Raw genomic sequence first — 288,358 nt, forward strand, 5'->3', positions numbered from 1 at the left:
TATTTAGTGTTTTGCTAAATTCGTATTAAATCTATTCAAAACCCCTAACAGTTAACTTTCCACAGATTAATTAAGGACCTGCCAGTTTATTGCACTTGAACTATCTTTACTCAAATTCACGATCACTTTATCCATTTTTGCAGGAAGAGCACGTTTTTCAATAAAATAATCTTGTTACCTATCAGACGGTAACGTGGTCCTCAGTTAGAATTCTGTGACAATAGGTTATTTCATTTTGATATGCATTACAACATCCTATCCTGTAAATTTATAGATGGAAAAAGAAAGAATGGCTCTGAGCACTATGGGACTTAACATCTGAGGTCATCAGTCCCCTAGAACTTAGAACTACTTAAACCTAACTAACCTAAGGACATCACACACACCCATGCCCGAGGCAGGATTCGAACCTGCGACCGTAGCGGTCTCGCGGTTCCAGACTGAAGCGCCTTTAACCGCGTGGCCACACTGGCCGGCGGAAACAGAAAGAGTGAAGTACTTAAAATAACAGTCTCAAATACCAGTACATTTCAGTAATGTATTCACTTGTAATCACACCAAAAAGCTGTAGAGCTGCAGAGAAGTTACGTTGTATGCGGCTTGATGGATAACTCACTCTCAGCATTATCAGTGTCTTCATAGGTATTGGCAGTCCAAGTAATGAAGTGGCTTCCTCCTTAAAATCAAGACGATGGCGATCCAAGCCACCTCGCTGTTTTCAGCGTCTAGAATTCAGTGCACCACATTTGCCACTGACTACCGCCATTCATGAACTCTGTTCACGCACACTACTCGTCCCCTTACTCAACAACAAAAAATGTTCAAATATGTGTGAAATCTTATGGGACTTAACTGTTAAGGTCATCAGTCCCTAAGCTTACACACTACTTAACCTATAATTATCCTAAGGACAAACACACACACCCATACCCGAGGGAGGACTCGAACCTCCGCCGGGACCAGCCGCGTAGTCCATGACTGCAGCGCCTGAGACCACTCCGCTAATCCAGCGCGGCTACTCAACAACAAAACATGTCGTTGATCTAAGTAATACTGCTCTACTGCTATCGCTCTCTCTCTCTCTCTCTCTCTCTCTCTCTCTCTATACCTCTCACTAAAAGGTTAAAAAATGTTTATAAGTGAAGATTGTCTTTCATATTGCAAATATGCTATTTTCATATTAATCAAGTCTTTAGCAAACAACTGAAAATTCATGATTGAAAAATAGTACAAAAAATTACAATTTTGCACGGACGGCACAACTGACATAGTTTCACACGCCACTAGCAGGTGCCTCCAGTATTTTATATCACATTGCTGTATATAGCAAAATGGTTCAAAGTAAATGATACAATAAATTGAGGAGGAATAAATAAGTTGCTTGTCAATTCCTCGAACTTAATGTGCCACTGCAGGGTCTGACGTCAGTGTTTGCACCAGTGGTGGATTCTCTGCAGGTCTTCCTCCATTTTGCTGTAGCTTTCTGGTCGGTTGGTTGATTTGGGGGAGGAGACAAAACAGCAAGGTCATCGGTCCAATTGGATCAGGAAAGGAAGTCGGCCGTGCCCTTTCAAAGGAACCATCCCGACATTTGCCTGAAGCGATTTAGGGAAATCACGGAAAACCTAAATGAAGATGGCCGGACGCAGGTTTGAACCGCTGTTCTCCCGATTGCGAGTCCAGTGCGCTAACCTCTGCGCCACTTCTCTCGGTCACCTTTCTGGACTTGTGACTTTCTTATACACAAAATATCGCCCACGAACAGCCTTACGAAGTTTTTAAGTAATTCATTAGACTATGTTTATTTACCGAGTACAGAAATAGACCTATAACACTCCTTTGGAACACTTTTACATCTGCATAGTGTGAAGGACAAACGAGTTAAAACCAGAGATGGTAAAATATTCTATCTTAAAATTGAGTGACAGTCCAAATCCGCAGTAGCTGTTTACTGTGCTTTCACTGCGTGACTTCCAGTTTCATACCCTGGAGGTATATCTTCAGGTCATATAAAACTAACACTTGATGTGCCAAGAAATCCAAGGTACAAGTGCACATGTCACTCCTCGGTAAAACCTTGGATGAAATGGAAGATGGGCATCCGATCCGAACCATGCACGATCTGATACATCTCTAAAATACAATCAAAAGACGAGTCCGGACAGCACATGACATTCCACGTACGGTAGAGAAAAAACATCGTCGAAACCCGCGGGAGAAACAAAGAACTAAAAGACACACAATTCTTCGGAATCGTCAACATCATAACTACATTGGCACGCATCAAATAGAACTCCACGTTATAGCGCTAGAATGTGTGGCTACTGCTCGAGCGGTGATTGAAGGGAGGAACCATTCTATGCTCTTCGCAATGAAGCAGTTTCTTAGAACCGAATTCAGTAATTTGCCCTTCTCTCTGTGATCTTCCGTTTAATTGCCAATATGGTCACTGCGACACTAAATATAAGTTTTCGGTCAGTCTACCGATTTTACGTAAGACACAAAAGTTCTAAGCCTTTTCCATCGGATCAAATGTCAAAATTTTATAGTCGAATTCATTGCACGCTTCTCGGATGCTCATTTGCGATTCGTTCAGCATTTGTTTGCCAACAAGGCTTCGATTTCACTTAAATCCGTGATCAAGGTCTCTTTTTCTCCGTAGCAACTTCGTTCTTACACGGCTATTGGACCATGTCCTCAGCGCTGAATGTATGCTATTTGTTACCTGCCACTATTACTAGGCAAAAGCATTTTACACGTTCACAGAAGGAAGGCAATTCAGCACAATGAATAAGGTGATGACAAAACTAAGAAACAGGATGTGTCAGGATACACTTCAAACGTGTGTCAAGGTGTCAACAGAAGGGGATCGGGAATGCACAGAAACTTTCATTGCTGATGTCATCAACAGATATGCTGTAAAAAAGCCTTGACGTATTAGTTTGCTGGAAATGTAAGTTATTGGATGCAATATTTTATTGATGGTCTTAAATTTAATCTTTAAGATAATTAATTAACTCTAGATGTACTTAGTACTTACATATAATTTAATTAAATATCAGACATTAAGGGAAATGTTTAAATATTAGTATCATTGTAACTTTTTCGGTATGGTAGACCTAAAATTTGAAGCTTACTATCCCATCTGGAGGAAAGTGGCTCTATTCATCACCGTCTGACAGGGACGGTAGTGAGGACAACTTCACATTCCTAAGTAAATGTACGACGTCTTTCTGCAGAAGGTCATGTCTTTTGCTCATTAACCGCCATTTTTTGTTTTTAAAAGAAAACGACATTATTCATTGAATATCAGTAAGTTACAAGAGAATCGTAAATAAACGCTCTTGTAATGTACTGTTTCATACCTCCTAGAGTCTTAGAAACCTAAAGAGAGACAAATGGTTCAAATGGCTCTGAGCGCTATGGGACTTAATATCTGAGGTCATCAGTCCCCTAGAACTCAGAACTACTTAAACCTAACTAACCTAATGACATCACACACATCCATGCCTGAGGCAGGATTCGAATCTGCGACCGTAGCAATCGCGCGGTTTCAGACTGGAGCGCCTAGAACCGATCGGCCACAGCGGCCGGCAAACAAAGACAATTTCGATGACATTTTTTACTCAGTGGCGACTTTTATAGCACTACATACCATCCTTATGGTAAAAAGTATGCAACAAATCAATATAAACGCCACGATTGTCACCCATGCAACATAGTACCAGAAGTGTAGCTTTCTGTCCGCTTGGAGCTCTGCTGTCGCATTGTTCACGTTGACTATCACTGAACTACATGGAAGAAACGTGAATTAGTTGCAAATTACGGCGTACACACACTTTATGCAACGTGTAAGCGTCACTACTGATATTCGGATTTGTGTTATGACATGTTCGATATGCCTGTCATCATTGGCGATGCTGTGGCGCAGACGAATAGCGAAATTGTGCGTGACCCACTGAGGTTTCGGAACATCGATGCTGTCGATGACCTCCTGGATGGCTGTTTTGAGCTCAGCAATGGTTTTGGGGTTATTGCTGTACAGATTGCCTTTAATATAGCCCCACAAAAAGGAGTCACGTGTGTTCAGATCCGGAGAATGTGGCGGCCAATCGAGGCCCATGCCAGTGGCCTCTGAGTACCCCAGAGCCAGAATGTGGTTCCCAAAGTGCCCCTCGAGGACATCAAACACTCTCCTGCTTCGATGGGGTCGAGCTCCGTCTTGCATGAACCACATCTTGTCGAAATCACGCTCACTTCGGATACTGGGGTGAAATCATCTTTCAAAACGTTCTCGTACCGTTCGGTAGCCATAGTGCCATCAAAGAATATCGCACCAATTATTCCGTGAATGGACACTGCAAAACACAGTCACCCGTTGAGGGTGAAGAGACTTCTCGATCGCGAGATGCGGATTCTCAGTTCTCCAAATGCGCCAATTTTGCTCACTGACGAACCGATCCCAATGAAAGTGGGCTTTGTCGCTGAAGCAAAGGCGCGTGCGCATATTAATGCCCGTGATACCCGGGGGCCAACCGTGCAGTTTGAACGTCCTAACGCAATCCGTTACATGTAAAAAGTGGAACTGATTATGTGACCTTACCATGGCGGAAGCTGCTGCAGCTCACTGATACCACTGCTGTATTTTTTTCTTTCTAATCTCCAAGGACGAAAGTTATCCTCCACACTTAACGTGACAGATCTACTTCTTTCTCCGATTGTGGTACTTAATCTATCATCGACCATATGGAGGCTTTCCTCTAACTACACTACTGGGCATAAAACTTGCAACAGGAAAGACAGTAAATAAAATTTTTACTTATTGTGCGTATTCAGTAATATTGTAAGAAACGTGTTTAAATTGTATGTGATTTGTGCAGTCAGGGAGAGAAATTTAGTACACCTGTAGCAGCAGCAGTGACTTTATCCTGGCTGGGCATAGAATCGGTGGCCTGCTCATCTTGTTAAAAACTGACGTCATTCAGACCTCGATGACAGGGCACAGACACGTTTACATCTACGTCTGTACCCTGTTAGTCACGTTACCGTGTGAGGCGGAGGATACTTTTCCTGTTACAGACGCTAAATGTTCGCGGGAATTACGACTTCTGGTAAGAATCCTTGTGAGATCTAATCTCCTTTTGGTCTTTAGCCCAGACATGCGTAGGAGGAAACAATATATTGTTTGATTCTTCCAAGGACGTACGCTTTGGGAACTTGAACAGTAAATCACACCGTGACGCACAACGCCTCTCTTGCAGCGTCTGTCACTGCAGTTCTTTGACGCTTTCGAGCCTACTAAATGAACCTCAAACAAAATGCGCTGCTCTTCTTCGGATTTTCTCTATTTCCTCTATCAGTCATATGTGGCTCGGATCCCACATTGACGAGCGCTGTTGAATTATTGGTCGAACGAGGGTTTTGTAATGTTTGGCATCTGCCTTGCCTGGGATTCGTTTTACATAGCAGTTCCACTTTAAATGGCTCTGTACGCATACTCCTATATACACTATGTGATCAAAAGGTACCAGACACCCCCAGAAATATACGTTTTTCAGTTTAGGTGCATTGTGTTGCCACCTACTGTCAGGTATCAGCGACCTCAATAATCATTAGACATCGTGAGAGAGCAGAATGGGGCGCTCCAAGGAACTCAGAGACTTCGAACGTGGTCAGGTGACTGGGTGTCACTTGTGTAATGCGTCTGTACGAGAGATTTCCACACATCCCTAGGTCCACTGTTTCTGATGTGATAGTGAAATGGAAATGTGAAGGGACACGTACAGCACAAAAGTGGACAGGCCGACCTCGTCTATTGGCTGACAGAGACCGCCGACAGTTGAAGAGGGTCGTAATGTGTAATAGAGAGACATCTATCCAGACCATCACACAGGAGTTCCAAACTGCATCAGGATCCACTGCAAATACTATGAAAGTTAGGCGGGAAGTGAGAAAACTTGGATTTGATGGTCGAGCGGCTGCTCATAAGCCACACATCACGCCGGTAAATGCCAAACGACGCCTCACTGGGCGTAAGGAGCGTAAACATTGGACGATTTAACGGTGGAAAAACATTGTGTGGAGTGACGAATGACGGTACACAATGTGGTTATCCGATGGAAGGGTGTAGGTATGGCGAATGCCCAGTGAACGTCATCTGCCAGCGTGTGTAGTGCCAACAGTAAATTTCGGAGGCGGTGGTGTTATGGTGTGGTCGTGTTTTTCATGGAGGGGGCTTGCATCCCTCGTTGTTTTGCGTTGCACTATCGCAGCACCCGCCTACATTGATGTTTCAAGCACCTTCTTGCTTCCCGCTGTTGAAGAGCATTCGGGGATGGCGATTGCATCTTTCAACACGATCGAACACCTGTTCATAATGCACGGCCTGTGGCGGAGTGGTTACACGACAATAACATGCTTGTAATGGACTGGCCTGCACAGAGTTCTGACCTGAATCCTATAGAACACCTTAGGGGTGATTTGGAACGCCGACTTCGTGCTTGTCCTCTCAGAGCGACATCGACACCTCTCCTCATTGCAGCACTCCGTGAAGAATGGGCTGCCATTCTCCAAGAAACCTTCCAGCACCTGACTGAACGTATACCTGCGAGAGTGGAAGCTGTCATCAAGGCTAAGGGTGGGCCAACACCATATTGAATTCCAGCATTACCGATGGAGGGTTCCACGAACTTGTAAGTCATTTCAACCAGGTGTCTGGATACTTTTGATCACATAGTGTACATTAATAGAGTAACAGCTTCCAGTGATGGTTCTGCAATTTTGTAATCATACAATTAAAGGTCTTTCTGTCTACGTATTAGCAATACGTTACATTTGTTTATGTTTATGGTCAGTTGCAACACCCTGCACAAAGCATCGATCCTCTGCAGGTTTTCTTGCATTTCACCTCAATTTTCTAGAGTTGCGTCATCTCTTAATACAACAGCAAAAAATGGTTCAAATGGCTCTAAGCACTATGGGACTTAACCTCTGAGATCACCAGTCCCCTAGACTTAGAACTACTTAAACCTAACTAACCTAAGGGCATCACACACATCCATGCCAGAGGCAGGATTCGAACCTGCGACCGTACCAGCGGCGCGGTTCCGGACTGAAACGCCTAGAACCGCTCGTCCACGTCGGTCGGCTACAACAGCATCATCCGCGATAGCACTCATGGAACCTTCGACGTTCTCCACTAGGTTATTTATAAATATTCCGAAAAGTAACGGTGCAATATTACTCCGTTGTGGTGCTCCAGGTGTTAATTTTATGTCTCATGATTTCTCTCCGTTGAGAAAGACGTGTTGTTCTGTTTGCTAGAAACTCTTCAGTCCGATCAGTCAGCTAGACTGATTTTCCTTACGCGCCAGAATCAAGGCTCCTCTAGCAGCAGCCTTGAGGAGATACTCACTACCATTTCGCGTTGATGCCGACATCAGCTAACGATCAATATGGGGTGCTGAAAATGACGTAAGTGTCGAAACCTGTTCAGCCAAGAAACAATGTGTCTGAATATTGACTGATAACCTCTACAGACATATTATTCGATCAACCGAATGGAATGAGCTAGGAAATAAAGTTAGAAAACATTCACAAAAGGTACCAGGTGGTTCTAATTAAACTCATTAACACGTTATAACTCGGAAACTAATTACCGTACGAGTACCAAATTTGGTAGCATTAATGTCAAGGACATGGAAAAGATAAATAAAGCAGAATGAATTCAGTTGAAACACTTTTAATGTGCTGCTGCGATACATCATACCATTACATACCGGTACCATTACTGCTACAAAAGGAACTCAACATGGTGCATAGCATTCTGCACAGTAGAGCGAAGCATGCCCATTGGTATGCTGGCGATCTCTCTTGATATGCTGCGCGTCAGATCGGCACATGTTTGAACGTTCTGCTGGTAAAACCTGTCATTCAGGTAGCCCCACAACCAGAAATTACAGGGAGTGAGATCAGATGATAGTGCCGGCCAAGCACATGGAAACGATCGGCTGATAATAGATCGTTTCCAAATGTGTTTCGGAGAAGCAGGTGAACTTCACTAGCGATGTGCAGTGGGTCCCTATCTTGCACGAAAAATGTTGAGTTCGATGCGTCTCTCTCCTGTCGGGCGGGTATGACATGCTGGCGAAGCATATCACAGTAAGGCTAGCAGTCACACTCAAAGTCTTTGGTCCTTGAGCGGCAGCCTGTAGAAAAATGAATGGGCCAATGATGAACGTAGCCGTGAAGCCACACCATACGGTGACACGTTCACCATACAGAGGAACTTCATGCACAGTGACTGGAGGTGAAGACTCCTACACTCCGCAATTCTGTGTGTTCACTTCACCCGTCTGTCCATACAATGCTCCAGGGCCAGCCCTCGTCAACTCCTATCCTTGCGAGAAAATGGAGAGCGAGGTCAACACGTCGTTGTGCGTCCTGTGGTGGAAGCTGCTGTACGATATGGATCTTGTACGGATACCTTTTGAGAATGGTTCGTAGCACCTTCAGTACAGTGCTGCTCTCATCTTTTACTTTCCCCTCTTTGGGGAAGTGTGAGGGGGAGTTTGTAGCCTTTCGCCTTTTACTCCCCTGTGGACGTGTGTGTGTGATTTTTCTATAGTTTTTAAGGTGTCTGTGATAATGTGATGATTGTTGTGAGTGTGTCTGGTACTTGCCTGGGGTAGGCGAGAAGATTGGTGTTAAGTGGGAAGGAACAGGATTAGGGATTGTGTGTTGGAATTTTCTCTTCGACTTAGTCGTCGAAGATCGTCATAGGGCGCTTGTGCTTATCGCGGGACATGTCATACCGACCTAGGGAGTGGATGAGTGCGTTTCCGGATCTGGAAGAACCCTCATAGAAGGCCCTTGCCAGATCCTGGAAACGCTCTCTCAGGAGTGGGATTTCGGCTGCGGCGTGCAGGTCGTCTGTGAGGAATCCAAGGGGTAGACGCAGTGCCCTTCTGAGGGCGCGGTTCTGCAGCCTCTGGAGTTTGTCCAGGTGCTGCTTCGCCGCGTATCCCCAGACAGGGCACGCATACTCCATTACTGGCCGGATCAGGGCCAGGTATACATTTACTGCTACTGGGCAGGGAAGGGAGCTGGTTGTGTTCAGGATAGGGTATAGGATGGACATTCTGGCGCAGACCTTCCTGTGGACCTCGTCTATGTGGGGTTTCCACGTAAGACGAGAGTCCAAGGTTACGCCAAGGTACTTGGCCGTTCTGCGCCAGGGGAGTTGGTTTCCGTTTAGGGAAAGGTGGAGGGGGGGGGGGGCGTTGAGGAGGTTCGCGCCTTCCGAGCCTGCGGGTAATCAGCATTGCCTGCGTCTTCTCAGAGTTGATGGTGATGCGCCAGCGACGGGCCCAAGTTTCTGTGTCATCTAAAACCTTTTGTAGCCTATGGATGACCAGGTCCTTATTCGCGTTTCTCGTGTAGAAGGCTGTATCGTCAGCGTTCTGTGCGGTGTGCACCAGGGGGGCCGTTGTACGGATACCTTTTGAGAATGGTTCGTAGCACCTTCAGTACAGTGGACCACGGCATGTTCAACTGTCGTGGCGGAGCACGCGGCCCGGCTGACGAGCGGGAATTGCGCGCAGCGTTGTCTGCCACAGCAACAGCAATTTCATCAACCACCTGTGGTGCAACCGGTCGTCGGCCTCTTCCCGGAGCGACGCCCAGTTCTCCAGTCGATTCGAGCTTCTTCATCATGCTCCGCACAGCAAGTGGAGAAAGAGGACACTTTCGTAATAGTTTCAGTTGGCGATAATCCCGAAGTGCAACTGCAGCGTTACTGTTGTGTTGATAAAATATTTTCACCAATAATGCCCTGCTCCTTTTGTCCAAGCTCATGTTGATACGTCACCGAGTGCACTGCGTTTGGTCATGTTTGTGAGACTACGAATCACGATCTCTGATCACGACACCGATGGCAATGGTTGGAACTGGACGGTGGCGCTGTGACGCATGGAAATCATGCATCCTATACTCCGGACATTAATGCTACCAAGTTTGATACTTGTACGGTAATTAGTTTCCATGTTATAACGTGTTAAACAGAAAAAGTTTAATTATAACCACCCGGTATTTCTATTCATTCATCAATAACGTTACGTCGCACTGAAAATTAAAATCTGTAATTGTTAAAAACAAAAGAACATCCGAGGAAATCCGATTGGATATCCACAAAAGTAACCATCAAAAATGGCTTCGAGTAAAACTCTTCAGAGTGGAGAAACAGGAAATAAACTTAAAAAAAAAAATGGTTCAAATGGCTCTGAGCACTATGGGACTTAACATCTGTGGTCATCAGTCCCATAGAACTTAGAACTACTTAAACCTAACCAACCTAAGGACATCACACACATCCATGCCCGAGGCAGGATTCGAACCTGCGCCCGTAGCAGTCGCGCGGCTCCGGACTGAGCGCCTAGAACCGCGAGACCACCGCGGCCGGCAAACTTTAAAAAACCCTTATACACTTACAACACCTGACAACCAAGGAGAGGCACCCATAAGAGGTGGTCGGAAGTGAGTATAGCCTCGTGCACGTACACACCATACGAGGTATGTTCGAAAAATTCCGGCACATTCATAATTTCGCGCCAATGGTGTGATGGAGCGAAAAGCGGTTGGCATCCCTGTACATGCCTGCTAATTGCCGGAAGTTTCATTGTTATATGTCTGTTAGTTGTTCAAAATGGTTCAAATGGCTCTGAGCACTATGGGACTTAACATCTGTGGTCATCAGTTCCCTAGAACTTAGAACTACTTAAACCTAACTAACCTAAGGACATCACACACATCCATGCCCGAGGCTGGATTTGAATCTGCGACCGTAGCAGTCGCGCGGCTCCGGACTGAACGCCTAGAACCGCTACACCACCGCGGCCGGCTGTTAGTTGTTGTCCAGTGCTGTGCTGAGTAGAACGTTGCACCGCACAGTTTCCAAACTTCCACATGGCAGAGGAGCAACGCCGTACATTAAATTTTGTGTAAAACTGAAGAAAACCTGTACAGAGCCACATAAAATGATTCAGGAAGCCTACGGTGATGAATGCTTAATCCGTACTCGGTGTTACGAATGGTTCACAAGTTTTAAAAATGGCCGCGGGTAAGTTAAAAATGTTCCTCGTTCGCCGGCCGGGGTGACAGAGCGGTTATAGGCGCTGTAGTCTGGAAGCGCGCGACCGGTACGGTCGCAGGTTCGAATCCTGCCTCGGTCATGGATGTGTGTGATGTTCTTAGGTTAGTTAGGTTTAAGTAGTTCTAAGTTCTAGAAAACTGATGACCTTAGAAGTTAAGTCCCATAGTGCTCAGAGCCATTTGAACCATTTGTCCCTCGTTCAGGACGACCTCCGACATCTACCGATGAGAGGTTGCTACACTGAGTCACAGCGCCAGAGATTGCGCCAAAGTTTATTATTTCGCCGCCTCCACTGGCGCAGTAGTAGTTCAGAGGATGTCGAGGGCAGTTGTTATTCTGTTCGGTTGATGTAATGTATAGATGGAAGAAGTTGCAACTGTCAGAATATATTTGACAAAGGAGATGGGCTTTTGATTTATGATGCCGGTGTAATGGAATATTTCCGTCGATATATAATGAGGTAAAAAGGTATTACAGTTTTCTTTAATGACAATCCCTCTTGCTCACAGGTACAGTCAACAAAGCATCTGGCTCGTGTCATTTATTAGACTTGTAATTCTGGTTTCTATGTGCAATTATAGTATTTCTGGTTTTTCAATTAGTTCATTGTAAATGGTGTTTAAAATAGTTTGTCGTATTAAGAAAGAACCGAGCCAGATACATGTACGTTGAGTCACACTACCACACACAGAACAGTTATAATTGTGCTTTGTTGTTTCGTAGCTTTAAGAGTTGCAGGGGACTTAATTAATCAATTGTGTTAATGGAAATTCCTTGTGATTCTTTTTTTTTTATGCAGTCAAATTGCGTGCTAATACTAGTCAGGGCCAACCGGTTACGAGACTTCGTAACCGGTCACACAGGTACTAAAAATTATTACATTTATTCAGTAATATTAATCTTTTTTCTTTTTAAGTAAGCCCCCATGCACCGACGACGCTCATGTCAGGTACGTCAACGAAATTGTGCATGGCAATCGAAGACTGACTGTCCGAGAGATTGCAGAAGAATGTAACATTTCAGGTGGATAATGTCATGAAATCCTGACACAGCATCATGAAATGCATCGTGTTGCCGCAAAGTTCGCTCATGAAGCAGTATCAGAAAGAGCTGCGCCTCGCAATCTATGAAGAGCTTTTTGATCGCGCAAATGAGAACGAGATTTTCCTTAAGAGAATCATAACTGGTGATGAACCGTGGGTCTACGGTTATGAGGTTGAGAGAAAGGTTCAGTCTTCACAATGCGGCGGGAAAGGTTCTCCAAGACCAAAAAAGGTCGTCAGGTCAGGTCAAATGTCAAAGTCATCCAGATAATTTTCTTTGACTTCGAAGGATTAGTTCAAGATGAATTAGTGCCACACGGACAAACTGTTATTCGATGGTACTGTCGGCACGTGTTGCGACACCTGCGAGAAAATGTGTGAAGCAAACGGCCAGAAATGTGGCGAGACAGTTCATGGCTCTTGTATGACGTTAAACACTCCTGCACATTAATTTCTATTGGTGCGTGAGTATTGCACAAAAAAACGAAATCACTGTGCTGCACTGTCCAGACGTGGGCCCTGCAGACTTTCTTTTTATTTCCAAAGCGGACAGCCCCGTTGAAAGGGTGAAGATTTGTAACGATGGGCGAGATAAAAGAAAATTCGCAGACAGCAAAAGGCACACGAAGACTGCTTCCGGAAGTGGAAAGGGCGGTGGTAGCGGTGTATCAACTGTGGAGGAGAGTATTTCGAAGGAGACCATGCACAATAAGTAAAAGGTAAGCCTAGAAAAATTTTGTGGACAAAGTTCTAGAACTTTTTGAACAAACCTTGTATGTGAGTATGCGAATGATTTAAACTGTACTTTTCTGTTTGAGGTAGATCGGCCAGCAGAGTGCTCTAGCGTCGCTCGTGTTTAGTGTTGTTAACAGCCCTGGTAAGGTATATGATAGGCATGAACAGTACCAGATGTTGGGTGATCACTGTGATGACACGGAGATACTACGCACTCGTATGAGACACCATGATCGGTACCTGATAGAGTTTGGAATGGGCCTCATTCTTAAGTCTTCACTGGGCCAGCTGGTCGAATTATGCAATATCCAGATTTGTGGGGCATTCAGATGTGATGGTGGTCCAATATTGGACTGTATGGGGACGTGAGAGCAAGATACTCGTCCTCAAGGTTCCTATCGTCCACATCGGATCACCACAAGGGAAGATCGCCGTTTTGCGCACCAAGCAAATCGTAGCCCCTTTATGCAGGGTGATTTTTTCCACCGTGTACAAACTCTAGAGATTGGTCGATGAGAGAATATGGAACAAAAAAAGGTCTAATGAACTTATATCTGGAAACCCATGGTTTCCATAGTAGAGACCATTTATTCAATCATACTTTATTACAGAGACTGCAGTCTAATACGCACTGAACTATACAGCCACAGCTACACTATTCATGGTTTCCTCCTAGAGGGTGGTACTGTTCCTCATAAGTCATGCCCTAGCGCCCTCTCCTGCCATAGTAATTGATAATGTTGTGTCTGATTCACTTCTCTTGCTGACTCACCTTGCAGCGGATGTGATACAGCCTTGTGCACAATAGTTCCGTATTCGAATCGAGATCTTGCCAACATGGTGTTTACTTACGGAAAGGCAAATGGCAACGGGTGACGGGGAGCACGGTTGTATCACGAGACCTATCACCGCCGACAACAAACACAGCTTTCAATGTTTGCAACAGTGCTTCGCCATTTGTCTGAGACAGGATCGTTTCAAGAAGCAGGAAATCACGAAGGACGTACCCGAAATGTTCGGACACCAGATTTTAAGGAAAATATGATTAACACTGTGGAATGCGACTGCCGTGTCAATTCCAGGCAGCTGGCACGCCAGTACAGGGTAAGCTAGACGGCCGTGTGGAACATTGTCCATGACAATTTTTACTACCCTTACTGTATGTTGTATGTTAACCGGGGACCTAGAAACGACGGAGAAGCTCCGTCCCCGCCGCAGCCGCAGTGGTCCACAACCACGCGACGACTACCGCAGTCCATTTCACACCTCCGCCGCCCCACACCGAACCCAGGGTTATTGTTCGGTTCGGCCCCCGGTGGACTCCCCAGGGAACATCTCTCACCAGACGAGTGTAAACTCTATGTTTGCGTGGTAGAGTAATGGTGGTGTACGCATACGTGGAGAACTTATTAGGGCCGCAATCGCCGACATAGTGTAGCTGAGGCAGAATAAGGGGAACCAGCCCGCATTCGCCGATGCGGATGGAAAACCGCCTAAAAACCATCCACAGACTGGCTGACTCACCGGACCTCGACACAAGTCCGCCGGGCGGATTCGTGCTGGGGACCAGGCGCTACTTCCTGCTCCGGAAAGCTGTTCGTTAGATCGCTCGGCTAAGCGGTCGGGCACTACCCTTATTACTTACAGCGTGTGCAGGGCTTACTAGGGACGGACTTTCCACGTCGGGAGCAGTTTTGTCATTGATTTCTTCACCAGGCAATCACAATTTCGGGATTTGTGTCATACATCCTATTCGTAGATGAGGCCACCTTAACGCGTAGGGGTATCTTCAGCTTTCGTAACAGACATCTGCCGAGTAGTATGCAAAACTCCCATGGTGTGATGACAGCGAATCATCAGCATCGGTGCAGCCAGAATGTGCCCATGATAATTGGCGACCATATATTGGGACCAGTCTTCCTTCCACGTCACCTAATAGGCCGGAACTACAGGCGTTTCTTGCGGATGACTTTGCCTCCCCTGTTGGAAGAAATGCCACTGATTATTCTAAGGGTTATGTGGCTGCTACATGATGGTGCTCCAGACCACTTCGCTGTTAACGTCCGGACGCATCTCAGTCGTGTCTTCCCTGATCGATGGATCGGACGAGGGGGACTAGTTGCATGGCCTGCCCGTTCGCTGGATTTCAACTAATGCGATTTCTGGTTAGGGAGCCATCTCAAAAGTATCGTGTACGCAGAGCCCATTCCAGATGTGGAGACACTGGAGCAGCGTATTCATGCTGCCTTTGATACTTTGCCATGTGACCGTGTGAGACAGAACATGCCACGGCGCGTACTCCCATGCGTTGAGGCACATGGAAACCATTTTCAACACATACCTTAACTGTGTCTGCATGGTACAGCGCATATTAGACCACAGTCTCTGTAACAATGTATGACTGAGTAAATAGTCTCTGCTATGGAAACCATGCATTTCTGCAAATAAGTTCATTAGAACTTTTCTGTCCCATATCCTCTCATCGACCAATCCCTAGAGTTTGTACACGGTGGAAAAAATCACCCTGTATACGAGCCTGTCGTTCGAGAACAAGTAATGGACTTGCTGCGACATTCTTTGTCATCCCGCACCGTTGTTCGGAGACTAGAAGTAGCCGGGCTAGGAAATTACCATCCAACGCGTAGGCTGCCTTCAACACGACAACAGAAACTGCTGCGTTTTGGGTGGTGCTGTGACGTGCAAGTATGGACTGCCGGTGAATGGCATCGCATTGTGTTCAGCGATGAATTGCAGTTCTGCGCTACCGCAGAATATTTGTAATTTTTCCTTTAGGACTGGTCAGTTTCCTGAATCGAAGTACTCAGTGGTAAAACTGCTTTATAAAAAGGGAGAAAGGGATAGTATGGACAATTTTAGATATATTTCTATGACATCAGTGACTGCTAAAGTTATGGAAAAGACTGTGTATCTAAGGATAATTAATCATTTCATTTCACATAATTTGCTGTCAAATCTGCACTTTGGTTTTATAAGTGGTTTAACAACTGAAAATGTTATATTCTCTCTTCTCTGTGAAGTACTGGATGGATTACACAAAAAAGACTGAAAGCTAGGCTTCTTGCTTCATTTAACTAAGGCGTTTGTTGGCGTTTTGTGTTAATCACAAAATATTACTCCAGAGTTGGACCACAATGGAATACGGGGAGTAGCTCACAATTGGTTCACCTCATACGTTAAGAACAGACAGCAAAAGGTCATTCGCGACAGTACTGAGTATGGCTGTCCAATTGGGGTACAGTTAAGTGGGGGTGGGGGGGGGGGGCACAGACATCAGTTCTGGGACTACTCTTGTTCCTTATTTATATGAAAGATATACCTTCTAGCATTACAAGTGACTATAAAAGATTTCTGATTGCTGATGGCACTAGCTTGGTAGTAAAGGATGTTGTGTGCAAAGCTGGCACTGTTTCAAATAGTGCAGTTCAAGACATAAGTTCATGGCTTGTAGAAAATAAACTAACGTAGTTTTTACATTTTCGAACCCATAATTCAACCAAACCTGACGTTTTAATTACACAGAAGAGGTATATGTTTAGTGAGACTGAACAGTTCAAATTTCTAGTTGCTCAGATAGATAGTAAACCTTCGTGGAATGCCCTTGATCACGATCTTGTTCAAAGACTTAATGCTGCCATGTTTACCATTAGAACAGTATTTGAAGTTATGGTCCGAGACAAAAAGTAGCCTACTTTGCTTATTTTAAATCGCTAATGACGTATGGTATTATATTGTAGGGTATTATATTTTGGGGTCACTCTTCCTATTCTCAAAGGGTAGTTTTGGGTCAGAAACGGGCGTTTCGGCCAATAAGTGGTGTAAGTTCGTGAACATCTTGTCGCTCCCTGTTCGTTTGTCTGGGTATTTCTGACATTAGTCTCTCAATATACATTATTTTTCCGAGAGGTAAGGCGTGCCGGTCCCTGGCACGAATCCGCCCGACGGATTAGTGTCGAGGTCCAGTGTTCCGGCCAGCCTGTGGATGGTTTTTAAGGCGGTTTTCCATCTACCTCGGCGAATGCGGGCTGGTTCCCTTTATTTCGCCTCAGTTAGACTGTATCGGGAGTTGCTGTACTAACACCTTTCCCATGTATGAGTACACCATAATTATTCTACCATGGAAAAATTTGGTGTTACACTCATCTGGTATTAAACGTTTCCGGGGCGGAGGTGGGGCGGTGTGGGTTCCACTGGGGGCCGAACAGCACAATAATCCTGGGTTTGGTGTGGGGCGGTGTTGGGGTAGGTGGACTGCTGTGTCCTGTTGGGTTGTGAACCACTGAGGGCTGCGGCGGGACGAAGCCTCTCCATCGTTTCTAGATCCCCGGCTTAATACACACATTAATATGTGTGTGTATGTGTGTATTAAGCCAGGGATCTAGAAACGATGGAGAGCCTTCGTCCCGCTGTAGGCCTCAGTGGACACAAGCAGTCCACCCAACCCCAACACCGAACTCAGGGTTATTGTGCTGTTCGGCCCCCAGTGGAGAAGATATTCTCTACTGTCGTTTCTTGTTAACAACATCAGCTTATTCCCAAGAATAAGCAGCTTTCACTCAGTTGACTCTAGATAGAAATTTGTGGATCGCATCTCCTTGACTCATGTGCAGAAAGGCGTGCTGTTCCAATAAGATACCAAAAGAATCAAAAAATCTTACCAGTGATCGGCGCGCTTTCAAATCTAAACTGAAGAATTTCCTCATGGTTTACTCCTTCTATTCTGACGAAGAGTTGCTTGAAAAATTAAGCTGATTACATTGTTGACTGCGTTTACATAAACTCATAGCTTGACGTCTTTTTAACATTCATAAACATTTTAATTTGACCGTTATTACAGTAATCCAGGCGCTTACAAATGTAAACTGAAGAGTTTCCTCATGGGTTACTTCTTCTATTGTGTGGAAGAATTGCTTGAAAAATTAAACTGGTTATATTGTTGACTGCGTTTACATAAACTTACAGCGTCACGTCTTTTTAGCATTCATAACTATTTTAATTTGACTGTTATTTCTTTCCTGTTGTAATTTCGTGTGCTGACGCGTTCCATGATCATGGAGCTTTCCTCCTCGATTCTGTGCTACGGAATTAAAAGTGTAAAATAAAAAAAATTAGCATCGTCGTGTATGGTGACGATTTTGGGAGAACCCCCATTCTTCTGACGCTTTGGAGAGAACAGCGGTGTTACTCCTGGCGTCATAGTTTGGAGAACCATACTGGGTATGACTCCAGACGACTGCTGGTAGTCACTGACTGTTGTGTTGCCCTCATCACCATTTCATCCTCATTACTAGCCGCAAGTCGCCCAATGTGGCTTCGAATAAAATAAAACTTCCGCTTGGCGGCCCAACCCGACTGGGACATCCCGGCCAACAATGCCATACGATCATTTCATTTCATTTTCAAAATTAAACAAAATTTGTTTTGGAAACTGCATTGTTTTATGTTCTTTGGGTAAAGAGTGACTTAGCATTTGAGTAGATGAATATGGAAAATCTCATCAACGGAAAAATATCCATGGTTTAATACAGCTTCAGAAAGTCACAACAATGTGTGAGAATTATGCAACGGATTTATGGTCTATATTTACGATTCTAACAGCCCACAAGTGCCCTCAGGCCCCTCTCCCCTCCCTCTCCCCTCCCTCTCCCCTCCCTCTCCCCCTCTTTGCAGAAGCCTATGATTGCAATAGACATAAACGCCCATGAGCAATTCAATTAGAAGTGGATGCTGTGATTGGAGGGAAAACACCCCTCTGAGCAGAAAGTTTGACGTGTCACTGCACCGGGTTGCCAGGTGGACACGAACTCTGAAACTTAGAAAAGGTCGAGGAAGGTTCCATTAAGCCTTTAGTGGAATTCGCGCTATGACTACAGACAACCAGGTGTGTGGTATGATTCACCGAAAGCTACCCCTCTGTCATCTTGATCTGATTCTCATGGTTCAGCATTCTCTCTCCGATTCAGTCGTAGTCTTGGGTCCAAGTCTGTCAGTAAGCTGAAGAGTGGGCAGCGCTTGTGGCGGGGGAAGAGGCCTTCCCCGGAAAAACGCCCTAACAGCCGTTCAGGATGGCTGATCAGTCTGCCGCCCAGCAGTGCAGAGCAGCGTGTGAGTATTTACGTAGATTCTGTTCGTGTGCGTTTCTTTCGTTAGTTATGTTAGCTATTAATATTTCTTTTCCATATGGGGGTAGTTTCATGAGTCTTGTAAATATCTATGAAAGAATGGAACATTTTTGTTCCACCTTTGTGGTTGGTAAGCTACGCTCATGCTCATAAATTAAAGACAATGCTGATACATGGTGAAACAACACGCTGGAGGGCGGTTTGCGGGTTTAAATCACCTCGGGGTATGACCATGCGGTGCATTTGACCTACGGTCGTTGCACAATGGCGCTGGTAGCAGTCCACATACGCAGAGGTGTGTTGGTGCATGTCAGAGTACGGTGCAGCGAGTTAGGGTGCAGACGTTTTCAGACGTGCTAATGGTGACTGTGTGTTGCAAATGGCTCAAATAACACATATTGATGACGTTATGAGAGGTAGAATACTAGGGCGACTGAGGATGGTCAAACACAGCAGGTCGTAGCACGGGCCCTCCGTGTGCCACAAAGTGTTGTCTCAAGATGATGGCAATGATTTCAGCAGTCAGGAAACGTGTCCAGGCGCTACAGTACGGGACGTCCACAGCGTACAACACCACAAGAAGACCGATATCTCACCATCAGTGTCCGCAGACGGCCACGGAGTACTGCAGGTAGCCTTGCTGAGGACCTTACAGTAGCCACTGGAACAGTTGTCTCCAGACACACAGTCTAAAGACGACTGAACAGAGATGGTTTATTCGCCCGGAGACCGGCAAGGTGCATTCCACTGACCCCTGGTCACAGGAGAGCCCGTAAAGCCTGGTGTCAAGAACACAGTACATGGTCATTGGAACAGTGGTGCCAGGTTATGTTCATGGACAATTCCAGGTATAGTCTGAACAGTGATTTTCGACGGGTTTTCATCTGGCGTGAACCAGGAACAAGCTACCAACTCCTTAACGTCTTTGAAAGGGACCTGTATGGTGGTCGTGGTTTGATGGTGTGGGGTGGGATTATGATTGGTGTACGTAAACTCCTGCATGTCTTTGACAGAGGAACCGTAACAGGTCAGGTGTATTGGGACCTCATTTTGCACCAGTATGTCCACCTTTTCAGGGGTGCAGTGTGTCCCACCTTCCTCCTGATGGATGATAACGCACGGCCCTACCAAGCTGCCATCGTGGAGGAGTACATTGAAACAGAAGATATCAGGAAAATGGAGTGGCCTGCCTGTTCTCCATACCTAAACCCCATCGAGCACATCTGGGATGCTCTCGGTCGACGTATCTCTGCACGTCTTCACACCCCTACGACACTTCATGAGCGCCGACAGAGACTGGTGCAAGAATGGAAGGCTATACCCCAGCAGCTGCTCGACCACCTGAACCAGAGTATGCCAACCCGTTGTGCGGCCTTTGTACATGTGCATGGTGATCATATCCCATATTGATGTCGGGGTACATGCGCAGGGAACAGTGGCGTTTTGTAGCACATGTGTTTCGGGACGGTTTTATCAACTTATCGCCAATACAGTGAACTTACAGATCTGTGTCGTGTGTGTTCCCTATGTGCCTATGCTATTAGCGCCAGTTTTGTGTAGTGCCACGTTGTGTGCCACCACATTCTGCAATTATCTTTAATTTATGAGCATGTGTGTAGATTATTCCGAGGATCATATAAAGCACTTCAACAATGTACAGAGTACAGTTAATTGTTAACGTCCGCTGAATTGATCAGTGTGTCGACTGCGATTGAAAATGGAGAAAACCTAATTTCTTGTCGTTATTAAACATTTTCATTTGAAAGGTTGGACTGCCACACAAATGAAAACAGACTTGCACGTAGTATACTCGGATCCCGCACCATCGTTGAATACCATTTACTTTTGGATTAATGAATTTAAGTGTGGTCGGACCAGTACCGAAGATGAAGCCCACCACTTGAGATCACCATAAAGGAAACAACTGAAAAAAGTCTATGACATGCTAATGCAAGACCGCCCAATAAAAATCTGTGATTTTTCTGAGACAGTAGGCATCTCAACTGAGCTAGTGCACAGTGTCCTGCCCCGAGAACGGGTTATGATGAAGCTGCGTCCGAGACAGTTACTTACTCAAATGCAGTGACAGTTACAGTTAACAAGTATTTTGCAGAGTTCACCAGAACCTATTTTTCCGATGGGTTGAAAAAGCTGGAGGATCGGTGGACCAAGTGTATATTCATTAAAGGAGATTATGTCGAGAAGTAAGGTGAGTTATTCACAAAACAAACATTTCTCTTGCTTTTTTATCAGACTTACCAAACCATCCTCTATATTGTTAATCTAGTTAGAAGAAAATAAACACTCCCGGGCTAGCTTCGGAAGGACTGGTTTAAAATTGTGAAACTGCCTGTATTTGCTCCTTGTGGCGTAGTTGGGTCGAGAGAGTGGGAATTAGCCTGCTCGCACTTTAGTTTACCGTCAGACAATGCCGAATTATGCCCCATTACGCGTTTTCTGTGTCGTTTGTCATTGGGGGTGACGTCAGTGAAGACTACCCTCGTCTTGATATTAGGTTTTGCTCAATTCTGATTCCATAATATGCTTCTGTTTTATTATTTCTTAATTCTTTCATATTGTTGTGATGTCTTCTCAGCTTTCCCAGTATTCACAAATCAGGGAGCCCCTGCAAATAGAAACCCTGCCGACGCCTTACCTCCAGGCCTTTTTATTTTCGCCGTCTAGGGTGCAAGAACTGAGAAAAACGTCTGGGTGGGGTAACACAATCTTCTCGTCTGTGTGCAGGACTCCTTTCGGGCTCACGAGCGACAAGTAATCTACTTTTCACTCGCCAGGTGAAGAAAGTCACGACACCATGGAGTAGTGATTCCCTTAGAACTCGGAACAAGCGCAGGAACCAAGCCATGTTGTCAAGGTGATAGCATAGTGCTATTTCCCACTAGACATAAAAACTTTTGAGGTCATCAGTCCCCTAGAACTTGGAACTACTTAAACCTAACTAACCTAAGGACATCACACACATCCATGCCCGAGGCAGGATTCGAACCTGCGACCATACAGGTCGCGCGGTTCCAGACTGTAGTGCCTAGAACCGCTCAGCCCCCATCGCCGGCATAACACATCGGAAGATGGCAGTAACCGAAACTGGTAATAGTGAAGTGTAAAAGTTTATGTGATCAAGATGGACCTGTAAAATAAAGTGCCACAATATGATCAGAGACTCATTTTCAGCCTTTAGGTCTTTAATTGATAAATACAGTCGTTGCCGTAATGCGGAAAAGAATCGATTTATCTGACGTCCAGAAGAGTACGATGATTGGCTTGAGAGGTGGCATGAGACCCCTCTCATATTTCTATCTTACGATTTTCCTCTCTAATTGCATGCGGTGAAAAGTTGCTATTCCTTCACACGCGGACTTCCCACGCAGCGTCTCTCGTCACGCGGGTGGTCCGGTGACAGGCGGGCTGTGCTGATCTTGAAAGGGTAAGCCAACGGGTGTGAGGGAGTCGAGTGAATGCTTTCCAGACGCCGACATTGTAGAATAGCTGCGGAGACACGCTCCCAGGGGCCTGAAGTAGCGGCTGGGCTAGAGGTTCCGTTACTTCGCAGAAACTTAGCGAAAACACTTTCTGGCGGGCTACCAGCGAGGCGTGGGAATGACTTGTGTACCCAGGCAGTTGTGGCGGGCAAATTCCCGCGCTTTCTGCAAAATCGTAACTGTGATTGGCTTGCTCAGGGCATAGCTCCGTGACGTAGCAAAATCAGCGCAGAAATTGGCGCCAAGAATCTCCATTGGTGGAATGGTAGTGCTCCGGCAATAGAGTGGAATTTTCCGCCGGTTTTCGAGTTGCTGATTGGAACGGTTAACCATGGCCACTGTCGTGGGGGTGGGAATGTTCTGTGTTCGGTTTGTACGGGTGCTCTTGTGGGTAGACGGCTCTCGCCTTTTGGTCGGAGTAGGTTACAAGACTGAGCTCTCGCTGCTCTGGACAGCCTGCCTTCCGTTGGCTGTCTAATATACTTTTATTTGATTGTAACTGTTTAACGAAGTTGCTGAAGTTTCGACTTCAACGTAACTTTCCGAGTACAGTTGGCAATTGTAACTGTTTAACGAAGTTGCTGAAGTTTTTTTTTCAACTTAACTTTCCGAGTACAGTTGGCAATTGAGCGTTCTGCGTACAAGCGGCCTATGTTGTCTGTCTTCGGCAGTTTTGGCTCAAGTTGACTGTATCGGAGTTACTGTGTGACTTCGCTTGTGAAAATCAATCACTGTACCATCAGTGATTGTGTGGCGAGCCTTCTTCGTCTCCCTCAGAGGCGCATTTGTATTGTTAGGAAGTCTTTAGTCTGGAACAACCAGACCAGGACAATTTGTTTCGGGCTATACTCGCGACATTATCATCACCACGACGGGGCGTCGAAGCAACCAGCCAACGCTTCCAGTACGCCAGATCGTGTCCTTGCAGCTAAGAAGACAGCTTGGTAATGTACGTCCGCAACACCGGCAAAGCAGGCATTTTTGCTAGGCTATAATCAGAGCTCAGCAGAGCGCGCCTGTTCGTCTTTTCTAACTTTGTTCTGTCTTGGATGTTCATTGTCTGAGTCCTCACTACTGTAGCAGCAATTAATGTTGGGTTGGCTGTGTGTTTCTCTTAAGATTTGAGTTGCAAGAAATTGGCTCCACATACCACTTCGTCATAAATGTCCCAATCTAGTTTAGGGACAACTTCACCTTCACAGCATTTATTTGAGTATCCAATTTGAGCCAATTTGATGTTCCAAACTTTTTCTACTCCACTTGCAGGGTCTATTACAGTCAGTTCGCGTTTCTTCTTAATCCATGTGCAACAGCAAAAGTAGGAGTTAGAAAAGGTGGGGCTTAGAGCATCATTTCCAAATGAAAATTCGAGAAGAATTTAGTGTTAAATACACTGCTAGCCCCGGCACCTCGCAGGCTTTCGAGCGAAGGTGGGAAGCATTTCCAAAACGGCTATATTTTTAAACTGCTCGCGTTCACCTGTGGTTAAATTGTATCTTGCATGGTAAAATGGCACTATCCAAAACTGGCGGAGAAACAACTATGGTACTCCACGGGCCGTAAATGACAGATTCACTAAAAACAATACCAATCGCCGTTGTATAGGTTTATTTCTAGGCAACCAGTTTCGACGTTTCACTACGTCATCTTCAGGCCTAAACTGCTCCAATCCAGTAACCTTCGTGTTATAAATATAGCAGTGCCTTTAACTGGTCTCGTAATACACTCCTGGAAATTGAAATAAGAACACCGTGAATTCATTGTCCCAGGAAGGGGAAACTTTATTGACACATTCCTGGGGTCAGATACATCACATGATCACACTGACAGAACCACAGGCACATAGACACAGGCAACAGAGCATGCACAATGTCGGCACTAGTACAGTGTATATCCACCTTTCGCAACAATGCAGGCTGCTATTCTCCCATGGAGACGATCGTAGAGATGCTGGATGTAGTCCTGTGGAACGGCTTGCCATGCCATTTCCACCTGGCGCCTCAGTTGGACCAGCGTTCGTGCTGGACGTGCAGACCGCGTGAGACGACGCTTCATCCAGTCCCAAACATGCTCAATGGGGGACAGATCCGGAGATCTTGCTGGCCAGGGTAGTTGACTTACACCTTCTAGAGCACGTTGGGTGGCACGGGATACATGTGGACGTGCATTGTCCTGTTGGAACAGCAAGTTCCCTTGCCGGTCTAGGAATGGTAGAACGATGGGTTCGATGACGGTTTGGATGTACCATGCACTATTCAGTGTCCCCTCGACGATCACCAGTGGTGTACGGCCAGTGTAGGAGATCGCTCCCCACACCATGATGCCGGGTGTTGGCCCTGTGTGCCTCGGTCGTATGCAGTCCTGATTGTGGCGCTCACCTGCACGGCGCCAAACACGCATACGACCATCATTGGCACCAAGGCAGAAGCGACTCTCATCGCTGAAGACGACACGTCTCCATTCGTCCCTCCATTCACGCCTGTCGCGACACCACTGGAGGCGGGCTGCACGATGTTGGGGCGTGAGCGGAAGACGGCCTAACGGTGTGCGGGACCGTAGCCCAGCTTCATGGAGACGGTTGCGAATGGTCCTCGCCGATACCCCAGGAGCAACAGTGTCCCTAATTTGCTGGGAAGTGGCGGTGCGGTCCCCTACGGCACTGCGTAGGATCCTACGGTCTTGGCGTGCATCCGTGCGTCGCTGCGATCCGGTCCCAGGTCGACGGGCACGTGCACCTTCCGCCGACCACTGGCGACAACATCGATGTACTGTGGAGACCTCACGCCCCACGTGTTGAGCAATTCGGCGGTACGTCCACCCGGCCTCCCGCATGCCCACTATACGCCCTCGCTCAAAGTCCGTCAACTGCACACACGGTTCACGTCCACGCTGTCGCGGCATGCTACCAGTGTTAAAGACTGCGATGGAGCTCCGTATGCCACGGCAAACTGGCTGACACTGACGGCGGCGGTGCACAAATGCTGCGCAGCTAGCGCCATTCGACGGCCAACACCGCGGTTCCTGGTGTGTCCGCTGTGCCGTGCGTGTGATCATTGCTTGTACAGCCCTCTCGCAGTGTCCGGAGCAAGTATGGTGGGTCTGACACACCGGTGTCAATGTGTTCTTTTTTCCATTTCCAGGAGTGTATCTATCACGGGCGTAAGCGCGCACGTATGCCCGTAATACATCTATATCTACGTGATTACTCTGCTATTCACAATAAAGTGCCTGGCAGAGGGTTCAATGAACCACCTTCAAGCTGTCTCTCTACCGTTTCACTCTCGAACGGCATGCGGGAAGAACGAGCACTTAATTTTTTCTGTGTGAGCCCTGATTTTTCTCATTTTATCGTGATGATCATTTCTCCCTATGTAGGTGGGTGGCAACAGAATGTTTTCGCAATCGGAGGAGAAAATTGGTGATTGAAATTTAAATAGCTATTACGAGACCAGTTTAAGGCACTGCTATATTTATAACACGAAGGTTACTGGATTGGAGCAGTTTAGGCCTGAAGATGACGTAGTGTAGCGTCGAAACTGGTTGCCCTGAAATAAACCTATACAACGGCGATTGGTATTGTTTTTAGTGAACATTGAACAGCCGTAGGTCCACACTCCACCAGGAGATGGAGTTACATTCAGTAAGTGACAGCAGTGAGCGACGGCTGAGGAGACGTGTTCGGGCGAATAGACTTATAACTGTTAAGCAACTGGCTGCCCAGATGAACCGAGGCGCTACCAACAGCGAATGTTACTGCGTAAGGGCCACTGCAGCTGGCGCCTGGTTCATGTACCCATGCTGACTGTTGTTTGTCGGCGGCGAAGGCTGGAATTTGCACGCCAAAACCACAACTGGACGTCCACCGAATTGCGACAGATGGTCTTTTCAGATGAATCACGTTTTACGCTCCATCGGACAGACGGCCATTGGCGTGTGTGGCGTGAAGAGTCTGAAAGTAAATTAACCAGACCAGAGGAGGGAGCGTTATGGTCTGAGGAACGTTTTAGCGGCATTCCGGAGGTGATCTTGTCATTCAGGAAGGCACAACTGAACAACCTAAGTTTGTGGTTATCCTTGGGGACCATGTCCACCCCCTGCGTACAATTTGTTTTTGCTCGACACGATGGAAATGGAAACGAGCGTTTGGCGTCATCGGCCGGAAGGCCCCTTCCGGGGCAGGTCCGACCGCCTTGGTGCAGGTCTTATTACATTCGACGCCACACTGGGCGACCTGCGCGCCGGATGGGGATGAAATGATGATGAAGACAACACAACACCCAGTCCCTGAGCGGAGAAAAACTCCAACCCAGCTGGGAATCGAACCCGGCAATCCGCCACGCTGACCACTCAGCTATTGGGGTAGCTCGACACGATGGCATCTACCAACAGGACAATGCAACATGTCACACAGCACACAGTCTACGTTCGTGCTTCGAGCAGCACCAGGACGAGTTGACCGTACTCCCCTGGCCACCAAACTGCCCGGATTTCAACCCAGTTGAGGGTCTGTGGGACTATCTCGATCGGGCTGTTCGCACCATAGATCCTCAACTGAAAGAGCTAGCGCAGCTGGCGACGGCACTGGAGTCAACATGACTGCTCATCACTGTCGGTACTTTCCAGAACTTCATCGACTCTCTTCTTGCACGTCTTGCAGTGATCCGCGCTACATGAGGTGGTTATACGGGTTTTTTACATGTGGTCACAGTCATTGTAAAACAAGAGCCATGAGAGAAGGTTCAAGGGCGGGGGGCGGGGGGTTGGGGGGGGGGTGAAGGGTGGACTGTTGCCGCAAGAAGGAGACGAGTCGCTAAAGCTACATCTGTCAACCAGCGCCAGCGATGTCACAACGGACGACATGTGAACGTCCAGCCTGACGTGGCGGGCATCGAACCGCTGCCTCCACACACCGCGCGGACGCCTGTCGCCTGAGGGGGGCCAAAGAGTAGCATAGCGACTCGTTGTAACAACCGGTTGACCAGTCCATTGTTTTCTCGTCCAGTCCGTTCTTTAGTCGAATGAAACAACCGAATGAAGCTAGTCTCTCCGACCATGTTTTTCACTCATTACCCGGGTCTGAGTAGTTTCGCTCACTGCGATTCAACCGACTGACACAAGTCTCTGACGATTACGTCAGTTATTGAATGTCTCCAGGTCTGAGTGATCCCACATACATACCGTTTCAGTCTTTGGTGCTGTACATTAACCATGACAATTAGTTGAATAAAAGGTATGTTTCTAAAAATAAGTATTTTCAAAATTTATTTATTTAATTACTCAAATACTATTTTTGGTATTTCTAGCATTAAATTTCGATTTTTGTTTGGTTTTAAAGAATTAATAATTGGTGCAATATCATAAATTTATAGTTAAACAAATGAACAATTACATTTTTATTCAAACTGATTGAACTCCTGTCTCTCTCTTCCCGATGGTTTGCATTCATCAGCGATGATCCTCTTTCCGTAAATGCCAAGGTAATTGGATACTTTTTTAAATTTCGTTCATCTCAGTTTCACTGACACACAATTTTTGCTGTAGTGGTTACCGCTTTCGGGCTGGCACATCCATTTTCAGACCACACGCCTTGTTATTAACCGAAAGTGGTCATACAATGTGGTGCCAAAAGGCACGAATAGCTTCGGTACAGAAAGTTAAACTGTGGGTAACAAATACGCTCACTGATATTGTTATCAACGAGAGGACTTGTTGCCCACAGTTTACTTCCTTGTTCTGAAGCTATTCGTGCCTTTTGGCGCCATACTGTATGACCACTTGCGGTTAATAACAAGGTCTGTGGTTTGAGAATGGGCGTGTCAACCAGAAATCGGTAACCACTGCAGCAAAAACTGTACATCACTGCAACTGAGACGGACGAAATTAAAAAAATATATATATCCTATTTCCTCAGTACTGGACAGTACATGTCTCGAATCAGCAGATGCTGAGGTAACAAAGAAAGCATATAAGACACTTTTTTAAATTGTTTGATGAATTGATCATTCTCCACTTTTTTAGTATATGCTGAAACTTGTCAGACGTGTTTATTCCCGAGTAATATTTGACATCATTGATTAATTTTCTTTCAATTTCTTTAAGTTATATAGTTCCAGAATATGAATCATGCTTGAAGATGCTCTATATCGCACTGGATTTATCTCGAGGATCGCTTTTTATCCAGTCATATGATTTCTTACATTCTCACGACACTGAGCGTTTTGGAATTTTGATCCCAACACAATGTTCACTTTTAAGTAAACGCCGACTCATAAATGTGGACGAAAAGCTGAATTAAATGCTACTTACTGGCGATAAATAAAAAGCAGGTACCGGAACGACAATAGCAGCGACGGCACGCGACAAGAGAGTGCAATCAACTATAATGATTCAGCAATGCGAAAACGATCGAATGTTTCCGCTCAGAACTGTACACACAGTAGATTAGGCGACCGCAATTGTCGCTCCCTATGGTTTAGAGGGCTATGAACGTGGTTACAGACTGTTTACAGTGATGGCTTATGGTTGGCTTTACTGTGAAACTGATGTACCAATGTGTAAATATGAGTAGCACTTCTTCAAGTCCATGAAATACTATACGTGCAGTTTTCAAAAAGCTGTAAAACATCAACAGGTGTATGATATGAGAGTACGTAGTTGGTACATCAGCTTAATTAGTTTCATAGTAATTGCATCTAGAACAACTTAATCCGCAGTAATATTTTAACCAGTTTTAAATGATGAAAAGCAGAATAATTCTTCAGTACATTCTTCCTTGCTACCTCCATGTGGAACAAAAACGTCGTCAGCATAACGCTTCCAGCATATCACTTTATATTCACTAGCACGCAGGATAATGGGGAACCCATGGCCAGATTTTGTTGCTACCGGTACACTTGATCACCAAATTTAAAATAATTAAAACTCAAGACCAAAGTTAAAATATTAATAACCTCCTCGATTTTGTCCGATGGCCTACCGTTAAATATGCTAAGGTTTTCGAGAAAGATGTCACGTAATTCATTTATTCGTATGTTAGTATACATGTTACTGTAAAAGTAAGATGATGGGTAAATCCTAGAATTTACTGGTAAAGCGCAACATTTATCATCGTGGTGTGGTAACAGTCCGAAATTTTTATTATATGCATAGATTTCGAACTTTTACCAAGAGACTTTCATAAACCTTAGGGTTTATCCATATGAACTGGTAAAACCGCATTCATTACAAAAAAATCACCTTAGCAATTATTGAAATAGTTTGTATTGATTGTAAAATAGCATTTTAAATATTCTTGAATTCCATTGTGATTATAATAAAGAACATTTCATACTGAAATTAGTGAAAAATGTTACAGTTATAACAAAAATGTTATAAAAAGTGGTTACCTTGTGAATGTTAAATTTTGTCACAACAAGGTTGAGCGTTGTGGCATTTAGAATTACATAACATGGAAGACAAATGTACAAATACATTTTAGTTGAACAGTGTTTTAAATAAATGCACTTTCTGAACATTTGTCCTCCAACGAAAGATAATTTGGCAACCACTTCACATACACTAATTTGTTCTCTGCTAACATCTTCGACACTTATAAAATTTTCCTTGCAATGTGTAAATTGGTTCCTGGTGTACAATGACTTCAGTTTGCCAGCTTTGGTACCCAGCTGATAAAATTCGTCACCCTGAATATTTATCACTACCGCTATTACTGACTTCGCGTTAGTTTTTGTCAGTTTACAACCGTTACTTTAATTCTCACATTCTGTGCAACTGAAGCTTTTGAAATTTTGTTACATGAGCCTGCTTTCATTTTTTTTTCCAATTGAAGACCTTCTTTGGCAGCTTCTCGGACCCACTTCAAACGTTATTACGAATTTCTACTTCCCCAACAGACACTGGTGGTAAGTTTCTCTTCACCTCCGACGTTGAGAACTTCATATCGCTTCGCACGTCTGTAGTGAGCAGATTATTGCCAACGGTTTTGCATTTTTCACTTCATTTAACAGACTATTAGTTTGCTCAGTAGTTACATAAAATTGTTGTCGTTGTTCCTATTCACTGATTAATTTAAAAATTCATAAAATATGTTACGCCTAACATCACTTATTCAGATGCAACAATGTACAAGAAACAACACCACTAAAACGATTCCCAAAGGTGACCGTACATACGCGCACGAAGATCGACACAGACTGAAGCTACGCTGCTGTGACCCGACTGAGAACACAAAATTGTCAATAATGAAACATGTCTGAACCTGCACGACGGATGACGCATGGGTAATCGGTAAATCCTAAGATTTACCAACATCTTTTGGTAAAAGTTCGAAATCTATGAACATAATAAGAAATTTCGGACTGTTACCACGCCGCGAAAGTAAACGTTAGATTATACCGGTAAACTGTAGGATTTACCAATCATCTTACATTGACAGTAGCATACGTATTGCTGCTGTCAAAGGTAGCCATGTAGGTACCTAGTGTGATATTAACAATTTTAAGAAGTGTAATTAAATATTGTAGGTAAAAGACGAGAGCTAATAGAAATCCTTGGGTAACAGAAGAAATATTTAATTTAATTGATGAAAGAAGAATATATGAAAATACAGTAAATGAAGCAGGCAGAAAGGAATACAAACGTCTCAAAAATGAGATCGACAGGAAGTGCAAAATGGCTAAGCAGGGATGGCTAGAGGACATATGTAAGGATGTAGACGATTATGTCACAAGGGTAAGTTAGATACTGCCTACAGGAAAATTAAAGAGACCTTTGGAGAAAAGAGAACCACTTGTATGAATATCAAGAGCTCAGATGGAAAACCACTTCTAAGGAAAGAAGGGAAAGCAGAAAGGTTGTAGGAGTATATAGAGGGTCTATACAAGGGCGATGTACTTGAGGACAATATTATGGAAATGGAAGAGGACGTAGGTGAAGATGAACTGGGAGATATGATACTGCGTGAAGAGTTTGACAGAGCACTGAAAGACCTAAGTCGAAATAGGGCCCAAGAGTAGACAACATTCCTTTAGAATTACTGATAGCATTGGGAGAGCCAGCCCTGACAAAATTCTACCATCTGGTGAGCAAGATGTATGAGACAGGCGAAATACCTTCAGATTTCAAGAAGAATATAATAATTCAAATCCCAAAGAAAGCAGGTGTTGACAGATGTGAAAATTACCGAACTATCAGTTTAATAAGTCACGGCTGCAAAATACTAACATGAATTCTTTACAGACAAATGGAAAAACTGGTAGAAGCGACCTCGGGGAAGATCAGTTTGGATACCGTAGAAATGTTAGAATATGTGAGGCAATACTATCTTAGAAGATAGATTAAGGAAAGGCAAACCTATGTTTCTAGCATTTGTAGACTTAGAGAAAGCTTTTGACAATGTTGACTGCATTACTGTCTTTCAAATTCTGAAGGTGCCAGGGGTCAAATATAGGGAGGCTATTTACAATTTGTACAGAAGCCAGATGGCATATATAACAGTCGAGGGGCACGAAAGGGAAGCAGTGGTTGGGAAGAGAGTGAGACAGGGTTGTAGCCTATCCCCGATGTTATTTTTGAGAAAGAAGTAAAGGAAGATGGGTAGATCATGTAACTAATGAGGAGGTACTGAATAGAATTGGGGAGACGAGAAATTTGTGGCACAACTTGACTAGAAAAAGAGATGGTAGGAGATGTTCTGAGGCATCAAGGGGTCACCAATTTAGTATTGGAGGACAGTGGTAGGGTAAAAATCGTAGAGGGAGACCAAGAGATGAGAACACTAAGCAGATTCAGAAGGATGTAGGTTGCCGTAGGTACTGGGGGATGAAGAAGCTTGCACAGGATAGAGTAGCATGGAGAGCTGCATGAAACCAGTCTCTGGGCTGAAGAGCACAACAACAACAATTAAATCTTCCCTATTTTTTGTCACTCTAGACTACTTGAAAAAAAAATGTTCTTTTAGAAAACCTGCAACAAATTTCTCAAATTGAAACCTGCACCGCTCCATACATTGACAGTTGGTCTTGCCGAATGGTCAGGTTTGGGCAATTTAATCGTCTCCCAGAGTTTAAGTGTCTTAGGGTTCATCATTATAATCGTTTCTTTCGCTGCTCATCTGGAAAAACTCTAGTTTCTTTAATTTGCCCGATGCCTGCACTTAACATTATCATTAATAGCAATAAACTGCTCAACGTTTAGCACATACTCCTGAGAAAGGACAGCAGCCATTTTTCCCTTTATCAGTACGGACAAATATGGCATCATTGTCTATAAGTTTTTCATTAAGTGATTTTACGTCTGCCATATTCCCCTCCGTTTAGTTCTAAATCTCCTGTTATATTTTAGAAAACAGTTTGTTTGATAAAACACCTCATTTTAATAGGAATTGGAATCTTAGCTCTCTCTGAAGCCATAGTACATAATTAAATGTATATGTATAATGCTTGTTTCAACTTTGACGTACCCTTTGAGATATCTGCACGTATCGCTGGAGATACGGATACCCTCTGGGAGTTTGTTAACCCTGACTGCATACCACAGCTTTAGTTTAGCTAATGAAACTACTACAGACTGGTTTCACTCAGAAGAATGAATGGATAGCTTCCTCAACTAAAACACTGGAGAGTGGTTTCAGCAGAAAGATCGAACACATAGTTCAGCCGACAGAAAAACTACAGATTGGCTTCAGTTAAAAAGAAAGAACGAAGAAGTCATTCAATATGCGAATCTACAATGGACTGTGTCGCCTGTTTTTATTTAGTTGCTCCCGTAGATTGCTTTCACTCAAAAGAATGACAGAATTATTCAACAGAAACGTAAAACTGCAACCGAGAGAGTGCTTATTTTCGAGCAACGAACAGAATCGATGGTTTTCAATCGGCTGCTCCTATCACTACATACACGGTCGGATACGGGATGGGAAATCAGTTTCAAAACCCGGCAGCCTGTTAATATTCTCCGCGCCATAACCTGAGGCTATATCACTTCATTTCTGCTCGCTAAGATTTGCGAAAGCCGTGGAAGACAAGGGTGTGAGGTAGCGCAACTGTTCAAGCTCTCACTACTCTGTCGCATTTTCTAACCCTTCCGTCAGGGGTTCATTTCCGCTGGTACGCATCGGTAGGGCGTTCGGGCACCTCCCAGGGACTTTTTTAACTCACTGAAGGCAGCACAGGAGAAGACGGTACGGGAGACTTAAAATAGTACACGTGTATTAAATCGCAACGCAACTATTGCGCTGGTGCATAAGTTCGTAGCGTTTTTCCGTAAGTTTAATAAACACAACAGATATACGCAACTGATACTTTAATCACAAGTAACACATTCTCCTTCACCATTTACTATAGTCTGCCAAGGCTCGGGTAACTTTTCGATTCCGCGACTGTAAAAATCACATTGTTTGGAAGTGAAGAATTTGTCGAGCCATATTCGGACGTCATTTTCATCCAGAAAGGAAGTTCCTTGAATGTTGTTCTATAGAGAGCGGAAAAGGTGAAAATCTTTTGGCGCAAGATCAGGTGAATAAGGCTCGTGTGGAATGATTTCCCAATCCAACTACTCTATAACATTTTTTGTCAGTCTAGCAATGCTGTCGGGCTTCTAATGGATTAGCTCCACTTTACGCAGTCTTCCTGGTCGTTGTTGTTGAACTGCGTCTGCAAAACGTCTCAGCTGTAGACAATAAGTGGCACTAGTGATGGTTACACCTCGGGGAAGCTATTCGTAATGCACCACACCGTCGCTATTTCCCCAATTGCATAACACTGTCTTCTGTGGATTACCTTTAGTGGATGTGCGCAGGTCTTTGTACGCGGAGTTGCTGCTTTGTTTGGGCTCAGCTACTCCTTTCTTTCCTTAATGTTAGCACAAAGACACCATTTGTTGTCACCAATAACGATACGGGATAGGAATGGTCACTGTTGTTCAGGAACCAATTGATGATGAGCAAGCAGAGATGCTGATTTTTGTGATTTTGGCTTAGAACATGCAGTACCTACACACCCTATTTCTGAACTTTCCCCGCTACACGCAAATGTCCCACGATGGTGGATTGATCACAATTCACCACATTTGCCAGTTCTCGAGTACAGTGACGTGGATCATAGTGGATTAACGCGTTTAAACGATCGTCATCAAACCCTGAAAGTCTTCCTGAACGTGGAGAGCCACTAATGTCAAAAACATCCTCCTTAAAATGAGAAAACCATTTTCTTGCCGTGCTCTGTCCAGTGTCATATTCCCCATACACGGTGCAAGTGTTTCTGGTTGCCTTCGCTGCAGTCAACCCCCCCCCCCCCCCCCCCCCCCCCCACTGAACTCAAACAGAAGAATATGTCGGGAATGTTCTAATTTATCCACTTGGCAATTCAAGACATAAAGTCTGAAAATGAGTCCGTGATCATATTTTTTGCACTTTATTTTACAGGTCCGTCTTGATCACATTTTTTTTCTTTTCTTTTTTTTACATTTCGCTATTACCGGGTTCGGCCACTGCCATCTTCAGATAACAAAATTTTTTGATGTAGTATCAACGTCAAACTAAACATGTAGGTACATAGTAAGTACTTAGGTACTTACATTTCGCTATGACCGGTTTCGGCCACTGCCATCTTCAGATCATAAAATTTTTTGATGTAGTATCAACGTCAAACTAAACATGTAGGTACAAGTAAGTACTTAGGTACATATTATGTACTGCATGTTCAGTTTGACGTTGATACTACATCACAATATTTTATGATCTGAAGATGGCAGTGGCTGAAACCGGTCATAGTAAAAAAAATAATAATTATATGATCAAGACGGACCTGTAAAATAAAGTGTTATCCACTTGGCACTCCATTTTCTGGCGTCCACAGCTCCACTCACTATCTCCAAATGACAACATGTAAGCTCAAATTGCAACAGTGAACTACAAACACAAAATGACAAACGATAAACAAACGCTTAACAATTAGAATACCAACATGCAAAACAAAAACGCTACGAACTTAAGTACTAGCCTAATACAAATATAATTTGCCACGGCGCTAATGAACGTGGCAATGGGAGACCAACGTGATGTGACGGGCTGGGGAGTGGGGTGAGGTGCTGTGTGGTGGAATGATAACAATTTTAATTTTTAATTACTTTTGTACTTTTAAGGAATTATATTTTCAATAAAACAAAATACCTAACACCCTTTAACGAAGAGCTTCTGGCGCTTATTTACAAGGCAAATCGGCATTTCGTAAATATTTTACATTGTTAATGAGCTATTCAGGAATCCCATATATTTTCCATTTATCTGCAACCGTGAAACGAATCACTTTCTTTACGTTGCGTCCCGCACAGGATCGCCATCTGTGTTTTCAAGCTACAAACACGAAAAGGTATCATTTTATTGGATTTTAATCGTTTTATCTGTAAAGAACCGCACGTAAATTTTTTAATATAATTTGGCTGAAGAACTTCAATATGGTTGCTGCTAGCTCCTCCCTCGATGTCGGAACAGGTGGTGTCGGGGGGATGATGACCACTAAAGAAACGAAAATCAAGCATTTACGTAACCATCAGAACCACTAAAATAGTTTCACCAATTGATGTTTGCATAACTTCAAAAGAGAATTTTGTAAAAAAATGATGTCATATACTAAGTTTTCAAAACAAAAATCGATATTTGTGATTTTTATGGTGGTGGTAGCGGGCAGGGGGGTGGAAGGGGGAGGGGGGTTATATTGTTGAAGACTTGTGCTGCGTTCTGGCACCTAAAGTTGTTCATTTTTAGTGTCCTACTCATAGGAGATCGGTACATACCGGTACTCTTCGACAGAGGAACAATGCGACAACCAGTATATGAATAAATTGTCTAGCCGGAAGATGGTTCTAATCTCTGAAAGTGATGATAAATATAATACTTACTACAGATGATATTGCATAAAATTACTTTGAAATGACATTTAAAGTACTTAGTAGCTAGATTAGAAGCTAGATTAAGGAAAGGAAAACCTACGTTTCTAGCATTTGTAAACTTAGAGAAGGCTTTTGACAATGTTGACTGGAATACTCTCTTTCAAATTCTAAAGGTGGCAGGGGTAAAATACAGGGAGCGAAAGGCTATTTACAATTTGTACAGAAACCAGATGCCAGTCATAAGAGTCGAGGGGCATGAAAGGGAAGCAGTGGTTGGGAAGGGAGTGAGACAGGGTCGTAGCCTCTCCCCGATGTTATTCAATCTGTATATTGAGCAAGCAGTAAAGGAAACGAAAGAAAAATTCGGAGTAGGTATTAAAATCCATTGAGAAGAAATAAAAACTTTGAGGTTCGCCGATGACATTGTAATTCTGTCAGAAACAGCAAAGGACTTGGAAGAGCAGTTGAACGGAATGGATAGTGTCTTGAAAGGAGGATATAAGATGAACATCAACAAAAGCAAAACGAGGATAATGGATTGTAGTCGAATTACGTCGGGTGATGCTGAGGGTATTAGATTAGGAAATGAGAAACTTAAAGTAGTAAAGGAGTTTTACTATTTGGGGAGCAAAATAACTGATGAGGGTCGAAGTAGAGAGGATATAAAATGTAGACTGGCAATGGCAAGGAAAGCATTTCTGAAAAAGAGAAATTTGTTAACATCGAATATAGATTTAAGTATCAGGAAGCCGTTTCTGAAAGTATTTGTATGGAGTGTAGCCATGTATGGAAGTGAAACATGGATGATAAATAGTTTAGACAAGAAGAGAATAGAAGCTTTAGAAATGTGGTGCTACAGAAGAATGCTGAAGATTAGATGGGTAGATCACATAACTAATGAGGAGGTATTGAATAGGATTGGGGAGAAGAGACGTTTGTGGCACAACTTGACTAGAAGAAGGGATCGATTGGTAGGACATGTTCTGAGGCATCAAGGGATCACCAATTTAGTATTGGAGGGCAACGTGGAGGGTAAAAATCGTAGAGGGAGACCAAGAGATGAATACACCAAGCACATTCAGAAGGATGTAGGTTGCAGTAGGTACTGGGAGATGAAGAAGCTTGCACAGGGTAGAGTAGCATGGAGAGCTGCATCAAACCAGTCTCAGGACTGAAGACCACAACAACAACAACAACAGTAAACGTCTGACTCCTTCTTTAATGGCCTCGTGTTTCGTTTTTTTTCCTAATTCTTCGGGAGATCAGGACTGAATGTGACACCAATGGGCCAGTAATATCTCTATCATCGCTAAACGCTTTACTAATTGACGTTCACCGTGCAGCTACATTGCAAATGTTTGAACGTTGTGCCTGTCAGCAGTAGAAAGCATGACGACACAGTCAAGAAGGCTGCCCGACTTCTGCTCATATGTAGAGTAGCGTCACACTGCTGCGGGGACAGGCGGTAGCACCTGTTTATTTTAAATCTTGTGGCTTCCAGAGATAGCGATCCATTCATCTGTATTGCCCTTCATCCGTCTTGTCATTCTTTCCTGCTCTCAAATAACTTACTTGGAGCTGATCTCAAAGGACTCGCCAGATAGCGCCAACATCACCTACATCTTAGCACCATTCACACCATCGCCAACTGTGTTTTTAATCTAAATTACAAGAATAAATCATTTTATTGCGTTTTACTCGTTTTATCTCCAAAGAAGTACGTTTATATTTTAAATATAATTTGGCTGAAGGACTTCCATATGGCTGCTGCCAGCTCGTGGGAGCAGGTATGTGGTTGTGTGTGGGGGGGGGGGGGAGAGGGGGGGGGGACGTAAAGCGGTGGGCTGCGGGATGGTGGTGGTGGTGGTGGGGGGGGGGGGGAGTGAAATGACCGTCAAAGAAAAGAAAAACTGCATTTAGGCGACCGCCAAAGTCAGTAAAATAGTTTCAGTAAAAGATGTTATTCCTGTGGAAATCAGTATCTTTGATTTGATTCTGTGAGATTAGCGGCTCAATTCTTCTGCTTTTAATTTTGATATAACGCTACAAGCATGTATGAAATCGTCCTTAACATACAGTGAATTCTGGTTGTAATGTGCGAGCGCAGTTACTCGCGATGACATTTATAGAGTGATCGATATCTCACGCAGCAACAAACCCGAATAAATTTTACCCAGTGCTTGATGCTCACCAGTTGCGTCGAATGATCTAGATAGCATGCTCAGTTCTTGCATAGAATCCCCATTTGCGTTATTTGTTTAGCTCTCACCTTATGCGTCATATTTAATGGTACAAGTTTGCTGATTTATAAATATTTTATATTTATCTGTTTCACACTACCTCCATTATTAAAAACTGTTCTATTGCTGCACAATACAGAGAAAAAAATGCTGACTTCCTGGACTTCGCTCAATTGTCATTTCTCCGATTTTTCCGGAGTGTCGGCCTGATGATTTCATTAGACTAATTATTTTACTGTTTCTCGAAAGTTACCATGAGATAAGTTTTTTTTTACGTACCGGTAGATAGGTATCTGACAATGTGACGGAAATACACTATTTGGAATTATGTAGCTATCAGGGGTGAAAACACAAGAAGCAAATGGTTATTTACACCTATACAGACATCATTTCTAAGAGTCGAAGGATGCGAAAGGTAGGCAGTAACTGAGAAGGCTATGAGGCATGGCTGTAGCCTATCCCTCCACTTTGTTCAGTTCGTACAATCAGCGAGCAGTCATTCTTTAATTCTGAAGGTACCAGGGATAAAATACGATGGGTTGCTTACAACTTATGCAGAAAAACCAAATTGCAGTTACAAGATTTGTGGACATGAAAGGGAAGCAGTAGTTGAGAAGGTAAACATAGTCTACCGTCATAAAAAATATCGACGATACAGTCATATTGTGCATTGGGATCGTTGACGAATTTACAGTGGCTACTGGGAATTTGAATGTATTTCACACTAAAATCGAATTCACAAAAAAAGGAAAATACCAGCATAAAGACGCAAAAACAGATAATTAAGGCAGTGTCGCTGTCTGCCATAAGCCGGCCTGTTCAGATGCTGTTATTAATCAGAAGTCAGTGCATCCCCTGCATTATAAGAGGGCGTAATTTCGTTCAGCGACACGCGGATTACACATCCATCCTAAATCAGGAAGAGTTCAGAAGAGTGAAACAATGTTGTAGCCTATTCTTCTGGAATTCTGAAGATATTTCGCCAGTTTAATTCGTCCTGTTTACCGCGTGAAATAGCTTCGTATAGTAAACCCTCCCGAAGATCTAAATAATTCTGAGGAAATGTTTACTCTAAGTGCCCCGTTTCGACTTAAGTCTTAAAGTGCTCTGTCAGATTCTTCTCGTGGCATCCCATCTCTCGTCTCATTTACATCTACCTCCCCTTCTCTTTTCATAATACTATTATGAAGCTCGTTCCCTTTGTATAGCCCTTCCTACACGTTCCTTTCACCTTTCAACCTTTTCTTCCTTGCTTAGCACTCGCTTCTCGCTTGAGCTCTTGGTAATCATCCAGCTGCTTCTCTCAGCTGTAAAGATGTCTTTAATTCTCCTACATGCGACTTGTATATTTCCTATCTTCGTGCTGGTTCTATAGCTTTGCATATCTCTACGTATTTCTGCTTTGCCATTTTGCACTTTCTGTCAGTCTTAATTTTTATACCTTTGCATTCCATTTTATTAGATGCATTTGCTGCATTTTTACATTTTGTCCTTTCATCGATTAAATTTGATATCTGGTGGTGAACAAAGAGGATCAAATACCTAAAATGGCAATGTCTAGTATAAATCTACTAGGCCTTGACCTTCTGCCTACTAAACCCTCTGGTGACTTCACTATTTCATCTCTCAAAGCTATCCATTCGTCTTCTGCTATATTCATTTCCTATGTTTCAGTCCAACTCTGCCTAATGCTCCCGATGAAACTCTTAACAATTCCTAGTTCTTTCAGTTTAGTTACGTTATATCTTATCAAGTACCTTACTTGCTGCAATTTCTTTAGTTTTAATATTCAATTCATAACCAGTAAATCAGTTGTTTTCCAACCTTTCTTAGACTATTACACCCGAGTGCTATCAGACATTAGCTAGCACTAGCCCGCATCTCGTGGTCGTGCGGTAGCGTTCTCGCTTCCCACGCCCGGGTTCCCGGGTTCGATTCCCGGCGGGGTCAGGGATTTTCTCTGCCTCGTGCTGTCCTTAGGTTAGTTAGGTTTAAGTAGTTCTAAGTCCCCCCCCCCCCAATCCCTTAGCCCACGTTATCACCAACTTTAGCAGCTAACTAAACTGTAGACTGAAAGATTTTTTTCTTAGAGTACCTTTATTTTTTAAATGATGAAAGATGAATGATATTTAGTTTGTGTGTGTATGTGTGTGTGTTAGAATGAGTGGAAAGGAATTCGTAGTACATCGCAAGTGCTATCCACAACTCCTTCTCAGATAAGAAAGCCAGGTATCCACAGTGAGGCTAGGCACTTGTTACAAAACAAACTTCCCCTGCATTCTCTCAATTGCGGCACCTGTTTCACCTGCACATTGCAACCCCATTTAAAATCAACCAAGTTAAAAAGTGTGCACTATACTTACCGTTCATGAAACACTTGATTGCTGCACCTGTTACTTGTGAACTGGCAGAAATAGGAAGACTTCAGGCTGTTAATGCTTTGCGTCTCACCACAGCTAGTAATAGTAACAGTAACTGTGTCAGCACTATAGTAGCCCTTATGTACACTACTGACTATTAAAATTGCTACACCAAGAAGAAATGCAAATGATAAACGGGTATTCATTGGACAAATATATTATACTAGAACTGACATGTGATTACATTATCACGCAATTTGGGTCCATAGATCCTGAGAAATCAGTACCCAGGACAATCACCTCTGGCCGTAATAACGGCCTTGATACGCCTGGACATTGAGCCAAACAGAGATTGGATGGCGTGTACAGGTACAGCTGCCCATGCAGCAACAACACGATACCACAGTTCATCAAGAGTAGTGACTGGCGTATTGTGACGAGCCAGTTGCTCAGCCACCATTGACCAGACGTTTTCAATTGGTGAGAGATCTGGAGAATGTGCTGGCCAGGGCAGCAGTTGAACATTTTCTGTATCCAGAAAGGCCCGTACAGGAACTGCAACATGCGGTCGTGCATTATCCTACTGAAATGTAGGGTTTCGCAGGGATCGAATGAAGGGTAGAGCCACGGGTTGTAACACATCTCAAATATAACGTCCACTGTTCAAAGAGCCGTCAATGCGAACAATAGGTGACGGAGACGTGTAACCAATGGCACCCCATACCATCACGCCGGGTGATACGCCAGTATGGCGATGACGAATACACGCTTCCAATGTGCGTTCACCACGATGTCGCCAAACACGGATGCGACCATTATGATGCTGTAAACAGAATCTGCATTCATCCGAAAAAATGACGTTTTGCCATTCGTGCACCCAGGTTCGTCGTTGAGTACACCATCGCAGGTGCTTCTGTCTGTGATGCAGCCATGGTCTCCGAGCTGATAGTCCATGCTGCTCCAAACGTCGACGAACTGTTCGTGCAGATGGTTGTTGTCTTGCAAACGTCCCCATCTGTTGACTCAGGGATAGAGACGTCGCTGCGCGTTCCGTTACAGCCATGCGGATAAGATGCCTTTCATCTCGACTGCTAGTGATACGAGGCCGTTGGGATCCAGCAAGGCGCTCTGTATTACCCTCCTGAATCCACCGATTCCATATTCTGCTAACAGTCATTGGATCTCGACCAACGCGAGCATCAATGTCGCGATACTATAAACCGCAATCACGGTAGGCTACAATCCGTCCTTTATCAAAGTCGGAAACGTGATGGTACGCATTTCTCCTCCTTACGCGAGGCATCACAACAACGTTTCACCAGGCAACGCCGGTCAACTGCTGTTTGTGTATGAGGAATCGGTTGGAAACTTTGCTGACGTCAGCACGTTGTAGGTGTCGCCACCGGCGCCAACTTTGTGTGAATGCTCTGAAAAGCTAATCATTTCCATATCACAGCATCTTCTTCCTGTCGGTTAAACTTCGCGTCTGTAGCACGTCATCTTCGTGGTGTAGCAATTTTAATGGCCAGTAGTGTAGTTACTGCCGTGTCGTGCTGTCGATTAATTCATTTAACTGTTTCGAAGCGAGGAATGAAGCAGCTTCTGGACTACTGCAGGTACTATCTATAACTGAGATATTGAGCATTTGTTACGTCTATGTCTCACTTTTATGGTCAGTGATGTATGGGACAGAGCAAAATTTACGTGTGTAATGGGTGCACTATGTGAGGAACCTGTTACATCCACTGCATTAATGCTACTAATTGAGAGAAAGCAATTATTGATAACTTAATTAATCCATATTAGAGTCTTACAAAACTGTAATAAAAGTGGGTCTGTTCTTTCGGACGTGTCCAAAAGAGCAGACACCATTCATTCATATAATTAATTCGCCTATATGGACAATGGATCCACCTTCTTCAGTGCAGATGCACAAGTACATCCGACCTCCTGCGGCAACCCCAGAGTAGCGAGCATGGAAGACATGGAGAGCGACTGCAGGTAGGTGGGAATGTGGATCGGCCGTAAGGCGTGTCGAGATAGTCCACGCAGATGCGATGATACTGTGTCCCGGATGGCGCAATGGTTAACTCACCTCCCTTGTAAGCAGGAGATCCTGGGTTCGAGTCCTGGTGCGATATACATATTCACTCGTCACTAATGTGCCGATGTAGCTGGCAACAGTAAACGCTTTGCTTTCCTTTCTCCCCACCTCCGCTTTTAATTTACATATGAGACACGTTTTGTTGTGTGGTTACATGATTGCGCAGAACAATCGCTTTCCACAAAATATTCAGCAGCATGGGTATGGAGCGATGTGAAATGGTGTAAGTGGGCTGTTTATGTTTTCTTATTCTGTATGAAAATCACTAGCTGTGCTGTGGGCAGTCTGTGGCTAGTTTGCATTGTTGTCTGCCATTGTAGTGCTGGGCAGCGGCAGCTGGATGTGAACAGCGCGTAGCGTTGCGCAGTTGGAGGTGAGCCGCCAGCAGTGGTGGATGTGGGGAGAGAGGTGGCGGAGTTTTGATAATTTGTAATACTGGATATTATGAACTACTATATATATTATGACTGTTAAGCTGGCAATAGTGGCGCTCGCTGTATTGCAGTAGTTCGACTAACGAAGATTTTTGTGAGGTAAGTGATTTGTGAAAGGTATAGTTTAATGTTTGTCTGGGCCATTCTTTTGTAGGGATTTTTGATAGTCAGATTGCGTTGCGCTAAAAATATTGTGTGTCAGTTTAAGCACAGTCGTGTACAAATGTTCTAAGGGGACGTTTCAATGGAACAGCAAATTAACCGCGTGTCAGGCCGATGTCAGACAGATTCACTGAAAGAATTCTCAGGAAATGTTCTTCAACAAAGGAAGTATACCGAGCGAGGTGGCGCAGTGGTTAGACACTGGACTCGCATTCGGGAGGACGACGGTTCAATCCCGCGTCCGGCAATCCTGATTTAGGTTTTCCGTGATTTCCCTAAATCGCTCCAGGCAAATGCCGGGATGATTCCTTTGAAAGGGCACGGCCGACTTCCTTCCCCGTCCTTCCCTAATCCGATGAGACCGATTACCTCGCTGTCTGGTCTCCTTCCCCAAAGAACCGAACCGAACCGAAAGGAAGTAGCTTACGAAGCCCCCGTTCGACCAGTACTTGCATACTGCTCATCGGTGTACGTTCCTATGCGAATCAGCCACCTTATGGCTTCCTCCTACGTATATCTCGCGAAAAGACCATGAAGGTAAAATAGAGAGATTCGAGTCCACGCGGGGTCTTACCGGCAATCGTTCTCGGAACCATGCGCGACTGGAACAGGAAAAGGAAGAAGTAACGTGATACACAAAGCACCCTCCGCCACACACCATAAGGTGTCTTGCTGAGAATAGATGGTAGATGTAATTTTACCAGGCGGCTTCCTTTTTCACTCTTTTTCCCCAGTCCATGTGTTTCAATCATTTTTCCTCCTCTTCCTTTTTCATGCTATCGAATTCCAGTCCTCCAGTACAGTTAAATTTTCATCTCCCTTAATTATCTGAATAATTTCTTTTACCTCATCATAAATTCTTTCAGCCTCTTCATAACGTGCGGAGCTAGTAGTCATATGTAGTTATCTTGGCTATAAAAAGTGTTCACTACGCTGTTAATAATAACTCACTTGCATTCCTGTTTTTTTAATCTTTATTAGAGCAATTCCTGAGTTACCCCTATTTGATATTGTGTTGATAACCCTGAAATGAAATGAAATGATCGTATGGTATTGCTGGCCGGGAGGCCCCAACCGGGGAAGTTCGGCCACCGGGTGCGAGTCTTATTGTAGTCGACGCCACATTGGGTGACTCGCGTGCCTGTGATGAGGATGAAATGATGATGAGGACAGCACAACACCCTGTCCACGAGCGGAGAAAATCTCCAACCCAGCCGAGAATCGAGCCCGGACCCACTGCATGGGAGGCAAGCACGTTACCATTTTTTTGTTTTCCTTTGTTTTTCTTTTTTTCATTTTGTTCGATAATGTTCGTTGCGTTGGTCTGGGCGGACGTCACAGGACATCCGTTCAAGTTGATCGTTGATTCCTTTAATCAGTTATTTTTTTTACAGAGGCCAGCACCTCTCTAACCGAACACACTGAGCTACCGTGCCGGTACCATTCAGCTAAGCAAGCGGACTGTTGATAACCCTATATTCACCTGATGAGAGGTCCTCATCTTCCTGCCACTGCACTTCACTTATTCTTACTATATCTAACTTCGCCCTATCAAATTCTCTTTTTCAATTTTCTAATATACCTAACCAGTTAAGGGATCTAACATTCCAACCTCCGCCCCGCAGAATGCCAGATTTGTTTTTCTTGACAGCTACATTCTCCTGAGTAGCCTCAGCAGGAGATCCGAATGGGGGACCGTTTTATTTCAAGAATATTCTACTCAAGAAGATGTCATCATTTTTAAACCATACAGTAGAACGGCAAGTTCTCGGCAAACGAAACGACTGTAGGCCCCTCTAATTTTGACCGTTCGCAGCACCACCATAGCAAGGCTATGGTGGCTAGTGTCACTAAGCCAGATGAGTCAATAATCCAAACTGTTGCTTCTGTGACTACTGCGAAGGCTGTTGTCTATTTTCAGGAACCATTATGTTAGTGTGGCCTCTCCACAGGGGCTGTTCGGATCCGATTCTGTCGTCGTCCACACTTCTGATTCATTTGTAACAACTCGTCGTACAAAGGAATAACATACCAAAAACATGTAATTAGAGAGACTTTATATATTTGTAAGTTTGCAAACTAGACTTCGTGCCCTGATTATACCAGTTCGCTAACGCATTCTTTGTATTATTATCGCTGGTCACCAGGAACCCAATACTTGAAGCAGCTGGTACCTGTAAAACGTTTGTTAGTGACCTTCAGGTCATGTGGTGTTCTGGCCTTGAATCGGGCATCGTCATATTTTTACGTTACTTTCATTTCAGAGGGTCCATTTTTTTTGTTCCTTCCGGTTCTGCTGCTAAAATCTCATGCCGCAAAATATCTCTCAAAAACCTGCTTAAAAACTCGAGCATCTGATGTTGAAGGAGGCACCAATAACTTTTCCGTACCCCTTTCGTACGTGTAGAAGATGAAATTGACCACTCACTCAGTTTTCCGTAATGATCTTACTGCAGTTCAGTTAAAGAGAACTACACCACAAGCGTTTCGCTTTCATTTATAAAGCAAATAATAATAATAATAATAATAATAATGGTAGCGACAGTGATAAAAACGAAGCATAAACAAAAAGTACGCTTTGTGTAGCACCGTGTATTGATTCGCACGGTAAAGATGCGGGCTTCGAGTAGTTAAGTACCGGGTTCCCTTTGTCAAACTAGTTTCGGCCCTGATGTGTTTAAAAACATACCGTATTTAGTTCCTGTGACCAGGCTAGGCGAAGCACTGCTGAACATGCGAAATTCTTCGCAATCGTGCCGTTACTGCTGATTACTGAAATTTGTTGAGAGGAATACACGAACATTCTCTCGAACAAGAAAACCGCATATTTCTTTTCCATATGCCACCTACTTGTCCATCCAAAGGTCTGACTGTTTTACGTCTTCTATAGGGTGTTAATTTAAAATTTCGTTTTTCCTTAAAGTTCACACGAACTTAATTTGTTAAAATTATGCGGAAGAGCAAAAGGGATTTTTTGTACGTAGCGGAGTTTTAACGCACCTTTATTTTTTAAGTCTAAGAAGCACAAAAAATACGTCCAAGTCTGTTTATCCATGATTATTATAATACTTCTCCCGTGTCATGTCGACTACCGCGTGAAATGGTGTTTGTCGCAACTCTAATTTTGTCTTACCATGACGCAATTACGTGTACAATTTATGTATTTGAAATTATATTCAACGTATATAATTGTTTAGAGGACTGCACAGCAAAAAAAAAGTCTTGAAAATGGTGGAAGAGTACGATTTGTACCATAAACAATATAAAATTTAACATTCTAACTGCTGGATCTCCTTCTGCTGTAGGACAATGGTCAATGCGCAGAGTTACTGATCGTGCAGTAAGGTGGGGGAAGAGACAACTGTAAATAATTGTCTGGCGCGGTCTGAAATCGAAAGTGGCTTGGCGTCATTCGGAGATTTTTAGTGTTGATGTGATAGACCATGACGATATGCAACTGTTAGGAAGTTGCGTGTAGTCTTTACCATCTTAGTTCGTGTATTATAACAAGAGATGGCGCGCAAAGACAGTCATCTATCGACTTGAGGCTTACGGCGACTTCTGCTGAAGACTGAAAAACTCCAGGGATAACATAAGAAGCAATATCCTATAAGTTCACAAATGTCATCCCTAGATATCACCACCGTACCGTTTTATGGGTCACTTGTTTATCGTTGTAGATCTATGTAATACCAAAAAGGAGAAACTGCAGTTTTTAGCGTTATTAGTGTGTGGTATTTGAAGTTGCGGTTAGTACGTGAAATTCTTTGGTAAAATCTTCGCAAGTAAGTATATCTGACATAAGTAAAGACGCATTCAACTTTTTGATGCCCTGAGTAGTAGTTTTCTTTGAGTGGAAATATATGCTTGGACTATTGTTAATGAAAATGACAAGTAGTATAGAATTCCTTAGCTCCCGGCATAACTCATAATTTGTTATAATACATTAAATGACTCTATCATTGGTGAAATACAAGACTTATGTCGAGAACGACATGCTAGTGGCACAAAATCAGACGCGAGTTCTTGACCGGTGCTGTTGTGTCTATATTTTCTTTATTTTGTTCTGATTTTATAAGTGAAGAATAAAATGTTTGAAATATTTCGTAGCAGTGTTTGGCCCCGTCAGTAAAATTTCAGAATTTCAAACATTTCTTTTGCAGTGCATAGTAAAACAGATGATCGTCATATTTTTGAAGTTTCTGAAACTGTTTACGGATTCGTAGTATTAACTATTGTATGGACGTCGTTACCCTGGAGCTGGAGAAAGGTGTTAGAGCAGCAGCATTAAGAGCCAGCATTTTGTTGAGTGAATTAGACAAGGGTATATTTTAAATTGCTGCATGTATAGGACAGTATTGCTTTATTCATTACATACTAAAATGAGTGAAAATTAGAAATTTCTAATTTTAACAGCCATGATCGTAACATAATAGGCGCCACCAATTTCGTAACGGTGGTAAAAGATGAAAGTTGCTGCTCTCTTGATGTATGAACCAATTATCTGTAAATAAATAAATACTTTCGCTGCTGGAACAGCTGTACTAAGAGTGTGGGATTGGGTTGTACGGCGGTGTTTTTGTAATACGAGCACATTCGATGCACATGTTGAGTGACTAACGCTTCATTCGCTGTTGCACATAGCTGAGAGAGCAGTTAGTAGTAAATAAATATGTTTGAATTGACGTAATTTCAGAATAAATATTTTTCTGTGATTGAGAAAATCTGTTACGTATTTATAAGAATGTAGGGTTCGGGAAAAACTTCGGAGTAGTGAAAATGTTCATGACTGAAGCATGTGGTCAGACGAATCCTATCATCAATTACGAAAAAAAGATCAAAGAAATGACCACTGTCGTAGCGTCCGTCATTGGTAATATCACAAATAGTATAAATTCAGAATATTAGTTTATTTTAGGATATGCTCTTTTCAGTTGGCGTAAGCTCCGCATATTTTACTTAATTTTCTTTCTTTCCGCTTATTACAATGTTGCTTGCTGTGCTTTCTCCATAGCATAAATCTTATAAATTCATTTCGTAGATCCATATGCTACCCTGTTAGTATCCCATGCTTCTGCACTTTTGCAGCTGTTACCATGTGTAAAGTTGGTTCAGTACTAAAACTTCAAAATCTTCCCAAGCGCCCTTTATGCAAACATTACAAATTGCTTTGTGCATTCGTATTAGATATAAAAAAAATTAAGTTGATGCTATGGTACAATTTTGTGTGTGTGTGTGTGGGGGGGGGGGGGGGGCTGCTCTTTTAGGGTATTGAAAGCTGTTATATTTAAATTATTGATTTATGTTAACTTGAGGAATTGTTCTTAGGCTTACAGAGAACAGAGTTAACACTCAAGGCAGGTGAGCCCTACTGGATTTCTAATTTCAGCAGAACCACATCTTGAAGCAGCTACCAATGTAGTACAGCCATAATACACTCTCATCATAACTGTCTCAACCGTTTTTATTACAAGTGGTATAGGAGAGAGATTACACATGTCTTACGTAGACCTAACTTGTCTTCCTTCATGTAGGGTTGTTGACAACAATAACAACAACAGCATCTACTACTACTACTACTACTACTACTGCTGCTGCTGCTGCTGCTGCTGCTACCACCACCACTTCTACTCATAGTAGTTCTATTGAACACCTGTTTGACATAATAGAATGATATGCCCATTCAATTGGTAAAACGTTCATATGCATGCTGAAGCTTCTAATTAAAAAAACATGTTAAATAATGGAAAGTTATCAGTTACTGACTGTGTGTGTGTTTTCCATGTATTATTTTTTTTGTTCCTTGCAAGATAGAAAAAAATAAACAATCAGTCCAGTTGTTTGCACAGTCCACAAGAGGGTCAAGAGGAATATTTGATAGAAGTTGTCAGATTTGACCAGTGATGTAATGTTAGGGGCTGCATTTACAGTAGGATCCAACACATATGGATCCGGGATATGTTGGAGTATAGAAATTGTCAGATTACTGGATTTTCATTGAAAAATGCTGTTTTTTTTATATTGAAACATTTGACTCACAAACCAAAAAGAAAATTACTATGTAGAACTCAGATTATATGTTAACAATACTTTATATACTTTTTTTGCAACAAACATATTAATTTTAATGTATTAATCATTTTCATGTTCATCTTCATCAATAGGCTTCTTCTGTGATATGAAGTCATCAGTCACCCCCTCGCCCCGACTGAGGAGATTTTTATAGCTTTCTCTCGCAGCCTCCTTAAAAGTAAAACATCAGCTGCTTCTATGTCATTTTCCTATACCACATGATGCGTGTTAAGTGCAATCACAGCATTGTTATGTCATATGGTCTGTAATGTCAAAAGTTTCCCATTGTTCTTCATTGTCATATGTAGTTAACATGTCTTGGATTATCTTACCACTCATCAGCTGACAATTTTCATCTTTGTTTCCGAATAACCAGTCATTTACATGGTAACAGACGTGTGTTGCAGCATCATTTGAACAGATATTGTCAGTTTTTTCTTGGAGCTGCATGATTTTCTCATTGTTAATAGGTTCTCAATAAGTTTACGTTCTTTAAAACATTTTTTTGTGCGTGTATGATAAAGGAATAAAGGAAGATATGGCCATAGTTTATCCCTCACACATACCACAATTTAGGCGAAATACTTCCCAAAGCCCAAGCAAGGTTGTAAACATCATCTTTAATATGTATTTCTCTTAATGATTCAATAACACTTTCCACTTTACTAATTACTCTATACTGCAAGCTTTTTTTAAACCTTAACAGTTTGGATAATATTCTGATCCATAGTGGATGTCCGGGGCAGTTATCCAGTACAAACAACGCTTTGAGACACATTTTGCTTCTTGAGAAGCTCTTTGATCGATGGTATGAACTCCACGTGAAACCACTCACTGAAAAATTCCCATGCCATCCAAGCCCTGTTTTGGTGTTTATATTTGAATGCTAGATATTTTAAGTTTTTGAACACCTTGGGAGTTTTTGATTTTCCTATGACAAGCAGCTCAAGTTTGTGCGTTCCACTAGCATTAGAGCATGACTGTATCTTTATTTTTCTGCCAGGAGCACTTGCCTCTGCTTTGTGCCTGGATGTTTTGTTGGACGAATGTTTCCAGAACAATTTGCTTTTGCCTGCATTATAAACCTGACTAGGACAAAGACTTAACTCTTTTCATATTGTGGTTAGCAAGCATATACCAAATCTTGTTTAAACTCACCAAGCCATCTCGTACTTGTATGGAAATAGTCTTTTTCATAATTTCTTTATAGAAAAATCTCCATTTTCTTTGATAAGATCTCCTGAATTTTGAGTGTGTTTACTACGTTCATGAAGAAACCATGTGTGCAAAGCTTCTTCAATTATCAACTGGTACTCACCAGCTTTCATCACTTCCCTGCCACTGCTTTTACTGTTCAAATTGTGCACAAACACCCCAATTTTATTGAGATTCTTTTTAATGTCATAAAGGGTAGCACACCCAATGCCATAGAATGAAGCTGAATTGTTAATTTTTTCTCCTGTGTTTAATTTTTTAGTAATTTTGGGTCAACCAAAGTCAATGTCTTGTGTTTACTTTTTTCACTACCTGCTTGAGACACATTGTATGAAAGATATGAAACATTCACTAACACTGTCGAAGCAAGTTAAAAGAGGGCACTAATTTGATTGCACAATGTATGTAATAATCAAAAATTGGAGGCTGACTATGTATTGTTTACTAAACTGTTCAATTGAAGGGGTCCCACCCATCCACATCGCATGATCTCGGCATGTTGTGTTGGATTATTGGACGTGTTGGACTGGCGAAGTGTCAAATTATAGAAACTCTACTGTATTGAATTTTATTGTTTTTTGGTAAAGCCAACTACTGCGTAAGCAAAGAAACTTGGTTGTGGTGACAGATTGATCTACAGCTTTTCCCGAGGTGTAGGTTAGGTTGGAATGTGATAGTTTAGTTGTCAGTTGGCGAAGCTAACAAATCTGTAACTAACAAGAGCCTGGGTTTGGTGACACTGATCTGTAAGCTGTTTGAAAAAATTGCCACCGATACCACATTATAGTTGCAATTTTGTATAAGCCGTTTGTCGCATTTTTCCTACATCACTGGTCAAAGCCAACAACTCATATCGAATGTTCTTCTTTATCCCTGCAATTTTTCCTACATCACTGGTCAAAGCTGACGACTCGTATTGAATATTCCTCTTTCTCCCCACAGGAATGTCACATTTATTAAGTGGTGATGATGCAGCCAACCATATAAAATGCTGAATCCTGTTTAAGTGGCAGTTCTGTAAATTGTTGCAATGTTTCCAGAAGTCAAAAAGTAATTATCCAACATCTGCAATCTCATGAAGTGTTTGTTTGATGAAAATAATCTGATCTCTCTCAAATCACAAAGTGGTGTCAACTTGTAGCAGCAGCAGCACCACTGTATTCTTCAAATCTTCAGCAAACTTGTCAGTAGGCTTGGTCTTTCATTTCTTGTGTTTTTTATTTGATCCTTTTAGCTGTGGATCTGGAGCTTTCTCCTAGTGGATTTGAGATAATAAGGCATTAAATTATAAAACAATTGTGGATGTTACTTGCAATGTTGATAATGATAGATGTTGAAAGAACGACCAGTGTTCTATGATACAATAAAATTTGTAGAGGGATTTGTGAGGTTGGGAGAGAGAATTGAAATTGAAAAGAAGGCTCTCTGATAGAATGTTTATAAGTTAAACCATTTTGTTAGTGTCATAATTGAAACTGAGGAGAAGAGTACTTGCAGAAGAGGACATGGGGTTGCAGAGAGGTTAGATTATGAAGAGACAATAACTTACATCCAGGTAAATAGGAATAATAAAAAAGTCTTTAGAGGAAGGCCTGATTTTCAAAGCTCGAGACATTCACAATATCTTACATTTGTAGCAGCACTTTACTTGCCCATCTGTACATATCTATTTGTATTTTACAGTGTAGTAGTAGTAGTAGTAAACAAGATACTGATGTCCACTGAAATTCAGTTGAAGTATAAACATTACCAATTAACTCCAATGGACCTCACTTTCTTGGTGGATCTCCACATGGACAAGTATGGAGTTTCCAGAAATTGTGGATGTAAGTTAAATGGAAGAGAAACTTTCACTTACCCACTGTGATTCATGAACTGAGGGTATTTTTCAGATTATTAGAACTTTCAAGGCATTGATTCTTTTAAAGCATGTAAGCAGAGATTATATTATTTGAAAGTTCATACATAGAAATCATTTTCTGACAGTGATAATGGAAAGAAATGGGGGATTTATTCAGAGACGGAGTCATAGAGGGCACCAAAAACGCTTTTGACACTGTTCCTCGAATGTGGCTTCTGATCAGATTATGTGCTTATAGAGTATTTTGTCAGCTGTGCGATTGGGTTCGTGGTTTTGTGTGAAAGATCACAGTCAATAGTAATTTTTGAGAAATCATCTAGTGAAATGTAAGTTATATCTAGGGTTCCCCAAGGAAGTATTATTGGCCTTCTGTGGTTTTTAATCTATATAAATGGTTTAGAAGACAATCTTAGATTGATTGTATGTGATACTGTCATTTACCTCATAGTAAAGCCATTATAAGATCAAAATGATATAGATAGGACACCTCTATAGTAAAAATAGTGGCAGTTGATTGTCAACAATAAAAAGTGCGAGGTCCTATAGATGAGTACTAAAAACATTCTTTAAAATTTTGGTTATGTGATAAACCATCTTAAAGACTGCCAATTCAACTAAATACCAATGGATCACAATTAAAAACAACTTAAATTTGCACTATAACACAGAAAACATCATGAGGAAGCCAAACTGAAGATTTTTTTATTGTCAGAACACTTGGAACGTGCAACAAACCTAACAGGGTCTACACTACGCCTCTGTTCTCTTCTGCAGTATTGTTGTGTGGTACAGGAGTCTCACCAGATAGGAGTGCCAAAGGACATCAAAGTTCAAAGAATGACAGTCAGTTTTCTGTTATTGTTAGATAGGGGAGAGTCACAGATTTAATAAGTGATTTGGAGTGGCAATAATTAAAACAACGCATTTTTTCAGCACGGCAAGATCTTTCCACGAAACTGGCATCACTAACATTCTCCTCTGAATGTCAAAATATTTTGTTGACTCCCAGCCACATAGAGAGAAATCACCCCACTTTGATAGTGAAATCGGAGCTCATATTGAAAGATTTGAGTGTTGGTTTTTTCCCCCTTGAGCTTGTTGAGAGTGGAATGGTAGAGAAATAGTCTGAAAGCAGTTCTGTGCACGATATGCCAAATATTTAAGTGTGAATTGCAGAGTAACCATTGGTTTCATCCCCTGCCTATTTAAGAGAGGAGCTGGGGGGGGGGGGGGGAGGTGGAGAAGTGAACTCGACACCTAACTGAACTTTGTGAGAGTTTCTTCGACACGTGTAGTTGTCTTGGGTTTACGGGTAACCAGTATTACATTCTGTTGTTGAAATGTGAGAGGTGAATGTGGCCTCTGTTGGTCAAGAATAAATTACTTAGGGTCTGTAAGTTTTCCAGTAGCATATTTTAGTTACTCAGTAACATTGGACCTGAACAACATCTGTGTTTACGCACAAAATCGGGTGGCAAGTTTCCAAGAGCATTAATTCTTCTATAGAATTTGTGCAAAGTAGGGGATCTGCCAAACTGCACCACGGTTTTCTACACAAGTTGTTCAACCCCTGAGATTAAACCAAGTAGTATAAGCAGCCACCATAAGGGCCTGCAATAAGCAAATTATAACTTTTTTGTGGAAAATTAGTTCGAAATGTGCTTCTTTTATGAAAGCTGTCACTAATGTGAATTTTGTGGAGCAAGGCCCTGTAATTAATTTTGAATATTATCCTACATTGCTTTAGGATACTGTGTAAATGTCTATTGGAGGAAACGTCTTGCCGGAATAGACGTATATGTAAAACTGATAAGGTTAACATGTTACCACAAGATATGGATTGTTGGTTGCAAGGTGATTTTATGTGCAGTTACTCAATGTCAAGCAACTACTCCTGCACAGGAAAAGTGAGCGCCTGCTGGAGGATTTATGAAAAAAATTTCATTAAAATTATCTTGTAGCATAAAAGAGGATTACATTGTTATGTCTTAAATGTGATTCACGTGTAATATTATATATGAAAAGGGACAAATCTGCTGCTAGGTTTTTTTTTTTAAAAAAAAGACAAGAATGCCAAGTGAATTTCTCACTTATTCTTTCTAAGTGTACCAACAGATGGAAGATTTTTCTTTAATAGTGACAAAGCCAAGGGGCAGCTTATCTATTATTCAGTTACTTATCTATCAACTGTCCATTGTTATATTCCTGTTGGGTTCCTCTGTGTGACTCCCTCTCTAAATATGAATTTGAGACTACATCAAGCTGCTTTCCACAGTATACCTCAAGATAGCTTATGAAAAATGTTTTCGCATTGGAGAGTGAAAATACGTTAATGCCTCGTTAGGCAGTTTTGTTGGGAATATATTGTACAAATCCATAGCGACCCCTAAAAGCATGAGGTTTCTCATCAATGGTTAAAACTCAGAGTTTGTGCGTACCCTTGAAATTTGTCACAAACTCAGCCTAAATGGAATGTACTACAGCCAACTTATCAGATGTCCTTGTCTTGTATCTGGTTTTATAATTTATTGTATCTCGTGACAATTCTTGCAGTTTCGATTCCTGATCGATTTGCATTCCGTGGCTCCAGTACAGTTGTGTGGTTAGCTTTCTTTATTTTCAAAAGATAAAATAAACCAAGGGACACCAGTAGCTCACTTCTTATCTTTTCTTTACTATCTCTTTCTCTCTGATAGTCAGAAAATTCTGGTTTGAGCAGAATGTATTTGTTTGTATATTTTACAATGCGATCAATCATTTCCATGCTAAGTATTGTACTGAGTCCAGAAATCTCAGGTGTTACAAGCCTGACATAGCATTTGGTCCTGCAAAAGTTTTTACCACATTTTTATTTCTCACTTTGCTTGTGTCTGAGCTAACAGTTTTCCTTTATTTAGTAGCTTTGTCTCTTCCTACAAAGCGATCACCAGTAAAACCTGTTTGTCAGTTAGCATCTTCATTTTTATTCAACTCATATTCTCATTAATTTCCACTGTCATAATCACTATGAGCAATAATTACCTCATCTTCATCATCAGTATAACCATTCAAAATCCTGCCTACATCTTTTATAAAATCTGAATCTCCATTCATGAGACACTTAAGTTCCTCATCACTGTAATGCTTTCTTGTGGAACAGCAGCAATTCTAGTGAATACGGATCAGAGGAATAATGTAACTAAAATAAAACACTATGTTTGAGGAAGTAACAAAATGTATATACGATTAGTTACAACACAGCACATTGTGTGTGCCATCAATGACAACATTAAACAAAATGTCCTGTTAAGCAAATTCATTAGCACTGTGAATTACTAGACTGCGTGCACCAACAGTAAGGATACTAATGAAGGAATAGCTAGAGGTCTAAATGTCTTAAGTGTTATCAAGATGATGAGCATCATGCATATTTAAGTTTGGCGCACTCTGTGTGCAAGTGTGTCTGCTCTGGGGTTAAATACAAGGCACACAGAAGAAATGGTCCCTTTTATATTGAAAATTTATTTTGTTATGCTGTTGAAATTGTATGTTATAAGACAGATGATTGAAGATTTGTGGTCACATATGGTACACGTTGGAACCAGAGTCAGAGTATTGAAGAATATTTTTCTTTTACTTTTAATTGGGCATTACTGTAGCTTGAATGAAATGACCTTGGCTGGCACCCGGTCTATACTTCTTGACTCACTAAAATGTCAATAACAGGGTTATTTTAACCCAAGTATATAACAAATTTCATTAATGTATATGGCTTGCAGATAGGGCCTATGTAGTATGTTACCACAAAAATGTGTTACCTTAATAATAATAATAATAATAATAATAATAATAATAAGTCTCAGAGTAAGCAAAGCAAATTTGAAATATTAAATACAATAATTTCTCTGAATGACTTCAATTACAACCTTCTCAAAAATAATTGTGCACTGTTCTCATGAACATTAAAAGGAAATCCCTTTCTCAGTTCTCTTTTGACCATGGGAAATTGCTACATACAGCCATTTGTGCTATCTACAAACTGGCATGTAGCTATTCCAAAGTAATAGCAATAGAACTGTATGCTGCCTTTTTGGAGGCAACTGGGAGGGCTGTGTAAATCCAGACAGTATGCAGTCATATCCATTTTATCACGAAATAAATCTCGGGCTAACAACCTGGTATGAGTGTGCATAGGACACAATATTTTGGTAACTGACCACGTCACAATCATCAGGTGCGCTGATGTACTGACCGGTGGTGGGTCGGCGCCATGTATATATAGGACAATCCCCTTCCCGCTCCTCCCTCAGGCGTTTCCTATGAGTCGATGCGGTCTGCGCCCCGTGCACGGTCCAGGTACAGCACCATTCTCCCGCCGTCTGGGCGCTACGTCCTAGGTCTTCTCATTCAGGAGGGTCTGCCAGAACTGCTCTCGTTATTCTTTGGGGGAAGAGGGAAGAATAATGAGAGCGGTTCTGGCAGACCCTCCGTGAATGAGAAGACCTAGGACGCAGCGCCCAGACGGTGGGATAACGGTGCTGTACCTGAACTGTGCACGGGGCGTGGACCGCATCGACTCATAGGAAGTGCCTGAGGGAGGAGCGGGAAGGGGATTGTCCTATATATACATGGCGCTGGCCCACTGCTGGTCAGCACATCAGCACACCTGATGATGGCGATGTGGTCGATTGCCGAAATATTGTCCTATGCACACTCATACCAGGCTGTTCACCCGAGATTTATTTCGTCATAAATTACGCCTGGAGAAATTGAAGAATCACTCCATTTTATCAATTTAGTCTCCAGGCATCCACTATGAGCAGCAGTAAAATCCCCCAGCTCCATGGTGGACAAGGGAAAATTTGTAATTCAACATGAATCAGTGGCACGAGTTGTCTTGACCAAGAAATGCAGGATTTAATCTGACACCTGATGAATGTCATGTAAGTTTGTGCAGATGGCCAGATACCAATACACATCTAAGACATGAAGTTCTACAGGTTCAGCAGAGAGCCGGGTCACTCATGTTTTGGGCCGTACAGATTCGAATGCCTTGCATAGTTATTGAGGGGATGAGGCTGTGCAATATTGGGACAGGGTCACCTAACCAATTGACCACCCCAACAGGTAATGTTTTGGCAATTGACTTGTCATTCAAGACGATACTGCACAAGCACACCTTGACCACCTCAAGAACACATTCCTCCAGGAGGCAGAAACCAACCGAATGTAATAGCCAGTTGCATCTGCTGACAAGAACATGACTGAGCATTGCATGGACCAGGTTGAAGCTTGCTGTGTGTCATTACTGGAACACTCATTGCACCTTGGATGACCTCAGGAGGGCCTCTACCAAAGAGTCTGAAACAATCTCGAGCAGCAACATCTCAACCACCTTGTGGATGGCACGCCAAAAGAAGCAACAAAATATTGACTGTTTCCTAGCAACAGGTTTTGATTTCACAGATCTGCACTTGTGAACAGGGTGCTGTTATTTTGGTTATTGTTTTGTTTTTGTTTTGTTGTAAAGCTATTTTTTTATTCCATTAGGATTATTTTATCTTCTTGCTCCTATTGAATTTAAGCTGTCACACATTCATAGGTATGCAGGAGGTGTTAAAAAAGTCTCTATGTGAGTGATTTATCATGAATTATTATACACTGATGGAAACAGCCCCAACTTCAAGAAATAATTAATGTAGAGTAATCCAATTTTGGGAGTACATTTCATTTGTCCAGGTAACATGTTTAAGCAATTAATGTTCCAAGTTCACAGTGGAAGGAAGCTACTACAAATAAGAAAGGCTGGTATATTAATAACTGGTGTAACAGCCAGAATGTTGAATGCATGCATGCAAATGTGCATGTGTTGTGTTGTACAAGTGCTGAGTGAATGTCAGTTTGTGGGATGGAGTTCCATGCCTGTTTCACTTGGTCAGCCAGCCAGTACAGGGATGGTTAATGCTGGTTGTTGATGGCACTGGAGTTTCCGTCCGATGTTGTCTCACACATTGTCTCTCTCGATTGGAGACAGATCTGGTAATCGAGTGATCCAAGGCAACATGTTGACACTCTGTAGATCATTCTGGATTACAACACTGGTATGTGGGCGTATATTCTCCTATTGGAAAACACTAACGGGAATGTTGTCCATGAATGGCAGCAAAACAGGTCGAATCACCAGACTAACATACAAATTTATAGTCAGAATGCGTGGGATAACCCAGAGATTTCTCCTGCTGCCATGTGAAATTGCACCACAGACTCAGCTCCAGGTGTTGGTCCAGTTTGTCTAGGCCACAGACAGGTGGGTTGCAGGTGCTCAGCTGGTCTCTTAACCAACACATAGCCATAAGTGGCATTGAGGCAGAACTGACTTTCATCAGAAAACACAACAGACCTCCACACCACCCTCTAGTGAGTTCTCACTGGACACCACTGAAGTTGCAAATGATGGTGGTCTGAGGTCAATGGAATGCACACTACAGGGCATCTCTCTCCAAGCTATCCGTGATATAACAGATTTGTAACAGTTTGTTTTGTCATTGTGGTGCCAAGTGCTGCTTGAATTACTACTGTAAGCACAGTACGTTGCCCCAGAGATATACGGTGAACATGATGGGTGGTCTTCCCTCTTGGTAGTGACACGTGGCCATCTGGTGCCCACTCTTGCGACCCTACACTCCTGTTACTGCCATTGCCAGTGATTGTGTACAGTGGCTATATTCATGCAGTCTTTTTGCAATATTATGAAAGTAACGTAGAGATTCTTGTAGCTAGCCGTATTACACAACCTGCTTCAAACTCGGTGAACTGTTGATAATGGCATCTTCTTCATCTTAAAGTCTCTCTAGAATATCACCTCACTATGTTCAATCTCAAAGGTAACTACCACTTACCAACATTACCAAGTCTATTTAAAACAAATCTGATTTCCATCCTGATAGTGGTGCTACTAGGTCCACACATTTGTGACTGGCACTTAGTTTGAATAGACGTCATCTTTCAGTTGCAGAAACATGCCTACCAACTTTATCTATCTTGCTCATCTTCTTCATGGTGTGATTTTTTCTCCGTCAGTGTATATAAGATATTAATGAATGGAAACATTTTAAAATTTGATCTGTCCTTCATTTCATAGGAGAATGCAAAGAACAAAAGTTATATGTAAGATTTTGGTTTTGTCATGTTTCTTTGAAATGGTAGGTGATGCTATGAAGTATATACCATGATGTGCTCCAAGATATTTTGTGTGTGTGTTTTTAGTAACTGCTTTGACTCTGGGTTATCTACTAACTGAACAGACCGTGAATGAAGAAAAATGAGGGCTCCAAATTTGGGATCGTAAATTTTGTGTTACCTGTTTTATGCCCTTCACATTGTCGTATAGCATCATTAGTAATTTTCTAAAGCAATTTATGCTGTTAAGTGATTACAGACTGGTATCAAGAATTATGTTCATTGTTACAGGTGATTGTCTATACTGGCCCTGTCCCTGTCATCACTGACCGCGTAGCTGGAGGCTTTCAGTATCATGCTTGCATCTCAGCAGTTTTGTGTGAAGTGGAATAGTTATACCACTAACTTGCAAAATGTGTTCCCACGACTTCTTTCCTCGGAACACTTTGTCGACCTCACTCTTGCGTGTGAAGGTCGGATGATAAAGTGTCACAAAGTCGTGCTGTCAGCATGCAGCACATATTTCGAAAAGATGCTTGTGAACAATCCGTGTCAACATCCAATCATATTCATGAAGGACATGAAACACTGGGAGGTGCAGGCACTTGTTGATTTTATGTACAAGGGGGAGGTAAGTACTTTTTCTTACTTTGTGGTAGAAAGTGTTTTTTGCTCTTATGTACTATTAGGGAGATAGCATACTTAAAAGGAAAAAAAATTCATAGTGACATTTACTGTAAGTCACTGTGCCATTAGGAGCAGTGTGTATTCAGTAGACAGAAAGGGAGGATTGCTGTGGCTTAGAGCCATTAGTAAAAAAGATTTGGTGCCACAGCTGCAGTACCAAGTCCCATTGACTGAAGTGGATACATATTTTGTAGATAGTAATCAATGTGTGACGGTAAACACAAATGAACTCGTGCAAAAAAATGGATAAAGAGAATAAATTCACAATTATGGAATTATTGACTGCTTTCCTCATCTTTCAAAGACAATTTTGTGCAATTTGGTAATTAATTTACTTCATGGTTGGAGCCCATTGGAAGCATGTGTTTCTTGATTATGATCATGCGAGCTACTGAACAGGTGCCTTGTTCTGGTATGAGAGCACCTTTTTGATTCAATTCAGAGGGTATTGTTCCTGCTAAAGAGCTGGTTACTAGTTCACACATTTTCAAATACCACTCTTGATGGTAACACGAGAGCCCTAACTAAGTCAGTTGCACTTTTCCTGTTGACAGACTTCTGCTCAATTTCCCCTCTCATTGGACTTTCACACCAGCACTAGGCTGTTCTGAGTGTAGTGGGGGATCATGATTTCTTCTAAAGCTACATAACAGCACCAGAAGTCCTTCAGAATGTGCTTTTGATTTTCCCTATTCATGATTTGGAAACTTCCTTTTTGAAGCTTTAATGATGTGGACCCCCCCCCCCCCCCCCATGAACCATGGACCTTGCCGTTGGTGGGGAGGCTTGCGTGCCTCAGCGATACAGATAGCCGTACTGTAGGTACAACCACAACGGAGGGGTATCTGTTGAGAGGCCAGACAAACGTGTGGTTCCTGAAGAGTGCAGCAGCCTTTTCAGTAGTTGCAAGGGCAACAGTCTGGATGATTGACTGATCTGGCCTTGTAACGGTAACCAAAACGGCCTTGCTGTGCTGGTACTGCAAACGGCTGAAAGCAAGGGGAAACTACGGCCGTAATTTTTCCCGAAGGCATGCAGCTTTACTGTATGATTAAATGATGCATGGAGAGCTGCATCAAACCAGTCTCAGGACTGAAGACCACAACAACAACAACAACAACAACAATGATGTGGAGTCAACAAATGCGTTGGCTTCTTTCTATCTGGACCTTCACATAGGGCATTATGAACTTCTTGATGCCTACTATTTGACACACACTTGTTTTTATATGGTTGCCTTCTGTCACAGTATCATAAACTTTGTCAACCATTTGTTTAGAAAAGAACCTCTGTCAGGTGTAAAATACATGCCAGATCTTGTGCTCTTCGACCACGTTTAAATTCACTTACAAAGTAAGACATGGTCTTGGGTGCTAATCCAGAGTACACATGAAATTCTATTAACTCAGTCTGAATTTGAGCCATATTCTGTACTTTTCATGTAAACGGTATGTTCGATGTATTAATCAAAGATTATGTGTGGTTTGAGTTGCTTGTCACTTTGACAATGACTGGTGTGAAATCGGAGAAAAGGTCTCTAGTGAATTGAATGTTAATGTGTAAATGACAAAACATATTTGTAATGAGGGTGTATTACATTGAATTCTAATAAAAATTGGTCATACGTACTAACGTTCAACAATTCTGTGCAAAAGACACCCTGTTGCACAGTGACACCATATTATATTAGTCTGTCATGCAAGGGCCGAAGATGGTGAAGGATAGGAAAGGCTCACCATGGTTTTTGGCTTTTTGCAGATCCAAAAGAAGTCATAGCCTTAGTTACTAATGAAAGCTGTTGCAGAAACAGGATGAATTCAAACGCAGGATTCCACCTACCAGAAAATTTAGTGTGCTAATGGTATATAAAATCTAGCAATGAGTCAAAATTGTGAATCCCATCACTCAGTCACTCAGATTTTGAAATGGAGTATATAATCATGCTTCTCATCATAACTTGGTGGAGGAGGAGGACGAGGAGGAGATATAACAAAGCTAGCAGTTTTTGTTAGAAGATGTTTCAGATAATCTGGATGTGATTTTCAAGTATTTCAAGGCAAATCAGAGCTAAAACAGAAAACAACTGAAATAAAATATTAAGAAAAATAAATTGTAGAATAATTAAACAGAAGCAACAGCCACTCCAGGAATTGATATTTCGTATGATTGTATACTACAATCAGCAAGCAGTAGGCTTGCTACACCTGCTGCCTCTGCAGGATACATCATATGAGAAGTCGTTTGAAGCATGATCTCTCTCTCTCTCTCTCTCTCTCTCTCTCTCTCTCTCTCTCTCTCTCTCTCTCTCTCTTCATCGAGTCCGTCAGTCATCCGAACAGCCTTTTCCAGATGGCAACACCTGCTTGTTGTCTTATTTGACTTACGTAAAGCATAAGACACGACTTGGCGACATCATATCCTTGCCACATTGTATGAGTGGGGTCTCTGGAGACCACTCCTGAATTTTAACCCAAACTTCCTGTCGCTCCGAAGTTTCCATGGCCGAGTTGGTGACTCCCATAGTTCCATCCATATTGAGGAGAATGGAGTCCCACAGGGCTTTGTATTGAGTGTGTCTCTATTTTTAGTGGCCCTTAACGGTTTGGCAGCAGCTGTCGGGCCCTCCGTCTCACCTTCTCTGTATGCAGATGACTTCTGCATTTCGTGCTGCTGCTCCAGTACTGTTGTTGCTGAGCAGCGCCTCCAGGGAGCCATCCGCAAGGCACAGGCATGGGCTCTAGCCCACAGCTTCCAGTTTTCAGCCGCAAAGTCGTGTATCATGCACTTCTGTCGGCGTCGTACCATTCATCCAGAACCCACACTTTACCTTAATGGCGATCCACTGTAGTGGAGACATATCAGTTACTAGGACTGGTTTTCGAAGCACAATTGACTTGGCTCCTTTGTCTTCGTCAGCTTAAGCAGAAGTGCTGGCAGCACCTCAATGCCCCCCGTTGCCTGAACAACACCAATTGGGGTGCAGATCAGTGTACGCCGCTGCTGCTCTACAGAGCCCTTGTTCAATCCCGAATTGACTATGGGAGTGTGGTTTATGGTTCGGCAGCGTCTTCAGCATTGCATTTACTCGACCCTGAGCACCACTGTGGGGTTCGATTAGCGACAGGAGCTTTTAGAATGAGTCTGGTGACCAGTGTACTGGTGGAGGCTGGTGTCCCTCCACTGCAGATCAGAAGTGCGCAACTGCTCACCAGTTACAGAGCAAACATTCATAGTTCCCCTGAGCATCCGAATTACCGCCTCCTTTTCCCGCCAGTGGCAGTCCATCTCCCGTATCGGCGGCCCAGATCAGGGCTAACGATTGCAGATTCCGTGCGGTCCCTTCTCGCCCAAATTGGAGTCCTTCCCTGTACCACCTCTACTTGCGATCCGTTCACATATGCCTCCATGGTGTACGCCTCGGCCGCAGCTTTGTCTGGACCTTTTGCATGGCCCTAAGGACTCCGTTAACCTGGCTGTTCTCCACTGTCACTTCCTCTTGATTCTTGATGTGTTCCGGGGCTCTGAAGTGGTTTACAGTGACGGCTCAATGGCTGATGGTCACACAGGCTTTGCATTTGTTCATGGAGGACATATTGTACAGCACTCCTTGCCAGTTGGCTGCAGTGTTTTCACTGCAGAGCTGGTGGACATCTCTCATGTTCTTGAGTACATCCGCTCGTGCCCTGGCGTGTCATTTCTCTTGTGTACTGACTCATTGAGCAGCCTACTAGCTGTCAACCAGTGCTGGCCTCGCCACCCTCTGATAGCATCTGTTCAAGAGTCCATCTATGCCCTGGAACAGTCCCGCCATTCTGTGGTGTTTGTGCGGACCCCAGGACACATCGGAATCCCCGGCAACGAACTTGCCAACAGGTTGGCCAAACAGGTGACACAGAAACACCTTCTGGAGATAGGCATCTCCGAAGCTGACCTGCGTTCTGTTTAACACCACAGGGTTTTCTGGCTTTGGCAGACGGAATGGCATAACAGCACGCACAACAAACTGTGTGTCTTTAAGGAGACTATGAATGTGTGGAAGTCTTCCATGCAGGCCTCTTCCAGGGAATCAGTTGTCCTCTGCCGGCTCCACATTAGCCATACGTGGCTAACGCATGGTTACCTACTCCGTCACGAGGACCCACCTCAGGGTCGCTGTGGCTCCCAAATGGCAGTCATCCACCTCTTGCTGGACTGCCCACTTTTAGCCGCTCTGCGGCAGACTTTTAACTTTTCTAGCACCCTGGCTTCATGGTTGGGCGACAATGCCTTTACAGCAGCTTCAGTTTTATGTTTCATATCCGTGAGAGTGGATTTTATACTTCTGTGTAGTTTTTAGTGCATGTCCTTTGTCCCTCTGTGTCCTCCACTCTAGTGCTTTTAGGGACCGATGACCTCGTAGTTTGGTCCCTTCTCCTGCTTTTAAACCAACCCACCAACCACATCTCTCTCTCTCTCTCTCTCTCTCTCTCTCTCTCTCTCTCTGTCTGTCTGTCTGTCTGTGTGTGTGTGTGTGTGTGGGGGGGGGGGGGGGGGGGCGACACCTACAAACAGTGTTTGTGGTTTGGCATTGTTCTTGTATCATGAATGTATTTCTTAAATGTGTTGGAAGTGGATGAGCAGCAGCAACATAGAGGCATTCCTGTGTGCCGGCTTTTAAGAGTAAAAAGCCATGAAAAACTGACAGAGAAGTTGTAACATAGGATCAGTAGACTGCCTATGGGAAAGTATATATAAATAGGCATCACAGAATTCATTATGTTCAGTGAAGAGTTTGCCCAACCATTTGTTGTGAATTAATTACTATAAACTACTATTGAAGCTGATGAGTTTTCCACCATGATTTACACATTTCGTTTAGTGAAGTGACTGTGGGGTTATCGAGATTACTTGGGGTTCCTAGCAGTTACCATACAACAGTAAGTTAAATGTGAGCCCCTTGTATATGTATGTGACCTGAAGGTAAACAACTGTTCTTTGAAGACTATTGAAAACCTCAGTTAAGAAAATTTTGCTAAACTTCACCATACAATAAAATGGTGTGAAATTTGGAAGCAAGTCCAGTGAGGTTGACTGTTCTTGTGCTGATGCATCAGCCATTCACTCGATATTTGAAGGGAATGTCTACAAGTAACCTTATAAAACTATGTTAGCTATATTTATTAAGTTATCTGAGCAATTATGCTCAGATTTGCCGAGCATAATTGAAATAACACTATTCTAGTTAGCCGTACATTTTGACACTTTAATTGCTCTTTGCTTTATTTCCATGGTTATCTAAGTGCCTTCTAAATGTGCTTTAAGTTATGATCTCAGTACAGAGATTGTTGCCAAAACATGATGACTTGGAGTTTTATTCCCAGCCCTGGACATACACATTGTTTTATATGCACCAATATTCACCAGTGGTATCACACTATAAAATGTCTATTCTGTAAGTGTTGCCAGTGCTAAAGGATGAGACATTCGTGTTGCTCTTAAGAAACAACAGTATTATTTGCATAGCTTGTGCTTCAGTTGGAAGGCAGAGTGAGTTGTTTCAGTGGTTAGCAAGCAGTTGAAAGGAGAATGGTTCAAGTCTCCATCCATATTCAGTTTTTCTTGTGTCCCTAAATGCTTCTTTTGAGAAGGCCGCCCTATATTTCGTGTCTAATCTAACCTTGGGCTCCTCATCCAATTACCTAGTTATTAAAAGGACATTGTACTCCAGTCCTACAGTACATGAAACCTGCATCCTTGTTGCTTGGATTTTCTGAAATGCTGATTGTGGTAGACTCACTAATGATTTAGATGGAACAGGTCCACAGCCTTGAAAAACTTCTTGAAAGAAATGTTTCCTTCATTTGTTATTCATTCTCCCCCCCCCCCCCCCCCCCCCCCCCCCCACCCAACTTTCCCCTCCCCACCCACATGATGATTTTCAAACAAAATGTTTAACCTGTTAACTTTATATGTTTTGGGTTACAGGCGTATAAATTCATGGGCAGTCCCTGATTGGCCAGGTTAGAGAGCTCACAGCTTTTATGACAATAATTATCGTGAGTAACTCATTGGCAGTTACAGATGTTTGGCTTGGCTGCTTCAGTTAGGTGTGTTAGTGAAAGACATTGATGGTCTTCGACCTTGTAAAGCTGACAGTGAACACGTTTATGATTATTCCTATTGCCTTAAGTATTTCTTTAGTATGGAGAAGAGTGTAATCTCCATCTCAGCCAAATATGTAGAAATGTGAGGGATGTTCATTAAAAAGTTGCAATTTTCATGTTGCATGAGAAGTGGTGAGGGGACAGAACAGTTGCCACACTGACTCACAGTTGATCAGCATGTTGGGAGCTGAAATAGTAAGAAAGCCACAATGCTTTTTATTTACCTAGAGTATCCATTCAAAATCAGCACTGAATTTGAAAAAATGTCAAATCTGTTTTGCAGTACAATTTTTAAATCTCAGAGCTACTGATAGTTGTCGTGAAAACTGTGCTGTGGACAAACTGAACATGATTATTATAGGTGTTGTGCATCTGTGGTGTCATTTGTTCAAGAGAAGGGCCATTTATGATGAAAAGAAAAGTGACCATCTGTCTGTGGTCAGTAATGAAATGGTACAGAAACTTGGAGGCAGCAACAACTACTACAGCAAAGTGAAATCAGACTTCCATAGTATCTCAGCTGTAGGCTAATTTCCTGCAGATTACTTGAAGTGTTTTGTGTGAGACTAAAATTACAGACACTCAAATTCTGTATATGTTGGGTTTTGTAATTCTTTTCTCACAACCTCTAAACTCAATAGATGACTTCTTCTCTAGACTTTTTTTTGTTGTGATGTGAAAGGAGAAGCCTACTGAACAAAACAGTGACTGGTTGTGAGCCATTGATTTTCTTTGTGAACAATAGAAACAATACTCAGTTGTGTGGGGTCATACTGCCTGGTCAGACAAAAAGGGGGGGGGGGGACTTACAGCGGCACATTAAACTTTTTTTTTAGCTAGAATGGTTATGGCTGCCTTATCTCAGGATGGTAAAGGAATCTTCTTTGTGGATTTTATGGAACGTGGAAACAGTTGATTCTGGAGCGTACTGTTATACAATAAGAAAAGTGAGAAGAGCTATCCAAAACAAGTAGCATACTCTTTTGTGTTCCAGTGTCACATTATTTTCACTACAACGTTTGGTGACACTGGCAAAAAAAAGGAATTGTTGCCTCAGTTTGAACGAGACATTTTGGACATCCACCTTACAGTCCAGACATGGTTCTAAATTGGAAACTAGAAAAAGAATTACTAGAGAGCTTATTTTAAATACTGCAAAATTTGCATTCATCACATCTATGGGGACTGCTGTTTGTCTACGGAGTAAAGACTGGCACAATTACAGTCGTTGAGAGCTATGGTGTGGAAAAAAGCACAAAAATTGTTTACATGTGCTGCAAATCTTTAAACACATTGGAGTCAATTGAAAAAGCAGTACTGGCATAAGACTGCACTCACAGATTTTGAGAACATGTGGCATAACTATACACTAAGCTATAGCTTGTTCCAGATAGACATTACAAGGCCGCATGCAAAACACATACTGTATGCACTGTCAGTTGTCTAGTTACATTCCAATAGCAGGTGTCTATGTGCAAATCATTAACAAAGCTTAAAACATAATGTAAGAAAATTAATAGGAAGGTGTCAGTTTATACGGATGTTTCTGATACATTTTCTTTGGCCCTTCAAGTATTTTATTTATACCCTAATGGAAGCTGCATTCTTGTATATCTTCTCTTAGTCCTTCAGAAATTATCACTTCATTATATGGAGAGGTATTGTATCTCTGTCAAATGATATGCACTTTCTTCTTTGCAAATGAAAGCACAGAATTCGGCATAGTGCAGCATTTAATTTTTGTTAAAAACAGAATTCTTCTTCTTCCTCCTTCTGAAACGTTCTGCTTAAGCTGGTTGTTTATAGCCGCTTTTGAACTTCTCTTTTGTCCCAGTCTATGGTTCAGCATCTCCTCCCACTGCAGTCCTCTTTAGTACACATTATCCTTCACTTGGCCTTTTCATCTTGTTCATGGTCTTCCAAATGGTCTTTGTCCAGATTCTGTCTATTCGAGGGCCACTCCTAGAAGTCGTGTGTTCTAGATACTATAACTTCTTTGAAATCACTTATCAGATGTCGGTCTGTGTAACTGTTTATTTTCATCTCTCTGATTTAAAATTTTAGCAGCAGAAGTTACTGTGGTTTCATAGGGAAAAATTATCAACATATCTATAGTTAAAATTGCTGCTATGAGTGTCTATATTTCAATTGAGAAAAACTTCCTTTCAATTCATCTTTTGTATGAGGAATGATAAAAGTGTAAACAATTCTGGTAATATGTGAGTGTAACAGCTTAAATGATTCATCCTCTGCACTGGGGAGGAATGGAGAATCAATGATTTGATATTCATGAGAAATTTGCATTATGTCACCTCACTCAGATTTTAGTAAAAATTGCGTAGTATTCACATCAACTGTACGTATGTTTCGTTTAAGTGCAGTTAGAATCAGAAACTAGGACTCAGCTTATTTGAAGAATATAGTTCCCTTCAAGAAACTGAGGAAACACACATGATCACTTGAAGCAAAAGTGTTCAATTGTCTATGGATCTATCTCTGTTTTTACTTTGCATGCAGCTTCTTTGTGCACAAGTTGAGTTTTTGGATGCATAAGTTTTTGTAATTGTGAGTGGAAGTGGTTTTATGTACATCAGTGTGAAGTTAAATGCTTCAAGAGGAAATTACTTGTGTTAAAGAGGGGAGATGTTACAATCACAGAAGTATATACACCTTTGGCTTCTATGGAAAGAAGTTGTAGTTTCTTTAGCATCAATACTTATGCTTTTAAACAGCAAAAGTTGGTCAAAATAGACTGCCTACCTGCCTGCAAAAGAGAGAGAGAGAGAGAGAGAGAGAGAGAGAGAGAGAGAGAGAGAGAGAGAGGAAAGCATGGCATGCAGAAGGCAAGTTGAAAATGGAATGAGACTTTTAGGGTTGTGAGGGCATATGATGTTACTTCAGCAAAGAACCTGGAAGTATGAGCCCTGTTATCAGTGTGACATTGCACCCTCTGTGGCTTGGATGCATGAAATGATTTGGTTGTCATAAAACAGCTGTTTTCTCGTGAGACAAGCTGCTGTTCTTGATATCCAGGATACTGGCACTGATATTGTGGTATTGACACCAGAGCTGGCCTCACACGTTCTGTTGGGGACAGAACTGTGGATCTTATGGACCGCGGGAGTACCTCAACATCGTGCAGATAGGTCATAGTTATGCTGTGTGTGGACAAGCATTTACATGTTGAAAACGAGCACTATGGGACAGGCATGAGAGAGGTAACACATGAGGACCCAGGACATCCGTTATATACTGTTCTGCGCTAGAATCTCCTCAATCACTACCATATGTGACCTGATGTCGCACCTGATAGTTTCCCACACTAAGAGGCTTGAGAAACACAGCTGTGCCTTTTCAAAACTTTGGAAGAATGCGAATTTTTCCCAGGACACTGATATACTGACTGATGATGGTCAGCTGGGATAGTGCAGAACTATGATTTTGTCATTGAAGGCAGTGCGATGCCGTTCGCAGCAGTCCATGTTTGCTGGTCAGGCTCCTTTCTAAACACAGCCATTTGTGTTGTGGTGTAAATGATAGCATACATGTGGGGTGTTAAATCCCGGCTTCAGCTGCTGTTAGTCTCCAACCAATGGTGCAGGATAATACACAATGTTTCATGATGTACCTGGTGCCCAATAAGGTAATTCTCCCTTGCGAGGGTCAGATATGGTCATTTGGAAGCTGGATGATGAGTATGCCTGCTCTCACATTCCCATGCAGTGCCATACCACATCTGAATGCCCCACAGATCTGGATATTGCAAGATTCAAGATTCGACGATGATGGCAAATGGACACCCACAATGAGGCACAGGTGTGGCATCTCTTTGGTGTCCCTCATTGATTATTTAACATCTAACACTGTTCACACCCCTAATATACCCTACCAAGTATTGTAACTACAACTAAACACAATCAGTGCTAATGCACACTGTTGGCCGTTCTACAAGGTGATTATAATTAAAAGTGCAGCTACTCGCTGAGGTCCAGTGTGGGCTGTAATTATCGTATGGCAGCGAAACTTAGTAGATACGCCAATGTGTTACTGCAGAACTGATTTAAACAGGAAAAAAATTTTTTGGTCTGCAGCTGCAAATCTGGCACTATGAATGCAACAAAAACATATGGGAATGTTTCCATACATGGATTACGAATAGAATGTGGGAGGAAAAAGGTCAGGCAAGTGAGAGAGACATAATGTTGATTTTATTATTAGCTACTGATCACACAATTTGTTCAATATGAGCAGTGACGATGAGATGTTGGGTCCATAAAACAACATGATCAACAGTTGTGTACAGCTGTTGTGTTGGAATGTGAGCAAAGTGTTGCTGTATACTTCACCACTCATCAGGTAGAGACTGGACATGTCCCTGGTAAACACTTTATTTTAGATAAACCCAGAGCCAAAAGGCGCACGGATTCAGATCAGGTGATCTTGCAGCCCAGGCATCTGAAACCCTCTGGAGATAACATGTTTGTGGAAGTTTGCATTAAGCAGATCTCCCAGTGGGCAAGTGACATGAGGCGGTGCTCCATCTCGCATGGAAAGAGTGGTTATCACACAGTTGACTCTTCCAAAGCAAGAATCACATGCTGCACAAGAACGTCTCTATAATGTGCAGATGTCGCAGTGCACCTGACAGGCCCTATGAGTATATTCTCTTCAAAGAAAAATGGATGGTGAATAAAGTTGCTTGTGAATCCACCCCACAGTCATGCACAGCATCTCCAATGCCCTTCATGCACAACACACACTTTAACAGTACCCCAGATTTGGCAGTTTTGTGTGTTCACTACACCCTGTGGTGTAAAACATGCCTTGTCACTCCATAAAATGTTGCCTGGCCACATTTTGTCAACTTTGATCCATGCCAGAAACTAAAGAGGAAAGTCAGAATGTTGCTGTGGATCATGAGGTTTCAGCTGCTGCACTGCCTGGGTCTTGTATGGATACCAGTGTAAATTAGACTGTAAAACTTTACGTACTGTTGACCATGGAATTGTCAGTTCTTGTGACACTGCACAAGCACTACCATTAGCCAGGGCACTTGCTGCATGATCAGTTACAAAAGTAACCACACGAATAACTTCCACTGGTATAGGACACCTTGCTCTTCTAGGTGCCACAGCTAGCTCACTCGTGTTTTTTAATTTCATTATCATCTTCTTAAACAGTTTAATGGCAGCAGGCCTCTCCTCCAGCCTTTCAGTCGGCGAGACTCTCAATGCAGTACTATAACTGCTGCCGTTCACGTAAAATAGTTTCACTAAAAACGGATGGTATCTCTTCTTGATAGCCATACTGTTAACTCATGTTATGGCTTGTCAAATGATAGTGTAGATGTCATGGATTTGCACCTGGTGGCCAGAGTTGGAACTAATTTGTTTTCCAGTATAAACTGATTCCGCTTTAACACTTTAGCATAACTACTAAGGTTCACTGCAATACGATAATTATAGCCCACACTGTATCTCCGTGAGTGGCTGCACTTTAATTATAGCCAACCAGTACTTGTCACAAAGAACTGCAGCTCTAATCCTTTACATAACCATCTGTGGTATGTACGTGCACGAAATCACAATAGACTTTTGACTGTGTCTTCGAGATGCTTCTTTTTTTCACAGGCAGTGTATTACTGTTGAAAATAAATAGAGAAAAGTAATTTCTCAACTTTCTGCTCACAAATTCTATTTTGGAATAGTTGTTCATATTTAGATATATTACTTTAAGATATGTACAACACTATGGCGGCAGTGGTTAAAACAGTGGAACTCAATCACATTAGGGAGAATCATGCTTCAAATCTCTCTCTAGCCATCAAGATCTTGTGTTTTCCTTAAGTCATTTATGACAAATGCATCCTTGAAAGAGAACACAGCTGACTACCTCCCTGAATCTGATCTTGTGCTCAGTTCCCATTGATCTCATGATAAAAAGAACATTAGCCAACAGTATTTTTTCCCTACAATGAAGAAGGTGTACTGTATGCTTAAACTATTCTCCCTTTGCTGTTCTGTCAGGAGGAATATCGAATGTAGCTATCTGTTCCATCTTCCTTGCTGTTTTTCTTTGATGTCCCCACCTTCTCCTGTTCTGGTCGTTTGCTCTAAAATATCTTGACTGTCAGTGGAGCAAGAAATAGCTGAAACGGAGATTTCACGTGAAACATAATATTATGGGAAATTTTTTAAAACAATATGTAATGTTTTGAGACACTGGTACTACATTGGAAACTATAAAGCTGTTAACTACACTACATAGCTGTGCAAGATTTTTGTTCAGTTGGAAGAATAAAAATGGTGAGATGTGGCTATTACAAAATAGTTCGCATGTATTCATGCGAAGCTATTGGTGTACTTATACCCAGTTGCACCATTTGGCATAAGATTAGTTTTGTGGCCACAAAATTTTTGAAATAACTGTTGTAGCATCTAGTGCGGCTTAGAGCTCTGCCCTCTGAAATGCTTATAAATACCTGTCAGGCTATGAAGAATGGTAATGAAGTGGGGCAGGAAGATGGAAGGACTGTACAGTCCATTATGAATGAAAAAGTAATATTGGCATGCTGAATAAAAGATAAGAACAGTAGAGGTTATCATATATGAAACAAAAATAACTATTTTAGATATACATGTAAAATGTTAAGACTCTTTGCAGAACTGCAGCTGTCAGTATGTTGGCAGTTGCTGAAGATCCTGCCGCATTCCCACAACTTGTTTGAGAGTGGTGGTGAAAGTAAAAATGATTAATTTAATAATAATGTTTGGATGACAGTAGTAGCAGTATTTTCATTTGTTTGCATCTGTAATGATGTAGTGGCAGTCACCCTCCCATATAATGAAACAGTTAAAATCCTGAAATGTACCAGTGCCAGCTGTGACAGCTCCATACCAGCTGAACCTTTGAAATGATGTAATACTGCAAAAGGATATTTGAGTAGTTTTTAAAGAAATCTCTTTTAAGACTGGAAAGTGCATTGCAATACATTTACTACATGTGTATCATGACAGTCATTGTGATTTAATTTAATGGTCAGTAAATGTCCTTGCACTAAATATTGAGCCAGACTAGTTTGAGGTTCCTGCAGGGGCACATAAAATTGAAATTTAGACATTTTGTTGATGTGTATCGAAAGGCACCATCCATCACATGGAAACACCTCACAAGCATATTTTGTGTGGGCTGATTCTGTCAGGACAACACAAGAATGAACTGATTGTTTTTATTTTTTTCCACTGCTTGTTGTTTTTTTGTAAACACAACTTCAGGTTAGAGACTTCGATATCTGATATAAATTAAATCATATTCACGAAATAAAATTAAATGCATGTCAGACTAAGTGATGGTCTTTATCAAGGCCTGAAAATCTCTACTGGAAAAAAAGTGAAATCTGTAATTAACATTAAATATGAATTTTTTAAATTAATGGTTATGGCCTGAAACCAAAGAAAGAAAGTAAGTTGGAATATCTGCCAGAAATCTTTGGAGAAGTGACTAAGTGGGGAGGAAATGGAAACACTTAGGTGGTGTTTAGAGTATTAGAAGCAGAAAATGTCACAAAAATTAGTAACTGTAGGAAAGTAGTAAAAACAGAAGCTTTTGGTCAAGTGAATACCTAGCATTGAAATATAATTAGATAAGATGAAAATATCATGTGGAAAATTATCGGGAAACAACCAAGACAATGCAAAGATTGAATTATGATAAAATACAGAAAAACTGGGAATACAAGAGATGAATTTTTCTTTACTCTTTTACTTGTCGTGGGAAAACGAATAACTTTCGGAAAAGTAGTTTACAATAAAAAGCTGTAGTTGCATCAGAAGATGTATTTTAGAAAGAGAAAGTGTTGAAAGTAGAATTTCAAGAGTAACTGGATAACTGAAGAGAGAAACGTGCAAAAGATATAGTACATGAAAAAAGCAAGCAGATGGACGTACACTCTTAAGGCAGTATCATGAAACAGGTAACTTCTGCTGCTACTGTGAGCAGTTTTGGCCTCTGCTTCTGTTGCTGCATTGTGGTGATAGTGGAGTTGCTTTGGAAAATGTTGCTCAATCGTTGGAATACAACGATTTTGCAATAGAAGATGTTATATTAAGAGAAGATATTAAAAACCGCCATTGTAGAAAATTTTTTTATTGCCTCATTTTGTTCCATCTCAAAGATTTGAGTGGAAAAATGTGAAACATGATCCCATACATTGACAAATGGAAAGTGCCAAAGACCACTCTTTTCTGGACATCACACATTTAGCCAAATAATTTGTGAAGTTCATAAGGACTTGATCTCAAACAATTGAATCAATTATAATTATGTCATAAATGTGACACAACTTGGTGGTAAGAAATTTATGCACAAGACTGTAGTATTTGTTGTCATGGAAAATATCTGTGAATTTACAGTAGTACAGTTTCAGTTAATCTGTTTTCAAATTATAGCATTACTTGAAGTTATTGGAATGAAGTTCTGTAGCCACCTTTTTGAAAGTACTTGAATCACCTGTCAGCATCCAGAAACTATCTGATGCTGATATTGAAAACAAGACTGACTCACAAAAGAGTGAATTTTGTTTTTCATTTCAGCCTTCAAGTTCTGCAAAATTTTATACTATTAATTATTAGATTTGTGTATTACTGTAATGTGATCAGTGTCTGCTATTTTTTTTTAACTCTCTTGAAGTACAGTAAGAAGTTAACAATTTGTAACTTATTAATTCACCTTCGATTACCCTAAATCGATTAAGATAAATGCTAGAATCATGACTATGAGAAGGACTTAGCCTATATCCAGTTATTAATTCAGCTTGAACATGTGCCTCTTCTCGAATGGTACTGAGTGGCTGTTAAATCCAAATCTTCCTGTCACTTGACGAAATAGATTTTGGTGTGATCCAGCATCATCTCGCTTATTCTTCGCTGCATTCAATTTCCTGCTGTATATCACTATTTGATACCAATACTAGGTCCTCTGATCAGTAGGCTCTTTGTGGGTACTGCTAGTGGGTCTCCTATACTGCCTTACCAGCTACTTCCCACCCCCTCCCACTTTTTTCTTTCCCCTTATTATTTTTGTCTTCCTTCTGCATGAGATTGACTCCCTTCTTTAGTGAGGCATTGAACTGTAAGCTTCCTTCAGTATCTCGCCTGTTATATCACAAGAAAACTTCAATTTCTTGCTGTTTTTACTTGAAACTCCCAGTTTCCTGTATGATTACAGAGGGTCTTCTATATTGTTACGCCTCTTTTTTTCCTTCCATTTATGACTCTGAAGGGTGGTAGCATGTGGTGGATTTTATGTGACATTTGTGGTAGTGCTCTTATTTGTGGATGCCAAAGCTCATTTAATTTCTGAATATGTATTATTTGCCCGATCATAGACTTTATCTCAAGGTGTTGTCATAACCGTCCAGACTAAGTAATTTGCAGTTGTATGGTGATCCACGTAAATGCTTTCCACATTAGTTGTAGCTTGGCTGTTACTGTTTTCTCTGGTAGAAAGGCACACACTTCTGTTTTGGAAGGTTGGTATTTTTCTGTATTCTCAAGTGCTTTTGCAGTGATACTGCTATTTGTGGACATGAAAGCTGGTATACCTTAAGTTAAAAAAATCACTTTTCAAAAACTTTTTTGTTAGTAATAATATTTGGCCAACATTAAACTTCAGGTAAGCTGCAATCAACATATTTAATATTTTTCCCCAGGTGAATGTGAGTCAGGATGAATTGAATTCACTATTGGAGGCAGCCGAAGCATTGCAGATACGGGGGCTGTGTGGGTCTGATCAGTCAACTTCAACAGCAGCAGCTGTGCCTCGTTCCAATCCTCCCCAGGATTCTGGGTCTGTGTCAACTGCAACACCAAGTGACCGGGACTCACCACCAGCAAAGAGGCCTCGTAGGTCGGCGGATGAGGATGACAGTGGAGGAACTGGTCCAGTGCTAGACAGTGGGCTGACAGAGAGAGAAAGGAGTAGCAATGGTGCTGCTGTGTGTGAGAAGGTGAGTAGAAAGCCAGATAACATTGTGATATTGCATTTTGTTTCCATCATTTGAGACACAAGTCATATTTCTCGCCAGTTTGAGTTGTATTAGTATATGCAACATGCAGTCAATGCAATAAGTCTGTTGAGAATTTTCATGATAGATGAAGTGGAGAGGATATTTTGAACAGATGATTTTAGAAAGTTTTACTTTGACCCACATCTGTATATAAATGTCAAGTTGGATACTGTGCAGATTATCACATCACTCACTTCCCAGCCAGTGTTCATCCACATCTACATCTACATGACTACTCTGCAATTCACATTTAAGTGCTTGACAGAGGGTTCATCGAACCACAATCATACTATCTCTCTACCATTCCACTCCCGAACAGCGCGCGGGAAAAACGAACACCTAAACCTTTCTGTTCGAGCTCTGATTTCTCTTATTTTATTTTGATGATAATTCCTACCTATGTAGGTTGGGCTCAACAAAATCTTTTGCATTCAGAAGAGAAAGTTGGTGACTGAAATTTCGTAAATAGATCTCGCCGCAACGAAAAAAGTCTTTGCTGTAATGACTTCCGTCCCAATTCGTGTATCATATCTGCCACACTCTCTCCCCTATTACGTGATAATACAAAACGAGCTGCCCTTTTTTGCACCCTTTCGATGTCCTCCGTCAATCCCACCTGGTAAGGATCCCACACCGCGCAGCAATATTCTAACAGAGGACGAAAGAGTGTAGTGTAAGCTGTCTCTTTAGTGGACTTGTTGCATCTTCTAAGTGTCCTGCCAATGAAACGCAACCTTTGGCTCGCCTTCCCCACAATATTATCTATGTGGTCTTTCCAACGGAAGTTGTTCGTAATTTTAACACCCAGGTACTTAGTTGAATTGACAGCCTTGAGAATTGTACTATTTATCGAGTAATCGAATTCCAACGGATTTCTTTTGGAACTCATGTGGATCACCTCACACTTTTCATTATTTAGCGTCAACTGCCACCTGCCACACCATACAGCAATCTTTTCTAAATCGCTTTGCAACTGATACTGGTCTTCAGATGACCTTACTAGACAGTAAATTGCAGCATCATCTGCGAACAACCTAAGAGAACTGCTCAGATTGTCACCCAGGTCATTTATATAGATCGGGAACAGCAGAGGTCCCAGGATGCTTCCCTGGGGAACACCTGATATCACTTCAGTTTTACTCGATGATTTGCCGTCTATTACTACGAACTGCGACCTTCCTGACAGGAAATCACGAATCCAGTCGCACAACTGGGATGATACCCCATAGGCCTGCAGCTTGATTAGAAGTTGCTTGTGAGGAACAGTGTCAAAAGCTTTCCGGAAATCTAGAAATACGGAATCAACTTGAGATCCCCTGTCGGTAGCGGCAATTACTTCGTGCGAATAAAGAGCTAGCTGCATTGCACAAGAACGATGTTTTCTGAAACCATGATGATTACGTATCAATAGATCGTTCCCTTCGAGGTGATTCATAATGTTTGAATACAGTATATGCTCCAAAACCCTACTGCAAACCGACGTCAATGATATAGGTCTGTAGTTAGATGGATTACTCCTACTTCCCTTCTTAAACGCTGGTGCAACCTGCGCAATTTTCCAATCTGTAGGTACAGATCTATCAGTGAGCGAGCGGTTGTATATGAGTGCTAAGTAGGGAGCTATTGTATCAGTGTAATCTGAAAGGAACCTAATTGGTATACAATCTGGACCTGAAGACTTGCCCGTATCGAGCGAATTGAGTTGCTTTGCAACCACTAAGGTATCTACTTCTAAGAAACTCATGCTAGCAGCTGTTCGTGTTTCAAATTCTGGAATATTCCATTCGTCTTCCCTGGTGAAGGAATTTCGGAAAACTGCGTTCAATAACTCCGCTTTAGCGGCACAGTCGTCGGTAACAGTACCATCGGCACTGCGCAGTGAAGGTATTGACTGCATCTTGCCGCTTGTGTACTTTACATATGACCAGAATTTCTTCGGATTTTCTTCCAAATTTCGAGACAATGTTTCGTTGTGGAACCTATTAAGGCATCTCGCATTGAAGTCCGTGCCAAATTTCGCGTGTCTGTAAATTTTAGCCAATCTTCGGGATTTCGCATTATTCTGAACTTTGCATGCTTTTTCCGTTGCCTCTGCAACAGCGTTTTGGACCTGTTTTGTGTACCATGGGGATCAGTTCCATCTCTTACCAGTTTGAGGTATGAATCTCTCAATTGCTGTTGCTACTATATCTTTGAATTTGAGCCACGTCTTGTCTACATTTGCGTTGTCAGTTCGGAAGGAATGGAGATTGTCTCTTAGGAAGGCTTCTAGTGACACTTTATCTGCTTTTTTAAATAAAATTATTTTGCGTTTGTTTCTGGTGGATTTGGAAGAAATGGTTTTGAGCCTAGCTACAACGACCTTGTGATCACTAATTCCTGTATCAGTCATGATGCTCTCTATCAGTTCTGGATTGTTTGTGGCTAAGAGGTAGAGTGTGTTTTCACAACCATTTACAATTCGCGTGGGTTCATGGACTAACTGCTCGAAATAATTTTCGGAGAAAGCATTTAGGACAATCTCGGAAGATGTTTTCTGCTTACCACCGGTTTTGAACAAGTATTTTTGCCAACATATCGAGGGAAGGTTGAAGTCCCCACCAACTATAACCGTATGAGTGGGATATTTATTTGTTACGAGACTCAAATTTTCTCTGAACTGTTCAGCAACTACATCATCGGAGTCTGGGGGTCAGTAGAAGGAGCCAATTATTAACTTAGTTCGCCTGTTAAGTATAACCTCCACCCATACCAATTCGCACGAAGTATCTACTTCGACTTCACTACAAGATAAACCACTACTGACAGACACAAACACTCCACCACCAATTCTGCCTAATCTATCTTTCCTGAACACCGTCTGAGACTTCGTAAAAATTTCTGCAGAACTTATTTCAGGCTTTAGCCAGCTTTCTGTACCTATAACAATTTCAGCTTCTGTGCTTACTATTAGCGCTTGAAGCTCAGGGACTTCCCCAGCACAACTACAATAATTTACAACTACAATTCCGACTGTTCCTTGATCCAAGCACGTCCTGTATTTGCCATGCACCCTTTGAGATTGCAGCCCACCCCATACTTCCCCGAGGCCTTCTAACCTAAAAAACCGCCCAGTCCACGCCACACAGCCTCTGCTACCCGTGTAGCCGCCAGCTGAGTGTAGTGAACTCCTGACCTATTCAGCGGAACCCGAAATCCCACCACCCTATGGCGAAAGTCAAGGAATCTGCAGCCAACACGGTCGCAAAACCGTCTGAGCCTCTGATTCAGACCCTCCACCCGGCTCTGCACCTAAGGTCCGCAGTCGGTTCTGTCAACGATGCTGCAGATGGTGAGCTCTGCCTTCATCTCATAAGCAAGACTGGCAGCCTTCACCAAATCAGATAGCCACTGGAATCCAGAGAGAATTTCCTCAGATTCAAAGTGACACACGTCATTAGTGCCGACATGTGCCACCACCTGCAGCTGGCTGCACCCTGTGCTCTTCATGGCATCCGGAAGGACCCTTTCCACATCAGGAATGACTCCACCCGGAATGCACACGGAGTGCACACTGGATTTCTTCCCCTCCTTAGCCGCCATATCCTCTCACCTGTTTTACATTACTGTGTGTATTTCAACCCCCCCCCCCCCCCCCCCACACACACACACACACACTTATCCTTGCTTTAAACTCCTCATGAGGTCCATGATAGGCATTGGTGTACTGCACCTCTTACTGATATGAGAGCTGATAGATGAGAGTGGTAGCTCTGCTGTACATGGGAGAATGTGCTGTTTGGGCAGTTATTTGGTAAGTGTTATCTTTGATGAGTTGTGAAAGCCAGATGACTTATCCTGAACAGTCTTGTATTAGCTTTTACTGATGTAAGACTCCTATACAGTATATTGTAGTAGATTTTCCATGGTCTTTTGATCACTATTATTATTGCAGTGTTGCAAATTCAGGCTTTTATCATATTTCTAAATATTAAATGAATGTGCAAGATGAAAAATGAGAATTCAAGGTCTTCTGTTGGTTTATGCAGCTATTAAATTTTTATACACACATTTAGGTGTACAAAGATCATCAGAAAATTATTATGAAATTCAGGTAGATCTGCAGTGATATAAAATGTTTAACATACAGCAAGGTAAAATTTGAAAACAAATTGAAAAAGTTTCTCCTTGACAACTCCTTCTATTCTGTAGAAGAATTTCTATGTTTGTAATGTGTAAAAGGTGGTGGGTAGGAATTGCTAACTCAATCTGTATGTCTTGTTTTTTTTTTTTTTTTTGGGGGGGGGGGGGGGGGGGGTGATTAATTATATGGTGATGCTTAGAGTATAAATAGATATAGAAATTAATTTTGCAATATGAATGTAAAATGACTCATTCCACATCTTGATGATTTATTGCGCAAAATGAACCATGGAACATAAAAGTAACTAACAAACTAATTTAGTATCAGACAGGTGACCCTGAACACAAGCAAATTTTTTGTGTTGCTTGTAAGTACTCGAAACGACCTGATTTAGATACATTTTACCACCAGTTATGAACTGCTGTAATTCGACACAACATCCATGTACAGGGTGGGCCTTAAGTCAGTTGTCAAAAATGCATTTTGTGCAATAAAGCTAAACAGAAGTTGACCTGACTTTGGAAATGAAATGTTCATCCATCTTCTATTCACTGTGCAAATCTTCATAAATTAATTCTGTCATATCATAAGCAAGGTAGAGACCAGACTCCACAACTTTTGATAAGTTATGACGGCCTGGTCAGACTCGCTTAGAAAGTAACTCTTGTGAAAGATTTTAGGTCACTGCAACTCACTTTCCAAAAACATCTGGGTCAAAGCTCATGACAGGATCCATTTCGGACTAGGTGGATTCAGTACAACCCTAAAAATTAGAATCATCAGACAGTGGAAAGTCCAGGATGGAATGTAATAATATTATGAAAAGGAAAGTTGCTACTCGCTTTATAGTGGAGATGGTGAGCCGCGCAGGTAAGCACAACAAAAATACTGTCACAAATAAGCTTGTGGCCAGCAAGGCCTTCATCAAAACACAAACACACACACACACACACACACACACACACACACACACAATGACTGTATAACATATTTTTTCACTCTCTCCTTTTCAAACTCCCTAAAAGCAGATAACGTATTTTGGAGGAAAAACCAAGAAAAACACGCACAATCGTAATGTTCACTGAAGATCAAACATGTCTCCCAAAGTTCAGAGTCACAAGCACTGATAACCGTTATCTCCTCATTCACAATAAAATTTATTATATTTTGTATAATATTACACAAATTTCAAGACAACTTACATTCTCCTGCCAAAGAATAAAAGATATCGCGAGAAGTGGATTTCTCATCGACATGCCTGGGAGCTAACTGATCTGAGCACAAGCCTGATACTACATGACAAATGTCCCAATTAGCATCCTGAAACATATCCGAAATGGAATGAAATCACCAATTCTTTATTTTCTAGGAAACTGATATGTTGCACGCTTGGTATGTAAAAATAAAATGTCTTTATGTTTGAGGATTGTAATAAATTTACCTGGTCTGAAACCGAACTTGCATGATGAGATATTACCTCAGTTTTTTGGATAGGCATGCATAGTTTTGTGTGTGTGTGTGTGTGTGTGTGTGTGTGTGTGTGTGTGTAATAACAATAAAGGAAAAGAACAGTCAGTTGAGAATCGACCACCCTTAGAAGCATGTGTCTTATCAGAGAATAGGAAGAAATTTTTCAGAATTCAGAAAGAGCAATTAAATGTGCTGTTAACAGATATTGTAAACAAACAGACCCTCACCAACAAATCAGGTTAAAATAACATGACAGAGCTAAATCAAGGACATGAACATGCTGTCAACAGTGTTGATGTAAATTTTTACTGCAGAGAATTGAGGTTAACAATTAATGTTGATTTATTGATGTCAGTAATCCAAATACATTATGTTATTACATTGCAAGTATATTCATAAAAAGTTCAATCAAGCTCTAAATTAGCCATTCCTCTTTTCGAGCTGTGATACACTGTTCATGTAAACATAGAAAGGTAAGCTATTATATTGCCAGTTCTCTTGGCAGAAGCCTATGGTAGGGGTGGCTTATGTGTTGTTCACTTACTGATTGCTTCATTGTTATAGTCAAGTATTTTTGTTTGTTTCTTTACAGAAGGACATAAAACAAGACATAAAGCAAGAGCCAGACACAGACGATAACTTTGCAGAAACAGAAGTTGATGATGAGAGACAAGATGATCATTACGCCAATCATGAACCTCAGGTACGAGATTCTATGTCAGCTTATAGGTCATCACTTTAATGATGGATATTAATTAAAGCACCTGGAACAGTGTTGTCATGTGTTAGCAGCCTTGGAAAACAACAGCTTTTAATTCAGACTCCTACAGTAGCAAATATTTTAAACTTTGCTTGGTGTTTGCTAATGTTGATAAGATTTGATTGGAACATCTGACGGGTAATTATAGAGCAGAGCTTGAAATTTGGTTTTATAGTATAGTTGAGTAGGATTGCCTAGAGTTATTAATATGCTGTTTTTAGTTATTCACCAACTTAATGTTCCCAACTTGACTAGGACAACGTATTGAGACATTGTTGTTTTGTGTACAGTTACAATTGGACATATTCTTGCATATACACAGCTATTTCCCGTTATATATTTCAGGTTTGCTCAAAATGAGTCTTAGATCGATACTTCTGTTAAAAAAGGCCTATAACGTCCATTTCTCTCCTACATTGTAATTTGTCATTAATAAGTGTAACTGGCTGCATGTGATGCAATTAATTGTACTTCTTTTCATGAGATGCTGTGTTAGGTTTAATTTCAGTACGTATATATAATCTCATCTGCCAGTGACCAAGAAAAAGACTTCGCTCTCTGCTCAGTGATCATTGTTGTCATATTCTTAGTGGCAATACCGTGACAATGCTTCATACTCCATGTGAGAATTGGACAGAAAATATTTATGAACAAATTGCATAAAAATGTATCAAACCCATTTGTATCTTCCATTAACTGTATCTGTACTAAAGGTAGTGTGAAATATGATTTGATTTTGGAGGTTGTAGCTCTGTTGTCTGTGTTTGCTTACAAATAAATTTGTTTTTAGAGAGGGTCCGCCTTGAGCAAAATACAATTTTTAACTTTTTGTTCATTTTACAGACATGTCTTACTGAAGTTTCAACATCATCAGCGGGCTCCTATTATCTTTCTTGTTATCAAATACTGTGGTTTCTCTGGATTTGTGTGTTCTCTTATTGCAGTTGTATTCTTTCAAAGATTCTCATTTTTTTCCGGTTTCCCATTCCACTGTGAAGAACTGCACTTAATAAACTTAATGGGGAATCCAATCATGAACCTCAGGTTCTATTTTTATGATCGTATGGCAGCTAATAGGTCATCACTGTAATGATGGATGTTAATTGCCATATGGGTAACTTAGTGCAGATCTTCACATTGAAGATAATGGAAAAACCAGAAAAATAAGACTGAAAGAAAACAACTGCAATAAAAAAATACAAATCCAGGAAAACCACAGCATTTGGTAACAAGAAAGAGAATAAAGGCCCACTGATGATGCTGAAACTTCAGCAAAACATATCTGGGAAATAAAAGAAAAGATAAAAATTGTGTTTGCTCAAGGCAGAACCTCCCTAAAATCAATCTGTTACATAGTCTTCCTCTTACACATCATTATATAGCACCTACGAAAGTGACAGCTTTCATTACAAGTTCAAATATTTTACAGTGACAATGACATTTTGCATTAAAGAGTTCATTGCATGACCTTCCATGTGTGTTACTGTAACAGGGAATTCTTAAAATATTTTAATTTTAATCTGGAACATTATCACAATTACAAGTAATAGTGTTTCGATTTACTCGTATTCCTGCAAGGCACAACCTTAATTAGCTATGCCATCACATGTTAAAAGAAAAACAATATAATTTTCAGTCTAGATGAAGGAGGAAATTTAATACAAGGTCCATTCAAAAAATTCTGGGACATTGGTAATTTCCCGCTAGTGGTGTGTTGCATCGAAATGTGCTTGGCATCCCTGCACACGCCTGTGTTTAATGTGTAACTGCCGGAAGTTTCATTGTTGTCTGTTAGTTATTATTCAGTGCTATATTGTGTAGAACATTGTGTCGCACAGTTTGCGATTTTCGAGATGGTAGGTTTAGAGGAAAAATGCGTCTGCATTAGATTTTATGTGAAACTTGAGAAAACCTTCACAGAGACACACCAAATTATGCAGAAAGCCTACAGTGATGAGTGCTGAAGGTGTACTCAGTGTAATGGATGGTTTACACAGTTTAAAAATGGCTTCATGGAAGTTAGAGATGACCCTTGTTCAGGATGCCCTTCTACAACTACCGATGATGCTGATGTCAGGAATGTCAGCGAAATTGTGCATATCAATCGAAGACTGACTGACTGAGAAATGGCAGAAGAATATAATGTTACAGTTGGATCGTCTCATGAAATCCTGACACAGTATCTTGGAATGTATCATGTTGCCGCCAGGTTTGTCATGAGTGAAGACCATCATTGCCTCACAATCTGTGAAGAGCTCTTGGATCATGCAAATCAGAAGGGGATGTTCCTTAAGATAATTGTAACTGGTGATGTGTGGGTCCACGGTTATGAGTTGAGACCAAAGTTCAATTTTCACAATGGGTATAGAACGGTTCTTAAAGAGGAAAAAAGCTAGTCAGATCAGGTCAAATGCCAAAGCCACGCTGATAGTTTTCATTGACTTTGAAGGATTAGTTCATCATGAATTCGTGCCACAGGGACAAACTGTTAATTGATGGTATATCAGGACATATTGTGACACCTGAAATGTGGCGAGACAATTCATGGCTCTTCCATCAAGGTAACACACCTGCACCCTGTTGGTGTGTGACTGTAGCACAAACAATTAAAACAGAAAATGAAATCACTGTGCTGCCTCATCATTCGTAATTTACAGACCTGGCCCCTATGGACTTCTTTTGTATTTCCAAACTTAAAAGCCCCATTGCAAGGACAAATATTTGCAATGCTAAACGAGATAAAAGAAAATTTGCAGATGACACTTCGCGTGATCCAGTAAGAGGCGTACCAAAACTGCTGCCAGAAGTGAAAATTACATTGAGAGTGGTGTATGAATTGCTGGAGAGAGTATTTTGAAGGAGACCATGCATAATAAGTAAAAGGTAAAGCGCAGAAAAAATGTTGTGGACAAAGTTCCAGAATTTTTTAACAGGCCTCATACATTTATCTTTTGCCTACGTCAAAAATGCGTATACAATATGTTGTGCTAACTAGAGACAGTAACTAACATTCTCAAAGGTTCAGCCCTCATTTCAAATTCTGTCATTCCATTGTTTCCACAGTAGCACTATTAATTTATAATGAGAAACAAAACAAACTCGGGAGTGGACATCAGTTTTCATAAAATCCCTTCAAACTTAAAACTCTCCTGTGGTATTTATTGCTGTAAGTAGTTGAGTAGATTCTGCTTTGAGTCCTCACTCACGCCATAATAAGCAAAATAATTGGTTGCTATATTCATTAGCTTCTTCAGCTCAATGTCTTTAACTGAAATCCTTGCCAGCTTCCTGTGGTAGACAAAGCGTCAACTGCTTCATAAGGTTTCTCTACGTGAGTTTCTCCTATGACAAATTTGGCTTTCTCTGTGAGCTCAACAAAAATTAACCACTCGTCTGAAATCAGTTACTGTACATACAACCACCAAAGGCTTATTGCCTTTGACTAGCTTATATTAAACCCATATTCCAATTTAGTTTCCATTTCCCTAAAATAAACCATCAGAATATTCAAACTTTATCACCAGTAGTTGTACCTAACCAGCCTCATTCGTACTTACAGATATCATCATCTTTATATCTCAGACTGATTTGTATTCCTATAACTCCCTACTGCTTTGCATTAACATGTATTTACAGAGTGTGTACTTTCTGTACTATCTCTTCTTTTGTTATAAAGGTTATCCCTGTGAAAAGTTTCATGATCATTATTGTTGAGCATTAGCTGTCTCCTCCAACTTCGAATCTTCCCAACAAAATCTTTAAGCTGGGCATTGTTCAGTAGTTTGTCATATGAGTGATTTGTAGTGTAAATCAGTTAATTTCTGTGATGCTCTTTATTCCTTGGCCACTACCTCCTAACAATTTGTGATACCCTTAGTAACAAGAATCTATTTAAGCAACCTGGTTTTTGTTACACGTACAAATTGGTATTACATTCGTACACTCAGATATGCCTCCTATCTCATACCGCCCATAATCTTCTCGTAAGGATTTTGAGTTTCCATTTCCAAAACTGATTTCTTTTAAACAACACACCATTTGTAAATGTACTTTACTAAATATTTTCACTCTTTTTGGCATATGTATTTTGGTAAACATTTTCCCTTTGATTATAAATTAAATAACTGTAAGTCCTGTATTCATTCACAATCGATCCACTTGATAACATGTTTTGTTAATTAAATTTTTTCTGTTGTGGTGTGCAATGTTGTGATTAAGTCATAAAAATCTATCATTTTGTAACTGTTGTGTGTTCAGACAGCATTGTGCGATTCCTTGCATACTCGACACAAAAATGTATGTAACAAAATTTTTTTGTGTGCTTATGTTCAGTAGAAAATGAACGTCAAAGAAAGATAATATAGCGACAATGTAATCACATGTTCATCAAGTATCTTTCTTGGTACTGTGTACATGTGTTGCTTAGTTGGTGCAGTGGGTAGTTTTTTGTGTTAGAATATTTGACTATAAGAGTTTGATTCTCGGTCTAGGTGTAATTTTTATTATTTTTTTATTTTCTCATTTAGTTGTGCCCAATAAAACTGTAGTATACACTGTGTCTTACATGATACATATCTTACATCTACAATTTTTCTTAACTATGCTCATAAAAATTATTGGTTAGACAAGTCAGAAATATTCAGGAGGAGTAAGCATGCACTTAGTGGCAGGTTGCTTTATCTAGGATAAAAGAAGCTTGGATAGACAGAGAAGCAGAGGGGTGGAGTTTGTTTTGTCTTACTTTGGGGAAGGGTTATAACTGAAGTAAAGGGAAGCAATGCTGACAATGAACCAGAAATCATGAAGGAGAAACTGTGAAGGGATGTTGTGCTGAAAGAGAACATTGGAAACATTTTGTATAAAACTTGCTGTAGTTGCTGTGCAAAAAACTCTTATCTGGACAGCACAGCTACATAGTATTGAATGAAGATACAAGGTTCATTCAACAAGTAATGAAACATAATTTTTTCTGAAAGCAGCAGATTGGCTTTATCCAGCATTCCAATACATCATATTATTCCCCCGCTCTTTTAGCTACAAAACTTTATTTTTGAAAATAATCTCTGTTCAATGTGATGGCCTTCAAAACTTTTTTTAGTGGTCATAAAATACCCCTCGCAGATTGAAGAGCACGTGCTGATATTACTAAGATATTTTCAGGTTCAGAAATATACTTATATTTCACCAGCTACTTTAAAAAAGTTTTTATTAGTAAATTTTAACAACACTTAATAACACGTAATGATTGCTGTTTGTTTTTTAATTTTTTGTGGTACTCACAAAGCATATCCTACCCCCCCCCCCTCCCCTCCAGTAGTAGGCATTATGGAAAATATACTGGTATTGCTACGGTTAATGTAGATCTCTAACAAGGGTTGCTATGACATTTAAACAATGCAATTCTGATACACAGTAAATTATGCCATCTTAGTGGGAGAGCTTGTATGCCTGCGTGGTACCAGTTCACTGGTCGACATCAGAGCCAACATCTTGCTGCATCAGAACCCTCCTAATCATTATCTGTACTGCTTTCCGCTTAGTGCATCCTTCGTTGAGCCAAACAAGTGGTCGGCAAACTCATTAGTCAAGAGAGCCAAATATCAAACAGTACCTTGAATTAAATTTCTTTTCAAAGCCAATTTTTTTGTAACTTAAACTGAATAGGTAGGTACACTGTTATTGACTAAATTATGGTACTCCTAAATTGGCCCTTGCTAAATATATCTTCAGTCTGCTTGAGGGTATGTTTGCAGAGGTCAACCCATTCCAAATATCCCTTCCAGTGTGTCTTGCATGCTTGTTTTGTCTATCTTCTTTTGTTCATCCTCTCTATAGGTACAACATACCTTTCTCAATACTTCACACTAAAACTTCCTTCACTCCACAGTGCATCATAAAATTAACTTAGTAAACTGTACCTGAAGTTTCCAGCCTTATTTAAATTGTAGGTACATTAAATATAACTTGGTATCATACTTACTAACGATGATATTTATTGATGCAATTAAATTGCAAGTTATTCATAAAACAAAATAATAAAAATGACTGACAGATGAACAATAACATCTCCTTGGAAAGTTTGCGTAAGTCAGTTAGGCTCTGTTCCAGTTCTCATCAATAAGACAACTTCTCAGTTAACTCTCCAAAAGGTTAATTTTTGAACATGATTGTTCACATGAATATGTACACCTGATAAGGGAGAAACAGCAAACACTAGTTTTATCTTCTCCTCTTCCCCGATCATATGCTGTTTTCCATACTCTTGAGTATCAGTTCCACAATCTTCAATGGAACTGATAGTCTTTCCTTTGCTTCATTTTGCATGAACATCAGCACCTTAAAAATTACTCATAGCCCCCACAACCACACGCCCATTTTTGAAGACATTGTCACATGCAGCAAAATTGTGTGGGTGGCAGCAAGTGCACATGGTCTGAGTTCAGAGAGCGTGGCAGTTTCAGCCACACCTCCAACTTCCGTCATTTCTTCAAAACAGACTCACTCAGGCTGAAGACCAGCTTGTGCATGTGGGTCTCTAAGTTCCAGTAGCACTGTACATCCGCACCCACACATGGCATTATGTGGAAGAGCCACACTCGAGTGACTAAGAGCTGCATGTGGCTCGTGAGCTGTGGTGTACCGACCTCTGGGCCAAATGGATGGAAGTCAGAAGGTTTGAGATTGGGGCTGTAGGATGAATGAAGAACAGTCCAATGAAGTTTTGTGCGCTCCTCTTGGGTGAGGCCTTGCGTAGTCATGAAAAGGAGAAGTAAGTTTGCATTTTTGTGTTGATGAACATATTGAAATCATTTCTTCAATATCTTGAGGGTAGCACAGTAAACATTAGAGTTGATGGTTGCATCATGATGGAGGACATCAACATAACAACCCCTTCATTGTCCCAGAAGGCTGTATCCAGTTTGAAGGGATGAACCCATGTTTCATCACCTTTGACAATGTTCTACAAAAAATTGTCACAATCAGCCTCATAATGTTGAAGCAATTGCACACATTGGTCCTTTGTTGCTCTATATGGTCTTCTGTTAGGGACAAGGGACCCAGCGGGAGCACATCTTTAAATAGCCCCTATTATTGAATGAGTGTGTCATCAATACCAACAGGGATGTCCAGTTGTGCAGTGTGGTGTTTGATTGTGCTCCGTCGATCACCTCGAATGGAAGTGTGTGTGTTACAGCATAGGATGACTCACAGCTGTGTGTGTGCCCGGCCAGCGTGTGGGAGATTGGACATTTACAAGACCTTTTTTTCAATTATAGAAGACTCGCCCAATGACTCACTGTGGATTTTTTCACTGCCAGGTCTCTATAGACCTTCTGCTAGTGCCTGAGAATACCTACAATGCTCTGGTTTTCCACCAAAAGCAGCTCAGTGATTTCTCTCTGCTTGGAATGCACCTCCATTACAGACAAAAGTTTGAAGTCTGCATATGTCTCTGTACCTGTCAGAACCTAATGAAACTCTAGGGGCTTAAGCGAGAGTGTTCCACAATACCACATAACAAATTCTGCATTTTTTCAACTGAAATTGACTGAGAAAAAATATGTTGCCTTACTTATTGAATGCCCCTTCATACTGGTTCTACCTATGATTACTGTGTTGCCAGATTGCCTTTCTTTGGTATCCATTTCAACTGAAAATATCCATAGGATGAAATTTTGTTGGAAACTGTTTGTACTTTAGTATGTGAGGAATTGGGTTGTGGTCTCAGTGTGCATGATCTTTGTTTCACTGTGTATACATTGTATGTCCTTAATTTTTTGAGTTAATGTCCGTAGGATCACTGTTGAGCTGGGAGTATCTTAATTTACCCCCCACCATATGGTCCAGGGATTGATTTTTCATAGTGATGTCATCCTGTAATCTTTTCATTTTATAGCACCCTAGCAAAAACAGTTTGTCACCTGTTTAAGGGGATGGGGGTAAAAAGGTCTCTGTTTTAAATGTGTAGTTCATTCCTTACTGGGTTGTGATTAATTATAGTTAACTAACTTAGTCTTATCCTTAATGTAGTCAGTCACTGGATGGAGGGAAGTTGATTGAATTTTATCCCCACGCCACTTTTCTTGCGGAATTTTGGTAACTGTGGCCAACCGTAAAAGTTCTTTTGAACTCCAAAATGTAATTAGGCCATTTTGGAAGTTGATTGCAACAAAAGGAATATCCTAATTCTCTCATTTCACATTCATCAGGATGTGCTTAGGATGGTATGTGGGTACTAAAATTTGTTTTGCCCCATCTCACGCAACACTTTCTTGAACTGCGCAGAAGTAAAGTGTAGGTCATTATCAGCAAAAAGTTACAGATGTTTGACCCTGCAAAATAAATTCTTAAGGCAGTTCTACTAGTAGCTGTTTTCAGTGTGTTTAACTTTAAATACTTAGCCTGAACACTAGGACAGCTGCAATGCCTGTCACTCGCCCAAGGTTACTTAGCTAGTAGTGTGTATATGTCTAAATCTACAAAACCCCATAAATGCGATGGTATTGTGGTATATATCAGCAAACTGTGTTCTATGCTTAATGTGCTGATAGATTTTTGGAAGTTCGTAACTTCTTAAACAGAAAGCAATTCTTCCCCTTAGAAAAAATAAGTTTCAGTTGTGACCAACACTTTTTTTAGAACCTAAGTGACTTTATATTGTGTTGGTATATTGTGCCAAATTGCTTTGGAATGTAAACTCTTCTTATAGGCAATCCCTTCATTTTTATTTCTAAAATCACCCATCCCTTCTTCCATCAGCAATTTTTACCTTGTGCTTCTTTCTACCTGCAAAAGAGAACCTCAAACTCAGTTTCCAAGTCTACATATCCAGGTTCTGCTTTCATATTCTCTGGTAGTGTTACGGACACCTTCTTTTGCTTTCCTTGAATATATCTTATTTCAGATCAGTATCTTGCAAATACAAGACCCAGTAAATCAATGTGCCTTGTAACAATTGTACTGCAAGAGTTTTCTTTTTCAGTGATTGGATAATTTTGCTCACATGTGGTCAATACACTACCCCTAAAAGCACCATGGGAGGAGGCCAGACTCGCCGTCTTGGGATGAAACACTTTCCCCACTACCTCGTCTGTACTAGGACAGATGGGGATACATTCACTGCCACAAAGCCAGTTTTTTGTGGAGCATATTGAGAAGTAGTTTGGTGCAGTGGAGTGTCTCAGTAAGATGCGGTCGGGCTCCCTGTTGAGCAAAGCTTCTTCTGCCACCCAATTTGGAGCTCTTCATGCTTGGGATTGTCTTGTCAATATCCCAGTGCCCACTACCCCCCACCATATGGTCCAGGGATTGATTTTTCATAGTGATGTCATCCTGTAAACTGATGAGGAAACCTGGGCTAATCTGGAGTGACGTGTCATTCATTTTTTCGACGTGTGCAGAAGTGTTGCAAAGAGAACCGTACTGATACTGGCACCTTCATTATGGCTTATCAGCAGATACCCTCCCAGAAAAGATCAATGTTCTGTGCTACAGATGTAACGTGAAGCTGTACGTCCCACCATTCGTGAGGTGCTTTCAGTGCTTGCATTTTGGGCAGATGTTTTCCCACTGTTCAGTGGACTCTGTGTGGTGACTGTGGAAAACCCCTGTGTTCCGCCACATGTGTGTCAATTGCTATGACCACAACTCCCCTTGTTCGCAGGATTGCCTAGCTTGCAAGAGAGGAAAGAAGAGCCAAGAGTACAAGTTCCAGTATTGCCTGTCTTATGCTGAGGCTCGCTAAAAATATGAGACACTCCATCCAATGTCACTTTTTCAGCTTTTGCCTATGTTCCATCCTTTCCCCCATCTACCTCTTCTTTACCCCAGCCTCCATTACCCTCACCCCTCCCACTCCCCTGCAGCTCCTACGATCTTTCGTCCAGGAGCCGCTCCTCCACTGCAGCCAAGAAAGTGCCCCTCTTCTTTGGCACCTGCCAATGACGAGCCACCCTCCGCCTCCCCTCCCCCTAACCCCCCGCCCCTCCTCCCTCCTGGGACCCCTCTCCCCAGTGTCTCACAGGCCAGAAACCTCGTACCAACTTGGCCACGAGATGCACCATCTGTGCGCCCCTCAGGTTGCCCGCTCTCTTTTGGTTCTGGATCTTGCAGATGCCTATACTCCCTCTATACCCTGCCCTCTTCCACCTCTGAAAGAGAAGAAGAAGAAACCCATGTCTCAAGACTCAAGACAACAAGACAAGGCATATTTGACTCACAGATGCTTTCCCATCTCAGTGGCAGGACAGTATAGTTATCCCCGTCCTTAAGCCCAGGAAAACTCGTCTTTTGACAGCTACTGCTTGATTAGTCTGACAAATGTACTTTGTAAACTGCTCAAGAGGATGGTTAGCTTCAGATTGTTTTGGATACTCTAATCTCGGGGCTTTTTGTCCCTGTATCAATGTGGCTTCCAGGAAGTACAATCTCCAACTGACCATTTACAAAGATGGGAAACAGCAATCTGACAGGCTTTTACTGACCGCCGGCACCTTGTCACAGTATTCTTTGACCTACATAAGGCAATGACATGGTCCCATCACTGTGGCTCCCTTCCGATTTTTATCTGTGAGTTTTTATCTTGCTGGCCCTTCCGGGTTTGAGTTGGCACTTCATTCAGTGCCCCTTTGGGTTCAGGAGAACAGTATCCCACAGGGTTCTGTGTTACGTGTCACACACTTCCTCATAGCCATCAGTGGGCTTGTAACCTCTTTTGGGCCTGTGGTTACCCCAGCGTTGTACATCTACGATTTTTGCATCTGGTGCCTCTCCCACTCGGTAGTATCCGCTGAGCACTGGCCTTCCAATGGGCCTCCGTGTGGGCCATCTCCCGTGGCTTCCAGTTTCCTCTCTCCAAAATGTGGGTTATGCATTTATGTCGTCGACCCACAGTACAACCCGATCTAGAACTTTATTTAGGTGACCAGCTCCTCGATGTTGTAGCACAGTCTTGTTTTTTGGGCCTTATTTTTGATAAAAAGCTGATGTGGCTGACCCATATTTGCCACCTAAAGACTACATGTATGCAAAAGCTTAATGCTCTCCGCCTCCTGGCCAATACATCTTGGAGTGCAGACTCTTTCACTCTTCTCCATCTTTTCCGTGTTCTGGTCTTGTCTAGACTAGATTATGGTAGTCAGGTTTACGGCTCAGCATCTCCTTCCACTCTGCAAATATTTGATGCTGTTCACCATTGTGGGGTGCATCTAGCTCTTGATGCCTTTTGCACAAGTCCCATTGAGTCTCCTCGTAGAAGCGGTGACTCCCCCTCTACAGATACGACAGAACCAACTCCGGTTTATTACACAATCACCATTCGCCAATTCCCTGACCATGCCATGTACCCTGCCCTCTTTGCAAACAAGGGATGAAGGGATGTCTCCCTCCTAACAACCCCCCTCCCCCTTTCCAGCTGGGATTGCCAGTTGGAATGCACCTAACTTCTGTCTGTTGGGATCTTCATCTCATTGGAATGTGCCCTGTGTATTTCCTCCCACGCCTTCACTTGGATAGTGCCTAGACCATAGGCTTTCATGTCTTCTACTGGCTTAGAACATCATTTATTGCCAGGATCATGTAGTGTGATCATAGGAGAACTTTTAGCCATTCACAGAGCCCTCCATTTAGTTTGTCAGGCCTCCCTCCACAGTGTTTTAAATTGTACTGACTCAATGAGCAGCCTGCAGGCTATTGAGCGATGCTACTCTCGTCACCCTTTGGTCCCTGCTATCAATGACCTCCTCTCTGCCCTTGGCTGTACCGTCTGCTCAGTTGTTTTTCTCTGGGTCCCAAGTCATGTGGGCATTGCAGGGAATGAGCAGGCTGACCATTTAGCTAGAGAAACAGATACTTACCACCCATTCCCTTTCATGGTTCCAGCTGTGGATATGCGGATATACGTCAAACCTCTCTTTGCCCAAAAGGGGAATGACATCTGATGCGCTACAAACAATCGAGGATTCTACTGCAGTTTGATGCTCTTCCTTCCACTCATCTTGGAAGGAGTCCACTGTTTTATGCCACCTATGCATTGGTCATACCAGACTCACCCATTGTTTTCTCCTGCGTAACAAACTTCCCCCACAGTGTGGTTGTGGAGCCAGACTGACGGTATCCCACATATTGGCGGAATGTCATCTTCTTTTGGCCCTTCGTGCTAAGTATGGTTCTTCCAGATGCCTTAATTTTAATATTGGTGGACGATTCACAGATGGTTGACTGGTCCTCAGTTTCCTCTGTGAAAGTTGTTTATATTTCCAATATAAGGTTTTCCTTTACTCCTGGGGAAGGGGGTGCTTGTGGTTGGGACCTCTCTTCACATCTTCTCGGTCTGGGACCCTATGACCACTCGCCCCTGGAAAGACCGCTCTTTTTTCCAGTTTTTAGATTTTGTCTCACCTTTATGCCTTTTACTGTGGGTGTTTTAACTTCATTATTTTATAATTTTACTCCCTTGTCTGGATCTGTCCACTTCTTTTGTGAGTAACTTAAAGAATTGCTGGACTGATGACCTCATCATTTGGTCCCATAAACCCTCTCAATTAATCAGTAAATCAACTTCTAAAAGCAATTGTTATGTGACAGCTATTTACCCACAAATTAGGCATACTGACCTAGTGAAACAAAGTACCCGTCTTCTAATTTCTTGTTGTTGTATGTCCCACCCTCAAGTAACATAAATGGTATTGTTAGGCCTGCTGAGTTCGACTTACTGTGAAGTTGTCATGATGATGTGTGTTGTTGTGTTGTGGTATTCAGTCCGAAGACTTATTTGCCGTGGCTCTCCGTGCTACTCAATCTTGTGCCATCCTCTTCATCTCTGAATAACTACTGCGGCTTACGTCCTTCTGAATCTGCTTACTGTATTCATCTCTTAGTCTCGCTCTACTATTTTTACCCTCCCCCTACACACACACACACACACACACACACACACACACACTCACTCACTTCCCTCCAATACTAAACTGGTGATCCCCTGATGTCTCACTGTGTAATATCAACGGCTCCCTTCTTCTAGTCAGTTTATGCCACAAATTTTTCTCCCCAATTCACTTTAGAACCTCATCATTTGTTACATGATCCACCCACCCAATCTTCACCATTCTTCTGTAGCACCACATTTTTAAAGTTTCTATTCTCTTCTTATCTGAACTTTTTGCTGTCCACGTTTCCCTTCCATAAAGGGTACTCTCCAGACTGATACCTGCAGAAAAGACTTTCTAACACTTGAGCCTATAATCAGTAATAACAAATTTCTCGTCTTCAGACATACTTTTCTTGCCGCTACCAGTCTACATTTTATATCCTCTGCACTTCAGGCACCATCAGTTATTTTGCTGTCCAAATAGAAAAAAACCTATCTACTGCTTTTAGTGTCTCTTTTCCTAATTCCCTCGGCATCCCCTGATTTAATTTGACAACATTCCATTATTCTTGTCTTGCTTCTGTTGGTGTTCATCTTCTACCCTCCTTTCAAGACACTGCCCATTCTGTTCAACTGCTCTTCCAATTCTTTTGTCTGAGAATTACAATGTCATCAGCAAACCCCATATTTTTTATTTCTCCTACTTTCCCATCCTCTATTGTATCCCTGCTACCTTCAGAATCTGAAAAACAGTATTCCAGTCAACATAGTCAAAAGTATTATCTTAAGTCTACAAGTGCTACAAACATGGGTTTGCCGTTCCTTAACCTATCCTCTAAGAGAAGTTGTATTATCAGTATTGCCTCATGTTTTCCTATGTTTCTCTGAAAGCCAAACCGACCTTCCTCAAGGGGCTTTCTACCAGTCTAGTATTCTTCAGTAATTATGAATTATTTAGGAATAAAGGAGATGACTCTCCAATAGGGAGAAGCACTGCATCATTGATAGGTACAAAAACAAAAGGTACTGAGCTGGGCTACCTTTTGGAATGCACTTACTCTTTGCACACATGCACAAAACGTTGTCTCTCAACTTTGTGCTCAGTCCACTGCCAACTATTTACTGGCCTAGGTGAGTGTACTGGGATGCGGGGGGAGGGGGGGGGGGGGGCAGTTCAAGGCAGATAACTGAGCATGCGATTGCATAGACTGGGGTGTGAGGTAATAGCAACCAGCTAGCTGATGTGGGGATACAAATTGGGCAGGGTTACTGGGACAGGTGATGATGAAAGTTACAGGAGCGAAGGATGTGCTGTTGTAAGGATAGCTTCCATCTGCGCAGTTTAGAGAAGCTGACAGTGGTCAAAAGGATCCAGATGGAATGGGTTGTGAAGCAGCCATTGAAATATTGCATTTGTGCTCCACCGATGTTCTGCCACTGGGTGGTCCATCTTGCGTCAGGCAACAATATGGCAGTGGCCGTTCATTCTAGTTTGACTACTGGTTGGTTGTCATACCAGTCTAAAACACTGTACAGTGGTTGCAGCAGAACTGGTATATAGCATGACTGCTTTCACAGGTGGCCCGACCTTCCATCTAGGTCTTTCACAGGGGCATGATCTCTGGGGGCATGATGTCTGCGGCAGAGGATTGGGGGTGCGAGTGGCGTAATGATGGATTAGGATGTTGTGGAGATTGGGTGGGATTGGAAGTACCTGGGGTAGGGTGTCCCTCATTTCAGGGCATGATGATGTATAATCAAAGTCCTAATGGAGGACATGGTTCAGTTGTTCCAGTGTGGGGTGGTATTGGGTGACAACAGGGTGCTTCCTTGTGGATGGTTCTTGGGATGGATGATTGGGTGTGTGTGAGGATATGGCATGGGAAACTGTTTATGAATTAGGTCTGAGGGTATTGCCTGTCTGTGAAGCATCTACCATGGGTGGCCAGGCTATATGGGAGAGATTTTTTTTTTTGTATCCTATAAAGAGTTTGGCATAGAACAATGCCATGCAGGTGCCCACGGCTGTTCCACAAGTTCCCTTCAAAGGTGAAGTAGTTATGAGTTATGTTGCTGTTGGTTAGATGTACAGAGAATGAAGTGGTGGGTTTGGAATCTGCTGGGCATTGGGAGAGGTAGTGTTCAGTGCGGCAAGGCCATGGGCACGAGAGATGTTGGTGTATAGGGAGGTTGCATCCAACAGTGATGAGTAGGGCTCTGGGAGGTAAGGATGTGGGGATGGTGGAGAGACAGTGCAGGAATTGTTGGTATCTGTAATGCAGGAGGCTATGTTTTGGGCAATTGGTTGGAGATGTTGATCAACAAGAGCCAAAAGTCTTTCGGTGGGGACACTGTAACCAGCTACAGTGTGGCGCCCATGATTGTTAGGTTTGTGGATTTTGGAGAGCATGTAGAAGGTGGCTGTACAGGCTGTAGGGAGATGGATACAGGGGAGAGGTTATGGGAAGGAAGTAAGGATTTGAGAAGGGGTTGGAGGTTATGTGGGACTTCTGGGAGGGGATCAGAGCTTGTAGGTGGAGGTGTCGGACAACTGGCGGAGTCCGTCTGACAGGTAGTCACTCCGTTTCATCACAACAGTAGTGGAACCTTTGTCTAACAGGAGGATGATTAGGTCAGTATCCGTTTTTAGGTTGTTTAGGGTAGTCCTTTCTTCTGCTGAAGGATTGTTGTTCTTAGGGAGGGAATTGGGAAAGGATGGTGAGGACAGGTTGGACGTTAGGAATTCTTATAAGAGGACATGGTTAGGTCGGAGTGTTGGAGAGTCACAGTGAATTGTGGTATGAATTGAGATCGGCAGGACTTGATCTAGCAATTGGATTAGTTTTGATAGGAGGGGTTGGTAGCAAAGAAGTGTTTCCACTGTAGGGCAAGGGATTAGGAGGGTAGGTCTTTCACAATTCCAACATGGTTAAACCTGATACCTTCATCTAGTCAGATTCTGACAGTCCCTGTACCTCACAAACCTAGTTCTACAAAAATACATCTCCGTGCACAGGCATCCATGAATCATCTTCACTCCCTCCCCAAAACACTGGTACTATTCAATCTCCACTACCTACACCTCATCAACCATATTGAAATTCTGACACTCCAAGGCCTAGAAGATCATTCCAAACACCACCTCCACAAATTATTCAGCCTGCTGACCACCTAATCCCATCTTGGCACCACTATCCAATCCCCATCCTACCCACAGTGTCCCTCCTTGGCAGCCCCTCATAGCACCCAGACCCTGCCTAGCTGACCTCAGCCTACCACGTCCTTCAAAACCTCCTACCAAAACTCCACGAAATACAGAGCTGAAACAATCTCAGAACACTGTTGTTAACCTCTCCAGTAAAATCATCAGCCCCACAGAAGTTACAGTGCTATCCGAAGGCCTCGCATTCACCCGTACTCCCAGGTTTAGGCATGTTGGGCTTGTTAATGACCTACTCTCCTTCTCCTGTTCCTTTCACTGGAAATACCTCTATGCCACTATGCCACCAACCCTTCCAGCCAAAGCCAATCCAATCCCAACATCAGACCCTGTCTGATCCTGTCCATATCACAATCCAACTGTGATTCTCCCACACTCCCACCTAAACATCTCCTGGTCCCATTCGAGGAATTCCTAACTTCCAGCCTGGCTGCACCATCCTTCCCCAGGTCCCTCCCTAAGAACAAACACCTTTCAGCTGAAGAAGGCACTGCCCTATACAACCCAGAAACAGATCCTGACCTTATCATCATTCCAGCAAACAAAGGTTCCACCACTGTTGTAATGAATTGAAGTGACAACCTCCAGAGGGTTGCTGCCAGTTGTTAAATATCTCCACCTACAAGCTTTGTCAGAGTGACCCCATCCCAGAAGCCCAATGTAACCTCCAGATCCTGCTCAAATCCTTAGGTCCTTCCCAGAATCTCTCCCCTGAATCCATCTCCCTACTCACCCCAACAACAGTCTGCACACCCACTTCTACATGCTCCCGAAAATCCACAAACCTAACAATGCTGGGCACCTCACTGTGTCTGGTTACAGTGCACCCACCGAAAGAATCTCAGCCCTTGTTGATCAACATCTCCAACCAATTGCCCAAAATGTAGCCTCCCAAATTCAAGATATCAACTACTTTCTGCACTGGCTCTCTACCATCCCCACAACCTTCTCCTGCATCACCACTCGTCACTGCTGATGCCTCCTCACTATACACCAACATCCCTCATGCCCATGGCCTCGCGGCAGTTGAACACTACCTTTCCCACATCCTGCATATTCCAAACCCACCACTTCATTCCTTGTACACCTAAGCAACTACATCCTAATCCATAACTACTTCACCTTTCAAGGGAAGGTATATAAACAAATTTGTGGCACAGCCATGACCACCCGCATGGCTTCGTCCTATGCCAACCTCTGTATGAGCCACCTAGAGGAAACAAATCCCTGGTCTGTTTCAGGTTTATTGATGATATCTGTATAATCTGGATTCCAAGGCCAGGACACCTTATCCTCATCCTTCCACAGCCTCAACAGCTTCTCTCCCATCCACTTCAGCTGGTCCTCCTCCATCCATCGTGCCAGCTTCCTAGCTGTCAATCTCCTCCTCTCAATGGCTCCAGCCACATCTCTGTCCACATCAGACCCACCAATCACCAACGCTACCTGCACTTTGACAGCCGACACTGCTTCCACACCAAAACCTCCCATACATCCAACCCACAAGTGGTAGATTCATCTGACATGATAATTCCCTCGCCCAGTCTGCTGAACACCTCACAATAGGACTTTGCAGACAGGCAAGGCCTGCAGACCTAATTCAGAAATGTTTTTCCCCATGCCATATCCTCACACATATCTGATCCTCACATCCATCCCAAGAACTATCCGCAAAGATGTGCCTGCCATGTCACCCAATACCACCCCGCATTGGAACGACTGAACCACATCCTTCATCAGGGCTTTGATATGTATCATCATGCCCTGAAATGAGGTGCACCCAACCTAAGATACTTCAAATCCCCCCCCAAAGTGGTGCTCACCGAATACACAACCTGCACAAGATCCTATACTCAAACGCCGAGAGAAGTGCTCCAACAGCTGGAAGTCAGTTGCCAGTATTCGACACAGATGGGCAGCAAGCCAGCAGCAGTCGTCCAGCACTACGGCAACACTGGGAAGTTGCCACAGTAACATAAACATGAACAAAAGCTTATGATCTGATTGATTGTCGTGGATGTGCGAAGCACATGCGCCAAGGCCACGTCAACTGTCAGAGCTCTTCTCGCCGTATGCACTGTAGTCTATCCTGATGCCACTCCCACTCCCAGTCCCCTGCCACAGGGATTTGAACCCCTGTGGAAGACCCAGATGCAAGACCTGCCCAATACACCCACCCAGCACCACCTACTCCAATCCTGTCATAGGCCAGGCCACCCGTGAAAGCAGCCCTGTTATGTACCAGCTCTGCTGCAACCACTGTTCAGTGTTTTACATTGGTATGACAGCTAATCAGCAGTCAACTAGAATGAATGGTCACCACCAAACTGTTGCCAAGAATAAGGTGGGCCACCCAGTGTCAGAACATGCAGCAGAGTACAACACGTGAGATTTCAATGGCTGCTTCACAACATGTGCCATCTGGATCCTTTCCACCACTACCCGTTCTATGGCTCCCTATTCTCCTATGAGCTGCTAGACACTGCCCATCAATGCCCTGCCTGCCTCCCACCTCTCTCCATCCCTTCCTCCCACCTCAGCCAACAACACCCCAATACATTCACTGTGATCCAGAAGAGAGCTGGCAGTTGATTGAAGACAATGCAGGGAGACGGTGTGTGTGTGTGTGTGTGTGTGTGTGTGTGTGTGTGTGTGTGTTTTTCTACAGCTAGAAAAGGAAGTGCCTTCCAAGAGCTAGCTTTGCTCCGTACCTTTTGTTTGTGTGCCCAATTGACGAAGCAGCACTTCAACCTTTCAGTAAGTTGTCTCCTTTACTCCTAAATAATTCATAATTTTCAAATTATTCTTCAGTAAAGAATTCATGTTAGTATTTTGCAACCGTGACTTTATAAACTGATAGTTCAGTAATTTTCACACCTGTCAGCAACTACTTTCTTTACAATAGGAATTATTGGGTTCTTCTTGAAGTCTTGAGGGTATTTCACCTCCATCATACATCTTTGTCATGGTTGGTGCTGCTGAGGCTGGCAGTAGTTCCGTCAGAATGTTATCTACTCCCAGGGCCTTCTTTCAACTAGGTCTTTCAGTGCTGTATCAAATTCTTCTTGCAGTGTCATGTTTCCCATTTTATCTTCATTTACACAGTCTTCCATTTCTATATAGCTTTCAAGTTCATCTCCCTTATATAGGTCCTCTATACACTCCTTCCGCCTTTTCAGACTTTCCTTCTTTGCTTACGACTCGTTTTCCATGAGAGCTCGTGATATTTATACAGCTGCTTCTCTTTTCTCCAAAGGTCTCTTTAAATTTCCTTCAGGTGGTATCTTTCTTTCCCCTAGTGAAATATGCTTCTAAATCCATACATTCGTCCTCTAGCCACTCCTCTTTAGTTGTTCCTGCGTTTCCTATCATTCTCTTTTTTCAGATATTTGTATTCCCTTTCACCTGCTTCATTTGCTGACTTTTTGTATTTTCTCCTTTCTTCAGTTAAAATCAATATTTCCTCTGTTATACAAGGATTTCTATTAGGCATGTTCTTTTTACGTATGTGATCCTCAGGTGCCTTCACTATTTCACCTCTGAAAGCTACTCATTAGTACTGTACTCTTGTTCCATGTTCTTGTGGATTGTTGGGCTTGTGGATTTTGGGGAGCATGTAGAAGGTAGATATGCGGGCTATTGTTGGGATTAGTAGGGAGATGAATTCAGGGGAGAGATTCTGGGAAGGGCCTAAGGTTTTAACAGGAATTGGAGGTTACATTGGACCTCAGGAAAGGGGTCACTGGCAGAGCTTGTAGGTGGAGGTGTTGGACAACTGTCGGATACCTTCTGGCAGGTAGTCACTGCGGTTCATCACAACAGTGGTGGAACATTTGTCTGCTGGGGGCAGGATGATAAGGTCAGAATCCATTTTTAGGTTGTGTAGGGAGTCTAGTCTTCTGTTGAAATGTGGTTGTTGTCGTCCATGTTCTAGTTAATCGTTGCCTAATGCTCCCTCTGAAACTCTCAATGGCCTTGGTTTCTTTCAACCTAATCACGCCCCATCTCCTTAATTTACTACCTTTTTGCACTTTCTTTAATTTTAATCTACAGTGCAAACCAGTAAATTGTGCTCAGAGTGCATGTATACAACCTCCTTGTGATTAAATCGAGTGTTTGCAGTGATTACATTATGTTCTGTGCAGGGTTCTACCAGATTGAGTTCCTCTTTCATTCTTTTCCCCCAGTTCATACTCACTCACCATTTTTTCCTCTTCTTCCTTTTTCCTTCTGTCGAGTTCCAGGCCCCTATCACAATTAAATTTTCATCTCCCTTAACTATCTTAAAATTTCTTTTACCTCATCATACGTTTCTTCAATGTCTTCTTCATTTGTGGAGCTAGTTGGCATATAAACTTGTACTGCTGTGGTGCTTGTTGGCTTTGTGCCTTTCTTTGTTATGATAATGCGTTCACTATGCTGTTCGTAGTAGCCTACCTGCAATACCTGTTCATACATTACTCCTATTTGGTTTTCTATTTATAACCCTGTATTCACCTGACCAGAAGTTCTGTTCCTCCTGCCATCGAACTTAACAAATCCCACTATATCTAGCTTCAACCCATTCATTTCCCTTTTAAGTTTCCTAACCTATCACTGTGATTAAGGTATACAACATTCCACACTCCAGTCCATACAATGCTAGTTTTGTTTCTCCTGATGATGACATCCTCCTGAGTAGTACTCACCCATAGATCCAAATGGGGAACTATTTTACCTTTGAAACATTTTACCCAAGAGAATACCATCATCATTTAACTATACAGTAGAACTGAAGAATTACATCTGTAGTTTCCCCCTTGCTTCTGTTGTTCACAGTACTAGCACAGCAAGGTCGTTTTGGATCGTGTTACAATGCCATATCAGTCAATCACCCAGACTGTTCTGCAACTACTGAAAAGGCTGCTACCGCTCTTCAGGAACCACACATTTGTTTTGTTTCGTTTCAGCTCTCAACAGGTACCCCTCCATTGTGGTTGCACCTGTGGTACAGCTATGTGTATCGTTGAGGCATGCAAGCCATCCCACCAATGGTGAGGTCCGTAGTTCATGGAGGTTGTTGTCATATGATCAGTTTAAAATGCATGAAAAAGGGAAATTGTAAAATAGTGGGAAACTAAATTACAAATCGGACTAACTTCTACACACAACTATACATCCTTTAACGTATTATACAGTAACTCTTCAATGAAATAAACCCATAGGGTAAACTTACCTGCACTCTGATTATTGGAACTGAAAGCTACAATTAACAGCAACCAGTTCCACCAGTTATTGTGTATAGATGTACATTGTGCACGTGAGTTGTACACTTGAGTTGGTGAATTACAACTAATTCAAGCAAGTATAGAAATTAGATTTGTAATTTAATTTCCTAGTTTTTTCTTTGTTTCAACAGAGCATCTGATGACGACTTGGTAATAAGCAGAAACCAGTAATGGTACCACTTGTGTGATCTACTGCTGCCGTATATAACAAGAAAAACACTATTTTCCCTTCGTACCTCTCTTGAAATATCTCAGTATCAAACCTGTAACCTTACGTATCAGTTACCAAACAGAACTACTTTATTACATGTGAATACTCCAAGAATTGAGACTGACTCATATCTTTTTTTATTTGTTCAGACTCTTTGTGGCACTCCTCATTTCAAGCAGCCACAGTGCTTTTGAGTTTCAGCAAGGCTTTCTTAGAAATACAGTTCATGCTAAGCCCTGGCACTTGGCTTCTATAGAATCATACCATTCCCAAAAAGGACGCCAGTTGCTATTTGTTCAACGTGAGTGGCAATTTTTGATCAAGACCACTCTCTCTCCCTGTTCATTATGTTAGTTAGGAATTTGATCTCAGTACATCCAAAGTGGACTTCTGCAAACTCAATGATGGTTGACTTCTTAGACAGTTTTTCAAGCAAGGAATTTAATATCACTATGTGGTTTCCCCAGTTTTTGGATGTTACCAGCACGTCATCAACCTAAAGGAACACCTTTCCAATAGGTCTTTCTTAAAGCTTAATGCATTGAGGCCATACAAAAGAACTTTAAAATAATAACAACTGTCCCAAATAAAATAGTATGTGAGCATGTGATTTTGCTTCTGAGAGAACCTGCCAGTACCCAGCATTCACATCGAGTGTACTTCTGTACCTCATATTTTTGAATTTTGCTAAAATTCAAGTCCTTCCATTGGCACAGGTGTGTATCTTCGTACTTCAATGCTCTTATTCAAGTTCCGAGCATCCAGATAAGTATCTGATACCTCCATTGGGTTTCCTTTTTGCAAGCTAATGTGCTGACAGACACTGCTGGCTTGAAAATCTTGTTGTAAAAGTTACTGTTTATATTCCACACTAGGGAATGATATGATCATTCAACTTTGTTTTTACATAATTCAGGACGTGTTGAATTTTTGCTGATGGTTGGTCCAATAAAAATCATTGTTTAAAGATATATTTCACTTCATTACATTTGTGACTGCACGCCAGCAATGTCCCAATGGAAAGACACCAAGCATTGAGTGTGTGGGCCCCTCACCATTATTTACATTGGTTGCATAACAGCCCCAGTAGATAAACGAGTCCCCTTCAAAAGAACAAGAAACATAAAACCTCACACATTCTAGCATTCTAAGATATTCTTTAATGCTAAATACTGTTGTTCTTAACAAAATATAGTTATTCTGGTCCATTTATAGGGAAAAATTTTCTTCAATATGTTGTCCGTAGATAGAAGTCACGATACAATCACATTCACACTTTTTAAGGGCTTGGAACGTGCGGTTGAGACAACTGACATCCCCAAGTAACATCTTTGAGTTATCTGTAGAGTTTCTAGGATGCTGCTTGCTATGAGGTACAGGTATTATTGCAGCATTACAAACTACCACACTGCAAAAAAGCTCTCTCTGACTGCTCAGTAATTCCACAGTGAAGCATTTATTTTTTTAACCACTTCTTCGCTTCAGACAGTTTTTGTATGTGTGCGTGTGTAGGGTATAGAGGTTTATAAAATAGTACAGCTTTCTCAGTCTTGAATCAGCATAATTACTCTTTGAATTGTTAATTAGTAGAGGTTTTAGTTGTTCCTCCTCCTCAAATACTTGAGACTCATTAAATTTTGCTTCCACTTCGTTTTCCAATTTTTTTCACCTAAAGCTATTTTAGCTTGTAGGATTTCCACTTCTCTGATTGTTGTAGTATCTTTACCTGTTATTATTTTTCCAGCAACTTACAGTTTGTGACAGTTCCTTTAGTTAAACCTCTCTATTTAGAGATCTTCCCCAACAGTGTTAGCTCTCATTGATTCCCATTGTGGAATAAACTCCTCAGTTATTTTAAATTGTATAAAGTGATTGACATCATTTTTTATACCAAATTTAATCTGTCCAGCCCAGTTAAGCTGTCATTTTCTGCTCTTACTACTAAAAAACACTTCGGATAATTCGTTTAGGTAACAGCACCCCCACCACAGCTTTGATTCTGTACCTCATCTACTGCCTGTCTACTACAGGGAACTCAATACCCCTTGAAAGGATTTGGGTGGCAAAAAAACATTATAATTGTTGGTATGAGTTTCTTCATGATACGTTGACTACTGAATGTTCTTCTATTTCTCCTTTTTTCGGAATGATTTTCAACAGTTACATATAACAATCAACATTCATTTTATATTTGCATGCGGAGATGTATATCGAGCATATACTAAGCTCACTCTAACTCAGACTTTGCAAGCAGTTTCAACATGAACATTATTGATATTATTTTCTTGAGTTTCATTGTTGACAGATGTAGTTGACTATAACAAAGCCCTCCTTGGTAGTCCATGCAGTGTTCGTAGCTCCATGCAGTATCTGCTGTGATGCAGGGACTACTGTTGACAAACTCCCAACTGCTGCATACCAACTGAGGAGATGGTCAAAAAGATAATGAAATACAAAGAAAATATGTAAACTAATATAGGATATCGTGCGCTTTGAAATGACACATTTCTGTTTTATTTAAACATCATAACATTCGTTGTTGTTGTTGTCTTCAGTCCAGAGACTGATTTGATGCAGCTCTCCATGCTATTCTATCCTGTGCAAGCTTCATCATCTCCCAGTACCTACTGCAACCTACATCCTTCTGAATCTGCTTAGTGTATTCATCTCTTGGTTTCCCTCTACAATTTTTACCCCCCACGGTGCCCTCCAATACTAAATTGGTGATCCCTTGATGTCTCAGAATATGCCCTACCAACCTATCCCTTCTTCTAGTCAAGTTGTGCCACAAATTTCTCTTCTCTCCAATTCTATTCAATACCTCCTCAATAGTTATGTGAGCTACCATAATCTTCAGCATTCTTCTGTAGCAACACATTTCGAAAGCTTCTGTTCTCTTCTTTTCCAAACTATTTATCGTCTACGTTTCACTTCAAATACTTTCAGAAACGACTTCCTGACACTTAAATCTATATTCGATGTTAACAAATTTCTCTTCTTCAGAAACTCTATCCTTGCCATTGCCAGTCTACATTTTATATCCTCTCTACTTCGACCATCATCAGTTATTTAGCTCCCCAAATAGCAAAACTCCTTTACTACTTTAAGTGTCTCATTTCCTAATCTAATTCCCTCAGCATCACCCGACTTAATTCGACTACATTCCATTATCCTTGTTTTGCTTTTGTTGATGTTCATCTTATATCATCCTTTCAAGACTCTGTCCATTCCGTTCAACTACTCTTCCAAGTCTTTTGCTGTCTGTCAGAATCACAGTGTCATCGGCGAACCTCAAAGTTTTTATTTCTTCTCCATGGATTTTAATTTCTACTCCAATTTTTTTTTGTTTCCCTTACTGCTTATTCAATAACATCAAGGATAGGCAACAACCCTGTCTCACTCCCTTCCCAACCACTGCTTCCCTTTCATGCCCCTCGACTCTAACTGCCATCTGGTTTCTGTGCAAATTGTAAATAGCTTTTCGCTCCCTGTATTTGACCCCTGCCACCTTCAGAATTTGAAAGAGAGTATTCCAGTCAACATTGTCAAAAGCTTTCTCTAAGTCTAAAAATGCTAGAAATGTAGGTGTGTCTTACCTTAATCTACTTTTTAAGATAAGTCGTAGGGTCAGTATTGCCTCACGTGTTCCAATATTTCTACGGAATCCAAACTGATCGTCCCCGAGGTCGGCTTCTACCAGTTTTTCCATTCATCTGTAAAGAATTCGTGTTAGTATTTTTCAGCCGTGGCTTATTAAACTGATAGTTCTGTAATTTTCACATCTGTCAACACCTGCTTTCTTTGGGATTGTAATTATTATATTCTTCTTGAAGTCTGAAGGTATTTCGCCTGTCTTGTACATCTTGCTCACTAGATGGTAGAGTTTTGTTAGGCCTGGCTCTCCCAAGGCTGTCAGTAGTTCTAATGGAATGTTGTCTACTCCCGGGGCCTTGTTTCGACTTAGGTCTTTCAGTGCTCTGTCAAACTCTTCACGCAGTATCATATCTCCTATTTCATCTTCATCTACATTCTCTTCCATTTCTATAATATTGTCCTCAAGATCATCGCCCTTGTATAGACCCTCTATATACTCCTTCCACCATTCTGCTTTCCCTTCTTTGCTTAGAACTGGGTCTGCATCTGAGCTCTTTATATTCATACAAGTGGCTCTCTTTTCTCCAAAGGTCTCTTTAGTTTTGCTGTAGGCAGTATCTACTCTTATCTTATCCCTAGTGATATATGCCTCTACATACTTACATTTGTCCTCTAGCCATCCCTGTTTAGCCATTTTGCACTTCCTGTCGATCTTATTTTTGAGACGTTTGTATTCCTTTTTGCCTGCTTCATTTACTGCATTTTTATATTTTTTCCTTTCATCAGTTGGATTCAATGTCTCTTCTGTTACCCAAGGATTTCTATTATCCCTCATCTTTTTACCTACTTGATCCTCTGCTGCTTTCATTATTTCATCTCTCAAAGCTACCCATTCTTCTTCTACTGTATTTCTTTCCTCCATTCTTGTCAATCATTCCCTAATGCTCTCCCTGAAACTCTCTACAACCTCTGGTTCTGTCAGTTTATCCAGGTCCCATCTCCTCAAATTCCCACCTTTTTGCAGTTTCTTCAGTTTTAATCTACAGTTCATAACCAATAGATTGTGGTCAGAGTCCCCATCTGCCCCTGGAAATGTCTTACAATTTAAAACCTGGTTCCTGAATCTCTTTCTTACCATTATATAATCTGTCTGAGACCTTCCAGTATCTCCAGGTTTCTTCCATGTATACAACCTTGTTTTATGATTCTTGAACCAAGTGTTAGCTATGATTAAGGTATGCTCTGTGCAAAATTCTACCAGGCAGCTTCCTCTTTCATTCCTTAGCCCCATTCCATATTTACCTACTACATTTCCTTCTCTTCCTTTTCCTACTATCTAGTTCCAGTCACCCATGACTATTAAATTTTCATCTCCATTCACTATCTGAATAATTTCTTTTATCTCATCATACATTTCATCAATCTCTTTATCATCTGCGGAGCTAGTTGACATATAACTTGTACTACTCTGGTAGGCGTGGGCTTCATATCTATATTGGCCACAATAAATGCGTTCACTCTGCTGTTTGAGGTGGCTTACCCGCATTCCTATTTTCCTATTCATTGTTAAACCTACTCCTGCATTACCCCTATTTGATTTTATATTTATAACCCTGTATTCACCTGACCAGAAGTCTTCTTCCACGTGCCACTAAACTTCACTAATTCCCACTATATCTAACTTTAACCTATCCATTTCCCTTTTTAAATTTTCTAACCTACCTGCCTGATTAAGGGATCTGACATTCCACACTCCGATTTGTAGAACTTCAGTTTTCTTTCTCCTGATAACGATGTCCTCCTGAGTAGTCCCCGCCCGGAGATCCAAATGGGGGACTATTGTACCTCCGGAATATTTTACCCAAGTGGGCGCCATCATCATTTAACAATACAGTAAAGCTGCATGCCTTTGGGAAAAATTACGGCTGTAGTTTCCCCTTGCTTTCAGCCGTTTGCAGTACCAGCACAGCAAGGCCGTTTTGATTGATGTTACAAAGCCAGATCAGTCAATCATCCAGACTGTTGCCCCTGCAACTACTGAAAAGGCTGCTGCCCCTCTTCAGGAACCACACATTTGTTTGGCCTCTCAACAGATACCCCTCCATTGTGGTTGCACCTACGGTACAGCTATCTGTATCGCTGAGGCACGCAAGCCCTCCCACCAACGGCAAGGTCCATGGTTAATGGGGGGTTTATTATAAAGTAAATTATGGAGACACTTGCTCATTTATAGATGACAAAGGTACAGAAAACGTCTTACCTGTGGCACCTATGAGAAAAATCATGAATTTAATTTAGTTAAATTGTGTATCCCACCCTCAGTCAAATGAATTTCGTTGTTGTGATGTTTATCTTTGTTGTAATAAGTTAGATATTCTTCTAGAGAGACTAGCTTCTTTTACCTTCTCAATTACTCATTCCTATAATCTTCCCTAATTGGGAATTTACAGCAATCCCCAGTTTTTTAATCTAGTCCTAAATCTGCCTCTTTCCCCCTGTTATGTCTGCAAAATCTTTCATTTTCTTTTTATAACATCTTAATTTGTCATTCATCATATTCAATCCTCTGTCAGTTTGATCGGGAACATCTTTTAATGGTAAGCTCATATGTATCTCTTGGACTTCTTGCATTTTCTTTAAGACTTAGTCTCTGTATTTTCTCCTCTAAAGAAGTTTCTTTCTACCAACCACAATTTGTTTCCTTGGCTTTACTTTCTTGTTTGCTTCCCCCAGGCCTGTGATAAGTTGAGTGAGCATTTCCTGTATGTTGGAATCCATATTGCTACTTAATGTTGATTCCTAGACTTCAAATTACAGAAGTACTGTCACCTCTCATATCTACTCCCTTCTCAGAATATAGGAATACTCACACTTTACCCAGGGGACAAACAAAAATTAATCAGTATAAAGGGGTATGACAAATGATTAATTCGTTCTCAGAACTCTTTGTTTTCCAAAGTATTACATGTACAGATATGACTGACACATGAATAGAACTGTAATTTCACCAAGATTGCATTTTACTCTCTACAAATATTCCTCTAGTGCCCATGTGGTCACATGACATGCATGCAAGTGGTAGTCAAGTTCGTTGTCTACCTTATGTAGTAACATCCTATCAGTGGTCATCACAGCAGCATTGATGTATTCTCTTTGCTGTTAGAGTTCTTGGCGGTAGGGGTATGTAAACAAGGTTGTTAATGTATTCCCAATGGAAAAGTCACAAGGCGTTAGCTCAGGCATCCTGGGGGCCCCGATAGAACAGAGTTACATCATCATAACCACTAAGCGGACATTCATTGTTTAGATACTAACAGACATCAGTGTCCAATGAGGGAGTGCCTTGTCTTGTTGGAAGATGAATTTCTCAGAATCAGCAGTTAGTTATGTACACAGCCACAACTGCAACTTATCCAGATGATGAGAGGAGTCCGCCATAGTCTACTCACAGAAGAGAAAAATGGCTCGCATAGCATCGTCTGTGATGTTGCACTGAAAACATTAACCATTGGCGAATCTCATTCATGTACCACAATTTCCTGCGGATTTTCAGTACATCACACATTGTGGTAATGAACCTTTCCAGATATTGGAAGGTTGCTTTGTCACTGCATATCAGCTCGGAAGTGAAATGTCCATCCTCAAGAGCTTCCTGCATTGTGATGCAAATTGGAGGCAGTGGCCATAATGTTCTAGTCTTTATTGTAGCACAGGCTGCAGACAGTATGGTTTGAAATGTAACTGCCATCAAAAAATCATTCTTGCAGTATTCAAGTTTGTGGTTGCACAGACTGTTCATTTTTGTTTTGACTGCTTATGAAATTTTTCCACTCTCTCCCTGGTGGCACATGACAAACTATGTTGACTAGTACTTTTCTGTTTACAGATGTAACTAGTGTCCTTAAATTGTCAGTACCAACACACAATGCTCTGTTTACATGGTGATTCTTTTCCACAATTCCTTCTTAATGCAAGCTACACTGTTGTAACAGGTTAACATCTCACATATCCCATTGCCAAAACTATTATCTTCCTTTGTCACCACTTTGTCAAGGCACTGTAGTGGTAATGCCAAATGGTGGGTAAAATTCATACTTGTTGAGTTTGTGGTTCTATTCATGCCTGAGTCATCTTTTTACTTGTAGTACTTTGGAAACTGTAGAACCTCTCAAAATGAATGAATAATTTATAGTAACACTGTTTCTACAAGTTTTTGCTGTAAACAGTTGACATGCAAATAAGTGTGTGCTTGCAGATCAGTTGAATGTGACTTGTAGGAATTGTACCGATAACAGTGCGTCTGGAACGGCACTTCTAATTGAAGCAGCAACCTGTTGCCAGTCATCTGCTGGACAGATCTTGCACTCTTGTCTAAGTAACAACAATGTAGGAAAAGACAGATTGCTACTTACCATAAAGAAGACACGTCAAGTTGCAGACAAGCACAATTAAGACACTCATTTATAGCTTTGGGCCAGAGTGAAACATCACATGGAATGCAAGCAAAATCTGGAGTGGGCAGGAAGAGGAAAGGAAAGTAGAGCACAGCTGGGGAGAGATACGAATGCTGTCTGGTGGAGTGTGCAGGGACTAGACTGCCAATAGGCGTAGCATCAGGAGGTTGTGGGACAGGGAGGTGGGGGAAAAGGAGCAAAAAAGGAGAGGGGCAGGGAAAGAAAGACAGATGTATAGGCAGAGAGCTAGAGGGCTGCAAATAAACAGGGTGGGAGATGAGAATTGGGGGGGGGGGGGGGGGAGATGATAGGACAGAAGGAGTGGAAACTGTTGGGTGAACGGTGTGGGGACAGTATGTTACTGTAGGTTGAAGTCAGGATAATTACGGGAGCAGAGAATGTGTTTTAGGATAACTCCCATCTGCATAGTTCAGAAAAGCTGGTGGTGGAGGGAAGGATCCAGATGGCTTGGATAGTGAAGCAAGTGTGTTATGTTCAGCTGCATGTTGTGCCACAGAGTGGTCTGCTTTGTTCTTGGCCACAGTTTGGTGGTGGCCATTCATCCTGGTGGACAGTTGGTTGGTAGTCATACCAATATAAAAAGCACTGTAACGATTGCAGCAGAGCTGCTAAATAACATGGCTGCTTTCACAGGTGGCCCAGCCCCTGATGATGTGGTTGGATAAACCTGTGACAGGACTGGAATAGGAAGTGCTGGGTAGGTGGATTGGGCAGGTTTTGCACCTGGATCTTCCACAGGGAGATGACCCTTGTGGTAAGTGGTTGAGATTGGGATGGACTAGGATGATGTGGAGATTGGGTGGGCGATGGAACAACCACTTTAGGAGGCAGGGTGGGAAGTATCTCGGGTAGGTAATCAAAGACCTGACGTAGGATGTGGTTCAGTTGTTCCAATCTGGGGTTGTCCTTGGTTATGAAGGGGACACTCCTTTGTGGCTGGTTTTTGGAGGTGGTAGGAGGATTGAGGTTGTGAGAGGAAATGGCATGGGAGATCTGTTGGCGAACTAGATCTGGGGGATAATGCCTGTCTGTGAAGGCCGTGGTGAGACCCTTAGCATACTGAGCAAGAGACTTTTTATCATTGCAGATACACCGTCTCCGGGTAGTGAGGCTGTATGGAAGGGGGTTTTTTGGTATGAAAGGGATGAGAGCTCTCAGAATGCAGGTACTGTTGGTGGTTAGTAGATTTAATATGGAGAGGTGCAGACTGAGCCATCAGAGTGGAGGAGATCAACATCTAGGAAGGTGGCACGCTGGGTTGAGGAGGACCATGTGAAATGGATGGGAGAGAAAGCGTTGAGGTTTTGAAGGAATGAAGATACGGTGTCTTGCCCATGGGTCCAGATCATGAGCAGTGTGTATACGACCTGGGACAACCGGGAAAAACCCGGGAATTTTTTCATCCAGGAAAAACCCGGGAATTTTTTCATCCAGGAAAAACCCGGGAATTTTTTCATCCAGGAAAAACCCGGGAATTTTTTCATCCAGGAAAAACCCGGGAATTTTTCGGAATTCTGGGAATTTTTCATTGTTTTAGCTTTCAGTTAAATTTTTGTAATTTTGACTGCAGAATTGATTCTCTAGCAAAGAATGTTATTCTATCCTGCTACTGGAGAATGATACTGGAGCATTAAAATATAAACGAGAGGGAAAAAAATGCACAAGCGTCTACAGATAGCAAAAATACGTCAAAGGCCATAGGGCGCAGACTGTAATTCTCCGTAACAATAAACTGCTTGCTATGAGCATGACATCACAACTGTTCACATTAGGTTTGTTGGACCAGTTGCCAGCGGTCTGTTGCGCATGCGCACTTGACTCGCGTATAAGCAATACCTTCTCCCGCTTCCCGCTACTTGAAGTGTGGCTGTTAGCTGTATCGGTAGTAGCAGCATGCACCCAGATGCAAACGAGAAAAATTTTTCTCAAGTGCCCTAGCTGCCAGATTCGCGCTTGCGCAGAGTTGTCAGAGTTGTTGTGGGGAGGGGGTTAGTCTCCACGTGACCTGTGTTTACGTTAAGTGATTTTGCTGCTTCTCTTCGTGTACAGCTCCCACGTCAAATGAAAACAAAGTGGATGTCTGTGGCCGGGAGCTATCAAGTGAATTAAAATACACTCACATAATTACGGAAGGCAAAAATATATTATTAGTTCCAGTTTTCTGATTTTATTTTCTGTCCAAGTTATTAGCAGTCAATCATTAATCGCCTTGCAGAAGAATGAAGTTATTTTTGCAAGTTTGCTAAAGAGATTCTGCTGAGGCAATCATTCTATTTGAAATGAAGTGTTTCATTATACAGTATTGGCTAGTTCCAACTGTTCGCGGAATTCCAAGTGCAATTTCAAGTGCATGTTATCATCTTCTGTCATGTATGGCATTATGACATAATAAAGAACCAAACATGAGATCGTAGAGTACTGGTACTCCAAGAAAATTTACATCCCAAAAACCACACTGAAAAGCTTAATATCAGATGGGACCTACATCATTGTGAATCTGGAAAAAGCCAATTTGCACTTCAAGCCGAATTATGCATTTTAGTATGGTTTACGAAATTTCGATGCTCTTTGGAATATCCTCTGATGCCCTGTTTCTTTTATGGTGTAATGTAAGCTCTCTTAGTGCTTTATACACACGAACATGCGGGCTTCTTACACCACTGCAGTTGCACATGCACAACAATGCGTTTTCTGGCGCTCTCTAGCAACTGGTAAATCGAACCTATTTCTAACAGTATTGCGGACGGTGGTTAGAAAAGTGTTACTTTCAAAGTAAATTTCTTTTTACGCAAGATGAATTGTGTTACGTGTGAGAAAGTGGGATGGATATCTAAATCACAGAGCGTTCGAAACTGAACAGTTTGAGGACCAGCCACTTACAAGAATTTCGAACCGAGACATTTATGTCATAATTTTAAATTTACTGGCACATTTGTGTGATGTATCTTAAAGTATAACACACGCAAAAAAGATCAATATTACATGTGAAAGCTTAGCTTCTATTGTAGCGTGTTAATCTTAGAGACCAATATTACATGTGAAAGCTCAGCTTTTCTTGTAGATATACGGTACTGTGTGCATTAATGTAAACCGTTAACTTTTCCTCTTGTGTCTTCGCGCTATGTAACCAGTAATCTTGCTATTGGCTGACTATAACACGTGTCCTATGCTCTAAATAGCTGCTGTCATCGGCTGGCGAGATCTCGTGACTTGAGATATGACTCTTTTACAAAAGGACATTGCAACCTCCAGAAACTAACACGCTGTTTGGTGCAATTCAAATTTATACTTTCGTAATACGAAAATATGCAGTGTATATGTTGGTGCAAATCAAAGGTCTTTCCAAAACTTCTCTCCTTTTTTTTTTTTTTTTTTTTTTTTTTTTTTTTTTTTTTTTTTTTTTTTTTTTTTTTGGGGGGGGGGGGGGGTAGTTATACACGATTATATAAAACGTTAACCATTCAAAGGATTGATAAGTTTTACAGTTCCGAGGGAAAATCTACGGAAAACCTACTGTAACTTGTATACATCCTGATGAAGATATCATCAATGAACCTGAATCAGACTAGGGGTTTGGTGTTTTGGGAGGCTAGGAAGGTCTCCTCTAGAAAACCCATATAAAGGTTGGCATAGAAGGGTTGCCATGCAGTTGCCTATGGCTGTGCCACAAATTTGTTTGTACACTTTCCCTTCAAATGAGAAGTAGTTTAATTTCCAAAGTAGTTGTGGGTTTAATTTCCAAAACGAGCTAACAATGCTACGTCAATTGAGGCAAAGTACGAGGGTAAGTCAATTATCCACAATTTAGTTATATTTTTGTTTATTTTGGTAGTACTGTCTTTCTACGTTGATGACGCATGCTTTGTTTATTTGTTGTTATATCTTTGCAATTTTCAAGCTGCCAGGTTAATTTTGTTATCGCTGCCGTGCTGTTAAATTCATTGAAGACTTTCGGTACAGTATGGGAACAGTGTTTTGCCGCAGTGTAGTGTCTACAAATGGATTGAAAAATTCCGAAATGTTCACACAAGTGTTATGCATGATGAAGGAGCTGGACAACCATTTAATGCCACAAATGAAGAAACCATTGAGCGTTCACGTGAAATGATTGTTAGGCGATTAACTGTTGACAAAGTGGCACATCGTCAGCAAATTAGTCATGGTTCTGCCTTTGAAATCATCCACAACAGACTTGGGTTTCATAAAGTCATCCACAACAGACTTGGGTTTCATAAAGTTTGTGCAAGATAACAAACACGCTTGGACATCTGCAAAAAAACATTTGGATTGCTATGGTAATGAAGGGGACAACTTCTTAGACAGGATTATTACTGGTGATGAAACATGGATCCATCATTACGAGCTGGAGAGTAAACGGCAGAGTATGGAATGGAATCGTCCAAATTCATCACGCAAGAAAAATTTAAAGAGCCAACGGTCCGCAGGAAAACTGATGCTTATAGTGTTTTAGAACGCACAAGGCACAGTACTGGAACATTTTGGGGAAAGAGGCACAACAATAAACAGTGTACATTTCAGTGAGATGCTTACTGCCAGGCTAAAGCCTGCAATTTGAAGCAAACCCTGAGGATTGCTGTCAAAAGGTATTGTATTGTTGCACAATAATGCCCGTTGGCATACTGCTGCCCACACTGCTGAAACACTCCATAACTCCAGTTTGAAGTACTGGATCATCCTCCATATAGTCCGATCATGCCCCTTTTGACTACCACTTGTTTGATCCACTCAAACAGGCATTAAGGGGCTCTCGATGTGCCTCGGACAAAGCAGTGAAAGAAGCGGTGCAGTCTTGGCTTGCAGCTCAACTGAGAACCTTCTTTTATGAGGGCATCAGGAAGCTTGTACAACAATAGACCAAGACAATGGACCAAGTGTATTGAAACACAAGGAGTCCATGTCAAAAAATTATGTTCTTGTATTTTTCTTATTCGATTACAATAAACATTTATAACTACTTTGCGGATAGTAATTAACTTACCCTCGTAGTTGGAAACCTCGTGCTGCCAATAAAGCTTGAACTTTGGCTTCTTACATTTTGTTGATTAAAGGCATGATGAAGGTGAAACTTTTGGATACAACTATTTAGCAGCATAAGGCTTTCCAATATAAAATAACATTCACTTACTGCTTTCAAATTTTTGTGAAATTGGTTGGAACTTGATTTTCGTAAAAATGGCAAAGATAGACCACATTAGATTTGCTTTTAGAAAATTGTTTTCCATAATTGATTTCAAATTAGTCACAGTTGGAGTGATCATGTTCTCAAGCATTCAGAAAACCATGTTCAGTTTTCCTATGTGTGCTAACAAAACCTGAAAGAATGATTAATGTATTTGAGGGAGTGTACCATTGCAACAACCTTTTCGCCATGTTTTATTGCAAGTGTTTTTTTTTTTATTTTTAAACTGACAGTTAATATCTCATTATAATGTGTTGGTCCATGGTGACATTATTTTATTTACACGTTAAGTTACGTAGGACCAATTTGAGGAGCAAATCTCCAAGGTCATGGAACGTGTCAGTACATGATATTACAACATAACAGTAGTAGCGGATAAAAATAAAATGTTCATGAACCCGAAAAAAGTCAAGCCATATGTTTAAGTAAACGAAATCAGCAATACAACAAAAATTGGCATGATTTTTCAAGGAACTCCTTGACTGAATGGGAGTTACCCATGGGGGAACTCTTCAGTTTCAATTTGAAAGCGCATGGATTACTGCTATGATTTTTGAATACTAGGGGTAACTTATTGAAAATGGATGCAGCAGTATACTGCACACCTTCCTGTACAAGAGTTGAGAAAGTCTGATCCAAATGCAGGTTTGATTTCTGCTGAGTATTAACGGAGTGAAAGCTGCTTATTCTTGGGAATAAACTAATATTGTTAATAAGAAATGACAGTGAAGAATATATATATTGAGAGGCCAATGTCAGAATACCTGGTTTTCTCCTGAATAGGGGTCGACAAGAGGTTCATGAACTTACACCACCTACTGGCCAAAACGCCCATTTCTGAGCCAAAAATATCCTTTTAGAATGGAAAGAGTTGCACCAAAATATAATACCATACAACATAAGCGAATGAAAATAGGCAAAGAAAACAAATTTTCGTGTTGGACGATCACTCACTTCATATACAATTCGAATTGTAAAAATGGTAGCATTAAGTCTTTGAACAAGATCCTGAATGTAGGCTTTCCATGACAGTTTACTATTTATCTGAAAACGTAGAAATTTGAACTGTTCAGTTTCACTAACCATATTCCCATTCTGCAAGATTAAAATGTCAGGCGTTGTTGAATTGTGTGTTAGAAACTGTAAAAACTGAGTCTTACTGTGATTTAGCATTAGTTTATTTTCTACAAGCTGTGAACTTGGCATGAACTGCACTTTTTGAAACTGAGCCAGTGTTGCACACAACATCCTCTACTACCAAGCTAGTGTCATCAGCAAACAGAAATATTTTACAGTTACCTGTAATACTAGAGGGCATATCATTTATATAAATAGGGAACAGGAGTGGCCCCAACACTGATCCCTTGGGCACCCCCCACTTGACCGTACCCCACTCAGACCCCACATCACAGCCATTCTCAACACTGACCTTTTGCTGTATGTTGCTAAAGTAAGGGGTGAACCAATTGTGAGCTACTCCCCGTATTCCATAATGGTCCAACTTCTGCAGCAATATTTTGTGATCAACACAATGAAACAACTTAGTTAAATGAAAAAAATGTGCCTAGTGTATGAAACCTTTTGTTTAACCCATCCAGTACCTCACAGAGGAAAGAGAATATAGTATTTTCAATTGTTAAATGCCTTCTAAAGCCGAACTGTACATTTGATAGCAAATTCTGTGATATTAAATGATCAATTAGCCTTACATACACAGCCTTTTCAATAACTTTAGCAAATACTGATGAAATAGAAACAGATATAAAATTGTCTCAATTATCTATTCATCCCTTCTTATAAAGTAGCTTTACTACTAAGTACTTCAATTGTTCAGGAAACTGACGATTCTTAAAGGAAAAATTACAAATATGGCTCAGTACAGGGCTAACATGTGCAGCACAGTATTTTAATATTCTGCTAGACACTCCATTTTAACCATGAGAGTCCTTAGTTTTCAGTGATTTAATTACTGACTCAATCTCCCTCTTGTCTGTATTACAGAGGAGTATTTTAGACATCAGTCTCAGAAAGGCATTTTCCAAGAGAGTTATATGATTCCCTGTAGAAACTAAATTTTTATTTAATTCACCAGCAATGCTCAGTAAATGATTGTTAAATACTGTAAATATATCTGATTTATCAGTAACAGAAATATTTTTACCACAAACTGACTTTTATATCATCGACCTTGTGCTGCTGACCAGACACTCCCTTCACACCTGACTGCGTGGTTTTAATTTTATCCTGTGAATTAGCTATTCTCTTTGCATACCACATGCTCTTTGCCTTCCTAATAAAATTTCTTAGCACCTTACAGTACTGTTTGTAATGGGCTACTGTAGCTTGAGTGCGACTACTTCTAACATTTTGATATAATTCCCACTTTGTTCTACATGATATCCTTATCCCACTAGTCAGCCCAACGTTCTAATGGAAAGCAACTCTCAAAGAGCATGATAAATGTGTTAAGGAAAGCATTATATTCATCATCTCTGTTATCGGCACTATAAACATCCTGCCACTCTTGTTCCTTGATGAGGTTTAAAAAACTCTCTTTTTGCCATTGGATTAACTTTCCTACATAGTTTGTAATTATATGCGACATTTGTTTGAGTATAAAAGCCTTTTAGTGTTAAAATTTGTGCATCATGGTCTGAAAGGCCATTCACTCTTTTACTAACAGAATGCCCATCTAGTAATGAAGTGACAGTGTCGCTACTGGTTCAGAAACATGAACTGGCAATCCCATTGCTGTAGGGCGCACACCCGGTAGCTGTGCAATACCAGCAACAGGTGTTTCTTCATCCAGGATCCCAGGCCCGTAATTTAGTTTCTTAATTTAGGTTCCAGTGCCTTGTGGTGGTACTTGTCTGCTTCCAAATCCATTTACTAAGTACTTTTATCTCCTTCGTTCATTGCTGGAAGACTACTGATTATTTACTTTGGCCATTTCCACGGTAGATGGTATGTGAGGTACGATCACGGTGTTAACTGTAATCAGTGTCACTGAGTATCAAGACAATATAGTGAGATATTACTTGTCAATTAACAAATTAAAAATACATGCAACAAAACAGTCAACATGTTGTTGAAATGTAGCCCGTTACAGTGACACTTTCCCTCAAATTAGTCAGTCATTTACAGGTATTGTTAGAGCACGTTGGAAAAATGAACATGATTTCCTGAATGCTTGAAGAAATGCTCTTTCCAACTGTGATTAGCATGAAGTCAGTTTATAGAAAACAGATTTTCTAAAAGCAAGTTGAATATGGTCTGCTTTCATCATTTTTACGAATATCAAATGTTGACTGATTTTGCAGAAATTTGGAAAGCAGTAAGTGAATGACATGTTAGTGTGTTTCGTGTTTATTATACCGGTAATCAGCAAGATATAAGAAGCCAGATTTAAAACTTTATTCACATCACGATTTTTCTGGCTCCTTTGCCTCAGTTTATGCAGCATTGCTACCTCATGTTGGAAATGGAACCTGCTGTTCAGGGGAGGAGGGGGGGGGGGGTGCTTAAAAAAAAAAGGCTTGTTTCAAATGAGACTCGTTTTGAAGCTTTAACAGAAAACGGGTTTTGTAAAAGAAGTGTCAAATACACCCTATGTTCTCCTGTTCACAAAAACCACCATTTTGACGAATTTGCACATCACTAGAATAAAGATCAATGAAATTTTGTATGCTACCAATGTATTGTGTATTAAGTTCCATGTTGAGTGTGAATTTACTTTAAGAGATATAAGAATCAAAATTTAACATTCTTTTCATGCTGCAATTTTTGCACTCAAATTGTGATTCAAATTATCTAGCATTGTTACCATGTGTTGGACAATCAAGTAAACTTTTTTTCCGTTCAAAGCATGGCCTTTATAATTAGATGGTTTGAAAAACTTTACCTTTTTATAAAATCTTCAACTTTGTACTTAATTGATTCAGTGTTGGACAGTGCTACATAAATTAAACTTTATATTTGGGAGTTTCATGCCAAGTTTCATGTTCGCCATACCTTCAATCCCTGAGATGAAATGTAACAAGCCAAACTGAAATTTTTCTCAGGTGCCAAGTTTTTTGGGTGATTTTGCCTAAAATTTTCTTGCTGAATATGGCTTTGCATTATTCTTCTTCATAGAATGTATAAAGTTGTACAAGATGGCCAAATTTAATTTTTTGCAACAAAGCATTATCGGAGACAGCTCAGAGTCGCCAGAAATCCACAACTGCTTTGTGCAAAGGCGCACATGGAGTCAAAACAAGTGACTGTACCTCAGTATTGCTTCAACGAATGTTAGACTTTACCAGTGAACAATGGGGACATTTTCACACAAAATTTCAGCAAAATGCATGATGGTCGAGCTGTGAAGTGTAGGTAAGTTGACATGCAGTTTTTGAAATGCCATTGTCTCCTTGGCTACATAAAGCATATGACATGTGATGACTTCACGTTTTGCTGACCTTTGTGACTGGTGCTTTCAAGATGTTCTGCTGATTTTTATTCACCAGCTTTTATCCCCCCAATCATTTCGTATTAGTTGGTACGTCACTCATCTTTCAAAGTGCTTGAGGGAACATCTTCCCTCAAGTTATGTGCTGAGTGTTAGATTCTGCTTCATCTCTTTCAGTGGGCTAGTGACATGCATCGGAATAGTGGTTATCCCTGCATTGTATATCGATGACTTCTACATTTGCTTTCGTTTCCAGTCTATAGCCTTGGCTGAACCCCAAGCTCCAAGAAGCTATTTGAAGGATTCCCTCTGGTATGGACCCTTTCCCCTGGATTCCAGTTTTCTCCCGTGAAAATTGGATTCATGCATTTCTTTTATTATACAACAGTCCTCCTGATCCAGAACTCTTCTTGGATACTAAGTGCATGGATGTTTCCACACACTCCCAATTGTGGTGACCCACATTTAATAAAAAGCTGGGATGGCTGCCCTATATTCACTAACATAACACTAGCATCATGTGAAAGTGTAATGTGTCTTCTTTCTCTCCCATACCTCATCAATTTCTGATCACATTACTCTATTCTGTATTTACCAGGCCGTGACTGTTCCTAATTGCTCTGCGGTTGGCAGGTTTATAGCTCAGCGGCACTTCCAGCTGTGAAATTATTGGACTCAGTACATCATCATTGGTCACTGGCATCTTCTGGGGTAGTCCTGTAGAGTCTCCTTGCGAAGTGGGGATTTTCTGTGTTCATCTCCAATGGTACCAACTATTGCTCGATAAATATTCTTGGTTTAGAAACATGTGTAAATGCTGCCACATTACAGGGGACACCATACATGCCATCAATTCAAAGACCTATGTTGTCTGTAATGGGGCATAACATCTCTCTTATCTCGGAGGCAGACCGGAACACCCTGGTCTAAGCCCATGTCTCTTCAGCATGCATCCTATCTTACTAAGAGTTTCTCCACAGTATGGAAGGAATGCAGCTTGTCTTCTTTCACCAATTCACAAGGCATGTTTTGTTGGTAGCACCTGGAAGCTATTGCAATTTCTTTCTTGATGTAACTATTTTCTCTGAAGATGTACTTCAGGTGCAGAAATTGAGACTCTAAAATGTTTGTTGCCAGAAATATAGCCAGTTTTTACACAATCAACTTTCTGATCAAAATCAACTACTCGAAGTGCGTGCGCCTTTCGTGCCTGCATGAAAGTCAGCAACTAACCATGTCATTAGTGTGACTATGATGTCAGTGAGTATCGATTGTGCTGAGGTTGGAGTTCTAAATTTCTGAGTATGCTGCACATTGCACATGCACAGAGACAAGGGACAATGGTAACGTTTGCTGACATCAGAAGCTATAACCTATTTTGGTCAAACTCACTCCTATTACAGAAATGGATTTTGTGCTTTTGTGTCTTCTTAATCTCTGTTACGTTCTTTGCTTTGTTTTCGTGGCACATTGGAAAGTTACTCAATGTCCTAGTATATTTTTCTATGTGTTTCTTAGTCTTAAGATAGGGACGAAATATCTAAAAGCAAAAAGTATTTACCTTTTATATAAAAAAAACCTGCACTACACATAAATAAGAACATAAATAGATAAATGTGTTTAATGGAAATTATTTCAACAGTGAAAAAGTCAAAATTATTGGACAGGAAAGGTAATTTTTGTTGTTACTAAGAAAACAAGATACAAAGGATAAAGCAAAAAGGCGCTGTTCACTGTGTTCTACATATTGCCTGATGTGTTTGCAAGAATATATTTTCTCGAGCAGGTAAATGTATATGTTCCGAAATTTAGGATTATGCTTTTCGTATTGTCTCAGTCATCAGTACTGTGAACAATTTATTACACAACATCTGAGAAAAACTTCCACTATGAATTCTGCTTCAGTCATTAATAAACTCTGTTGTCATTGCGTGTTCCTACATTTGGTTACTACATTTAGATTTTTCTGAAAAAAAAAAAAAGGCTAGTCTCTTATAACCTCACTTTCACCATTCAGATGCCAAACTGCACAGTAGACAGCTCCCACAATACCGGCAATTTTGGCGCTGATGTACAAACAAAAATGAGTGCTCAAAATGGACAAGACTCACTTTTGTGTTAGCAGAAGAGCCAACACCGTGTTATGAGTGGAGGCCAAAATGCACGCGTTTTAGCTCACGCAGGCTGTGGCGTGAGGAGGGAAGAACTATACTGACGTGAGGTCTGGAACATGACAAGAAATGAGAATTCAGAAAGCGGACGTAATTAGTTTGATACTTAACTTTAATCCATTAATGATGATTGTCACTCTTGACGGTACATGATTCACAATATTATCTGTTCAGAATACATTCTTGAAGTAATTATAGTAACTAAATATGACGCCTTGCTAGGTCGTAGCAAATGATGTAGCTAAAGGCTATGCTAAACTGTCGTCTCTGCAAATGAGAGCGTATGTAGACAGTGAAACATTGCTAGCAAAGTCGGCTGTACAACTGGGGCGAGTGCTATGGAGTCTCTCTAGACTAGACCTGCCGTGTGGCGGCGCTCGGTCTGCAATCACTGATAGTGGTGACACGCGGGTCCGACATATACTAACGGACCGCAGGCGATTTAAAGGCTACCACTTAGCAAGTGTGGTGTCTGGCGGTGACACCACATTCCTCCCCCGCAAATCGGCAGACGGTAGTGGTATAAGGCCAGGACCCCATGTTGATGTATGCGACGAGGTGGGGAGCCTAACAACAGGCAAGCTGTGCCACCCGCACCCTGCCATTCGGACAGCGAGGAGCTAGGGAACGCCTGAAAACCAACTCCAGGGTGCACGCCAGCATGCGGTGTATGCGCCCATAGAGAGACAAGAGGGCCCAAACGGTCGACCTCCATCGGGCCGGGGCACCCGACGGGCGAAGACGACATATGGTCCGGAGTGGGCAAGAGTTCCATGTCGGGGGACAACTGGTCACGGAAAGTGATCGGCAGTGCGTGACCCAGGGAGGCGCCTGACGGCTGCAGCAATGCGTCCACTGCGGGAGTCACTGGCAGGAGAACAGGCGGCAGCACGTCGCCATGGGGCAAAATGGAAGGCAGCATCGGTAACACCTGGGGCTGAGGCGAGCCAGTAGATGGGTCTCCGGGGCGCTGACCGCACGGCACAGTCACTGAAAGCAGACGGTGAGCGGCAGATCCCATGCGACGACAGAGGCGCAGCTGTTGAGATGCCGGCGCACCTCACCAAAGGCCTCCAAAACCAGATACATAGCGCGTCCGAGGCAGCCAAGAATGTGCCCTTGGAGCCAATGCCGTGAACCTCGATAGTGGCGATAGCAGACGTCGCCTAGAGCAAAAGCAGGTGTCGGACGCTGCACAGGAACCGGATGCGGCGGGTGTAGTATAGACATCAAGGTTCGATGATGGTGACCATGGAGCAACTCAGCCAGCGAGCGACCATCTCAGGGCTGAGAGCGATACGAGGACAAAAAGAGCAATAACGCGTCCTCCCGAGAATGCAACTCTTTCAACTTCAACATCTGTGACTTGAAAGTTCTGATCAATTGCTCAGCGGCACCGTTTGACTGTGGCGAAAATGGCGCGGCCATCAGATCCTGAATACAATTGGCCTTGCAGATTGACTGAAGTTCTGCGGACATGAATTGTGGGCCATTGTCAGAAACAATTGTCTGTGGAAGACCTTCAATGCAGAAGATAGCAGATAACACTCGGATGGTGGCAGATGATGTCGTGGAAGACATCTGGACAACAAAAGGAAAATTACTGAATGAATCTATCACAACCAACCATCGAAAATTCCAGAATGGACCAGCAAAATCGATGTGTAAGCGTTGCCAAGGGAAAGTGGCTTTTGGCCATGCAAAGAATTTCCGTGGTGGTGCTGATTGTTGTTTGGCACACACCATGCAAGAAGAGTACATAGTTGTAATCGCGGCATTGATTCCGAACCAAGTATAGTGCTGACGAGCAAGTTGTTTCGTTCTCACTGTACCCCAATGTCCTTGGTGGAGAAGCTTTAAGACAGAGGACTGTAACGAACATGGGACCACGACCATGGACTGATCATTATCAGAATGCAACAGCAAAACACCACAGCAAACAAAAAGTCTCTCCTTGTGAGCAAAAAATTGGTGAACCAACGGGTCCTCGATCCGTGACTTTGACAAGGGCCATTGCGTAGCAACAAAACTCAGAACGGTAGCAAGGACAGGGTCGGTAGTTGTGGCTGTAGCTACACGACGAAAATCAATCTGAAATGATTCGACCACGTCATCGGTTTCCGAATCAATGAACATGCAAGCAAGTTCGGAGGAATCGAATGCCCTATCCTCAGCAACAGACAAACGGGACAGTGCATCGGCATTTCCGTGCTTAGCAGTGGACCGGTACAAGATATCGTAGCGGTACTGTGAGAGGAAAATAGACCAGCGAATGAATTTCTGCGCTGTACATGGAGGTACAGGCTTGTTCGGATGAAAAAGCAATGTCAAAGGTTTGTGGTTTGTGATTATGGTAAAGTGACGCCCATACAAGAAGTTATGAAACTTTGTAACACCAAATACGAGAGCCAATGCTTCTTTCTCGATCTGTGAATAATTTCTTTGCGCAGACGAGAGCAATTTGGACGCAAAGGCAATAGGGCGATCGTGCGAGTCATCTTTGTGCGCAAGCACAGCACCGATCCCGAAATGCGATGCATCCACCATCAACAAAAGGGGCTTCTGGGGATCGAATGGTGTAATGCAAGTATTCGAAATCAACACATATTTCACCCGGCGAAATGCGCGTACATTCCGTCGTCCAGACGAGCGGAACACCTTTATGGCGTAAGTGATGAAGTGGAGCTGAAATGAAAGAGGCATGCGGCTAATATCTGTGATGATAATTGATTTTTCCCAGCATACTCTGTAGCTGCTTCAAATTCTGCGGCGAAGGCAAGTCTTGTATGGCACGGAGGTGTGTGGGACTGGGACGTATGCCTTGGGCATTGAGTACATGTCCCAGGTATGGCAAGTCAAGAGCAAAAAACACACATTTGTCCTTCCGTAAGTGAAGACCATTATGGCGCAAGACCTGAAATAATGTTCTGAGATTGTCTAAATGTTTGTCTTCCGTCTTTCCGGAGATCACAATATCGTCCAGATAGTTTGCTGCAGTAGGCACCGACGCACAAACAGTTTGTATATATTGCTGAAACAATGCAGGTGCGGATGCACACCCGAATGGCAGTCGTTTGAATTGATACAAACCAAGATGTGTGTTAACCACCAAAACACGATGGGATTCTTCGTCCACCGGTGAAAGTACGCATCTGCTAGGTCCAACTTCAAAAAATATGTGCCTGGGCACAGTTTGTCAAAAAGATCTTCCGGTCGGGGTAAAGTTAAAGGTGCAATCACTAGTTGTGGATTCACTGTTGCCTTGAAGTCCACACAAAGTCTCAATTTTCCCAACGGTTTTGGCAAAATTACTAAGGGTGATGCCCAGAGAGAAGCCTGCACACGTTCAATTACACCTTGTGATTCCAAATCGTGTAATGTTTTTGCAACCTCATCACGCAATGCGTGGGGAACATTGCACACTCTGAAAATTTCGGTTGCGCGTTTACTTTCAGTTCCAAATGTGCTTTATAGTTCTTAGCGCAACCGAGGTTTGTTCTTAGCGCAATCCGGTACAAAAATGTCTGCAAATTCTTCACATAGACGAGAAACATTGCCTGAAGGCACAGTCTGGTTCACTGACAGGACCTGATTTACTATAGACAAGTTAAACAACTCAAATGAATCGAAACCAAACAAGTTCACTGCAGAAGAAGAACAAAGGACGTAAAATGACACAAGTTTTGTTTGTCCTTTGTATGTTGTAAGAAGGCTGCACTCTCCTAACACAGGGATCTCTTGACCTGAATAGCTAGTTAACATTTGCGGCATGCAACGGAGGTGTGCCCAGCAGTTTGTAAGTGTCTTGATTGATCAGTGAAACTGCAGCTCCCGGTATCAAGCTGGAATGGTATCACTTTGCCGTTAATGTCCAAGTCTACAAAAAGTTTGTTGTCCTGCTGATGACAAGAGCGACTGTCTTGTGCAACGTGAACTGACACTGGTACAAAATCACTTGCGACTTGATGGGAGTTCCAGCGATGTTGACTCCCACTATTTGTGGGATGAACACAGTCACTGTTAGAGAGAGTGGGACTGGGCGGAGTGGAATGAACGACATGAATTTCCATGGGCGAAGTTTCGCGTGCCTGAGTATCCTTGGTTCGATTCCAATTCCGGTGTGAAGCAAAGGGCCTGGAATGGTTTTGAGTTTCCGATCCAAGCTTTTTCTGGCAAACACTCTGATCATGTCCTTTTTTATTACAGTAAAAGCAAATAGCTTGGCATGACGGGCAATTCTCGCGCGAATGTTTAGTAGCACACCGCGGGCATGATTTGAGCACTGCATTTGCTTGCCGGCGCGGCACACGTGGCTGAGAGCCTGGCGGCAGCGGCACGGCCGGGTGCGAGTGCTGTTTACTGCTCCGTGCAGCTCGCCCGGCAGGCCGGTTAACCTGACACACGGCTGGCGAAGTTTCAAATGATTCCTGAACAAAGTCTAGTGTGCCCTGCCGATCCAATATGTACATCACTTGTTGAAGGGAAGGATTGACTAGTTTCAAAATCTGTTCCCTTATACGAACATCAGAAACGTTCTGTGAAATTGCATCACGTACCATAGTATCTGAATAAGGGAGCCCACATTGACACTCAAAAGCACAATCCCTAGTAAGGCCTTGCAAGGTTGTACCCACTCCCGATTAGTCTGACCTGCCGTACATTTCGTACGAAAGAAGGTATACCGTTTTGCAACTACATTGACTGATTGTTTGAAATATGCATCTAATGCAGACAAAATTTCTTCGTAGGACAGAGTTGCTACGTCGGGTCGGGGAAATAATTTGACTATCACACGGTAAGTTTGCACACAGTCAGACGACAAAAGAAAAGGCTGCCGCTCGTTACCTTGAATTCTGTAGGCGGCGAGATGGAATCCAAATTGGCTTTCAAGTGCAGCATCAAAAGGCCTGAAGGTCAGTGCAACTGTGTGTTGTGGCTGCGTTATCGTTTTGCATTGCACATTGACCCTGGCCGAGCTGTCCAAGGGCATCCAGTAATGCCTGCTTTTGCTAATTCTGTAAGCGATAAAATTCGGACAGTACATCCGGAGATTGTGGCGAAGCCATTACACAACGAAATCAGGGCAGTCACGACGACATATGTCAGTATAGTTAAGAACACCGTTTTTACTGCTCATCGCCAATTTTGTGTTAGCAGAAGAGCCAACACCATGTTACGAGTGGAGGCCGAAATGCACGCATTTTAGCTCACGCAGGCTGGCGTGAGAAGGGAAGAACTATTCTGACGTGAGGTCTGAAACATGACAAGGGAAGAGAATTCAGAAAGTGGACGTAATTAGTTTGATACTCAACTTTAATCCATTAATGATGAACGTTGCTCTTGACGGTACATGATTCACAATATTATCTGTTCAGAATACATTCTTGAATCCATTATGGTAACTGAATATGACGCCTTGCTAGGTCATAGCAAATGAAGTAGCTGAAGGCTATGCTAAACTGTCGTCTCTGCAAATGAGAGCTTATGTAGACAGTGAACCATCTCTAGCAAAGTCGGCTGTACAACTGGGGCGAGTGCTAGGAAGTCTCTCTAGACTAGACCTGCCGTGTGGCAGCGCTCGGTCTGATCACTGATAGTGGCGACACGTGTGTCCGACGTATACTAACGGACCACGGCCGATTTAAAGGCTACCACCTAGCAAGTGTGGTGTCTGTCGGCGACACCACACTCACTAGAGGAACAAAATGCCAGGGTTGCTGCAGCACACACACTTGTCTTGAGTTGTCAATTGAGGAAAGAAAGTCAATTAAGTAAAATGGGTTTAATCTTTGCCCAGGGTACTGAAGTGTACAGGGTAATGAAAACTAATGGTGTTTGATTATCAGTCAGTTCACATAGGTTTTCCTGTACACCTAGCCGGCCTCCTTTCTTCCACTCAACTACAACATCCAAGAATGGAAGCTAGTTATCCCTCTCTAACTCGACAGTAAACTTAATGTTGGGATGGACACAGTTTATGTGGTTGATGAACTGCTGTAGGGTATTTTTATGATAAGACCATATGCAGAAGGTGGTGTGAGCATACCATAAGAAACAAGATGGATACAACCTCAGAGTTAGAGCTTGGTCATCAACATGTTCCATGAAAAAATACACAGTGCCTGAAGACAGTGGGGATCCCATGGCGATGCCATTTATCATCTCATAATATTTGTTGCAGTGCAGGAAGTAAATTGTTGTTAATGCATGGCAGAACACCTTGACGATCTCAGGTGGAAACTGTTGAGTCAGAAGATCCAGCATGCCTCGTACTGTTGCCCTCACAAAAAGAGAGAGAATGTCCAAACTAACCATTATGGCGTTTGACCTATCTTCCTTTTCCTGAGACTGTCAATGAATGAGTGCGAGTTAACAATGTGAAGTAGGTAGATGCACTAACTATAGGTCTCAGAGGAACATTTCCTCTGTGTATCTTAGGCAATTCATAAAATCTGGAAGGTCTGGTGGCATGTATCATTAATTTCTTTGTCACTTCTTCTGGTCTACCAGAGTTCTTTATTAACTTCATTAACTTCCATATATATTTTGACTGTGTTTTATGTCGGGTTGTGACTGAGCTTCCAATATGTGCCATCCTATAACAAATGCAGCACCTTCCAATTGTAGTGTTCGGTGTTCAGGACCACAGTGGCATTTCCTTTGGCTGGCAAGACAAAAAAGTCCTCATTCTCATGTAATAAGCATAAGTCATGTCGTTCCTCTTGGCTAATTTTGGATTTCTGTGGACTTGCCTTTCTCTAGAATACAGCTAGTGGATAGTTTGACATCCTTGGCTGCATTGTGCAAGAGATACCTAATGCTCTGCTCTATTCCATGAACAGTATTCAATATTGGCAGATGTCATGGTGCTGGAGAAAAATTAAGGCTGTTGCTCAGTGCTGCAACAGAGCCATTGTTCAGTTCATGATTGGAAAGATTAACAGTTATTATGTGGGTCTCATTGGACACCAGATTAGCACCTTCGCAAGTTAAGCGGTCAATCTTGGAACATTGCCTAGATGTCATCTCGCACAAACTCGCATGCTGTTGCACTGCTGTGGCTATGTCTGCCCACTCCCAGCAAAGGGCAACAAGGTTGATGCTAGAAGTAGATGACGGTCAAGTAGGTTTCTGGCATTAACATCAAGTTCATAGGTTCTGTCTTATTTGCTGTCTCACTATAGTGTAACTAGAATTCTTCAAAATTCTATCCACTGCAACAGTTCGAAACAGCATCCGACTACAGAAAAGTGAGCAATTGTGTCCTTGTCCTGGCAGTATTGTAAAATGCTAAAGAACTCAGCAATCATTTATGCAAGCAGAACACCATGCTAGCCCTGGCAGTAAGTGTATTTAACTCTGATGACAGTTTTTCTAGCAGTCACACATGGTCCATTATGCCCTCACTGTAGAGGAGTGATATGTGTCCTTGGAGTCTTTCATGGTGGCATGCTTTGATAAAATCTTCTCAGTTTACAAGCTGCATCGCTTTGAATAAAATGCTTGAGCTTTCGGTAGGTGTCTCTGCCATCATCAGAGTTAAATACACTTACTGCCAGGGCTAGCATGGTGTTCTGCTTGCATAAATGTAATGGCAGTGTCTGAAACCTTTCAGAGAGGGCCAGAATGGCACATGCACAGAAGGCAAGTTAGACAATGGCTCTGTTCTGCCGCGATCGAGTAATGTCAGTTGGTGCCAAGGGCCGGCCAACAGTTTTGAACACCCTGTACACAAGAAAGCAGCCCTGAACACTGTAGTACACTGGGCAAAGAGTATTTCTGACATGATCAATTAGTCTGAATTTCAGCATTTTAAGTGCATGTCCAGAGAGAATAGTTAGAGCAAGGGAGAAACTGCAAAAGCTTTCAGGTGCCATCGATGAAACACCTGCTGAATCAGTGTAAGAGGCCAAGCCAGCTGCATTCCTTCCCTACTGTGTTGGAACTAATAGCGAGATAGGACATGTGCTGAAGGGACATGGACCGACACAAGTGTTCCGGTCGGCCTCCAAGATAAAGAGATACATTATGTTCCATTAAAGACAACATAGGTCTTTGAGTTTGTGGTGTGTATGGTGTCCCCTGCGAATGTAAGAGGCATTTACAGAGGTCAGACTATTTGCACTGTTGGTGAGCATCATGTTAAAAAATGGAAACTTTAGAAGTCGCCTGTGGCTGAACATTGTCTGGAAAACGGGCATAAAACACAGTGTGGAAAGACAAGAGTTTTGGCTCAAACACCATCATATTGAAATTCTTTCATAAAAGAAGCGGCCAAAATCAGAATAACACCGACAGTGTTTACGGAGACCACAGGTACACTCACTAGATGTGGTATTGGGGCGGGTTTCGAACAGCAAGTGAAAGGAAAGATGCTTGTTGAGATGCAGGAGCAACAGTTTCAAATGTGGTGCTGGCCGCTTGCATCACCTGATATCACTCGGTCCCACAACAGGACAGAGCCAGTGGGAGTTGCCTGCCTTGCCTTCTGCTTGTGTGCCACTCCCGCTCGCCCTGGATGGTTCCAGATGTTGCCTTTGCATCTATATAAGAAGTCTATGCTTTTAACTCCTGATGGCAATGATAAAGCCAAGTATTGAAAGCTTGAGTATTTTAATCAGAGTGACATGGATTGAGAACTGAGATTATTGTATTAAAGCATGCCACCTTGAAACACTGCGAAGACACAACTCTTGCTTGCTTATGCCATCATCACACATTTTCAGGATTGTCCAATTAATCAAATTGTTTTTGTCATACAGGATTGTTGACCCTCAGACACTTAAACTCAAACGACTTTCCGTATTCGAATGTGCCTTCCTGCCAGGACCTTTTGGTTATACCACTTAGAATGTAATCCCAATGTATTCCCTTGCAGTCTCCCTTGTGTAATGCTCAAACCACAAAGTAGGGCCAATCTGTTTCAAGGACCTAACATTCGTTGCCCCCATGACCTTCTGATGTTTGTTCGTCTCAGTTCTCCAGGAGTCTCTGAGTGCTACAGTTACATGCACTGATGTCTCCAAAACCATGTATAGAGTGAAATATCCTTTTACATCTCCCACTAGTCAGGAACAACATACATTGCCAGAATGTGAAGGGGTTATGTGGTAGAACTAATAGTCATTAACAGAGCCTTAAATTTTATTAAACAGAGCAGCCTTGAATGAATTTTAGTTTGTTATGGCTCAATAAGTAGTCTCCACGCTATTGATTGATGTTATCATGTCACAATGTGATAACTGTTATTCACAATCTTTTGTTTGATCTCTGTTATATTGACCAGAGAATCTGTTATTCACCCAATATTTGCTTTGATGACCTCAGGTGTTCATTTGTGAGTGCAAATAAGACCTATACTCACTTGGAGAGATGGAACATCATCTGATGGACAGCTGTCCCTTCTAATAAAATCTGCACTATAAGGGAAACTAGGGCACATGGCGCTCCTTTTTCTGTCGCTCCCGGAAGCTGTAGTTGTATAATGAGCCCCAAGTCCTTGTTGTGATCGTGGAGCTTTAGAAACAATAGATTACAAGCTGGGGGGGATGCACCCTTCTTTCAGACTCTCCATGCCAAGCATGGTCTTCTGGCTTCTTTGCCTCTGATGTTGCCAGATAACTTATGACCAGTTGAACTGGTTCTTAGTTTCCTCTGAGAAACTAGTTTTTATTGTCAGATCTGTTGGTATAAACTGCTTCGGGAGCAAGGCAAGGTTAGGGCAGTTTGGGTGCCTCCTGTCATATGCTGGGCCCAGGCGCCTTTGACCCTCCCTCATCTGCCAACTACCATGGTTATCCGTCTTGTACTCTGTTTCAATTACTTTTATATGAGCCAAGTATCTTTCTGGTGTTGGGATGGCTTGTGTGCCTCAGAGATACAGATAGCTGTATTGTAAATGCGTCCACAATGGAGGGCTATCTACTGAATCTACTGAGAGGCCACACAAACATGTGGTTGCTGAAGAGGGGCAGCCATCTTTTCAGTAGCTGCAGGGGGCCTTCAGTTGGGATGATTGACAGATCTGGCTTTGCAACACCAACCAGAACAGCCGTGCTGTGTTGGTACTGTGAACAGCTGAAAGCAAGGGGACACTACAGCTGTAATTTTTCCTGGGGGTATGCAGCTCTACTGTTTGGTTAAATGATGGAATCATCTTGGGTAAAATATTAGAGGTAAAGCAGTCCCCATTTAGACCTCTTTGCTGCAACTACGCAGTAGGTTGTCGTCATCAGGAGAAACAAAACTGGCGTCCTATGGATCAGACTGTGGAATGCTGTGTTGCGTAATCATGCTGGTACTTACAAAAACTAAAAAGGGAAATGTGTAGGTTGAGGTTAGATGTAGTGGGAATTAGTGAAGTTCAGTGGCAGGACGAACAGGACTTCTGGTCAGGTGAATACAGGGTTACAAATACAAACTCACGTAGGGGTAATTCAGTAATGAATAGGAAAATAGTAATACGGATAAGCTACTATGAACAGCATAGTGAGTGCATTATCATAGCCAAGATAGACATGAAGCCCACATTTACTACAGTAGTAAGAGTTTATGTGCCAACTAGCTGTGCAGATAATGAAGAAATTGAATAAAAGTAGGTTAAAGAAATTATTCAGATAGTTAATGGAGATGAAAATTTGTGATCGGGGACTGGAATTTCATAATAGGAAACGTAGGAGAAGAGTAAAATAGTAGGTGAACATGGACTGGGGCAAAGAAATGAAAGAGGAAGCCACACACACACACAGCATAATTTAATCATTGTCACTTGGTTTAAGAATCATGAAAGAAGGCTGTGTACATGGAAGAGACCTGGAGACACCAAAAGGTTTCAGCTTGATTATATAATGGCAAGACAGAGGTTTCGGAACCAGATTTTAAATTGTAAGACATTTCCAGGGGCAGATGTGGACTCTGGCCACAATTTATTGGCTATGAACTGTAGATTAAAACTGAAGAAATCGCAAAAAAGTAGGAAATTAAGGATATGGGACCTGGATAAACTGAAAGAACGAGAGGTTGTTGAGAGTTTGAGAAGGTGCATTAGGGAATGGTTGACAAGAACAGGGGAAAGGAATGTAGTAGAAGAAGAATGGGTAGCTTTGAGAGATGAAATAGTGAAGGCATCTGAGGATCAAATAGGTAAAAAGAACATGCCTTATAGAAATCATTGGATAATAGAGGAGGTATTGAATTTAACTGATGAAAGGAGAGAATACAAAAATGCAGCAAATGAAGCAGGCAAAAGGGAATACAAACTTCTGAAAAAAGAGAATGACAGGCAGTGCAGGAACAGATGGCTGGAGGACGAATGTAAGGATTTAGAAGCATATTTCACTAGGTGAAAGAAAGATACCACCTGAAGGAAATTTAAAGAGGCCTTTGGAGAAAAGAGAAGCAGCTGTATAAATATCGAGCTCTCATAGAAAATGAGTCCTAAGCAAAGCCCCCATGCGGGTCTGGAGGTTAGAATAGGTCTGAGGTATTCCTGCCTGTCGTAAGAGGCGACTAAAAGGAGTTTCACATGTTTCGGCCTTTATGTGATGGTCCCCTGTAGGGTTTGACCTCCATTCTTCAAAATTTTCCTGAAGAGCGAGACAATTGGGGAAGGGCACCTTACAAGGTGCATCGTGTCCATCATGCATTGAGATCTTTAGACCACTTTCTCATCACATTGCAGTCCCATCCATTCTCCATCTCTTGGACAAAGACCTGGGTGCCTTTTCCACCATGCACAATGCAGTGTCACTTTCTGTGTCGACGATGACCATGGACTTCTTTGCACCTGATATCCAGCACGGTATCCAGTCCATTGTGGTGGGGCCGCCATGTACCCTGTTGACCACACAGAGATCGCTCTGCTGATGCCTGCACTGTTAACTCCCCACATATGCCAAGGGGTAGATGCCCATCCCCCTAGGGCATCGGGACTCCCAGAAATTGGCCATCCTGCCAGGTGGCCTTTGCTGCGGGCTGGGTGGCGCCCTTGGGGAGGGCCTCTGGTCGGAGTGGGTGGCATCAGGGCAGATGACACCCGATGAAGCGTAGTCCATCATCTCTTGATGGTTGTAAAACACCAGCAGTCTCTAAGTGATCACAAGCTCAATTCAACACACAGAAGTATGACCCCAAATCATTCCCCTCCCCGGCCACACCATGAGAGGAACATCAGGCTAAGGATAACAGCGGATCTTATTCGCCACCTTGTATGTTTTAGAGCTGATGGGGAATCTTTCATGATGATGAATCCTCAGTTTTTTTGTGGAGCATTTAGAGGACAAGTTTGGGGAGGTGGAGGGCTTGTCCAAAATGAGGTCCGTGTCAGTCTTGATCAAAACAGCATCCTCTCCCAGTCACGGGAGTTACTTGCTTGTGACAAGCTGGGGGATGTTTCTGTAACCATCATGCCCCCACGCCCCATAAGAGCTTAAGTATGGTTCAGGGTATCATATTTCGCAGGGACCTTCTTTTGCAGTCCGACGATGCGCTGCGCGCCAATTTAAAGCAGCAAGGTGTACATTTCGTCCGACATGTCCACCAGGGTCTGAGGGATAATCATGTTGCCACCGGTGCCTTCTTCATTGCCCGAGAAGGTCAAGATGATTGTCTACCGCTGTGATGTAAAGCCCTATATCCCTTCCCCAATGCAGTGCTTTAAGTGCTGGAAGTTCAGCCATATGTCTTCCCGTTGTACTTCCAATGTCACATGCCGAGATTGCGGACACCCATCACTTCCCAGTACTCCATGTGCCCCGCCTCCCATCTGTGTCAAGTGCAGAGAGCACCACTTGCCAGACTGCAGGATTCTCCAGAAAGAAAGGAAAATCATGGAGTACAAGACCCTGGACCGACTGACCTACACTGAGGCTAAGAGAAAATTTGAACACCTGCATCCTGTGCGTACGACATTGTCTTACACTGCCGCTACAACAGTTCTGGCACCATCAGCTCCGCCAACCCAAGTCACCTCTCTGAGCCGGAAGACTCAGTCCCAATGCCAGCCCCCTTGATGATGGGGGGCATTTCCCTCCCTGTTCCTCCTGCACCACCTACTTTGGGAGCAACACCCCCTCAACCATTGGGGACACCTTCCCCCACTTCTAAGCCGGAGAAGCGTAAGTCTTCTTCGGCTTCTCTCACTAGGAAGGGGTCCTTTGGGTCACTCCCTTCCCAGGTTACTGCTAGTGGGAAAGACGACACCCGCCAGTGGCTGAAGAGCCCAAAAGCAGCTGGTCATACGGCTTCACACTCATCCTCAGTCTCAGAGACTGAGCCATTGAAGTCCTCCGTCATGGAAACCCAAGGAGCAGCGAGAGAAATCCAAAAAGAAAACCCCAAAGACCAAGGAAATTGCGGTGGCACCCACACGACCGCTACCTACTTGCTCTGCGTCTGAGGATGGGGTGGAGATTTTGGCGTCTGCTGAGGTCTTAGATCTTGCCAGACCCTGAGACAAAATGGATACAGACTGCTCAGGAAAAAGTTGGTGGCAGCAGGTGACCCTGAGGCATAAACTGCCTCATTGAATGTTCCATGCCTTCTCAGTCTCATGATGTCACCCATCAGTGGAGTTGCGGCAGTTTTTTCCACTGCCTGGCTGAGCTATGGCCACTGTTAAGCTTTACACCTGCTATCTGCATTGCCCTCCAGGAAACCTGGTTCCCGGCAATGCGGACCCCTACCCTCCGCGGCTATAGGGGATATTACAGGAACCGTAATGACTATAATCGACTGTCAGGTGGAGTTTGCGTTTATGTCCTAAACTCAGTCTGTTGTGAACGTGTGCATCTTCCATCCCCTCTTGAAGCTGTGGCTGTCACAATAAGGATGATGCAGGAGGTAACTGTCTGCAATGTATATCTTCCCCCAGATGGTGCAGTACCCCTTAATGTATTAGCTGCACTGATTGATCACCTTCCTAAACCTTTCCCAATTTTGGGAGATTTTAATGCCCATAATCCCTTGTGGGATGGTACCATGCTTATTGGCTGTGGCAGAGATGTCGAAACTTTACTGTCTCAGTTTGACCTCTGCCTCTTAAACACTGGGGCCACCACACATTTAAGTGTGGCTCATGGTAGTTACTCATCCATTGATTTATCAATTTGCAGCTCAGGACCTCTCCCATCTATTCACTGGAGAGCACATGATGACCTGTGTGGTAGTGACCAATTCCCCATCTTCCTGTCACTGCCCCAGCATCAGGCCCACTGACGCCTGCCCAGATGGGCTTTAAACAAGGCGAACTGGGAAACTTTCACCTCTGCTGTCACCATTGAATCTCCCCCATACAGTAACACTGATGTGATGGTTGAGCAGGTGACAACAATTGTTTCTGCAGCAGAAAACGCAATCCCTCACTCTTTAGGGTGCCCGAGGCATAAGGCAGTCCCTTGGTGGTCGCTGGAAGTCGCTGAAGCAATTAAGGAGTTTCGGTGATATCTACAGCAGCATAAGTGGCACCCTTCCATATAGCACCTCACAGCCTTTAAATGGCTCTGTGCCCGTGTTCACTACCTTGTCTAAGATGGAACCAGGAGTGTTGGAAGAGAGATGTCTCGACCATTGGGTGCCATATGTCACCTTCCCAAGTGTGGGAAAAGATCAAACATATTTTCGGGTACCAGGCCCCAACAGGTGTCCCCATGTTACCATAAATGGCATGTTATCTACCTACGCAAACATGATTGCCGAGCACTTTGCTCGAGCCTCTGCGTTGGAGAATTATCCCCAGCCTTTCGCACACTGAAACGTCAGCAGGAAGGGAACGTCCTCTCATTCACTACACCCTGAAGTGAATCCATTTATAGAGTGGGAGCTCCTCAGTGCCCTTTCACATTGTCCTGACACAGCTCCTGGGCCTGATCGGATCCACAGCCAGATGATTAAACATCACTTATCTGACTACAAGTGACATCTTCTCGTCATCTTCAACCGGATCTGGTGCGATGGCGTCTTTCCATCGCAATGGCAGGAGAGCACAATGGCTCAAACCTGATAAAAACCCGTTTGATGTGGATAGCTTTTGGCCCATCAGCCTCACCAACATTCTGGTTGCCGTCTTTTTTGACTTATGTAAAGCGTACGACACGACCTGGCGACATCATATCCTTGCCACATTGTTTGAGTGGGGTCTGTGGGGCCCGCTCCCAATTTTTATCCAAAACTTCCTGTTGCTCCGTACTTTTCGTGTCCAAATTGGTGCCTCCCATAGTTCCATCCATATCCAGGAGAATGTAGTCCCGCAGGGTTCTGTATTAAGTGTCTCTCTATTTTTAGTGGCAATTAATGGTCTAGGAGCAGCTGTCGGGCCCTCCGTTTCACCTTCTCTGTATACAGACGACTTCTGTATTTCGTACTGTTGCTCCAATATTGGTGTTGCTGAGCGGCACCTACAGGGATCCATCGACAAGGTGCAGTCATGGGCTCTAGCCCATGGCTTCCAGTTTTCAGCCGCAAAGTCGTGTGTCATGCACTTCTGTCGGCGTCGTATCATTCATCTGGAACCAGCACTTTACCTTACTGCCAATCCACTCACTGTAGTGGAGACATATCGATTCCTAAGACTGGTTTTTGAAGCTCGATTGACTTGGCTCCCTCATTGTCGTCAGCTTAAGCAGAAGTGCTGGCAGCACCTCAATGCCATCTGTTGCTAAGCAACACCAATTGTGGTGCAGATAGCTCTTCACTGCTGCAGCTCTACAGAGCCCTGGTACAATCCTGAATTGACTATGGGAGTGTGGTTTATGGTTCGGCAGGACCTTCAGTGTTGCGTTTGCTCGACCCTGTGCACCACTGTGGGGTTCAGCTAGCGACAGGAGCTTTTAGGATGAGACCGATGACCAGCGTACTGGTGGAGGCTGGTGTCTCTCCAATGCAGATCAGATGTGCACAACTGCTCGCTAGTTACGCAGCACACATTCATAGTTCCCCTGAGCATCTGAATTACCATCTCCTTTTCTCGCCCCGCGGCAGTCCATCTCCCACATCGGCGGCCCATGTCTGGGCTAACGATTGCGGTTTGCGTGGCGTGCGGTTCCTTTTCTCCCAAACTGGAGTCCTCCCCTTTACCATCTCTACTTGCGGTCCGTTCACGTATGCCTACGTGGTGTACGCCTTGTCTGGACTTTTTGCACGGCCCTAAGGACTCCGTTAACCTGGCCGTTCTCCGCTGTCACTTCCTCTAGATTCTTGACGTGTTCCAGGGCTCTGAAGTGGTTTACACTGATGGCTCGATGGCTGATGGTCGCATTGGCTTTGCCTACGTGCACGGTGGCCATATTGAACAACATTCCTTACTCGAGGGCTGCAGTGTATTCACTAGAGCTGGTGGCCATTTCTCGTGCACTTCAGTATCTCCGTTCATGCTCTGGGGAGTCTTTTCTTTTATGTACTGACTCCCTGAGCAGCCTGAAAACTGTCGACCAGTGCTACTCTTGTCATCCTTTGGTAGCGTCCATCCAGGAGTCCATCTATGCCCTGGAATGGTCCAGTCGTTCAGTGGTGTTCGTCTGGACCCCTGGTCACATTGGAATCCCAGGAAATGAACTTGCTGACAGGCTGGCCAAACAGCCTACACGGAAACCACGTCTGGAGATGGGCATCCCTGCAGCTGACCTGCGTTTGTTATTACGCTGCAAGGTTTTTCAGCTTTGGGAGACGGAATGGCAAAATCTCAGTACGCACAGCAAACTGGGAGCTGTTAAAGGGACCACGAATGTGTGGAAGTCCTTGATGAGGGCGTCTCGCATGGACTCTGTGGTTCTCTGCAGGCTCCGCATTGGTCATGCATGGGCGTTCCATGGCTACCCACTGTGCCATGAAGACCCACCTCAGTGTCAGTTTAAACCAACCAACCTAAGCAAAGAAGGGAAGGCTGAAAAGGTGGAAGTAGTATATAGAGGACCTATACAAAGGAGATGAACTTGAAAGCTATATAGAAATGGAAGAGGCTGTAAACGAAGATGAAATGGGAAACATGATACTGCGAGAAGAATTTGATACAGCTCTGAAAGACCTAAGTCGAAAGAAGGCTCTGGGAGTAAACAATATTCTGACGAGAGAACTAATGCCAGTGTTTGGAACGCCAACCATGGCGAAACTCTTCCATCTGCTGTGCAAGGTGTACGTTGGAGGTGAAATACCCTGAGACATTCAAGAAGAATGTAATAATTCCAATTACAAAGAAAGCAATTGCAGACACATGTTAAAATTACTGAACTATCAGCTTAAAAAAATTACTGGACTATCAGCGTAAAAAGACATGATTGAAAAATACTAACATGAATTCTATACTGAAGAATAATAATGTACAGAAAGGTCTGTTTGAAAATTACAAATTTTTAGGAATAAAGGAGACAATTCACTGAAAGATGGAAGTGTTGCTTCGATAGGCGCACAAACGAAAGGTTTGGAGCTTGCCTAGGTGGTAGAAGCTGACCTCAAGGAAGGTCAATTTGAATTTAGGAGAAATATAGGAGCACATGAGGCAGTACTAATGCGATGACTTATTTGAGCACTTGTAGACTTAGAAAAAGCTTTTGACTATATTGCCTGGAATACTCTCTTTGCGATTATGAAAGCAGCAGGGATAAAATACAGGGAGGGAAAGCTGTTTTGCAACTTATATAGACACCAGACAGCAGTTATAAGAGTCGAGAGGTGTGAAAGGGAAGTAGTGTTTGAGAAGGGAGTGAGACAGGGTTGTAGATTAAGTAGATTAGTAAAAAATGTGGGCTTTGCTGATGACATTGTAATTCTTAGGGACAGCAAAAGAATTGGAAGACCAGTTTGAAAGGAATAGACAGTGCTTTGAAAGGAGGGTAATAGATGAAAACGAACAAGATAAACTCCAGTGGAAGACTCTGCAGGAGAGACGCTCAGTAGCTCGGTATGGGCTTTTGTCAAAGTTTCGAGAACATACCTTCACCGAAGATTCAAGCAGTATATTGCTCCCTCTTACGTATATCTCGCGAAGAGACCATGAGGATAAAATCAGAGAAATTAGAGCCCACACAGAGGCATACCGACAATCCTTCCTTCCACGAACAATACGAGACTGGAACAGAAGGGAGAACCGATAGAGGTACTCAAGGTACCCTCTGCCACACACCGTCAGGTGGCTTGCGGAGTATGGATGTAGATGTAGATGTAGATGTAGATGTAGCCCATCCCTGGTGGCATTCAGTGTGTACATTGAGCAAGCAGTAAAGGAAACCAAAGAAAAATTTGGAGGAGAAATTAAAGTCCTTGAAGTCTAGGGAGAATTGGTAAAAAATGTGGGCTTTGCTGATGACATTGTAATTCTCAGGGACAGCAAAAGAATTGGAAGACCAGTTTGAAAGGAATGGACAGTGCTTTGAAAGGAGGGTAATAGATGAGAACTAACAAAAGCAAGGCATGGATGATGGGATGTAGTCGAATTAAAGTGGAGGGTGCTGAGGGAATTAGATAAGGAAATGTCTAAAAGTAGTAGATAGGTTTTTCTATTTAGGCAGCAAAATAACTGAATATGCCTGAAGTAGAGGGGAATCAAAATATAGACTGGCAGTGGCAATAGAAGCGTTTCTGAAAGAATGAAATTTGATAACATCAAATATAGATGTGTTAAGAAGTCTTTTCTGAAGGTATTAGTTTGATGTGTAGCCCTTAAGGAAGTGAAATATGGACGATGAATAGTTTAGACAAGAAAAGAATATAAGGTTTTGAAATGTGATGTTACAGAAAAGTGCTGAAGATTAAATGAGTAGGTCACATAACAAATGAGGTTGTGCTGAATAGAATTGGGGAGCCAAGAAATTTGTGGCACTACTTGACTAGAAGAAGGGACCAGTTGATACGACACTTCCGAGATATCGAGGAATTGCCAGTTTAGTATTGTTGGGAAGTGTGGGAGGGGAGGAAGACCAAGAGATGAATACAGTAAGCAGATTCAGAAGGATCTAGTTGCAGTGATTATTTTGAGGTGAAGAGGATTGCACAGAATAGAGTAGCATTGAGTGATGCATTAAACCAGTCCTTGTACTGAAGACCACAGCAACAGATGTGATTAAACCATTTTCTTCAACAACATATTTTACTTTTTAGGAGTGCCCCTTAATATAGAGCATCTCAGCAAAGGCAAGACATTGAGAATTCTTTATCTTTGATACTAGTTGGTTACAAAAGAGGAATTAAACAGCTTTTTTTCTGCTTCCTCCTAGAACATTGGTTTTATTCCATCTCTGACATTTTGACTATACCAGGTTGGGGGTGGAAAGGTGGTGCAAGGGACACTATATGATGAACCAAGGGACGTACTACTGCTCACACCCACCCACCTGCCTACTGTGATGATTGTCTCACCTTGTCTTACTATTGTCAGGTGATTAGATGGGGGAGAGGTGCCTCTTGCCGCAGATGCATTGAGAGTCAGCCCTCATCTGCTCTGTGATCTGTAGACTGGCCTGGCTAATACAGTTTTACCGTCCACTCTCCCCCTCCACTCTCTCCCCCCTCCACTCTCTCCCCCCCTCCACTCTCTCCCCCCTCCACTCTCTCCCCCCCTCCACTCTCTCCCCCCTCCACTCTCTCCCCCTCCACTCTCTCCCCCCTCCACTCTCTCCCCCCTCCACTCTCTCCCCCCTCCACTCTCTCCCCCCTCCACTCTCTCCCCCCTCCACTCTCTCCCCCCTCCACTCTCTCCCCCCTCCACTCTCTCCCCCCTCCACTCTCTCCCCCCTCCACTTCTCTCCCCCCCCACTTTCTCTCCCCCCTCCACTCTCTCCCCCTCCCTCCCACCCTCCCTCCTCTTTCTCTCTCCCCCTCCACTCTCTCCCTCCCTCCTCTTTCTCTCTCTCCCCCTCCCTCCCACCCTCCCTCCTCTTTCTCTCTCTCCCCCTCCCTCCCACCCTCTTTCTCTCCCTCCCCCCTCCCCTCTCTCTCTCTCTCTCTCTCTCTCTCTCTCTCTCTCTCTCTCTCTCTCTCTCTCTCTCTCTGACTGCATATGATATTTATATAAAAAAATCTGCCTGTGAGTGAGAGGTTGAGGAGTGATATGACAACTACTGCTTTTGTAATACTAGCAGTTTGTGTTGACCAATGTGTTCTACACTGTACGTGTTTTAGGTTCCAGTATAAGTGTCAATAGTCTTTTGTGATAGTGCCATAGGAAGAATTCTGATTCCAGTAATCAGTGCAAGTCCTTCTTTCTTCTTAAGTGCAATTAAATATGGTTATTCTAATAACAAACTGTTTTGTGTGTCATGTAGGATGATTCGGACAGCAAAGACCCTCCACCATCTCCTCTGGATGTACCTGGTCCATCAGGGCAGTCCATCATTTCTTCTCACCATGCGGTCAACAGTGAAAAATCAACAACAGGTAAAATTCAGTAATACTTGCATGTCACAGGGTGTAGTTTCCAGTTTCAGAACATAAGAGCACTGATACATTCTTTTTGTGGTGCTGGGAGAATACCAATCCAGAATATTTGTTTGAGTACTAAGTATGTGTGCTTGAGTATCTTCACTTGAAGTGAAGACTTTTCTGATCATTATTATTTATTCTGGATGTTCTGAGGTAAAACTACTGTCATTCATCACACTGTTCTTTATGATCTGACCTCTAGATAGCAGACACCTCCTTGTGGTTTCATTTGTGGTATTGAAGGCAAAATGTTAGGAAGGAGATGACTTTTATGATCATTAACAATATACCATTATTAAGATCTTACTCTTATAAAAGAGATTGGTACACTGGCTCATTGTATTAATGCAGGAGGAAGAGAGAATTCTTGTACCAGCTACAGAATAAAGTTTCTTTTGAGAAAAATGGAAGTGTTGGTGTTCCTCACCTGTGTCTTACACATTAGTTTTGAAATTTCAGATGAACTGCAGAAGAAAGCATTTTTCATAATGTCCTTGGAAATAGTGTCTAGTCATAGGTACTTATTTATCTATTATACAATATTGGGGTAGAAATGAATGGGTAATTTAATGGTGTGCCTGGAGGTCCTTTAAAGCAAGAAAGTAAAGTTCTAGGATTTTTTTGAAGGTCACTGGAGGGTTAATGAATGGTTATCCATAAAACCTGGAGAATAATGGAGGGAGGGGGATGGCAAAGATGTAATGGGATGTTATCCATATAAAACCAGAGATTTATGGTGATTTGAAATCATCTAAATGAATTGTTGTGTGAATGACCTTCAGAAATAGAGCAAGATATGTGGAAAACATGGAGTTCATGATAGATAGAGGGAGAGTGGGGGAGAGAGAGGGGGGATGGAAGGGAGGAAGTGTTGTACATGGTAGGGTTCAGTGATCAAGAGTTGATGAGGATTGCCCAGAGATCAGTCAGCATCTGTCTTAAGCAGTGGATACGCCAAGTTAGGGACAAACATTTGAGAATGTAGTGGGGATAGAAGAGAGGGGTGATTACAAGCGAAATTGACATTAACCCAAAAGGGCAGAAGAAAAACAAAACAGAAGGATAAATAGGGTTGCCTATACAATGTTAGTTGAGCTTTTTGGAAAATACATGTCAGTTTGCTATGGAGAGAGCCCAATTTATGAATTTCTGATACATTAATAGTAAGAGGCCATCTGTACCATACTTCATTTTGGTCTTTGTTGTGTCTCAAAGAATCAGTTGACAGTTCCTTTGTGAACCTCCTTTAATGGTGTCTGTAAGATATTGCTTTGGTGACTTAAAAGTATTGAAGTTTGATTGTGGGCTTTCCCGTAGCGCAAGTTCTGTGTTCTTATTTGTTTATGGATTGACCGTATATTGGTAAATGAATACTGACAGAAATTTGCTTCTTACTTTTAAGTACATTCTTGGTACCGTATATGATACATTAAATGTTTGTTTATGTGGCTACAGGACACCTTTTAGTTTTGGAATTCATCCAAGCCTCCAGTGTTGGTCCTCTGTATTTTTCTCTTTCCATGAATTTTTCAAACTTTAAGGAAACGTGGCAATATTTTTTTTGGTGACATTTCTGCTAAACTTTTTTTCCACTTGTGAGCTGTAGGTAAATATAACTGTTAAGAGTCTTCCAGTAGCTATCAGGTTTTCGAGAGATACCAAGCACCATATCTGGTACACTATTAAAGTGCTAAGTATGATATGTCAGTATCATTTTGTGCAAAATACCTGTACAATATGTGGAAAGCTGCAGCAAGTTGTAGCTACAACTTAACGAATAAAAGATTACAATTGCAATCAATGGAAAGTCATTGTAGTAGATCACAAGTGCAAAACTACAAATTTCAGCATTAGTGTAGCTCTCCTGGTTCTGATACTGGTGCTACACTCTTGTGAGCTCCAGTAGGAGAGTGCAAGTTGCAGTGAGATGACACGCTTTGTTATAGTAATCTAAGTTAAAAATGTGCATACCAAAACGGGAAAGATAATTTAAAAAGTTAAATACATTGAAAGAAAACAATTCTGTCAATGTCTACTTTGTTCTAGTGAGTTACAGAAAGAAAGCAAACAATTCTAGCCATTGTGAGTTAAAAAGCATGTCATGTTAACTTGCACCCTCCCTCATTTGTCGAGTATGTGTCCCATTTATTGTAATAGGTGTAGCACCTGATAGTATATTTATGAAGAGTGTGTATAACTTTGGCATAGTAGCACGTAAGCAAATAATGCATGTCAAGATGTGAGTTATTTATAATATACTTTTTTATATCAGTTCTTATTACAGTTTCTGAAAAAGCTTATTAGCTTTTGGTTTCAAGTTGAAGCATGTGGAGTATATAACTTTCCTATTTTAGCGTAGGAAGTAACTGCCGATTTTGTTTCGAACCAGTAGTTATTTGAGACCTTTACTATCACAACCACTCACTTCCACTTCTGTGGGTGTTATGCGATAAATCCCATGCACAATATTGAAAATGGCCAGAGGGTTTGGTTTCATTCTTTAAACATTCAGGGTTTCAACAGTGCCAGCAGGAAGCAGCAGCTGAGAGCAACATCAAAAGGTAGGAAAACTATTTAGTACTTTTCCCCACTGAGGGTTTCTCAATAGTAATATTATTATTACTCAAACATCAATTATTACTCAAACATCATCTCCACAGTTGTATAAAATATATGGCTCGTATAGGTTACTGCCTTTTTCCACTATTAATCAGCTGAAATATGAGTGGCACTGTTAGAAAATATAATCATCTTCTTCATGTTGTACTACTCTGTGACATTCAGTTGTTATTAATTTTGGTGGGCACTCATGTAATTCTAAAACTGCTCTGTACTTTCAAGGTTTGCATTGTTGCCCGTTTATAAACATGCTGGTGGTTACTGGATGGAAGATACCAACAAGTTCAACTTTTTATTCCCCTCACCCTTTCCCTCCTCCCGCTCTGTCCTTTCTGCATTTGTCCTCTGCACGAGATTATTCTGATACTCATAGGCACTTTCCTTTCTAGTATTAGATGTGTTTAAGTTAAATGTGTTAAGGCAGTGGAAATTGGAGTCTTTGACTTACTCAGACTGACAGTGAAAAAGAATGACAACATAATTAGAACATAAAATCATAATTGAAAGCAGTCCTTTTGTCAGTTGTCATGATGGAAAATGGGTTAAAGTATTAAAAAAATCAGATCAGATTGTTTACCTTTACTGTTTCAAATCTTAAGACAAGGGAAGCAGCCACAAATACTGGAAGTATTGCCCATCATAAATTCCAATTAAAATTAATTCTTGAAAGAGTTCTTTGTGTTGTTGAATGTATTCAGATAACAAATAATTTTGTTTTTTGCTACCCTGATACTGTGTTTTAATCACCACAACAAAATTTAGATTTGCTTGAAGATAAAAAGAATTTATAGACTTCTAGTAGTTTTGTCGCTGTGAAAATGAGTCTCATTAAATGTTCCTGTTTTCTACCATCTTTGCTTCACAATACGGTTTGCCTGAATTTTATTTCGCCATAATGCCACATTTTGTGTGTGGGATGACTATGTATCCATACTCCCTGTGTGTGTGTGTGTGTGTGTGTGTGTGTGTGTGTGTGTGTGTTTTCAATATTTTTCAAGTTTAGGGCTGTGGTATAATATTCTGCTGCCTCTGAATTTGAAATACAAATTGGGTAGATATCTCTCTCAGAAAATAAATATATTGTGCTAAGGACTTTTAAATTTTTTTTATTTTGAGTACAGTATTTTATATCCTGTTACTTGAATTCAGGTTCATTTTGTTTAGTATTTCATGTTTGTCACAGTTGTACCTTGCTCATGACTATATCTTTACAGTTAGGCAAGTCCCAGGGAGCAAAATGGTGTATAGCATTATTTAAACAATTCTCCAGTATTTATTGCATTTGTTTCTCTAAAATCCTGATAATTTTAGCCTAAAGTTAGTACATTGTGTCTTTCCAGAGAATTTGGAAAGATTACCAAAGGCGATAAAATTTATATCTGCAATTTTTTTTTTCCTTCCTTTTTATCAGATTTGAGTGCATTCTTCTCTGTACGTTTGAAAGTCTGTATCTGTCCACTGTGATGGTTTATATTTTAATTTTGCCATGTCAAATAGATTACTAATTGCTCTAGGAGGATAGATCGGCAAGTAATGTGAAATAAGATTCATTTGTTTATTACTGAATGACTACGTCTTCATTCACATCTAAAACTGAAGTGATAGTTACAGTGTGTGAGTACTTGCAAAAATACTGAGGCCTTTTAGATGTAAGTTGAATTTATTGTCCATCTTTCACAAAAGTGTGAGGATTGAGTGCCTACTTTACCCTTTTTGGCATTAATTCTTTTATACTGTTTGTACATTATGTACATTCACCATGGGTTTAGCACCTGTATTTGATGTTACACTAATTTTGTTGTACACAGTGGTGAATTACAATGTTTTGAAATTACTAAGGAACAATTATAGTTTATGATGATGGTATCACTGTGTTGCTTTTCAGTGCGTGTCAGTAGGCAGTAGCCAGAGACAGAAATGCACAATTCGCTTCCAGTGTAATGTCCATAAAGCTGTTTTGAAGTTCTGTGGGTGTGTTATCCATTTTGTCCCTATGTTGTTTGCTGATTATGGAGTGCTCTAGAGGGCAGTATCGTCCGTACGGTTTGTCTCCTGTGTCTCATGGGATTCAGATTGGAAAGCACGCCAACCACTCCATGCAAGTGTTAGTCTCATTATTTAATATCCTCGGACTGTGGACAGTTTGTGTATTTCTGGATAGTTTGACATCCATGAAAATAATAATCAGGTCCGACAGCACTTTAGAAAAGTGAAACACAATGCACTATAATTTTGCAACAGCAGTGTTAGCTTAGCCAAAGTACAATGCTTCGCACAATGCCCTCTCATTTGAGTGGAATGGAGCTAAAATTTTTGTCCCCTTTTTTTTTGGGGGGGGGGGGGGGCAGTGAGTGAGTGACCCTCTGACAATTGATTAAGGCAAATGACTACTTGGTTCAGTGATGTTATCACCTCTACCACCTTGTAAATCAAAGAGTCCATGTCCGTCATTATTAAATGTTCTAAACAGTTTTAATATGGTAATATGTTCTTTGTTTTCTTCTCACACAGTCCCGACTTGCTCATTATACTGAACTGGGATTCATCTGAGAACATTTTATCTTGTAGTCTTTCATTTCAGTAATGATATTCAGTACACCATTACAATCTGGTGTGGAGTTCCATTTTGGAGGGAACAAAGTGTAGTCATCTTGAGTGCAGTTGTTAGTGGATGCCAGAGTTCCCAGTAAGGTCTGAAATATATATGGAAGTGTAGCAAAATAGCTCTTATTTGCAAATTGGGCAAAATACTGATTTGTTTCCTCCTTTCGTAAACCTATTAAAATTTACACTTGCACAGCTGTTCAGCTGGCAATAGCATTTGTGTTCAGTGCAGAGATTCCCCCCTCCCTCCCCCCAACATTACAGCAGTCATGATCCTTCATAATGTTTCAAGTTGACCAACTCCCCTTACAAGACACATTGTAGTCATTCTCCATCAGAATTATTAATGGTACACAGCAGTATTCTGCTACAATTTATCGCTTCTTGCAGTGCTTACTGTCTCTTGCAGTCATGATAGCAAAGTCACTACTGCAAATTTTCCTTCAGCAGTCAGTTCTAATAGTTCTACTAGTTGCCTTGCACTGATGTATATTTCTTGCAGACTGTTTGCTGCAGTTCATGAGCTGTGCGATCTTCGGTTTTATATAGAAAGTCTTTGGTCGAGTGAATACGTGATTGTCAATATCGTACAAATAAAAACAGTATTAACTTGTGCCATGCGTGAAGACAACTTGTGTTTGTTAATTGTTTCAGTTTCCCTACGAAGAATGGGGTCACATTTTTTTCTGGATATAGTTTTAATTTTTTGAAGCTGTTTTAGATACTTTAATTCCTGAGTTCGATTAGTATATGCCAGTTAATATACTTTATTGTACTAAATGATGTTCTCTGTAGATGTTTCCAAATAACTCTAGCTTCAACAAGAGGATGTGTTCGAGTTTGTCAGTGATAGACTAAAGTATTTTGTGTTTAGAGACAGCATAGCACTTAAATGTTTAAGATTGGATCTTGGACCTGAAGAACTGAAAGGTATTTACGAAAGCTGTAGTATGAAAGAGGAAAGACATACAATAGTAAATTACTTTATTGGGGGGGGGGGGGGGGGGGGAGGGGGTTAGGGTGTAATATCTAAATATGAAAATTTCCCAACTCTTCTGAAGGAGAACAAAACAGTAATTGTCATTCCTTTTGGTGTTTGTATTCTCCTCTTACCGTCTCGTCTCAATCATGAAGTATAAGTTTCTTCTGTTGATAGTCACTATTAGTATTTTTTCCAAAGCAGATTGAATTTCTGTAACTTAACTGTTGAATAGGACTGCTAGCTTGCAGGTGTTTGTTTTGTGTGGACTGTTAGGTACTTAGAATGTTGCCTTTTAGTGTTAAATATAATGTGTTCATAGGTCACTCTTTATGGTTTCAATATGTAAGAAATGTGCATTGCTTAGGCTCAAAGGTACTCTCAAACTGGCTGAACAGATAAAAGTATGTTGTAGCTATGTTCATTATCCCAGTGAAATGAAAAGTCCTTGTGAACCTCAGTCTCCCTTAAGAGGGATTCTTCAGAAAGTATATACTTTACTGCATTTATTTTGTGAGAACTATGTTTTTTTTTTTTTCAGGTAAGTGGTGTAGTGAGCAAACAGTACTTTTTTTTCACCACTCATTGGGTGTATAAATTTTACAGTACTTTGACTTGCTCGACGTTATTATAGTATATTATGTTAATCTTCTTTTATTGCATTTAATCTGCTTTGTGTGTCTTTGTGTTACATTAAATCCAGAGTACACTGCTGTAATCAGTTTGTGATGATGTATTTTCAGTGTAATGAAATATTCATCTGTGAATGTGTGAAACACATTTTTTATGGGTAAAGAAAAAGTGAGCAGATGAGTTGTGGCTACTATAAAATTCACTTGGAAAAAAGTACTAAATAAGTACTTACAAAGGTCACATTGTAAAAGGTACATATACAGCGTAAACACTGGAATAAATAATTTAAATATTGAGGTCATGTATGAACTCAATTATTTTTACATCTTGTTTTCAGTTTTTTGTTGGTGATAGACATTAAAGCATCCTTCTTTTGTGATGGTTGTAGACACTACTGCAACACATTTAGTTTCTGTAACAAGTTGTTTATTTTCATTGTGACTGTCATGCACCCCACGAATTCACTTGACATAGATAAAGGCAGCACAGTAGACGTAAGTTACCTGTTCCCCCCATGTGATTATAGATATGATTGACATTAGATTTTCTATACTTTTACTTTGCTCAAATAATTTCTTGATTTTTCATTTTGTGATGCTTCCTTTGGCCTAAATATAAAAAGAAAATGAAAGAAAGCTATTACAAATCTGAACAAAAGCAGAGCCCCTCTGTACTTTTTAATATTTATTTGGAGTTATGAAATAGTATTTCTGAAGAGACTGATAAGTATTAAAAAGCCTCTTACTTAGTTATGAAACCATATATATTTTTCACATATAGTTCCACAAGAATTAGGAATGCAGGTCTGTAATCTGCAAAGCAGATATGCTAACTTACGCGTGAACAAATACCTGTAAATCTTTTTACGCCAGTAGTGACAAAGCTTTTGCTGGTGTGAGTTTGACGAGTAAGCTCAGCCCACAAGTGGATTTTTAAAATAATTGTCATCATGCCATTCAACTTGGATTGGTCAGACTGGTGACAGTAGTTCCAGACACAGTGGAAAAATGAAGATTCTCCGTGCAGTGCAATACTGTGATACGGTTGCAGGGAACTCGCCTGTTTCCTGAACTGTTGTCTTTTGTAGGTAAGATTATATTATTCGCATTTTCTTAGTTTATTGCATTATTATAATGAAACTGCTGCCAGAAAAATCAGAAGTCAGTTTTGTTATGTATCGTAGCAGTCTGATTTCATGGATTTAAGAGAAAAAATATTGAATTATTCTCTGTAAACCTGCTGTAAATATGACTACTTCATGATATTTTATGCTTATTATATTTTTGCTATAATAAGTAACACTGCAAATCAAAACGTAGCCATCACTTTTGTTTGAAGTAATAGATCAGGTTTGTTCCGAGCAAGTTACACCTCTTAAAAAAATTCAAAGATGAGAGCTTTTTTTAAAAAAATTCTGGAACTTTTGTTTGGCATAGTATAGCATTTTATGCACAAAGGAATGTGTAGAAATGATCATTCATTGTAGCTAATATTGGAAATGTTTGTAAATTAACCTCTTGGTAGTTTGTCAGTATTTTCTCTACACGTAGACTTTCAGTTGCTTTGTCTTCCTTTAATTATGTAGTAATGGTTGACTAACAGTAACTTAGCTTCTGAATCTGCTAGTTGGTATGTTCATATCATTTCCAAAATTTCTGAAACCACATGCACTTGTTCTGTTTGCTTTCAGTTTATTTTGTTTCACAGCATATATGCCCTTATTTTCCCTTTCCCTTAGAAATGCTTATGATGCCAATACAAGTTTTACTTACTAAGATTATTGTCGTCTTAATGTTACACACTGAAAAAGACTGAATTTCCTCGTTTTCCTTTCTGCCTTTGCTTTTTTGAAAAAACACCATATTTTAGTTAGTTTGTTATATCCATTACGTAGAACATTGACTTGGGAGATATTATTTTGAACTAGAAAACCCTAGACAGAAAATGTTGTATAAGACTTCAATAAGATACTTATATAGAAGGTTTTGTGTTACAGAAGGTTGTCTATTATTTGGAGTTTGTTCTCTCGATTATAGTCACACCAGAACAACGAAGCAGTGGTGTTTGAGAGTTCATGTGAAATGTGCAGTCTTGTTCTTACACAAACAGCAACTTAATTGGTACCATTACTAAACACACTAGTAACATATTGGGTTCATTATTCAGGGGACTTAGTTTTATATGTTGGGTGGTGGGGTCTTCCCTTAACTTTTACAGACTGTCAGCATAGTCCTTTATTAAAGGAAATAGACAGTAGGTGACGAAAACAGTGTGACAACAATTTCTGTCTATATATAGGAGCAACGTCTCTTACTCATGAAAACCATGGTGAGCAAAAACTTAATGAGTTGTTGTTATTCTGATTAGATCAGTGTTGACTGAAAAGATCTAAAGTAACACAACTGAAAGTATTCCTTCTCTCTCTCTCTCTCTCTCTCTCTCTCTCTCTCTCTCTCTCTCTCAAATATAAAAAGATCTGTACCACAGTTTGAAAGCATTCTATTCGATAGTGGACAAAGCTGCTAGGCAGTCGGGAAATAATGAGAGATACAGCAATTGTAAGACAGGCAACTCTGGTAACAATTTGTTTATAATTTATTGATGATTTAATGCCATTACTATCATTAGCAAAGTCACTGTGGGTTAGGAAGACTACAAAAAATATCTTCTGCTTATTGAGTATTACAGACTGCGTTTAAATGATCCAAAGCAGAAATACAATTTATATGCCAAGTTTGTTCTGTATACTACTGATGTATCTCTAGACATGTTCCATTTTAGTTTCAAGTGTGTCCTGCAGTATATGACACAGGAATTTGACTTATGAACAACTTACTGGCATTTGTTCATATTGCATGTTGCCAGATGGAGCTAAAATGCACTTCTTTCTCTCAGCCTTGGAGGGAAAAGATAAGTATAGAATAAGTTAGGTTGACATGTGGTGGGCAAGTTTTTAAATTTACCCACAGAATTCTTTTTCAAAGATAGGGGAATAAAACATGGTATTATGCTGCTGTTAATGATAGCAAGCAAAGCAAAATAAACAACATACAAAGTCTACTAAAATTAAATATTTATTTCATCTCTTCAGGAAGTTGTATTTGTTGTACAAAACAGATCAAAACATTGATCGTATGATTCCAATAATTTTTAATCATATTAGCCTTTCTGACAAAGTTTATGAGGATGCTTTCAAAATAAATAATAAAAATGCCTGTAGACATGTGATTTTAAAATTTACACTGTTATCGCACTTTTTGTAGAAATTCATTTTGTACCATTTGGTCACTTTCTGCTTAGCAGTTTCAGGCATTCCTTAAACGCTGGTTCCATTAAATGGTCTCAGATTTCATAAGGTACTAAGGTGTCCCTCTACTGCAACTGCCTGTCATCTACAAAAGTTAAAAGAATCTTGCTGATACTTTTTCTAATTAGGTGCGGCCATTTCTGTGTTAGTGGTGGTTGATAGTGACTCGGTTGGCAGGGTCTGCCGGATGGCTCGACGACACGGGTGTGGTGCACGCACTGGTGCGTCGAGAGGGCCTTTCAAGGTTCGTGCGCCGCCGTTGCCGCGGGTGCTATTTGCGGATGCGCCAACGAGACACAGGCCGACGACAGGCGGAGAATGCGTCTCGCAAGGTAGTCACTTTCTGCAGTGGTTGCAGACGGTGCCCTGCCATGTGTACGGCATGTTTTACACATTTCCATTCTCAACCACGTTACCGTCGATGGAAGGATGCGTGACAGTGTGAGGCCAGAATATGTGGGTGGAAGTGGATTTGAAGCTATTTCAGAAAGTTCCACTGCACATGAATTACATATGTTTGTGGGTTTCTGTTAGCCTCTGTCTACCTTCCAAGGGAAATTCTTATTTTTCCCGTGGATTCTTCTAGAGAGACTTCTTTCCGAATTCACTATTATTATTTAAAGTTGAAATCATACTTCCATTGTTGAAGTCCCTTTTTTTTATTTTTATTTTTTATTTTTTTTTTTTTTAGTGAAGGCTGTGGTTGTTGTTTGTTCCTAGTCAGCTTAAGTGCAAGTATCATGAACCACATTTTTAATCTTCATCTGTATTTCTGTATGAAGACTTCTCACATTCATTTTATAGGTTTTAAAAATATAAGAATGCACTGTACAAGGAACAAGGAAAACAATACTACATATTATTACGTTCCAGCAAAGAAGAAATCTTATGCTGGGCCTTGTAGTGGTTGAACTATAGTCATTCATAGAAGTGTAACACATCATTGATGAAACAATAAAACTGCTATTATATTACATTTTGTGAAATGTAAACAGATGACTCACTAGGCTACAACTTATACTTAAATGATGATTGCTACCAAAAGTAAGGAATCGAGTAACCCATGATCTGATGCAAGTAGAGTGGATAACATAGATGGTGATTATCAAGATTTGCTTTTTGAAATTTTGACAATTGAGTTCAATGATGTAAATTTTTGTAGATAATGTTTACAAAGTAATGCTTACTGACATTCTAAGTCAATGTCTGGCTCAGGTCTCAAACTATAACATTTCCTCATGCAGGCAGCACTCTCCCCCTGAACTGTGCAAGCTTGTCTGTGAGTACCTCAGTCCTAAGGTTATGCTGTCTATGAATGACGAATGTCTATGCCAACTCTTGATCTTTTATACAGTTTTGTTCTGTTTGTGTAGGAAAGGATTGAGCAGTAAAACTTGATTCAATGCTAAGTTTCGAAATCTAGAGAGCTAATAACATATTGCCAGAAGTTAGTTGGTTAAAAATGAGAGTTAGGTTTGGAAAATGTCGGGGAGGTGGGGAGGGGGGGGGGGCATTGCAAACACAGTAAGACAGAAATTCATAGAAAAACAAGAGATTGGTTAAAACTGTAGTGGGGTAAGGGGGAGGAGAAGATTGACAGAGAGGTCATCTCCAATCACGCACACCAGTAACGTCGAATAACAGCATGGACTTAGGTATTTCTTTTCACTGCCGCATTTTTCTTGAGTCTGGCAACCAGTATCACCAATTCATAATATTAGTGAGTGGAGCAGACTGTCGCTCACCACCTTGGCTCTTGCCAAGCATCTAGTCTTCATGTATTCTGACTGTTCCACTGTCCATTACTCATCAACCTTGTTCATCTGCACCCTCTTTTAAAACATCTGGTCTTCTATTTCCTATTTACATACAGCTCTTTAACTTGGTCCATTGTCACCAGTGGGCTGTTTTGGTCTGAAAGTATTCTTCCTCATTAACACCCCCCCCCCCCCCCCCCCCCCACACACACACACACAAAAACAAATATCTGTATCATCTTTGATCTAATTGTCTGCACTGGGCCGTTAATACATTGGAGTGTGGGTCTCACTTATTAGTCCATTTGTACTGTTGATTCATCTGTAGCACCATGTGACCATCATAATTTAAGACTTGGAATAATTTTTTCTTTACAGAAAATTTTAAAAAAATACACAGATGTTTTAATTTTCTAGTCTGCAAACTATATACAACATTAAATTTGATCTGAAAGAACAAGCAGAAACAGAAAACTGCTTTAGGTAAAACAGAGTCTTCAGGAATATACATACTTCAAAGTAAAGGAATGTGCAAAAAGTAATGACATGCCAATCATGGTGAAGACACTATCAATCTATACAGTAAGATCGGTCATTTCGTCTGCTTATCTTAGGCCATATGTAAGAAAAGAAAAGCAGCTGTCACATGAACATGAACCATAATTAATTTTGCGGCATTACAGACGTAGGTGAGTACTGAATGCAAAAGACATACCATTGTCATACAGGAGTCAACTTCAATAAAGTGTGTGGATATACTGACAAGATGAAAAAAGGATAAAAGAAATTTTCATTACAGATACTGAAAATAAATCAGCATAAAATATATAAGTTGTGATAAGACAGCATTTGAATAATAATTTACTAAAACTACACTGGAGTACAAATTTTTTACACTTAATCATTACAAAATGTAACCTGTTGAAACCAAGATGATGAAATAAGGTATGTGAAGTAGATCAAACCTGTTTGTGACTTGTTTGAATATGTGGCACCTTTGGTGTAAAGTGCCATATCTTTGGACTCTGGCATCTTTGTACTACCTTTTTTGTTCTCTGCTCTTAGCACACAACTTGTGTACTGCCATGTTGTTCTTGCTTACTTCAGTGCTAAATAAATGTATAAATGACATCTAAAGTGTGTTGTTATCGCCCTATGATATATGATAACCACAAATCCTTAAGCAGACTAACAGCTGTGCGTGCTTGTGAACGGCGATCAGAATTTCCAGGTAAGCTGTCCCCAAGTAAGCACTGTTGCAAACAATATCACAGAAAGAGATATAATAATATGGAATAAAAGTAAGGGCTAAGAACAAGGGGAGGAAAAAAAAAAAAAAAACACACACACACACACACACACACACACACACACACACACAACACAACACATCTGAGAATCTAATGTTGAAAGTGTAGTGAGTAAGTGATGACCACTAAAGAGAGAACAGTTGCTAACAGAAGGCAAATATATGTAACTAATGTTAAATGCCAAGGCTTAAAATATAAATTTTAACATTTGAGTACAGAATAAAAGATATTAAGAATAAGCAATCAAAATAACAAACAAAGGTTGAGAGACTGCCAATGTAGACAAAGTACCAGCTCCCAGAACATGAACACAACAGAGACTAACATCAAGCATGCATGATCAGATGGAGAAGGGAGACAGAAGTGCAAAGTGCAGTTGTGGGGGTAGCATACGTCACAAATATATTCAGTACATAATAGCCACATATAATTAAACAAATCAATTGAAAATATTGAACAAATAGTCCTGGTAAAACTATCTTCGTTCATTTTACATAAGAACATTTTTTCCTTACAATTGCAAATTTCTAATTCTTCAAATCAATCAAGCATCCTCTCTTTGGGCACATGGTGCAGCACCTCTATACCATCCCCAATATCCCGCACTGTATATCCTTTTGCAGAGATGTGCACACTGAATGGTGTTTTATTCTGTGAGTGTGCATGTTCCTTAAAACAAGTATCAAAGACGGGCTGTCGGAGGCAATGGCTACAAATCTCGACAACTAATGTAACCAATATTTACAGTAAACTTGAAAAAGTTTAAAATTAGTTGTGTAAAAATCGCCTTAAACAGCTGTGGCACGTAATATTGAACAGTGCTTTCATTAAAAAAAAAAAAAAAAAAAAAAACATTAGGTTTTGTTTCCAAACAACTTAAAATTAAATTTAATAATGACTGGTTTTATATTGGCCATATGAATCCAGTCTTTTCATACTTGTTTTAGGGAACATGTATACTCCCGGAATAAAACGGCCTTCAGTGTTTACATGGCTGCTGAGGGACATACAGTGCAGGATATTGGACATGGTATGGAGGTGCTGTGCGATGTGCCCAAAGGAAGGATGCTTGATTTAATGGAGGAATTCAAAATTTGTTGTTGCAAGAAAAAATCTGGGCTTATACTAAATGAACAGTGAGAATTTAATCAGTCCTATTTCTTTTCGATATTTTCGATGAACTTTAATTATATGTGCCTAGTATATACTGGAAAAATGTTTGTGATGTGTGCTGCCCCACATGTCTACAATCTACACTTCAGTCTTCCTGCATCCCTCTACTCGTGTGCTGGATGTCGGTCTCCGTTGTGTTCGGGTGTTGGGTGGTGGTACTTCATTCACACTGGCGGTCTATCAACCTTTGTTATTTTGTGCTTAAATGCCGAAATTTGTATTGCCTTCTGTTAGCAACGGTTCTCTCTTAATGGGTCACGACTTAATCACTACAGTGTCACCATTAGATGGTTAAATGTTTTTCTCTTTTTTTCCTTGTTCTTACTCCTTACTTTTATTCTGTGTTATTACATTTCTTTTATGTAACATGTTTGTAACTGCACATTTACTTGTACACCATTGCCTGCTTCCACAACAGTTCTCGTTCACCTTTCGCATGCACACACAGCTGTAAGTCTGCTTATGGATTAAAACAGGTCACAAACAAGTTCAGTAGTTCTGGTGAATGCAAATAATTTAGGAGTAAAAGAGATTACTCGCCAAATAGTGGAGGTATTGAGTTATTGACAGGCACACACAAAAGAGAAGGAAAGCGCATTAGCACACACACCTATAGACCCTTCACAATGCCAGTTGGTGCTCTGCTTATTAGTACTTTTATACTGATTTAATCTATGGTAAAATTGTTTCTTTCTTTTATCCTATAGGTTTAGAATAACACTTCACCTCATTGGTGTGGCCAGCACCTTATTGAATTTGTCTGTTATAGCTTTCATGCTATTACTTCCCTATGTTTGTAATGCCATAAAACTGATTGTTTCACATTCATCTGACAGCTGCCTTTATTTTCCAGTACCAAGATATGCAGACGATGCAGTCTGACCTTGCTATCTTTACCATGATTAGTATGTCATCAGTTCATGTATGTTACTTTACCTTGAAATATGTATATTTCTGAAGACTTGAGTAAATTCTGTCTAAAGTAGTTTTCTGTTTCTGCTAGTTCTTTTAGATCTGAGGATAGTTGTGTGAACAGTTGAAACTAGTTATCAAATTTTGCTGTATATTTTGAGATCTAGACAATTTGTACAAAATTTCTTAAAAAAATTGTGAAAATACTTAAGGTTGGTATCTTCATTTCCTAATGATGCCAGGTATTTTTTTTTTTCCTGTGTCCATTTTGCTTTTTCTTTTCTATTTATCCAAATAATCAGACTATTCACAAGTTATGAAAACTAGGAACTTTACATTTGCAACATTTTTTCCTGTTCTGGTGTTTGCTGTTCTTGATACAGAAAAGTGAGTTTAGTTTCCAACACTACTGTATCCCACGTGCTATGAACCAGTGACATACCATCTGGAGTAGATCAATAATTACACGTATGAATTTTGTCTGAAGTGGGTGAGAAATTTCAAGGAAAATACAGTATACTCCTGATTATTGGGGGTAACATGGGGTAGAAGATGCATGAATAATTGAAAAGCGTAAACAAGATATTTTCAAGCACGTATTCTTTGTTCAAAAGTTTATCCGTGTTCTGTCAGCCTGTTTATTTCCTAAAATAGCCTTGATGTTGCTCTGCTTCTGAGAAGAGTTTATATATTTTTCACATGGAGTTGCAAATATTTCTTGGAGCAATAATGTCATTGTACTGAAACCCTTGTGATCCATATAATCTAAAAGAGTGTCAATACATTACAGTGTGGTACAGTGACTAACAAGGTTGCTGTTTTCATCCCCAACTTTCATATTCACTGCCCTCTTCTTTGTTTCGAGAATCCTCTTATTGGGATGTGAAGGGACATTGTCAAGCAATAGAATAGCTTTCTGTGGCAACCCTAGAAATTGTGGAATTTGTACTGAATGTTTGTAGAACCAGTTTTTGAAAATTTCATTACCCAACCATGCTCCTCTCTTATAATATTGCACAGGGAGATCCTTAGCTGTCAAATCAGTAGCAATTTCAATTTGTGGTTCGCAGAAGTATTAGAGGTAATGTAATGCTTACTTTAGACTTATGTTCATGAGCACGAACTTTGCTCTTAAAAAGCAGGGCTTCTGGTTGGCAGACATTTCCAATACAGACCACTTTCATCTGAATAATAAATTTGGTCTGGTGTGAAATTCCCTTCTTTCACAAATTTCTGGAACTCATCCTGGAGGGAATCAGCTGCTGCAATATTTAAACCAAGCCTCTCTCCTTGCACAGTAAGTTTGTGAATACTGTGACATTATTTGAAACTGGTTAGTCATGCAGTTGAGACACTGAATTTTCGCTCTGATCCTAGAGATTCGTGGGAAGGGGGGAGCTTTTCTGGCACACACCGCACCTGAAACAATGAGATCTCCTGCCCGTTTTTGGTTAAACCATGCAGATGTACAAAACTAGAATCACATTTCCTTACAAAATCCTGTGTTTTTTGCTTGTTCTTTTATAATGTCATGAACAGTCTACTTTCCAATACCATAACCAGCACTTAGTTTTGCAGTAGATTCCCCCTTTTCAAATCTTCCAATTAATTCTAATTTGTGTGTTAATGTCAACACAGATTTCTTTCGTTTCTTCATCATCTGTTTTACAAATTTCGATGAACTTGCTTCGTTGACACTTACGTGCCGATTAACTGAGAAAAACAGAGTTTGTTTTCAATTTACACAGAACAGGCTGGCCAATAATAATGGAAGTGGGACTGTGTTGTCATGCGGCAGTTGTTTATTCAATGGAAGTGACACTTATTGTCATGTGGTGAGTTGTTTATTGCTGTTTGCTAGAGGAAAGTGTCGTATTTATTTTATGTCATTTTTTTAAATTCGCAAATAATATATACATGAATAATCAGGAGTAACTGTATTAAGAAAAAGGCTGTTTGCTATATGTACATGTCTCGATTCCTCTGTGACTTGGTAGGAACCCCCCCACCCTCTCCTGTCCCCTCTCCCGCTGCCTTCTCCTCTCTTTGGTGTTCTTTCCTACCACCCACTACATTGTAAATTAAAGTGTGGGGTGTAATACTCACTTTGCTATTTCTGCTAGTAGAATTTACTTCCTTCAGCCCTTTGTTGTTGGATTCACTATAGACAGCAGTTTTTGCTTAGTGATTGATAAGAGCACATAATTTCTTCTGTGATATCTAAATGTTTGTAGCAATACCTGTATTTTTAAACAGCATAGGCAGTATTTGGCTTAGGATACACTTCAGTATTAAATTTTGATATGAATACATATGAGAAAATCTGAGTTTCATTTAAGAGTTTGTTCAGTTACGTTGGTTCAAGAACATACTATTAGGAAACAATGTGAAATGTCATTAGTTGGCTCAGGGAAAAAGAAGAAGGAAGGTTGTCTTAATTAAAATGTGAGGTCGCAGATATAGTCATGTCACAAAAGAACCTTCCTGGCTGGGAAATTAATTTACGAAATGTAAAAATAAAACATTTTTGCTTACAACCTAGCATTTTCAAATATCTTTGTTGTTTCTTGGTTGCATCCAAAACATATAAAGAAGGAATAGAAAAGGTAGTGTGTTACGTTCTTGGTAGTTATTCACTATTTGAATTAAAAGTATACATAATTCTGCACTTAATTTTATTCACGGTTATTGTTTTCAGTTTCAATGTGTAATTAATGTCTGCTGAAAGCTGTGTGTTGCTTCTTAGAAGAGGGAGGATGATATCAAACTCACTATGGCACACAAAAGAGAACTGAACTTTATGAAACTACAGCTCGTTGATACCTGATTAGAGACCACACTAGGTGATAGTTGATGTTCCAATAGAGAGACTAGTGCAAGCTACACGCTGGGAGGACATCAGACAAGTAGATCGTATGTGATGTCAGCTGTTTCCAGATATTACACAGTTGGTATAAAACTATAGTTGCTTCAGTTTGTGTGATTGTCACATTTCACAATTCATTGAAACATAATAAGCTTACAATTCCACTTTCTTAAGAGATGTTCTTAAGTCCACAAAACTTTGTAGATACTTCTGCATGTTTTCCCCCTCCCCACCTTGTTAAATGTCCCTCACTGTGCTTGATATTGACTTATTACTTAATTGATGCAGTCATGCTTCATTATATGTAATAAATGTTGTGAAAATGAGATGTCCATTAATGTTGTGAGGTTCTTGCAGTTTTTACTGACTGGTTCTTTGGGGCTCTGTTTAGAGCATCTCAACACACTATTAGTCATTTCCTTGCATTCACTATGAAGGAAATGGATTTCAGTTATCTTTTATTAATAACTGTTTCTGGATATGGTAGAGTGAAAACTGGATTTTATGAGCATGGCTTGCAATAAACCAATATATTTTCGTACCTGGTTGGCATATTCTGGGAACTGACACAGTGTCTTTTGTTATATTTCCAGAAATAGTTTACTGTATCTCAGCCTTATTAAACACCCTGAGTCCCAACAATATGAAAACATGTATAATTATAAAATTTTTCACAAAAGTGTTATAATTGTAAACAACAAATACAGAGAAAATTGACCAGAAGTAAAAAATCAGTTTTTTAAGAAAGTAGTTTGACGTTGGAACCACTAGCGCATACAGTTTCCAACCACCTGTCACTTCATGTAATATATTTGAAAGCAAATTTTCATTTTTCTTAGACAAGAATCACACACATCTTGAAACTTCCATGAACTCATAATGCCTAAAACTAGCAAAATTGAGCCTAAAATTTAGTAAATTTTATATCAAAACTACATAGAACACTAGTGGTTTCACTTCATTCATAAAAGCAGTAATAGACTCAAATTTATATTACAATGAATTTAGATGTGCTTTCAATGCCAGTGATCTCAGTGTGGCCACTATCACAAAACCCTGCTTCACAATCTTCTACAATCACATAGCACAATCTCCGTGCAAACTGTTGTCTTGAAAGCCATAAATGACTGCTACAATGCACTACATTCATAGAATTACCTCAGTATACTACTAGATGTCTGTCTTGCAACAATGTTGGTGGTTTCATGATAAAGGCATTAGCACTTTAAAAAGAATGGGTTTCAGATGTAAACTATTGGTACACAAAGGGTTAATTATCCTCATGTGATTCATAACTCGTAATTGGCCTTTATATGCTTATTTTTATCAACAAGTGCCTCATTAATCTTCATTTATTGGTGTGCAGGTTGGATACTTTTGTTACAACAAATACTTCAAGCAACAAGCCAACATTTCTTTTGTTTGTTGACAATTTGAATATTAGCTGTGCTGGCACCATTCAGTCTTTTAGTGTCTGTTGGAATGATTATTGGTTTTTGTCTCATAATTATTGTATGATACCTTCTGAAGCTGTTGTTTGTTGGCAGTATACAGCATTTCAAGCCCAGATATTAAATTACCACCACCTTCTGAAGTTTTCTCTTGATCCTGTATTTTCCAGGACTTGCCTCGTGGTGTGTGTACCTTGTGAATGTAATTCACATATTCCCTCTCAGAAGTTTGTGGTTTTTATAGTAAAATGTAATGGTTATGCTGTCATAGACACCTTAAGTTTTCTTGTGTGTTGCGGTCACTTCAGAGTATCCATTGTATCATAATTCCCTAATTTGTAAATTGGGGGTGGTGGGTTTATGTAAAGAGATTGAAAACACAAAACTGTGTTACATAATTTTTTGCTTTAAGTTGAGGGAAAAAAATTAGGAAAGAGACAAATTCTATACGAATATCTCGTCCTTTATGTTATGACATATTAGATACAGTTTGTGCAGTTGTAGTCCTGAGCAGAAATGTTACACTGCAATAGGGCTGTGTTATTACCACTAGTTGTGATATTCTCCTCGTGCACCAGTAAAAGGGACACTTGTGTATTATCTGATTAATCGTATATTCTAACCCGCATTGACAACCTGTGCCTTTCTACTGTAAGAAGTGAGAGGTTTTAAATGACAATCTTATCAATGATGGAAGTAAATTCCTGATAAAAGTCCATGATAATGACTTTTTAACAGATGATTCTGTGTATCTTAGGAATTTTTTTTATTATATTAATTCGTATTAAGTTAGCAGTCTTTCAATTTTTGATATGTTGGTGAAAGCAACTGTAACACAAAAAAGAAGTGCTGTGTATACATTAGCAACTAAGAACAATGAAACCTCACATATCAAATAAATAATATAAACTAAAGTTCAGTGTCAGTATGTAATCATTTGCTTAAATAAGACATCAACTACCAATTTAGCTTGAAAGTTTACACAGGTACGAGTACAAGGGGCTCTTTTTTGTGATTTTCTGGTTTTATACAGAATTGTAGAAAGGTTAAATCTAAAATTACATCAGTTATTATTAAACTTTCATCTATTAACTCAATCACCAGCATTCTGAATGGCTGAGGAGTGGTTTGTTGCAGTGTTGACAGTTTTTATATGTAACAATTTCAAGTCCTACAGAATATTCAGAGGTGTTCTTTCAGTGCTTTGTGCTGTATTTCCATATCTTCATTAACCTGAAATTGTTCAGGAATTGCTGATGGTACAATGCGTACTGTTTGTCTCGTGTTCTCATGGTATTTGTTGGACTACTCTTCTGCTGACTGGGCCAGCAGTGTCGCTGGTGACTGCACTGCAACTGATCATTCTGCAGGTGTTCTGTGTGCTAATTACTTGTGTCACCTCTCAAGATAGTGGCTATCTCTCCAAAATATATCAATTTTTTATTCAAACAGTTTACATTTGTTTAGTGTCTTACATATATACATTTTTGATACATTGTTTGGCAAATTTTAGTTTTGTATCAGTCTTCAAGAATAGTTTTTGTAGTTGTAACAGCATATTAGGTAAAATATATGTCAAATTATAAGTTTAAGAGTTTGAATGATATTTGAAATGAACTAAATATGTGTACTATATTTAGTTACACTTTATATATATATATATATATATATATATATATATATATATATATATATATATATATATATATATATATATGGTTATAATAGAAGGAAACATTCCACGAAGGAAAAATATACCTAAAAACAAAGATGATGTGACTTACCAAATGAAAGTGCTGGCAGGTCGACAGACACACAAACATACACACAAAATTCAAGCTTTCGCAACAAACTGTTGCCTCATCAGGAAAGAGGGAAGGAGAGGGAAAGACGAAAGGATGTGGGTTTTAAGGGAGAGGGTAAGGAGTCATTTCAGTCCCGGGAGCGGAAAGACTTACCTTAGGGGGAAAAAAGGACGGGTATACACTCGCGCGCGCACACACACACACATATCCATCCACACATATGTCTGCTTGTGTCTGTATATGTGTGGATGGATATGTGTGTGTGTGCGAGTGTATACCCGTCCTTTTTTCCCCCTAAGGTAAGTCTTTCCGCTCCCGGGACTGGAATGACTCCTTACCCTCTCCCTTAAAACCCACATCCTTTCGTCTTTCCCTCTCCTTCCCTCTTTCCTGATGAGGCAACAGTTTGTTGCGAAAGCTTGAATTTTGTGTGTAATATATATATATCTGTCCTTGCAGTGTTAAATTATCTTTCAAAATATGGGGGAGGGGGCACAATTGAACACACACCGGATTAATGGTCTTTCTCTTTCTACTGGAACTTTTTACCTGTGTAAACTATTGAGTCTAAGTGGCAGTTGACACCTTGCTTCACCATATGATTTTCTATAGACTGACACAACTTAATTTTGGAAGTTCTAGGTGTTTTCACTGTTACCTGGTAATGAATACATAGTACTATTTATTTTTATATTACAGATTGTAGACAGCAAGATCCAAAACACATTACATGAAATAATATAACAAAAAGTCTTCAAGCATTTTAGATGGAATTATTTGTAAAATTGACAATCATTTCTCTTAACCCATGTATTGTAGCTTATGGGGCCAACCACTGTATAAAATAAGTGTTTTATAAAATTTTATCATGTGCGTTACATGTTAACTGAAGGTGCACAGTCCTGTTGTCATTCAGTTACTTTTCTAAGTTTCTTTATTTAATGATATTTTTTCAGTATTCCTAAGTTTACATAAGATAGAGATAACACTGCCATTCAGTATTTGTGATTTGTATCAGAAGTGTTGCCTATGCATTATTTCATTTCTATAAGGTGCAAATTATGCTTCTGAGTTTGTGGATAGAAATTTAGGTGTTACTTAAAGTTACCATAAATTTATGTATGTAACTCATATTGTTTTACTGGAGAGGTAGCAATTATTAAAGCATTTTACTGATTACTGTTGATTTCACAGTACCATTTTATGTCAATTCATAAAGTTCGGATTCCAGATCAAAAAGATGTAAGAGTGAACACAGGAAAAGTAATTTCGCTGTTTGAACTGTCTTAGATATAGTTGCAGTATTTTGTTACAGCACATATGGATGCTGCTTGTGTTAAACGTGCTTTAATATCGAAGCTGCATTTTAAGGTCAATGAATAGTCTTGAGGCAATAATTAATTGCTTACTTAGAACTCAAGTGACCGTAACAGCAATGAACACGTTGAAATTCAAATTAGTCAGTATCTGTTACTAGTAAGCTGCAGAAGACCCAACAGTTACAGAATGTGGCTTCATTGTAAGTGGGCAGAAACAAATGTAGAAAAATTTTATTTGATAAAAAAAATCTAACCAGGTCAATCCTGTACTCGTAAAATTGCTATATTTGATTATTTTGTTCGCTTTTAATGTAATTAGCATGCATCTTTCACTTGGTAATGTACAGCCGTGGGTTCCAAGTACAGTTGTTAATCATTTCTTAACTTACCATTATTATTATTATTATATGGAATGTGTTTACAGAAATTCTGTTTCACTGTTGGGCATTTATTTGTTCATAATTGTGATATGTCACAATAATGCAAATTCTGAAACAACAAACTAACACTACAAAAAAGACACTCACCTGCACCTGATAAATGAGTGGCATATACACACATATAATAGTTGAGAAAATTATACCAGCTTTCAAATGAGCTTTCTCTCTCTCTCTCTCTCTCTCTCTCATGTGATTGTAGCAGTAATTGATCTTCATTTCACCACCACCACCACTACTAAGAGCCACATTTCTCCTCTTGTTCTCTTTCCTGCTTTCTGTACATCTCTCTACCCCTCTTTGCCATGCATATCTTCCACTTTTCAATTGCTGCAAACTTGTCCCCCCCCCCCCCCCCCCCACATCCATTCGCCATGCAGCTGCTTATAGTCTGTATATCTGTAGACCCAAAGAGTGTGCGTGCATAAGTGTAAGAGTGCCTAGTACTGTAAAAGAAGGAAGTTGACAGCAGTAATGGATGCCAAATGTGCATCTTTAATAGTGAGTGCTTAATGCAGGGATTGACAAAGATGGTTCAAACATAACTGATGCTGCATCAAATGTCCGTCCAACTGTTCTAATTTTCCTGCAGTTACAGCTAATTATCTGAATGGATTGAGTGACATTTCTGAATTGATTTCATAGGTGATTTCACAATGATGCAGTGAAACAAATGAGTGTTATCTGAAAGTTTAAAGAAACAATGGACAATGGCTTCAGAGCTTTTCCAGATGAGAAGAGCTTGAAAAAAATAAAAATAGTAATGGGAAATGATGTCTGTATGGTATTTTACACAGAATATGAGCTGATGATAGGATGTGGTTGTATATTCACTTAGAGTTTCTGTTTTTACAAATGACCATATTTGGGACTTTACAGTAGATTCCAAGTACTCTGCCTAAATAATTTTTTACTGAGATGTAAAGTAACTGGGGAGAGAGAAAATTTGTGTTTGAGTAATTGAATAGTAATTGACATGAAATACAGATATGAGCCGTTTCATGGATACAGTAGATAAATATAACATGTGGATATTCAGTGAAATAATGTATACAAAAATTATACACTTGAGAATATGCACGGTAATTGGAGGGACAATCTAGAACAGCAATTGAGGTGCTAAATGTTGCTTGAAAATAGTTACTCTTATTAGTATTTTCATGGTCAGTGAAGGTGATACAATTTAACTTCTTTTTTAAAAAAGGTTTTTATATCAGATGAAGTAGTCAGATACTCTTTTTCTCTCCTTCAACCCCCCCCCCCCCCACCCCGCTCCCTTTTTCTCTTTGCGCATGAGTATTACATACAAAGGAACATTTACAAATGGTGGAAAAATGATATTGCGCTTAAGTCTTAGTGACCTGTCATCCAAAAGTGACTTTGTGTAATCAAGAGAAATTCCTGCTTCAGTAGTGTTGTACCACTACATACAATATTTCCTGCTGCATGTGATTGCTGCTTCTCCAGTTCTTCAAATATCTTGTAAATTATATATTCCCACTTTATTTTTATAAATATTAAAATTTGTGTGTTTCTTTCCCATAATCTGATTTAACTAAAATTTTGTTTCACTTTAATAAAACCATTGTGTTATGCAAGTAATTGTCTTATTTAATTTTTATTGTTTGGTTATTTTATCATGCTATACACTATTTGTGGTTACACTGAAGGGAATATATGAGAGCAGATGATCGTGAATTGGTAAAACCATATGCAGTTATAAAACAGAAAGGACTGTTCTCAGACAAGATAAAATGACAGTAGTGGTAAAAAAAAATGTTACACTTACTCATTATCAATGGGGAGCAGAGATTATTCCTTTAAAATTGTGAAGAAAGGAAAGGAAGATAAGGGAATACTGACACAAGGCTGGAAAATGGAAGAAAATGAGAATAACCAGTTCAGAATGTCAAGACTCGTAAATCATACCCCAATGTCATATTAAATTCTGTCGTATTTAAATTCTCTCCATGGTTTCTTATAAAAATGTCTGTAGTTTTTAAATATTGGAATTAGAACCAACTTTTCATATTAAGGAAATACTGAACTTCCAGAGAGACTGTACCTGTACTAGGCAACTGATTTCAGAAAAAGCTAAGCTTCTTTGAAGAATCTACCATAGTAATATGGTGATTTCACTAACTGAAATAAAGACAGTAACTCAAGCTTTAAGAGTCATTGAATTTTCTCTGAGAGCTGAGGAGGTAACTCTGGAAGGAAATTGTTAGGGATATGAGAGAATGGTGGTGATGTGAAGTTATGAAAAATATAAATGCTGTCAATTGTTTTGTAGTAGTGTATATCTCCCTTCCACTATTATTTTTTCAAAATTTATATTTTTCGTGTGTCTTAAATAATTTTTTTTTTTTTGCTATAATTTTGAATCTCGAAAGCTGTTTCATGGTTATCTCTGTTCATGCCACTGTAATAAAGGCGTGCTAAATTTGTGATGGGGAAGAAATAATTGTCAAGTACGTCTATTAAAAAGTGCTTTTGGGAGAAAATTTATAGAACTGAATGTATATATAATTTCATGAATGATATTTTAGTTTTCATAATTTTATGTACTTAAATTGTTTTGGAATGAGAAAGTCGTTTTGTGCAGAATCTTAACTGAACAGTCATTGTTTTATATTATTTGTTATGGTAATTAACAAATGAGCTGAAAGACTGACAGTTTAACTTATAAAGAAGATATTGATGTGATATATTGTGGACAGTAAATTTTTAATATTTTATATATTTTGTACCTAAGTAGCAATGTCAGATTGAAGATGTCAGACATAGGAGTGAAAAGTTGAACTTTTGTACATAACTGTTCCAAATTTTATCAGTTATTTTTCATTTCATATGTAATGTATTGTCTTCTTTCTTTATGTGTAAAGAGTAACTGTTTTATGTACATATTGTTGCAGACTATAACGCAACTGTAAATAAATTTTTAAGATATTCTTAAAATGTTTTTTTCAGTTAATTGTCCATACTGTGAAAACTGATATGGTTATGAAGCTTCTTTCAACAAAGATAGCTTGTTTAACATGGTCCGATGAAAGTAATGTAAATTTTAATAAGAATTATCACTTCTCACAAGAGCGACAAAAAATAATGGTAAACACAACAGTGCAGTTAAAATTTGACTTAATAGCATAAGAACAAACCATGCACTGAAACTATACTTACCGATAGTGTCAGCAGTGATTAAACCACAAATTATTTATATCTATAGTAATATTTTACATGTTCGATTCACGAAATAGGTGGGAAGTGGTTGACTTCGTATTGCTGCAGACTCCCTTACTGTAGAAGTGAACATAAAGTTCCTGACCATTTGTAAAATGGACAGTCATCTTGAAAGTATCGAACAAAGCTATTAGTACTGTAAAAGTCGTCTCATCATCAATCTATTGATCGAACAATGTGTACAAACCCCCACAATTTGTACATTTTTTTGTGATCACTGTCATATTTCAGGCAGGTGCACGACCTTCAGTTTTTACTTTGTCTATTGATTCATAACCCATATCAAACAATTAGAACATCCATCTTCACTCACTGGTTAAGTGCAGCCTGTTATATTATTTGTGTAAACCAGAGATTGAAATTGTTTCTATTGTTGGAAAGTTAAAGCAGTTCCAAAAGATTAATATCAGGTGAGTAAACAAACTATACTAGGACTTCAAACTGGAGTTCACAAGTTTATTTTACAAGTGCATTTATCAGGTGGAATAAAACACAGCTTATTTATTTTGTTTGTTGCTCCTTTGCACCAGAAGTGTAGACCGTATCGATCAACTTATATATCCAAATGGTTGTTTTACTAGTCATGGTTGAAGATGCTTTTGCTATACCATTATTTGTATGTCTTTATTGTCCCACTCTTGGATCCTGTGTTAGGAAATTCTATTAGTATGCTTCTGTAGTTCCCCTTTGTCATTAATATCACAACAATCCTCGAAAAACTATAAAATTACAGAGGGACTGTTTGACTGGGCAGTACTTGATTTTAGGATGTGAAATTCCAGTACTGCTGATGCACACATTTGAATGTAAAAGGAAATATTCCTAACTGTTAGTTTTTCTTCAGGGAGTAATGGGGTGTGAGATGGAAGAAGGGGTAGTTCATTTGGAGCACATTTTGAAAAGGATCCAACTGTCGTGAGGACAAGAGGAGATGTGTTTTGTTGTACAACATACTACAAGGATGGTAAAGGAAAGATATTGTTTTATCAATGCACACTGCACTATTTGTGCTCATGTTGAGAATTGCCTGCAAATTTGTGTAACACAGTAATTATCTGTAATTTTTTTTTTCTTAATTTTATCATGATATTTATGTAGAACTACAAACCCTAAAACTGATGGGCCCATTTGCTGCATATCTTACTGCATTGTTTACTAACGCATTTGTGCACATATTATGAACAGAAAGAGTCCTCTAGCACTTGAGGTACAACCTCCATGTAGCATGTCCTGTTTCATTCTAGCTGACAAAATTGCATAGATGCACTTGAACAACTGTTTAGATATTCTGTGAATGTGTGCCTGTTTATTAAGTGTTTGTGGCAATTTATCAAGTATTTTGAAACTCAAGAAACAAAGATCTTTCCACTTCTGTCTGTAACAGTATGGATCCAGTGAATAAAGAGAATGGGCTGGATTTCCCAGACCACATAAGCGTTCAAAATCCTCAAAGATATACATTTAACAACTACTTAGCATTAAATTAAGGTGACAATTCAGGCATAAAATATGTTCAACATCTTGAGTGATTTGCAAAATAGTAGCTAGAACTAGGGCAAACAGTGCTGTATATTCTATGTATAATTTAACAGAAAAAAGTGATATTAGATACTTGTTTTTGCATACGGATTATGGTGTTTTTCCAATTCTACAGACAGTTATTGGTACATATCATCTTCATATTGATGAAACACTTAATTAAAGAAATTATATTACAGTTTTTCTCAATAAGATAAACCACAGACACACCATTCACAATTATAGCATTTATTTTAGTATGTTCTTCTTGGGACATGTTTTTGGTATGCAAGCAGTTAAGCAGATGTGTTCAGTTTGTAGACTTATTTGACATACAATAAAATTTTTGTAGGTACTTTTGTAGGTCTGTTAATGTGACTTTGTACTTTGGTGGTTAACTTTTTGTTGGATTTTATCAAGAGAAACCTGTTGCTGTTCTCAGGATATTTTCCTAGTCCAGAAATCAGAAACAGCAATAGTTCCACCCATTAATATTTTTACTGAAATTGTTTCATCCTCTTCTGCATGAAGTAATTCACTACTGTCTTCAGTGGCCTTAAAAATAATGTTCCAGTAAAATACTCCAGCAGAAAAATGCTCTTATTGGAGAAGCACAATAAAGGCAAATATGCTCGTATTTAAAAATGCTCTGAAGTGGGATACCAGCTGCCTTATTCTACTTCCCTCACCACTTTTAAAATTTTCCTCGAAGATTTGGCATGCAAGTATATTAGAGCACTTTTTAACGTGTAACTCACCTCTCACTCCCACAAGCTCTCCTAGCTGTAAATCACTCCCACCTACTAGTTGATTGCAGTTAAGTCACTCATACCTGTCCATTTCCACTTGTGCATTCTCACTCACTCACTCACCCCAACTCATCGTCATTATCTCTGTGGCTCTCTCTCTCTCACTGTCTCCTTCATTCTGTCCTACTACAGTCTTCTCTCATTGTCACAGTCTCCCACTTGTTCTCTCTCCTACTGCTAATGTGTCGTTCATTCCCCCTCACTGCTGCCTTCTCTCCTAATTGTAATTGTCTTGTGTATCTCATTGTCACTGGATCTCGCCCATTCATACCTGGCAGAGGTGCGGCTGTTACAGTACCCCACTTTTCAGTCAATATTTTAAAACAAAAGCATATTTGCCTTTTTTGTGCACGAATAGGAGCCTTTTTCATTGGTTCCCTTCTTTTCCATTCAGATAATGCAAATCTAAATTTACACATCAGACCTGACTTAACATGCACAAAATATTTGCATGTGCTTCAGTACTGCAACATGGGGCTACCAGAACCCTTCTGATGGTAATGGAGACACTTAACAGCACATTTCTCCACACCATGTCACTTTATGAACCATGTTTCTGCCTCACACTGTACTTTTCCGTGCGTATTTTACGTGTACAAGTAGAGTAACTTTGACCCTCAAGCCATTTATTTTCCATGTGTAGCTGTTCAGGAATTAGTGGCAGGTTTTGGTATGAAAAAATGGTCAAAAGATTTCTTTTTGCGGTTGGGGTTTTCTGAAGAACCGCCCATGAACTAATGATGCCTCCATAATCCGCTTAAGGCCCACCACATCAAATGCAAAAAGAACCAATTGATTTGCGCGATTTGCCTCAACAGAAGAAAGTGTGTAATATTCATACTTTGTCCCTGTACTGTAAGATATTGACACTTGAGATGACTCCTGTGCTGGCTATCCAAATGGTCCCTAGCCCAAGGGCTATCCAAAACACTTGACCTTACCATTCTGTCACCATTAGAACCCAATGTATGAGCCCTAAAAGAATGCTGTTTTTATGCATGGTGTTTTAGAACATATTAGGTAGTGCATGATGTCGCGTGATACCACTTCATGGAGTTCACAGAAAACTTTATCACAGTCTATAGTATACCTGTAATCCCAACATTCTAACTATTACTGTGGTGTAAGCAGGAAAGTGGCATACAATTTGCTTGTTAGTGTGGCATGATTAGGAGGTAAACATGGCTCTTTCATACTGCTGTTTCAAATGTGGAAACAGTCAACCTTGCAGTTTGGCATCCTTACTTAGCTGAAGCACAGTGGACTATTCTGCAGTTGTTTTACACCATTTTTTGTGTAGCTCAACATTTTAATTTTAAAACATTTGGAACAAAGTTAACAGATTGCTGTGAGAAAATAGTTGGTTAGTTAAATGAAAGCAAGCAATGGCAAATCTGGTAAAATTATAAATTATCAGCATATCTGTAATTCATAACTTTCAGTGTGCTACTGACAAAGATTGAATTTCTTCAACATAATGTGCCTGGAACATCCTTTAAAATATTCCTTGCATATCATTCTCTGCAAGTTCCTTGGTGACTTCATTATTTATCAATTAGTTCCTTTTCATCTTCTCTCTGCTCATCTACTTTTATCCATCCCTTCACTCCCTCCTCCCCATATGGCCATTTCACACTCTCATACCGTATTTTGCAAAAAGTATAGCAATATAAGTGGACTAAATAGAAAAGAATTTAGAACTACCATTTATCATGTTGGTGTATATTGACTTCATAAATAGATTGTCAGACTAAATAGTGCTGCAGAATAATAAAAGAACTCTTTAATTTAGTGCTATTGATATGAGAATAGAAAATCCTGTGTAGAGTACAAACAACAGAAGGAGTAAAGTTAACAGCACCTCAAGTAGTTAAGGTACTGAAGGGTTTGATAGGTATCTAATCAACATTTTCGATGTTAAAGTTTCGGATGATTTCAGTCTTGTTTGTACACCCACTGACCACCCAGCTGTACAGTGCATTGTTAAATTTACTCCTTCCATTATTTCTAGTACTGTTGAAGATAATCTTACGAGGAAATGCAACCATTCACCGTGGTGGGCTCTCATTTGCAAGTTATCGACGAAAAATTCAGTTTTGCTTGCCGTTCAGTAGCTTTAAAATAGTAATGTTGTTTCAAGTGAGTGCATAGCATAATGGCTAGGATACGGGCTTTGCATGCAGGTTGTGGATTCGAATTTTGCTAGGTGCATTAAAAAAAAGTTTTAATCTTTACGGAGATGACTTTGATCATTATGTTATTCATTTAATTGGGTTAAGTGTTACTTTGTAATTTCTATTCCTTTGTCATATCACTGTAATTATAACATCAAGTTTTTCATTTAAAGACAAAATAAAACAATGGTGGAAACTCCAGGTAGGAAAATTGACAAGGTAGGAAAAGACAGATCGCTACTTCCCATACAGATGACATGTTAAGTTGCAGACACACACAATTAAAACACATTTACACATAAGCTTTTGGCCACAACCTTCGTCAGAAAAAGAGAAACACACTCGATTCATTCACACAAGCAAGTACACCTCCAGCAGCTTGTCTCAGAATTTATTCTGTTCCGAGCTGCTGGAGTTGGTGGTCGTGTATGTGTGAGGTGTGTTTGCTTGTTTGAATGAATGGTGTGTGTTTCTTTTTTTTCTGCTTAAGGCTTTGGCCAAACTGTGCCTGTATGCAATTTAACATGTCGTGTGTGGTAAGTAGCAATGTCTGTTCCTACATTGTTAATGACAATCTATTTATATTGACCCTGCTGTGGTTTGAAAGATGTTTTTTTCATTACAGTATGTGCATTTTTTTGATTTTATCCACTTACAAACACTTAAAATAAAAATTCATATTGCGCTATAGACAAAATAATGCATATGAAGATTTAAACGAAAGAAGGGGATTATAAGTAAACCAAAATTCAAGTAAAATGAGGAATAGAAACAGTGAATGCATTAATGATGAAACGGAAGAAATGAAATCGAAATTATTGCATAAAATTAATTAAGATCTCATGTCTGAGTGGCAAAAGATGATTGGTAGAACAGTGAGAGCAAATGAAAAAGTTGATGCAGTGTTTGAAATGAAGTGACAAAGGAATAGAAATAAAAAGTTACATGTAAACCAATTAGTTGACTACAAATAATGATCAAAGCCATTCTGATAAAGATTTAAAAATATAATATTTAAAACACCTGAAGAGATTTTAACCCACAACTTCTGCATGTGAAGTCCTTACCGTATCCATTATTCCTAGGCAACAAGTGCATACGGAACTACTTTTTTTCCAAGCTGTTGAGCATCATGCAAAATTCAGATTGCCCTCCATCAACTACTTGCAAACTAGGGCCACCGTGGCAAATAGATGCATAGTGTGATACCCATTAACTTAACCTACATCATTCTATAGATCGCTTTAGAAAGTCGATTCCACTGCTGGAGACCTCTCCTTGTTAGTGTTCTCTGTTTTTAAATATTCGTGTTTAATAATGTAATATATATTTGTAGAAATCAGCCATTATTCTCTTATTATTGCAAGTTTACATTTGATCCATATCCATTTTTTATGGGTGTTTTATTTTATTCTTTAGAGGGTGGCATTTCTTTACATGTTTCACATTGTTAATCTGTTCGATGAATTATAAGGATGCTGCAGGATTGTCTTCTCTACAAAATTCAAGTTGTTTTTGTCTTATAGGTGCAACTTTTTCTTCTTGAACAGCACTAAACAGCTGTGCAATAAGTAAGTGTTGATATAGGCAGTTATTTAAATGTAAAATAACAAATGACCAGCAAGGAATGATACTAAAATTGATGTATTCTTGCAACAGAAACATATTGTATTCTATATCACTATATTACTTTCGCCCAAAACTTGGCCACAATGCATTTTCTGCTCCTTGGTTAGTTCATCTTCTGTGCAGGAGGCTGGACACTGTCGCCGTTGAAGCATATGACGAACAGTCTGGTCTTCTCCACAGTCGTGCTAAGCATGTTGATCATATTGCCAAATTAACCTTTTGTCTACCAATTCCAGATCTGTCTGTTCAGGGACTTCCAAATCGTCCATTTATCATCATAGCCAGGAAGTAGAGTTTCTGAAACTGTTTTCCAGCCAGGGAGGAGGTAGGTCATAGCCCTGCGTGGTTTAAACCCAGTTTTTTCAGCAGTGGTTCTAAGTGTTGTTGATGTTCTTAGGAATCCTACTTGACTTCAGTCATTGCAGGTGTGATTTGTGCACATACAGAGAATGTCTTATCTGCCCCACTTCCTTTCTGTCCTTGCTATTTCTCTTCGAACAGGAGGCAGTGAGTGCTATTCGGTTCATAGTGTTTCAGATTGACTACCCAACTATGATCTGGCCTGTTTCCATAAAAGATTGTTCCTGGTGGAAAATTTTGATTTGCAGTCCATGCAGTCCTCCTTGAAAGTAATAGATCTATCGAATTTCACTCGTAGGTGTTTTGGGGTTTCATACTGTTAGAGTTAGATGGCTGACCATATCAACTTTAATTTGCGACTAGCATCTTTGTTCCTCAGGTGAAAACCACACACATCTTTGTGGGATTTGGTTTAATTTGCTCTGTGCTGTAGTTAAGAGCACTCATGAGGGTGTTCTCCCTGATTCAAAATCTGTGCTCTGAGTGGCTAGAACGAGGTCATCAGCATGCAAAGAAAGTTCAGCTATTGGATGCTATATGATGGTTATTCATATGTATATATTGAACAGTATTGGTGCCAGCACACTTCCCTGCGGGAGATTATTTTTCTGTAGTCTCCATTGGCTACGCTGGTTCTTGGAAGTCAACAGAGAACCTGCACTTGTGCAAAAGAGCGTCAAACCTAGTTAGTCTGAAATCCTCAGTTACGTTTTAGATCTTGGTTAGTAGTAACTGGTGATTGAAAGTGTCATAAACTGCTGATATGTCAACTAATACTACTTCTGTCATCTTTAAGAGCTTCAAACCTGTCTTATGTAAACTGGTGAGATTTAGCAGCTGTCCGGTACAGCTTTTGCCAGGTTGGAATTCATGTTGCTGAGGTATAAGTAAGGGGTGAGAATTACAGGATAGAGGTGATTTAAAATCTAGCAATAGTAGTGTGACTGGTCTAAAATTCTTTGGATTATTTCCTTCTTTACCAGGTGTCAGCAAAGCAATCACTCAGCTCCTCCACCATGTCTTTTGGCTATGGCTTCTGCTCACACAGTTGTTGAAAAGTTGAAGAATCCATTTCTTTGTTGTTAAGCCAAAGTATTTAATTTGCTTGGTTTGTATATCATCCAAGCTTGTATATCACAGCCTTCTCAAATTCTTCCATGCTGAATGATGTGAGGTCACTAATCTCTTTGCAGTTCCTGTGATTTGTGGGTTGCCTTCCTGTTCAGCAGTATCTGATGTGGTATTTGGTTGGCAGTCATACTATGATGTGCAGTGGTCTTTGTTGGATCATTGCTTAGGTGTCACAGGATTCTCTGAGCTGTATGGCCAACTCTTTTCAAATACAAGTTTTCTATGGTTTTTATCTACTTATTGCTTTGTCTCTCCCTTATAGAGAAAATGATATTGTTTCGTGCTTCCATAGTTGCTTCACTGAAAGAATTTTCAGATATGAGGTCAGGACTGTAAGCTTGCCTCCACCTGCCATTGTTATAATATCCATGCAGTTTTGCATCGTGGAAAGATACAGACATCACTTAATGAAATCAAATGTCCTATGAGATTACTACACAGTGACCAAGCAATTGTAATCTAAAGCTGTTAGAAATGAGGCTTTTTTTTCCCCCTTGCCCTCAAAGGTAAAGAAATGAAATTTCATAATGCCTTTTAATTTTTGGGGGAACTGAATCTCTGGTTTGGCTAGCATGCAGATTATTCAATATTACATATCTGATGAATTGTTACTGGGGATAAACATTTAATAATACTAATATTATTTGACCAGTATCTATCACAGTGACTCTATAAAGCACATTTTTACTTAAAAAATTCTACACCATGGCTTGTTATTAAATTTTGTGTATCTTTGCTGGATATGCCAAAAAATCACCTCATTGACTGTCTGTCCATTCCTCTATCGTTATAAAATGTTCATTATTGATCTACCTATGTAATGAGTAAGTTGATGCTAGCCGAAATCTTCAGTTGGAACTTCTTTTTTTATAGCTATAACATTGTTGCTGGTGGTTATGGTATAATATGGTGGTGGTGCTCTTCAGATATTTTAGAAAACTTAAAGCAAATACTAGATGATAAAAGATTTATTTCATTTACAATGATTTGACCTTGAAAGATTGATTGATGGTGGGGGTGGAGGGGGGGATGGATGTGGGGAGAACAACTGAGAATGAAAATAAAAACGTTGGAGCAAACGAGAACCAATAAAGATAATTTCATTTTGTATATATGATTACCAGCAGTGCTTGATGAGCGAGGTGATCATCTAACACAATGTTTTAAGTATCTAGTAGTTGTAACTCCCAGAGTCATTGTATTAGCATTTACTGTCTCATTTCTTGTTTTTTAGTTATTATTTCTGTTACTAATTTAAATTTCTTGGTTTTCCATTTGAGAAGTTCATCAGAATATCACATTTCAATGGATTTCACTATCATCTTTTTGGCAAAAATGATGTGAGATCCACGGAACGGAATGGTAACGCTGTTTTGATGAAACTCAACTGGTTGGTTAACTTGAGAAATGAAATTGTTACAGCTCTGTGAAAAGCAGTGTAGTCATATTATTTCTCTTCTTAATTTTTCAATATGTGCACAAATGACAGAAATAATCAGAAAAAAGTCTTCAAGCACTACTTTTGCTATTTTCCCCCCTTGGTTCTTCAGAAGTTTCATGTGTTGTATGTAGTATTTCCTTACCTAGTGAATAAGGATGAACTAACCCTCTCGGAAAATGTTCAGATTAATTGCACCTGTAACACTGAGATCTGTCTGGGCATTCACATGATGATTTAAGGAATTTGTGGAAAACCGAAATCAGAATAGTTAGTCAAAAATTTCCTCCTTGCTCCTTCCTTCTCTTAACCACTGGATTGTCTTGTTCAGAATGAATTGTTACTGCCGTTATTGCTAAGAAGACTTTTTGATTTTGATTATTTCTCTGAAAGCCTCAGTGGAAATTCCCAATCTTAGCAGTCTCAGTTCTTTCCTGTAACAGATACGCTGTGGTTGATGTTGTAAACAAAGTGCGAGATCCATTAGCCAAAATGGCTTCATGAATTTTTAAAATTTTGTGCATCACGGATTTCACTAAATGCTTATTTACTGTTATGAAAGTGTTCTGTGAATTGTCCGAAGGAAAAATGTTCAGTTGTGATTCATGGGTGGTCCAAATTTAATCATTAATTTTGTCTGTTGTGCGGTCAAATGCTCCTTGTAGATCATCAAGCCCTCCCTAAGAGACTTGGCTTTCTTCTCACTTAAAATCCTGTGCAGTTTTCACCTATTGATCTTGTTAGGCTCCCAGTGCTGTATTCTAAGATGGTCCTTTTATTTTTTTAATATGCTATGTACTATTCAGTTATGCTATATTTTGTAGCCTTTCTGATAACTGCTTTAAATTTGTGGTAACATTTAACAGTAAGCACTCATGATTTATGCATATGGCACTTATGCATCAATGGTGCAGTCAACCATCTGATTATTAATGAGTCTGAGTGAGTGAAGTTCAGTTATGTTTGTTAACATGCTCCCTTTGCTTAGTCAGGGAAGTTTGACGAGGCAGTAGTTTCAGTAAGAGTTTCTTACTTTGTAAATTGAAATTACTGAAACTGCTCTGGTTTATTTTTAAACTGAGTCAACCAATGAAAAACTATAGTTTAGGCTCCAGAACATGAAAATATCTTTTAATTCACTCTTAGTAATACCGGTTCATTTCCAATTATGCGCATTAGTTACTTTGTAACCACCACAAAAAATGTAAAAAATGCCAGTTTCATTATACGTGACTTTTATTCACAGCATACATTTTAAAGAGAAACTTGTGTGTAGGCAGGGTGTCGAACCAGAAAATATTCAATATGATGTACCTTGTGGAAAGCCACATCTACTACTAAGTCACTTGGGTTAAGTTAAAAGTTAAAACAATTATGGAATCTTGCAGAACTACTCATTAGAAACAATAAATATTTTTTAAAACGTAAAGTATATTGTTGATATTGCCTAAGGTTAAAAACAAACAAATGCTTTCTCTACATATCTGAGTGTTAACTAAAAAAAGACCACTGTCATTAAAACAGTTATAGTTGAAGATAAAAATTCTAGCTAACATGACACTCAGCATTTGGTTTGCAAGCCTGATGGCATGCATATGGTGATAGTTCCTTTCCCAGTTTCTCACCCTGTGTACTTATGCGGATGGGGTTTATCTAGTTACTTAACCAGAGGATGAATCATACAGTTGAAATTTGCTCTTTTGTGCGATTGCTCTGAAATGTTGCAGTGCAACTTATCATTCAAATGAGAGACTGAAGGACAAAAATGGAAGTGGCACCTAACTACACAAGCCATGGCAGAATTTAATCAGATTGTTCCGCTGTGTCAACTAAAACCAGTAGAGTAACATCAGTAGATACTTGTTGTGCTTGACATGTATTAGTGGTAGTCAAAATTTTTATCTTTCTTCTTTTCTGTAGAAAGCAAATCATCTTTATTTCATGCCACATCTCAGTTTCTGTTGCTTACAAATTATTGTATATGCATGCAGTCCTGCTATACCACTTCACAGTTGACCACCTAGCTTTGTGTGTTAGTGCCTTTTGGTTGCATGCACTGTATGTACTGGAAGAAATGGCCCCGTGAGCCGGTGCGGGTGCCCACTAACGCAGTCGCTCTGTGGGCAGTGCTGCAGTATGCTCTGCCACCGTCGCCAGCATCTGCATACGCCCACTTCCTGCACTGGGGGGGTATGGCAGCTGTGAGGCCACCACACAAGCAGTATGCCCCCCACGCACTCGACCAGGCTGTAGAAGACTTCCGCAAAGGAAAGTTCGCATCAATCCGGGCTTGTGCCCGCCATCACGGTGTACCAATGACCACACTCCACTACCGCGTCAAGCTGAAACTGAAGGATTCAGCAAATGGACATGCTAAGGTAAAGTTGTGGAAATGAGTTTAGTTAGACTTGCCAACATATTTGTCAAGTTACAGGTTTCAAATGTGTGGTTTTGTGTATAGAGGTTGCAAAAATATCTCTTTCTTTGTCATGTTTTTTCTTTTTATTGTGTTTAAAGACTTAGTATGGGTCAAAAGTAGAAAAAGACCTGTGTAATCATATGTTTAAAAACACAGATGCGTCAAGTATGGGCCATTTTGCTAGCGTCAAGTCTTTTCTCTGTACAATGGTATGGGCTGTCAAAAACATAATTTCACTGCTTGTTTTTTGGTGGTTTTGTTCGTCCTTGCATTTAGGTCATTACGGTAGTGTTATTAATCATAGCACTTAAAAATGTTGGCAGAATCTTCTGTATTGAAGTCGTACTTGTATCACCACAAAATTAGTGATTCTGTGTACCAGAACAAAATTCCATTGGTTTAGCTGATGGTACTGATCAACAAGTCATTATTCTGTCAGTTATTTCCGGACATAAGCTTACTGGACTTGCACAAATATTCTGATCTTGTGACTTGGTATGTGGCCAAACCAAGGAAAACTCTGTTGACGAATGTGTAAAGCAGTTAGAAGTTGGAAAGAATTTTCTAAAACAAATGCTCTTGTGAAAAATTCCTCAAATATTTGTGTAAAAATTTTCAGGAATAAATTTTGTTTGCAGCTTGCTACTGTTCCATCAGTCTACAGCAGATGTTTTAATGATAAAGACGTGTTTGTGTCCTTTTTTTCTTGTAGTCACCAGTGCCAGAAAAGCTTTTCCGACCATGCGTTGCTAGACGACTTTCTGATTTTCTGTTGCCTAGGTCTCTCTCTCTCTCTCTCTCTCTCTCTCTCTCTCTCTCTCTCTCTCTCTCTCTCTCTCTCCCTCTCCCTCCCTCCCTCCCTCCCTCCCTCCCCCCCCCCCTGAAAATGTGTAATTGCTGTGCTGAAACATCCTGTGTATCTATAATTATCACTTGGTTTATGCTGTTGTGCAGCAGTAACCAAATGTAGCCAGTATTACAAAGACATCATTAGTACCAATTTCATTTCTGTGCCAGACCATGACCTGTTCACTCTATTCTCACATGGGATCATTCCCATTGTGGAACTCTAATATCAGACAGGAGAAATCAAGTGCCAGTTGAGTGCTGTCTAAGTATTTGAAATTGCTGCTGTCATCACAGGACTGCTTTGATTCTATAAGATTTCACTTCTGTGGTAGCTGCATGCACTGTCAGAGTATGTCGCTGTATTCCTTGCTGCTCATTTCTAAACAAAATGCTTTCAACCTGGTGGAAATATAACTAGAAGGAAGGATTGAGCAAATCAGTTTTAGACAGTTGCAGCAGGCAGATTGCACATAGAGATGGTACAGTCGTGGACAAAACGAGCGAGACCCCTCGCCTTTTCGTTATGCTTATCCGCACAGCTTTAAAGACTGCTACACAGCATAACAGGCAAGGAGACCAAGTACTACCAACATACTATGCACAGGCGTGAAATTGAAAAACTATCCGAAATTTGTCAGACTGTTTTCATTCATATGTAAGACTTTATTAATGCTGATTAGTGTGTTAACCACAACACCTAAATGTAAGATATAAATGAAAGAAGAAACGCTAATTAGTATGAACTGTACTAATATGAATGAACTTCAACTTATGGAGATAACATAACTGTTTTAGTAAGACAAAGTACCCCAGATCGTTACGAATTAGCCAAATTTTTGCGCATTCGGCGGCGAAGTGGTCTGTGTCACCGTTCAGACCAGTCATACTGGGTTACCGTTGCTGACATACCATGAAAGTGTGCAAATTTAGCAATGCGTGAAGATTCATAACGAAATTCAATTAAAAATCATTCAGTGCCACACTTAAATCAATTCAATTACTGACAGAAGCGGAAAAAGTAGGCAGTAACAAGTATGAAATTCTACAAAAGTTTCATATCGACATCCACAGGGCGCCGGTACAGAATAAAGGTAGCAATAAAACGTATTGGGGGCGCGAGAATTTCTTAAAATTCCTTTACTGATAGTCTATCTGCCACCATCGAGATTAGAACCAAAAACAAACCAGACCTCCCTTGCAGTAGCAAACACCTTTTACTACGCTAGCAGACAACCCAGGTAAACAGCCCTCTATTATTACCCCAGACATGAATAAGCCGTCAATTTCAATATGAAAATGGCAAAATGATCTGCAGTTTCTGTTGCATAGAGCTTTCTGGACTCGGAATCATGAATTGTCCACCTTTATGTCACCGTTTATGTGACAATCATTCGGGATGTTTATCGAAATAACAAAAAACTGTTATTAGCGAGTAAATTTAGCAGAATAATTCTGCAACACCCCAAGAAATAAATGGCGACGTAGCTGCCAAACGTATTCTACAATGTTTCTAACTCTCCATTAGACATGCCACAGCCAGAAAACGTTCTTTAGCCGAAGTGTTCCTTAAGGTAGCTAGCAATGGGAATGCTCGCACATCTAAAACGCGGTGACATTAATAGTGGGTTCTGAATTACCACGTGTATAGGCAAATGAATTTTATTTGCATTCTTGTAGACGTGATTTGAATCGAAAGCGTAGCTACCATTAATATGCTGATGTATCGACTGCAAGTGGAACATTTCGAATAAAGAGTAGTGGGAATTATTATGCGGCCCTCATCTTCAGTATCTGTGGTAGCTATTTTAGTTGTTAGGATTTTGTCACGTAAGTCGGTAAAAATGGAACCCTACTAGTCTCACATTCTTGATCGTCTGTCTCGTCACGTAAGTCGGTAAAAATGGAGCCCTACTAGTCTGACATACTTGATCGTCTGTCTACCCAACCCTTAAAACCCGTTTACCTTGAGTACGGGTGGACATAATAAGCGGAAATGTATCGTACTTCCTGTGGTATCGGTCCCTTGGTGCTGTAAAAAAGTGAGCTATGTCAACGCAATCTAAAGATATACCCGTTTATGTGAAGAAAATTTAGGCGAAAGGTCAAAAAATGGGTCTAAGAACTATGCCACCAAACTGCTTAGGTCATCAGTCCCCTAGATGTAGAACTACTTAAACCTACCTAATCTAACACACATCCATGCCCGGGGAAGGATTTGAACTGACGGCGCGAGGAGCCGCGCGGTCCGCGATATGACGCCTTTGAGCGCACGGCTAACCCTTGCCGGCAAGCTATTATCATCATCTGGTGTTACTAAAATGTTATTCACTTCTGGTGAATGATTTTCTGCGCAGTTCATTTAAGAAAAAATAACTAAAATACATTTGATGTTACGGAAGAGGAAGGACGCCTAATTCATTTCCCCTTGTCTTTATTCATGATGTTAGATTCGCAATCTGAGCATACGTACTATCCATAACCACACTTTTGATACAAGTCATAGTCACATGCAACACCCCAAGAAATAAATGGCGACGTAGCTGCCAAACGTATTCTACAATGTATGATGTATGAGACAGGCGAAATACCCTCTGACTTCAAGAAGAATATAATAATTCCAATCCCAAAGAAAGCAGGTGTTGACAGATGTGAAAATTACCGAACTATCAGTTTAATAAGTCACAGCTGCAAAATACTAACGCGAATTCTTTACAGACGAATGGAAAAACTGGTAGAAGCCGACCTCGGGGAAGATCAGTTTGGATTCCGTAGAAATGTTGGAACACGTGAGGCAATACTGACCTTACGACTTATCTTAGAAGAAAGATTAAGAAAAGGCAAACCTACGTTTCTAGCATTTGTAGACTTAGAGAAAGCTTTTGACAATGTTGACTGGAATACTCTCTTTCAAATTCTGAAGGTGGCAGGGGTGAAATACAGGGAGCGAAAGGCTATTTACAGTTTGTACAGAAACCAGATGGCAGTTATAAGAGTCGAGGGACATGAAAGGGAAGCAGTGGTTGGGAAAGGAGTAAGACAGGGTTGTAGCCTCTCCCCGATGTTATTCAATCTGTATATTGAGCAAGCAGTAAAGGAAACAAAAGAAAAATTCGGAGTAGGTATTAAAATTCATGGAGAAGAAGTAAAAACTTTGAGGTTCGCCGATGACATTGTAATTCTGTCAGAGACAGCAAAGGACTTGGAAGAGCAGTTGAACGGAATGGACAGTGTCTTGAAAGGAGGATATAAGATGAACATCAACAAAAGCAAAACGAGGATAATGGAATGTAGTAGAATTAAGTCAGGTGATGCTGAGGGAATTAGATTAGGAAATGAGACACTTAAAGTAGTAAAGGAGTTTTGCTATTTGGGAAGCAAAATAACTGATGATGGTCGAAGTAGAGAGGATATAAAATGTAGACTGGCAATGGCAAGGAAAGCGTTTCTCAAGAAGAGGAATTTGTTAACATCGAGTATAGATTTAAGTGTCAGGAAGTCGTTTCTGAAAGTATTTGTATGGAGTGTAGCCATGTATGGAAGTGAAACATGGACGATAACTAGTTTGGACAAGAAGAGAATAGAAGCTTTCGAAATGTGGTGCTACAGAAGAATGCTGAAGATAAGGTGGGTAGATCACGTAACTAATGAGGAGGTATTGAATAGGATTGGGGAGAAGAGAAGTTTGTGGCACAACTTGACTAGAAGAAGGGATCGGTTGGTAGGACATGTTTTGAGGCATCAAGGGATCACAAATTTAGCATTGGAGGGCAGTGTGGAGGGTAAAAATCGTAGAGGGAGACCAAGAGATGAATACACTAAGCAGATTCAGAAGGATGTAGGTTGCAGTAGATACTGGGAGATGAAGAAGCTTGCACAGGATAGAGTAGCATGGAGAGCTGCATCAAACCAGTCTCAGGACTGAAGACCACAACAACAACAACATAGTCACATATATGCGAATACAACATAATGGATTATACATGAGGTATTTCGTTTGCCACGAAGTGGTGGCAGACGATGCTGTGGCGTCTTTGAAGCGCGAGTTTCTCCAGTGCTAGCTGTCTCAGCACATCAGCTGAGCGAACCTGCATATTATGTTGGTAGCGCTTTGTCGCCTTGCCTGTTATGCTGTGTAGTAGACTTTAAAGGTGTGTGGACCAGCATAATGAAAAGGCGAGGGGTCTCGCTCGTTTTGTCCACGACTGTACATACATATATAAATACTTGTTCCGTAGATCGTGAATACAACATTTCGTGATGATGTGGAACATGTCACTTTAAAATAAGTTTTTTTTTACACAAAATACAGTTATTGCTTAACAGGGTTCAACAGCTGATTGTCAGTTGTGGGAGCACTATAGCATGTTCTGATTGTACTCCTTCATTACCCTTTTCTCTGCTTTACATCCAAGTGAAGAAATCATTCATTTTATAATCCCATGCTGGTTTTGTTTGATAAGAGATTTCATTAAATCAAATTATTACACAGGGTGGTTAGAAACAGTTTGAAAACCGTGTAAGGGTGTTGCAGGAGAGTTTATGCCAAGAAGTAATTGTTAGGAAAACAGATATGTTGCACTGTTTCCAAGTTATTTAGCACTGAAGTTAGATAATCATGTTGTTGCACTCACAAATTCAAGCACTTGCATACACTAAAATGCGATAATGCAGAGACATTTGTGGGTTTGAGAGTTACCCCTTGTTGAAATGCTCATTATCAATTAACATGTAGGATAAATTTTAGTTATGTGAGCAAAAGCTACATTTGTTTGGTTTGAGAAAACCCAAGAACATATTTGGTGACACTGCCAAGGCACTGACAGTCTCTTGTTAACAAACATTTAAGGACCTTGTAATTATATAATTTGTACAATCGGTGTTTGTGCAGTAGGAATAGTGAATTATCTTCTGACATGCTAAAAACCTACAAATAAAAGCAAATAGAAATATGAGGCTCGATGTTTTATTTTGTAGGTTTTGTAGGACCAATCCTCAATAGAAGTTGCATGTCAATTGTGTCATTACTCAACAAGTTACATAATTTATTTTAAAAAGTGAATATAGGCATTGGTTTCCCTAAACCAAAGAAGAATTACAAAGTAATTATCTTTATGAAGGTAGTAAGAAGTCTATACCACCCTTTTTACAAAACTGCTCTCAGTATTCTAGGAGTATGGTGAAGAAATCCGGTGGGGGAATTGCAAGCACCATTGTGCTTTCTCACAGCATTCAAAACATGCTGTATGAGATTTGAACAGAGAATCAAAATGGCCACTCCATGCACTAAATTGTCTGCCTATTTTACATATTTGTCCAAGAGACAAAACTTGTGTGGTGAAAATTGTCATCTTGAAAGATGAAATCATTGCGTATTTCTCTAACAGACTTTCTTAAGAATTAGTAACTTAATTTCTGTAGCTTAGTCCAGTCACAGCTTCACATAGTAAGACATGATCTATTCATTCAGCCAAAGGTAAATAAGTCTACAGTTAAATATTCTGAAATTCCCACTTTCATAGACTTTTGTTGGCTAACAGGTTCCACTTTTTGCTGAATGCAAAAATATCTGCTCTCGTGTTCCAAAATAAGTCTGCCACTATCTTTGAAGAAAATGTAATTCACCAAATTAGGGTCTTCACTCTATGAGGGGTAGATGTAAAGTTTTGACTATTTCCTTGGAAAAAAAGAACAAGAAGAAGAAAGAAAGCAAAATCAATCTGTGATTATGAAACTTGGTGCCGTTTTCCTTATCTAAAAGTTCACCCATCAATACAACACATTTTGCCAATGATGGCTGACTCAGCAGTGACCTTAATGCTTTAAATCTGGCCTTTGCCTGTTAAGGACATGTTCCGCCTCAAAAATTGGCTCGTTTCTGGGGGCAGAAGATCACTGGGTACCATGTCAGGAGAGCAAGGGGTGAAGCAAAATTTGATAGTCCAATAAGCAGCATGTGCTACTTTGTCCTACTCAAAATGAGCTGGGGCATTGTCATGGAGCAGAAACATCCTCTTGAACAGCTTTCCTTGATGCTTCATTATCTTTCTGAATTGTCAAGAGATTCAGTACTATGCTCCTGTGACAGTTTGCCCCTTATGAGCATAATCTGTTCCATTTTGGCCACCAGGTGCAAATCTGGTTCTGTGAATGCTAGAAATGTTTCCGTATGTAATGGATTATGATTGGGATGTGGGCATAAAATGTCAGACAAGTGAGAAGGACATCATATTGATGTTATTTTAACCACCGTTTACACAATTTGTTGAATATGAGGACTGGAGATGTCAAGATGCTGCATCCATAAGATGATGTGATCAGCAGTTGCTCGCAGCAGTTCCAGTGGAATCTGAGCAATATGTTGCTGTAGAATGGCCTTTAGATCAGGTAAGACTGAACATGTTGCAGGTATATACTTTCTTTCAGATATCCCCAGACCTACAAGTCCCATGGATTCAGATCAGGTGATCTTGCCTGCCATACATTTGGAAAAGATCTGGAGATAATACATTGATGGAAAGTTGAATTAACCAAATCCTTCTGGGCGAGTGACATGAGCTCCAAAGCAGAGATCAGATGCTGTACAAGGAGGTCTCAAAAACATGGAGATGTCACAGCACACCTGACAGGCCCTATCGATGTATTCTCTTCAAAGAAGAACAGACAGAGAACAAATATGCTTGTGAATCCACACCAAATTTGGCAGTTGTGAGTATTCACTGCTCCTGTAGTGTAAAATGTGCCTCATCCCTCCATAGAATATTGCTGATCCACATGTCATCTACTTCAATACTTGCCAGAAACCAAAGAGCAAATTCAGAACATTGCTATGTATCATGAGGATTCAGTTGCTGCAATGTCAGGATCTTGTATGGGTTCCACAAAAAATAGGTAGCAAAACATTTCTACTGTTGACCATGAAATGGACAATTCTTGTGACACTGCATGAGCACTAGCATTATCTGGAGCATGTGCTGCACTGTCAGTTCCAGCAACAGCAACCTTGTCAACAACTTCCACCAAGATAGACTACTGTCCAGTTCCAGGTGTAGACTACTGTCCTGTTCCAGGTGTAGACTACTGTCCTGTTCCAGGTGTCACAACAAGCTCACCCTTAATTTGAATTTCATTTTCATCTTCTTTAAAACATTTCATGACATCGGACCTCTCCTCAGACCTTTCAATCAATGATACTCTGTTGGTGCAGCACGGTAATTGCTGCCGTTCACATAAAACAGTTTCACCAACAGAGCACAGTGTCTCCCCTCAACTCAATGTGTGATGAGGGTTCCTGTGATGATACAATGCAAGTTCCAACCAGCTGTTCCAAGGGCCATCAGTTGGTGTTGACAGTAAATGACCAGTACAAGTCATATATTCAATATCTTGTGTCTTATGATAATGAATGTTTGAATGATGATGCTAACTTCTAGCTACATCTGTTAATAATCTCTATTAACTTGGTGACAGTGGGAATGTGAACCTGAAATGATACTGTGAGGCATGTTGACAGACTGAACAATGTACGCAAGCTGTATTGTGCAGTTCAAAATTCTTGAGCAGTTTGTTGCAATGATAGTAACTCCAAAATGTAAACAATAACAGAAGTGAGGAAATGCAACTATTCACCTGTACCTGTGTGGCACACACAAACACGCAACTATCTTTTGAGCTACCATACTATTTCTAGTAAGTATACACACTAATTCACAGCCAGATACCCAAATGCACCAAGCTGTGTCTATGTCAGTGCTTTTGTTTTATGTTATTCATGTCTGATGTCAAAAGTTAACATGCAAGTTTAAAACACTGTATGTGTACCACAGTGGTCTGGAATGGACACCATGCTGATATGACAGGTGTACTATACATTTATGTTATATGTATTGCTTGAAAGTGGCCAAAACTATCTGTGGAATAAATACTACAGTATGGCAGCTGTGGACAGCATGCAACCAATAAGTGTAGACCATTCTTCATTCTGTACTTGTGTTAGTGCTTTTCTCAAATTTTAGTATATTGTTTCCAACATATTTTGTATTGATAGACTGGTATTACTATTACCAACCATTTAAGTGTATGGATTCAAGATATGCCCTGATCAACCAGCCTCATAACACTAATTGTTTTGTATGATGCTTAATTTTTGTTTTGAGTGAAGAGTTGTACAAAAAAAATTGTCCCACGAGTCATTCCTTAGTGAAAACATGTTTTCTCTGTCAACAGTGACCGCAGTTATTCTCATAGGAAAAGTATAGAAGTGTAACCATTTTCAGAGTTGCAGAATTTTGTTTTCCCACTTCAGGTTATCATAGCATACACCACCTCCTCTATCCTCAACCTGCCTACAAGGCTAGCACGTTTCAGAGCATCATGAAGCTGAACAGAAAATCATGACCGCAAGAGATCTTTTGTTTGGCTACCATTAATGTGCCGAGAGATGGGTACCAAGCACATGCCCCTTCAATAATGTCATCTAATGTTGTCTTAGTTTAGAATAAAACAAATGTTGTTCGCCAAAGCTGTGTTCTGTCAGGCAGTAGCCCCACTGAGTTTATCTAAGCAATTAAAGAAAAAATGAATAGAGAGTTAAGTGAGAGAAGGGAACAATGAGTTTCTCAAAATTCAGTGTAAAGAAACAAAGTATACAGAGAAATGATAAGACAAGAAGTGTCTGCATAGTAACAGTGTGGATTTTAATTTGCTTACCTATCCTTAACCATCTTCTTGTAACATTTAACTTTTTTATTTCTCTGGTCATATGTTTATTTTTATCTAAAGGGGATATTTTTGCAACCAAAACTGGAAAAAAAACCTGTGTGTGTTTGTATATTGTATTACAGTATTAATTTTTTTTATCCTAATGTGCATCTTTGTCTCATTTGTTCTTATTAAGAGATTTTATTTTTTAAATTCTAAACATCATAAGAAATTTAAATGTTCACTTCCAACTTAGAGAGTATATTTTATAAAATATTCTGAGTAGTTTAAGAGTAGAAAAGTTTGATGAATCTGTTGCAGCTTTAAACACTGTTACCAGAGTGGTGATTGTAAAATTATTGTCACAGGATCCATTGGGTGTAGCAACAGGCTGAATGCGGCTTCCTCCCCAAGGATTATCACCCTTATTTGCCAATGATAGGATTTCTGACCTCAATGCACTACAGCTGAGTGATGCACTGGCAAGATTGGGCATTCCTTGGGGTTTGCCACACAGGCAAGCAACATCAGCAACTGATCACTTGTGACTCCCCTCTTAGTGAAACTGGTGTTAATGCACTATGATCCAGTGGACTTCAAAGTTTTGTAACAAGGAAAAAAAAATTGCCATGTCATGACTCTGTAGTATTTATACTTGAAAATTGGTCTGACTGAGAACTCATTGCGTGAAGGGAAAGATATCAAGGGCCTTTATACTACTTGTATTGCTATTTCTTGAAGCTTCGCTATGAGTGTTACGTGACTGGAAAAGAAACTTTTGCATTTATTTTTATGCCTACTATATTTTGAAATGTGCCCTTAATTACCAGTTTTTTGTGTTACCAGGTAACAAAACCAGTCATAATTTAAGGGAGTGTAGTAAAAAAACAAAGCAGAACTTCTAACAAAAGTTTATAAATTAAACCTATGGATGGCAGTGTAGACAGAGTGTCACTAGTAACTAAAATTTTATGTAATTAGCTTGAAATATGATAAGGGGAGGACTAAAATGTCTTCTAGTTATGGATGGAATGTCTGTCATGAATTTTTCAGTTGCCTCACTTATGATTTTACCTTCTCCTGTATCAGATTTCCATTCTCTCCTTGTACAGAAATGAACTGCTTTTAATTCACTGAAGTGAAGTGATGTCAATGAAGTATACTCAGAAATGCTTAAATCTGACATGACTGCTGAAAATTTGTGCTGCACTGGGACTTGGGGCCCAGATTTCCTTCTTATTGTGAGCAGGAAATCCAGATGAATTCCAGGCTGAAAAATTTTCATTAATCATGATGTATTACTGTGTAGAAACACTGAATCTGAAAGTCATATATGACACACACATGGCAGCACTTACAGCAGAATTCCATTAATTTATGTTTAATATGATGGTCACTTACACTGTATAGGTTAGAAATACAGAGAGTTGCGCCATTGCTGTTCCATCCTGTGTTGACAGTGTCTGGTGACAACGATATAATAATTCACCTCCACTTCTGATTGCAAAAAGAGTAGTGGATATGGGAAAAGGAAATATATGGTAGGAAAACAATAAGCAATAAATGATAATTTCTATTTTTTTTTCTTTTTTGTCATAATAAAACTAAGGAAGAAAAGGATTGACTTAACAGACCACCATTCTAAAGGAAACCTGTTGAATTAGAATGCCTTCAAGGCAGAAATGATGACCCAGATCATGATGATATAGAAATCAAGCAAACAAAGCAGGGCATCCACTGCAGTTTGGTGTAACAGTTGCTGCAGAGTTACTGGTTCGGTTTATTGTATAATGTTGGAACCTTATTTAAAATTGGTCCTGTTTATTTCCAATATTACCCACACTTACATGTCAGTTTGAAAACTTAATGTTTTTGTAATTGAACTGTATGTTGCTTTTGAAGTAGAATTGCCTGTAAGCAACTTTGGACTACTCTTAATGAGTCTCAGGGGTGTGCTGATGAAATACTTTTGTTCATTCACTGTGCAAAGTAGTACATGACATGGCATTCAAAGCAGTTGCTTTGTGGGGTTTCACAGTTGTAAAATTGTTCATGAGAATATTTTTTGTAATAAAAACATTTTAAGTATGCGCGTGTGACACAGCAGTTCTTGAAAACTGGTGTCCGTATTATTAATGTTTTACGATCAGGTTGGATTAACTGTATACTTCTGGAACAGACACCTATAAAAAGTTGACAATTGTAGTATAGGTCATTAGTTCAGTGAAATGTAAGTGGTTATGAATCCCATGTGTGTATGAATGTAAGCTAGGCCTTTGTATATCTTTCTTTGTTAATTATCAAAGCAGTGTTAGGTGTTTGTTTTCTCCATATGGAAATACTAGGAGTTGGAGGGAGGGAGAGGGTGACAGGAGAGAAGATGAGTAGTGTTCAGAACTTTTCCACTTTGTCTTGTGGTCTTATAATTATGCCTTTTTTAAAATTGGAGATGCATTTATATTAGAAGTTAGTTACAATGATTTTAAATTGAGCTGTGTGGAGTAGCTGCTTGACACTTATTTATGGCAGCTAATGTTCACATGTTGTCTTAGATCCTGGTAATGATAGTTTAAGATAATGATTAGAATTATAAAGTTTCTGATATGCATCTGAATTGTGTTGCATTGCAGTATGTCAGTACTTCGTGCTGTTTTCATTAGATATGTTGTGATAAACCGTATTTAAATTTGTTTTTGATAAAGTATTTAATCAATGTTCAAAATTAAATACCTACCTCATAAATATTACTGCATAAAAACAGATTTGATAGACTTTCATATGTTCGAATCATGATAGGTCTTTCTATTACAGTTTTCTTGTAAACTATAAATTGGATGACAAGAGTCTATGATTTTGAACAGTATTTGCGATCCTCAGCAAAATAATTATGAAAATCAAAAATATGGGAGTATAGTTGAAACAAATTGTTTAGTTTTGGTAATAACTGTTCCAGCTGTTTGAAGGAAGTGTTCTCCTAGAAGCTATTTTCTTAAAAGCAGTTAATTGATTTTCTTTGAAAGAAAAGTGAAATCAAGCGTGTATTATGAATGAAATAAAATATTTATATTCTGTATTTCTGTGGCAAGGTATCAAAAAGTATATTGACGGAATACATTTAGGTGAAGATGTCGGAATATGCAAGTTTGCATACATTTGTAATAACCTGAACCAGATGAGTGGAGGGAAGAAATCTCTCTCTCTCCAATTGCCGAGATTTGAATAGTCGCATGTGTGTACACTCGGGAGTGCCCTACAAAATGAACACACACACACACACACACACACACACACACACCACTGGCTGCCTCATCCCTCCTGTCCTCTTCCTTACTAAAATAATTCTCAAAAGAAGGAAGTTGCTTAATTGTGGTGAAGAGTGCCATTATGGTGAAATTGTGTTTCCCAAGACACTGGCTTGTCTTATAGTTATTGGTGACATTTATGATGGCATTTGTAAATGTCTTCAGCCAATGCAACTGCACATGTTAGTGCTGTGTGTACAATTTTGGTCTTTCTTTTAAATGTCATTGGAATTTTCCTTATTGAATTCATGTGCCTTCCTCCCCTGCAGTTACACAATAAAGGGAGATTTCTCAGAAACTTTCTCATACATAATAACTATTTCCTCATCTGTACCATAACTCATTCTAAAAAAACTTCTCTAATGTCCTTTGTTACAATTTAATTACAAGTAAATGGGACACTACTACATACAGTGTGAAATTTGATGGAAAATTATGATTAAAGGAGTGAAAAATGCTTTAAATTTTTTTCAGTGACAGCTACTGGTCACTTTCAGAGGCAATGTTTGAAAGTTTAGTGTCTTATTCTTGATATGAGCTGCACAAGACGTGCAACAGATATTGGCTATTGCAAGGTATGCTTTTATTCTGTTAGGATTAGACCATTACTTTCTGCTCTTACTGTTACCATAGAGCATTGTGTCCTGTCATCTGTAACAGTTTCTGAGAGAATAAATCAGTACTGTTCATAAAGTAACAGATAAAACTGAGTGAAAAGAGGTGAACAGCAATATACAGATTTCCTCTTTTTCTTCATAAAGGTGCGTGCTATTGATATTCATTTACCTTAATTTCCGCTAGGTTGCCACTATAATCTATTATGTCATAGTGACTGAAACAGAGCTGAGATGAACGTTTTCCATGTTTGTTCACGATTACACTAGACTCTTTGGTTAAGATTTAAACAGGTGAATTAGTAGGAGATGTTCGTTTTTTCTCTTCTGTTTGAAACATTGACTTACTTTGGAAATGGCACTGCCATTTTCAGACTTGCCCATTTTCAGACTTGCAGAACTTCAGGTTTCTATTTTTAACACATTTCTTACTCCAGATGATAGAAACATCTTGTTAACTGTATTGTCATCATTTTCTAAATGAATACTTCACCAATTTAATGGTTTATTGTGTTGTTTCATTTATTTGATAGTTATACTTATTCCTGCTCTTTGTCTTTCTTCACAGAGATTCCAGGGCTGATTAATGCACCTGTTTTTCCCATAGTTCTTTATGTAAGCTGGAGTTACCTAACATATCTTTATTGTTTCTAAAACAAGGTCTCCTAAAAATAGCTTGGGTGTCATTGATAACCAGGATTTTAAGCAAGGACCTTGCCCCAGTGGTAGCACAGGTCCTGTCAGATCGCAGAAGTTAGGTGCTGTCGGGCTTGGCTAGCACTTGGGTGGGTCACCATCCAGTCTGCTGAGAGCTGTTGGCAAGCGGAGTGCACTCAGCAGTCGTTAGGCCAATTGAGGAATCACCTGATTGGGAAGCAGTGACTCTGCTTACAAAAACTGACAGCAGTGGGGAAAGTGGTATGCTGACCCCATGCCTCTCCATATCCTCAGCCAGGAACACCTGTGGGCTGACGACAACACGGTGATCGTTCGGTACCAGTGGGCCTTCAAGTTCTGTTCAGATGGAGCTTAATCTATGTGAAATAGTGGATTTCTTGCCTATTTTAGGTAGTCATCATTTTCAAAACATTGCCACACAGTAAGAGGATGCAGCCTTTTGTGTTGAACGGTATCTCCCTACCCCCCCTCCCCCAGATGGTTTACAGTACAAGGAACATTCTAGTTCTTGCTGATATTTAATTACTAAGTAACATGTAATGTTCTTGTGTTGGTTTTCTTCCATAACTGTTTAATTTGTTGATATGAAATTGTGATCTGCCCATGTTTCCATAAATTTATTTCCTTGTTTTATCGTTTTCTGTTCTGTTTGTTCTTCATGTAAACATTCTTTTCTGATGTCTGTTGCAATTATTTGCTCATATATGCTCATGGTAGGAAGGGAGGAAAGTTACATTCTTTTGGAGTTGTCCTTACAAAATTTGTTTTTTGCATGATTACTGGACTGTAATTACTATTAAAACCTACGAGTAAGCTATGAGAATATTCAAAAATTTTCATCTGTACCTTAAAAAACTTTGTGAAAATCAAGTTAGCACATTTTACATTAGCGAAATTCTCTCTCTCTCTCTCTCTCACACACACACACACACACACACACACACACACACACACACTGCTATCTAAAACACAACACAATGAGGTGAAATATTTCAGCCCTTGACAAAATATCAAGAGAGGTGTTCATTGTAACACCCACAAGCCAAGCAAACACCATATAACTAAAAATACATTCCTACTGTTTCTGGGGAACAGAAAGCACAACAACCTATAAATTTAGCTTTTTTTACTTACTAGATTACTAATTGACAGAAATTGATCTGCTAAAAAAAAAAAACTTCAGAAATAATATACACCCACACATTGTCTTATTATTGAAGTCATCGTTACTAGTAAAAAAGTTATAATGCATAATTGCCAAATATTTTTCTGAGTATTTGTAATGAAAATAGTTTTGCCTTGTTTTGTTAAGATAAATCTTTCTTATCCTGCTAAAGACAGACCTAAGTGCTCATAGTGCCTTACATTTATTAATGCAATTTTAGCAGTCCAGGGCTGCTGCAGGTTGAGCAGGCTGGAGGTGTCTTTATTTTATATGAATTTTCTCGGAAGTCTTATAACAGGGAGTACTCTATGATGATAGAATAATTCCTTTTTCTGAAAAATTTTGCGTATCACCAGTCTCAATGGCTTATGCTGAATGCCGTATGATACTAATTCAAAATCTTCAGTTTGATTGTTTGCTTGTGAATGTTTAAATATTATGAAAGTGCAGTTAAAAACTGACACATAGATACTCAGGTTGAATTATATAATTTAAAGAAATAACAACAGCAGTCACTGTTGCACACACGCATACATTTTAGGTCATAAGCAGGAATCTTAACACCTTGATGGATATGGTATAAGTTCACAGGCTAGAAAATTGTTTATGAATAGCTGAGAGAGAAATGATTGCCTTATGCACCCCTTTGTGTAAATGAAAATTTTTAAAACTTTTGTCCCCACCTAATCTTACAGAACCTGAATGCTGGTAAGCTGTTTTTCCACAAAATATTTCTCCTACGCAACTCACTGAATGAAAATATATATTAACACTACCTCTTGGAAGGTTTTAGCAATGTTTCATCTTGCGATCTTCAGCAAGATAGTTTACTTAAGTTTACTGCATAGTAGCCACTGTATAATGGAAGAGTACCATATTCTAATCACCCAAAGCTGCAGTGTAATTAACTGTTTACATCCACTTTCAAACTTACATTTGGATGTTGGAAATGTCAGTAGGCCCTATATGAATACTAAACTGTTGAACTTAAATCCGTGCAAATTACAGACAATTTCAGTTCAGCCGCAGTAACTAAACTGGTAGTTCCTCCCTTAAAATACAGTTATCTGTTCCAGAGTATTGTTAGTAGAACTGACTAAATTTCCTGGTTACACAATGAAACTGTTCTCCCATTTGAAACAATCATTTAATTTTGTTGCCATTGAGTAGACCAGTAATGCATAACTTCGGAGTCTTGCTCGTTTTGGTGGAGTGATTAGTTTTCTTGATTTCTTCTGTTTGCATGCTATTATAGAAAGTGATTGGCCATGACTCATGACTGAAATTACTCTGCATTATTATTGCCAGCAAAGAGATAGAGGGAGCTCTGATTTCACAAACTAATTCATTCATGTCCAAAGGGAATTGTAGACTTGAACCAATGTGTTACTGATCTCCAGTTCCATGTTGCCCAGAAAATATAATTTCTATGATATACTACCACACCAATATATAGACACACACACCCATGAATTGGCTTTCATTACATTGTCTCTTGTTTTGTCCATCATTATTTACTGATTTTTAATATGCAAAACATATGCTTTACTGTTGTTAAAACTTTGTGAATGCCATTTACAAGAAGAAACTTCAGTGCCCACATACATATGAAGAATATGTATAGGAAGAAGAATTTTCTAAGTGAAAGATTTATCTGGTGAATGATATACAATTTAGAAATTGGATATTTTTATTGTGTAGACACACTGCAAAATGTTCCTAGATATCAAAGTCGTAATTTTTCTGGGAAGTATCCGTTACCACCAGTTGGGAAAGGATGTGTAAGTTTGGTGGAACTGTACCCTCCATCCCCACCTTAGTTTATATTACTGTACTCCAAAGACTTCTATGATAAAAAATAAAATGTAACGTCATTATTATTTCCTACTCAGTTTCTTCTACTTAACTATTGAGGCCTTCTTGCTAACAGTGATGAGTCAGTTATGTTCTTAACTAAAGTACGCCAAATATTTGTATCTTTGGTCTGATGAGTAGCTATGTGTCTGAGTTTTCTGTAACAATCTGTGTTTAATATGATAATGTAAGAAGAGAATGAGTCTCTTTTCTGCTTTCTGGGTTTCCCTTGATATTCTCCTTGTGCTCAGATTATTGGATGATCTGTGTAAAATGTCTTCCGTATTTCAGGTCACTTAAGTGGTTTTGATTAAGTCATCAGGGGAGTTACAGTGGTTTTCCTTTTACGGGTAGACAACTCTGAAATTAATCTCGAGTAGCACTTTGTCAATTTTTCAATAATTTTTGTAAGTGTTGCCTCAAATCTCATTCCCTCCTCCTCTGTCAGCAGTCTTCTATAACACTTTCGCATATTTGGAGGCATAATTTAGAAAAGAAGTTCCTTACAAAGGATGTGTTGTGTTATGGATGAAGGAACCTGGGCGATTACAAAAAAGGTTGCAGACATGTTTTCTGCTATCTGTGTACTTACTATTGTATACTTACTATGTATTGGTGTGCACTTAAAAACAAATGATTGGATATGTATCTTTAATATTTTTCTCTCTATTGGTTTTGGGATTCTCAGAATGTTCCTGATGCAGGAGTCATGTGCTGTTCGCCAATAGACCTTTTTTCTTCCAGTTGATATTCTTATGATTAATAAAGCTGGTAGTTACCAGTAGACTCCAAATGCAAAGAAAGTTGTACATATTAATCACTAGATAATGTAACTTCGAAATGCAGCCTATTATTAGAACTGTTACGCAGTTTACTGTCAGTGAATCTATACTGCGTGTCTTGCTACCTCATATAAGTGATGACTATTTTTGTGTCAGACATGATGCATGTGACTTCCTGCCTGTGGCTTAATGAGTGTTTTCACTGAAAAAAGCTAATACTTCCTTACATTTGTCATATAGCTTTCACAGTTATTTTTTATACTCTTAGAGGCTTTTTGTAAGTTCCAGAAATCATATAGAAATTTGTACACTCTTTTTTTCATAAGCATTTATAACTGAAAGAGTTCCTAATGTGTGAGTAAGATATTATGTGAGCTGATCCTCAGGTGTAGGAAGTGTGTTTAATTTCATGTAAAGTGCTGTAATTTTTGTAAGTAAAAGATTTTTGGCATTTCTTTATATATATTTCAGACAGGCAGTGTCATAGTTAATGGTTGCAAAGTACATATATGTATACATTCATGAATTCTTTTTATTTCGTTTGAAATTGAATGAATAATTGTGTTTAAACTTAAAGGAAAGATTAATCCTCCATGCTTTTGCATGTAGAGATGTGGCATTTTTGACCACTCCTGTAAACATTCCATGCCTACTTAATAATGTATTTCTTATTTATTAAGCATATAAAAAAATAACTTCTTTAAAAGTGAATGACACAAAGAATATTTGTACTCATATATGTAAAAAGAAAGTAGATATGTAAGTGAATTTATGAGGTTGCTTGCATTTTTATTTGGTATTTATTTGTACAGTATACTGTATTGTTGAGTTGTACATAATTTTCCATTTAATTACTGTTTTAGGAACAATTTTCCATGTAAATATGTTAACTGAATTGTATGTGTGCAATTATGTAAACAAATGCTCTGTGTATTGCAATAAAGATTGGAACAAAAGAATTGTCTTTTTGCTATGAAGTCATCAGCTTTAGCACTGGTGCATTTGGGGGGGGGGGGGGGGGGGGGTTCAGTGCGTGTGCGTGCGTGCGCGTGCCTGCACACACATTTTTAGCAAAATTTTGTTCATTATTTATGATATACTGATACTGTCTCGTTTGTCCTACAGCTCTTGTTATTTAATATTATATCTGTTTTAGCTATGAGATGATTAAGCATTAGATAGTTTGACCACTTAAACATTAACATTTTTTCGTCACTGTGTCTTTACTGTTTTGTAGTCTGGAAACAGCAGAAACGGAAAGTTAGTCTGTGTTTATGCATGTTGATATTTGCTTTAGTATGTGATAAGAACTTCACCTCAGATTTTTTAATTTGATTCAATTTTTTTATTGCATTGCGTTTTTAGAACTTGCCATCCACTTTAATAACTTGTATGTTTCTAAGTGCTGCATGTACTCTAGGCAAGCATTTACGCTTAAGAGTAAGAAAGTAATTCTCCATTTCTAACAAACAAAAGTAACAGAAGTGTGCTCAGTCATCAGGGCTTGTCACTGAACAGGTTTTTATTCAAAAGAAATGCACTCTCTCTGAAGTGGGACCTGTATCACATGGTAGCCCAATTATAACCAACTAAATTACACAAACATCTAAGAATAGGGTGAAGTGTTATGTGTTCTTAAGAAATGTTAAGTGTTACATGCAGAGGAAGACAATATTACTAATGGAAACTGTGTGTGTCATAATTATCAGAGTTTACCATGAAAAAAGTCAAAGGGATCATCCCTGTCTTTCCAGCTGGAGTGTTGCTGTATGAGACATATCACCCAGGGGAGTTAAATTGAGTAAGCTCTTGGTGTGTCTCTGAAGCATTCAACAACATTCTGAACAATTAAGGGTTTGCAAGGAGCCATATTATGTGATTGAGTAGGCAGTTTGGTCATTTTGGCTAACAGGCTGCCACTTGGGCTTTACCAATAATGTTTGTAATAGCAGTGGATTTTCACCATACACTCAAGCTTCAGAATAGCTTCTGGAAGTCCCAACACATTACCAAATGAAACAATTGTCTCACTGGTCATAAAGTTAGTACCAACTACAGCGGTTGCATTTTTTCCCACTACCATTTAAAACATTACTATGACTTCATGCTAAATTAACAATCATATATGATTCTAAAGGCTGTGTTAATCTCATACTTTTTTCCTGTTGTTTTTTTCATATAATACTATGTATCCTTTTATGCCCTCTGTGTGTGCCCACTTTTACGTTTTGTTGTGGTTTTTCGTTTTGGTGTCCTAACAGTCCTTCCCTACATACTCAGTCAGCTAAACTGGTACAGAAGTGAAAAAGCTTGTAACACAATGTTGACCATCTCAACTTCATAAGTTTCTCATAATTACAGGTATAAAGTAATCTTGGTACAGTACTGTTTCAGTGTAGTCACCAGAATATATTGAGTGCCATGTTTGGCCCAAAAAAAAATGACGTCCCCAATATGCCAAACATAAAAAATGGTAATTACTTCAAAGTAGGGTCTGTGGAACATTTCAGTAAATAATGTTACATTCACTAAAAATAGAATTACGTGTTTGTTGTGAAACTAAATGACACAAGTCTCTGTTGTACCTTAAATAATTACCCTTACCTGTTAGTAAATACTAATTACAAGTATTCTTCTCAAGAATATTGAAAGAGAGATACAAATTCAGAACACAGTCTAATATTTCTAAGTGCTTACACCTCGCACAGCATTAACAAGTTTAGTGATTATTATTTTCTTTGACAATAAGTTTTTAACATTCCCAATAAATAATGGAAGGAATAAATGTAAATACTTGCCATACAGTTCAGGAATTCAGTCATTAATAGCACATTAACACAATTGAAAATATTGCTAAGCGTGCAGACAATGTTGTTCTTCAGATCTAATGCCTGTCGACCAATCAATGCCTGAACTATAGTTACCTTTCTTCTTTTCAGCAAGAATTTTTCCTTATCATAATATTTATGAGAAACATTTCATTGAGGCTTACAGTACCGTTAAGTAACTGATTTATAATTGTGATTGTTAGTTATATCGTTGTAGTCTACAGATCTTCATTTATCAACCAAATGTGATGACACAGTGGGAAGACACTGAACTCACATTTGGAAGGACAGCAGTTCAAATCCTCACCTCATCATTCCCAAGTAGGGTTTCAGTGTTTTTCCTAAACTGTTTAAACCAAATGCCAGGATGGTTCATTTGAAAAGAACACGACAAATTCCCTACCACACACTTCCCTAACCAAAAGTTGATGTCTTTGACTAATGACCTCACTGTCAGTGGTACTTTAAACCCTAATCTTCCTTCCTTTCTCTTGATTTGTGATGGGCTGATTGTGCAAGGAGGATTGTTATTTTCTGATGAATTGTGAAAATGTGGGTATTTTTTGTAAATGTAATACTGCACTTGCTGTTTACCATACCCACAGCATATACTCTTTGGTGGACCAAACATTTTTCTTCATCCTTACTCATCTTTAGATGTCATTCCTTTACATTGCAAATTTTGTCTGAAGAATAAGGGCTATTTTCAGTATGAAGTGGATGTTGAAATAAAATGGACAATGTGTGATAAAGATTGGTGTATTGTGATTATAAGACTGAAAATTGTATGGTAACAAACAAATACTTATGATCTGTGTGTCAGACCAGTAAAGTAAGAAAGACAGAAGTGTCTTGAAAACCATATCCACAAAAGTGAGATTATCAGACAAACTGACATCTGCAATGCATTTAGTCATACTAAAAAAGAGTATCAGTTATGATTCCACATATATACACAGGATATATTTTCTCAGCCAAAGCAAGGCCTTTATGCAGCCCAAAAACTTGAAGCCCCATTTCCAAATGATAACTTCAATACAAAAGTTTAATTTAGTGTTATACAATTGATCCTCAGTGCCTTTTCTTTTTGTCTTCCCTAGATTTTCATTTACTTTTTAACTACCCTCTACATGTTTACACGAACAGGTGTGCTGCAGAATGCTACAGATTGATTAATTGAACACTACTCATTTTGTTGTAATAGGCTTCAAAATTTTAATTGGGTTACAGTAGTGTCACGACTTGGCAAAACCTAAAGTAAAACCTCGTCACTTATTTACATATTTTATTTCTCGCTGCTAATGATATGCTTGCATTGTCTTACAAAAATACACTGCCTTATCTAACAAAGTGTAACCAATCAAGATGAACTCTCCAAATGTAAAAGATGCAAAAGTTTGTGTAACTCACAGCTCTTTTTGCAGAATAAAATAAAGAAAGTGAGACAAGACTTTTTTAAACGAATAGAAAAATCACTGATGCCCAGACATGAGAAACACAGAATAACAGGATTTGCTGTGGATGAACTGGAAAATGCCAACAGCAGATAAAGCTGAGAAGTTTGGTGCATCAAATAGGACAATTAGAAATTCAGGGAATAAGAAATTCAGTGTTCAGGAAGCAAAGGAGGTGAGAGAGAGAGGGGGGGGGGAGGGGCAGGGAAGGAAACAGAGGGTGGAAAAGACAAATACTATAACTGAAACTGCAGGCGTAAAAGAGAGGGAGGTGTGAAACATTGCAGTATCTTTATGTGAACAGTGTGGAACTGACAACGGAACCTTTTATAGCGGCCCTCTTGTATTTTCTTTATAGTTGTGAGGATTTGAAGGTCAGTGCCAGATTCCTAAAGCATAACAACACAACTCTAAAAAACAACTCAAATAAATTAACTTTGAAGATTATATGACTTATGACCACTGTTAAACATAAAATATGTAGTTTATTAACAAATTCTTAGCAGCTCAGTGCATTTCATGATAAGGTTGTAATACTGTTCACCAATTTGAAGCTCACTAGTAGTATACATATTTTATCCTATTTCTTTATAAAAACAGCATTTTTTGTTTCAGTTAGTGTCCATATAAAAATACATAACAATTTGTTACAGACATGTAAAATACCTTTTTAAGAAAAAAGAATTCAGTGCGTCAGTAATACTGTTCAGTCTCTAGCAGTAAAAAAGTATTTGATTTCCTATTTGATGTTTCACATTTTTATACCAAACTTTAATTTATTGTGAATATTTACATTTTAATTTGAATAGTAATTAAAAATAAAAATGTCATTTATCTGAAAATTGTGATTCTGTGGAATTTAAGAAAGTTATGTATAGCACTAGTGAGAATCCGAACCAACAACTAAATGATTAGAATCCTGTCATGTTGCACACCAAGCTACGAACATAATCTTTAGTAGTTAACAGATGTTTTGTACTTAGCAACACTCAGAAATCTCCAAATTTTCAAAGGCAACTTATTTAAGAATTAATAATTTTTTGGGAACTTCATCATACTGCTTTAGGAAATTGCCATTTGGGCACTCACCTTCAAATCCTGTAACTACGAAGAAAATCAGACAGGGCCAGACTGTGAGGTCCCCTTGTGAATAGATTTTTCCTGTTCAGAACACCTCCATCTTCTATGATACATTCCATTCCACAGTATCTCCCATTAGCAGTGCATCTGTGTAGAAAATGTCAGCTTTTGTAACTTTTTTTTTTAAGTGGTTGGATGTTTTGATTCTGTTAAAGCCTGCATGTAATTAGACTTGTCACCATAGAAAGAGATTTACATGAAAGTGGACCTTTGTAATTGCATGTGAATGTCTTTCCCCCTCCACCCAGAGCGACTGCGCCCTTTCCTCTGATGCACAGTGTTTCCTACAGCGGCACCTCCACTGTGGCTACCACGGGTGCGCCCCTATCGGCAGTACACCAACGATAACCTGTGGGCGGCGCTGATGGATGTCAAAGGTGGAGGCAGTGTGTACCGGGCTTCGAAGGAGCACGGCATCCCACGCAAGACACTGCGTAACTGGATGAAGCGATGGAACATTCGGAGTGCATTCTCTACAACGGCGAAGCGAAGCTGTCGTTTGCAGGGAGCTTCTGGGACTGCGCCACTTAATGAATATGGGCAACCTTATATTAGGTCACAGGTTACTACTCCTGCCAGCATCGCCATCCCTGCTGGCTCTGGTATATCTATTGTACCAGCTGCTCCCCAAGTATTTGCTCAACCTGTTGCCTTGCACAGAACTGACATTAGTGGCCGCAAATGTTCTGGGCGTGACTCCGGCATCACAATAGTGCCTGCAACTCCTTCTATTCTTGTTAGGAGGCAGTTTTAACATAGTTCCCCAAGTGTTATGGCTTCTAATTACAATATCAATGAAGTGAAATGTCAAGTGGAAGCAATAACTGCTTCAGAATTTCATGTGTCATAAGATCAGCAGAATTGAACTATTACTATTATTCATTAATAAAATGGACATTTAAACTTGGACCTAAGTAACCAGTTTTGATAGAGTTGATGCGCTTTTCGACTGGAAAGGGGAAACAAAATGTATTTTAATGAATGGAATAACATTCATTTTTTTACAGTATGCAGCTATTTAAGTTCTGTAATGTGTTCGAGTTGTTTGAGTTTGAACTCCTGTTTTGTACCAGAACAATTATTTATTGTGGAAGTCCCACTATTGTTTTATTGCCACTTAAAGTTTTTGAGTCTCTTCATTCCTTCTATATCCTCTATACCTCTATTTTTGTGCGTTATTATTATATATTACATTCGTATCCTGTTCATTGTCTTCTCATTCAGTTTTCGCATACTTCTGATCAACAGTACCTGGTAGTGCTCTTGAACATATTTATTTTGGCAGGTGATTCTTTAATCACCTGCTGTTACACTTCTATTGTGAATTTTGTGCAAATATCAGTGTTTGGACTCCTTCCGTATATATTTACTGTATTTATGAAATATCCTATTTTGGTCATCAGAACATGTGTTATTGTAGAGTAAGTAAAGCTGTTGGGCTTAGAGGCTTTTGATGATTCTCTTCTGGCACTTTTTAATACAGGAAAATATTGTCAAGTTGCCATTAAGAACCTACAGCTTAAGCACATGTTAAATGGGAAAATGTCTTAAGCAGATTATTTCATTATTTCTTTTTGTAGCACAGAAATTATGCTTAAAAGAAAAAATGATGAAATGTCTGTGGCTTCAGTGTGTATTGATCTTTAAACAGGGACTTTTTTATGTCATTAAGCCTATAGTTAATTTTGCCAGATGATTCAACGTCTGCTGCTAAGACTTCTCTGAAGATCAAATTAATATATATTGGAACTGATGTTTAGAAAAAACATATTATGATTTGCATTTTACCTCTACTACATTTTAGGACTCTTATCTTCTGCATCATCATCTTTTATAATCTCGTGTATCTGAAATGTCATTACATTAAAATTAACTGAAAGTCTTGAAATTGAATGTTGCTGTGTTTCTTTATTATGGGCTATCTGCCAGTCCTGATCATAATCGGTAACAATGACAATTCACTTTTCACATGTCTACAACATTGAACCAGTCATCTGTTTGAACTAAAAAAAAAGAAAAAAGAAATTCCCCAAAAATTACAGGGGGTTGATAAGTTGCCTAAAAGTTTCCCATCATCATATACAGCCGAAGTTGAACTGCGTATCCTGGAGACTCAGTGTCTTCACAGATTCTGGCATGTTAATGTGTTATAGATACTACTGAAGAAAGTGCTTGCGTTAAGTGTTTTGTCATTTTTTCAATTCTTGACCCATCGACTATAGTTTGCTGGGTCAACTTGGACAGAAGGAAAATAAAGTTCAGTTGTCAACAGGCAGCATATTTTTTTGTGTCAAGCACTTTTAGCCATGTGACAGATTGTCCTTGGGATTCTACATCCACATCTACTCCGCAGACCAACATAAGATGCATGGCAGAGGGTACATCCCAGTGCACCAGCTATTAGGGTTTCTTCCTGTTCTATTCACATAAGGAGTGTGGGAAGAATGATTGGATGCCTCTGTGCATGCAGTAATTATTCTAATCTCATCTTCATGATCTCTATGTGAGTGATACGTTTTCAGGCCAATCTCTGATAGGTTTACTTGCACTTTTTTGTAGCAACAAAGATTTGTCGCTTTCCTGTTTATGAGCAGCTTCAGATCGTCTCCATGTAGTCAGCATTAGTGCAAATAAGTAGCATCACTTGGTCTGCTCAGCTTTTCACCAAGGCAAGTTTCATTTCAGACAGTTCAAGACTTGTTAGGCATGAATTTGAAAAACAGTTCAAATTTGTTTACATTAAATGGCACATATTTCCGTACCGTGTTGTCAGACATTGTTTTTCCAGGCAGTAATGTATGTTTTTTTATTGCTGAATCATCCTTGCCACAAATTCCTTGGTGAACAATTCCAGCATCTCCCTTAAGCCTGTCGAGTTGACCCGGGGACACAGAAAAAGTTTTTGTTTTCTTCTTCCTTGCAATTTCTGTAGCATTTACTTTAATTATTGGCCTACTTACAAGCATTGACACAGCTTTAGGTTGATGTATTCTCTGAATTAAACCATTTTCAAGTTCAGAATATGTACAAGCTTTGGCCTTTGGTGCTTCTTCCTTTTCAGAAGCAATATGTTCAAAGTTCTTCAGTTTGCTAACAGTACCTTGCTTCAGTTTTACCTCTGTGTGATTTGCAAAGTCTTGACAACTGAATGTTTTCTTCTTATTTTGCACAGCTGTTGTGCATCACTTAATGTTTCACAAATGATACTGTTGTTTTCTGACTGCACACTTTGTTACAACTGGATGTGTGATAAGAAATGTCAGATTGTTTTACCTGCAAGTGGAATGTGGTAGGCAGCTAGAAATCAGAGCTACATCTAGGAAGGAGGTTTCCCATGTCCAGTTCTTAACAACAAACAGCCCATTCCCTTGTGTTACTGGATTATACCGCCTTCACCAGCTAACAGGTTTTTGTAAGTTACCTGTAGCTCATGAAAATGAGCCATTAATAAAGGGTCAGCACATCTTATGCAGGAGATCAGCAGTTTGAATGCGAGATGCTCTATAATACGCTCTTATATATGTTTTTGTGAGTCTGGAATCAAGAAATGTTTTACACAAGAAAGTGTGTTAGGTGGGAGCATCTGAATTAGGTTTCATTGCATTATGCTAGTGTAAGTTACCAGTGTTCTCAGAGAACATCTAGTGTTCTGTCAATGTTTCAGTGTCTAACAAGATAGTTAAAACTGCATTGCAAAGAATCCAAAAGGCAGACCTGTAATAACAATGTATCATACAGCTCCAAAATACTGACTAATTAAATAGTTGTGCTTGAACATCACTGGATGATGTCTACTATCACTGTGGATGATTACCTGAATAGCAAATGTGTTGGGTTTTATTAGTAAAGTTTAATTTTGATTCCTCATTCTTATCAAGAATATTTTATGTAACAAAAAAAATTCTTTCCACTGATGGAAAGAACATTTTCATTCGTGCAACTGCTACTAAATTAATCATTCTGTTTATGGTGACTGTAATTTTTATCAGTATTATATCACTCTAGTCCGTATATGTTAGATCTCTTGGTAATGATATTCAAAAGAACACTAAATCATATTTCATTATTAGTAACTATTCTGACAGAGTTGCTCGATCTTATTTTATGTTGTATCAGCGAGGAGTGTGGTGGCAGTGACCACTTTCAGTCGGAGGGGTACAGAGAATTAAATGACACTGGTCGGCATTCTAGGTCACTAATTTCAATGTATATTCTGAATAAGATCATTTTCTCAAACTATTTAATAACTTCATCACTGTAGTTCACATTTTGAGATTGGAGTTATTACAGAGCCAGAGAAGAAAGAAAAAACAGGACAAGTTTGAATTTGACTTATTCTCTGAGGGTTCTGTACAAACTTAAATACATATAATTTCTTATGGCTCAGTGGCCTGGTGCTATTCTTTATACTGGATGCCACTTGGGTGACTTGTGTGTCCCTAACCTACTCTAATTATCCAACCGGCTAGGTTAAAACAAAGACTGAAAAATCCATGGTCCAACTGAGATTTGATCCTGTGACCTCTCAGTTTCCACAGACACGCTTCACCGCTAGACAACCAGACCCAGAATGTATATACATAGGTTTTGCGAGTATCAAAATATGTAACATGTATGACCCTATGTTTTGATAGCATTGATTTAGAAGAGTAAATTATTTACACGGCAAAGGGACTGTAGATCTTAGTACTTGACATAACTTTTGACTTAGTAACTCTAACTGATCCTGAGAAAAAGGTGTCTTAACACTGGGACATAGCAGATATTATAAGGGTCCTATTTTTACCGATTGATGTACAGAACCCTAACAATTAATAAATCATTGAGTTGCTGGGTGAACGGACTGACCAACGATAGGCTTTTTTGACAACTCCAAATTAGTATATTTTCTACTTTTGTTGTTTAAATATATTGATGAATACAACCTTTTATTCTGTACATGCAGCTGAAGTAGGATATAACTGTTCATAAGCTGTGTGTGTGTGTGTGTGTGTGTGTGTGTGTGTGTGTGTGTGTGTAAGATGATGATAAAACATTTTTCTAAATGTGGCAACAACACAAGTCTTTGTTGATGTTTCATTTAGGTAGTTGTTATTACTACATTCCCAGTGCTGTTATTTTGTACAGTAGGACAGTTACAGTTTTTCTCTAACTAAAGAGTAAATTTTAATTTTCACAAATAAGTGACAATACCTTTGGAACTTGGCAATAGTCAAATTTTAAACTCTATTATGTGATGAGTACATCTTATAGAAAAACTGGCAAAAATATGATTTCAAGTGAATCTAATGTGCAGCATTAGATTGCATTAGGGAATGCTATGAACTGCCATTTCATCAAGCAAATCCTACAGACAGCCACAAAATAGGAATAAGCACAACTTAAGTCTAGGGTTCTTTCTTTTGTACAAGATAAATGGAGAGATGGAATACACAAAATGGGCAGAATTCTGTGGGAATGTTGGTTGGTACAGCCTCTCTGACAAAGGAGCTGCTAGAAGAATATACCAAGAGACTCTTAAATTTCCAGAGACTGATAATCAAAATGCAGCAGCACCACCACCACCACCACCACTACTTATACTCTCTACACAAGATCTGCAACACCAATGAAATATGTCTTTTGTGACATGCCAAGAAACAGACTAGACGACAACAGAATTAGTGACGAAAGGCTAACTACTGTTTGCAATTGCAGACATGTTGTTTTGTTCAGTCAGAGTGCTATGTTAGTTTTGGATGTCCATCACCTGACACTGAAGTAAAGATTAAAGTAGTTGCATGATGACAGATCTAGTCAAACCCTAAAGTTTGACTTCAAAATTATGTTTTTTGTCATAACAAACAAGCCATTAAAAGTCTGATTAGCTTTTAGAAGGGAACACGCACTCGCTCAACACCTTAATGGAACTGTCCTCTTATGTCCCTTGCCATCTTAATTATTTGTTGTAGTTTCTGCAGTTCCTTTTATTGATAGCACTTCATAATACAGACAGTTTGGGCCTGCCTCTTGTTAGTCACCAGAAATATTCCTTTTTATGGAGCTGTTATGTCGAATTGTGTGTTTATTAATTTGATTTTTCTTCTCAGTATCATGTTAACACTGTACTTTGTTCTCCAATTTTTTTATTGTTTGTTAATTGGATTTTCTTTCAGTCGAGGATGTTGTCCTGGCTATTTTCTATCCATATATCTATTGTTTCTAATCGTTTCCTGTTTCCCCAGAGTCCACACTTCAAAACCATAGCTTAAAATAACCAAATAAAGATCTTGATGAATTTCTTTATTGTATCTATTTGTAATGCGGTTGTTTGTTAGTAAATTGCTCTTATTTCTGTAAGTTTGTTGGTCATTGCAGTTCTTTACTGTATTTTCTGTTTTAGTGTTGGTCTTGCGTTTTTCAATTGTGGTTTCCCAAGAAATCAGCTAAAATTTTTAACTTGTAGTTCATGTCCTTTTCAGTATCTGTAATAATCCCACATCAGCAGCAAACCGAATGTAATGCCTTTGTTTGTCATTAATTTTTATCCTTTTGGTGGAACTATTCATTGTTTGTATAGCACTTTCTACAAATAATTACTGTGAGAGGGAGTAGCCTTGTAGAACACCTATTCTTATTCTGGCCGCTTTCTTAACATGATTGATTTTTATTTCTGTACTCTGATTTTTGTACGATTTGAGAATTACTGTTTTATTATCAACCTGTTTTAATTTTGTTCAGTTATTCAAACAGTATTTTCCAGTCCAGTCTACCAGAAACCTCCGCTAGGTTAATGAATGTGATATTTTCCTGCTATCCCACTTTTCATATCATGTACTGAGTAAGGTGGCAAAGTCACTGTTAATCCACTGGACTCACATTTGATAGGAGTGGGGGTCATATGACATCTGGCCTCCTTGACTTGAGTTTCCCATGGTTTTCCCATTGCTGAAGTGAATGCTGGGGTGGTTTCATTGTTAAGGCCGTGGCCAACTTCCTTTCCGTATCCTCGCCTAACACTGATCTACTTTGTGTATGTTTTATGCATGTGTACATTATTACTGTGATGTGTCTCAGATGTCCAATACTGTTGTATTGAATGGTCTAAGGACAAACACATTAATAAATAAAATAAAACAAATTTCCTTAACAATAATGAGTAGAATTTTTGAAGCATGAAACTAAGGTCCTATAATTTGAAGAGTGTTTGGCATTTCCTTTCTTATATTGTACTTTGTATTCCTTTGGTAGTGTTCCATACTCGTAGCAGAAACACAAAATTGTACAATAGTTTTTTCACCTCGTCTCCAGTAATCTTTAATAAATCAGCACATATGTTGTCTATTCCATTGACTTTGTTGTTGTTAAAGTTGTTTTAAGCATTGTTGAATCCTAACCAGGTAATTTGTGGTGCTATGAATTCATTTTACACTTCTGTCATTGTGCTTATGTAATTTAAATCATCTCTGACATCTTCATAATCATATAGTTCTTCAGTTTAATCTTTCTGCCTGTCTGCTACTTCTTCAGGTTCAAGTGAAATGCTATCTTTTTTCATCCTTGATTATGTTGCTAGAAGTTCTGCATTCAAAATGTAGTGATCTAATTTTTGAGTACATCTTGTCTGCTTCCTTTTTTTAGGTCTTCTTTTATCTCCCTACTTATCTAGATCTTCTTTTATCTCCCTACTTATTTGTCTCACTCGTCTACCTTTTTCAGTGTGGATGGTAGTTGTTATTTGTCATTGATTTTTCTGTATCAGTCTACTTTTTCTCAACTTTTTCCATTCTTTTATGAAATCGACTATTTCTTGCTTCAACCGTAGTGTCATTCCCTTCAATTTATTCTTCTGTAGTTCATATTGTGTTCTTTCAGTGACACATCATGTTTCCTCCCAGCTTAATGGTTTCCTTATTTATCTTGTCCATCTCCAGTCTAGATTGTTCAGGTGTGTAAATTCTATAGCCCTTCGCTTACTCCAGTTGCACTTCATTGCTTTTTAAGTTCAGTATTGTACTTGATTATAACTATTTTACATTATCACTATCAATGTCAGTACCTGGTAGGCAAGACTAGATTTTATTTGGTGTTTGCCTCTTAGACTGCCTGGAATATAATCTGTTTCATATCCAGCACACTCTCCATGTATACTTCTTCTGTTAGGAACTTTGAACTATGTGTTCGTAATGTTCACAAATTCTAATCTTTGGTCCCCACTGTTCGTGTTTTCCAATTCAAATTTGCCAGCCCATTTTGCATTGTGGTGGGTACCCACACAAGCATTCATAACAATATCGTTGTTAATTGCTGTTTCTAGCAGTTCTGTTTGATTGTACATAACTTCAATTTCTTCATCCAGCAAGATTAAACTGTCGGTTAACCTCATGTGTGAGTGGAGCCACTCTTCATGGCACACACTATCAGATTTTATCATCAAAGGGTTCAAGAAGCACTGAACGTGTAGTGCTGTGAATGATAGCCAAGGAGAATGTATTTTGGAACAGTGATGAAAATACTGTTAGTGATAAAATAAATTCAGATAGAGAAGTTAACAGTGACAACTAAGATACAAATGCTAGTGTGTAACTTATCTAAATTAATATCTTATTAATGTGACCAAAAAAAATCTGCAGTTTCTCCCCCCCCCCCCCCTCTTTAAAAATTGTGTGGCTTATATTTGGGCCAATATAATAAATTTTAGAGGATGTGCTTTCCTCTTTCACTGGTGTTTGCTGTGATGTCAAACCATACTGGAACTGTGTGCTGAGTCAGGACTTCGACCAAAAACCTGGCCTTTTGTGGACAACACTTTATTGAATGAGTTCAGACCAGTACCATCAGTAAGTGTATTGCCCATGAAATACAAGGTTCCATGTTAATAAATCCAGGTCCAATACACAGTTTTAATCTGCCAGGGAGTTTGTCTGAGATACAATTAAATTTGTTTATTATAACCTTTACAGAACAAATCATCAGTGTGATTTACTAGAGGTATTTCCTTTTGTTGGCACTCGTGGCTGATAATTTTTACTGATCAGCCTCAGGCGTTTGGTAATCACCAATTAGCTTTTGTGTCACAGTATTACCCCTTCGAAGCCAATCTCGGGAGCACATGGAAGAGTATACAGTTTTTACCAGTAGTCAGGAGAGACATCATCCCATGAAATATACAGAATCATAATAAGAGATGACTAATAAAACTATAGGCATTCTGTAAGAGATATCTATAACAAAGCTGTGTTGTTTCAACAGTGTGCCAGTAATAGCAAGCTGCCAGCAGGACTGTAATGTCATTCTCACCATGTCCTTTGGGTTATTGCTATAGATGATACAACACAACGTTTGGTTGGGGAATATTATGTAGACAGATATGATGGTGAGGGAGGCAAGCAGAATTGTTGCATATTTGCTTGAGCCAGTCCTTATATTGTAAGTAAACGGCTATTAAATTCAACCTTATAACTATGTGTTTGATTTCACAAGAACCTTTATTCGGTCTCAATTCCTTTTTGAGGAACTCAGACAAGTACTTATAAGGTTTGTTGTGACATGGTACAGGATAACTTTGTATGTAACTTTAAATATATTTTGACATTTGTCTTCAGATCGTTATTTACATGCAGAATTGCTTGACTCACTTGCTTTGTGCAGAATCAGTTGTTTAACACTTAAGTTTCCAGGTTCTTAGTTTGCAGCATTCTCAGACTAGAATCCAGTAACTTTTCTGGATGACAGATAAGTAGTTTTTCACAATATCACTTGAGATAAGTAGTTTTTTCGCGATATCACTTGCATATTTTTTGTTGTTATTTTTTATAAATTGTAGAAATGGCATCACTTAACACATTAACCTGCTGCTCAGTTTTTTCTTTATTGTGCAACCAGTTTAGGTATCCTTGAAGTGAAGTGTGTTCAGTAGTTGCTGGATAATGGCCTTTGACTGAAACCAACCACACAGAAAAGAATAAATTGAACACCAACTTAAGTTGTTACATGATGCTATTTCTACAATTTATGATATTAGTTGACAATAACATCAAAATTTTGTCAGTCACTTGTATCTGATCTTTCATACTGATGCACTGTTCCTGTAAGTGCACTCTGTATTATGATCTCATTGCTTAAACAAATAATACTTGCACTAGTGCAACAAAATTCAAGAGATTGTTGTGCTGTAGTGGAAAATTATTTAGGTTTGTTTTTGTGTACTATCACATGCGACAGTTGTCTGTCTTGAGGTGCGACTGTTCACAACATTTGAAACGCGTTTAGTCATCCATTAATGTCTTTGCCTCTTGGGTGATTTCATCTCAAATCATACAGTGAATGTCAGTTAATAATCATGATGATCATGAATTTCACTGGAAAAAAATATATTGGTGTTCTTAGATATATATACTTGTGACGTGTGTGTGTGTGTGTGTGTGTGTGTGTTTTTGAGAAATAGAATATTTTCAGTTTCTCACGATTTTTTTTAATGGTCCAGGACTGTGAAAAATTTATATTTTGTAAATAACTCTTCATACTGTGGAAAACTAAAAAAATATAACTAATAAACAAAAACTACTAGAGGCATGGCAGGCTTTTGACTTTAACATTCCGTCTTAGTATGTTGAAAATTAGGTCTCTCTCTCTCTCTCTCTCTCTCTCTCTCTCTCTCTCTCTCCTCACACACACACACACACACACACACACACACTAACCCCCTCCCAATAGGACTAATAATCACAATTTGCACCAAGTAATATTGCCCACTCTGACAGTACCTTCCATAAGTATAATTTCCAAATAATATCTCGTGGAATTTTTAGGATATTCGAGATGGGGGTTGTAGCGAAAGTAATCTAAGAAGAATGAATGATTTTTAGATTCTCTCATTTTTATGAAGAAATCTGTGGGTAGTTTATGAAGTTAAGGCATTAATGGTAATTAATTTTCCACATTATCATTTTTCAAAATAGTTAACATCCTATGAATATTTATATCTGCAAAACAAAATTCTGAAGTTTGCAGAAACCTAAAAATTTTCCTATTTTGCTTTTACGAATTAATAGTGAAAAGAAAGCTCAGAAGTGTGTATGTGTTAATCATGTCTGATAAGACTGTGAACAAAGTTTAAATAATTTCAGGTATTTCTCACTTTTAGTTCTTTTAATTACAATGTCTTTAATTCTCCCTTTTGTTAAGACATTTTCACAAATACTCACATTTTGATAGGGCTGTAATGTTTCAAAAAGTCAACAGGAAATGAAAATATTTTATTTTTAGACAGATGTCATGCAGAACTTCACACACATTTTTCTTTCAGCAAGCTTTGAAACACTGATATGAGACATTCACTCTTGACCTGTATGATCTAAGATGAGATTAGCCTCCTTCGCCTTTTTTGTGTTAATTCTATGATTGGGATAGTGACAAATTTGGTTTTATGAAGACTAGCCTGCTATTCAAGTAGAGAGTATCTAGTGGTTTGTTGAAGCTTAGACCTGGTCCTTGAGGCATACTGACACAGCACAATTTGTAGTATAGTGCCTGTGAGGAGCAGAAATCCCAGTTTTCAGGTACTGTTCTGTCACAGGCTTACCTTATGACAAATGCTCTCTCTAGCATGTGTGAGATATGGCAACTGCCATAGCCTAATTTCCCAGAAACTTTGCTCTGTGGAAGAGGGGTGAAAATAAGTGAACATGTGTCTCGGCTTATCCGAAAGTACTTTTTTGAGAGAAATATAAAGTTTTCATGGTACTTTGTGCGTGTTTTAGTGAGTAAGTTGTTCAACGGAAGTAGTGGCACAACAGCTAGCATCATTACTTCACACTTCTGCACCCTTTGTTTGAAACTCGATTATTATTATTATTTCTTTACTTTCTCAGGCGTTAAGTCTGGTTAAAAATGGAAAGTCACGCGGACCTTGATCAAGCATCACTTCCTTTTAACTGTACGGTATATGTTATATTGCATTTAGGAACTTTCGGGTAATTGAACATGTATCAATAATTACGGATTTCTGTAATTGTATATATAAGTTTGGATTTAGCTGTATTGCAATGATGTACTGGTGGATATTGTGTGGTATGACTCCTGTAGTTGATAGTATAATTGGTATAATGGCAACTTTATCTTGATGCCACATGTCCTTGACTTCCTCAGCCAGTTGGATGTATTTTTCAATTTTTTCTCCTGTTTTCTTTTGTATATTTGTTGTATTGGGTATGGATATTTCGATTAGTTGTGTTACTTTCTTCTTTTTATTGGTGAGTATGATGTCAGGTTTGTTATGTGGTGGTGTTTAATCTGTTATAATGGTTCTGTTCCAGTATAATTTGTATTCATCATTCTCCAGTACATTTTGTGGTGCATACTTGTATGTGGGAACATGTTGTTTTATAAGTTTATGTTGTAAGGCAAGCTGTTGATGTATTATTTTTGCTACATTGTCATGTCCTCTGGGGTATTCTGTATTTGCTAGTATTGTACATCCACTTGTGATGTGATCTACTGTTTCTATTTGTTGTTTGCAAAGTCTGTATTTATCTGTTGTGGTGTTGGGATCTTTAATAATATGCTTGCTGTAATATCTGGTGTTTATTGTTTGATCCTGTATTGCAATCATGAATCCTTCTGTATCTCACTGTATATGTTGCCTTTTCTTAGCCATGTGTTGGATGCGTCTTGATCGATGTGTGGCTGTGTTAGATGATACGGGTGCTTGCCATGTAGTGTTTTCTTTTTCCAATTTACTTTCTTCGTATCTGTTGATGTTATGTGATCTAAAGGGTTGTAGAAGTGGTTATGAAATTGCAGTGGTGTAGCCGATGTATTTATATGAGTGATTGCTTTGTGTATTTTGCTAGTTTCTGCTCGTTCTAGGAAGAATTTTCTTAAATTGTCGATGAATCCCCTTCCTCCTTCCTTTCTGCTTAATGTGAATCTTTCTGTTGCTGAATGTATGTGATATATTCTATATTTGTGGCATTGTGAACGTGTAAGTGTATTGAATGCTTCTAGGTCTGTGTTACTCCATTTCACTACTCCAAATGAGTAGGTCAATATTGGTATAGCATAAGTATTTATAGCTTTTGTCTTGTTTCTTGCTGTCAATTCTGTTTTCAGTATTTTTGTTAGTCTTTGTCTATATTTTTCTTTTAGTTCTTCTTTAATATTTGTATTATCTATTCCTATTTTTTGTCTGTATCCTAGATATTTATAGGCATCTGTTTTTTCCATCGCTTCTATGGAGTCACTGTGGTTATTCAATATGTAATCTTCTCGTTTAGTGTGTTTTCCCTTGACTATGCTATTTTTCTTACATTTGTCTGTTCCAAAAGCCATATTTATATCATTGCTGAATACTTCTGTTATCTTTAGTAATTGGTTGAGTTGTTGATTGGTTGCTGCCAGTAGTTTTAGATCATCCATGTATAGCAAATGTGTGATTTTGTGTGGGTATGTTCCAGTAATATTATATCCGTAATTTGTATTATTTAGCATGTTGGATAGTGGGTTCAGAGCAAGACAGAACCAGAAAGGACTTAATGAATGTCCTTGGTATATTCCACGCTTAATCCGCATTGGTTGTGATGTGATATTATTAGAGTTTGTTTGGATATTAAGTGTGGTTTTCCAGTTTTTCATAACTATGTTTAGGAACTGTATCAATTTAGGATCTACGTTGTATATTTCCAGTATCTGTAGTAACCATGAGTGGGGTACACTATCAAAAGCTTTTTGGTAATCAATGTATGCGTAGTGTAGTGACCTTTGTTTAGTTTTAGCTTGATATGTCACCTCTGTATCTATTATCAGTTGCTCTTTACATCCTCGTGCTCCTTTGCAGCAGCCTTTTTGTTCTTCATTTATAATTTTGTTCTGTGTTGTATGTGTCATTAATTTCTGTGTAATGACTGAAGTTAATATTTTGTAGATTGTTGGTAGGCATGTTATGGGGTGATATTTAGCTGGGTTTGCTGTGTCTGCTTGATCTTTAGGTTTCAGATAGGTTATTCCATGTGTAAGTGTATCAGGGAATGTGTATGGGTCTGCAATGTAACTGTTAAATAATTTAGTTAGATGTGAATGTGTTGAGGTGACTTCTTTAGCCAGAAATTTGCTATTTTATCATTTCCAGGGGCTTTCCAATTGTGTGTAGAATTAATTGCTCGGGTGACTTCATGTTGCAAAATTATCACTTCAGGCATTTGTGGTATCATCTTGTATGTGTCTGTTTCTGCTTGTATCCACCGTGCATGTCTGTTATGTTGTACCGGGTTTGACCATATGTTGCTCCAGAAATGTTCCATGTCTGTTATGTTTGGTGGATTATCTATTTTAATGTGTGTGTTATCTATTGTTTGGTAAAATCTCTTTTGGTTTGTGTTGAATGTTTGGTTTTGTTTCCTTCTATTTTCACTTTTTTTGTATCTTCTAAGTCATTTGGCCAATGCTTGTAATTTCTGCTTCTTTTCATCTAATTGCTCTATTGCTTCTTGTTGTGAGATTTTACCTAACCTTTCTCATTTTTTGTCTGATATTTCATTTCTTATAAATTGTGTTAGCTGTCCGATGTCTTTTCTCAGTTTTTCTATTCTGATCTGTAGCCTGTGTTGCCATGCCGGTTTTGTGGGTTTCTTCTGTGTGTTGGTTTGTTCTGATCTCTGCGTAGTGTGTATATTTAGTGTAGTGAGTGCTCCTACATAAACCAGTAGTTGTAACTCTTCCATAGTTGTGTTTTCATTTATTTTGTTGTGTATGATTGTGTTGATAGTTGTCATTGTTGTTTCGACTTGTGGGTTATTTGGTGGTCTATGCAAGAATGGTCTAATGTCTGTATTTGTGTCTTTGTATTCTATATATGTTAGCTGAAATTTTTCTTCTATATCTAACATGTGTGTCACTTCGTGTTCTATTTGTGCTTGTTCTGGTGGCTGTCTTAAGATGTCATTTTCCTCTGATTGTTTAATTGACGCGTTTTGTTCTTTGTTTGTTTTCTCTGGGATGTTTGAGTCCGTTACTGTATTTTCTTCTTCTTCTGATTACACATTATTTTGTTCTAGTATTTGTTGTACTTGTTGTTTGATGTTTTCTAATTCTGGCTGGGGTATACTGTTATTTTTGATTATTACACGGATCTGATCAGCTAGTCGTTGTTCTGTTAAAAATTTTAATTCTGGGTATCTGGTAATAAATGTTGTGTATACTTGTGATCTGTATCCAGTTGTGTTGGTTCCTAGGTTTGTTGCTTGGTAATAACAGAACATGAGGTGTCGATTAACTTCATCTGACCATCTCATCCTCTGTCTTTGTTTTCCTTCTAGGGTGGTTGCACGAAGCATATCCTGCAAAACACCTCTATTTGGATTTAAATCATTTTCCAGTTGGCTAGCAGTGTCGTTACCATTGTGGGGGGGCATAGGGTTCAAGCATCGTCCCCGACCATGACGGCGCTTGTCCGAGGCTTCTTTAGTTCTGTCCTGAACCAAGTAATCACACTAAAAGGGGGGTTAGCCCTATTAGTGGTTTGTTCTTTTCGTCGCCTTTTACGACTGGCAGAACATACCGGAGGCCTATTCTTTTCCCGGGCCTTATTATTATTATTATTATTATTATTATTATATTATTAAAATTTTTGCTATTCATTTATCTACCCATATCTACTGAAGATTACTACACGAATGTTTTACATTGTATACTGAAATAATGTTGTTCTTACTCAGCCGGCCGGAGTGGCCGAGCGGTTAAAGGCGCTACAGTCTACCGTACGACCGCTACGGTCGCAGGTTCGAATCCTGCCTCGGGCATGGATATGTGTGATGTCCTTAGGTTAGTTTGGTTTAAAGTAGTTCTAAGTTCTAGGGGACTTATGACCACAGCAGTTGAGTCCCATAGTGCTCAGAGCCATTTGAACCATTTTTTTGTTCTTACTCATCTACGAATTACATAACAAATGTTTTTGGAAAAGTGATCCATTCACGTGGTCTGCCATGAAATTATAACCAACACATGCAATCTTCAATAGGGTTAATGTTTCTTTACCAGTGAGATTCATATTAAGAAATGCTGCTGTGGCAACCCTGCCCTCACGCGATACTTTATTGTTTGAAATTTCCATGTTTCAAATATTTCTACACTCACGCGATACTCATATTGTTTGAAATTTCCATGTTTCAAATATTTCTACACTCACGCGATACTCATATTGTTTGAAATTTCCATGTTTCAAATATTTCTACAATCAGTATCATCCAACGAAAGGCACCAAATCTTCATGAAGGATAAACATAAGAATAAAATATAAGAATTAAATTTTAGATCAAGAAGGCACATAATTCGGTCGATCAACAGTCCGTCTTTAGCATCTTAGAAGAATAAGGACTTGATCGAAAGACATTAAGACTCAGCAAGGAAACACTCATGGGCACAAAGTCAAAAGTGAAATTCATGGGCAAATTCTCTGAGCTCTTTAAGATAAAGACCGGTGTGCAACAAGGTGCTCTTCAACCTTGTTCTGGATAAAGTCATCCGAGAATGGGAGAAAGAATTGAAAACCCAGGACCACTGGAAACCCATTGAACTTGGACAAGATAATGATGACATCAAGGTCAGCTGTTTAGCTTTCGCAGACAACCTAGCAATACTAGCAGCCTGTGAAAATACAACGATCAAACAGTCCTCAAGGAATGCACTGGGAAAACTGGACTACAAATTTCATTCGAGAAGACCAAGTTCATTTGCACTAAATTTGACATTCAGGAACTGAACACACAATGTGGGCAGATCAAACAAGTTCCACACTTCAAATATCTCAATGAGATCATAGAACTAACAGAGTTGGAAAAGGAAGCACAGAACGTTCAGTTAAAGAAGCTCAAACGAGAATATGGGAGGACATGTGAAATGTACAACAAGAAATGTATGTCCAGTCATACAAAGATCAAACAGTATAATACAGTGATTAACCCTGAAGTGCTGCACATAAGCAAAACCTTAGTACTTAATACAAAAGGTGATCTGGAAAACATCTTGAAGGAGGAAAGAAAGACCATGAGGAAAATGCTGGGACCAGATAAAACAGAAGAGGGGTATAGACTCAAATCACGCAAACCAACAAAAGAACTATCCAACCTGGCAGCAGATATCAGGAAACGAAGGCTGAAATTCTATTCACACATTCATAGACTCCAATCTTCAAGGCTAACTTACAAGATTTTGACATACACTGCAAAACTGAAGAACATTCCATGGACAGAAGAAGTCATATTTGACTTGGAAAAGTCACAGATACGAACATCGGACATACTAGACAGGAAACTTTACTGTCAGAAGATAAATAGATGGGTAGTAAAGCCAGAGAATGAAGTCCATAAAAGATCAGGAACCAAGTGGTCAGAAGAAAGGAAGAAAGCACATAGTGAAAGAATGAAAGCTATATGGGCTTATTAGAAAGGTGAATCATAAACTTGATGCATGATCAGACAGGGTCCATATGCACAATAATAATAATAATTTAAGAATTAAGAACTAATGTAAGAATATGCGAATATATAAAAATTGTAACCCCTGAAAATACCATGAGCATACATTCTACACTCTATGTATGACACTTATTGTGAAAACCAGTTATAATGCCCTTGTATCCCCTAACTCAATAAGAAACATTTCTTGTAGTAACCTTCTATGGACATGGATAGATAAATGAAAAAATAAAATAAATATAAACAATAATCGGGATTTGAATACAAGACACAAGAAATGAGGCCATGTCACCAATTGGGCTGAGCTTATTGTTCTAAAAGGCTTCTAAATTATGTTGAAAACTTTGATGATCGTTTTTTCAGAGATGATTGAGTATCTACAGATAAACCAAGACATGTATTCACTTATTTTGACTCCTCTTCCACTGAGCAAAATTACTGGGAAATTGTTTGTGGCACTTGCTCATAAGACCATCATCAGTCTGTTGTCACATATGTTTCCTTTTCTACAAACTGATTTTTCCCAAGGCATGCATGCAGAAAAAAGTAAAGGGATAAGTAGTAGCTGCATTGTGCAGTGATATTGTATCAAAACTGTGAAACTCTGCCTTAATATTAAGATATGGCATATCTTTCTAAAGGAAACATGATGTGAAAAAAATTTATTTTTCTGCATTAAATGTAGAATTACAGAAAGTTGATAAAAAAAATTGCTTCACACTCTCACGAAACAAGAAGGCAAAGTGAACTTAAATGTAATTTCAACACCACTGCAGTTTAGAAATGTTGAGTGTACTTGAGAAATGTCATGTAGATCAATAATAATGCTTATATAGTTCTGTTTATTGAAGTAGATACTCATATTCCTTCTCCTGTGAGGCTGTCTGCAACCCACCCTTATCAGAGAGTATTTTCATCTTCATTTTGAATTGGAATAAATTGAAGCGCAACCATGTCCACACAGTGTGTCAAAATGATTGTGTGTTTCCTTGAGTTTAATGAGGTGTTTGTGCCCCACAAGAAGAAATTAATCAGTCAGTGTCATCTTTCTAGTTTCAAAGAAAATCTTCCATTTCTGCAAACTTTGAAACTAGAGTATTGTGTCAATAGAGTCATGCATCCTTTGTAGCACCTTTTTTTCTTCTGGCTGGCATTCAGCCATTTAAAACATTTAGCTCTCTTTTTAGTTTGAAATTAAAAGTTCAACTACTCTGTACCTCAGGCTGATATACTTTGCCAGTAATCAAATGACCGTATTGTACACCAAGTGCATATTTTGACATTTCTGTCTATCATGATGTCAATCTGTTAAAAGCAAAACTGTCCACAGCAAGAGGTGCTTTACTAGGAATGGTCCTACTGGAGATGACATGCCCTTGCCTTCCCCCAACCAAGTTGTTCACTTGTTAAGGAATGTTAATCTGTCATTGTCATGATAGTAAATCATTGTTGATGTTACTTTTCTGTTGCATTCAAACACTGTGTTAAAAAAGGTTTTTTTTTCCAAGTGAGGCATTAATTTGAATTTTCAGAAACACTGTCTGCTGTTGGTTCTGTTTTCCTGATTGAATGTAAAGAACTTTGTGCATTAAAGAGTATCCACCTCTGCCACTGTGTGTGTGTATGTGTGTGTGTGTGTGTGTGTGTGTGTGTGTGTGGGCGCGCGCGTGCGCATTTGTTTAAGATCTGTGCAGCAGAAATGGAAACTTTGTCAATATTATCCACAACTTTTAACACAAACTATTGTATTTGATATTGTGTATCAAGTTTTTTGGAACCATATAAACTTGAAGTTATTTATATTTAGTTCTTTTAGATTTTCTACTGACTGAATAATATTAAAAACAATAAAGTGACAAATTCAAACATCTTCCTTAGTCGTGTATATTTATTTTGTCACCATTTAGAAATAATTGGTGAGCTCAGTTTGTTTTGCAACTGTGATTACAAGGATCTTTCCTAATCTCTGTAGCACCAACATGATCACTAGAAGTGGATAAATAATTTAAAGTGTTGTTTTCTTGTGCTTTCTACTAGTTGTATGCATGCTTTGTTAAAGCTGCTTGCATGCTTTGTTAAAGCTGCTTGTAGCATTTGTAAGCTTCACAGGTCCTAAAGATTTATGCATGCATGAATTCTTCTGAACTTGAGATTGTTAAGTTCAAGTTTTGCATCAGCTAGACAACTACCCATACCAACATTTTAATTTATTTTATGGAGAAGCATTACATGTTGGATCAAAAATCAATCATATCAAATGAAGCTAAGGCATTCCAATCTTTGTATTTTTTATAAACATCCTAGATTATAGAGATAGTCCATCCAACTTATCTTCTGCATCTTCCCACCCTTACTTTCTTAATCTTCTAATTCCATTATCTGGTTAAAATGCTGACTTGGAAGCCAGTGTCCTCAGCATGTTTATAAAGAAACCTAGCTACAAACAGTAGCTGCACACTGCAGATACTAATATTTATATGAAATTGGTATAAAGGGGAAGTATTTGAAGTTGTCTTGAAAAGAGTTTGTTATGAGGTGAAGCCATAAAGTTTTAGCTACCAGCTGGAAAAAATAGTGTTACTTAATTAATTTTGTGACTTTTTGCTGTTACTTTTCTGCAGTCTTAGTATAAAAAGAAATCCTCACACTACACAACCAAAGAACACAAATAGATGAGCCAAAATGAAATAGCACAGTCCACTGATAAAGTAGGATGTCAAGTGGTAATTTGTTTTTGGCAGCAGAAGAAATTTTGCAGCTGTGCCAGACCAATTGAAACTACTAAATAAGCCATGACAACTACAATATTTCTGCTTGTGCTTAAAAGGAATTACTGCACACAATACTCCAGTTTACCATTTGTTATTGCTCCACTGGTGGCATGCTGCAGTACTGTGGCATGGGGATTTCGATGTGTACCAAGACTGTGTTCATTAAACTGCAATTAAACAAACAAAAAATTACATAGATTATTGTGTGTGTGTGTGTGTGTGTGTGTTTTAGAGAAATTGACTATATGTTCGCATGGTTTCTCTTCTTTTTCACTTTTATGTATTTTTCATGCTCATGTTGAAATGAGGTGCTATTTTTAGTTGGAATTCAGAAACTGTGTACATATTCTGTGATGATTCTTTTTATTACTGTTGCTATATGACAATGTTTAACACTGATGTAACATGTTGCTAAGGAATGTAACAAAACATTTTAAACTTTAGGAACTATGATTTTAAGACCTTGAGCAGTTAGCAAAATAATGTTTAGATAAAATACTTCATTGCTATGTGTGCACAGGCTCTCAGTAATCTGAGTGTAAAGCTGACAGGAAAATCCTTACAGCAGTTAAGGTGCTGGACTCAAATCAGGAGAAGTGTGGTTCATATGCTCACCTCGCTATCCTCGAGACAACTGGTCCTCCGAGAACGTTGCAGTTAGTTTCCTTCCTAGCAAATGATTAGCAGTAATTAAGTTTTGGGTCAAGGTTGATTCAATAAGTTTACTCTAAAGAATATACCAACTGCGGTAATGAGATAATTTGCTCTACACTGTAAAATGCAATTATCTGAAATAAGACACCAACTCGAGTTAATTACAAGAATGAAGATGTGTAAAATATACTGAGGACAACATTAATGAGGATTATGTTTCCAAAATTACTTAAATGTTTGATGCACCTACCTTCATCCAAAATAGATTAATGATCAAATGGTAGCATAAAGAAGTCTGAAAGATCTGGTGCGGATAATATGTGGGCAGATTGCAGTGTCTGACAGTAAATGTAGACTTGGAAACCCCGAACTTCGTATTAACAATACAAGGAAAAAGATTGCTACACATTCAGTCTGCAACTCAGTGTGTCATCTTTATTGTGAGTAGCACTCCATCTTTTTCCTGATATTGTTGATGTTCCAACCCAGAGTTTCCATTGTCTAACTTCATATTCAGTTTTTACACGGTGAAATATCATAAGAAGAAAATTTATTAGCACTGAAAGAAAATACTTCAGTATGATGATAAGAAAATTGGCTCCATTCTATCATCATCCTTTAGGAGTATGTGGGGTTACATGATATTTGTTGAAACATAATTTTTTGTGAAAATAATTCTAAGCAAAATAATGTTTGTCAGATACTATATACACTTCAGTAAAGAGAATCACAATGACAGAAAACAGAGTTTACGCTGTATCAGGTGGCAACAGACTGGTAGGAAAACCTACTTTCAGAAGTAGTTCTCTTCACCTGGAGAGGATGAAAAAGAGAGGATTAGAGGAATCGGACAAACTAAGTACTACAAGGACACACACACATCTTTGAATAGTGGCACATTTGTGGAAATAAATAACAGAGGCTGCAACTGGTGAAAGAGCAAAAAGACTAGAAAAGGCAGAAAACAGAATAGTGCGTGTGTGGTTTTCGTATGTACTTGTCTCTGATATTAGTTTTGATATTCAAATTTATTTATTTATTTATTTATTTTTACATAAAATGCCTCCTTCTTTACAAAAAGCATCCATTTGCCATTGCCTATTTTACAGACACTGGCTGGAATGGAAATACATATGATTCAGAGGGTTTGAACTAATAAATGTGCAAGCAGTGACTTTGGGAGTATATATGGGGAAGAATGTTTGTATATTACAGAAATAAAACCTGTTTTTTATTATACTGTATTTTAAATAATGCACTATGAATCCTTTGTCATCATTCACATCTTTGAAAATTTATGTGAAACTTCAAAGCTCATACATAACTGGTCTAATATCTGTGAATGACACATCCATGTTACAGGGTTCATTACTCTATCACTAGACAAATCTTTGCACTTGATAAGTCAGAGTAACCATATATTACAAATTCATATGTTTAGTTTATTATTTTCCTGCATGTTTTCCTGAGTAAATTTTGTGCATATAATTACACAATATAGCTACAGTAATGTCTTGGATCTAGATTGCTTTGAGAACAGAGTTTATGTTTGACAGTATCTGTCTAATAACACCGTTAATAACTGTGCTGTGAACCACACATTTTATATTTTGTCTTTATTGAATTTTACTTTAGCCTCTTGTAACTAAGCATGGTTTTTCTATCAAGAGTTGTGGCTTGAAGATATATTTACTTCAGTAGACGCTAAAATGACAATAGCTAATGTAATAATGAAAAACAAATTGAAGTAGTTTGATATAACCTGCAGTGTAATTAGCCTTTGCTGTTATGTCGTATGTTTGCAATTTTATTTATGCATCATTTCTTGAAGAGCTAAAGAACACCAATCGTTTTACAGTCGGCGCTTCTTATAATGTCTGTACTGGTAATGTGTAACAAGTACAACAGATGATCAGTATTTGGCATTCTAGTGTATTTAGATATTCGTCTTGTTATGTATTCACTCTTTTTTTATAAGTACATATTTTGCTTTTTCCATAAGCAAGTTTAAGAAGGCCATTATCAGCTTACCCTTTTTAATGCAATGAAAAGTGTGTAAAAATCAGACACTAATGTTAGAGATAAGCACATAAGAATATATTTTGATAAATGAATATCAAACTTTGAAATTCAGCTTATGTTCTTCCACAAAGTAGCAATATAAAAGAAATCTTGACAGTAAGCGCAAGCACACTCCTTTCTTGGGAGTATCTAAACTTGAACAGAAAACTGACAATCTCAGAACTAGTATTAATATTTCGTCCTTAATTCTCACAAAATGTAGTGGGGCTAAGAGCTGTTCAGAAATATGGATCTGGAACAATCTTTCTGAAGTCAAGTTTGCAACTGAATGTAGACTTTCCCAGTGTATACAGATGATAAAAAGCTCTCTGGTTTCTAGTCGGTTGTCAGTAGTATAAAACTGTAATGTTTCGACATTTGACGTACTCGTCATCTTCTGGCGAAGTGTCAAGTTTTTGCAGATGCAGTCCTACTTATGTGTGTGGTGGTCCCCCTCCTTCTGGCTTAAGGAGGCTGGGTACAGAGAGGCTGGTGGGCAGGGTGGGGGTTGAATTCATTGTGGTGGGGATAGCAGACACACCATGTCTATTCGTGGATTCCGTGCTGCACTCAGTTGGTATCTTTCATCTCTGTTTACAAGATTCTTGTGAATTCAAATTTTGATGGTCTCTTTTATGACACTGTCCCAATGGCTGGCAGCTCAGCAGATCACCTTGGTGTTCTCAAAGTCAAATGTGTGTTCTTCCTTGATGCTCTGGTCTGCTATCACCAATTTCTCTCCGTCCCAGCCGCACATGCCTGATACATCCTTACAGCATTTAGAAATACATAGCCACATTTGTCCAATGTGCTGCTGACTGCATCCGCAACCGATGCTGTAAATTCCTAGTACATTGAATTTAAGTGTGTCTTTCACAGAGCCAAGCCACTCTTTTATCTTCGGCGGTGGTCAAAAGATGGTTTTTATGTTCAATTTTTCCAGAAGCCTCCCAATTTTTGGCTGACAGCAGTCTCAAGTATGGAAGAAAAGTGAGTTTCTTGTCTTCTGTTTCCTCTGCACAATTTTCCCCAACCCATCTCATCTTGAAAGCCCTCCTAATCTGCACTTCGCTGTACCCATTTTTTTGGTGAAATATCTCCTTCAGGTGCTGCAGTTCATCTGACAGGCTTTCTTAATCACAGATGACATGTGCCACTGTATACCAAGGTTGACAGTACTGTTTGCTGATGCACTGGATGGCGGCAGCTTGTTGCATGCAGGTCCAGGTCTGTGAGAGTCTTCTTCCGACATACTTAATGGCCTAGCGTGCCATCTGCCTTCTTCCTTATTAGTATATCCAAAAACGGAAGACAGCCATTCTCCTCTATTTCTGTAGTGAAGGTGATGTTTTCATGGATGCTGTTAAGGTGGTCCAGAAACTCATCCAGTGCCTGCCTGACATGCTCCCAAATCGCAAAAGTATCAACAACATAGTAGTACAAGTGCTGGAGTTTATGGTGAGCAGTTTGGAGGGCCACCTTCTCAAAGTGTTTATGTATAGATTTGTGATCTGTGGAGCAAGAGAGAATCCTATGGCCATTCCATCTGTCTGTTTATTAAACTCTCCAATGCACGTCAAGTAGGTGGTCATTAGTGCATGTTCAAAGAGGCTCGAAATGTTGATTCAGCATAGCCAAGGAGTCTTGAGGTACTTTTGTGAAGACCGAAGTGACATTGAAGTTCACTAGGAGGTCATCTCTTTGTTACTGCATGCCTTAAGCATTCTCACAAAATCTGCTGAGTTCTTCACATGATGACAACAGTGCCCCACAAGGGGTTCTAGGAGTGTCACCAGATATTTGGCCAGTCTATAGTTGTGCAAACTGATGGTGTTGAGCATTGGCTGTAGAGGCACCACTTCATTCTGGTGTGTCTGACAGAGATGTGAATGGAGCTTCCTCCTCCCCCTGCAATGCGACTCAACCCCCCCCCCCCCCCCTCATGCCCACTGGTCTATGTGAAACCAGCCTCCTGAAGCCATGTGGAGAGGGGGCAAGCTGCAGATATAAGTAGGACAGCATCTGCAGAATCTTGACACTTTGCCAGAAGATCATGATTGTATAACTCATTGAAACATCACAGTTAAGTCTTTGCTCATTCAGTGGCTACCACAAGCAATTACTAACACAAATGTAGAGTTTGAATTTTGGGAACTCCTTGTCAATATTTCTGGAGAGAGCAGCTCAGTAACTGTCGGGGCAGTTGAGTTAATAATTCACTGATGCACAGGTTATCAAGTGTGCGTAAGACCACCAAAAACTGTATAAAGATTTTAATTTGTCACCTTAAAATTTAGTATGGAAGAAAGGTAATTACTAACAGTACCTTCATCTTCCTCTGGTTTTAATCCTCATTGTGCTTACTGTGTGTGTTTGAATGTTTCCAGTTAAAGGAAGTTCATCTTCTAAAGCCTGTGCCTTATTACTGCAACCATTCTTCCCTATATTGTGCTGTTTTCTTCACTTCTTGATAATTTTAGCATTTTGTTACTTTCAATAGACTATTCACCAATTTTTTTTTACTTCTTGGTTTTCTTTCCTAGCATTTCTTATTGCACTATGACTGTTAAAAACTTACTGGAGCTAACAGATACAAAAAAAGGAAAACAATTTATATTTTGGATATTTCTTAGTTCACTGTTCTCTTTTGGAACGTCTTCATTGTTTCTTCTTTCTGTCTAGGTGTGCCTTGTTAGGTTAACACAAAGGCACATATCCACTGGTTCCAAGCACTTTGTGTCAGTCTGCAACAGTATTCAGTGCGCACAGCTGTATAAGAGCTCTCTCCACATAAATGCCTTGACAAATCTCCCCCCCCCCCCCCCCCCCGCCGTTCTATACTAAACACCATGGCAACGGCTTTGCCGCAGTGGTAACACCAGTTCCCATCAGATCACTGAAGTTAAGGGCTGTCGGACTGGGCTAGTACTAGGATGGAGGCAAATTGTGGAGCTACTTGATTGAGTAGTAGTTGCTCCTGTATCATAAACTAAAATACAGTCAGGAGAGCGGTGTGCTGACCACATGGTTCTCCATATCAGCACACAGTGAAGCCTGTGGGCTGAGGATAAAACTGCGGACAGTTGGTACTGTTGGGTCCTCGTGGCCTGTTAGGGTGGAGTTTAGTTTCTCTCTTTTTTTTTTTTACACTAAGCAGCTTGTTGTCTAAGAATGTTAATCATGTCTTTTTCAGTTGCTAAGATCAACATTCAACATGTTGTTAAAACTTCATTTATTTACACATTTTGGGCATAGCCCTTCCTCATTATATTCTGATGATGAGCTAGGCCTTAAACATACCAGTAAATAAAGTTTTGACAAGTGGAATGTTATTGTTAGCAGACAAAAATCAGTGAAAAAGACTTGTCCACTGTCCATATAATGCTTGCAGACATCCTGCACAACTTTTTTGCGCCTTAGTCTTCTTCGCTGGTAGTTGTTTTCGTTCACTGAAAGCACATTTAGGTGTTCAAATTCTTTTCCCGATTTTAAAGCTGCTTCTGTAGTGTGCTGTAATTGAAATGTCTAAGTAACAAAATTTGTCCACTTTATATCTTATTTCTTTCAATTTGGCTGTCAGATTTTCTCCTTACTTTTGATTTGCCATCATGATTTTGGTTTTTTTACTGTTACTTTTTTTCAAACTTCTCATAATTGCTGGAAATATACAAGTCAACAGGGCACCATATCTATATTCTTTACACACAGCACAGAGAGAGCACAGAGAATAATATTTATGTTGCTGAAGAATATTAGTAGTTGCAAATTTTGAAGGTCACAATATCAGTTCTAATGTTAATCAAAAATATGCTTAATCATTAACGGCAGAATAAATCTACATCTGTTACAACTTACTTACCTTCCTTAGTGGATACAGACCTTGATACCTCGTACGGTAAACGAGATAGACTTGAAATAGTGTGGTCAAGAACTAGTATGTTTACAAAAAGTAAATAAGTTTTCCTTACTGTACCTGAGGTTTTGTATAACAAATGCAGTATGACAAGAAAGGGAAATGGATTTGTTAAACTGAAAGACTGAGTAGTTAATCACAAAAGCTGAGTATTAAATGAGAGTTACACTGTTTCCTGCAGCTGTAGAAAATAGTTTCTTAGTTTATTGTTAACATAGATTTTAAGGAAGCAGTAGCTATTTCAGATCCTAAAGAAATCATTGACACTGTTGTATTGTTGTCACCACCCATGACTTCATCAGAGCATAATTGGTGGCCTACTTTTCACAGAGAGGTATGTATCTTGTACCAAATATTCTATTCCTCTTTTCCAGATTATGATAATAGTTTTATTTATAAACTTATGTATTTATTGCACTATTTTGATGTCTGTTATTCAATTAAATTATCGTTCTGATTATGATATTTTGAAAACTGACATTCCAGGTCTTTACATCATTTAAACATTAATATTTCTTGTTTCATTGAGCTGTTAAAAAATATTATCTGAGGATATGTATCAAATAAAAAATTTTTTTTCTTTGTCCCTACAGATCTGGGTTCAGCACTAGCACTGCAGAATGTGATGTGTGTCCTGAAGCCACAGCAACAGGCTCAAATGCAGCAATCTATGCCACAGTTTGCAGCCATATTGCCAGCACCCAGTGGGAACAGCAGTCTCAGCAACAGTGCTGACAGTAAGGATATTAGTCACATTTCAGCTGCATTACAGCATTCTACTCCCACAGTGCGAGTTCGCCGTTCAGAAGAAGAACTACAAAAGGCAGCGGAGTGTGTGCAGAAAGGGATGACCTTCCAGAATGTTTCAGACATATTTAATATTCCAATCTCGACAATACGTTTCTACATGGCACGGCGAGGCATACTTCCACAGAGACGGCGGGGCCGTGTTTCAAATTCTGGAGCTACGCCAGTTGCCTCGGCACATGCACAGCCACCTTCGTACATGCTATTGCACTACAAACTGCCTGATATGGGCCAAGGTCAACAGCAGTTGCCAGCTCCTGGCCAGGTCCATATTCAGCAGCAACAGCAACAACAGCAACAGCAGCAGCAGCAACAGACTTCTGGAACTGTCACTGTGCCAACAACTGCCTCTGTTGGATGGAAGACTTCAGATAATTGAACCAGAACACTATATTGGTATGGGCTGGTGAGTCTCACCTGACTTGTAGACAGCCTGACAGCAGACATGCTATGATATTTAGTTCCCTGTTCATTTTCAGACTTCATGCCATTTGTGACTCAGACATTGCGTTTTACCACTTAAAAACTGAGATGTAAGTTCTGTTATAAGCAGCTGTTCACATAATTTCTACTTTTTAGAACCATATAAGTTAACAGAATGTAATATTTCTCGAGTTTTGTTTTTGAGTATGAGGTGATGTGTTTAAAATTGAAGAACTGGAGCATCATTTTGAGTAGGTTATACATTTCATGCTGTACTGTAAATAGTATCACAAGAGACAAAAACATTGTAGGTTAGTGAAAGAAATATTTTAATGCAGTTTGGAAGAATTTTTGCTGGTATATTCCTGCATTTTAATGAACTTAACTGGAAGGGAGGGTAGATAGGACAGAATTTTTTTTAATTTTTTCCTCTCTATGCTGTATCATGCTGTAAATTGTGTTGCGCATAGAAAATATATTTATTAGGTTTCTTTTTTTTTTCTTTTTTTTTCCTTGCAGAGTTTTTTCTCTGATATGTCACCTTAACTGTGCATGCATTTTTGCTACTGTATTTGTGTGATGTGAATCTCGTTTGTAACTTTACTCTTTTTTTTTATTGCTGATCTGAAATATAATTAATGGAGACATTAAGCATTAGTCTGTAGATTAATGTTGTTAATGCTGTTTTGTATTTTCTCAGTTATCTTGTAACAGTTAAACATTTTAGTTGTTGCAAATTTGTTTCATGTGTCAGTGGCAAATGGGCACAAAGTACATTTGTGAATGTCCAGATGAGGATATAATATTGAATGAAAGATAGCCATGACCAGTCATGAAGTCATAGTAATTTGGTGGCTGTTGGTAGACAAATATCACAACTGTGAGTATCCATAGTGGTTTATGGCTAAACAGTTACACACTAGCCATGAATATTTACAGATTTCTGTTTTAAAGAATTTATGGACTGTCTTCTGAATTTTTGTGTTTTTAAAACAGTATTTTCTGTGCAACTGAGAGGTCTACTCATTCTCTATAGCGTATTCTTCATCGTACATTCAATGTATTTGGTTATTAAATTACTTAGCACAAATATGTTAATCGTGGCTTCCTGCCAATGGAGGTTTTTGCTCACCATTAATGATGACAGTGCAGTACTTAACTAATAATTTTTCTAAGTATTGAATGGTCATGGCTTTCTGCTGTACCATATTTATTGTGTGAGGCACATTTGTATGGAAGGTAATTAATGTTTTCATATATGAACTATTTTTATTAGAGTTCTGCACATTGTTGGAGTAGCCTGAAGAGTACTGTGTAAACATGTCGGAACAGCATACACCAAATGATATTACATGTACATACTGTTGTCCTGTACCAGAGCACCATTCTTTGGTATGTTGATGTCAGCTTGCAATTTTCAGTGGTTGCAATATAACACTACTCGCATGCTTCTGCTCCTGGAACAAGTGTCTACTTATAATAGGGAAGTTATAAGTAGTTGTTGGCCTTTGACAGGAAATTGTATTGGATGTTAAGTAACTGTAGAGGCAATAAGTGTTTATTTTGGTTTGTTTTGAAATGTTTAAAGGGGTACACGTAGCTGCAGCATTGTTGGCATTACCTGTAACATTCTATTGGGTGGTCAACCAGTATAATATTTATAAAAGTTTAAAATTATTTGTCTGATAGTCCAGTAGGCAACCTTGAAAATGCTGTAATTATTTCAAGACACTTTGTGTTACACCTAGTTTTAAAATAGTTTTGGACAATTGGTACTTTTAATGTCTCTTGTACCTTTGGAGTTAAAGCAACATATTGAAGTTGAAATTGAAAAATGTTTTGCAACATAGTATGAGTGAAGTGTGGGTTGACTCTTCAAAGGAAGAAGAAGATGATGATGAACTGAAAAATGTCAATTTGCAGTATTAATAGTGTTCTGAAAGTAGAGGCTTTTGTTTGTTACATTGCTTTTTTGTTGTTATGCTTTCTTATCACTGTTGAATACCCACAGAGAAAACTGCAGGCCACTGGATTTTTGAAGATGGCAATTAATTTAAGGATGGAAATGGCTAACAACTCAGAGAAGTAGTATGCCGTTAACAGTTGTTTCAGTTTTGTGATGGTGATTAGTCGGTAAATGCTTTTCAGAGAGATCAATGAACTCAGTATTCAATTGTAACATATTCAGAATGAATTGTTGTGTAGTCAGCAACCAATATTTGTTGCAGAATGTGTCTTGTGTGGCATTTGTAAGTGAAACTGTATATGTGAAACTAGTATTAACTCTTAAGTAGAAACATAGATAATATTTTCAGTATTTGTTTTATTGCTTGCTGGACAGTTTTTACTAGCCTGTTAAAATGTCATAAGCAACTGAACTGTGTGTTGTCTTTGGTCTGTTGACAGAGAAAGGTTGATTTTATACAAACAGCTTGAAGTGTTGTGTTCGAGTGGTATTGTGTAATTATATATAGACTTATGATTCACTGTTATAACAAGTGGATTGTCAAATACCTCATACTGAAAAAAAGTGTTTATCTTTTTTATAGAATGAAACTAGTTATTCAGTATTTATCAAAGTCATTAGTATCTGGTAAAATTTACTGAATGTCAAACATGAAATCTTAAAAAAATGCCTAAAGATAGGGAAAAAGCCCTAGAAAGCAAAGTGATAGCTGGGGTAGGGTTGGCTAAATGTGCAGAAGCAAATAATTAATACTGAACTTCTGAAATGGAATCTTTCACATTTGAGTCATAACAACTTCTTCTCATAATAACAGAAAGGAGGAAAATATAGCAGAGATATTTCAGAAAATGATTAATTGAATGTATTTAAAATAAAAGTTTTAAAGGACTCCACTGATAGCAATTAAAATTTGAAATAAAGCTGAGACCTAAACCAGTCTATAATAACATGTATAGGGATGTGGTAATTGGATGCTGCTCACATTCTAGAACTCAGTGTGACAAGCTCATCTTTTACTGTGCATGGTAAACTACTCGAACTTATCTCAAATTTTAATGCTCTGTGCTCCCCTCTCCCAACTGTACAACCTTTCTCACATTAAAGAAAGCGCGTTCTGATTGTGAAGAAAAAACATTTTTTTATGAAAAAAACCTGAAATTAAACAATTCTTTTTTCTGTATTTGACAGCACATGTGGGGGAGGGGAAGTTATTTATTGTCAAACTTGCCTCAGGTATCAGACATTGAATAGGGCTGTTTTTGCTTTATATTTCTGAGGATTGCTGCTTCAGTAATTCTTTACTGTGATGTACTGTACTGTAACATAATGTGTTACAGGCTATCTGACATACTAGTACAAAGTTTGAACTATTGTTATGACCAGGTATCAGTGATTGCTTGTAAAAACAGGTTAGGGGCATAAGTGAAAAAGATGTTAATATTGATGGTTTATTTTGTCTGCTACTGTGCAGTTTGTATCAGAGATTTACTAGCATATGTTAGTGCCTCAGAGATGTATGCCATTCAGTATGTTTGTGCTTGTTGACTATTTATTGTGTATGGGATTAATATAAAGTGATTGTTTTATATCTGTTTGAGGTTGGCTATAGGTCTTCACTGTGCAAGGCTAATTTACAGTTATCAGACTTCCAGACCTACATTTAAGCCTGGTATGATGATATTAGTTTGGAGAACACTTAATGGGTTATAAAATTAATGTTTTATTACCTCTTGCCTTAGTGATTAACTTCTGGTTAACTCAACTGTACGTATCATAATCAGTCTTTGACAAGTTCGTGAAGATAATTGGCAATTGACAAGTTCATGAAGTACCACATTTCTGATATTTGCTGCCCAGATAATATTGAATATGTATAGCCAATACATGCCAATTACATCATTAATTTCAGTTTGTCTCTCTGACATTAATAATTCTTTTTTTCATATTTCAAGGATAAGGACTAGAGAGGATATCAATATTTCAAATCTGATTTTCTGAATAATTCCGCTGCTGCGTATAAACCATTCATTTGCTGATAATTCAGTTACAATATTCAGTCATTATCAAAGATTCAATAGCAATATGAATGTATTAGGGGTGAGGAAGGAAGCTTATGAGGACTATGATGATCTAACAATCTTCTTGCCCTTTTGGAAATGCACACAATGTTACTTCTTTTTTCTGAAAGATTTACATAAATTACACACAAGGAACTTCTCTAAACTGTCATCACTCATCAGCAGCCTGACTGGAAAAGACAGAAGTCAGCCGAATATGTCGGCCAACTTTGTAATATAAATGAAACTGTAAAACTGTATCTGTCCTCTTGTAATTAAACGGAGGAACAATTTTCCCACTTTTCAACGTACTTAGTACTCCACTAGAATTAGAGTTTGAAATAAAATGAAACTGATAAACCTCAAAGTGTATTGTTAGTAAACGGTTGTCACAAACCAGCTTGAAATTACATGTGGTGTATTGGGTCACACTTTGCTCTCTTTTTCCCCTGCTAGTTATCTTGATTATGTTGTTCAGTGTCAGCAGAGCTTCTTCTCAACATGGTGACACATACAGCTGTGACACAGAAAAATTATCAGCATCTGTCTCAGTTTTTGGTATTTCATGTGAAGCATGTAGAGCCATTCCAGCTCATACAGTGAAAACAGAATATATGAATATATTTTAATATCTTTTAGCTGTCAAGTAATATTATAACCTCTATAAAATTAAGTATACTGTAGTAGGGTAAATAAAACTACATAATGGTACTGGTATATAAGCAGACCATAAATCCATTTTCCTCATATACTTTTTTTTATAAAATTAGCATCACTGCACTGCAAAAATTAAGAACAGTAAATTTGAAAACAAAAATAACAGTATGATTTGTGCTGCTACCACTGCAGCAAGAACGTTGCTTTAAGGAAAGTTTATTCCCTTTGTTTGAAGGTGTTTCAATGTCAGAATGAAACATTTTTGGCTCTATTGCGTACTTAGTGAATGTCCCATCTTTTGTGGGATCTGTACATGTCTCACATGAATAGTTAGCAAAAACTGTATATCTGGCAGCATGAATTGAGTCAGCAGTTAACAAGGTGCAGTTGAATAGCAGACTAATAAACTAAACATCTGCCCTTATCCTGTGGTATTAAGTGAATTATATCAGATTATTACTAGCAAATCATTGGTACATGTTTATGTAACAAAATGTCTGTTACTGCAGTTAAACAGCAGCTTATTTCTAGTCCTTTGCAGTAAAGTTTTTCCATACTCAGGAGTAATTCAAAAGACAATCAGATTTCACATCTTTAATGACACTTACTTCACTACAACATTGGTAATAATATAGTGTATTTTGTTCAGTTTGCTGTTTGTTGGGAAAAATCTCTATTTTATCAAACAATATGTTGTTGTATTTCAAAATGTGTCAATATTTTTCTTGAGTTATTGTCAGATGCAAGAATGTGTGTGTATGAGGTATGCATAGGTAGTCTTAATTCGTATAAAGCTGTAGAAAACATATATGCCAAAATATTTAGTAATACATTTTCATGAATTCAAATGTAATTTTGAATGATGGAGAAAAAGATAAGAAACTGGATGAAGTATTTTTGTATTGGTTGCATGTGACACATTTCATCGTACTGCAACACAGTTGAAATATTGGAAGATGTTTATGCAAATTTTAGCCATATTGTTCAGCCAGCTATGCTTTTCAATGGCTCATTATTTTATACAATGTAGCATATGGTGCCTGTTGTATTGTGACTCTACTGGAGATTTTTGCTGGGGTAACAGATTTTTTTGTGAACAGGATTCACATTTCATGATTCAGGGCCCCTGGTGCCTTATCAATCTTTGTTTACAGGTACTCTTGCAGCACAATACCATTTGCAAAGACTGTTAAATGGTACTTTTATAAAGCATATTGGTAATATGTAAAACATTGCAATATAAATATCTTCATCATTCTTTACTGTGATAAAAAGTTACTTTTACCACATACTCAGTTTGTTCAGGCAGCGGGTGAATGACAAGTGTTACATTAGACACACAGGAAACAAAATTTCGAAAGACTATTTTATATTATGCCGTAGAATTAATTAATACTTATAGCATCAGAACAGCACTGGTTTTTGTACATAACTGCCATGTATTTCGCATTTGCTACGAAATGTCTTGTACGTTAATAATAGGCTAAACTGTAAATGCTTATCAGAAAATGATTATAATCAATTTACATGACAAATTATAATATTATATTATTCAATTCACTATTTATTTTGAATATCTGTTGTTTTACTGACTTTCTATCTTTCATTTGATTTGTGTATTGGAATAACTTCATTTTGGAGTAAAGAAAAGCTGTAAAGTAGCCAAAACACTAAATTTTCTATGTGGAATTGTGTGCGAGCATAACAGTGTTGTAGACCCATACTTTTTATGGTGATATATGAATAATTATTGTAATAAAGAGCCATTGAAAAACAAATTTATCAATATTCATAGAAAAATACATATGTTCATACACATATGATACCACTTTTCCAGTAAGCAATAGAAAAAAAATATATAAAACTCCACTGCCTCCTACTTTTTGTCAAATGCTGATCATATTGCCGTAGAATAAAAACTTTTAAGTGATTTTTCTTTTTACATTAAAGGTTTGATTTGTACCTTCTGATAAACATACTTCTACATCTACAGCTACATTTATACTCCGCAAGCCACCCAACGGTGTGTGGCGGAGGGCACTTTATGTGTCACTGTCATTAACTCTCTTTTCTGTTCCAGTCGCGTATGGTTCGCGGGAAGACCGACTGTCTGAAAGCCTCCGTGCGCGCTCGAATCTCTCTAATTTTACATTCGTGATCTCCTCGGGAGGTATAAGTAGGGGGAAGCAATATATTTGATACCTCATCCAGAAACACACCCTCTCGAACCTGGCGAGCAAGCTACACCGCGATGCAGAATGCCTCTCTTGCAGAGTCTGTCACTTGAGTTTGCTAAACATCTCCGTAACGCTATCACGGTTACCAAATAACCCTGTGATGAAACGGGCCGCTCTTCTTTGGATCTTCTCTATCTCTTCCATCAACCCGATCTGGTACGGATCCCACACTGATGAGCAATACTCAAGTATAGGTCGAACGAGTGTTTCGTAAGCCACCCCCTTTGTTGATGGACTACATTTTCTAAGGACTCTCTCAATGAATCTCAACCTGGTACCCGCCTTACCAACAATTAATTTTATATGATCATTCCACTTCAAATCGTTCCGCACGCAAACTCCCAGATATTTTACAGAAGTAACTACTACCAGTGTTTTTTCTGCTATCGTGTAATCATACAATAAAGGATCCGTCTTTCTATGTATTCGCAATACATTACATTTGTCTATGTTAAGGGTCAGTTGCCACTCCCTGCACCAAGTGCCTATCTGCTGCAGATCTTTCTGCATTTCGCTACAATTTTCTAATGCTGCAACTTCTCTGTATACTACAGCATCATCCGTGGAAAGCCACATGGAACTTCCGACACTATCTACTAGGTCATTTATATATATTGTGAAAGGTAATGGTCCCATAACACTCCCCTGTGGCACGCCAGAGGTTACTTTAACGTCTGTAGACGTCTCTCCATTGATAACAACATGCTGTGTTCTGTTTGCTAAAAATTCTTCAATCCAGCCACACAGCTGGTCTGATATTCCGTAGGCTCTTACTTTGTTTATCAGGCGACAGTGCGGAACTGTATCGAACGCCTTCCAGAAGTCAAGATGCTCTGGCGTGCCACAGGGGAGTGTTATGGGACCATTACCTTTCACAATATATATAAATGACCTAGCAGATAGTGTCGGAAGTTCCATGTGGCTTTTCGCGGATAGCATCTACTTGGGAGCCTGTATCTAATATTTTCTGGGTCTCATGAACAAATAAAGCGAGTTGAGTCTCACACGATCGCTGTTTCCGGAATCCATGTTGATTCCTACAGAGTAGATTCTGGGTTTCCAAAAACGACATGATACTCAAGCAAAAAACATGTTCTAAAATTCTACAACAGATGGATGTCAGAGATATAGGTCTATAGTTTTCCGCATCTGCTCGACGACCCTTCTTGAAGACTGGGACTACCTGTACTCTTTTCCAATCATTTGGAACCTTCCGCTCCTCTAGAGACTTGCGGTACACGGCTGTTAGAAGGGGGGCAAGTTCTTTCACATAATCTGTGTAGAATTGAATTGGTATCCCGTCAGGTCCAGTGGACTTTCCACTGTTGAGTGATTCCTGTTGCTTTTCTATTCCTTGGACACTTATTTCGATGTCAGCCATTTTTTTGTTTGTGCGAGGATTTAGAGAAGGAACTGCAGTGCGGTCTTCCTCTGTGAAACAGCTTTGGAAAAAGGTGTTTAGTATTTCAACTTTACGCATGTCATCCTCTGTTTCAATGTCATCATCATCCTGGAGTGTCTGGATATGCTGTTTCACGCCACTTATTGATTTAACGTTAGACCAGAACTTCCTAGGATTTTCTGTCAAGTCGGTACATAGAATTTTACTGTTGTTGAACCACAGTGGGTTTTTCCCATCCCTCACAGTTTTACTCGACACATACCTGTCTAAAACGCATTTTACGATTGCCTTGAACTTTTTCCATAAACACTCAACATTGTCAGTGTCGAAACAGAAATTTTCGTTTTGATCTGTTAGGTAGTCTGAAATCTGCCTTCTATTACTCTTGCTAAACAGATAAACCTTCCTCCCTTTTTTCATATTCCTATTAACTTCCGTATTCAGAGATGCTTAAGTTACTTCAGAACTTTTTTTTTTTCTAAAAGTTGCTGCCTAACTACTTTCAGCAATGTTTGGAGCCTTCATGAGCTTACAAAGAAACAGAATGCACATGAAGGAAAATGATTCTCATATGTTCATTGCCACTACATTATTAACAACTGCATTTATTACTTGGACATGGACTTTTTCTACGTTTAACTGTCAACGGGAAGAATTCGTATAATATATAATTACCTGGGTATTATTAACTTGTTAGTTTCTTAGTATGAAACACAAATCTTCATGTTTGGTAAGCCACTTATGGTGTAACAAATGGAACATTTTCAAATGTAGTCAATGCTGTGACAGTGTCCAAGCTAAGTTTGTGGCATAACAATTATCAGAGGCCGTGATATGTATTCTAACTGGTACACAATCATAAAAAAATCTTTACTTTTTTTTAGCAATAAAATGTTTGTACCCATCGTTTATCAACTATGGTAAACTTTGTAATTCAGTTTCATCAGTTGACAAGGAAGTTAAATGTGGGACTCAGGAGAACTTAATAACACAAGGTGGAGTGAAAATACAGTATCACAGGCCAAAATCCAAACATTTTTATGTATGAAAACAAGATGCTTCAAAATGGAATGGTCGAATTATAAATAATGGGAATAAATGTTATCAATCACTGTGTAGAGTAGGTGTTGAGTGGATGGCAGACACATAAAGAAGATTAACATTTTGACTTTTCATTACTGCAACAGGGGTCAGGGAAGGGGGGACAGTGATGGCTGAGAGGGAGAGACAGCGACAGAACAGCTTGTATGTGTGGGTGTGTGCGCATGCGTTGGCGTGCATGCGGACTGGTGTGTTAACTTGAAAACAATTCTAACCACTTATGTGCTATATGGTCATGTGACACACAGGAAAATATATAAATTTGCTTCCATGTCTCTGCCGCAAGTGCATTTCTCCTTAAAGCAAATGATCCGTTTTGCAGTATCTGAATTTTCACCAACCTAACTTCAGTCACATCAAACAAAATTTGACACATGATCTTCATTTAAATGAAACCTGGTCAGTGCGTCTACCTTTGCCCCTACACGTAAGGTGGCACCACATAACTGCGGGTATGGTGGCGCCATCTATTGGTAGAGAGACTGATGCATGCGCAGCATTTGACGTTGCATTGTGCCAGTGTGGTTTCACGTCGAAGAGAAGGTGGTCACACAAGTTATCGTTCACTACCGAACGTGCAGGTGAGTAAGCAGGAACAGTGAGGAGTTATTCGATTTTTGGTGGCACAGGGAGGTGGAGGCCGTGAAATGTAACGACAGATGAGGGCTGGGTACAGTGAGTACAGTCAGAGTCGTTAAAGTGTTGTGGAATGGCGCAAACGATTCCTTCATGGGTGCATGTCACTGGAAGACGATACTCGTCCTGGACAGGCTCATCATGTCATCACATCGGAAATGGTTACGAAAGTGAATGCTTTAGTCTTGGACAACTGCAGAATCACTGTGGACGAGATTCATCAGTTACTGGCATTATCCTCCTGAATGACAATTCCCGCCCACACACGGCCAATGCAGTGAAGACAACATTGCAGCAGCTGTGGTGGGATATGCTGGAACATCCACCGTACAGTCCTGACCTTTCACCGTGTGACTTTCAATGTTTGGACCTCTAAAACAAGCTATTCGCAGACATCGATTCGCAACAGATGATGAAGTGTTTGACTGGGTCCAAGCCTGGATACGACAACAGCCTACTCGCCACAGACAACACAGTGACCGATGGCTTGCACTTAAGGACCTAGAGCAGTGGCCTTTGCATACAGTTGACAGTACTGACAGACATGCAACACTGGGTGAAATAACTGCAGAAATCATTGTGGGCTGTACAACGAACATGTCTGCTATGACAGTGTGGCAAAATTTGTCATTAACAGGCTACAGCAGCAGACAACCAATGCGAGTGCCTCTGCTAACAACGTGACATTATCTGCAGCGCCTCTCCTGGGCTTGTGATCATATCGGTTTTATCCTATGTGACTGGAAAACCATGGCCTGGTCAGATAAGTCCCAATTTCAGATTATAAGAGCTGATGGTAGGGTGCGAGTGTGGTCCAGGGACCACAAAGCCCTGGACCCAAGTTGTCAACAAGGCTCTGCAAGCTGCCAGTGGCTCCATAATGGCGTGGAATGTATTTACACAGATTAGACTGCGCCCTCTGGTCAAACTGAACTGATCATTGAATAGAAATGTTCATATATACATACTTGAAGACCATTTGCAGTCATTCAAAGATGGAATTTTTATGGATGACAATGCGCCATGTCACTGGACCACAATTGTTCGCAGTTGGTTTGAAGAACATTCTGCACAATTTGAGCAAATGATTTGGCCACACAGATCCAACACGTATCCCATTGAACATTCATAGGACAGAATTGAGAGCTCAATTTGTGCATAAAATTCTGCACCAACAACACTTTCGCAATTATGGACAGCTATACAGGCAGCATGGCTCAGTATTTCTGCAGGGTACTCCCAATGACTTGTTGAGTCCGTGCCACATCCCGAGTTGCTGCACTAAGTTGGGCAAAGGGATGTCCAATACGATATTAGGAGGTCACCTCATTGTATGAACACCTTATAACAGAATCCTTGAGATCCAAACTGCAGATATGCACTTGAAGACAAACATTTTACCACATCTCCTTATCGCTGCCTGTACACTTTCAGGAATTCCAGGTGTGTTCTAAATGCTCTGACAACCATACACAATGCATACCTGGAGTTCATGGGCAGTATCAACAGCACTGGAATAAACCAAAGCTTTTATCTATCCCCACAAAAAATATCCACTGTGTTCAAGATGGGGGATATTGGAAAGCCGTGGTACTGATGAGGCACAACCAATACATTTTTCGAAATGTTATCACCGGTATTTAGGTATCTGGTAATATGGTAGTCAAATAAGGGTAGTTTATCACTTTGTAATTTTATGCATCAATTGCAGTGTTTTGGAATAAATGTACACTGAGACATTAACAGTTTTGTAATACTGGCATAATTGCACTTGTGCATACATCATATTATGGAAAGGATTGGTTTCCAGACTGATGTTTATTAGGATTACCTGTTTGTTTCATTGTCCTGTACTCACCCCCATTGTTTGCATCCATAATAGTCAAACATCATACGCAATGTCGAGCCCTTGTGGTCTAGTGCTAACACAAATAAGTGGAAACAGAGAGGTTATGGAATCAAATCCTCGTTGGACCATGGAAATTTTTCAGTCTGCCTTCACCTCTCAGCAATGTGGAGATACAAAGGAACAGCACATAGTTTGGCTCTGGCGTTAAACCATAGGTGCCCTTTCCCCAGAAGGTTACTTGATAGGTTAAGAGCACACAAGTCACTGAAGTGGTGCCCCATTGAAAGAACTTCAAACAGGCAGCTCAACATCCCTCTTTAGGGACTCCCAGCCAGTTGTGCCGTACAATTTTACTTTACCCTGCATAGTGTCGGATTCAGATGAGGATTTCAAGTTTTTGTACTGACGAGGCTAGTGACACAGCAAAGAAGCCAAATATTGCAAGGAATTTGTATGGTCATGGATAAACTACATTCATGGAGAAGATTAGAGTCAAACTGTGTTCTTCTTTTATTTGTTTTGTTTTGTTTTCATTATTACAGTTCATAAACGTAGTGATGATAAATAGCTTATGTGAAAGTCTGAAGCAGTCTTTCCTACAAATTTCTGGGACACAACCAGAATCAACTGAATGAGCAGTGACACTGTTTTGGCTGCCTAATCTGCATTTACGGCAAACTTTCCTGAGTGCCTTTTTGCCTGTGACAATGGAGTGATGTGTGATCGTGAGGATTTCATATCTATGACAAGAATTCTCTTTTTATCAATGATTAACAGTTGCAGGATGATGCAAGGATAACTTTGAAATGTTGTGATGAAAGTAGTAGTATCTGTTGAAACAAAAACTGTCACATGAAACTTATTTAAATGTTGTCTGTTGAGTTGTAACTCATAATGACTGGTTTATCTTCACATAAATTTTGAGACATTATACTGTACAACATTCACTATTCGCGATTTTGGAACATTTTGAAGAGTGAAGCAAGTTGATAACATATCAGAGAATGACATCATCAGGTGAAATCAAAAAAGTAAATGAAAATATTGCTTTCCCATTCATTGAAGCCATTAAATCATTACCCAAGTCAATTTTCAAAGCAGTTCTAGATGACGGAAAAATCATAAATGCTTGAGAATTTTTTCATTTTGCTTTTTTGTCAAAAGCTGGCAAACTTGATGCTACGAAATCGTTTATTGAAGATTCATTTTCATTAGTGCAATTGGGAGCAATCTTCAATAAATTGTATGTAGATAGTGGGCGTCGTCATTGTGGTCTTCAGTCCTAAGACTAATTTGATGCAGCTCTCCATGTTACTCTATCCTACCCAAATAACTACTGCAACCTACATCTTTCTAAATCTGCTTCCTGTATTCATCCTTTGGTTTCCCCTCTGATTTTTACTCCCACACTTCCCTCAAATACTAAATTGGTAATCTGTTGATGTCTCATAATGTGTCCTATCAACCAATCCCTTCTTTTGATCAAGTTGTGCCACAAATTCCTTGTCTCCCCAATTCTGTTGAGTACTTCCCCATTAGTTACATGATCAATGCAGCTAATCTTAAACAATCTTCTGTAGCACCACATTTCGGAAGCTTCTATTCTCTTTTTATCTAAACTGGTTATTGTTCATGTTTTATTACTGTACATGGCGACACACCAGACAAATACATTCAGAAAAGACTTCCTACCACTTAAAACTATACTTGATGTTAACAGATTTCTCTTCTTCAGAAATGCTTTACTTGCCAGTCTATATATTATATCCTCTCTACTTTGGCCATTCTCGCTTATTTAACTGCCCAAATAGCAAAGCTCGTCAACTACTTTAAGTACGAGGGTGAGTCAAATGAAAACCTTAAATTTGTAATAACAAATCGAAATTTCACACCGTTATCCTGTAAGTTGGTAAGCGTGCTACAAAACAGCGTGCAGAATGGCCTGTAGATGGCAACATAGTGCAGATGCATGCATACCGTCGCAGTATCAATATAAAGATGGCCGTCCCACTTGTGACTTGCACCAGGGAAGAACAGCGTTCTGTTATTCGGTTTTTGCGTAGTGAAGGTGTGAAAACTATTGAAATTCATTGACGAATGAAGCTTCAGTACGGTGATGCATGTTTGTCACAGCAGCCAAGTATATGAATGCAGTAGGAAGTTCACAAATGGTGTGACTTCTGTGGAAGATGCTCCTCATCCAAGTCAGGCGCAACGAGTTGTGACTCTACAGAAAATTGCAGCAGTTGAAACCATAGTGAAGGAAAATTGCAGTGACACTGAATGACATTGCAGCATGTTTACAGATTAGCTATGGGTCAGCACATCACATTGTGCATAATGTGCTCCAGTTTCACAAAGTGTCTACAAGATGGGTGCCATGGCAGCTGACTCCTGAAATGAGAGAATGGCGCATTGATGCTTGTGAAGAACTTCTTCGGCACTTTGAACAAGAAGGTGATGGCTTCCTTGAAGAATTGTTACTGGGGACAAAACCTGGGTTCACTTCCACCAACCAGAAATGAAGAGAGCAAGCAAGGACTGGCGCCATTCCTCATCACCAAAATCAAAGAAGTTTCGAACAGAACCATCAGCAGGGAAGGTTATCCTGACACTCTTTTGGGACAACAAAAGGCGTCATTTTGGAGCATTACATGCCTAGAGGGACCACTGTCACCTGTGCATTATACACAGATCTCTTAAAAAATCATCTGCTGCCTTCAATCAAATCAGAGTGACGTGGATTGCTGTCAGCAGGTGTCCTTTTGCAGGATGACAATGCAAGGCCCCACACAGCCCGTACAATAATCACAGCCCTGCATTTTGAGTGTCTTCCTCATCCACTATACTCACTAGACCTTGCCCCCAAGTGATTTCCATATGTTTGGACCACTCAAAGACGCAATGGGAGGAAAGTAGTTCAGTTCTGATGAAGAGGTACGCCACGCGATGCATGAGTGGTTGCACGGACTACCAAAATAATTTTTTTTCTAAAGGAATTTATGCACTTTGTAAGCGCTGGAGGACTTGCATTGAGCACGGGGGAGATTATGTTGAAAAGTGATACAGGTTTGTACCACTTCTGCACAATAAATAATATTTTAAGAAAATATTTAAGGTTTTCATTTGACTCAAAAGTAAAAAAATAGGAGTGCGTGTAAGCTACTACAAACAGCATGGGGAATGCATTATTGTGGCCAAGATAGACACGAAGCTCATGCCTACTACAGTAGTACAAGTTTATATGCCAACTAGCTCTGCAGATGATGAAGAAATTGATGAAATGTATGATGAGATAAAAGAAATTATTCAGGTAGTGAAGAGGGACGAAAATTTAATAATCATGGGTGACTGCAATTTGACAGTGAATTTTACACAGAATATAACTTAATCATAGCTAACACTTGGTTCAAGAATCATGAAAGAAGGTTGTATATATATGGAAGAACCCTGGAGATACTAGAAGGTTTCAGACAGATTATATAATGGTAAGACAGAGATTTAGGAACCAGATTTTAAATTGTAAGACATTTCCAGGGGCAGATGTGGACTCTGACCACAATCTATTAGTTATGAACTGTAGTTTAAAACCGAAGAAACTGCAAAAAGGTGGGAATTTAAGGAGATGGGACCTGGATAAACTGACTAAACCAGAGGTTGTACAGAGTTTCAGGGAGAGCATGAGGGAACAATTGACAGAAATGGGGGAAAGAAATACAGTAGAAGAAGAATGGGTAGCTTTGAGGAATGAAATAGTGAAGGCAGCAGAGGATCAAGTAGGTAAAAAGACGAGGGCTAGTAGAAATCCTTGGATAACAGAAGAGATACTGAATTTAATTGATGAAAGGAGAAAATACAAAAATGCAGTAAATGAAGCAGGCAAAAAGGAATACAAAGTCTCAAAAATGAGATCGACAGGAAGTGCAAAATGGCTAAGCAGGGATGGCTAGAGGACAAATGTAAGGATGTAGAGACTTATCTCACGAGGGGTAAGATAGATACTGCTTACAGGAAAAGAGACCTTTGGAGAAAAGAGAACCACTTGCATGAATATCAAGAGCTCAGATGGAAGCCCAGTTCTAAGCAAAGAAGGAAAAGCAGAAAGGTGGAAGGAGTAAATAGAGGGTCTATACAAGGGTGAGCTACATGAGGGCAATATTTTGGAAATGGAAGAGGATGTAGATGAAGATGAAACGGGAGATATGATACTGCGTGAAGAGTTTGACAGAGCACTGAAAGACCTGAGTCGAAACAAGGCCCCGGGAGTAGACAACATTCCATTAGAACTACTGACAGCCTTGGGAGAGCCAGTCCTGACAAAACTCTACCATCTGGTGAGCAAGATGTATGAGACAGGAGAAATACCCTCAGACTTCAAGAAGAATATAATAATTCCAATCCCAAAGAAAGCAGGTGTTGACAGATGTGAATATTACCAAACTATCAGTTTAATAAGTCACAGCTGCAAAATACTAACGCGAATTCTTTACAGACGAATGGAAAAACTGATAGAAGCCGACCTCGGGGAAGATCAGTTTGGATTCTGTAGAAATGTGGGATCGTGAGGCAATACTGACCCTATGACTTATCTTAGAAGAAATATTAAGGAAAAGGCAAACCTACGTTTCTAGCATGTATAGACTTAGAGAAAGCTTTTGACAATGTTGACTGGAATACTCTCTTTCAAATTCTGAAGGTGGCAGGGGTAAAATACAGAAAGTGGAAGACTATTTACAATTTGTACAGAAACCAGATGGCAGTTATAAGAGTCGAGGGACATGAAAGGGAAGCAGTTGTTGGGAAGGGAGTAAGACAGAGTTGTAGCCTCTCCCCGGTGTTATTCAATCTGTATATTGAGCAAGCAGTAAAGGAAACAAAAGAAAAATTCGGAGTAGGTATTAAAATCCATGGGTAAGAAATAAAAACTTTGAGGTTCACCGATGACATTGTAATTCTGTCAGAGACAGCAAAGGACTTGGAAGAGGAGTTGAATGGAATGGATAGCGTCTTGAAAGGAGGATATTAGATGAACATCAACAAAAGCAAAACGAGGATAATGGAATGTAGTCGAATTAAGTCGGGTGATGCTGAGGGAATTAGATTAGGAAATGAGACACTTAAAGTAGTAAAGGAGTTTTGCTATTTGGGGAGCAAAATAACTGATGATGGTCAAAGTAGAGAGGATATAAAATGTAGACTGGCAATGGCAAGGAAAGCGTTTCTGAAGAAGAGAAATTTGTTAACATCGAGTATTGATTTAAGTGTTAGGAAGTCGTTTCTGAAAGTATTTGTATGGAGTGTAACCATGTATGGAAGTGAAACGTGGACAATTTATAGTTTAGACAAGAAGAGAATAGAAGCTTTCGAAATGTGGTGCTACAGAAGAATGCTGAAGATTAGATGGGTAGATCACATAACTAATGAGGAGGTATTGAATAGAATTGGGGAGAAGAGGAGTTTGTGGCACAACTTGACTAGAAGAAGGGATCGGTTGGTAGGACATGTTCTGAGGCATCAAGGGATTACCGATTTAGTATTGGAGGGCAGCGTGGAGGGTAAAAATCGTAGAGGGAGACCAAGAGATGAATACACCAAGCAGATTCAGAAGGATGTAGGTTGCAGTAGGTACTGGGAGATGATGAAGCTTGCACAGGATAGAGTAGCATGGAGAGCTGCATCAAACCAGTCTCAGGACTGAAGACCACAACAACAACATCCTTACATTTGTCCTGTTGCCATTCCTGTTTAGCAATTTTGCACTTCCTGTCAATCTCAATTTTTTAGATGTTTGTATTCCCTTTCGTCTGCTTCATTTTTAAATTTTCTCCTTTCATCAGTTAAATTCAGTAACTCTTCTGTTATTGAAAGATTCCTCCTAGGCCCTGTCTTTTTAGCTATTTGATCCTCTTCTGTCTTCACTATTTCATCTCTTAAAGCTACCCTTTTGTCTTCAACTGTAATCCTTTCCCCTGTTACAGTCAATCACTGCCTGATGCTCCCTCTGAAGCCCTCAACAATCTCTAATTCCTGGTTCTTTCAACTTGCCAGGTCCCATTTCATTAATTTCCTATCTTTTTCCAATTTCTTCAGTTTTAATCTACAGTTCATAACCAATAATTTGTGGTCAGAGTCCAAATCTGCACCTGGAAATTTCTTACAATTTAAAATCTGGTTTCTGTATTTCTTCCTTATCATTATATAATCAATCTGAAATCTTCTGATGTCTTCAGATCTCTTCCACATATACAATCTTCTTTTATGATTCTTAAACCAGATGACTCCCTCTTCCATTCCTTTCCCCCAGTCCATATTTACCTATAATTTTTCCTATTCTTCATTTTTCTACTGTCAAATTCCAGTCTCCCATCACAATTAAATCACTATCTGAATATTTTTTCTTACCTCAAACATTTCTTCAATCTCTTCATCATCTGCAGATGTAGTTGGCACATAAACTTGTACTACTGTGGTAGGCCTGGCTTCTTGTCTGTCTTGGCTACGATAATGTGTTCACTGTGCTGTTCATAGTAGCTTACCAACATTCCTATTTTATGACTCATTATTAAACCTATAGACAGTGGTTCGAAAAATGAAATTGCTATCAAAATTTTTTATGTATCCAACACTGATAATGACTTTAAAATTAAAGATGTGCTTTCTAAAGCTAACTGGATATTTTATGATGTTCATCTCATATCTCTACAGCTGTCAAATGCCTGAGTAATTTACTGAGGAATAATCAGGAAGATAAGTTTGAAGTCAAGCAGATTTGAGCATACAAAGATATCCGTTCATAAGATCCAGTTTTAAAAGTCTACAACCAAAATACAATACTGAGCTACACTTAGGTGCTAGCAAAGAAAGCTTTGGAGCTGTGTTATTACTAAAATCACCAGATGATAACTTTCATCTAGCTTTTTACACCCCAAAAGGAAAAAACACAATAGTTATGAGCTTGAACTCTTGGCAGCTGTTAATATCTTAAAGTAATTCTTGGTGTAGTTACTGGGATTACATTTTTAAATTGTAACAGACTATTTTTCAGTACAAAAGACCATGGATAAGAAGCACTTGCACTAAAAATAGCAAGAATGGCCTTAGTCTTAGAAGAGTATTCCTGCACTATTGAACTCCAGCATGTTTCTAGGGTGAAACATGTAGATGCTCTAATCTGCTGTGTAAATCCACTGTTTGCTTTCAGAAATGCTTTACCAGCTCAGATCATGGAAGCTCGAGAGAGACGATGGTTTGCCAGCAGTCGAGAACATTCTCAGAGAACAACCTTGTGAAAATTTTTTTAGTGAGACATGGCATTCTTTTCAAATCCAATGGCAAAATAGAGACTTCAGTGTTCCGTACACTATGCAGCATCAAATCACCATGCTTGTGCATAAGAAAGTATGTTACGCTGTTAAGGGAACTAAAAAGGAAGGAAAACAAGATTCTTATATACTAAGATGTGACTGACAAGGTGAAAAAGAATGATTTTGTATTGTATAAAATGCTTGATTGTGAATAAGAAAGAAGGAAAATTTCCTTTACTCTTTATTCAATGAGAGTGAGCTGTTAATATAACATGTATCATATTGGATCATTTCAATCAACTGGGGAGGGGGGGGGGGGGGGGGGGGGGTGGTACGCGCGCGCGAATGGTGTGTGCTTCTCTTTTGCTGATGAAGACTGTGGCCGAAATCTTCATGTAAGTGTCTTTAAATTGTTCCTGTCTTCAACCTAATGTGTCTTCTTTACAATAAGCAGCAATCTATCTTCTACATTGGTGTCCCTGAGAGCTAAGGGGGGATGTGTGCCCTCCTCCCACACGCCCTTTGCCCCTGGGTGTGGGCAGTCTTGAACTGTGTGACTTGCTTTACTTCTCAAGAATTCGAGTAATACCCAAGGACAGAAGGAAATGAAACACATTTTAATAATGGAGGACTCACTAGATGCAATGGACAGATCAAGAGGATTAATTGAGATTTGGCTGCAGTCATTGCTAAGCTTAGTATTGACAACCCTACTGAATGGTGCCAAGTGGTACCACCATTTCAATATGCCGAGAATTCAACATACTACATAGCTATTGAGAAAACTCGATTTCAACTTTTGATAGGAGATAATGAAATTATTAGGAAAAGAATTTATTAATTCATTTGAAGAAAGATGTAATGAACTGAGGGAAGATGCTATACTAAAAACCACCAAGGTGCTAGAAGAAAATTGTACTACCTCCAATTCACATTGGAAGACATCCTTCAAGTGCAAAGTTAGTATGCTTGTGGTGATAAAACAAACAAAAATTCGACCAAAATCAAAGCTGAAGACCAAGAAACTTGGTCACTAGAGGATTATGAAAGTTAAAACAAATCAAACCTGTGGTATGCGCTAGGGAAGTTATAATCATTAGGGTCACAAGGATATGACATATGTTGAATTTGTGCAGCCCTGCCCAAATGACTCCTCGTTACCTGTGTTGGATGATTGTCAGGATGACAAAATGTGGAATCCAGATTTAAGGCTTTCCTACCAATGAAACTACTTACACACCAGAGGAGTCAAATATTATAGAGCAGCTTTTTAATGGTTATGGAGGAACTATGTTTATGGAGAAGACATGAATTGCATTGTATTGTTCTTTTGTTCGGTTTGTTCATTACTAGATGTTTTAATTGTGGTGGTGGTAAATAGTTCACATGAAAATTGGATAAATACATAACAAACTTAAAGAGAGGTAAGGCGAATTTAATGTTTACAGCTCTTTTGAATGTTTCCTCAGGACAAAAGTATGCATCATATTACTGTAGATATTAATAATTTCTCAGCTGCCACAAAATGAAAGTGGAATAGCCAACTCTATATTCTCTGGTCAATGCACACTTACTCTGCTTCATGCATGTCTTAAGTACTTCTACTAGTAATTGGCAGATGGCAATGACATCACTTTCTCAGTGATGTTTCGTCATGGTTGAATTTAAATATAAATAAATAGAACAAAAGTGTAATTTAACTTCTTATTCCTCAACTTCTCCTTATCCTAAAGATAATTTTCCTAATTCTTTGTGTGCATAAAAAGTGAATTACAATATACACAGTTTTCAATCAAATGTTCTAAATACCACTAAAAAAGAAACAAAAAAAGTACTATCCAAAAAGAACATTTTTCAAAAGTGTAGCAACAATTTTCATGTTAGCATGCTTGTGATTGCCTCAGTATATGCTGAACGATTACCTTTCCTCCACTTAGGACTCTCCAGTATTGTCTTCAACTTGTTTTTCATAAAATTCTATTAACTTCACATGTCTTAAATGACAATATAGCAATATCTCTCTAAATGTATGAACAGAACAAGGTCTTTGAACTGTACATAAATTAGTCTTTGTTACTAGCTATGAATTCCGTTTTCAAAAATATATTAAAAGCAATAACTGAGAGCAAAATCATAAGAGGATATATGATTCAGCTCAAAGAAGTTTGTGTAGAGATGCAGTCTTTACAATGTAGTAACTAATAAAAACCATAAATCAATGTGAAACGTATGTTTCCTGTATAAGTTTTCTAAATGCTTGAATAACATCCTATTTCAAATTATTGGCATAAATGGGAAAGAGATGATGTCATAAACATAAACTGGAGCTTGTACCTTAACACATCACTGATAAGAGAGTTGTATGGTGACAATAAAAGGAACCACAAGAAAACAAAGAATCAAACAAGGCTGTTACGAATATACTGTACTTTTTAACAATTATAAGGATGAACTCTGATTAGATTAGATTAAATTAGATTAATACTTGTTCCACAGATCATGAATACGACACTTCGTAATGATGCGGAACGTGTCAGGTTAATAAAAGATTTCTGTACAAGATATTACATTACACAAAATATTGCATGACACTAATGTTTAAGTTGTTGTTGTTTTTTTTCCCTTAATTTATATCTAAAAATTCAGCCAAAGAATAGAAGGAGTTGTCACCTAGAAATTCTTTTAATTTATTTTTAAATGTTAGTTGGCTATCTGTCAGGCTTTTGATGTTGTTTGTTAGGTGACCAAAGACTTTTGTGGCAGCATAATTTACCCCTTTCTGTGCCAAAGTCAGATTTAACCCTGCATAGTGAACATCACCCTTTCTCCTGGTGTTATGGCTATGCACACTGCTATTACTTTTGAACTGGGGTGGATTACTAACAACAAATTTCATAAGTGAATATATATACTGTGAGGTTACTATGAGGATCCCTAGATCCTTAAATAGATGTCTGCAGGATGACTGTGGGTGGGCTCCAGCAATTATTCTGATTACACGTTTTTGAGCAATGAATACTTTTCTACTCAATGATGAATTACCCCAGAATATGATGCCATACGAAAGCAGTGAATGAAAGTAGGCATAGTAAGCTAATTTACTGAGATTCTTATCACCAAAATTTGCAATAACCCTAATAGCATACGTAACTGAACTCAGACGTTTCAGCAGACCATCAATGTCTTGCTTCCAGTTTAACCTCTCATCAATGGACACACCTAAAAATTTTGAAAATTCTACCTTAGCTACAGACTTCTGTTAAAAGTCTATATTTATTATTGGAGTTGTGCCATTTACTGTAAGGAACTGTGTATACTGTGTTTTATCAAAATTTAAAGAGAGTCCGTTTGCTAAGAACCACTTAATAATTTTGTGAAAAACATCATTTACAATTACATCACTTAGTTCTTGGTTTTTGGATGTTACTAGTATACTTGTATCATCAGCAAAAAGAACTAACTTTGCATCTTCATCAATGTGGAATGGTAAGTCATAAATGTATATCAAGAACAGTAAAGGACCTAAGACCAAACCCTGTGGGACCCCGTACTTGATAGCCCCCCCAGTTTGAGGAATCAGCTGTTGTTTTAACATTACATGAACCACTTACTTCAACTTTCTGCATTCTTCCAGTTAAGTATGAATTAAACCATTTGTGCACTGCCCCCCTTAAACCATAATGATTTAGCTTATCTAAAAGAATTCCATGATTTACACAATCAAAGGCCTTTGAGAAATCACAAAAAATACCAATGGGTGATGTCCGGTTATTCAAAGCATTTAATATTTGATCAGTGAAAGCGTATATAGCATTTTCTGTTGAAAAGCCTTTCTGAAAACCAAACCGACATTTTGTTAGTACTTTATTTTTACAAATATGGGAGGCTACTCTTGAATACATTACTTTCTCAAAAATTTTTGATAGAGCTGTCAGAAGAGATTGGGCGGTAGTTGTTGGCATCCGACGTATCCCCCTTTTTATGCAATGGTTTTACAATTGCATATTTCAGTCTATCGGGGAATACACCCTGCTCCAAAGAGCTATTACACACGTGGCTGAGTATCCTACTTATCTGTGGGGAAGAAGCTTCAAGTACCTTGCTGGAAACACCATCAATTCTGTAAGAGCTTTTACTTTTCAGTGAGTTTATTATTTTACTGATTTCAGAGGGAGAGGTTGGTGGAATTACAGTTGTTTCAAACTGCACAGGTATGGCCTCTTCTATTAGTAGCCTTGCCTCTTCTAGTGAAGATCTAGATCCTATTTTCTCCACAACATTTAAAAAATGATTATTGAAAATATTTTCAATTTCTGATTGTTTGTTAGTCCACTTGTCATTCAGTTTTATGGCACTAAATTCTTCTTGTGCTCTTGGTTGCCCTGTTTCCCTTTCAATAATATTCCAAATTGAAAAACGAAAAATTAACAAGTGTGATTCATCTGAATACCTTAATATATACACCAATGTTTCCATTATCCAGGTTAATATGGATATCCAAAAAACACAGATAATCCAAAATGCCCATGTTTCACTGGAAACTGCTGCTTATTGCATTTACAAAACATACTACATCTCACATTTGAAACCCACTGCATTACTTATTAATTACTTGCTGGAGACTGTAACTTTCACAAAATTACTCTTCAGACACTGTTTTTTCTTACTTTTTCTAATGACAGATCAATGCGTTTCAGCACCTCGGAGTACTTAATCACTTTGTTGTTGCATTCTACCTCCAGCAGATACCATATCTGCTCACATAGCAGCTCATATCTCCATTCACAGCTATCATTATTTAACCAGTAATTTGATCTTTTTGCCTTCTACGTCTTAATCACCAGGAATTTGAATACTAAACAAAAATATTCATTCTAATTATAAAAGAATATTTAATGCTTTGTTTTTCATTTTTTTTCAAAACCGCTGAAGTATCTACATCTACATCTACATGATTACTCTGCAATTCACATTTAAATGCTTGGCAGAGGGTTCATCAAACCACGATCGCACTATCTCTCTACCATTCCACTCCCGAACAGCGTGCGGGAGAAACAAACACCTAAACCTTTCTGTTCGAGCTCTGATTTCTCTTATTTTATTTCGATGATCATTCCTACCTATGTAGGATGGGCTCAACAAAATATTTTTGCATTCGGAAGAGAAAGTTGGTGACTGAAATTCCGTAAATAGATCTCGCCGCAACGAAAAACGTCTGTGCTTTAATGACTTCCATCCCAACTCGCGTACCATATCTGCCACACTCTCTCCCCTATTACGTGATAATACAAAACGAGCTGCCCGTTTTTTGCACCCTTTCAATGTCCTCCCTCAATCCCACCTGGTAAGGATCCCACACCGCGCAGCAATATTCTAACAGGACGAACGAGTGTAGTGTAAGCTGTCTCTTTAGTGGACTTGTTACATTTTCTAAGTGTCATGCCAATGAAACGCAACTTTTGGCTCGCCTTCCCCACAAATTGTCTATGTGGTCTTTCCAACTGAAGTTGTTCGTAATTTTAACACCCAGGTACTTAGTTGAATTGACAGCCTTGAGAATTGTACTATTTATCGAGTAATCGAATTCCAACGGATTTCTTTTGGAACTCATGTGGATCACCTCACACTTTTCGTTATTTAGCGTCAACTGCCACCTGCCACACCATACAACAATCTTTTCTAAATCGCTTTGCAACTGATAGTGGTCTTTGGGTGACCTTAGTAGACGGTAAATTACAGCATCATCTGCGAACAACCTAAGAGAACTGCTCAGATTGTCACCCAGGTCATTTATATAGATCAGGAACAGCAGAGGTCCCAGGACACTTTCCTGGGGAACACCTGAAATCACTTCAGTTTTACTCGATGATTTGCCGTCTATTACTACGAACTGCGACCTTCCTGACAGGAAATCACGAATCCAGTCGCACAACTGAGACGATACCCCATAGGCCCCCAGCTTGATTAGAAGTCGCTTGTGAGGAACAGTGTCAAAAGCTTTCCAGAAGTCTAGAAATACGGAATCAACTTGAGATCCCCTTTCGATAGCGGCCATTACTTCGTGCGAATAAAGAGCTAGCTGCGTTGCACAAGAACGATGTTTTCTGAAACCATGCTGATTACGTATCATTAGATCATTCCCTTCGAGGTGATTCATAATGTTTGAATACAGTATATGCTCCAAAACCCTACTGCAAACTGATGTCAATGATATAGGTCTGTAGTTCAATGGATTACTCCTACTACACTGGTGCAACCTGCGCAATTTTCCAATCTGTAGGTACAGATCTATCGGTGAGCGAGCGGTTGTATATGATTGCTAAGTAGGGAGCTATTGTATCAGCGTAATCTGAAAGGAACCTAATCGGTATACAATCTGGACCTGAAGACTTGCCCGTATCAAGCGATTCGAGTTGCTTTGCAACCCCTAAGGTATCTACTTCTAAGAAACTCATGCTAGCAGCTGTTCGTGTTTCAAATTCTGAAATATTCCATTCGTCTTGCCTGGTGAAGGAATTTCGGAAAACTGCGTTCAATAACTCTGCTTTAGCAGCACAGTTGTCAGTAACAGTACCATCGGCACTGCGCAGCGAAGGTATTGACTGCGTCTTGCCGCTTGTGTACTTTACATATGACCAGAATTTCTTCGGATTTTCTACGAAATTTCGAGACAATGTTTCATTGTGGAACCTATTAAAGGCATCTCACATTGAAATCCGTGCCAAATTTCGCACATCTGTAAATTTTAGCCAATCCTCGGGATTTCGCATTCTTCTGAACTTCGCGTGCTTTTTCCGTTGCCTCTGCAACAGCGTTTTGGACCTGTTTTGTGTACTATGGGGGATCAGTTCCATCTCTTACCAGTTTATGAGGTATGAATCTCTCAATTGCTGTTGCTACTATATCTTTGAATTTGAGCCACATTTCGTCTACATTTGCACTGTCAGTTTGGAAGGAATGGAGATTGTCTCTTAGGAAGGCTTCTAGTGACACTTTATCCGCTTTTTTAAATAAAATTATTTTGTGTTTGTTTCTGGTGGATTTGGAAGAAACGGTATTGAGCCTAGCTGCAACGACCTTGTGATCACTAATCCCTGTATCAGTCATGATGCTCTCTATTAGCTCTGGATTGTTTGTGGCTAAGAGGTCAAGTGTGTTTTCGCAACCATTTACAATTCGCGTGGGTTCATGGACTAACTGCTTGAAATAATTTTCGGAGAAAGCTTTTAGGATAATCTCGGAAGATGTTTTCTGCCTACCACCGGTTTTGAACAAGTATTTTTGCCAACATATCGAGGGAAGGTTGAAGTCCCCACCAACTATAACCGTATGAGTGGGATATTTATTTGTTACGAGACTCAAATTTTCTCTGAACTGTTCAGCAACTACATCATCGGAGTCTGGTGGTCGGTAGAAGGAGCCAATTATTAACTTAGTTCGCCTGTTAAGTATAACCTCCACCCATACCAATTCGCACTGAGTATCTACTTCAACTTCACTACAAGATAAATCACTACTGACAGACACAAACACTCCACCACCAATTCTGCCTAATCTACCTTTCCTGAACATCGTCTGAGACTTCATAAAAATTTCTGCAGAACTTATTTCAGGCTTTAGCCAGCTTTCTGTACCTATAACGATTTCAGCTTCTGTGCTTTCTATTAGCACTCGAAGCTCAGGGACTTTCCCAGCACAACTACAACAATTTACAACTACAGTTCCGATTGTTCCTTGATCCAAGCATGTCCTGTTTTTGCCATGCACCCTTTGAGATTGCAGCCCACCCCGTACTTTCCCGAGGCCTTCTAACCTAAAAATCCACATGTGGATAATCAGGAGATTACTGTTTACTGGGTTTTCACAACCATAACATTTTATTCACAGTCAAATTAAATCCTAAATACCATAATTTAAACCTGGCATTCATTAAGATGTTATATTGTTCATTATTTTGAAGACATATGTGTTCCCTTGTAAAACACTAATTTTAATTTTATATAAAGGCTGTCCTCATTCGCAAATTTTTCATGAGAAAGAGAGAGAGAGAGAGAGAGAGAGAGAGAGAGAGAGAGAGACTATATCATATGCATGGAACAATATAAAAATTCATCAAGTGTGAGAAAGGAAACAAACAAAAAACTGTATGACCAATGTGCCGCCAAACTTTAGCAGGTACAGTGGCTTTGTCATTAGCAAACGAAATATATTCTGCCTTGCAGGTGGCATCAGAATAGGTGGCATGGCTCTTATCTTTCACACAGTGTATCCCACTATGTTAATGTAAATTCCACATCTACTAATTTGTCTTAACCTTGTCGTTCATTTCTCTTGGTTATACCACAAAAGGCAGGTTGCCAAATGCCACTTGTGTGCTGGTGCGGTGGAAATCTGCATTCTGTAGGTCACTTGTATATTTTGCCAAGTACTGTTCTTCTTGGTTTCCTCAACCCTGCGCATGTTGAAATACAAAGGAAAGGTGTCCTAGACATATATTGCTCCCTGCTCCACATGCATAAGAAACCAAGGATTATTTTCTCTTAGCTCTGTTTGTGTTCCCAACATTTTGTATCTGACTGTGAGCTATACCAAATAGTAAGTGTATTTATGCATAAGAGTTTGTCTGAGGCATCCTGTTGCTATTTCATGAATTTATTCACAGTACAAAATATTGATGCTACTAAAGTTGTTATAATTAGTGTGTGAAGATAGTGAGTTTAGATGTCTCTATGAGTTTAGATGTAATATTTTTGTTTTTTTTTTTTTGTTTTTGCCCAAAATAAAGAACAGACTTCTGCCAAACTACATGACGCATTCTGCTCACTATGCAGACTGTGTTCTGTCAACAAGTGTATCTGCATCCTGCGTTCTGCTGGTGTGTGTGCCATGATAGTTTTAAAATCAATAATATTCACTCTTTTATTTCTGCAGTGGGTTTGAAAATCAAAGTGTGATTCAAAGTCTCTCCCACATATTCAAAAATTGTGGAGTGCTGCCACATCACATTTAATTATTGAATTTCCTCATTGGCTTAAAGTGAAATGTACTGACTTTCACCTTGCCTGGACTTGCAAAATTTATAGATTCATTATAAACACTGATTATTTCCATTTTTTCTTGAACCTGCAAGGTGGTCAAGCTGTCTTTAGCCATCACCTAGTCATTTGCTTAAATAAAAAGTTTGGTAATTATAGTGTTGGTTTGTCAATAGATTAGTAATTGATCACATTTTTGTATTTTACTGATTGCCATGTTGCAAAGATTCTGGAATGCTTTGTAGAGCAGCAGTACTGGGTAGTAGTGTATCAAGTCATGTAGTTCATTCTTTGGTGCTAGCAAGACTATCATCACCTTAGTCCTCTGCTACATCCCGACTTTTACTATCCGGTCCACTATATACAAATCAAAACAGCTCTCTGACTTCTCCTATGGTGGTGAAAAAATATTCATTAGATCAAGCTGCTTGGATGTCACTCAAGCAAAATCATTATGATGTCAGAAAGACGGATTCTCAGTATAGAAACTGAGTTTTGTGAATGTAGGACTTTGAATGGCCACTTCTTGCAGTGTCAGCTAAGACCCAGTCTTGTGTACCACAGAAGAGTAAACAAAAGCTATGATCAGTCCATTTGAGGTTGCCAAGTTACAGTTTCCAGTTGTTTAAGATGTGTAATGTTCACGTTTTGCCTCTAGTGAAGTTGTGTATACAAGTTGTTGTTGTTGTATCTGGATCCGCTCCAGCTACTGCCAGGTCTGGGTGCTGACACGTCCTCTCCATTTGGCTCATTCCTCCCACCACTTTTCTTCCTCCACTTGCTGCCAGGTCACACCTCTCCTTTCCACAGATGTTCTCACCCCCATTTTCCACTGTGTTCTTGGGCACCCTCTTGGTCTTTTTCCATCCATCTTAAATTCTTCCATAATTTTGGGAAATCTCTGCCCACACATCCTCTTAACATGCCCGTTCCATCTTAATCTCTTTTTTTCAATTTCTTCTCTTATACTTTCTTATTTAAGGTCCTTTCTAATATCTACATTCCTTACTCCTTCCATTCTTGTTTTTCCCTTAACTGCTCTGAGGAATATCATTTCCCCTGCGGTCTGCTCCACTTCCTTTCTGTCATTGTCCATGTTTCTCCTCCATAGGTGAAAATAGGAAAGTAATAACTCTTATACATAAGGAGCTATGCTTTTTCTGAAACCTCCTTATTCCAAATCAGATGTTTTATTATTTGGTAGAAATTGCTTTCCTTGTGTAACCTCCTATTAATTTCGTTAGTTATTCTTCCATCACTAGATATTTCACTGCCTAAATAAGTGAAACTGTCTAACCCTTTGAGGGGTACTCCATTCAAAGTAATATTCCCATTGATCCCTTTGTCTCTTCCAAATACCGTTACTTCACTCATATATTTATTTATTTTTAATCCATACCTTTTCATTATTTCCTTGAATGCATCAAGTTGTAACTGCACATCTACCTCTTTATCACCCCATATTACCATATCATCTGCAAAAACCATCTTCTTGTCTTTTTCTTTTATTATATCTTTAACTGCCCAATTCATTCCCTCCATCACTACATTAAAAAGTGCAGGAGATAGAATACTTCCTTGTTTAAGTCCTTGCCTTGTTTCAAAGTATTCAAAGTTCCCCAATGGTGTTCTAATTCTTCAATTGTGTCTTCTGTACATTGTCTTTATTACATTAATGTATCCATCTTCCATACCTATCTTCTTCATTTCTTCCCAGACTCTTTCCCTGTTAACTGAGTCATATGCCTTTTTTATGTCTATAAAAACCATTATCAGCCTTTTGTTATACTCCCAACTTTTTTCCATCAGTTGACAGATAGAAAATATCATGTCGATCATGCTTCTTCCTTTATTAAACCCATGCTGTTCTTTACTCAGCTCCTTTTCTATCTTTTCACTTATTCAACTTAGTAAAACTCTTTAAAAAATCTTGGCTGTATGACTGATAAGGGTTACTCCTCTGCAGTTTTTACAAAGTCTTTTATTGCCTTTTTTGAAGATGGGAACAATGTCTCCTCTTCTGCAATCGTCAGGTATTGTACTATTTCTCCACACACTTGACAGTACTCTAAACAGCCACTGCATTGCCACTGGACCTGTTGCTCTTATCATGTCCACTGATACTTCATCAGGTCCTGGGGCTTTCCCCCCATTCATCTTCTTCACAGCTATTTCCATTTCTTCCCCTGTGATTTTACTAATTCTGCTTCCCAACTTCTCTCAATTTGTCTATTATTTGTGTATACATGGGTTGTATGTTATTTGCTTTTGACTTGATACATAAATAAACAAACCAACCATCTGTGCCAGTTCCAGATCAAGCTGCTAAATCTTCCCAGCTTTCAGGTAAACAATGCTGTGAGCTTTATTTGACTTCATTTTACTGACAGCTGGGTCATTCCACATCAAGTGGACCATTATTTAGAGGTGGTTCCCACTCAACCATTTCCGAATTCAGAAAAATTATTGGAGTAGGTTCGATAGATATGTAAAAAGTTTCAGTTTGACACCTCCTTTTGTTCAATTACTACAGCCTCTTATAGATAGGTGTCCCAAGTTTGCACCACCTACTTGCAAGTGAGTGTGTCAGCTTTGGATTACTTGTATGGACGGTATTCTTCAACTTACAAGTCCTTGCTTCTGTACAGTTTAATAACTTTTAGTGCTGAATTAGAATATATTACTGACAGCTGTACTTCAAAAATGGCAGAACACTCATTGTGGAACTTAGAGAGTTCCTCTTTAACCAGTCATAAATCATAATTTTATCAACAGATTCAGCCAAAAATTGCTAATATGGCACACAGCCATGCTGTCTTCTTGTGCTTTGCACAGTAGCCTCGGTCCTTCTCTATCAAAATTTGATTTGCCAATTTGATGAAAACGTTTTGGGTGTCAAATTTTGGGGGACCCTTATCTCAACCATATGTTCTGTAATCTTTTTAATCTTGTTATATCTAGAAAGAGTAGTCTTTCAGCTTTAGAAGCTATATAGTTTAATTTTTGTCCCACACCTGCTTGTGGATGAAAAACATTGCTCATTGTTATTACTATTCATACCCAGTATCCCAGTATGTATATTCGAATGTCACATTAATGAGTAAACAGAAAGTAAAACCAGTGAAAACTGCTTTCATCAAAATACAAGTCTAGTTGTGTACAAATCAACTTCAAGCATTAAGTGGCAATAAAACAAATGAAAATCCAGAAAGATAGAACTTTAAACACACTGTATGACTGGATAATTCTTTTCCACTTCAGACTTAATAAATTGCCAGTACTGTCTTGTTCAGAGCCTGAGTAAGTATTTACATATAGTCTTTCTGATGGTTTTGATGGTGCTTTTATGATTATAAATACAGGGTAATATTAATTAAAGTTAAACTTTCAAACTGCTGTAGAAATAACACCACTGATCCAAATGACATCAAATTGCAAGGGGGAAACCGTATGGCAGAAGAAAAATAAATAGTTGCAAAATGTAGCAAAAGATGATGCTGTAAGCATCATAATTTAATAGTGGTCGACTACAAATGACAAATGAATCATACAACAATGCCTAAGGTGTATGTTTGACTACTTGGTGTGCATGGGTGTACAATGTGATACTGTTAGTTACGTAAGCTGATCCACCATGGCAAGGTCATATCACATCAGATGGGAAAAATCATTTTTAGTTGCCCCGAGGCCAAAAACCACATAAAAGGCACCACTCACATTGGTTTTTAGTTGTCCTGAGGCCAAAAACCGCATAAATCAAAATCAAAGTGGATTATTAATTTCTGTGTGACTGGCACAAAACACGTTCTATGCTGTCCACTGTTTTCTGCAATGAGTTGAAATCGATAAACAGCACGTTCCACAACTGATCAAAGTGTTTCAGAGGTCATGTTCAGAATGTGTTGCACAACGCCTGCCTTCAATGCATCCACATTTGCAATCGGAACACTGAACACAACTTCTTTCATATAGCCCCATAGCCAGAAGTCACACAGATTAAGATCACGTGATCGGGATAGCCAGGCTGTAGGGAAATGGCAGCTGATAATTCTAGCATTTCCGAAATGGCGCTTCAGCAGCTTATTAACTGGATTTGCAATGTGCATAGGTGTGCCATCTTGCATAAAACTGATCCCATCCACACATCCACGCTGTTGGAGAGCTAAAATGATGTGGCTGTACAAAAGACACTCGTATCCCTTACCAGTGACGGTGCAGGTGACGACCGGAAGCACCTCTCTCTTCGAAAAAATATGGCCCTGTGATAAATTATTCCTTAAACCTGCACCACACAGTGACCTTTACAGGATGAAGTGGTACTGGTCGTGTGGATTTTCCATTGTCCATATTCAACAAATCTGTGCATTGATATATCCTGTTAGCTGGATGTGGACTTCATCTGTCCACAAGATCTTCCATGTCCAATCATTGCCCACTTCCATGTGAGCAAGAAATTCTAGATCAAAGGTCTCTCTTGCTGGCAGGTCAACAGGAAGCAACTTGTGCACATGGGTAGCATGGATACAAAGAAGACTGTTTCGAAGGATTTTAGGTATTGTGCTCGTGGGTATGTCCAGTGTCCGGGCAAATTCTCCATGCACTACACATTTGGACACCACCACTCGTCTTCTCCTGCATTGCTGTGGTCACTGCTTTCACTGATGTCGAATCAATTTGTTTCCTCCCTCTACCAGGTTGCACACCAAAAGAACCCATCTTTTCAAACTTCTGAATCATTTTCTCCAGACCTACGGCAATCATCAAACCAACGCCTTTTTTCAAACCCTTCAGTGTCCTGAAGTTCTGCAAAGCAATGTGTGCACAGTCGTCATTCTTGAAACACAGCTTTACAAGCAGAGCATGATGATGTATTGAGACAGTCATGGCGAATGTCACTGATGTGAAAGGAGGAAAAGCCTTGTACTCTGCGTGTTCAATGGGTCATGCACGTGACAGGTGTTTTCATCTATGTATTCTGACACATACAGCACCATCTATTGATCAATTTTCACACTATTTTTTTTCTTCTGCCATATGTTTGACCCCTTCTCCAGTAATATTCTGTTACAATTTGATGTCATTCTAACCAGTGGTGTTACTTCTACAGCATTTTGAAAGTTTAACTTTAATTATTATCACCCTGTATATGATGCTCTGGAATACAGCAAGTATTTTTAGTAGATGATCTGTGGAAGGAATGGACAAGCCTATGGGGATATATAAAGCTGACCAAGGCTGGAATTTCTTCATCTGCTTTAACTGTGGATGCCACAGTGTCATTGGAAGCTCTCTTCAGTTTCAGCATTTCATTGACAGGGAACAGCAACTTTATTTAAAGTATCGGTAACTAATAAATACTGCAACTGTTGGCAGAACCATCAATAAATGCTTTAAGGGATTGGAATTGCTTTACTGCTGTTTGAAGTGTATACTGCCTGTAGCAGTTCAGAAGTGATCACCACCATGGTGAATAAGTGTTGTGTTCCTGGTTGAATTACGATGTGAAGAAGAAGGTTCAGATTTTTAAACTTCCAGCCAATGAGAATACACGAAGGAAAATGGTTATCTGTTATCAAAAGAGAGAAATTCATTCCTAGCAAGCATTCTGTGATGAGTACCTTTCATTTTAAGCCGTACTTATTGACGAAAGTATATGGCAGTTGAAGTTAGAGTATCAGTACAAGTTTCAGTGACATGCATGTAGTATATTATTTTTCGCTTTGTAGGTCTGCCATTTGCATTCTGTGAAGATGATATACTGTGGGAAACACAAGCAGTAGACTGGAAACTGGGGCTACATTAACCACACCACTAAGCAAGCCACAACTCTGACAAAATGCAGTCCCAAGCAAATTTCCTAACTGTGATTCGTATATTTCGAAAGTGATGCCAAAAACTAGAGAATCTCCTTCTGAAAAACAGGAGAAAAGGGAAGCTGCTGCTCTGAGAGCATCCATAGAGGACAGTATTAAATCTCTAGAAGAATATAAGAAGTTTTCCCTCAATTCATTTCAGGAACTGATAAAGAAGCTTGACTCTGTTACTTGTAGTGAAAAGTAGTCAAAGGCAGTGAAAGATTCATATATACTGTTTTTTTATGTAGACACTGAAAGAACGCCACATCATATTTTGTACACAATTATTAATCAGGAATTCAGTGTAAGCATATATATTAAGAGTTGTGAAATCACTTCCAAGAGAGTTTCAAAAACTGTAAATAATATCCATGAGTTAGACAATATCATAATATTTGCTGAAAGTTTGGTGTGCAAAAAGGAAGAAAATCATCTTCAAGACATCATTTTTGAGTTGATAGATAACTTAGAATGTGAGGGGAAAACTAAACCTGCTGCTGAATTCATAAGAAGCCAGTTTCAGTTAAGCCTCCCAAGAAACATAGGTTTTCTCCCCATGTTTTAGTATTTGCTTCTTTGTTGTTTTTTATTTCAAGCCACGCTTACAGATTCATACCGAGCACTAAAAATATTATTCTGCCTCACCCTAATACTATTAGAAACATCTGTGCAAATATTAATGTTGATCCTAACAGTCCAAACTTTCTAGTTTACATTAGGGAGAAAGTATAAAACCTGAATGAATCATCATGATTGTTTTGTGACACTCATGTTAGACGAAATACACATTAACACTTTCGCTGCGGCTGATGCTTATAAGCGTCACAAGAAGCCATGAGCCACTGCCGCTGACTCTGATAAACATCAAAACAAACCACGAGCCATTGGCAGTGACCATCTCATTGTCCTCCTCACCATTTCAGTCGGTCATTGCCCCCGTCCTGATCCTCGCATTGACCCTCCCCCGAAATATGTCCATGATTATTCCCATGTCAACTGAAATGCCTACCAGGATACCCTCTCTACCCAGGTCGATAGCCACCCCCTCGCCTACCACCACCCTGATGATGTTACCCATGCCACCTCTTTTCTCCAGCAGACTTTGTCTGAGGCCATGGAGGCCCACGTCCCTACCGTCGCCATCCACAGGCCATCCTCCTCCTCCGTGAATCCCGCCATCTCTACCATGCCTTCCTTCACACGTGTGACGGGGGCACACTATGACGCCACCGGCATCTACAACGACATGTCCAAAACTTCCTTGCGGCTAAGAAACGCCGGGACTGGCGACAGACATGCACCCATCTTAATGCTACCCTACCTATCAACTCATCTAAGTACTGGTCAGCCTTCTGCCGCCATACTGGATCTACCCCTCGCCCCCCCCCCTCCCACTACCCTCTCCTTCATGATGACCACCCTTTCCCTGATAACATTAGTAAGGCCAATCACTTTGCCTCCTACCTCTCTGATATCTTTACCCTCGTTGACAATCCCCAGTTCGATTACTCCCTGTTCCCTGATGTCCGTGATCGAACTTACACCTCTGCCCCTCCACTCGCTCCTGGCTTCCAGTACTTGGACAACCTTACATACAACGAACTCAACGCCCCCATCACTACTCAGGATATAATCATTACACTCCGCATGAAACGCAACACCACTCAGGATCACGATCGTTTTACCTATCATCACCTCCATGAAGCTCCCGCCTCCTTCCTCTCCACCCTGGCCAGCCTCTACCCCAACCTGTGGGAAACCTCCTGGATCCTGATGTTCCTCAAACCTGATAAACCTGTCTTCAGCAGGGTCCTGGAATCCATCCTCACCTGACGCATCCACCAGCACTGACTCCTTCCCGCTACACAGTGTGGCTTTCGACCGTCCTTCTCTGCCGATGACCTTCTTCACCTCACTCACATCCTCTCCAAACAACTCAACTCCCGTCACTCCGCCATCTTCCTCTCCCTCGACCTTGAACATGCCTATGACTGTGTATGGCATTCCGGTCTGCTCTTCAAGCTCCAAACCTTCGCCCTTCCTATTAACTAAATCCGTCTGATCGGGTCCTTTCTTTCCCAACGTCCTTCCTTTGTCACCATCCATAACACGGATTCCTACACCTTCTACCTCTGCGCCGGTGTGCCCGAAGGTTCCGTCCTCTCCCCTCTTCTCTACCTTCTCTATATGGCCAACATGCCACCGCCTTCACCCCCAGTCCACCTTCTCCAGTATGCCGATGACACCGCCTTCCTTGCCCTCGCCCCCACCCTGCAACGTTCCCAACACCTTCTCCAATCCCATGTTGACCAGTTCACCACTTGGTGTAACCAGTGATTGCTCAACTCAAGGTCAATCCTTCAAAGACCCAGGCGATCATTGTAGGCAAACCACTGCTTCCTTCCGTCTCCTTGATTTCTATATCACCATCTACAGCCGTCCTATCAACCTCACCCCCACCCTCAAGTACCTTGGCGTCACCCTTGACCGTCGCCTCTCCTGGACCCCCCCCCCCCTCCCATCTCCGGACAATCCAAGTCAAGGCACACTCCCAACTCCGTCTCCTCAAGCTCCTTTCCGGCTGCACATGGGGTCTGGACCCCTCCACATCCTCCATACCTATAAATCCCTCATCCGCCCTATCCTCTGCTATGCCCATCCCGCCTGGATCTCCGCCCCTCCTACCTTTTACAAATTCCTGGAATGCCATGCGCTCCGCCTCGCCTAGCCTATTGCATCCGCCTCCCCTCCCCCACGCGGGTCCTGTATGACCTAATTCCATTCCCACACCACCTCCTTTTCCTCGAACAAATACAGATCCTCTACACCTCCTGCAAACTTGATCCCCCTCACCCTCTCGTCTCTCCCATCCTTTCCCACCCCCGTCTGCTGCGACGCCTGTATTCCCACATCCCACCCGCTCTCCATCTCTCCACCCTCCATACCCTTGTCCAAGGTGGCTTCCATCAACTCCCCCTCCCTGATGATGCCCTCATCCCCTCCATCTACCCCTCCTACCAATTTTGATCCTCCCCTTCCTCTCCGTGTGTTTTTCCCAAGGTCACCCTCTCCCTTTCACTACGCCTGTGAATGGCTCCATGTATTTTACTTTGTGTGTCTACTGTTTTTTATCCTCCATTTTGTTTTGTTTTTCTATGTCTTCATATGTACTAATTGTAATATCTGTGGCCGAAGAGCGGTGTAGTTTTGCCGCTGCCAGCCTACCCGTATAAGGTTTCAAAATGACAATAAAGAAAAAAAAAGAAAACCACGAGCCAGTTCGGCTGACGCTTATAAGCGTCCGCGCTCACTGTCGGATTACTCAGTCTTGTTGCAGCGTCTAAGCTAGCATCAAATCGCGTAAACTTTTGCTTTGTGTGGTCAGTTATCGAACGTATATTGTTCGTAATGGCGGCTAATGAACCGACACCTGGACCTTTCTATGTGAAAAGGAGCAGGAAAAGTGTTAAATTGACAGAGGAACAGTTACTTAGTGTACTAGACGACAGTGATTTTCTGTGTAGCGAGGACGAGGCATACCACGGAGATTGTCATTTAGAGGCTGCAAAAGAATTGCAGAGTGATGATAGCGTGGAAGCACAGCTTTAGAATCTGTTTAGTGACAGTTCCGAATCTGACGATACGATCATGACGATTGGGTGGAAATCTATGACGAAAAAGAGCCCGATCTGTCACACGGAGATAATACAAGTGAGTCCTGGCATAAAGAACCACATAATACGCAGTATCATTCATTTACGAAGGAGGAAATTTTGCAAATTCATCCTGCTGGCAATTCTCCTATGGATTTCTTCAGATTATTGGTAACAGACGAATTGTTGCAACTTGTAGTTGACGAAACGAACGATAACGCAGTCAACATTTTGCCGAGCGAAAATACAAAAGCGGGATCTAGGATCTGTAAATGGAAACCTCTACGTATAGGCGAATTACTAGTTTTCCTGGGTGTTTCGTTACATATGGGTAACGTTAAATATCTGCGATTACAAGACTACTGGAAGAAAGAACCGCTGTTTGAGAATAGAGGAATAGCGATGAGTATAAGCAGAGACCAGTATTTGATCATATTACGCTCTCTGCATTTTGCAAAAAATCCACTTCCAGGAAACCCGAAACCAGACGATCGTTTATATAAGATACAACCTATATTGGATTATTTTAACACTAGAATGTCTCAAGTTTATTACGCGGGAAAAGATTTATCAATAGATAAATCAATGATTCTTTGGAGGGGAAGATTGTCATTTAGACAATACATAAAAAGCAAACGTAATAAATATGGCATTGAGATGTACATGCTCAACAATCCAGACGGTTTCATAAATAAGTGCGCTGTGTACACGGGAAGTAGTGGAGAGATATGGGGGAAAAGGTCACGCTGGAAACGTCGTTTTGCAATTGATGGCAGAAAAACTCCACGTTTGTCGTCACATTTACTTGGACAATTATTATAACAGTTTTCATTTTGCTACAACTCTGTTGAACCTAAAAACACTTTCCACAGGTACTCTGAAATTAAATACGAAATATACCCGCGAAGACGTTGTATCGGCTAAACTTTGGAGAGGAGAAACAATTGTGCGGTATTCTCATGGAGTTATGATTGGAAAATGGAAGGATCGACGAGAGGTTTTCTGCATTTCCGCAGAACATCTAAATGTTATGGAGCAAGTGACGAATGTGCGCGCCAGCACAGTCACGGAACCTTGCCTATTAGTAGGTACAATGCGTGTATGTCTGGGACTGATAAACAAGATCAGATGTTATCGTATTATTTATGTGAACGAAAGACTATCCGCTGGCCGAAAAAACTATTCTTTCATTCATTGTCACGCTTGTTTTCAGTTCTCTGTATCTGTACAACAAATACTCAGCAAATAAAATGACGTTGTACGATTACAGAATGAACATTTTATAATGTTCCTTCCACCAATGGACGTTCCACGAAATGTGAGCAAGAAACATCACAAACAAACAAGAAGTTGTGCAAAAGCGGGAAGCTACTGCAGGGAAGAAGCAATTATGAGGAAGCGGTGTAAGACGTGCGCGGAACAAGGCAAGCGCACTGATACACCATACGAATGTACAGCCTGCCCAGACAAACCTGGATGCTGCTTGAACTGCTGTATAATCTCCCATAAGTAGCATAAACGCGATAATATCGGGGAAATTCCGGTTATCAAAGACAACTTCTTTTATTTCTTTTGACATTGCATGGATTCTTTTTATGACATGAAAGGTTAGAACTTTTTTTCACGAGTACTCAGAAAACGAGGTTTTCCTTTGTGTTAAGTCGACTTATCTCTTATTGCGTTGTAAAGCGTTCACTTCAGTTTTTTGCGAAAGAATTTGTTGTGCTAAATTTGTTTTAATAGCACCGCAATTGAAGTGATGGGGGACACGAAAGAAGCCTCCACAAAGGGTGTGTTTTGCTTACTAATTTCTACACATCTGGGCGTCCCCTGGACGTCTACGATAAATGCAGATGGCTAATTCTCTCATACCAGGAGCAAACATGCTACTAAATTGACGACCTCTATCAGAGTCAATCTAAAAAATGCGCATTTGAAATAAATATAATTTCAAATGAATCCAGTTTCCTTTTTCCTTTTTTTCCTTCTTAAGAATTTGTGTTTTGGAATCCAAATTTTTCCTGAATGCAGTGGATTTGTTGCTTGTTTGAATTGTATGTTTTGTTACATTACCAAAAAATCACAAACATTTGAATGACGCCTGTGACCTCTAGAGGTGTCAGACAGCAAACAGATTTTAAAACACGACCACAATATGTTGTTGTTGTTGCGGTCTTCAGTCCAGAGACTGGTTTGATGCAGCTCTCCATGCTACTCTATCCTGTGCAAGCTTCTTCCAGTACCTACTGCAACCTGTATCCTTCTGAATCTGCTTAGTGTATTCATCTCTTGGTCTCCCTCTACGATTTTTACCCTCCACGTTGCCCTCTAATACTAAATTAGTGATCCCTTGATGCCTCAGAGCATGTCCTACCAATCGATCCCTTCTTCTAGTCGACCACAATATAGTCTAAGCTTATTTGCAGTAATGCATCGAAGGTGTCATCATTAAGTCAGTATAGAACCTGATCCTACAGATCTTACAAGGTCTTGACGTGTGCTTAGGAGCGTGGGCTCCGAGCGGTACCTGCCGTTTCAGAGTGTTACCGGCCCGCATTCGAGCATTACCGGCCCGCACTCGCACTTTGCCGCGTCGCACTGGAGAGATGCGCGCCTGCATCGATGCTGCAGCGAAAATGGTAAGTCAGCCATGAACTACAAAGGAGGAAATGTAGTTGGTATGGCACATGATACCACAGGCCGAAATTCTAAACCTACCTTTCAAAAACTCGATTATCGAACAAACGCAAGAATGACTATCATAGTGTTTAGTGTATAAACAGTTAACATCCTTAGACGCCAGGAAGGCATCTGGTCCGGATGGTATCCCCGTAAGGTTATATGTTGACTATGCTACAAATATAGCACCATTCTTATCCATCATCTATCAGAGATCATTGGAACAGCGGAAAGTTCCACGGGACTGGAAGAAGGCCCAGGTCATAGCAATCTATAAAAAGGGTAGAAAATCAGTTGCACATAATTGCCGTCCAATTTCACTGTTGTAGAATCATGGAACATATTTGTGTTCAGACATAATGACCTTTCTAGACTCTGAGAAGCTCATCTGCAGAAACCAGCACGGTTTTAGGAAACAGCAGTCACGCGAGACACAGCTGGCCCTCTTTGTGCATGATATACAACATGCTCTAGATACTGGCTCCCAGGTTAATGCCATATTTCTCGACTTTTGAAAGGTGTTCCACTCAGTTCCACACTGTCGCTTACTCCAAAAAGTGCGTGCTTACGGTCTATACGAGGACATATGCAGCTGGATAGAAAGTTTTCTAACAGACAGAGAGCAGTATGTCGACCTGAATGAAGTGACTTCAACAGAAACAAGCGTAACTTCAGGTGTGCCCCAGGGCAGAGTAATAGGTCCGCTGCTTTTTACGATTTATATAAACGATCTGGTTGCTGGCATTGGCAGCGGCATTAGACTGTTTGCCAATGATGCTGTAGTCTACAGGAAAGTGGTGTTATACGAAAGCTATGAACAAATCAATGAGGATTTGCACAAAACAAATGCGTGGTGTAATGACTTGCAGTTATCTCTCAATATTAGTAAGTGTAACCTACTGCGTGTAACAAGGTGAAAATCCCCGTTAATGTTCGAGTACAAAATAAATGCCCAGTCTTTGGAAGCGGTAACATCCGTCAAGTATCTGGGTGTGACTATTCGAAACGATCTCAAATGGAATGATCAGATTACACAAATAACGGGCAAGGCAAACTCTAGTTTGCGGTTTATTAGTAGAATCCTGAAGCAATGCAGTCCTTCAACAAAGGAAATTGCTTACAATACATTAGTTTGTCCAGTCTTACAGTATTGCTCGTCTGAATGGGACCCTTACCAGTTGGGTCTGATTCAAGAGATTGAGAAGGTCCAAAGAAGCGCGGCAAGATTCGTGACTTGTACACTTAGCCATCGCGATAGCGTTACAAATCTCATAGAATGTTTTAAGTGGGAGACATTTGCAGATAGACAACGCGCTAAACTGAAGGGGCTGCTCACTAAATTCTGAAATCCAATCTTCGCCGAGGATGAAGAGCACATATTATTACCAGCAACTTTCAGATTGCGCAATGATCACCATTCAAAGATAAGGGAAATTAGAGCTTGTACTGAGACGTCCAGACAGTTATTTTTCCCTTTTGCGATCCGCGAGGGGAATTGAGGGGTGGCGGGTGGGGATATGATTTTGGTGCGAATTGTGCCCTCCGCCACACACCCTTGGTGGCTAGCGGAGTATATATGTAGATGTAGATAGTCTTGCAACAACTGCTCAAGTGTTTATGGTGCAAGGTGTAATTTCATCATTTAAAGATGTTGTTCACATCTTGCCTGTAAACAAAATGACTGCTGACTATTTGTTCAATGTAATAAAAAATGTATTGATTGGGTTGAAAGACTTAGGTTTAAAGGTTATTTGTATTTGTTCTGACAATAATTCAATTAATAGAAAAGCTGTTAATAATTTTACAAATCCACCATAACTTAGTACTGCTTACCCACATCCTTCAGATCATTCCAGACCATTGTTTTATGTTATAGACACAGTACGCATTTGTAAATGCATCAGAAATAACTGGGTGAATTTGATAGATGAACTTCTGACGTTCTGCTTCCCCAGCTTTGAAAACACATCTGTGAGAACACAAGTTTCATTTTCTGCAATTAAGTCCATATTTGACATAGAAACAAAGAAATGATTGAAATTTGGGTATGGTTTAAGTATGAAAGCTCTGTGGCCCTCTTCATTAGAAAAACAAAATGTAAAGCTTGTTTGACACATTTTCAATGACAACATCAAGTGTAGTTTCCTGGTGTTGGGGCCTAACATTAAAACTCATGAAGGAACTGCTGATTTTATTAAAATAATAAGCACAAGTGGAAAATTGTGAATGTTAAGTCCCCTTTGAAAGGCCTTAGAGAGGAAATGCAAAAGCCTCTAACAAGCCACAAGGTTGATGAGAGGTGCAAATTCCTAGAAAATTTTCTAAATTGACTAGACAACAGGAGCTCCACGAATTTGTCAAGTGATGAGCTCAGTAAGGAAACACATTCTGCACTCAAGCAGAGAACCTATTGTCTGTCAGAATGTAAAATATCATACTTGCTGCGTGGAAAATTTCAGACAGATACCCTGTAAGCCAGGTTTGGATTGTATTGACGGCTATCTGGATCCCAGTACCATGTGTCAATGAGGCAAATATTTGAGGCAGAGAAAAAGTTGAGATTATCAACTTTGTTGGAGCTTTCTTTACAAGGTGACACAGCTAAGAAAATTGTGCTCTACAAAGCTGTGATCAATCTGAATGTTTTGATGTTGCCTGTGACATCTCATCATTAGGTATTTGTAAATTAAGTGTTAGACAGTGTGATTTGGAACTTATCAGTCCAGAATTATCAGTGCTTACATTCATTGCTGGATACTGTTGCTATAGCACAATAAAGAAGTTAAAGTGTGGTAAGTGTGCTCAGTTTTTAACAATAGATAAGCACCTGGTGCTGAACACAAACTAATTAAAGATCTTGATAGAGGTGGCTTGTGATATCCACAGAAAATGCCATTGCTAGTAGTAATGTATTCTTTTTGTTTCATGCGAAAACTATTATCAGACAAACACTGTGATTCCTTTCTCAGACTTCAAAACCAACAGAAAACAGCATGTAAATTAATTCTTGACTGTGTCATGGCCAATGATGATTTTGCAGTAGACGCCTTTGACAACCATTCAGCACAGGAATTGTGTAAATTTGTTGTTTGGACAGGTGTTAATATTTTTCTTAATAACTATTGCAAAGTGGAAAATGACAAAGTGCATAGGTCATTAAACAAAAGGAAACTGAAAACTGTGGTGGAAGGACATGTTTTAAACAAAGATAGCAAAAAGAAATGTACATAACTTTCATTAGTAGTTACCCACTTTTGTTAACTTCACCAAGCAAGTTTTTGGTACTAACTACAGTACATGTAATCTCTCCCTATACATATTTATTTTTTCAACTCTGATGTTACAAAACTTTCACCATTTTCATTATATAGAGAATATACTTTGTGTCTAGTATGTTACTGTAATGAATATTACTGAGTGGAGTGTAGGATGGTGAGTGAGCTGTTAGGTGTTAAGAGTAAGGACTGCTAAGTTTATCTAATCATAACTGTTTGTCATGTTCCTCCTATTACATATTCTCAATGTGTTTTAAAAATATTGCTGGCACTTGTTTTTCCCACACCTGTGACTCATGTCTCTGTAGTAAGATATCATCATTTTACATACTATGCAAATGTGAAATACTTAGTGTGGGTGCAGAATGGTGTGAGTCTGCAGTTAGGTGGTAAGAGAAGGGGGAGATAAGTGTCGTTAGTCAGAATTGCTTCCCTTGTTCCTCCTATCATGTTTAATGTGTTTTGAAAATATTGGTTTCTGATATCCAACAGGTCATTTAAGAGTTTTCTAATTTCCATTGTTCTTTGAGTGCTTCTTTCCTTAATAATGAGGTGTGTGCTTTTGCTTACACTTTTTATCCAATTTCTTTGACTCTTACCCTTGATGTGAGTGATGTGGTTTCAGATAGTATGCAAATGTCAAATAGTGTGGGTGTTGGATGGTGTGAGTGAGTCGTTAAAAGTGGTAAGAGGAATGGCAGATAAGTGCATCTAGTCATAATTGCTTGTCTTGCTCTCCCTATTGTTTTCACTGTGGAATATTTGGTTTCTGATATCCAGCAGGTTATTTACAAGATGTTTATTTTCTATTATTTTTATTTGAGTTTTGCTTTCTGGATGGATGAGGTGTGTGCTTTTGATGACACTTGACTTGTTATTCCCATGTCTTTGACTCTTGTCCCTGGTTTGATTTTGATTTAATTTTAACAGGGAAGCTAAAACAGCTTAGGTCTAACTGGCCACACTGAAACTAAGTTTACTGTGTGGTATCGCTCTCTGTATATCTAATAAAGCCAACCAAAGCCCTTAAATAGTGCAAGGAGTCCCTCTAATAGTTTTTTGTTAGGCACAATTTCTTCAGGTCTAGTTGTACCGAAGGTTCTGTATCTTTTACTCTCCAATGCCATGCATTCAAAGATTAGGTGTGATGAAGTTTCTTCACCCTCATGACAGATCCTACCTTTAGGGTCCTCTTCCGTTATACCCATTGGGTGGCGGTGGTTTTTGAAATTCCCATGACCTGTCATCAGTCCAGTCATAAGTTTGATCTCTTTCCTGTCCAGTCCCAGGATTACAGAGCTTCTTTTAAAACATGGCTTGGGGATCATTAGCTTACCACGTTTTTGTTTATGGACCTCGGTCCAATATCCTACATGCTGTTTCCTAAGGCAGTTCAGTAGTTCTAATTTGATCATAGCCTTGGTGATTGTCAGTACAGGTTCCAGTCCAATAAATAGACTTGTTGCCCCCATCCTAGCCAAGCTGTTGGCTTGTTCATTGCCACAGATCCCAGAGTGGCCAGGGACCCACACTGGGTTTACCCTACTGCTTCTCCCTAGCTCCACCAGAGCCCTGTGGCATTCTGCAACAATCTTGGATCTTGTTGCAGGAGCTGTCAATGATTTCAGGTCTGCCTGGCTGTTTGAACAGATGTAGATGCTATGGTCCTTGTAGCACCTATGCATATTCTCCACACATGCTCTGATTGCAGTATTTTCAGCTTGGAATACAGAGGCCAGTATGCCTAGAGAGATGATGCCCTCCAGTCTTGGCTGAACCCCGTACACCCCTTCCCCAATGCCTTGGTCTATTTTTGACCCATCAGTGAACCAAACGATGTGCCCCATACAGTGTTGAACTGTTTTTTCTCACTGCTGCCTGCTTCCAGTTATTATATTGTAAGGCTTGTCAAAGCAGTTGGGAGTTATTATATAGTCGGCAGGCATTTCCCCAGCCATTCCTATATTTATCTCACTCACTATGTTAGTGTGTGATTCTGGATATCCAAATGAGACCCAGTTTCTGCCAGTTTTAAGTCTGTGTGCCCCAGCTGCTGCCTCCATCTTGACCCAAAGGTGTAGTGGAGGCATGTCCAGCATGGCTTCCATTCGAGTGGTTGATGTGCTGCTAATTTCACCTGTTATGGCAAAGCAGGCCAATCTCTGCACCTTAGCCGCTGTTCTACCTTTTTCCACCACACTACGGCCCGACAGGAAATCCTAGGTCTGACCACTGTGGTGTATATCCAGCGCATACCCCTGGGGCTTAGGCCCCAGTTTTTGCCACAAGCCCTTCTAGTACTCACTAGAGTACTTTTTGCCTTGGAGCAGATACTCTTAGTGTGAGGGGTCCATGTCAGCTTCTCATCTAAGGTTACCCCTAGAAATTTCATTATCCCCTTCACGGGTAGAGTTTCATCGAAGAGCTTTCGATTCCAACTTGAGTGTTGAATATGTCTCTTCGTAAAAGCCACCACAACAGTCTTCTTAGGATTAACCCTCAGATCCTGTTTGATGCACCAATTTTGCACAATGTCCAAACTTCCTTTTGCCGTATTTCTAACTGTGTCAGTAAATTTGCCAAGTATTAATATGACAAGGTCATCTATGTACCCTTGGCAGAAGCACTGTCTGGAATTTAATTCCTCAATGAGTTCATTCACCACTAGATTCCACAATAGAGGGGACAAAACTAATACTTGTGGGCAGCCTCTAGTGCTGTTAATTACCATCTTTTCATTCATCATGGTTGCCTCCACTTTCCTTCCACTAAGCATGACCCTGGTCCACCTGCATATAGTGGTCCCCAGGTCATGCACCTCTGCTGCCCTTACCATGGAATAAAAGGTTGTGTTACTGAAGGCCCCCTTGATATCCAGGAAGATGCAGAGGGCTACTTCGTGGAAGTGAAGTGCTTCTTCCACCTTGTCAACAAGTTGGTGGAGAGCTGACTCACATGAATTATCTGGTTGATATGTGTGTTGGTTTGAATGTAGAGGGGCCCTACTTAGCCTCCTCTCCCCAACATATATGTTAACGAGTTTTTCCAAAGTCTTGAGAATGAAGGAGGACAGACTGACTGGTCTCATCACCTTGTAATGATGAATTCTCCCTGGCTTTGGAATGAAGACAACCTTCACTGCCCTCCAAGCACTGTGAATGATTCCTACTGCTAAGCTAATGCTGAACAGCCTACCTAGGACTCTTGAGCTCCTCTCCTGCCTGTTGCAGGAGAGCTGGAAAAATTCCATCTGGGCCAGGTGACTTGAACGGTTGGAATGTTCCCACTGCTCATTCGATTTTATTAACGTTCACACACTCCTTGGCCGATTCCCAGTCCTCTCTTCATGTACTTCACATTCTGGATCACATTCTGGACTGTGTTGTCCGGCAGAGCATATTGAGGAAAGTGAGTTTTGAGGAGCAGTTCCAGCGTCTCATGATCTGTCTTTGTTTGTTCCCCATCCATCTTCCTCAATGTACCTCCTGTATTGGTGGGTACTCTAGTGAGAATCTTGTGAAGTCTGGCTTGTGCAGCTGTGCTCTCCACTTCCTCACAGAATACCTTCCAGGATGCCTTCTTTGCTTGTCTGATTGCGAGATTGTAGCTGACAAGGGCCTCACGATATTTAGCCCATTGTCCTTTACGTCTCACAGTATTAAACAGTCTCCGTACCTGTTTTCTTTGGATTTCTAAGTTGTTATTCCACCAAGGCACACTCCTATTTGTGCACTTCTAGGTGATTGTTCAGTTGTCACTATGGCAGAGGTAACAGCCTCTGCTACTTCCTCAAATTCTACTGGATTCCTTATCAAGGTTTTAATTTCCGATAAGCCTAATCAAGGTCCCTCCTATATGTCTCCCAGTCTGTTTTCCTGGGATTCCTATAGGTCATGGTCTGTGTGATTCCCATTTCAGCCTTGAATTTAATGTACATGTGGTCCAATGAGGATGGCTCCAACACCACATGTCATTGTTTGATATAGCTGCCCATCATCATGGAACTAAAGATTGTGTCAATTACTTCTTCCCTTCTGCTACACCTGAATGTAGGTTCATTGCCCCTATTCAGGAACTCAAAGTTGTTAGCTAAAAGGAATTCAAGAGGGCACTCACCTCTAGTGTTGGTGTCCTTGCTGCCCCACACTAGGTTGTGGGCATTGGCATCGCATCCCACCAGCAGTTGGTCACCTTGCCAATGGCAAGTCTCTACCAGTCTCCTCACCTCCAAGGGAGGAGGAGAGCTGTCTTCGTAAGGAAGGTATTCTGAAGCCAAAACAATTTCCCTTGTGATACCTTTCTCACATTGCTGCATTTTAATGGTCACTAAGTCCCTAGAGCAGAAATCCATCTTTGGCATGAAAGAAATTCCATTTCTTACATAGATGCATGTTCTGGAGTTTCTTAGATTTCTAGCATAGATCAGCTTACCTACAGTGCCACCGAGGCCCAATGCACCCCATTTATATAAATAGGGTTCCTGTATCAGGACCACGTCCACTTCCTGCCTCCCCAGGCAGCGACTCAGGGCAGCAGAGGCCCCTTTACTGTGCTGCAGATTAATCTGCAGCACCTCCAGTCTCTGTCTTGCTGCCATCTTTGAGAACCCTGACAGTGACCTGCAAGAACCCTAAAAACAATTTCAGGTCCTGCTCCCGCATCACCTTCAGGGACTTATCCCCAACCTCCACAACCAGGGTTCGTCCTTCTGGTGCAACCTTCTGGTTGATCACTCTCCAGTCTTCTGTCGAGACTTTTGGGTTCTGGGCCCCTATTTTCCTGAACAGTGTCTTAGGAGAGACTTCCTTAAGGGTCTTTGGTACACATATTCATATCTTTGTGGTCTTAAGAAATTCTGCTGCCATCTTAACCAGCATCTTCACATCTTCCCAAGGCAATATCATGGGCACCTTTTCCATGAGCCATTCCACTGTGTGCACCCCCTCACAGACAAAAATGAGGGCACCACAATTTAGATAGACGCTCCTGAAGTTGGGTCCTGGCCAGCGTTCCCCCCATCTTTTCAAAGAGTGTCATCTGTACCAATTCCTCCTGCTGCGAGGTGATGGCCACCAGTGGATAGCCTTCCTGGATAAGTGCCATCCTAAAAGCTGAGACTGTGGTACTACAGGTCTGGTTCCCCATTTCTTGCCTCGGTTTCTTCTGGACTCACTTATCCAGGGAGGAGGGAGTCTTTGATTCCTCCCTTATCCACTTGCTACCTGTCTTTGATGTAGTGGGGGTCTGTTTACCCCCTTCAGCCTGAGATAGTTTCTTCCTGGGGGTCTCAGGTTCAAGTCCCGTTAATTCCCTCCACTTGTCTTTAGGAAGCCATTCTATCCCTTCCTTTTTCCTCTGTTCCCTGAGTAGTTTCCTTCTCTGGACCCGGACAAGCCTTTCATCTTAATCTGGTCTAGCTTCACGGTTACAGTTCCCACTTCTGGCTCAGGTCTAGACCCTGATTCAGTAGTGAGAGTGCCTTCCATCGGTACTGACCCCGATGTTTGGATATCTGAGGTCTCAGTTTGCCCCTCAGTTTGTTTTTCTATGTTTTCTTTTCTCGTTTCCATATTGGTCCCATGAGATTTGGGGATCTACAAGGTCCACACCACAAATACCCCACGCGGTGTAAGGCTACTTACTCAGGGAGGTCACCCAGTATCCCTGAGGCTCCATTTGCGACACATCTTCCTGCTGCTCAGGACATCACACTTCAACCTACAAATGGATATACATCCCGAGTGTATTGCCATTCTTGGTATTGTCTAGCGCTTCTCCAAACCCTAACATGCCTAGTGTCTGGCCTCAAACCAACCCTGGTCTTGTCAGAAAACATGACATTACTCCATTCTGCAATAGTCCAATATTGATGTGCAAGAGCCTAGGTCCTTCAATTGTATCAGTTCCATTGGTTCAGTGCAAAACTTCTCATTGGTCTTCCAGAATGCAGACCACCCTGGTACAATCTTCTACGTTCTGTTTGGCCTAAAAGATCCTGTAGCTTCGGAGAAGTCATTTCCAATATTTCTTGCAGCTGATACTGGTTGCCTGGATGCAAAAAGTTGGAGGAAACAATCCTGCACTGGTTTTGTCATATGAAGTTGATCACTCCGAGGTCTATCATTAACATTTCCCTTGTCTCTGTGCATTCTCCTCACCTTGGTCACACCACTTTGAAAGACATGTAACCAGTCAGCAACATCTTGCCGTGTATGACCCGCTGAAAATAAAGCCACTGTCCTGACACTATCAAAGCATTGTGTGCCTCTACATGGCATGTTATTGCAGTGCTGAACACAAACTGAATGAAACTGTTATTTATACTGGACTGCTCGCGGTATGCCTCTGCAATAGCGATAACACTGTCCATTATATGGGCTCTAACTGGATAATGCACGAAGTGTCTAGGTCAATGAGACTACATTTTATAGTATTCCAAACATTCATTGAGCATTATGTATTGTCTGGCATCAAATCATCTTCTTCCAATTATTCAAACATGTCAAGTAAATATTGTTTACTTGGACAATCTTGACATTGTCTCATGATTATACAATTGTAACTGTCAATATTGCATAACAGAACTTCCAAAAAGTCTTTATAGTCAACTATAGGATTGACCTCACCTATCATGAAGTTTATATTTTGGTGATACAGACAAATGCAAACATTATGGGTGCAAGATGCCCCTGCGACAATACACCATTTCAGTCTCAACTCACACAATTCTGACCTTACAATTTCAATGTCAGTACTTTCTTTTTTGAATTCAGTGAATAGTTGTTTAAATTACACAATATTAACATTTTTTGTCTTTGAAACTAAGTAGCCTACCATTTTCTGCCACAGAATACAACTGTTTTTCCCAGGCATCAAATAGCTGTTATTGTCATTTTCATAAAACCTCATAACCTTTTCAATTGGTTTTCCATCCATCAAATTAGATCACTTTTCTTTTGTGATAAAGGTAAAATTTCATGCTCTTTTACTAAATGCCTACTTAATTTAACCATATGTTCACACACATTAAATTCATCATTTTACTCGACTTCAAGAATTATGCAGTAAATTGATAATCTTAATTTTATTCTCTTTGTCTGAAATATGGTATTTAGATTTTAGCTTTTCTATAAAATCATCATATTTTTGGTGAATTTTTAAAACTTGCATATCATGGTACTGTACTGATAAAAGGGCTTTTAGTTTTAGAATAATGATTAAAAATTATTTTTTCCAGACTTTTTGTTACAGACTTCTTATGTTTCTTAAAAATTTCCAAGCAAGACTTGCCGAAAAGATGATGAAATTTTTTAAAGTATTTCATTTCATGGTACTTGCAAGTTGATTTAACAACATCTAAGTAAAACAACACTTAGTCTTCTCTACTGTAATCTTCAACTCAAGTAGTCTTTAGAAAACTCTCCATGCATATTTTTATGAGAAGCATAGTTAATAATAACACCAATAGAACACTGAGACTCCGTTTTTGCACTGCATGATTCAAGAGCTGAGTGCATGTGGACAGATGTTTATGGAAAAGAGAAGACAATGCACAGAACTGTACAGACTTGTCTATGAGTCTGTACAAACTAGCAGTTGCTGTCTGCCAGCCTGCTGAAACTTCAGCAGAGGATTGTCTCAACAAATAATCATTAGTTGTTTTAGTTTGACATGTTTAAATTATACGATTGATGTACTTTATTCCATTAGCCTAGATGATGCGGAAGTTAAGGAATGTATTTTTGACTAATGTTTGTAATTTTTTTCATAACTTCCAATTGAATCTCAAAGTTGAAATTTAAACTGAAGTTTGGTATCTTAAAGATCTATTAAGTGTGTAATTTCTAAATTTCTATCTGGTCCCCTAACAAAGATATTTCAGGCCAAAATATGAAAAAATACAAAAAAATCATTTTTTTAAAATAGTGTGTTTTTTAGTGTAAGTTTCTCAACCACTGACACACTTTAAAAAGTAACTCTGCTATGTAGTCTAACAGCACAAAAATATGAAGTCTGAGAAATCACTTTCTCTTTAGAAAACTGCTGTTCAAAAACTGAGTTTTTTTAATTGTGACTAATCAATTTTGAGCTATTCAAAATGTATTGAGGAATATATTCAGATAGGTGATAATGGTTCTGATTTGTAGGCTGGTGTGTGCTAAACTGAATGATTTTTTATTTAAAAGGCTTAGGCAACCCGTTACTGAATAATTAAGAAAGACAGATGCTTGCAAATGGGAAAAAACACTTGTGGCCTGAAACAAAAATGACTGCCGTTTCTAAATGAGAAACAGAAAAATTTTGTAAATATATTTTTGATCATCAGGGAATTCACCCAGTCAACGTCAAATTTTTCTGACATGGTCAAGCACCAAATTGTTTTTTTCCTGGACCACTTGGTATGGAATGCCCGCTTTTTGTTTTGGTAATAAATAATAGCTTTCAATGTTTTTTCAGAACCTAAAATAAATTACTGAAAGATTTGGGGTCCTGAAAAATGTACAGGGTGTCTGGAAAGTAACTATATATTATAAAACGGCTGTAAAAGTTTTGCTATCAATGGAATCATAATCGAAATATTGTGTACATATGGGTCCTTAAATAAGATATGGATTTCTGCAATCACTGTGCAGGAATTTGTCAGCAGGTTCATGGAACCTACCGACATCAATACAGCTGCAAACATCTGGCTGTCAGGCCAGACTTGTGCTCAACCCTCAGCATTTGTTCTGTATCTCCATCACTCTCCCCCCTTCCTGTTTCTTCCCTTCAGTGAGCACTAGTTTTTTAAGTTTTCTGCAGTGCAGTTGCTGTGAGAGGAGCTGCAAAAAGCAACTGAATAGATGGCCAACTTTTCAACAGCGTGCTCAGGTTGTTGCTCTGTATGAAGTGCGGAATTCCGTCGTACCGTTGTAGAGATGGTAGAGTACCGCATCTCCTCTACACGCAATAAAGAATTGTCACAGAAAGTTAACGATCACTGGCTTGGTAAAAGAGGCAAGAAAAACTGCTCATTCAGTCACATCTTTATATGATGATAAAGTGGAAATGGTGCAGAAAGTGTTTTTATGCAGCCTTTTGAAGTCAGCACACCAGGCAGGCAATGAATGTGGACTTGCAAGGTACACAGTATGCCATATCTTGCATAAATAATTGAATTATGGAATATGGAAAAAAACCTCATCACATGCAACAACTGGCACCAGAAGACTAAGATTGCAGTAGGAATACAGGGAGTTGATGTTGGGTTGGCACAATTGTTTAATAACATTCTCTGGAGGGACAAGACCATATTCCATGTGGGAAGTTTTATCAGCAGACACTATTACCATTATTGGACGGAATGGCTTCCTGGTGTGACGTTGGAGAAGGTGCAGTCTTACCCAACAGTGACTGTGTAGTATGACTGCTACAAATGTTATTATGCCATTTATCTTGCGTGACAATGAAAGTGGAATGCTACTGGCAGATGCTTGAAGATTGTGTTTGCCCGAAGTATCTGCATGGGATAGAACCGAAAAATTATTTTTATGCAACATGGAACTTCACCTCACTTTGCAAATGTTGTCTGCATGTGGCTGGATGAGGAGTCTCCAGAACATTGGCTGGGAAGATGCGGACCTTACGAATAGACTGCAAGAACTTATGTGACTTTCTTCTATGGGGCTAGGCAAACTGTGAGGTGTGCCAGGTGAAACATTACACACTGGAAGGACTGGAAGCATGTATTTGGGATGTTATCAGCAATATCAGACCGACTTCTTTCAGATGACAGTGAATTCCAAACCTGGTCATTTGAAGCAATTGGTTGATGTCACAGGTGCCTACACTGAATTCTAAAGTACGCATCCACATACTTATATAACAATATATGTAAAATATAAATTTCAGTAAATTAGTGCTGTAAATTTTGAATTTATTCACATTTTCCAAATTTAGTTACTATTCATGCACTATGTACATTTGACATAACTGAAATGTTAAATGGTTAAACAGTAAACAGACTCAATCAACAGAATTTTAAAAAGCCGAAGTTCATTCATTTTTTTAAAAAAATCCTACTCACAGTGAACATAATTTATAACAGTAATTTTTTTCTGACGATTTCTAAGTTCTTCGAGCTGATGTTTTAGAACGTTCAACAACAGTAAG

At 39.8% G+C, this 288,358-nt stretch overlaps 1 protein-coding gene across 3 annotated transcripts; it reads left to right on the plus strand.

The window, feature by feature from the left end:
- Nucleotides 1–47,339: 47,339 nt before the first annotated feature.
- Nucleotides 47,340–240,958, plus strand: LOC126101067 (protein bric-a-brac 1-like). Of its 3 annotated transcripts, XM_049911741.1 has the most exons (7): nt 47,340–47,539; nt 60,352–60,691; nt 76,600–76,896; nt 83,142–83,252; nt 145,012–145,123; nt 182,767–183,017; nt 192,973–195,384. In XM_049911741.1, the coding sequence occupies exons 2-7, from the start codon at nt 60,416–60,418 to the stop codon at nt 192,997–192,999; spliced, it is 1,074 nt and encodes a 357-aa protein (XP_049767698.1). In that variant the 5' UTR covers nt 47,340–47,539; nt 60,352–60,415; the 3' UTR covers nt 193,000–195,384. The 3 variants fall into 3 exon arrangements, with proteins under 3 accessions (XP_049767698.1, XP_049767696.1, XP_049767697.1); XM_049911739.1 differs by lacking the exons at nt 182,767–183,017; nt 192,973–195,384 and adding an exon at nt 233,864–240,958; XM_049911740.1 differs by lacking the exons at nt 182,767–183,017; nt 192,973–195,384 and adding an exon at nt 206,712–209,378.
- The last annotated feature ends 47,400 nt before the right edge of the window (nt 240,959–288,358 follow it).

Source organism: Schistocerca cancellata, chromosome 9 (genome assembly GCF_023864275.1).
Source record: "Schistocerca cancellata isolate TAMUIC-IGC-003103 chromosome 9, iqSchCanc2.1, whole genome shotgun sequence".
Lineage (NCBI taxonomy): Eukaryota > Metazoa > Arthropoda > Insecta > Orthoptera > Acrididae > Schistocerca > Schistocerca cancellata.

Bases quoted from the DNA above. Each gene is read 5' to 3' on its own strand.
- LOC126101067 (XM_049911739.1), top strand. From the start codon at position 60,416: ATGCTTGCATCTCAGCAGTTTTGTGTGAAGTGGAATAGTTATACCACT. The intron at 60,692-76,599 runs GTAAGTACTTTT...ATTTTTCCCCAG, and splicing joins ATTTTATGTACAAGGGGGAG to GTGAATGTGAGTCAGGATGA. The intron at 83,253-145,011 runs GTACGAGATTCT...TGTGTCATGTAG, and splicing joins ACGCCAATCATGAACCTCAG to GATGATTCGGACAGCAAAGA.